General features: G+C 43.9%; 2 protein-coding genes and 1 pseudogene across 7 annotated transcripts; 1 reads left to right on the forward strand and 2 right to left on the reverse strand.

Annotated features, from left to right (window-relative positions):
• Positions 1–3,960: 3,960 nt before the first annotated feature.
• LOC106586180 (glycoprotein hormone beta-5-like) lies at positions 3,961–5,435 on the reverse strand (annotated as a pseudogene).
• A 1,259-nt stretch (positions 5,436–6,694) lies between these two features.
• On the forward strand, positions 6,695–159,695 carry syne2b (spectrin repeat containing, nuclear envelope 2b). Its single transcript, XM_082957505.1, has 129 exons — positions 6,695–6,887; positions 12,883–13,018; positions 20,516–20,577; positions 21,343–21,438; positions 21,756–21,833; positions 21,932–22,024; positions 22,182–22,384; positions 22,617–22,816; positions 23,181–23,281; positions 25,186–25,299; positions 25,541–25,678; positions 25,929–26,093; positions 26,207–26,319; positions 26,411–26,579; positions 26,701–26,797; positions 26,979–27,178; positions 27,353–27,517; positions 27,636–27,773; positions 27,900–28,001; positions 28,213–28,389; positions 28,666–28,824; positions 28,920–32,060; positions 32,151–32,285; positions 32,668–32,793; positions 33,232–33,428; positions 36,634–36,715; positions 36,801–36,916; positions 37,532–37,655; positions 37,750–38,064; positions 39,420–40,015; positions 40,113–40,271; positions 40,410–40,560; positions 40,703–40,861; positions 41,068–41,235; positions 41,382–41,483; positions 41,672–41,866; positions 42,115–42,322; positions 43,049–43,161; positions 43,430–43,632; positions 43,847–43,954; positions 44,059–44,329; positions 44,414–44,743; positions 44,930–45,259; positions 49,518–49,838; positions 50,036–50,365; positions 53,207–53,527; positions 53,725–54,054; positions 54,243–54,572; positions 54,712–55,056; positions 55,680–55,858; positions 55,945–56,260; positions 62,339–62,503; positions 62,710–63,057; positions 63,291–63,427; positions 63,793–63,922; positions 64,846–65,019; positions 65,113–68,232; positions 69,754–69,951; positions 70,223–70,378; positions 70,884–71,125; positions 71,298–73,374; positions 73,486–73,820; positions 73,984–74,128; positions 74,219–74,419; positions 74,667–74,926; positions 77,128–77,287; positions 79,085–79,240; positions 79,410–79,550; positions 79,668–79,844; positions 80,085–80,222; positions 80,408–80,593; positions 83,650–83,763; positions 83,976–84,128; positions 84,227–84,367; positions 84,533–84,670; positions 88,366–88,458; positions 88,699–88,803; positions 89,871–90,533; positions 91,836–92,027; positions 100,009–100,212; positions 100,683–100,817; positions 100,967–101,082; positions 102,194–102,305; positions 102,438–102,572; positions 102,819–102,974; positions 103,159–103,353; positions 103,971–104,072; positions 104,417–104,536; positions 104,978–105,178; positions 105,374–105,547; positions 106,386–106,517; positions 112,430–112,623; positions 114,806–114,944; positions 115,055–115,270; positions 115,616–115,768; positions 115,883–116,044; positions 116,317–116,472; positions 116,926–117,069; positions 117,198–117,368; positions 124,494–124,627; positions 124,718–124,922; positions 125,075–125,257; positions 125,389–125,508; positions 125,602–125,756; positions 125,922–126,069; positions 126,283–126,377; positions 126,612–126,843; positions 126,931–127,086; positions 130,213–130,338; positions 130,871–131,026; positions 133,884–134,042; positions 134,827–134,993; positions 144,779–144,941; positions 145,606–145,793; positions 145,904–146,054; positions 146,814–146,996; positions 147,733–147,870; positions 148,014–148,208; positions 148,441–148,747; positions 148,912–148,980; positions 149,510–149,646; positions 149,788–149,911; positions 150,106–150,317; positions 150,472–150,672; positions 156,743–156,871; positions 157,146–157,337; positions 157,539–157,613; positions 157,866–157,915; positions 158,174–159,695. Exons 2-129 carry the CDS (start codon positions 12,934–12,936, stop codon positions 158,382–158,384), a joined length of 30,579 nt encoding a protein of 10,192 aa, XP_082813631.1. The 5' UTR covers positions 6,695–6,887; positions 12,883–12,933; the 3' UTR covers positions 158,385–159,695.
• On the reverse strand, positions 159,608–192,042 carry esr2b (estrogen receptor 2b). 6 transcript variants are annotated; one of them, XM_014171929.3, is made up of 11 exons: positions 175,044–175,203; positions 173,628–173,734; positions 170,735–171,252; positions 170,345–170,541; positions 166,888–167,004; positions 166,402–166,725; positions 165,463–165,601; positions 162,408–162,541; positions 161,236–161,419; positions 160,829–161,064; positions 159,608–160,754 (listed from the first exon to the last, which is right to left on the reverse strand). In XM_014171929.3, exons 3-11 carry the CDS (start codon positions 171,166–171,168, stop codon positions 160,699–160,701), a joined length of 1,821 nt encoding a protein of 606 aa, XP_014027404.1. In that variant the 5' UTR covers positions 171,169–171,252; positions 173,628–173,734; positions 175,044–175,203; the 3' UTR covers positions 159,608–160,698. The 6 variants fall into 6 exon arrangements, with proteins under 6 accessions (XP_014027404.1, XP_014027224.1, XP_014027543.1 ...); XM_014171749.3 differs by lacking the exons at positions 173,628–173,734; positions 175,044–175,203 and adding an exon at positions 191,739–192,042; XM_014172068.3 differs by lacking the exons at positions 173,628–173,734; positions 175,044–175,203 and adding an exon at positions 191,739–192,012 and having other exon boundaries at positions 170,735–171,249.
• Between the last annotated feature and the right edge of the window lie 32,502 nt (positions 192,043–224,544).

Genomic DNA, 224,544 nt, shown 5'->3' on the forward strand with positions numbered 1-224,544 from the left:
AACAGGGGTTGGTAAATTATAATATTGTCATTCAAAGAATAATATATTATCATCTCGTAATTGCTACCGAATGGCCAGATCTCAAAATAACTTTACTGGGAAATCACATTTTGTTCAGCCATATTAGCATACTTTTAAATTATATTATGTGAGCTAAACATAAAAAAACAAAATATACAGTATTTAAAAACATTTTCCTTAAAGTATAATTTTTTGAGATTACTAATGTTACTGTCCCTACTACAACAACAAAAAATACTTAAATACAGTACATTTACTTTTGTCCTTGAAACATTTTATTGAAATACTGTAGAATTCCATTCATTCCTATAGAGGACTGTTCTGACTAGGGAGTGCTAATATGGCTGAACAGTGGTTTCAAAGCCTCTCAATAGCCAATACATAGCATCAGCAATCCAGGGTTTATATACATCATTGGTTTTACTGCAAAGTCCAATCTGTGATACCATATAGTAGTCAAATCTGAACTGCCAGAAATTAGATTTGCCAAGCTGATACTGTCTATGTGTTATTAGTTATTTCTGTGTTGCGTGTGTGATTTGAATACTACTGGTCAGATACAGGGTTCTGATTCTAAGAGGAATCCGTGTAATCTGCTGCAATCTTCTAGACCGAAACAGTCAAGTTTTAACCCATTTAAATGAATTAACATAAATTGTATTGGGGTACCTCAAACCTTTTTTGTTTTTATGTTTTTTAGAAAACGTTTTGAGATACTTTGTCAGGCTTGATTTGGCAAGAGGTCTGCCTTCCAATAATCTGTCCAATCAACTCCTGTGTTGTGCTAAATCGTGTTGACTCTAGTAAGCTCATTAACGCTAGAGCTACAGTCCTTGTTCAGGCACAGGTAGGGTGCAATGAAGGGTTCTAATCAGAACCGCCAATTAAAACTGAGCAGGTTGACAGGAATTATCATGGTTAATTTACCACCATTTGTGTGTATTGACACCAAGCCGAAGAGAAACAGTGAAGAGAAATTAGCTACTAAAAATAAAGCTGCAATTGATGACTCCTGTGGGAGTGTGAAAAAGTAAGATGTAATGACTATTTTCTGTAATAGTTTTTGGTCACAGAGTCTGAACCCATTACCCTTGGTTAAGTGCTCTTAAAAACTGAGCCGGTCTTCTTCCTCTGAAACTGACATTCATCAATATACTGTAGGAGCATCGTGCTATTTAATTCTCTTGAAATATTATTGATTGTGGCTAAATTTACTAATTTAAAGCATTTTAGGTGTACCTCCTCTTTGGTGTACTCTAAGTAAAGACATTGATTATCAGACCTAAGATCGACAAAGAAAAAGACAAAGCTCCCTTTCCACTTAGTAAGGACCACTATAGATCATCCATTAAAACCACCAAATACAGTATGTGGTAATTATTTTACAGCGGTCAGTTAGAGGTGGATTTGGGTTCAGCATGGCCTTTGCTAAGGCTATCAATGTTCATGTTTTTGTTAGAATTTTCCTTTTGAGTGAAAATCTTATCACAGAATCTCAGCAGAGGGAGTGGTTCACTGATGTAACTGAGGTCTGAATGACCAAGTTGTTGTCATCATCTTTACCATCATAATCAACATCATCACCTTCATCCTTATCATCGTCATTATCATCATCTGTTTCTTCCTCTCAGATCCTGCCTCCTCTTTTTCCATTAGGACGTTGCAGTGTGGTGTGTTGCACCAGTGCCCCCCATCCCCCCACACCTCCCCCTTCAGTCCTCCTGCCAGGAGCTGTTACAGGTCCCCATTGCACCCTCCTCCCCTCTCCCCCTCCCTCCCCCAGCCAGAGGAGGAAGCGACGGTAATGTCAGAAACGATTAGAAGACAGGGGCCGTTACAGCAGCTCTCGACAGGGCCACAGAACTGTGCTGTCTTGAGACACACAGCCAGGTCTTCTAATCTCGCCCATTTGTGTTGTGTTTGACAGTGCTGTATATTGTCAGTGTGTTTGATTAGGAGACCCAGGAGACATGGCCAGCTTGCACAGAGGCACAGGTCTGTTCACTGTTCCAGGTTAGGTGTACTGGGTCAAACGTGTTGGCACTATGTGTTTTTTACCTTGTCCAGATTTACAGATGTGACGTGGAGTCAAACAAGGATTAAAGATGGTAGAACTGTTGGTGGCTTTTCCATGGTCATGTATAACAAAGATCTCTTCATTTCCTCTCAATAATAATTTCCATTCTAAGATGGTGGAACTCTGTTGATCCCTTAATGTGGCCTTTTAGATGATCCTGGTGCCACAACATGAAAAGCCCAAAAGCAATAATCACAGAGAGACTGTACTATTAATATTAATATCCGGGGGAAGAGGGTGATAATGTCTGTGTTTATGTTCCGAGTCTTGAAGATTCTGTGATGAACCCAAGAGGCACTCTAAATGAGTCTGACACCCCTGACACCAAAGGGTGTGTGTGTGTGTGTGTGTGTGGGTGTAGTGTGTGTAGTGTGTGTGTGTGTGGGTGTAGTGTAGTGTGTGTAGTGTGTGTGTGTGTGTGTGTAGTGTGTGTGTAGTGTGTGTGTGTGTGTGTGTGTGGTGGGTGTAGTGTGTGTAGTGTGTGTGTGTGTGTGTGTAGTGTGTGTGTGTGTGTGTGTGTGTGTGTGTGTGTGTGTGTGTGTGTAGTGTAGTGTGTGTGTGTGTGTAGTGTGTGTGTGTTGTGTAGTGTGTGTGTGTGTGTGTGTGTGTAGTGTGTGTAGTGTGTGTAGTGTGTGTGTGTGTGTGTGTAGTGTGTGTGTGTGTGTGTGTGTATATATATGTATTTTTGTTGTTGTATTTTTTTTTTCTTCGGATCCCCATTGGCTGTTGCCAAAGCAGCTACTCTTCTTGGGGTCTTTCTTCGTGAGTGTGAGTGTGTGATACTGCGAGTGTGTTTGACTGTCTAGGGAGTGCTCCACAGCCTCCTAAACCCCACCCACACAGTGAAGATGCTCCAAGCATGAGAGCTCAAACACAGCCCCGAAGCACCTTAGTGACACCGGTTATATAATGCTCCTTCTCATGCATATTCATATTCAACACTTAGAAAAACAAGTTTATATCCTCTTTATGAATGATTTCAAGTTCATTATCAACCACTATGCTTTGAAATTCTTGACTCTTTTTATTCTTCTCGTCTGCTTTTTCAGTAAAGAGAGCTGAGTGAGCTATATCTTATTGAAATAAAGTATTCAGAATCAGATTACATCATGTATTAACATGTTTCAAGTTTTTCCAAGTTGTATAATGACTTGAAGATGAAAAAGAAATAGAAAGGCGATTTCCATTCTCTCCATAGAATAAATGTCCAGCGCTGCTCTCCCTGTCCAGTATTAGTGATGGCAGCAGTCAGACATAGGTGATACACTCAGTGGTGCTGGTCAGACACACTCCACAGCGGTGGTGTAAAGTACTTAAGTAAAAATATTTTAAAGTACTGCTTAAGTCGTTTTTGGGGGTATCTGTACTTTACTATTTATATTTTTGACTACTTTTACTTCACTACGTTGTCAAAGAAAATAATGTACTTTTTACTTAATACATTTTCCCTGACACCCAAAAGTACCCCTTACATTTTGAATGCATAGCAGAACAGGAAAATTGTCCATTCACACACTTATCAAGAGAACATCCCTGGTCATCCCTACGGCTTCTGATCTGGTGGAATCACTAAACACACATGCTTCGTTTCTGAATTATGTCTGAGTGTTGTAGTGTGCCCCTGGCTATCCATGAATTTAAAATACATGAAAATTGTGCGGTCGGGTTTGCATAATATAAGGAATTTGAAATGATTTATACTTTTACTTTTGATACTTAAGTATTTTTTGCAATTACATTTACTTTTGATACTTAAGTATATTTAAAAACAAATACTTTTAGACTTTTACTCAAGTAGTAATTTTCTGGGTGACTTTCACTTTTACTTGAGTCATTTTCTATTAAGGTATCTTTACTTTTACTCAAGTATGACAATTAGGTACTTTTCCCACCACTGCTCCACAGTCACACCTCAGGGCTACAGGGTAGGTGTACATGGGGTCCATGTTGGCTGAGCAGTTAGGCAGCTGCATCGTCACCAGGTGTGTCTTGTTGTAGGTACACACACGATGGTAGGACTCTATGTAGGGGGAGTCCAGGACAGGCTTCTGAAGAGACACACACAGAGACAAGGTTAATTTCGATTAACATGTTCGTTCATTCAACAAGCTCCACAATTAAGTTACTCCATTGGAAGTACAGTTTATGATAAATTCGTTTATAATAAATTTGTTTATTACTTACTTTATTTTGTCACTGGTCGATTTAGCCTTTAGCCGGGATACAGTGATGCATTTTTCTACAATAATCATCATACTGTAGTTTAGTACTCATAATTAAAATGTTTACAGAGTTTGCTGACATCTACTGATGTAACCGTTATCTGCAGTCTGACTGCATAGGACTCTCTCCTGCTCTCCGTCCTCACCTCCCAGGTCTCACAGCGCCCCCAGCAGGTGTCCGTGGTGATGTGCAGCCCGACACAGCCTGGTTTCCTGGCCCGGAAAGTAAACTCCGGACAGCACAGCCAATGAAGCGGGGCAGGTTGATGGATGAAGCCTGGATTAGTGTAATGCCATGACCACAGCACTGTACAGCACAGCAGCACAGAACACAACCTGCACAGACACCATACCACAGGGTTATCTCTGTTGCCTAACATTACACTCTCTCTATATCTCTATATCTTTTATCGAAGTCTTCAAATAGTTTGTGTATAGCAAGTTAATGTAGTGAGTATTTTTGTACTTTATTGTTGGTATTTTAATGAAAAATGTAAAAAAAAATAATATTAAGCAAAATCTGAAAAAAAAAGTATATTCCAGAGATCTCTGTGATTGCTGACCCTAACTCCATAAATAGTAAGTGTGACTGATCTAACTAAAGTGTTATAACTCACCACTGAGTACCTCTCCTCTGGGTCATCTGGGCTCACAACTGGTCTCACTGCAGTAGATCTCCACTGAGGAGGACTACCACTGAACCTCTGAATCAGGAGCTGCAGTAACTCTGGTAGCTGTGATGTCTCTGACAGCACCTGCTAATGGATCCCAGGGAGGAACTTCCAGCTATTTATCCCAGCATGTCATGTCAATCAGGAGCCAGTCAGGGACTTAGTAACATGACTGGCTCTTGCCAGAGAGTCAGGCTCTTGTCTTATCCCCCTTAGGCCTTTCTACCTCATCAGCCCGGTCACCTGTGAACTACAGGCCATTCGCCTGATTTAGGGACTGTGGCTGCTTCTTTGTTCATAGCGATCCACATGGAAGAGGGGGGAAACACAATCATACCTGTAGTTCTACACCCAGGCTAATTTAGCTGATGGACCTCAGGAGATGTTCTTACAGGTGAGATCCTTTCCCTGGACCTGCTAACTAACCTGTGTTTTCGTATCCATTTCAGTACAAGTCTGTAAATGTAATTACATTTTGGAAATAATAATGTATATTTTCACAGAGCACTTACTGTAGCTCTAATTTGGATGTTTGGTGTGTGGAGCCCATGGAGAGAGGAGTATTTTACGGTCTGGTCTGATATGTGTCAGCCACAGTAACGGAGATGAGAACAGGGAGAGAGAGAGAGAGACGAGAAGACCTGAGGGTTTATTTGGATGAGTAAATACTTCACTCATCATGAAATGACCATCTAATGGGGATTGGAGCAGAAGAACTCAAGTACTTTACGAAATGAACCTCAACCTCCACCCAATTATAGTTAGATTAGAGTAGCAGGGAGAGAGGATGAGTCAAGGATGACTCCACCTGATCTCAGTCATCTAAGCCCCCTCCTCCCTTCCTGGATATCACATATTACCTGGCATTTTCTAGAGTTCTAAAGTTCAAGCCATGTTTTAAAGCTCAAATCAGGTTTTCTAATACCTGTATATCTCTGACTCTGCTGGCAGGACTGACTATTCCCATAAATCAAAGGACCTCATCCAACCATGGCCGTTTAGTTAATGATACTGTATGAGTTGTGGGGTGGAAAAAAATGTGCAATTCTCAAAAACAATACAATGTTAATGGACTGGCTGCCTTTGCTGTTGTCAATAACTGTACAAAAGGCCAGGTGTATATTATGTTTATTTATTTTCTAAATTAAATCTGCAATAAATACTAATTTCATTACATGGCCCCAGCAGACAGCAGATCTTAAACTGGTGAGACAGTTTAACTTTTCACTCTGTTCCACGCATACAGCAATTGATATGTAACACTGACACTCTAGTCTCTAGTCAGCTATAGAGACCCACTGTAGAGAGCTATAGAGAGGGAGTGGAGTGTTTATTTGCTATTGTGACATTATTACGATTCCATCAAAGCCATTAGTCTGGCTGGCAATAGTGTTGCTGAAGTACATGCCAGATCTAAAAAGGACACTCTAAGCCTACCTATCCATAAGATCTGCGTTTGGTGAAGTGGATGGGTTTTACATCAATATAATAAATGAAATCTGAGATGTGATTTGAAGAAGTTAATCTTGCAGTGACTATCAGTGTTCATGTTGTTGTTTCACTGGTTACAATGGGATACACTTTGTAGGCTATAGCCCCCAAACCCTACAGGTGTGACAAAATGGGGAGTATGTCCGACGTGACTGGTTGATATATTTAGCCGGCCGGACTCGGTCTGAAACCCACTCCTCGATCGGTAGAGGCTCGCTTTACTCTCGGAGTTGTGTAGACATCTCCAAATTTGCGCGCGGTGGGAGGGGTGTAACTGCTGGTGCTTCACAACTTATACTGTACAGCGCACTCTGTTTTCCCTATTCCAATCAATGAGTATTGTTATTGCCGGACTTCTATCTGATTGCCAGACACCTGAAACGCGTCTATTCAACTTTGTTACATGTAAGTAGACACCTTTTGGCGAATGAATAATAGTGGCTTTCAGTTTGGAAAGCGCAATATTACTCTACTTACTCTGAAGAAGCTTTTAATGTTTGATTTTAGGCTTATTGTTACAATATTTGACCCTCTATTCACCTCTCGACTTGTGTTCAGATGATCATATTAGCCAATATAGCAAATGAATTAGCATATTTGAGTTTTGTCCCCCCCTCTCTTCATAAATCGTGTAGCCTGTGATGAGTTTCTCATTAGGCAACTTCACCATATTTTAACAGAACTATAGGACGAGCTGCACGTCGACAGTATAGCCTACATTATTAAGATTCTTCTGGTCCATACTTGTCTGCCTAAAGGACTCTTGACAGTTCAGAACTTGGGTTTGAAGCGCACTAGAGCGGCTCTGAACACGTGCCCACTGGTGCTCTATTTTAGGCAGTGACAAGTTCACGACGTCAACACGTCTGTCGTGCTATCTAGCATTTCGCTAGTCAAAGTGCACGACATTTATTCTTAACTCGACCTATGTGAGGAATATTTTAAACTCTAATGGAAAAAACTATCCTCTCACTGGGCACGGACTTCATTTCAAAGTCTAGTTTTATTGACATTTGGTTGAGTTGTCAACTAACGTGAATTCAACGTGAAACCAACAACAAATGTCACCATGTCATTGGATTTAGGTTAAAAGTTGGGTGAAAAAAAATACAAAATTCCCTTACATTGATGACTTTTTGATAATCCAATCAGTTTTCCACATTGATTCAACTTCATCATATTGCATTTTGTTGTTTAAATTAGTGGAAAATTTGATTGACCGGTTTCTGCCTGATAGGCTAAAAACAAGCTTACTTGTTTGATTATGTTTCACTGTTCTCTCAACAGTGTATGACTGGCATTTTTATGGGACACATTAAGTTTCATTCATGCAGCCAATTTGCAAGACAAGACCCTCTGATAGTTTCTTTATGAATGGAAATAATGCTACAGGTTATTTTTAGCTGTAAAAACATATTATACAACTACTTGAATTAGCATTGACTCTTTTTCAATGTCGATGAAGTTCTTGCATTACTTACAATTGATCAAAGTTACTGCTTTGTTGCTGTTCTATTTGAGATCTTTGCATATTACTTTTAAGTTGTTGATTCTTTTAAAAATATTTTCAAAAAGGTTCTTCGGGTTTCCCCATAGGACAACCCTTTTTGGTTCCAGCCAGGTAAAACCATTTTTCATTCCAGGTAGAACGTGTTTGGGTTTCGTGTAGAATTCTGTAGAAAGAGTTCTACATGGAATCCAACATGGTTAGACTCGAAACCATAAGAGTTCTACATGGAACCCAAAACGGTTTGACTCGGAACCAAAAGAGTTCTACATGGAACCCAAAACGGTTAGACTTGGAACCAAGAAGGGTTCTTCAAAGGGTACCCTATGGGGACAGCCGAAGAACCCTTCTAGTTTCTAGATAGCACCTTTTTTTTCTAAGAGTGTTTGCTGGTTCTCCTGAGCACATACCATAACATTAGGTCAGGGAAATGACAGTCATGATTGATGTTGGATTGACTTGAGTTAGACCCAGAAAGTAGATGCTGTGAAAAGTCAGATGTCTGGCAAAGTTTACAATGACTTCACTTGTATTAAACTTTGCCTTGAAACTATCAGAGAGACCAAATATTTCAGATTGAATAAATTCACAGAGATAGCCTAATCTGTCCGTTAGTTTTTACAAGGTGGAAGTTGATTTGTAAAACCTTTTCTTAGTATAATTTCCCTCATGTTAACGTCCTCATGCCCATTTTGTCAACCATAAAATCTGCTAGGACCTGAATGCTCATTAAATGATTATCTGACATGTAAAATCATGCTTCCTGGTTTATGGAACCGATGAATGAAAGCTACAACCAGAGGGAGATATACAGCACAAGTCCAGTCAAGTAATTGGTCTCTTTGCCAATAACAATGTTTCTGCACAGCATATTGGATGATAAATACTAACAATGAAATGCAGAACGGATCAGAGCAGTATGATTTAGTCATTATGAGTGGGAGTCATGTCCTTGACCCTATTGGCCAATCTGTTCCAGTGAGGCCTGGGCTAGACTGGCTGAGTGGTTCTGATATGGGGAGGCCTGTCTGTCTGTCCTCTGCCTCCTCTGAGTCGGCAGATTAAAGAAAACAATGCCCTCTCTCTGTTGAACACTCATGTCTCTCCACAGGCTTACACAGGATACTGCATACGCCCCAAACTGCCCTTCCCAGTGTCCCTTTCTTCAAATGAAACAGGAGACTATTTTTCCTCACCCTCATCTCTCCCCATTTCTGTCACGTGTGTGTCAGAATGCTTGGCTGGATGGGTGGAACTAGCCCAACACACTACTGATTTATTACCCCTGTTCAAACATGACAAAAGATTTGTGTGCTCTCAAGTCTTGACTGCATTAAAGCCACACTGTAGTTTTTTGTTGCCAATTACATACACAGGCTGAAACAGAACAAATGTTCCAGCACAACAAATATTGTTAAATTTATGCAAAAGAGGACACCAGCACCTCTTTGATATAACCCTTGCATAGGCCCTTCCCCTCAGTCCTCCAAAAACAAAACAAAGAAGTATCAGGCCTATACTGTTGACGGAAATAGAATTTATGGAGCGTAACCCTCCACCTCTATGTCCAGCCATGGAGTCATTAGGTGAATGGATTGGACATGTGTTCCAGTGGACAAACAGACGGTGCTATCTGTCTATGTCATATGTCTGAAGCCTGCGTTATTGTGTTATTGCCTCCTCACCCCCTGGTCTTTTTCCAGTGCATTGTTACAGTATGTGTTTTTGACCCCCACTGTATCCACAATTAGAGCAACCCTGTATGACTTTGTCTCAGGGACACACAATCTCTGTCGTCCCCCCCCCCCCCCCCCCCCCTCTCTCTCTCTCTCTCTCTCTCTTCAGCTGACATGAACCTTTGGATAGCACAGATGCCACACTGAGGATAGCGACAACACAGTTTCACAGTGTAGGACTATGATTTAATTGATTTGCTTCTCAGTCCAGACAATAGGGTCTTTCCACGAAATGAGTGCCTTTTGCATCCCTTTGATATTTAAATAAATATGACATATTATGATATTAAATAAAGCCTGTTATATTCAATAAAGTACACTTTATTATAGACCACTTGTAGAATTCAATCAAATGATTTTTATTATGAATAAAGACTGACCAATGTGCCAAAAAAAAATATATATACTTGTCCCTCTGTGCACCTTCTGTAACTTCTAGGAAGATTTTAACCCACTTAACCCCAAAATATCTTCCAAGTTCTCTCCATCATTCTAAAGCCCTAGATATTTTGTTGCTTTGACAAAGTAATTTCTGCAGAATTTTTTGTGATTTTTCATTTTATGGTCAACCCTGTTATTTGAACTTCTCTTGTTTTAATATATATACAGTATGTTTTTTAATAACTTCTATTTTAATAGTAAAATCATAGTGTAAAATCAGGTCGAGCATAGTATGTATTTTTAACCTCTTGAGATGGGAAAACTGTTTTTTATTAAGTTTAACATGTGCTCTTTATGACAGAATGTTAAAATTAGGTGAAATCAACTGTTATTTTTTTGGGACCAAGTTACACTTCTCATAAGGGACCAAATTGGCGAAATGACCCACTAGCAGTGGTGGATAAGGCCTCGCCTCGTGTTTATGCTTTTTAAAGTTCACCCTGTGTTTATTGCCATTATTCTCTGTATAAGTTATATAGGGAGAGGTGAAGAGCTGTAGGTTAAGACTCTGTTATTGTGTATTGAGTATTTTGGCCACTGTCACCTGTTGCCTTTTCATAGCTGTTAGTCAAGTTTGATAATTGAGAGAGGGAGAGAGCAGAGAGAGTGGAGCGAGCAGAGAGAGCAGAGAAATTAAGCAGACATCTTTAAAGGTCACACATATTTCCTATCACTTATTTGCATCCTTGAGCTACATGAAAGAAGACAAAACAGAACTTCCCCAACCCCCACCAGAGACAGAACTTAAACTGATAGAAGCAATCATGGCTTGAGACTCAGGTTAGGACAAATTGTGAAAGATTATTAAATATTAAAGCATTAGACCTCTCACTAAAGGCTTCAGTCATACAAAAGTTATACTTAAATCTGAACTGGTTCTCTAGCAGATTAGTAAGAATGTCTCACCCCATGTTCAAGAATGGCCTTTTTCCATTTATTTAGATTACAACCACTCTCTTTCGGTTATTTGAAAATGAAATAAAAATATTGCTATTTTAAAACAAGCCATAGAAAGTTGGTTGCAATTTCAGTTTAATCCACCAGAAAAGACAGAACAAGTAATACAACAAATATTATGGTTAAACTCAAATATACTAATTGATTTAAAAAAACATTATAAAAATAAATTATATCATAAATAGGACTGGTGGAGTTATGTCACACATGCAGCTAACAAAAATATATGGAAATGTCTCCTCTACCCAAAATTACAACCAACCAATCAATCAATCAATCAATCAATCAATCAATCAATCAATCAATCAATCAATCACTGATGTCACAAAGTGCTGTACAGAAACCCAGCCTAAAACCCCAAACAGCAAGCAATGCAGGTGTAGAAGCACGGTGGCTAGGAAAAACTCCCTAGAAAGGCCAGAACCTAGGAAGAAACCTAGAGAGGAACCAGGCTATGATGGGTGGCCAGTCCTCATCTGGCTGTGCCGGGTGGAGATTATAACAGTACATGGCCAAGATGTTAAAATCTTCATAGATGACCAGCAGGGTCAGATAATAATAATCACAGTGGTTGTAGAGGGTGCAACAGGTCAGCACCTCAGGAGTAAATGTCAGTTGGCTTTTCATAGCCGATCATTCAGAGTATCTCTACCGCACCTGCTGTCTCTAGAGAGTTTAAAACAGCAGGTCTGGGACAAGGTAGAACGTCCGGTGAACAGGTCAGTGTTCCATAGCCGCAGGCAGAATAGTTGAAACTGGAGCAGCAACACGACCAGGTGGACTGGGGACAGCAAGGAGTCATGAGGCCAGGTAGTCCTGAGGCATGGTCCTAGAGCTCAGGTCCTCAGAGAGAGAGAGAATTAGAGAGAGCATACTTGAATTCACACAGGACACCGGATAAGACAGGAGAAATACTCCAGATATAACAGACTGACCCTAACCCCCCGACACATAAACTATTGCAGCATAACCAACTAATTGCAGCATTACTGCAAAAATGGAATAGACAAGTGGAAGAGGGAAAAAGTAAGGAACTTGCCTGACAACCCTGCATTAAGAAAATTGTGATAAATAAAAAAATCTACCAGTTTAATTTAAGGACCCCAAAAATGACACCTGTGCCATAGATTGCAAAAATAATGTAGTTGTGAAGAGATTTTTGATGTACTGATTCCATGGCACATGGTTTATGAACTGATACGCAAAACGACACCTGATTCAAACTTATAATATTAAAGCTGATCTTCCCCCTAAAAAAATGTCATAAAAATAAATGTTTGGCAAAATGCTGGATTATGCAGTCTCCTGGTGTTCTCCATGTTGTGATTTCTGTCTTCATCCTGGTGAGTGGTAGGGTTGCAACAGTCATAAGAAGCTATAACTGGGGAACTGAGGAACACGGTGACTGTGATTTACAGGCTTTAAGTGTGACTACATGGATCGGTATGCTATTGCTACTACTGAGTGAATTTCAGTATGTGTGCATCTCATTGACTGTTCTTGTGTAAAGGGTTTTGCATTAAATTAAAGGTGTCACTCATAAACAATAAACTGAACAGACGCAATAAACATTCTCTACACTCCTTATGTCAGTGTTATATCAGTGTTATGTCAGTGTTATGTCAGTGTTAAGCCAGTGTTATGTCAGTGTAATTCAGTGTGTGCCAAATGTAACATGTAAATATGATCCTATACCGCACGTGTTTCAAACAGGAGATTGACGTATCTGTGTGTCATGTTTGTTTCTGTTTATCTCCAGAAAGGTGCCATGCTGTTGGGGGTACGTGGATGAGCCCCCCTTTCAGGAAGCATGGCGTCGCCAGGAGACAGAGATGCACTGGTGGAGAGGGGATACATCCCCCTGGACATTGACAATGTCCACATGCTTCTGCAGGGTCAGTGGCTTTCTGTGTGGCTTCCTCTTTCTCTCTTTCTCCCTGATTCTCTGTCCCTCTTTTTGCCTTTCTACTCTACTCCCCCTTGACTCTCTGTGTTTCTTTTATTGTTTAAACAATAAAGTTAATGTAGTGTTGGAAAGCGGCTCTGTGGACATATTGTACATGAGGAGAAAACAATCTAGTTATTCATGTCTTAATATTTCAGCTAATGTGTTTTAGTTTGAGGAAACCTAATATTTATAATAATAATAAGGATTTTCTCACACCCAGGGGAAATTTCACAATCATATTAACTTCTCTCACTCCAACTTGTGCCTGTTCGGTCCTGTTTTGGCTCAAAGTAGTCACTTTGGGACATGTTGTGTTTACTGTTGAAATGTAAACCCAATGAGATATGAGTCATATGTCAAACAGTCATCCAAAGGGGATCAAGTGGGTGGAATTCAGTAGTGGGTCGTGAAATGTCATGTTGCATGTCTATGAATCCACAGTCTCCAAGGCATCTCACAGTTTTACATACAATAGCAGACTATTCACTTTGTGGTTTGAATTACTATATATATATATGACCTGTGCATTTGTTTCCTCATCTTTTCCTGAAAGGGGTTTTCTCTATTTGATTGCTAGTAGAGAACATTTGTTGATTAGCTATCAGTTTTCATTGGCAGAGGAGAGGGTAATCGAGAGGTTGATTTGGTCTCCTCTGTTGACCTTGGGCAAGGCACTGAGGCTTCTCGTCTTGTATGTTGGCACTGTATACAGGTATTCTTCCTAGGGGGATAAATACGACACTGCCTCTCTCTGACTATCTGCCTTGTCCCTGTCCTCATGCCCCTTTTCCCTCTCTCTCTCTCTCTCTCTCTCTCTCTCTCTCTCTCTCCTCTCTCTCTCTCTCTCTCTCTCTCTCTCTCCCTCTCTCTCTCTCTCTCTCTCTCTCCTCTCTCTCTCTCTCTCTCCCTCTCTCTCTCTCTCTCTCTCTCTCTCTCTCTCTCTCTCTCTCTCTCTCTCTCTCTCCCTCTCTCTCTCTCTCTCTCTCTCTCTCTCTCTCTCCTCTCTCCCTCTCTCTCTCTCTCTCTCTCTCTCTCTCTCTCTCTCTCCTCCCCACTTTCTTTCTCCTTTTACTTGTACTTGTATGTTGAGTGCCATTATTGAGAGGCCATCTGCAGTATTATTTCAGACCCATGACTGTTGCTCTGTTAACCTTATTTAGAAACAACTGTTTCTGGATCTATTTTTCACAGCTATGCAATTGCCAGATGATGCAATGTACTGTGAGGGGTGATGTATGCTTATTGCCCCACTGACAAGTCAGCTTGTAAAATAATGGTCTGAAAGTCTGTTTTTCTTTGCGTATTTGGAGTTGTAACGATACAAGAATGCAGCTAAATATAGTTCACAACTCACTGATATTCTCACACATTTCTCGTTAGTCCGTGGTAAATTCCTAGACCTAGATTAACAAGAACAGGATTACACAGGAAATTTACCAGAAAGTAATAGGTATCCAAGCTGGGAAAATATGCAGACTATAATGTTTTCCGTTTCCCCTCCCCGTGGCACTTTGAGGGACAAGGAGAGTCCTGATGGATTAACACTATTTACATACGGCTGCAGTGTGATGGGATCTTACTCTTAAATCTCTTCACGTTTTGTTGTACATACACATGTACTGTATGTACAGTGGCAGTGAAACGGGAAGCACTTCCCCTCCTTTGAATGTGAGCGACTAGTTGAGTTAGCAGAGGTTCTCCACTGTTTGCTAAGCTCTCCCACTCTCAGACTGTAGGCAACAACAGCTTTCATCACAGACTGTCCCATGTCCAGGGATATCTAGGGATACACATAATGGACGTTGTATCATCAGATAGATAAAATCATGAATGATCTAAAGCAGGTAATGCAGCACCCCTCTTTGATGGGCTCTTCTCTTTTGTGATGGCACTTGGAGGACGGCTTGAGAACCGGGTTTTGTTTGGACAGGCAGGACCAAATCCATCACGCCTTACCTTTTGGATGGGTGGAGCTGAGGTGATACCATTCACCTGCCTCCCCAGGAGGCGCAGCACAGCAGGCTGGCAGGGTGATTGGTGGTTATACAGGAGCCACTCACCAACGAACTTTGCGTTCCAATGATACATTTCCCATTGGGTCCCATAGCTGCTTGTTGTTGCTCTTGTAGAATACCTCACATGTCAGACAAAGGATGGTATCTTGTATATGCAAACCATGCTCATACAGCAGCAGAAAGAAGAGGTTTAGCTTCCAGAATCTTTGTTAAATTCTCTATTTTTTCTTGTCTGATGCAGCACTGATGTTCACATCATGAGTGAGTACATTGACATTAGTTTGTATGGCTGTTACATTTCTGAAATCTGTGATTTCTGGGGGTTGAGCTTTTCTTGAGCAAAGAGCAAATAATGTATTGGAAAACGGAATACGTTAGTCTACTTGTTACAACTGTCATACTTCAACATAATGCTTTGTCAGCTGTTCATTTGACCAAATACCTGACCTTGTCAGATGAGACTGGTTCTCAGACCAGATCAGGTCTCTTTCTCACTTTGTTGTGATTGTGTGTCAAATATCAATTCCTTTATGACCGCCCAATTACAGTTTCAAATTACATTTTAATTTCTTCAAAACATACACTACCGTTCAAAAGTTTGGGGTGACTTAGAAATGTCCTTGTTTTGAAAGAAAAGCACATTTTTTGTCCATTAAAATAACATCAAATTGATCAGAAATACAGTGTAGACATTGTTAATGTTGTAAATGACTATTGTAGCTGGAAACGGCTTATTTTTAATGGAATATCTACATAGGCGTACAGAGGCCCATTATCAGCAACCATCACTCCTGTGTTCCAATGGCACGTTGTGTTAGCTAATCCAAGTTTATCATTTTAAAAGGCTAATTGATCATTAGAAAACCCTTTTGCAATTATGTTAGCACAGCTGAGAACTGTTGTGCTAATTAAAGAATCAATACAACTGGCCTTCTTTAGACAGGTTGTGTACCTGGAGCATCAGCATTTGTGGGTTCGATTACAGGCTCAAAATGGCCAAAAGCAAAGAACATTCTTCTGAAACTCGTCAGTCTATTCTTGTTCTGAGAAATGAAGGCTATTCCATGCGAGAAATTGCCAAGAAACTGAAGATCTCGTACAACGCTGTGTACTACTCCCTTCACAGAACAGCGCAAACTGTCTCTAACCAGAATAAAAAGAGAGTGGGAGGCCCCGGGGCGCAACTGAACAAGAGGACAAGTACATTAGAGTGTCTAGTTTGAGAAACAGACGCCTCACAAGTCTTCAACTGGCAGCTTCACTAAATAGTACCCGCAAAATACCAGTCTCAACGTCAACAGTGAATTGGCAACTCCGCGATGCTGGCCTTCTAGGCAGAGTTGCAAAGAAAAAGCCATATCTCAGTCTGGCCAATAAAAAGAAAAGATTAAGATGGGCAAAAGAACACAGACACTGGACAGAGGAACTCTGCCTGGTTCCGTTTGCTCTGTTTGCTTCTGTTTGGTTACTAGAGTAAACTGTAAACTGTTTCTGTTGCAAACATTTCGTGATGGTCTGCAGTTAATGAATACACCCCAGCTACTTTACCTTAATTGTGTGTCTATGTTGAGGAGGTTGAAAACAACATTGCTCAAAAAGGCTGTGGGTTCAGTCATTTGGAAAGTTGTTTTTTTAATACTGCTTGGCAAACCAGCAAGTGTGTGCCAACTCTCGGATTTCTTCTTCTTGACATGCCAATGTTGAACTTCTCAGCATTAATCATGAAAGATTTGTTTCACAAATGTTTGTTGAATGCTCATATGGAAGGCATCCACCTATATTTGCAACTGTTAGAATATATTTGAAAGTTTAAAATCGACCATGTCTATTTTTCTAATAATATTATATTTATTTGTTATAGTGCTTATCATACCGAATATAAAGTCTCTTTAAAAAACAAACCAAAATTAATTCAGGGAGCTGGCAGTTGGTGGGAGATGGTCTTCCACAGCAGGTAGCCTAGTGGTTAATAGCTTTGGGCCAGTAACCGAAAGGTTGCTGGTTCAATTGCCTGAGCCGACTTGGTGGGGGAAAAAATCTGCCGATGTGCCCTTGGGCAAGGCACTTAACCTTCATTTCTCGTGTAAGTCACTCTGAATAATAGCATCTGCTAAATAACAAAAATGTGAAATGAAAATGATCATCAAGTCAAATCAAACTTTATTTGTCACATGCGCCCCGAATACAACAAGTGTAGACTTTACCATGAAATGCTTACTTACAAGCCCTTAACCAACAGTGCAGTTCAAGAAGAAGAAAATATTTACCAAGTAGGCTAAAATAAAAAGTAATAATAAAAAGTAACACAATAAGAATAACGAGGCTATATACAGGGGGCACCGGTACCGAGTCAGTGTGCAGGGGTACAGGCTAGTTGAGGTAATCTGTACATGTAGGTTGGGGCGAAGTGACTATGCATAGGTAACAAACAAACAGCGAGTAGCAGCAGTGCACAACGGGGGGTGTCAATGTAAATTGTCCGGTGGCGATTTTTATGAATTGTTCAGTGGTCTAATGGCTTGGGGGTAGAAGCTGTTGAGGAGCCTTTTGGTCCTAGACTTGGCGCTCTGGTACCGCTTGCCATGTGGCAGCAGAGAAAACAGTCTATAACTTGGGTGACTGGAGTCTCTGACAATTTTCTGGGCTTTCCTCTGACACTGCCTATTATATAGGTCCTGGATGGCAGGAAGCTTTGCCACAGTGATGTACTGGGCTGTTCACATTACCCTCTGTAGCGCCTTATGGTCAGATGCCGAGCAGTTGCCATACCAGGAGGTGATGCAACAGGTCAGGATGCTCTCGATGGTGCAGCTGTAGAACCTTTTGAGGATCTGGGGGCCCATGCCAAATCTTTTCAGTCTCCTGAGGGGGAAAAGGTTTTGTCGTGCCCTCTTCACGACTGTCTTGGTATGTTTGGACCATGATAGTTCGTTGGTGATGTGGACACCAAGGAACTTGAAACTCTCGACCCGCTCCACTACAGCCCCGTCGATGTTAATGGGGGCCTGTTCGGCCCGCCTTTTCCTGTAGTCCACGATCAGCTCCTTTGTCTCCTTTGGCTCACATTGAGGGAGAGGTTGTTGTCCTGGCACCACTCTGCCAGTTCTCTGACCTCCTCCCTATAGGCCGCCTCATCGTTGTCTGTGATCAGGCCTACCACTGTTGTGTCATCAGTAAACTTAATGATGGTGTTGGAGTCGTGTTTGGCCACCCAGTCGTGGGTGAACAGGGAATACAGGAGGGGACTAAGTACACACCCCTGAGGGGCCCCAGTGTTAAGGATCAGCGTGGCGGACGTGTTGTTGCCTACTCTTACCACCTGGGGGCGGCCCGTCAGGAAGTCGAGGATCCAGTTGCAGAGGGAGGTGTTTAGTCCCAGAGTCCTTAGCTTAGTGATTAGCTTCGTGGGCACTATGGTGTTGAACGCTGAAACACATAGGTGTTCCTTTTGTCCAGGTGAGATAGGGCAGTGTGGAGTGCGATTGAGATTGCATCATCTGTGGATCTGTTGGGGTGGTATGCGAATTGGAGTGGGTCTAGGGTGTCCGGGAGGATGCTGTTGATGTAAGCCATGACCAGCCTTTCAAAGCAATTCATGGCTACCAACATGAGTGCCACGGGGCGGTAATCATTTAGGCAGGTTACCTTCGCATCCGTGGGCACAGGGACTATGCTGGTCTGCTTGAAACATGTAGGTATTACAGACTCGGTCAGGGAGAGGGTGAAAATGTCAGTGAAGACACTTGACAGTTGGTCCACGCTTGCTTTGAGTACACGTCCTGGTAATCCATCTGGCCCAGCGGCTTTGTGAATGTTGATCTGTTTAAAGGTTTTGTTCACATCGGCTACCAAGAGCGTTATCACACAGTCATCCAGAACAGCTGGTGCTCTTGTGCATGCTTCCGTGTTGCTTGCCTCGAAGCGAGCATAAAAGGCATTTAGCTCATCTGGTAGGCTCATGTCACTGGGCAGCTTGCGTCTGGGTTGTAGTCCATAATTGTTTTCAAGCCCTGCCACATCCGACGAGCGTCAGAGCCGGTGTAGTAGGATTCAATCTTAATCCTGTATTGACGCTTTGCTTGTTTGATGGTTCGTCTGAGGGCATAGCGGGATTTCTTACAAGCGTCTGGATTAGTCTCCCGCTCCTTGAAAGCGGCACCTCTAGCCTTTAGCTCGATGCGGATGTTGCAATTCAGAAAAGGAATAGTTTGAGTGGAAGTGACTTCTCCCTCCCTGGTATGGCCAGGGAGGGAGAAACATCAGTCAGACAGGCAGGCCCGGAGCTTTTCATCAGGGACCTGTCTCTGAAGTTCACAGCTAGGCTTACTCCTCCTCTGTAGGTAGGCTGGAACATCCACCACTGAATGTGTAGCACCCACCTGGGTGATGCTTTGGCAGCTATAAGCACCTGAGAGACCACCACACCTCGGCAGTAATCAGTAACAGTCACCTACGAGGCGAGCCTCTGTCATCCTCTCACACCACAGTCCACATTCTTCCAGAAACAGGAATAGACCTGAGTCACACACTTGGAGCAGGTCCTTATGATTAACATTAGACACCGACTGGAGCCAAGACTGGCCTTCTGTAAAACAGCTTAATGGGTCTATCAGTCTCTGTCCTTTTATCACAGAGCTCAGAGCTCAGTAGAAAAGACGGGGATGACTTGGATAGGGGCTTACCATGGAGTAGTTAGTGGTGCTCAATAATACAGAGGGCCTAAATCAAGTGGGCTAGAAAGAGCATGTATCAGATCAACACATCAACATTCTGATATCAAGGACCTATTTTGAAGACAGTTGAAGGTATAAAAGATCTGTCACAGAGCAAGTGGAATATACTATGTTTGAGGTGTTTGTGAGAAGCTTGGGGATAATTGACTAATGTTGGGATGCTTCACTCAGTCATGGACCTGATGGACTTTGTAGAGATGTATAATGGTGAGTGGGCCTCTGCCAGTAAAGCTGGAAGTCTATATTTTTACCTTTATTTAACTAGGCAAGTCAGTTAAGAACAAGTTCTTATTTACAATGACAGCCTAGGAACAGTGGGTTAACTGCCTTGTTCAGGAGTAGAACGGCAGATTTTTACCTTGTCAGCTTGGGGATTTGATCTTGCAACCTTTGGGTTACTAGTCCAACACTCTAACGACTAGGCTACCTGGCCGATATAACTCTGTAAATGGGTTAGAGGGAAGTTATTGGATGTGTTCAGCAGCATGTTAGACATGTGACCATGACTGTGGTGTATTTAAAAACCTAGGAATCCTCTGGCAGCACCTTGAGCCTTGCTGAAGGCTTGTATATTAAAGAAAACGAATTGCTGCTATAATTCAGAATTTCTATGCATCACATATGTACTCTTGGGTGTTTATTTATGTAAAATACGATACAATATTCTCATATTTCTTTTTCCCCTCCCTTTCATAGTGGAGCAAGAGCAAATTCAGAAGAGAACCTTCACCAACTGGATCAATGCTCAGCTCTCGAAGGTAACACTGTCTGCAATACTGTATGTCTTCCACTAGCACGCCTCACTCACTCACTCACTCACTCACTCACTCACTCACTCACTCACTCACTCACTCACTCACTCACTCACTCACTCACTCACTCACTCACTCACTCACTCACTCACTCACTCACTCACTCACTCACTCACTCACTCACTCACTCACTCACTCACTCACTCACCCACCCACCTGGACAGAAGGGTTGTGTTGCTCTCCTGCTCATGGTAGAGGTCAGTTGTGCATGTGACATGGGAGGGCTGGGGGAGGGGCAGGGTGGAATCATGTAAATATAGCCCCTTGGAGCGGGGTTTAGAGAGCACACACAGACAGACAGCAACAGAAGTCCCCCCCAGCCCTCCCACCCCGTGGAGTCTGGCCAACACTGGGCTGAGTCAGAGTTGTGGAGCCTAAGCTGTGGGTTGACATGGACCCACATACCGCTGTGGGTTGTTTCAGCTAATTGCTAATCTTCTAGTGGCAGCCTGCAGTAGAGTTTTAAGTCCAGTGGAAAGTCATGAAATGTATTCTGCTTTCTAAGTTAATACACACACCATGAGAATCATCCTTACCTAGCTGTTTTATGTCCCAAGATATTACTCTTATGCCGTGCACACTCTTCAGCCTAAGTGAATGTAATGATTAGAGTGAGAACACAGTTGACAAGTGGTTTAAGTGTATTGGCTGTAGTAGTCACTATGCCTTATGAAAGAGACTAACAGCAGATGTTCTGTGGTCTTGTCTCAGAGGATTCCCCCATGCATGGTGTTGGACCTGTTCAATGATTTCCGGGATGGGTCCAAGCTGCTGGACCTGCTGGAGGTGATGAGTGGCCAGCGGATGGTAAGTCTCTGTCTCAGATCAACTTTTAACACACTCTACCATATATACATTACAAGCTCATCTCAAGTGGACTCTTAGAAGGCTAGTCCTAAGTAGACAAGGAGCACTTGCTGTAGTGTCTCCCCCTCTTTTTCTGGGACTGTATTTCCCCTTTTCTCTTAACCCTGTACATCAGCATCAACCCTTTCCTCACAATAACTTATTTTCTATTTTCCTCTCCTCTCCCTCATTTCATTGTAGGTATCTATGGCCCTCTGTCATCTCTTGTGCCCTTTGCCTTTGTCTATGGTTCTGATATCTGTTGTTGTCTATTGTAGAGTCGGGAGAGAGGCAGAGGCATCTTTCAGCACAGGAGCAACATTGAAACAGCCCTGTCCTTCTTGAAGAAGAAATCGGTAAGAGACCATTTTCCTGCTTTGGGTCTAAGCTCATGTGAGTTGCAAAGCCATTTGTATTGAACCGCTGATAATGTTAAGCTGTCCTCTTCACACAGATCAAACTGGTCAACATTAACATTCCCGACATCATCGACGGCAAACCATCCATCATCCTTGGCTTGATCTGGACAATCATTATGCAGTATCATGTGAGTCTCAGTCAGAATCAGCTGTAATCACTCTTAGACACTTGCTTTTATGAGAAAATGTATGCGGGAGCTACATGTCCACAGTAATACATTGTTGTTGTAGTTTTTGTCTATTGTTCCCGGCTGGGCTGCTTTACTAAACTTACTCTCCCGGCAGATTGAGGAGCTGGCCAGCAGCCTGTCGTTCAGCTCCCGTCAGTCCTCTCTGGAGTCACTGGCCAGCCTGGACTCTCGCTCCACCCTGTCGGCCCGCTCTACTAGCAACAGCCCCGTGCCCCCCAGGGGCTCCCCCCTACACCAGCGTTTCCGCATCTCTGCCAAGAAAGCTCTGCTGCTCTGGGTCAGGGAACAGTGCCACAAGTGAGCCCCCTTCCCTGTTTAGGCCCTCCGCCCTCAGACCCTCACCCCTCCCGTTTAAGCCCTCACACCTCTCATATTCACTGTCCAAATTCATCTCAAGATGTTATTGTTTTGGTTCTTGATGAGACCTCATGCCTCTACACAATATCACACACATTGACATCCACTGATGAAAGGGTGTTCTGTCTGTTGCCATTATGGCCATTATTATATAATGTGGCACCCTCCATAGGGCTGGCTGTACTCTGAATGTGAAGGACTTCAAGGCCAGTTGGCGGAGCGGTGTGATCTTCCTGGCCATCCTGTATGCCCTGAGACCTGACCTGGTGGACCTGTCCAAGGCCAGAACCAGAACTAACCGGCAGAACCTGGAGGAGGCCTTCCGCACTGCCGAGCACGAGCTGCGCATCCCCAGACTACTGGAGCCCGATGGTGTGTGGGTGGTGTTCACATAACCTAGGGGGAGGGGTGACATCTGATGTCTAGCTCAGTTCCCTGGTTAAATCAGATATGTACTCTGTTGTTGTGCTTTTTAAGCCCCGTTTGCACTACCTTGCTAACATGTGAGTTTCATGTTTCATGTATCAAGGTTTGTCAAGTCTACACATTGTATTGAAATGTGTCTCTTATACGTCCACTGTGTCCACATTGTGACCAGATTAGCTGGTGCCTCCCTGTATGCACCAGGAATAAACAGGGCTTTGGAAAGCCACTTTAGTGCATCAAAATATATACTGTTTGTCTCAGTTGCTTTGGACAAAAGTGTGAATTTCTCAAGGAACTTTTCTTGGTATAGATGTTGATGTGAGAGACCCAGATGAGAAGTCCATCATGACCTACGTGTCCCAGTTCCTCCAGTACTCCAGAGACATGCCTGTGACAGAGGAGGACATGCAGGTTTGTACCACACTGTCATCTAATCACTCTCTTTTAATTGCCTTTTATTTGAAATTATTTTTGGTCACCCTGCTCCTAGCTAATCAAATCAAATGTATTTATAAAGCCCTTTCTACATCAGCAGATGTCACAAAGTGCTTATACAGAAACCCAGCCTAAAACCCCAAACGGCAAGCAATGTAGATGTAGCAGCACGTACTATCTTCTCCACTTTTGTTTTGGCTTTCCTCAGGTTCACTGTGTACTGTGGCTCCTTGTTGTGACTCTTCAGTATAATCTAAATTCTTCTCACTTTAATTCTGTTTCTTTTACCTCACCTTTTCTATTCTTTACTCTCTGTTGTATCTATTCAGATGTACTATATGACTCCTCCTAAAAGCCTCTCTCCTGTCAACCTGCCCACTCACTTCACTCCTGCCATCGCTGCCTCCCCTCTGCGCCAGGTAGCCTATCCCTCACTTTGCCTACAGCACTGTTTATTTCACCTCTCAGACTTTGAGAAACATGTTACATCATGTAAGACATCTGAAATTAATTCCCAATCAGCACCTCCCTCACTGCTACAGAGTTCTACTTTGGTTTGAAGTTTAAAAATGACTTAGAAAGCATTTTTCTCAGTAACTAGTATGTTTTGAAACAGAAGTAAAGTCTATTGAACTACATTTTTGTGATGTCAGCGGCCTCAGGTTTGTAGTACCCCAGGGACAACTGTACACCTATACTTTACCACCAACAATGGATACCCTATACATTACTCAATATAATATATCAATCAAACACAATGCTGTCCACAATGGCAACATACCTGCAGTACAAACAAACAAACAAACACATGACAATACTGTCTTCCTTTTGAAAACAATTTAATCGCTCAAAGCCAAGTTTACCTCTAAATGTCAGAGGGATTAAAGTCAGAGGAAAGATTAGGTTGTTTTAGGACCAGTTCACCCTGTTTTCCCTGTTCGGTTGGTACCAGCCCTGAGCTACAGGAGGGTGTGTTGCTGTTCCCCACCTTAAAAATCAGAGTGGCAGTAATTGAGACCAGGGTATCTCATTTCATGTCTCGGGGAACTCATGGCAGATCAGGCTCACTGTTCAGCTCATGTTTCCTGCTGTGTTTCAGGACGGCCTGAGGTTGGAGGTTCAGCATAGTTCTAGTGATCAGGATGTATAGGATAGTTCAGAAGTCATCTGAGAGACCATGTGGTGAACTTTCAGATCCCTTGAATCCCAATTCCCCATGATGTGCCTTATTTCTTTTTTAAAGTGGTTTGTTTTGAGGCATCCTTTTCATAAAGAGAAACTGAGATATAAGAGGATTGGAAGAGAGAGCATTAGAGTTTGTCATGTTATCTAGAATCTTCCCTGAAGCCTGAAGTACCTAGCCCCCATTCACTGACTATCTGTCAATTCTCTGGTCAGGCTCGCCTGCTCCAACCCCTACTTATGAGATCAGCTCCTTGTCAAGAACCTGAACCCTCCAGAGCTGCTGCTGCAGCTGCGGTAAACCCTGTTCATCTCCTCTTCTCTGCCTGGTCCCAAGGCTTCCCTCTCCCATAACTGTCTAAATAACGATTGAAAATCAGCTGCTTAATTTCACCCCTGCCTGTTTCACAGACTGTTGTTTATTTGGACACATCTTAAAAGGAAGATACACCATAAAATGATCAACTCATGCAAGAGGGAGAGAACTTTACATACTAGAGTTGAGCTCCACCTTACTCCACCTTACCCACTAATACTTCACTTCCCATGTGAAGAGGTTCTTTGGAATGTAATCTTCAGGCTACATAGAGTGGAAAGGGTGTTTTGAAAGTTTAACGTTAGGTTATGGGTAGGGTTAGTGCTTTATTTTGGTTCATATTTTGTCTGATAACTCATTAGTCTTTTTGCTGTGACTCAAGACCACAACCAATCAGAAGACCCAGGAAGTGACCTGCTGGCTGTTGCAGGCCTATCAGGAGTTACTGGAAGGCTGGGACTCCACAGAAGGCGAGAGCTATGCAGAGAGATACCATGTATGTAGTACTGTACAGTATGTGGATGCTGCTAGTTGGATTAAAAATGGCACATGCAGAATAATGGCAGGTTTATTTGTAGTCAAAGACTGTCTATCTTTTATATAGTTTAGGGGGATACATTTGCATTCTATTCAAGTCTGATACTTAAATAGTGTTAACCTCACAGCACTATCTGAGAGCTTTTCCTGTTTGCGTGCATGTGTCTGTGTGTGTGTCTATGTGTTTGTGTGTCTCCCAGGTGTTCCAGACCTTTGTGGTGTCCTTTAACGAGCAGCGTCGCCCCGTGATGCCTCTCCTGACAGCCATGAAGCGCACCCCCCAGCTGAGTGAGGAACAGAGGAACCTCAGGGGGGCTTGGGACGCCCTCGCCGAGAAGGTCTGCTCACTCCTCACACTGGTTATCTTACACACTAAGTCAAATCACATAATGTCCTGCAATATACTATATAAAGTATATTTATCATGGTATACTGATAAAGCATGATATACCGTGTTGATGTGGTTTCACAGTAATCATCTATTTATGCTTTTACAGTGTATAAAAATATACTGTTTTGTGTGTGTGTCTGGGTATGTTTTTTCATGTGTTTGCTTGGTTACATTTCTATGTGATTGTTCCCACCCAGCTGCGTGAGTATAAGACAGAGCTGGACCTTAGTCTGCCTGCTTCCCTGGACATGGTGGGCCGCTGGCTGCTTAGGGCTGAGGGTGCGCTGGCTGAGGAGGAGGGGGACCCTCAGGACCACGCCCGCGCCGCCGAGGAGGCCAGGGAAAAATTGGATCTGCTAAAGGTAATATATCACGATCTGTCAATCAACATGCATCACTAAAAAAAAGTTAATTGCCTCTTAACCAACCTGTAACACTAGTCCTTTAAATCAAAATGACTGTATCTTTTTTATAGACATCCCTGGATGAGATGCCCCAACAACTTAAGAACTTTCAGAAGTTCCAGAATATGGATGAATATGGAGCCATCCTGGTGCCTACTGACAAACTGGAAGAGATGAAGAGAAGGTGTGCACTTGTCTACCTGTTTTTCCCATAACTGTAGCGTGAATGTCTGAGAGAGCCTCCAACAACCCACCTCTCTCTACCGCCTCCTCAGGTTCACCAGTGTAAGAGTCACTGCCAAGTACCATGGGATCAAACTGGAGTACCAGGAGCATCGGCACACAGTCCTGGACCTGCTGGGCCAGATCAACAGCAAGCTCCGTGTCTGGAAGAGACCCTACATATCCCAGGAGGCTGTGCGTGTGCTGCTGCAGGACTGGCATGTGAGTAATCCAGTTTAATGACAGAGTTTGACGACTTTCTGTAGACAGGAGGCAAACTGGTATAAGTTATAGCCGGCTTATATGAAGTCAATGACTAATCTCTACATTTGTTTTCTCACAGGAGTTAGTGGATAAACAGGACCTACCATCCTTGCTGGAGAGGGCTCTCCTTAAATTGAAGCTTGTTGCAAGCAAATATACTAGCAAATCTGCCCTAGGTAAGAGGACTGCGTGTGTGTGTGTGTGGTAATGTGTTCTGATTCAATACGTTCTGATCCAAAATACATCGCCAAAGAAAGAACTGTGTGTACCAGTCTTTCTAATGTTCTTCGCAAATTGATTTATTGATGGTTAATTGATTGGTTGATCTAAGTGAGGTTTTCCTGGCTGTTCCCCCAGCTACAGACTCCAAATACATAATGTGCCAAGTGAAGGAGATGGAGGAGGAGGGTGCTGTGGCTCTGGAGGGAGTGTCTACAGTGAAGAGCACTATGGGCCGTGTGCTGTCTGCCTGGGACTCCTACTGTGACTGTTACAGCTCCCTGCAGGCCTGGCTGGAGCAGGCCTCAGCCTCCCACGCGCTCGCACAGAGTCCAGAGGTACAGACAGAAACCCTCCACTAATCTGCAACCTTGTCCACAATGCAGGGGTATACCATGCCTGCTCTTAACAAACCTATTGCCATTACTTCCCCAACATGGGTTCCTAAAGAACAAAGTGTTCAAAATGATTATTTAGCAATATTGATGATGAGGTGTTTGTGTGTTGCTTAGGTAACATCTGAGAGTATGTCAGAGTGGAGTTCCCGCCAGGCCCATCTGAATGAGGTGGGGAACTTCCTGGTCCAGCTGACTGACCCCATGACCAGCCGAGCTCTGGCAGATGACCTCTGCAAGCTCAACCTGCATTGGGCGGACTTTATCAAGATAACACAATTTGTAAGTCAGAGATAACACTTCCATTACAAAGTTAGAATGCAATGTTGTTATGCTCTCTTGTTCAATTTCGGTGAAAATTATGTTCAGCTATAAAAAAAAGCTGTTATTTTGCCCCAAGGCTGCTGTAGCTGTGCCCAGCGGAGCCGCAGCCAGACCCCAAGACCTCCAGGCCCTCTTCAGAGAGGCCACCCAGATCCTGAAGGAACCTGTGGAGACCATGTCTGGGCCCCTGAGGACCTACACGAAGAAACTACAGGTACACTGTTACTTCAACATTATTACAATGGTCTCAGCGTTTTCTAACTATAACTGATCCTTTTGTATACATTTTCTTCCACAAAAAAAATGCATTTTAATGGTGCTGTCTTTTTATCTTGTTCAGTTCATGATGAGGAAGATAAAGGAAGTGGATATGGATGCCCTCTCCCCCTCCACAGAATGCTCAGCTGAGACTCTACAGAAACTGAAGCTGGCTGTACCTGAGGTAAGGATGATGACTTCCTTCATATATTTACTTTAAATATGAAAATATCATTTTATATGCCTAAGGTCTTTTTTCTGGTCTGTGGGTTCTTAATATCTCGTGGACAGACTACGTAAACATAATCGAGCATCTGTCCAAATTACGTGAGATTTTTGTTTGCGGTACTGAATGTGTACGCTGTTTGTTTCTCTGTGTGTGTGTGTGTCTGTAGGTGATGCAGACGCTGGTTGAGGCTGAGCAGGTGTGTGTGGAGCTGCAGCACAGTGTGTCTGGTCTGGACGGCCGCCTGGCAGAGCTCCTGCACTGGGAGACAGAGGCCCGGGACCTCTACCAGATCCTGAAGGCAGGAGAACGCAGGGCTTCACGGTGCCAGGACCCCCGCGCCAGGGTAAGACTTAGACAGGGGCCAATAGTAACATACTAGACTAAGGAAAACATCACATAAGTGCCAAAGGAATACGGTAAACAGCAGTAGCTTTACTAGAATAGTTAGCTAGCCTGGTTAGGAATGTAGAAGCAAGGTAAGTAAGCATGTTCAACACAGGGGCTAGACAAGCATTGATAATTATGTGCTGGGTGAAGATCAGAGAATTACCTCGTTTATGAATATTGTCATTTACTTTTGTAATTTACAAGTGCTCATTGTGTTTGCTGTTCTCTCCAGGTGCTGATCTCTCGTGGGCTGCAGCTGGAGGGTCAGGTGGTGACAGAGGAGCAGGATCTGCAGGTGATGGTGATGACAGGACAGAAGAACTCTCCCCTCCAGTACCTCCTTGTCTCCACCATGCAGGACAGAGTCAGAGCTGCCGTGGCTCAGTCACAGGCCAGTATTCCCTCTCTCTTATCACTTTCCTTTTTCCTTTATTGACCTTGAGTGAAATTGTGATTGACAAAGCTATAACTTTGATTTAATTACAGGAGGCAGTTGGGATGCTGAGCTCTCTGGGAGCCAGAAGAGACAGAAGCCAAAGCCCCACAGAAGACCAGCCCCCACCCAAGATCTTCATCCAGCCTGAAGAGGGAACTCAACCCAAACAGCCTCAATCACTCTCTCTTGCCAGGCATGTAACTCAGGCCTTTGATCAATTAGCATCTCAGCCTGATGTGAAGCCACAGCCACAGTCCCAGCCTTCCCCTAAACCACAAGCTCAGGCCCAACACCCACCAATACCACAGATTATAGTCCAGGAATACAGAGAGAAGAAGGCAAGTCCCAGTCCTCCACTCCTGTATTCCTATGCACAAGCTGTGACTCAGTCAAAGGGCCGAGCACAGTCACCTCCAGAGCCACAGGTTGCTGCCCAGAGCAAAAAACACTCTCCACCCCTAACCCAGAAACAACCACTAGTGCAGCAACAGCCACTATCTCAACAACGGCGTCCAACTCAGCAACAAGTACTCTCTCAGCAACAAGTACTCTCTCAGCAACAAGTACTCTCTCAGCAACAAGTACTCTCTCAGCAACAAGTAGTCTCTCAGCAACAAGTACTATTTCAACAACAGGTTCTATCTCAACAACAAATATCTGCTCAGCAGCAGGTTCAAAGCCAGAAACAGGCCCAACAACCAGCACAGGCCCAGAAACAGACTCCATCTCAGCAACCGGAAAAGACACAGAAGCAACCTCTAACCAAGGAAGAGATGCAGAGCCGGAAGAATCAACCTCAGGCCATGAAGAACCGACCCTGGCTCCAAAAGAAGGCCAAGGATCAGGATCAGGATCAGGCTTCAGCCCAGGCTCCATCCCAAGCCCCAGCCCAAGCTCCATCCCAAGCTCCAGCCCAGGCTCCATCCCAAGCCCCAGCCCCGGGTCCATCCCAAGCTCCAGCCCAGGGTCCATCCCAAGCTCCAGCCCAGGGTCCATCCCAAGCTCCAGCCCCGGGTCCATCCCAAGCTCCAGCCCCGGGTCCATCCCAAGCTCCTGCCCAGGCTTCTAATCAAACACAGGCTCAACAACAGCCAGAGAAACCAATCATGTCTCAAGTCCCTGTCCAGGTAGTTCCACAGCCTGCAGGAACACCCAGGCCCCAGCCTCAGGCACAAGCCAGGACTATGTTTCCTTCTCAATCACAGGCCATGGCTAGTGCTCAGGTTCTACCCCAAGCAGGGCCACAGCAAGTCCCCCAGGCATATCTTTATGGCCAGCCTCCTGCCCAATCTCTGACCCAACCCCAAGCAAAGACCAAGAGCCACACTAAACCTAAACCAATGGCCCAAACCAAACAGCAACCCAAGACTATTATCCATGCTCCATCCCAAACCATGACTCACACTGAACCCCAGCCCATAACTCAAGGCCAAGCACAACTCATGACCTATGGTCAATCTCAACCTATGACCTACTCACAATCACAGATGCAGGCCATGTCTAAATCCCGGATGACTCAAGAGAAACCCCAGCCACAGGTCGAGAAACCTCAGCCACAGGTCCAGAAACCACAGCCACAGGTTCAGCCACAGGTTCATCAACTGATGCATCCACAGTCTCAAGCTCAGGCCCAACCACATCACCAAGCGTGGGCCCCAGTCAGGCCACCTCAAACACTCACTGAGACGCACTGGCTGGGCCTGCATCCACAGGCCCAGCCTCACCCCCAGGCTCACCCACAACTCCAGGCCCAGCCTCACCCTCAAGTTCAGCCTCAACTCCAGGCCCATCCTCAACCTCATGTCCAGCCTCACCCCCAGGCCCAGCCTCACCCTCATGTCCAGCCTCACCCCCAGGCCCAGCCTTATCCTCAAGTCCAGGCCCAGCCTCATCCTCAAGTCCAGCCTCATCCTCAAGTCCAGGCTCATCCCCAGGCTCAGTCTCACCCTCAAGTTCAGCCTCATTCCCAAGTCCATCCTCAACCCCAGGCCCAGCTTCACCTACAGGCCCAGCTTCACCCCCAGGCCCAGCCTTACCCTCAAGCTCAGCCTCACTCCCAGGCCCAGCTTCATCCTCATCCTTATTCCCCTGCTCAGGCTCAACCCCAACAATGGGCCCCAGTTAGACCCTTCAGCCCAACTTACCCTCAGCCAAAGGGTCATCCCCAGCCAATAACCCAGGTATCCCCAGTCAGACCTGAACCACGGCCACAAGCCTATCCTCAGCCCATCATGGTCCAGCGTCACCCTCTTCCTCAGGCTTACCCACTAGGTCAAGCTCCACCGCAGCAATGGGCCCCAATCAGGCCAGAGCAAGCCCCCCAGGCATATCTTTATGGCCAGCCTTATGGCCAACCTCAAGCCCAAATACAGCCCCAAAGCCATGTTCAACAGCAGCCTCAGGTGAGAGCTTACAACCTTACCAATGTTAAGGCCCAGCAAGGCCCGTTCCAACAACAGCCATGGGCCCAGTCCCATCCCCAGCCTCAAATTCAACCCCAGCCATATTTCCAGCCTCAGCCACCTCCCCAGACCCAAATTCAACCCACAACCCATTTGCAGCCTCAGCCCCTCTCTCAGACTCATTCTCAGCCCCAGATCCAGACCCAGCCCAAACTTCAGCCTCAGCCCCACTCTCAAACTCATTCTCAGCCCCAGATCCAGCCCAAGCTTCAGCCTCAACCCCACTCTCAGCCACAGCCTGAGCCACAGATCCAGATGGACCCCAAGCCCCAGACCCATATCCAGCCTCAAACCCACTCACAGCCCCAGACCAAGCCTCAGTCTCAGCTCCAGCCCATGACCCAGCCCATGCCCCAGCCGCAACCAGAGCCACCACCCCAGCCCTGTATCCAGCCTCAGACCCAGACCCAACCCCAGCCACCTCCCCAGCCCAATATCCAGCCTCTTCCCCAGGTCAAGCCTCAGCTCCAGCCTAAGACCCAGCCCCAGCTCCTTTTTGAGCCTCATCTCCTTCCCCAGTCACCACCAGATTCCCCGGAGCTCCAGATAAAACCCCCAGCTCTGGCCCAGGCCCCACCCCAGGCTTACACCGAGGCCTATGCCAAAGCTCAGGCCCTGGCCAGGAACCAGTTTGAGGAGGCCAAGCACTGCCTGCAGGAGCACATCCTGGCTGCCATTAATGTCTTCAAAGACAAACACATATCTATCGAACAAGCTTCAGTGAAGGAGGTAAGGAATTTGAATACTTTTTTTTGGTTTATAGTTGTTCTAAAGCCCCTTTATTACCCAGTCTAATTGTCTTTGTGTTCCCTCAACCAGGAGACCCTGAGGACCCTGGACCCTGAGCTGTTGAAAGTGTTCCTGAGGGCAGCAGAGGGTATGGAGGCCTTCTGCACCATGCCTCAGCTCAGAGATATGGAGTTCTTCACACAGTCTGTCAGGACCCAATGGGAGGTAGGGCGTGTGTGTGTGTGTGTGTGTGTGTGTGTGTGTGTCTGTCTGTCTGTCTGTCTGTCTGTCTGTCTGTCTGTCTGTCTGTCTGTCTGTCTGTCTGTCTGTCTGTGTGTATTTTAGGATATAGAGACTGTATGAATTTGTTTTGCAGAGATATAAAGCATATCATTCTGTGTGTATGATCACAGTGTCCCTAATTATATTGAATTAATTCCACACTGCATGTCTGTGTGATATTCACTTGGATAGAAATCTGTTCTGAATCTTTTTTAATTTACTCCACTATGTTTTGTTATTCGTATGAGCAATGAAATTCCTAACAAGCATTCTGCTGTATGTCATCAGATTAAGTTTGTGTATGCTTTTGGTTTTTGTCATCTAGGCTGTGAGAGCTGAGACAGCGGCGTTTTCGCAGCATTTACGATTTGAGATTAAGAGAAAATACTTTAACACAGCTGCCTTGCAGTGTGAGATGCACTTTAACTCAAAATTAGCATCCAAAGCGAAGGTAAAATAACTCTAACCCAACACTAACCCATCGCATGCTCAGGTGGACAGGTGCATGAAAAAACTGCTGTCAAAACTGCATGGACATTTTTGTGGGGTCTTCTGCTCTCTATTGATCTATTGAAGTTCTATAAATGGTAACTAAGTAATATCTGCTTCCTGATGCTAGATCAGAGAATTTCATATTACTAATGGGTTGATTTGACATTTTGATGGCGCTGACTTTTAACCCGATTTTACTGAATTACAACTTTCTGGTTCCACGAGTAGCTCTCCTCTCCCTTTTGTTGAGTTAGGATTCTGGTCTCGGGAGATGCAAGAGACAGTTATGTAGTGGGCAATAACTTCCAAAATGATACTCGGCTGGGAGTTGTGGGTTGTTTACAGTGGCAGTACATCAGACACCTGTAGACTGATGACTCTCTTGCTGTGTCTCCAGGCGTGTTTCTCTGCAGAGGGCAGCCTAGCCCAGGCTGGGCAGCACCTGGAGGCCCTGAAGGAGCTGTGTGACACGCTGAGCCCAGAGGATGCCCACCGTCTGGCCCAGGCTCAGCTCAGGGAGTGTGAGAAAAGACTGGCCGCCATCCAGCGCCAGTTCAGTGGGGACAGGGATACACCACCCCCCGACACACCTGGGTGAGACACAGAGGAGAGAGACAGGATTAGGCCCATTAGACAGGATAAGGCGGCAGATTGACAAGGGCAGCATTTTCAGAGCTAAACTGACCAAGACGACACATAGCACCTAACATAATCCTGCCCAAAAACAATGACAATTTCTCTCACCCAGTGGCATATGGGCTATTTAGGTGAGCACTGATGCTACCCCGTGATAAGCAGTGCCCACTTTGTCAAAGGCGATGGGCGCAGAATATTTAGCTTGTCCAAGCCCCGTACGCCTCTGCAGGGTGTTGTTGGAGAGACGCACCGCTGTGGCGCTCAAACAACGTTCCGTCAAAAACATAAATAATTTAGCCTATAGCCTATGGTAGAAAGAGTTTGTGGCGTTGTCTGTAGCCTACAGGCTGGAGAACACATTTATGACAATGTCACACTTTTTACATCATGGACATTTCTCCGATCAAATAGCCTAACCTAGCGCCCAATCAAATAAAAAATGCTTTTTGATTTGAATATGACATGTTAACAAACAATATATCCTAAAACAGGACAGGTTCAAATAAAATGGACAATATAGAATGGACAATCATACTACTCGCAAATACTGTCTGGGAGATTCACCCCTGGGCTAAATTGTTGTTATGATTAGTGATTTTAAGTTTGTATTCGTAAAACATTTTACGAGATGCATCATAGTGAAAAAGAAAATACTTTGGCATTTCCCACTGCGTAAACACATGGATTCTCATTGAAAATAGAGTTGGGTAGTTGATGCAGAGCTTAACTTCTATGGGCTTCTATAGGCTACGTGGGACGCTAGTGGGACACAGCCAGTGAAATAACAGGGCGGCAAATTCAAAAACAACAAAATGTCATAATTCAACTTTCTCAAACATACAACTATTTTACACCATTTTAAAGATACACTTCTCCTTGATGTAACCACATTGTCCGATTTCAAAAAGGCTTTACAGCGAAAGCAAAACATTAGATTATGTTAGGAGAGTACATAGACAAAAATAATCACACAGCCATTTTCCAAGCAAGGACATGTCAATAAAACCCAAAACAGCTAAATGAAGCACTAACCTTTGATGACCTTCATCAGATGACACTCCTAGGACATTATGTTACACAATCATGTATGTTTTGTTCGATAAAGTTCATATTTATATCCAAAAACAGCATTTACATTGGCGCGTGATGTTCAGAAAATGTATTCCTAGCCTATCTTCCTATCTTAGCCAGGTCGCAGTTGCAAATGAGAACTTGTTCTCAACTACCCTAACTGGTTAAATAAAGGTGAAATAAATAAAATAAATGTAAAAAAAAATATATATATATATTGGCAGACTCGACAGCCTTGGTTTCTCAAATGATTGCCTCGCCTGGAGCGTACAGGTCGCAATGGTGGGTAGTGTATGGGGCTTTGGTGACAAAACGGATGGCACTGTGATAGACTGCATCCAGTTTGTTGAGTTGAGTGTTTGAGGCTATTTTCTAGATGACATCACCGAAGTCGAGGATCGGTACGATGGTCAGTTTTACGAGGGTGTGTTTGGCAGCATGAATGAAGGATGCTTTGTTGCGATATAGGAAGCCGATTCTAGATTTAATTTTGGATTGGAGATGCTTAATGTGAGTCTGGAAGGAGAGTTTACAGTCTAACCAGACACCTAGGTATTTGTAGTTGTAGTCCACGTATTCTAAGTCAGAGCTGTCCAGAGTAGTGATGCTGGACGGGCGAGCAGGTGCGGGCAGTGATCGATTGAATAGCATGCATTTAGTTTTACCTGCGTTTAAGAGCAGTTGGATGCCACGAAAGGAGAGTTGTATGGCATTGAAGCTCATCTGGAGGTTAGTTATCACAGTGTCCAAAGAGGGGCCAGAAGTATACAGAATGGTGTCGTCTGCGTAGAGGTGGATCAGAGAATCACCAGCAGCAAGAGCAACATCATTGATGTATACAGAGAAGAGAGTCGGCCCGAGAATTGAACCCTGTGGCACATAGAGATTGCCAGATGTCCAGACAACAGGCCCTCCGATTTGACACACTGAACTCTATCAGAGAAGTAGTTGGTAAACCAGGCGAGGCAATCATTTGAGAAACCAAGGCTGTCGAATCTGCCAATAAGAATGTGGTGATTGACAGAGTCAATACGGCTGCACAGTAATGTCTCTTATCGATGGCGGTTATGATGTCGTTTTGGACCTTGAGCGTGGCTGAGGTGCACCCATGACCAGCTCTGAAACCAGATTGCATAGCGGAGAAGGTACGGTGGGATTCGAAATGGTCGGTAATCTGTTTGTTAACTTGGCTTTCGAAGACCTTAGAAAGACAGAGTAGGATAGATATAGGTCTGTAGCAGTTTGGGTCTAGAGTGTCACCCCCTTTGAAGAGGGGAATCTCAGACGATACGAAAGAGAGGTTGAACAGGCTAGTAATAGGGGTTGCAACAATTTCGGCAGATACTTTTAGAAAGAGAGGGTCCAGATTGTCTAGCCTGGCTGATTTGTATGGGTCCAGATTTTGCAGCTCTTTCAGAACATCAGCTATCTGGATTTGGGTGAAGGAGAAATGGTGGGGTCTTTGGCGGGTTGCTGTGGAGGGTGCCGGGCAGTTGACGGGGGTAGGCGTAGCCAGGTGGAAAGCATGGCTAGCCGTAGAGAAATGCTTATTAAAATTCTCAATTATAGTGGATTTATCGATGGTAACAGTGTTTCCTAGCCTCAGAGCAGTGGGCAGCTGGGAGGAGGTGCTCTTATCCTCCATGGACTTTACAGTGTCCCAGAACTTTTTTGAGTTAGTACTACAGGATGCAAATTTCTGTTTGAAAAAGCTAGCCTTAGCTTTTCTAACTGCCTGTGTATATTTGTTCCTAACGTCCCTGAAAAATTGCATTTCACGGGGGCTATTTGATGCTAATGCAGAACGCCACAGGATGTTTTTGTGCTGGTCAAGGGCAGACAGGTCTGGAGTGAACCAAGGACTATATCTATTCCTAGTTCTACATTTTTTGAGTGGGGCATGCGTATTTGAGATGGTGAGGAAGGCACTTATAAAGAATAGCCAGGCAGGGGTAGAAGGCGGAAATTTGTTTTGTCTGCCTAGGGTGGCAGAATGACCAGGGTCGGGTCTGTGAACAAGACATTAGCTACAAAATGTATGAATGACAATTGCAATACATGACTGGATTGTTTTTTCAATATTTTCCAATAGAATTCCTCTTGACCTGGGGAAAGATCTGACCCCACAGAAGGAATCTATAGTGCAGAGTGACAAACCTCCAGGCCCAACTGAGGTAGGACCTTGTACCTACAGTACCTATGATAAAGACAAATGCACTCATTTAAGAAATAATGTATCTGATAATTTCTCTTTTGTAGGTTTCACAAGTTGTTGTGAAGACAGCGGTTGTTGAGAAGAGGGTGATTGACGAGAAGGAGATTGACAAGCAGGCAGTCATAGAGGAGGATCCTGCTAAAAAGGAGGCATTAGAAAGGTATGCTTGCGGCTTGGTGAGTGTAAGGCTGGTGTCACAGGGGTCGTGGAAAGGAGACCAAGGCGCAGCATGTAAAGTGCTCATTCTTTTTCGTTAATGAATACACCTCAACAAAAAACAACAAACAACCCGAAAACAGTCCCGTCAGGTACACAAGACTAAACGGAAACCAACCACCCACAAAACCCAAAGGAAAACAGGCTGCCTAAGTAGGGCTTCCAATCAGAGACAACGAAAGACACCTGCTTCTGATTGGAAACCACACTCGGCCAAACCTGGAAAACGAAACATAGAAAATGAAAACTAGAACACATTCCCCTAGAAACAAACAAACCCCAAAACACACAAAACAAACCCCCTGCCACGCCCTGACCATTCTACTATGGCAAATTACCCTTTTCACTGGTCAGGACGTGACAGCTGGGTGCAAGTCTGTTCTTGCCTTAATCAACTCTGTTGTTGTTGTATTACCAAACAAGGCAATGATCATTACTTTTTTAATTCCAAAACAGTCTGGAACTTAGGCTATGTTGATTGCACTAACCAGCACTGGAAATATCACAATAATCCTCAATTGATCAATTTCTTCATCATACTGACTAATTTCTCCCTCAGATATGACATTACTAAGAAGGCTGTTCAGGCTCAACTAGCCAAGATCGAGCAGAATTCCCAGAGAGACCTGGCCGCTGACTCAGTCTCTCTCAAAGACCTGCACACACGTCTACAGGAGATACAGGTACACTGCATATTACTTGACCTCTTAGTTCAAGGGGCCTTTTAGTTTGAAGGTTTTTTTTTTTTCTATGAGTGATTATATTTCTTTCATACAGACATTGTGCCAGGACACAGAGTCTCTGTGGTCTGAGTTTGGCCACCAGTGTTCTCAGAGCTCCCAGTACAGTGGGGAGAGTGGTGATGGTGGTGTGAGTGTGGAGCACGACCAAGCTGAACTGATGAAGCAGTGGAGAGGCCAGCAGTCATCTCTGCATAGGAGAGGCAGCTCTCTGGGGGCAGCTCTGAGACAGATAAACTCCACAGAGAACCACGTTGTTGACTTCTCCGAACGCCTCGACTGCTTCATCAGAGAGCCCAAGGACATCAACGCATTTACACTGGCCAACACCAACATCCTGACGGACATCAAGGTACACAATACGGCTTACCTTTAACCTCTCTAGGGGGTGTGGGATGCTACCGTCCCACCTGGCCAACATCCAGTGAAATTGCAGAGCGCCAAATTCAAAAACAGAAATACTCAGAAATACTCATTATAAAATATAAACATTTTGTTCAGTAATCCACTGTCTCAAACAACATCCGGTGAAATTGCAGAGTGTGAAACTCAACAAAACAGAAATTCTCATAATAAATATACATAAAAGATACAAATGTTATACATCAGCTTAAAGATAAATGTCTTGTTAATCCAACTGCTGTGTCAGATTTCAAAGAGGCTTTACGGCAAAAGAAAACCATGCGATTATCTGAGAACAGCGCCCAGCAGACAAATCATTACAAACAGTTAGCAGCCAAGTAGAGGAGTAACAAAAGATAGAAATAGCGATACAATTTATCACTTACCTTTGATCTTCATATGGTTACACTCCCAAGACTCCATGTTACACAATAAATGTTTGTTTTGTTCGATAAAGTCCCTCTTTATATTCAAAAAGCTCCGTTTTGTTGGTGCGTTTTGTTCAGTAATCCATTGGAACAAAGTGCGGTCACAACAGACAGACGAAAAATCCCAAAAGTACCATAAAAGTTCGTAGAAACATGTCAAATGATGTTTATAATCAATCCTCAGGTTGTTTTTGTCATAAATAATCGATCATATTTCAACCGGACAATAGCTTCATCAATAGAAAAGGAAAAACAAGAAAGGCACGCTCCCGGTCACGCGCAGGACTCATGTCCGGAAATTTCCACTGTCCTCTCATTGAAAGTGGTGGTTCTCCCTCATTTTTCAGAGTAAAAGCCTGAAACAATGCCTAAAGACTGGCCACATGTAGTGGAAGCCATAGGGATCGTGAACTGGGTCATAAGTCTTTGTATGGTGGATAGGCTTTCAATGGAAAAACAGGCATTTCAAAATAATAGCACTTCCTGGATGGATTTTCCTCAGGTTTTCACCTGCCATATCAGTTGTGTTATACTCACAGACATTATTTTAACAGTTTTGGAAACTTTAGAGTGTTCTGTATCCAAATCTACCAATTCTATGCATATCCTAGCTTCTGGACCTGAGTAGCAGGCAGTTTACTTTGGGCACGCTTTTCATCCAAAATTCCGAATGCTGCCCCCTACCCTAGTGAGGTTTTAAGGAAAGAAATACCCAGTTGTTATTAGGATTTCAGTTGAGTGATTGGTGTAATTTAAAGATAATAACTGGATCCTTATTAAATAAATTGTAATGTAATGTAGACTATATCCCAATGATAATCACAAACTCCAACTTTCAGTACATTATCTTTGTAGTCTCTCTCTCTTTTCTCAACAGGACCTGGATGAGAGCATTCAGAGAGAGCTGGACCAGCTGTCTAGTTTTGACTCTGAGTCCAGTGAGCTGGATCCCAGTGACCGCTCTCCTTTGACCCGTATGGTCAAGACCCACAGAACCAGTCTAGACAAGCTGAGACAGCAAGTCCGTAAGAGCGAGGCGGCCGCCAGGGCCCTGGACCGCTTCCTCATGTCCCTGCGCACCGTAGAGCAGGACATCTCTGGAGTACAGGGTGCCCCCTGCAGCGATGCGTGGGTACTGCAGGACTGCCGCTCCAAGCTGGCCCTGATCAGGCAGAGTGTGGACAGTCTGGGGGACAAGGCCCCCCAGCTAGACTTGCTACTCCAGGGGGCCAGGCTGTCTGTGACTCGGGACGGGGCCCCAGCCTCCTGCCTGGACATGGTGTCTGCCTTGGTGCAGCGGCTTGAGGAGGCTGACGGCAGTCTGGCCAGCCAGCAGCACAGTGTCCAGAGGGAGCAGGAGATGAGGGGCCTGGGCCTGAGGAGGAGGACTCTGCTGGGGGAGCTGAGGAAGGTGCAGGAGGCAGCAGAGAGGCACGGACTAAAGGAGCCAACCATGCCTGCTGTGCAGCAGAGGTTTGTATTTGTGTTTGTGAGATGGTGGACCTTTGAGTGGACAATTTTTTTTAAGTCAGAGACTTAATCCATATTTCCACTTTATTTATTTTTTCAGGCTGCGTGTCCTGTCTGACCTGGAGGGCCAGCTGAACTCCCAGCGCTCTGAGCTCCAGAGACTCCGGGAGGCCCACTCTCAGAGCCAGGAGGGAGAAGGAAATCCCCTGGAGGAGCTGAATACCCAGTGGGAGGACACCCAGAGAGCTGTGGCTGACAGGTGAGCAGGAGGAATAGAGGGATAAATATGTGTCTACTATTAGAGGGATAGAGTATACAGAACTGTGAATAAAGCAAACTGACAATCATACATGTTTAATAATATTTACATATATCCCAATTTGTGTTCCCTTTGCAGACAGGAACAGTGCAACATCCTGCTGGAACTACTGAAGATGTTCCAGAGCTGTCGCAGTTACTTAAACACCACCATGCAGAAGGCGGAGCAGACCATCAGTGAGCAGGCCTCCTACATGGGCAAGGAGAACCTGCAGAGGCTTATAGCTAAGGTAACACTACTTACTGTACTTACACCTCTGTCAGAGAGAAGTTGCCCCTGTATATACTGTACATAGCACTAGATGGCAGCCACTACCTTAGATTAATTTTCAGCCTAAACAGTGTGTTATATTATAATATGTGTTTCCCCAGGTCCATGGTATAAAGGAGGATCTGAGTGGCTTGGGGACAGGCATGGAGGATATCAGGGGGGTGTGCAGACAGCTGCAGTCCCATCTGAAGAAGATCCCTGACTGTAATGAGACTCCATTTGAGGTCGAGGCTGATGGACTGGTGGACCAGTGGCTGGATGTAAGAGCACAAAACAATACATTATATTACACTGAACTACACCACACCATACATGCCCCCCACACACACACACACACACACACACACACACACACCCCACACACACACACACACCACACACACACACACACACACACACACACACACACACACACTGTCACAGTGATACTTCACAGATTGACACTGTGTGTCTTTGGGTGACCCAGGTGACAGAGAAGACAGACTCCTACATAGATAACCTGCGCATGGGGCTGGAGCTGTGGGACAAGCAGCTGATGTTAGGGGGAGAGGTGGACTGCTGGGCAGGGGCCAAACTTGCCATGTTTGCAGAAAGCCACCCCTTCCAGAACGAACAGGAGGTCCTGACCATAAGGGTAAGACACAATACAATCCCTATCACAAACCACCATCGTATATCATCACCACTTAAATACTAGTCTGGTTCAGTAATGCTTGTTTGAAGTCATTAGTCTTCTACAGCAGTCTATCTGTTTTAGTAACATTGTGCTGTTTTCCTCAGGATGAGATCCATGCCCATGAGGAGAACATTGAGCATTTCCACAAGAAGTCCATTGAGATCCAGGAGCTTCTTCAAACCCAAGAGGCCCCATTGGAGCTACAGGTGAGTTAACTAGCATAACTATTTCCAGAATACAGGTAGCTCTATTTCATAGTATTTACTGTAAACATGATATATGTTCTTGGAAGGGTGAAATGTAGCATTGACATCTAGAATGGCAATAATTTTCAACTTAACTGACCCACCCTCCCCAACACACCCCATGTCATGTGACCTCCCCCCCGCCTCAGGTGATGGAGACCCAGCTGAGGAAGAAGATGGATCAGGTGGACGAGCTATTCTCCGACAGCACCGATGTCTTCCAGGAGCTGATCGCTGTAAAGAGACACCTGGCAGAGAAGATGACAGAGTGCCAGTCTGCCCTGCACACCATCCAGTCCTCTCTGGGCGCGCTCAGTCTGCCAGGAGACCAGGCCCAGATGCAGGTACAGTACATCCTCCTCGTACTGTACAACGTTCATTAAACTAAACTCATCTGACAACTAAATGACAAAACTCACCTGTCATTGTTTATACTATGTGAAATGTATCATTCATATGAAAAGTTCAGATTACTATTTTTAATGACACAAACAAACTCCTATCCAGATAAAACATATCTACCCAGATAGACCAGAATATAACCTGACTGGTCCCCGTGTTGATATTGAACATGATTTCTGTCATGGTGTAGGATCTGTGTGAGCAGCTACAGGCCCAGGAGGAGCAGGCAGGGTCAGTGCTGAAGGAGGTGGGCCTCATGTCCAGTGTGGCCAGCACCCAGGTGCTGCAGACCCTGTCTACAGACTGCACCAGGCTCAGAGAGAACATCTCACACACCAAATACATGATCCACCAGAAACAGGAGGAGGGAGAAAAGGGCCTCATCAAGGTCGTCAAAAGTAAGGATTTATTGTTAATTGGTTGTTGCTTTCATTTAAACTTAGTTTAAGACCGGGGTTCTCAAACTTTTTTGGGGCCGGGGACCCCTTTTGTGATAACAAATTCATCAGGGACCCTCTCATAATCAGAACACAACTCGAGTGTGATAAAAATAGCCTACAAGGAGTTTCACTATGACTTCTGCAGTACATGGCTGGACAAACCAAGTCTCGAGCCTGGGGAAAGAACATTTAAAAGGCCCGCCTCTTGGCATCTGAGAAGTTTTGCCGTTTTCAAATAAATTTCCTGCCATTCTACACATTGTGTCATGGGGCAGAGAGGTTTTTGTTGTTGTTGCAGATTTAAAGCTAATATCCTGTAATTATATACATTTTTCCATGAGGCAAAGACAAAATGTTGTGTTTTCAAGCTTAAATTACAGTGCATTTAGGAATAGTATTTAGTTTAAAAAAAATTATAATTGGTGGAGTACTGTGTATACCAATATCCTGTGAGCCTCTCAGACCCATGTTGCCCAGGGTTAAAAATGTACATTGTAGATTAATAATATTATATTGTATTACACATTATACATTTATTCCATGGATCCCTTGGCCAAATGTATTTTAATCTGTGTTTGTAATATTCATAAAAAATCTAGTTTCATTCAGTGGTTACTTGGTTTAGTCAGGTATCAGTTCCCCCTAATTTTTTCAATACTTCTCTCGTCATTTTCCATTCTTCAGATGAGAGCCATTTGTTTGAAGAGTGGTTCCAGGACCTGCAGTTGTCTGTGAACGAGTGCTTTGAGAACCCAGAGTGTAAACAGGACGTGGAGGCCTCCATGAAAAGACTGGCTGTGAGTAGCAGGCTGGATATCACATCTTACAGAATCATCTGACAATGTAAATGGACATAAGGGGAGGATGAGTTTTGGTCTTGATCACATCTTTTGATCTGTGATCACATGGGTGAACACAGTGTTGGTTGGGATTGACTGAATTTTCTCTATTGAACCTCTATTTCACTTAGAATATCCCAGTACTTTCTTGACATGACTGATACATTGCTTGAAACCCCAGCATCAGCTCTGTCTGAGTTATAATGTCTCTTTCTTTTTCTACCAGTGTTTCCTGGCATCTAAGGATGGTGAGAAGCATCTGGGTCAGGTGAGAGAGCACCTGGAGAGAGGCAGAGAGCAGGTTCCGCCAGAGCAGCTGGCCCACCTGAAAAGCTGGCTGGGGGAGCAGGAGAAGGAGCTGGCCACATTCAGAACCCACTGCCAGGGCAGACAGAGCCAGCTGGACACTGTCCTCAGAACCCTCAACAGGTAATCACTATTACCACTAAATACTATACACTCCGATTCCTAATAGTGTTACTATACATCATTACTACTATACACTGCTATAAGCACTGTTACTACTAGATGGCACCACAATGATACTGAAGGGAGGATGTAAGCAGTCGGTCATTTGACAATGGGTCATTATCAGTCGCATGCGTCATTTTAGTCAACATGGTGTCTTTCTTGTGTTCTTCAGTCTACAGCAGGAACATGAACGTTTCCATGACTGGCTTCAGGCCTGGGAACACAAGTCAGTGGAAGGAGAACAAGTCAACAACTTTCTCAAAGATCTCCACAAAAAAAGGTGAATTGAGTTATTGCAGACTTTCTTGAGGGTTAACTTAGAGCAGTGGTGTGGTGGTGTGATGTAGTGAGTAGTGGTGATACATTGTCTTCTCTGTGATCCAGTGAGAGAGTGGAGGCCCTCAGTGAGCTGTGTTCGTCGGTGCGGAGGCAGGGTCTGAGAGGGGACACCCTGCTGACTGACACTGATGACCTCCTGCAGCGCTACCGGAGCCTGGAGGCCACACTGCAGCAGCAGGCCGAGATCTTGAGAGTCCTGGAGGAGGACTGTAGGAGGTTTGATACCCAGACTGACAGCACCAGGACCTGGGTTAGAGACCAGCAACAACGACAGCATCACCAGATCCAGAAAGAGGAGAGAATACACACAGCACAGGTATGTCAATAGGACATGATGGAAAACTTAATAAAAAAATATTAAGAGGATTCCCTTAAGATGTTCATGTGTTTTACTCTCCAGGTCATTCTCAGTTCCAGACCTGAGGGAGACTCTAAGCTGCAGGACTTGAGGAGACGATGCCAAAGTCTGTGTGAACATCAGGACCTGGAGGAGAGCAGGAGACAAGAGGTTCAGCAGACAGTCAGAGACATGGAGGAGGAGTGGAGGAGAGTCCTGCAGACTGCTGAGGAAACTCTTACCAAAGCTGAGATGCAGAGTGCTATCGAAGGCCAGCTGAGAGTGTTTGACTCCCAGACAGAAAGTACCAGGACCTGGGTCAGAGACCAGCAGCAGCAACTCCACTCTCTGGGCAACCAGGCCAAGACTGAGGACCAAAGACACACAGCACAGGTCAGTCTCCAGCTACGGACACGTATGGTACACTGTCTGGGTGACAAACAGTGGCAGTTCGTTTAGGGTTAACGTAAGAGTCATGGCATGGGCCCTGGTTTGGGATACAGTTTTGGATATGCCTTTGGCCAGTAGTCAATTAGACATGCTTAATGTACTTGTTAAAAAATATGTGTTTCTTTTCAGACCATCCTGAGCTGCAGACCTGAGGGAGACTCTAAGCTGCAGGACTTGAGGAGACGAGGTCAAAGTCTGTGTGAACATCAGGACCTGGAGGAGAGCAGGAGACGAGAGGTTCAGCAGACAGTCACAGACATGGAGGAGGAGTGGAGGAGAGTCCTGCAGACTGCTGAGGAAACTCTTACCAAAGCTGAGATGCAGAGTGCTATTGAAGGCCAGCTGAGAGACTTGGAAACCCAGAAGGAGAACTCCAGGGCCTGGATCAAAGGCCAACATCAACGCTTACTTTCTTTGGGCAGCCAGGCCAAGACAGAGAACAGAATACAAACTGCACAGGTCAGTCTACAGTTAACCTCTTACAGCGGAACCCCGTTCCGCCAGCGGAACCCCTAGCCAACAGCCAATGGGATCGCATGGCTCGAAATACAAAAACAACTAAAATACCACAATTCAATTTTCTCAAACATACGACTATTTTACACCATTTGAAAGATAAACCTCTCCTGAATCTAACCATATTGTCCGATTTCAAAAAGGCTTTACAGCGAAAGCAAAACATTAGATTATGTTAGGATAACACCACAGCAAAAAAACAACAACACAGCCATTTTCCTAGCAAGGACAGCCATTTTCCAAGCAAGGGTAGCCGTCCAAAAGCACAAAACCAGCTAAAATTATGCACTAACCTTTGATGATCTTCATCAGATGACACTCCTAGAACATTATGTTAGACAATACATGCATTTTATGTTCCATCAAGTTCATATCTATATCCAAAAAACCCATTTTACATTGGCTCGTGACGTTCAGAAAATGTATTCACCCCCAAATTTCCGGTGAATGTGCACCATAATTTACAGAAATACTCATCATAAACGTTGACAAAATATATAACAATTAATTAAAGAAGTATAGATGAACTATTCCTTTTTGCAACCGCGTTGTCAGATTTCAAAATAACTTTACGGAGAAAGCACATTGTTCAATATTCTGACTACTGAGCCCCAAGCTATTCAGTTAGCCGTCCAGCCACGGCATCCACAAAACGCTGAAATATGTTAAAAATATTATCTTACCTTTGCTGATCTTCGGCTGAATGCACTCGGAAGGTCTCCCACTTCTACAAGAAATGTTCATTTGTTCGATAAAGTCCATAATTTATGTCTAAATAAATCAGTTTTGATGGCGCGTCCAGATCACCATTCCAAAATGCATCTATCCACCGTCGACGAAAAGTTATAAAGTTCCCTCAGCGTTTGTAGAAACATGTCAAACCATGTTCACAATCAATCTTTAGGGTGTTTTCAATGTAGAATTTCGATAATTTTCCAACTGGACAATAGCAGATTCATTACAGAATTAAAAAAAAAAATGGCTAGCCTTGCGTGAGTGCGCACGAGGCAAGTCAATGACCCCAGCCCGACCACATACTGTTCCAGGTATTATTCAATCAAATTGCATTGTAGAAGCCTCAAACAAAGTTCTAATGACTGTTGACATCTAGTGGAAGCCTTAGGAAGTGCAATATGACATCACAGACACTGTAGTTTAGACAGAGCATCATTTGAAATGACTACAACCACGTGAGGTCAAACTTCCTGGTTGGATTTTTCTCAGGTTTTTGCCTGCCATATGAGTTCTGTTATACACAGACATCATTCAAACAGTTTTAGGAACTTCAGAGTGGTTTCTATCCAAATCTACTAATAATATGCATATCCTACCTTCTGAGTCTGAGTAGGAGGCAGTTTAATTTGGGTACGTTTTTCATCCGGCCGTGAAAATACTGCCCCCTATAGTGAAGAAGTTAATGGCCGACATGGTTAGTGTTTGGGTCTGGGCTACAGCAGGGCAAAGACTAGGGCTTGAGCTTAGGCTCAGTTTTGGACTAAGGTTGTTATGAATGTTTATTTTTATGTGAAATCGCCAATTGGCAACCCATCCCTTCTGGGATTAATTGACACATAAACAAGCATTACAATAATTCTCTGTGGTAATTCAATGATAATTCTTCTTCCGGTGTTCTCTGCATTGCTCATCGAATAAAGAGTGAAAAAAATGTTAAAGTAAAAATCTATCCAAAATAGTAAATAAGGTTATCCAAACTATAATTATACATACATATACACATACATACATACACACACTACCGTTCAAAAGTTTGGGGTCACTTAGAAATGTCCTTGTTTATGTAAGAAAAGCACATTTTTTGTCTATTAAAATAACATTAAATTGATCAGAAATACAGTGTAGACATTGTTAATGTTGTAAATGATTATTGTAGCTGGAAACGGCAGATTTTTTATGGAACTCTGCCTAGAAGGCCAGCATCCCGGAGTAGCCTCTTCACTGTTGACTTTGAGACTGGTGTTTTGTGGGTATTATTTAATGACACTGCCAGTTGAGGACATGAGGCATCTGTTTATCAAACTATACACTCTAATGTAGTTGTCCTCTTGCTCAGTTGTGCACCGGGGCCACCCCCTCCTTTTTCTATTCTGGTTAGAGCCAGTTTGTGCTGTTCTGTGAAGGGAGTAGTTCACAGCATTGTACCAGATCTTCAGTTACTTGGCAATTTCTCGCATGGAAAAGCCTTCATTTCTCAGAACAGGAATAGACTGACAAGTTTCAGAAGAAAGTGCTTTGTTTCCGGCCATTTTGAGCCAGAAACAAAGAGTATATCTGGTGTATCTGGTGTGCTTTCTGGAATAAAAGCAAGCGTATATCTTGGTAGAAAGGGCAATAGAGGATACAATGAGTTTCAGTCTCTATTTCTTCGAGGTCACAATAGTGGAATAGTCTTTCCTCTTCCATTTCACCACAATACCGACCTGTTTCAATACGCAGAGCCAATATCCCTGATCTGACCCGTTTCAATACGCAGAGACAATATCTCTGATCTTACCTGTTTCAATACGCAGAGGCAATATCCCTGATCTTATCTGTTTCAATACACAGAGACAATATCCCTGATCTTACCTGTTTCAATACGCAGAGACAATATCCCTGATCTTACCTGTTTCAATACACAGAGACAATATCCCTGATCTTACCTGTTTCAATACGCAGAGACAATATCCCTGATCCTACCTGTTTCAATACGCAGAGACAATATCCCTGATCCTACCTGTTTCAATACGCAGAGACAATATCCCTGATCCTACCTGTTTCAATACGCAGAGACAATATCCCTGATCCTACCTGTTTCAATACGCAGAGCCAATATCCCTGATCTTACCTGTTTCAATACGCAGAGACAATATCCCTGATCTGACCCGTTTCAATACGCAGAGACAATATCCCTGATCCTACCTGTTTCAATACACAGAGACAATATCCCTGATCCTACCTGTTTCAATACGCAGAGGCAATATCCCTGATCTTACCTGTTTCAATACGCAGAGCCAATATCCCTGATCTTACCTGTTTCAATACGCAGAGGCAATATCCCTGATCTTACCTGTTTCAATACGCAGAGGCAATATCCCTGATCTTACCCGTTTCAATACGCAGAGGCAATATCCCTGATCTTGCCTGTTTCAATACGCAGAGACAATATCCCTGATCTTACCTGTTTCAATACGCAGAGACAATATCCCTGATCCTACCTGTTTCAATACGCAGAGACAATATCCCTGATCCTACCTGTTTCAATACGCAGAGCCAATATCCCTGATCCTACCTGTTTCAATACGCAGAGCCAATATCCCTGATCTTACCTGTTTCAATACGCAGAGACAATATCCCTGATCTGACCCGTTTCAATACGCAGAGACAATATCCCTGATCCTACCTGTTTCAATACACAGAGACAATATCCCTGATCCTACCTGTTTCAATACGCAGAGGCAATATCCCTGATCTTACCTGTTTCAATACGCAGAGCCAATATCCCTGATCTTACCTGTTTCAATACGCAGAGGCAATATCCCTGATCTTACCTGTTTCAATACGCAGAGGCATTATCCCTGATCTTACCTGTTTCAATATGCAGAGACAATATCCCTGATCTTACCTGTTTCAATACGCAGAGACAATATCCCTGATCTTACCCGTTTCAATACGCAGAGGCAATATCCCTGATCTTACCTGTGTACATTTCGATCTCTTGCTTTTAGGTAGGTTATATATAATATATCTCCCACACAGATTCACCCTTAATCAAACAAAATGTTCTCATTTTGGGTTCATGATTAATCGTCTCCACCCATTTTTTTTCATATTGCTTCAACAGTTGTTTTTTAATCATTTCTATGTCTCCCTTAATTTGGGTTTCATACAGATATTCACAGTCAGACTGTTGAAAAAGGTCAGACATTTCCTTTGCCCAGGCTCCCCCTATGGATAGTATTTTTTGTGCTAAGTCTCCCACTATGGATAGTATTTTTTGTGCTAAGCCTCTCACTATGGATAGTTGTTTTTGTGCTAAGTCTCCCACTTTGGATAGTATTTTTTTGTGCTAAGTCTCCCACTATGGATAGTATTTTTTATGCTAAATCTCCCCCTATAGATTCGTATTTTTTGTGCTAAGTCTAAGTCCATAATGGTTACTATACTACCTTAGTCTTAAGCTAGTGTTTATGTCTGTTACCAGGCCGTCCTGAGTTCCAGAACTGAGGGAGACTCGAAGCTGCAGGACTTGAGGAGACAATGTCAAAGTCTGTGTGAACATCAGGACCTGGAGGAGAGCAGGAGACAAGAGGTTCAGCAGACAGTCAGAGAAATGGAAGAGGAGTGGAGGAGAGTCCTACAGGCTGCAAAAGAGGCGCTGGATCGGGTAGAGGTACTAGAAAAAGAGCTGAGAGCTTTTGAAACCTGGAAGGAAGGCGCTCGGGTCTGGGTGAAAGACCAGAAACAACAGCTACACTCTCAGAGCAGCCAGACCAAGACTGAGGAGAGACTACATACCACACAGGTCTGTGTACAGCTAGAGGTGCTTATAAATCCTCCGAAGATATGAACTTATTGTTGTTGTCAGCATTCGTTCTGAATTTACAATTCATGGCTCTTCCATCCGAGTCTTACTTGGCATAAAAACATAGATTTGGCTTTTGGTCTTTCTCTAAACTGCCTAATTCAGTTTTGACTTAGTACCTGTGTTTTTGTCTTCAGGCTGTCCTGAATTCCAGACCTGAGGGAGACTCTAAGCTGCAGGACTTGAGGAGACGAGGTCAGAGTCTGTGTGAACATCAGGACCTGGAGGAGAGCAGGAGACGAGAGGTTCAGCAGACAGTCAGAGACATGGAGGAGGAGTGGAGCAGAGTCCTGCAGACTGCTGAGGAAACTCTTACCAAAGCTGAGATGCAGAGTGCTATTGAAGGCCAGCTGAGAGACTTGGAAACCCAGAAGGAGAACTCCAGGGCCTGGATCAAAGGCCAACATCAACGCTTACTTTCTTTGGGCAGCCAGGCCAAGACAGAGAACAGAATACAAACTGCACAGGTCAGTCTACAGTTAATGGTCGACATGGTTAGTGTTTGGGTCTGGGCTACAGCAGGGCAAAGACTAGGGCTTGAGCTTAGGCTCAGTTTTGGACTAAGGTTGTTAAGAATGTTTATTTTCATGTGAAATCGCCAATTGACAACCCATCCCTTCTGGGATTAATTGACACATAAACAAGCATTACAATAATTCTCTGTGGTAATTCAATGATAATTCTTCTTCCGGTGTTCTCTGCATTGCTCATTGAATAAACAGTGAAAAAAATGTTAAAGTAAAAATCTATACACAATAGTAAATAAGGTTATCCAAACTATAATTATACATGCATATACACATACATACATACATACATACACTACCGTTCAAAAGTTTGGGGTCACTTAGAAATGTCCTTGTTTATGTAAGAAAAGCACATTTTTTGTCTATTAAAATAACATTAAATTGATCAGAAATACAGTGTAGACATTGTTAATGTTGTAAATGATTATTGTAGCTGGAAACGGCAGATTTTTTATGGAACTCTGCCTAGAAGGCCAGCATCCCGGAGTAGCCTCTTCACTGTTGACTTTGAGACTGGTGTTTTGTGGGTATTATTTAATGACGCTGCCAGTTGAGGACGTGAGGCATCTGTTTATCAAACTATACACTCTAATGTAGTTGTCCTCTTGCTCAGTTGTGCACCGGGGCCTCCCCCTCCTTTTTCTATTCTGGTTAGAGCCAGTTTGCGCTGTTCTGTAAAGGGAGTTGTACACAGCATTGTACCAGATCTTCAGTTTCTTGGCAATTTCTCGTATGGATTAGCCTTCATTTCTCAGAACAGGAATAGACTGACAAGTTTCAGAAGAAAGTGCTTTGTTTCCGGCCATTTTGAGCCAGAAACAAAGAGTATATCTGGTGTATCTGGTGTGCTTTCTGGAATAAAAGCAAGCGTATATCTTGGTAGAAAGGGCAATAGAGGATACAATGAGTTTCAGTCTCTATTTCTTCGAGGTCACAATAGAGGAATAGTCTTTCCTCTTCCATTTCACCACAATACCGACCTGTTTCAATACGCAGAGCCAATATCCCTGATCTGACCCGTTTCAATACGCAGAGACAATATGTCTGATCTTACCTGTTTCAATACGCAGAGGCAATATCTCTGATCTGACCCGTTTCAATACGCAGAGACAATATCTCTGATCTTACCTGTTTCAATACGCAGAGGCAATATCCCTGATCTTACCTGTTTCAATACACAGAGACAATATCCCTGATCTGACCTGTTTCAATACGCAGAAACAATATCCCTGATCCTACCTGTTTCAATACGCAGAGACAATATCCCTGATTCTACCTGTTTCAATACGCAGAGACAATATCCCTGATCCTACCTGTTTCAATACGCAGAGACAATATCCCTGATCTTACCTGTTTCAATACGCAGAGCCAATATCCCTGATCTGACCCGTTTCAATACGCAGAGACAATATCCCTGATCCTACCTGTTTCAATACACAGAGACAATATCCCTGATCCTACCTGTTTCAATACGCAGAGGCAATATCCCTGATCTTACCTGTTTCAATACGCAGAGCCAATATCCCTGATCTGACCCGTTTCAATACGCAGAGACAATATCCCTGATCCTACCTGTTTCAATACGCAGAGACAATATCTCTGATCTTACCTGTGTCAATACGCAGAGACAATATCCCTGATCCTACCTGTTTCAATACGCAGAGACAATATCCCTGATCTTACCTGTTTCAATACGCAGAGCCAATATCCCTGATCTTACCTGTTTCAATACGCAGAGGCAATATCCCTGATCTTACCTGTTTCAATACGCAGAGGCAATATCCCTGATCTTACCTGTTTCAATACGCAGAGACAATATCCCTGATCTTACCCGTTTCAATACACAGAGACAATATCCCTGATCCTACCTGTTTCAATACGCAGAGGCAATATCCCTGATCTTACCTGTTTCAATACGCAGAGACAATATCCCTGATCTGACCCGTTTCAATACGCAGAGACAATATCCCTGATCCTACCTGTTTCAATACGCAGAGACAATATCTCTGATCTTACCTGTGTCAATACGCAGAGACAATATCCCTGATCCTACCTGTTTCAATACGCAGAGACAATATCCCTGATCTTACCTGTTTCAATACGCAGAGCCAATATCCCTGATCTTACCTGTTTCAATACGCAGAGGCAATATCCCTGATCTTACCTGTTTCAATACGCAGAGGCAATATCCCTGATCTTACCTGTTTCAATACGCAGAGACAATATCCCTGATCTTACCCGTTTCAATACGCAGAGGCAATATCCCTGATCTTACCTGTGTACATTTCGATCTCTTGCTTTTAGGTAGGTTATATATAATATATCTCCCACACAGATTCACCCTTAATCAAACAAAATGTTCTCATTTTGGGTTCATGATTAATCGTCTCCACCCATTTTTTTTCATATTGCTTCAACAGTTGTTTTTTAATCATTTCTATGTCTCCCTTAATTTGGGTTTCATACAGATATTCACAGTCAGACTGTTGAAAAAGGTCAGACATTTCCTTTGCCCAGGCTCCCCCTATGGATAGTATTTTTTGTGCTAAGCCTCTCACTATGGATAGTATTTTTTGTGCTAAGTCTCTCACTATGGATAGTATTTTTTTGTGCTAAGTCTCCCACTTTGGATAGTATTTTTTTGTGCTAAGTCTCCCACTTTGGATAGTATTTTTTATGCTAAATCTCCCCCTATAGATTCGTATTTTTTGTGCTAAGTCTAAGTCCATAATGGTTACTATACTACCTTAGTCTTAAGCTAGTGTTTATGTCTGTTACCAGGCCGTCCTGAGTTCCAGAACTGAGGGAGACTCGAAGCTGCAGGACTTGAGGAGACAATGTCAAAGTCTGTGTGAACATCAGGACCTGGAGGAGAGCAGGAGACAAGAGGTTCAGCAGACAGTCAGAGAAATGGAAGAGGAGTGGAGGAGAGTCCTACAGGCTGCAAAAGAGGCGCTGGATCGGATAGAGGTACTAGAAAAAGAGCTGAGAGCTTTTGAAACCTGGAAGGAAGGCGCTCGGGTCTGGGTGAAAGACCAGAAACAACAGCTACACTCTCAGAGCAGCCAGACCAAGACTGAGGAGAGACTACATACCGCACAGGTCTGTGTACAGCTGGAAGTGCTTATAAATCCTCCGAAGATATGGACTTATTGTTGTTGTCAGCATTCGTTCTGGATTTACAATTCATGGCTCTTCCATCCAAGTCTTACTTGGCATAAAAACATGGATTTGGCTTTTGGTCTTTCTCTAAACTGCCTAATTCAGTTTTGACTTAGTACCTGTGTTTTTGTCTTCAGGCTGTCCTGAATTCCAGACCTGAGGGAGACTCTAAGCTGCAGGACTTGAGGAGACGAGGTCAGAGTCTGTGTGAACATCAGGACCTGGAGGAGAGCAGGAGACGAGAGGTTCAGCAGACAGTCACAGACATGGAGGAGGAGTGGAGGAGAGTCCTGCAGACTGCTGAGGAAACTCTTACCAAAGCTGAGATGCAGAGTGCTATTGAAGGCCAGCTGAGAGACTTGGAAACCCAGAAGGAGAACTCCAGGGCCTGGATCAAAGGCCAACATCAACGCTTACTTTCTTTGGGCAGCCAGGCCAAGACAGAGAACAGAATACAAACTGCACAGGTCAGTCTACAGTTAATGGTCGACATGGTTAGTGTTTGGGTCTGGGCTACAGCAGGGCAAAGACTAGGGCTTGAGCTTAGGCTCAGTTTTGGACTAAGGTTGTTATGAGTATTCTTTGTGCTAATTCTAAGTCCATAATGCTTACTATACTACATTAGTCTTTACCTAGTGTTTGTGTCTGTTACCAGGCCGTCCTGAGTTCCAGACAAGAGGGAGACTCTAAGCTGCAGGACTTGAGGAGACGATGCCAAAGTCTGTGTGAACATCAGGACCTGGAGGAGAGCAGGAGACAAGAGGTTCAGCAGACAGTCACAGACATGGAGGAGGAGTGGGGAGACGTTCTTAAGGCTGCAAAGGAGGTGTTGGATAAGGCCGAGGTTCAGAGTGTCATAGAGAGGGAAATTATTGAATATTTTACCCAGAAGGGAAGCATTCAGGCCTGGGTCAGAGACCACAAACAACGCCTACACTCTCTGGGCAGCCAGAGCCAGACTGATGACAGAATAAACGTAGCACAGGTAAGTTTATAGCTACTTGTGCCTAAAAAACGTCAGATGTCAAGTCAGTAACACATAGTCAAGTCAGTAACACTTCCAACAAGGTCCGATCTAGCTGAGGCCCTAAGGCACTACTCTTTTTCTATCTCTCTATCCACAGGCTGTCCTGAATTCCAGACCTGAGGGAGACTCTAAGCTGCAGGACTTGAGGAGACGATGTCAGAGTCTGTGTGAACATCAGGACCTGGAGGAGAGCAGGAGACGAGAGGTTCAGCAGACAGTCACAGACATGGAGGAGGAGTGGAGAAGTGTCCTGCAGACTGCTGAGGATACTAGGCGTCAGGCCCAGGTGTGGTATTCTCTCTCCAGGCAGCTAGAGGCCTTCCAGGCCCTGGAGGAGAGCAGCAGAGACTGGTTCAAACTGCAGCAGCAGAACACACACTCCCTGGGAACAGGCACCCGGGGCAGCAAGGAAGAGATCCAGGACAGGCTGCAGAGAGCAAAGGTGCGCGCTACACTACACCGCAGGATCTTTTTATTGTCACAATTGATTGACTGATTAAAAATATGAAAATGTTAAGATTGCAAAGCCAATTTATGGCCAAATCTTCAAGCAGTTTATACTATTTACTGTACAGACCATTCCTTGTATATTCTGTTGCATTAAAGGCCCAGTGCAGTCAACATTCAGTTTTTCCTGTGTTTTGCATCATTTACAACAGCTGATAAAATATCACTGTAAAAGTGTGAAAACATTTGATCTGTGTTATTTCCTGATAGTTGCTGGTTGAAATACAATATACACAGGACCTTCTAATCAGCAGGTTTTTCAATGGTGGTGTTTCTGCTTGCTGTTTTGGTATCACCAGGTGGTAAATGAGTTAATAGACCAATAACAAAGAGAGTTCGAAACCTCTCTGCCAATAACAGCTAGTTTTCAGTTTTCCCCTCCCCACTCAGACGACTCCCAGACAGTCCTACCAAATGTATTGCTTGAATAATGTTTGTGTATTTTGGACAATTTTAATGGAAAACTATTACAGTAAGTTTCTGAATTGTTACCCAGAAATTATTTGACATTGATATAAAACAGCTTCATTGGGCCTTTAACTCAAATGTCCTCTTCAGGCTGTCCTGAGTTCCAGACCTGAGGGAGACTCTAAGCTGCAGGACTTGAGGAGACAAGGTCAGAGTCTGTGTGAAAACCAGGACCTGGAGGAGAGCAGGAGACTAGAGGTTCAGCAGACAGTCAGAGACATGGAGGAGGAGTGGGGAGAAGTTGTACAAAAGGCTGAGGTGGTGCACAGGTACAGTGACATTTTATTGCATGTAAAGGTGTGTAATGAATAAAAAAACGACCGTGTGAAACAACAATGTTTCCCTGGTGTGTCAGACTGTTGCAAGGTGTGGTGGAACGCCTGGTGTCCTGTCAGTACCAGAAGTGTCAAGCCCAGTCCCGTCTGGCTGAGCTCCAGCAACAGACAGCAGAGCTGCCCCGTCACTTCCCCTGGCCTGGGCTGGGAGACCGGGGGCAGGCTGTGGAGACGGCCAGGACCCTGCTGGATAAAACCAGGAACCTGGCCCCAGCCCTCTCTGTCCTCCACACCCAGGGCAAGGAAATGTTCCAGCTTACCCAGGACCCCAGCTGGACAGACCTCTCCTGGGCCACCATGGAGGAATGCATCCCTGCCCTTCTCAAAGAACTGACGGTGGGTGTTAGATCTCCCCAATCATACTGATCAGTGATACACTCATCTGTAGTATTCGGTGCATTCGGAAAGTATTTAGACCACTTGACTTTTTCCCAAAATCTTTACTATACAGCCTTATTCTAAAATGGATTTGATTGTTTTTTTCCCTCATCAATCTACACACAATTCCCCATAATGCAAAAGTATAAAACATTTAAAACTGAAATATCACATATACATATGTATTCAGACTATTGACTCAGTACTTTGTGTGAAAGGCCGTACCTATTCACTGACGAAATCCTCGGCGGGACAGCACGAAATGAGACGCAGAGATGTGACTTCAACAAAAAAAAGGAAACTATATTGGAAGTTCTTGTTTCAACTCTCCCCGGGACCGTACAAACAAAGGCCAGGGTAATGGCTATCCAAACAAAACTCCCCAAAAATAAACTAACAGTTGGTACCCAACACCACTCCAACAGCTTGAGCCGAACCTATAACAGGGGATCCTACTATCCTGGAATTCGGCATAGTCTCCGGCTGTTAATCACTCTGCCCCTTCAGTCAGGTCCTTAAGAGAGCACAAACAATCAGTCAATTGGCCTCAGGTGAGCTCGTCAGTAGTGGCTGTACTGCGGCCCACCTCCAGGAGAGGGTGCAGTCGGACCACTTGATACGGCTGATCCCTCACACATCCCCCCTCAAGCCAGACCCAGGGGGGCTAGCACCAGCCGGACCTACCAGGTCTCGGCGAGAAAGCGCATTCGTGTTACCGTGTAGTTTTCCGGGCTTGTGAACCACCTCGAATTTAAACGGCTGCAGTGCTAGGAACCACCTCGTTATCCGGCTATTGTTGTCCCTCTGTCCCGCCATCCACTTGAGGGGGGCGTGGTCGGTGACCAGGCGGAAACTTCTCCCCAGGAGGTAGTACCTCAGATACCCTAGCGCCCATTTAATCGCCAGCAGTAGCATAGTTTCGCTCCCTTTCCCTTCTCCTACATACCCAATATAAATGTAACTCACCCTCATCCTGTAGCGTCTTCCCATCAATAACTGCCACTTTGGCCATAAGCCTTAGCACCTCTGGATCTCGCTGTTGGGCCATGCCGGGCCGTGCCAAACTGACCCATAAGGTCTTGGAAAAGGGAAACTGCTGTCGGCGTCGTTGGTCTCCGTGCCAAACCCCAGCCAGGACTCCTCTGGTGTGGACTTGGCGAAGATCTGTCGAAGCCTTTCTCTTTCCTCCTGTCTCCTATCCTTGCCTGCCTGGCTGGATCCCTCTTCACCTTGGCTCTCGATTCCATGGTACATCTCATCATTGGACATCTCTTTGAAGACCCGCCACTGCAGTCGTGTGGACTCCTCATCCTGCTTCTCCTGTTCCCCTAGCAGACCGTCTAGTCGCCCCATGTGGTTTACTTTCTTTCCCCGGAGATTATGGCGGGCAACCGGTTTATGTGCCAGGCCTATGTGGTGCTGTGAGCTCCTCTTCTCTTGTCGGCCCCTCTCATGCTTCTCCGCATTGGCCCATAACCGGTGGAAGAGTGAGCAGTCACGACCGAGAAGGACGGGAACTGACAAGTTCAGTGACAGGCCCATCACCATAGGGACCTTTCCCACGGGTGTGGTCATCTTTACTTGGGCCCGGGGGTATCCCTGGACATCGCCGTGTATGCATGATACCTTCACTTTGCCTTCAAGCACTGTCCAGTCGTCCTGTATATCCCTTTGGCTAAGGGAGACTATGCTGCCGGAGTCCAGGAACGCAAATGTTTCGGTTCCGCCTATTCTCACTGGAACGCACCGGGCGGGGGCCGTCTCTGTGCTTGATGAGAAATGTCCCTAGTCAGGGAGGGGCCGGGGCTCGGGTTAGGGGACTCGGTGGGCATGGGCTCATCCGTTTTCAGGCAGTGTTGTGCAATGTGTCCTAGGGCTTGACATTTAAAATACTGGACCGTGCAGGGAATAGGTTCATGTCTCGTTCTCTCCCTCTCTGGTGGCAGTTTCTCTCTCTTCCTCTCCACTCATAGTAGGGCTTCTTGTGCCGGCTTCCCACGCCTACCGACCTCTACAAGGGACTCTGTAGTCCTACAGGTCTCAATAGCCCTGACTAGGGCATCCATTGTCTGGGGGTTGCTCTGGCTTTCTGTTCTTAGTAGGGTTGGCGGCAGCTCTCTCAAGCACTTGTCGACCGCGATTGTCTCCAGTAGTTCCGCTACGGACCGGGCGGACCCCAGCCAGCCTTTCACTAGGCAGACTAACTGGAATGCTTGTCCTCTGGGTGACTCGTCATCCCTGTAGGTCCATCCGTGGAACCTCCTGGGCTCTCTCACGAGGGTTCAGGTTATACTGAGCCAACACCTCTGCCTTCAACTTGCCGTAGTCCAGCTCAGCTTCTTCGCCCAGGTCATAATATGCCGCCTGTGCTGGCCCTGATAGCAGGGGCGAGATCAGCCCGGCCCACTCTCCTTCAGGTCACCCTTCTCGCCTGGCCATCCATTTGAAGGCTAGGAAGTAGGCCTTGATGTTGTCCTCCTTGCTCATCCATGGGACCAGGCTGTTCACACTCGATGTGGCTCTCCTGTCAGCCGGTCTCTCCCGTGCCAGGTCCTGTTGAATTGTGGCCAATATCTGCGCCTATTGTACGGCGCATACCGCCAGCTGGGGGGGGGGGGGGGGTTCGATCAGTCTCGGCTTCTTGTGCCTGCAGCCTCGGCTTCTTGTGCCCACATTCTCCACCAATGTGAAAGGCCGTACCTATTCACTAACAAAATCCTAGGCGGAACAGCATGAAATCCTACTGTCCCGGAATTCGGCATAGTCTCTGGCTCATAATCACTCTCCCTCTCTGCCCCTTCAATCAGGTCCTGTCACTGGAATTTTTATATCCCAATGATAATAATTAACAATCAATAAGCCTTGACTAATTCCCAAGGTTTGTAAGACACTGGGTAAAGAATAATTAGGCAAGGACTTAGCTTTCTGCAAAAGGTCTGTACAGTTTATTCAGAGAACGTTCTGAGGTCCATTACACAAAGATGTTCATTTTATGCTCACTCCCCGCTTACGCACATACCTACACACAAACAATAGATATCCTACGCACATACATACACACGAACAGTAGGTGAATTGTATCCCTCCCCGGACTTCTCACCACTGTTAATCACTACCCAGCGCTGCCTGTTCCTTTCCCCCGAGATTAGGGGGACCTTGAAGGTTACACCCTGTTTTCTCCTAAGTCTCTCCAGGTCGGGTCAAACACATGTCTACGGTTCCCTTAGGCCCACTAACACACACAACTAACACACACACATTTCCCTTCCTCCCGGGTCTTCTACTAGACCTTATGGGACTTACGTTCAGTACTTTAATTATTCATTACATAACTATTAATTACTAATCAGTTACGTTTCAGGGATGGATTCTTTATTCATTTACCTTTATTATATAATTCCCTTATCAGGTCCTTAATATGGTCCCACCTACTCAACAGCCAGTGTAATCCCGTGGCGCGTTATTCAAATTCCTCAAAAATGCAAAAACTTCAATTTTTCAAACATATGACTATTTTACACCATTTTAAAGACAAGACTCTCGTTAATCTAACCACACTGTCCGATTTCAAAAAGGCTTTACAACGAAAGCAAAACATTAGATTATGTCAGCAGAGTACTCAGCCAGAAATAATCAGACACCCATTTTTCAAGCTAGCATATAATGTCACATAAACCCAAACCACAGCTAAATGTAGCACTAACCTTTGATGATCTTCATCAGATGACAACCCTAGGACATTATGTTATACAATACATGCATGTTTTGTTCAATCAAGTTCATATTTATATCAAAAACCAGCTTTTTACATTAGCATGTGACTGGCATGTGACTAGCATTCCCACCGAACACTGCCGGTGAATTTACTAAATTACTCACGATAAACGTTCACAAAAAGCATAACAATTATTTTAAGAATTATAGATACAGAACTCCTCTATGCACTCGATATGTCCGATTTTAAAATAGCTTTTCGGTGAAAGCACATTTTGCAATATTCTCAGTAGATAGCCCGGCATCACAGGGCTAGCTATTTAGACACCCAGCAAGTTTAGCACTCACCAAAGTCAGATTTACTATAAGAAAAATGTTATTACCTTTGCTGTCTTCGTCAGAATGCACTCCCAGGACTTCTACTTCAATAACAAATGTTGGTTTGGTTCAAAATAATCCATAGTTATATCCAAACAGCGGCATTTTGTTCGTGCGTTCAAGACACTATCCGAAAGGGTAAATAAGGGTGACGAGCATGGCGCATTCGTGACAAAAAATGTCAAAATATTCCATTACCGTACTTCGAAGCATGTCAACCGCTGTTTAAAATCAATTTTTATGCCATTTTTCTCATAAAAAAAGCGATAATATTCCGACTGGGAATCTGCGTTTAGGTAAACAGACGAAAGAAAATAAAGAATTCGGTCGACTCGGGCACGCGCCTAAGCCCATAGTACTCTGATCGGCCACTTGCCAAACGCGATAAAGTGTTTCAGCCAGAGGCTGCCTCGATATCGTTCAGCTTTTTCCCGGGCTCTGAGAGCCTATGGGAGCCGTAGGAAGTGTCACGTTATTGCAAAGATCCTCAGTCTTCAATAAAAAGAGCCAAGATGAAACACAACTTGTCAGACAGGCCACTTCCTGCATGGAATCTTCTCAGGTTTTGGCCTGCCATATGAGTTCTGTTATACTCACAGACACCATTCAAACAGTTTTAGAAACTTTAGGGTGTTTTCTATCCAAAGCGAATAATTATATGCATATTCTAGTTACTGGGCAGGAGTAGTAACCAGATTAAATCGGGTACGTTTTTTATCCGGCCGTGTCAATACTGCCCCCTAGCCCTAACAGGTTAAGAGAGCACAAACAATAATCAGTCAATTGGCCTCAGGTGAGCTCGTCAGTAGTGCCTGTACTGCGGCCCACCTCCAGGAGAGGGTGCAGTCGGACCACTTGATCCGGCTGATCCCTCACATTTGTTTAAGCATCTTTGGCAGTGATTACAGCCTTGAGTCTTCTTGAGTATGATGCTACAAGCTTGGCACATCTGTATTTTGGGGAGTTTCTCCCATTCTTCTCTGCAGACCCTCTCAAGCTCTGTCAGGTTGGATTGGTAATGTCGCTGCACAGCTATTTTCAGGTATCTCCAGAAATGTTCGATTGGGTTCAAGTCCGGGCTCTGGCTGGGCAACTCAAGGACATCCAGAGAGTTGTCCCAAAGCCACTCCTGAGTTGTCTTGTCTGTGTGCTTAGGGTTTTTGTCCTGTTTGAAGATGAACCTTCGCCCCAGTCTCAGGTCCTGAGTGCTCTGGAGCAGGTTTTCATCAAGAATCTCACTGTACTTTGCTCTGTTCATCTTTTGCTCGATCCTGACTAGTCTTCCAGTCCCTGCTGCTGAAATCATCCCCACATAATGAGGCTGCCACCACCATGCTTCACCTTAGGGATAGTGCCAGGTTTCCGCCAGATGTGACACTTGGCATTCAGGCTAAAGAGTTCAATCTTGGTTTCATCAGACCAGAGAATCTTGTTTCTCATGGTCAGAGTCCTTTAGGTGCCTTTTGGGAAACTCCAAGCATGCTGTCATGTGACTTTTACTGAGGAGTGGTTCCCGTCTGGTCACTCTACCATAAAGACCTGATTGGTAGAGTGCTGCAGAGACGGTTGCCCTTCTTGAAGGTTCCCCCATTTCCACAGAGGAACACTGGAGCTCTGTCAGAGTGACCATCGGGTTCTTGGTCACCTCCCTGACCAAGGCCCTTCTCCCCCAATTGCTCAATCTCATAGCAAAGTGTCTGAATACTTATGTAAAAATATTCTACAAACCCGTTTTTGCTTTGTCATTATGGGGTATGGTGTGTAGCTTGATGAGGGAAAAAATGTATTTAATTAATTTTAGAATAAGGCACTGTATATTGTATAGAAATTGTTATAATTGTAATTTTCCTCTTGGAATCAGTGCCCATTGAAAGACGTGTTGGTAATTATAATGTAATTAATGTAATTATAATGTGTGTGTTTGTGTGTGTATGTGTGTTCCAGGAGGCCTGTGTGAGGATGGAGGAGGGCATCCACATGGAGAGGCACTGTGCCCAGCTAGTGGAACAGCATGGGGCAGCCCAGGACTGGCTGAGGGAGCATGTGAAGGGTCTGGGCCCGCAGCCCACAGACAGACAGGCTCTACACAGCTACGCCAACACCCTGAAGGTTAGTTACAGGAGCATGGAAAAGAGCATGAAAGAACAGCATTGTATTGCAATGAAACATGCCATTTGCTATTAGCTTATTTGTGCGTCGCAAAATATGTCATACTTTTGTTTTACTATATGTGTTTCAGGACAGCTTGTTAAGGCCATATTGTCCATATTGCTAGTCTGAGGGTTGTAAATACTGTATGTGCCCTCCTCCCCCAGGCCCTGCTCCAGACTGTCGACAGGGAGGAGAGGGAGATGAGGGAGCTGGACGCAATCCGAGACACCCTGCTGAGCCGCTGCACCCCTGCCGGTCGGGATACCCTGACCCTGGAGGTCAGCCACCTCCAGGACCTCCTCACTTCTTCTGAGAGAGAGATGAGGGAAAGGCTGGCAGGCTGCGAGGCCCAGCTGAAGGAGCTGGATGCGAAGATGGCCAAGAAGGCCCAGGGCCTGAGGGAGAGGGCCAAAGCACTGCAGTGGGAGCTCCGTTCTCTGGACCAGGCCCTGAGCTACAGCGAGCCACACCCCAACATAGCCCAGCTCCAGCAGCACTGGCACAGCCTCAAGGTACCTCCGCTGCTTCAAATGACTCTGCTCTGTTTGGCACTGTACTACTGCCCTGGATCAATGCATGATCATTTAGTTCCCATATTAAGATATTTCTTTTTAAACAACTTAAAAGAATCAATGTACACAATCTGTGGGAAATTTGCAACAAAGTAAATACAAATCAATTATAGTTCTATATCGCTCAGAGACTCTAACCTGAGTTTTACACTTGTGATTTCTGCACCCTTTAGAACTGCGAGAGGTCGTTGGAGGGGTTAGGGCTTAAAGTTCATGACCTGCGTCAGGCTGCCAGATCTGCATCCACAGAGGAGGACCTTCCCGCTGAAGTCATCTCCATAATGGAGTTACTGAGCCAGCAGCACGACAGGTACTAGACTTGGCATCCCAAACATTCAGCTCATTTATCAAACTGTGCAGTGCACAGAACCTCTTCCTGTTGCTCTCCAAGTTTAAACTCAGCTGGCTCTCTTCCATTTCAATTTCAGTTTTAATTGTTATTACTCCCTTATATCATAGATAACGGAACATGCTGATCTTTCTTTGTAGTTTGAGGGGTAGCAAGTTGCAAAAGATAGAGACATGGAATTCTTATATACATGAGTAGCTGGGATGTTTAGTATAGTAGCTATTAACTAATCTAAGAGATTGTATCAGCTTGTACATATGAATATCCTGTCAGTGTGCTGATGCTATTCTCTCTCTCTCTCTCTCTCACTCTCACTCTGTGTGTAGTCTGAAGACCAGGTTGGGTGAGAGGCAGAGCTGCTGCACTGAGAACACAGCTCACTGCCTCACAGCCTCTGTTCAGCTTCTGCAGCAGTGGAACCACTCCTCACACACACGGACAGCCCCCTCCATCCAGGTTATAGCACAGGCCTCTCAATCAAACAGAATGAATGTTGATATGATGAAGTTTAAAGTCTTCAATATATCTAAATCGATATTTAATTCGGTTTGTGTCAGCTTTTGTACTTTCATTGCACAATCTAGTTTTATGAGCATCACATGCAATACAATTGAAAGTTTCCCAGTAATGTTGGTGTCAATATCGGGTGTATGAGAGGCGAAGTCAGGTGCAGGAGAGAAGCGAAATATAACCAAGCGCACTTTATTATAGTTCCAAAATACGAGAGCATTACATAAATATAAATGCGCTCAAAACCACGGAACATAACCAAAGTAAAGCGCGTAAATCAAACACCACGAAAACATGAAACAATTACACACAAAACATGATGGGAAACAGAGGGTTAAATACAAGTAGATTGATTGGGGAAATGAAAACCAGGTGTGTATGGAAACAAGACAAGACAAATGGATATATGAAAAATGGAGCGGCGATGGCTAGAAAGCCAGTGACGTCGATCGCGGAACTTCACCCGAACAAGGAGAGGAGCCGACTTCGGCGGAAGTCGTGACAGTTAGCTACCTGGGTATTGGGAGCAAATTATTGGAACTGTAGAGGGAACACAATATTCCTGTATGCCATGCTGAAGTAATTGCCAGGGTGCATAAGTGTGTCGATGTTTTGAATTTGGTCATTATTTCCAATTATTACAGGAACATTATCAAGGACTTTATTTAGTGCCTATGGGTACATCCTGTAATACGTGACGTAGGTCCACTCACTGTGGTCCATTTGCTAGATTGTTGAAACAACATGAATCAGAGCTAGTGAGGTCAGGGATATAAACTATTCCAAGAACTCAGAGTTTTTGAGTAAACATGGAAACACTCATCACTCACTGATGGTAGAACATGTGACAGTGGTTCTTCCTGCTTCAGGCTGCATTAGAGGAGGGTGTGCAGTTCCAAAAGGCCCTGAAGGAGGTGCTGTCTCACAGACAGTTCCTGGTGGACTGCCTGAAGCCTGACCAAGCAGACAGACTGGAGAAAGACACCACTGCAACACTCAGGGATGCAGACACACACAGCACCTTTCTCACCAAGACTCTGAAAGTGAGAACTTTACCGATCCCCAACCAGCCCATTGTTAAACTGCTTAATGCAACAACATTTTGTATTCATATTTTCTCTCCTTTTCCCTCCCAGGATGTAGCTGAGAAGAGTAAACAGACAATAGATGTGACTCAGCCCGTTGTTGTCACCTCAGTCCAGACAGAAGACAAACCAGCCGCACCACCTAGGAGGACAGCCAAGACCAAGCAGACTCCCACCCAGGAGAGTCAGCAAGCTACACCACAGTTGCTTCTCCATATCACAGAGAAAAACATACCACAACCACTCCCCCCTGTCACAGAGAAAATCATACCAGTCAAACAAGAGTCTTCAGCTGCCACTACCATGGCGCGTACTGAAGCCCCAAGTTCAGGGTCTGTCATGACACCAGAACCGGCAAAGGAGAATAAAACTGCTGTCACACAGGTGCCAAAAGCTGCAGTAGAGTCTAAACAGAGCATGATAGTGACCACTCGATCGGTTGAAACCCTGAAGACGGACATAACTTCCACCACCATCCAAATACAAGATACCAAGAGTCGAGCTGCTGAGACCCTGATAACAGAAAGAACTGTAGTCAAGGAGCATGGTGATACTCATGTCACAAGAGTAGAGACTACCACTGTGAAGACGGTTAGTCAGGCAACTGACCAGATAGACCAGGGCCTTGATCAGGAGACATCTTTGACGGACGCCCTACGCTCACAGCATGCTTACATTGACTCTGAAAAACAACGTAGTCATGACGACACACAAGTAAAACAAGCTCATGTCCCTGACACAAAAAAACAAGTATGTTATGATGTCGACACACCGCAGCCACTAGAGAAGAAAGTGTCCTCGGTCATTCTGGACACTGACACTCTGTATGTGCAGAAACCAGAGATGTGGCCACTGATGAGCAGTGACACCGCACTTATCATATCCTCCGGAGCAGTAGTGCTTGATACTGAGAAAATGGACTCGGACACTAAGTCCACCAGTTCTGGATATCCAGGAACAAAGTCCATCAGTCCATCCAGTCGCAATCCACAGCAGACAGAATCACAGAACTCCACTGTAAGGCCCAATGAACACCCTGAGCATAGGCTTCCTCAGTCCCAGCCGGACAGAGCTGTGGAGAACAAGGTCAAGTATAACACTGAGGAGTTATGGAAGGACAGCAAGACTGAGACTGAACAACGAGACCTTATACTGGACTTGCCTGATGTGGCTCAGCCCACTGCTGTTGCCTCTGTCCAGACAGGAGTCAAAGCACCACCCCCGTCCACACCACCTCGTAACAAGAGAAAAGCCAAGAGCCAGCAGGCCCAGCCCTCTGACACACAGCTTGAGAGAGCGTTGGAGAACAGGGTCAAGTATAACACTGAGGAATTATGGAAGGACAGCAAGGCTGAGACTGAACAACGATACATTGTACTGGACCTGCCCACAGTGAGCGATGTGGCTGTACCTCCTGCTGTCTCCTCAACCCAGACAGAGGACAAAGCTAAAGCACCATCCACACCGCCTCGTACTAAGAAGACAGCCAAGAGCCAGCAGACCCAGCCCTCTGACACACAGCCTGAGAGAGTTGTGGAGGACAGTGTCAAGTATAACACTGAGGAATTAATGAAGGACAGCAAGGCTGAGACTGAACAGCGATACATTGTACTGGACCTGCCCACGGTGAGTGATGTCCAGAAAGAGCCTGTACCTCCTGCTGTCACTTCAATCCAGACAGAAGACAAAGCTAAAGCACCATCCACACGGCCTCGTACTATGAAGACAGCCAAGAGCCAACAGGCTACAACCCAGGCCCTTCTACCCCAGGCCTCTGACACACAGCCTGCTGTGGAGAACAAAGACAAGGATAACACTGAGGAGTTATGGAAGGACAGCAAGGATGACACTGAACAACGGTACATTGTACTGGACCTGCCCACAGTGAGTGATGTCCATAAAGAGCCTGTTGCTACTGCTGTCACTTCAATCCAGACAGAAGACAAAGCTAAAGCACCATCCACACCGCCTCGTACCAAGAAGACAGCCAAGAGCCAGCAGACCCAGCCCTCTGACACACAGCCTGAGAGAGTTGTGGAGGACAGTGTCAAGTATAACACTGAGGTGTTATGGAAGGACAGAAAGGATGACACTGAACAACGATACATTGTACTGGACCTGCCCACAGTGAGAAATGTGGCTGTACCTCCTGCTGTCACCTCAACCCAGACAGAGGACAAAGCAAAAGCACCATCCACACCGCCTCGTACTATGAAGACAGCCAAGAGCCAGCAGGCTACAACCCAGGCCCTTCTACTCCAGGCCTCTGACACACAGCCTGACACAGTTGTGGAGAACAGGGTCAAGTATAACATTGAAGAGTTATGGAAGGACAGCAAGACTGAGACTGAACAGCGGTATATTGTACCGGACCTGCCCACAGTGAGTGATGTCCAGAAAGAGCCTGTTGGGAAAGAGGACAAACCAAAAGCACCAACTCAACCAGCACCTTCCACATCACCCCTGGCCTCTGAGATAAGTAAACAGAAGGCCGATGTGGCTGTACCTCTTGCTGTCACCTCTATCCAGACACAAATCGAACCAACAGCACCAGTACCATCCACACTGCCTCGGACCAAGAAGACAGCCAAGAGCCAACAGGCTCCCACCCAGGAGAGTCAGCAAGCTAAGCCACTGTCACACACCCCTGTCAAAGAGAAAACAATACCAGTCAAACAAGAAGCTTCAGCTCTGACTAAACCGGAGAGCAAGGTAATCGGTTCTGATCAACCCAGTCAAACAAAGACACACGTCACTAAGACAGTGCAGTCAGAGAAAGCAGAGACAGTGTGGACTGAAATTGACATATCTCAGGCAGAGGTTAGCAAAGCATGCTTACCACAGACTCAACCAGAACCCTCCAAAGCAACGAGTGACAGAGCTATTGAGGTTGAGGGCAAAGGGACCTGGGAAGAGAATGCTAAAGAGTGGAGAAGTGAACATGACCAATGTGAGGCGCAAGAAAGTCTGACCGAACCAAAGGTGAAGTTGGAGGCTACTGCCCAACCAGACAGAAAACAGTCAGCTAAAATCGAAAGTGAGAGTCAGTCAGTGAGTGAAAAACAGCCAAAGAGAGATGCTGCCCAAACAATCAAGCAACATGGAACTACAGCTGCAATTGAGAACACCCGAAAAGAAGACAGGGAGAGCAGCACTGAAGGCCAGCCAGAGGTAAGTGTGGCCAAATTAGACAAACAACAGACAGATGAAGAGGAGCGAAAGAGGAAGGAGCTCAAGGAGGGACCAGGGCCCAGATTCATAAAGCCTTCTGCCATTTTTTCCTTAACTATAGACTTAAGAAGAAAATTAAGCAAAGTTCCTGTTCTTGAACATTTTCTTGCATTATTTATGTTTCTCCATAAGAAAAAAGTTAAGAAGAAATTAGATTCTTGAAAATAACGTTATTGGAAATGTTGTTAATTCCAAGATGGCTAAACCCTTAAACTTAGGGCAGTGAGAGAAAAAGCTCAGGAAAGCAATTGAACATATTTAATTCACTCACAAACTTCATCTGAAAGTGTCAGTATTGATTATTTTAAACCTAAGAACATGTTTTAGAACAGTCATCTCAGTAAGAAATATGCTAACATGATTGCCATTGCTAGCTAGATAGCTAGCTAAAACAGTTGCCTAGCAACAATCTTAAGAAGATTTGCTTCTTAAGTTTTTGCATTAGAAGTGTTTTGGGAATCTGCGCCCAGGCCCTGTTGCTATGGCAACAGAGAGCACAGAGAGGGCAAAGCCAGATGGCAGTGACTTGCCACAGGTGAGTCCATCGCTCGCTCACTCACTCAAAGCTGTAAAATACCCCCATGTTTCTTTTGAGAAATTGTGGGGTTCTATCTCCAGGCTCTGTAATATGAGCTGTATAAGCGAGACAGGCTTGATTCTAGTCTGATTTATCTCTGGGGTTCTGTGGCACATTGTTCTAAAGGACAGAATATTTTGATTGCCCCTGTACCTCAGAGTAGCTAGGAGGGTTAGAGGTCTTACCTAGAGAGACAAAGAGACGGCAGAGTGAGAGAAATAGTTGGAGGGATGAGAGTGAATACAGTGAGTGACTTTGCTTCAGGGAAGTAATGCTATAGTCAAAATTGTATTCAAACCACCACTTTTGCATGCCTCTAGGTGGTCATGAAAAAACACCTGTTCTTTTGTGTGTGTTTTAGCTTGTGTCTACAAAGAATGCTTAGTCTTCTGTTAATGACGTTGATAGATGTTGATAACTTTTGATAATGTTGATAATGTTAATATTTACTCCCTTGTAATGTTCTCACTCATAATGCAGCAAAGGACAACTACCCAAGGTACTTTTAGATGTTTTTTTAAAGAATACAATGTAGTCTGAACAAAGAACAAGGGCCTGTGCTGTCTTGACCATAGACTGTATATATATATATATATATATATAAGGTCTTTACCCGTGTTTGCACGGAACACACGGCTCCTGGACAGGAATGTGAGCCGCCCGCCTCATGATGTCACTCTCTAGGATGTCATAGGCAGAAAGACTAAACACTGATCCTGCCCACTCTAGTGTTCACTTCACTGCAGTGAGTGTTGTTGTGGGGAGTATTATTTTTCACCGCTTCCAACCGTGGTTTTTGACACCACAGGTTTGACGTAGGCTTTGGTGAATGCCTGGAAGCCCGCTATTCATTCACAGGTTAATTGTTATTTTGGTTTTCATAGCAGCAACAGGTGTGCAGCACAGAGGAGCCAGCAACTCCTGTTGAGGCAGCAGTCCCTGTTGTAAAGAAGGAGACTCTAACCCCAGACCCTTTTGTGAAGAAAGAGACCCCAGCTGCACCAGAAGGACCCACCATGCAGGACATCTTCACTGATATCCAGCGTCTGTCACAAACTGGACCAAAGAGCCTTCTCATTAAGGTACGCTCAAAGGTTACTGGGCAGAGTTGCGCATACACATTTTTGAGTTTGTGATCGTAAAGCTTTGTATTAGTGTTTGAAATGTGTCTGATATTTCAACGTTTGTGTGAGCAGTTATGCAATGTCATTGTCAGAACACTTAAAAAAATTGCCCTGGCAAGGAAAAAACATATTACAATAGCATGAATTATTAGTATCTCAATCTTTGTCGAAGCGCGCCACACTGTTCACTGTCCACATGGTCATACTGTCTCTTTGTGTGTAATCATAGATTAAACCTTGGGAGGACCCCATGAGGATTCTGAACACGTCTCTGGCTGACCTGCAGGCTCGTCTGAGCAGGCTGGTGGTCAGGGTACTGGGCTGCAGAAACCGCCCTGCAGACCTCAGCCCCGCAGCCATGGCTTTGCAGGTGGAGGAGGCCGAGGTGAGAGCGAGGCCAAAATAAACCACAACCCAACAGCAACGCACAACACACCAGAAAACCACAACAGCAAAGCACAACACACCAGAAAACCACAACAGCAACGCACAACACACCAGAAAACCACAACAGCAACGCACAACACACCAGAAAACCACAACAGCAACGCACAACACACCAGAAAACCACAACAGCAACGCACAACACACCAGAAAACCACAACAGCAACGCACAACACACCAGAAAACCACAACAGCAACGCACAACACACCAGAAAACCACAACAGCAACGCACAACACACCAGAAAACCACAACAGCAACGCACAACACACCAGAAAACCACAACATAATCCACAGTACAGTTCACAATAGTAACCCATTTAAATGTCAACACAGAGGTTGATATTTAAGTTATAAGCTATTCAAGTCTGTCCTAGTGAGTCAGTTGATCATTATTCCTAGAGTGAACATGCTACTGAGTGTGTGTTTTGTATGTTGTGGTTCCAGGAGTGCAGACAGGCTGCTCAGACCCAGGTGTCTGTGTTCTCCCAGCCCAGAGAGGCTCAGACTGCAGACCGGGAGGCCTTTGAGCATGTGGAGAGCCAGTGGGGCGCAGCAGTGTGGGATGCCTCGGAAGCTGTCCACTGTAAGGAGGCCCAGCTGCAGCTGGTCACTGAGTTGGACAGGCAGACACAGACAGTCAAGGCCACTCTGGAGAAGCTGTCTGCAGAGCTGGAGGCCCTCACAATGTGAGTGTTGTCTCTGATGAATAGCTTTACTTTAGTTTTTATCAGTAAGAATATTAGGCATGTTCTAATTTCACAATACAATTTGACGGTCATACTGCCTAGTGAATAATGGAGAATATGTCTATAATGCTCAGGTTCTAAAAATAATGCCCCTCTACCATGCTGTGTGCAGATCTCCAGTGGAGAGCAGCTCAGCAGAAGCTGAGGAGCTACGTTCCTTTCTGCGGGGTATGGAGGAGGACAGGACCGTCATGGGAGAGCTGATCCTCACTCTCACCAAGCTGTCCCCCCACCTGAACCAGGCAAAACGAGCTGCTGCACAGATCCAGCAGATAGGCCTGCAGGAAGAGTGGAGGTCACTGGAGAGAGCTTCAGAGAAGACCCTGTACTGTGTCAATGGCTATGCCAGGGAAACCAGCAGCCTTCTCGCAGAGATCTCCTCTCTTCAGGAGCAACTGGAGGTCTTAGGAAAGGCTACAGGCTCACCCCATTCCACTACAATCCAGTGGGACAGCAAGAGGGCCCAGGAGCTGATGATGGTGAATGCTGAGCTGACTGCAGCTCAGCAGAAATACCTCTACCTGCAGCAGAGCTCAGAGGCTCTGGTCCACAGCTCCCAATGGGAGAAGGAGACGAAGCAGATAGAACAGGGGCTCCAACAGGTCAAGGAGCAGCTGGATCGTGTTGGAGAGCAGGTGTCCTCTCAGACCCCCAGCAGTGACAACCCTATCATGAATAAGATCCACAAGGTAATGATGGACGCTTTTGCCTGGGCCAAGCAGACGGAGAGCGACATCGAGGGCCGGAGGAGGAAGGTGGCCCTGCTCCCTGAGGAGGTCCATCGGCAGATCAAAGACCTGAAGAAGGTGCAGTGGGAGATGGCGGCCAAGCAGGCCCAGCTGGAGGCCCTGGTGGAGGAGGTGGAGGAGCTGCTCCCAGAGCTGGACCAGGCTGATGAGGTCCCCATGGTGCACTCCTCCCTGGTCAGCCTGGAGAGTCTGTCCAGGTCCACCACAGAGAAGCTAGCCAAGGCTGTGAAGGAGATGGAGTCAGGCCTGCAGACTAGAGAGAATATGTCAGAGCAGATAGCAGACCTGGACTCCTGGGTGGTGAGTCACCTCCATAGAGAAGCCTCCAGGAGGGGAGAGGGGGAGGGCCAGAGTACTAAAGACCTGGATCGCCGGGTCAGACAGATTCAGGAGACCCTGGTAGAGACGGAGAAACAGGCTGCTGTGTCCGAGGCTCTTCTCATGAGGAGCAGAGACATCGCCTCTGAGCTCAGCATCACAGAGAACTGCCGCCTCAATGAGAAACTCACAAACCTCCAGGAGGACATCAAGAGCATCATCAGCTATGAGAAAGCTAACCAGCAGGAGCTGGAGGAACTCCTTCAGACTCAAGACGCATCTAGGCAGAAGGTGACCACGGTGGAGAAGAGCCTGAGACAGATGCTGGTGGACCTAAACAGACACAGGTTCCCGGTCACAAGGGAGACTCTAAGCACCATTGAGCCGTTTAAACACATGATCGTGGAGCACAAGTGCCAGGTGGACAAGCTACAGCCCTTCATCCCTGAGGAGAAGAAACAAGAGCTGCTGTGTGTCATTTCCCAGTTGCACTGCAAAATGAGCACGCTGAATATGAAGGCCAAAGAACACGAGAGGTACCTAACCTTCAGGCAGTGTGTGGAGGAACTGCGGGAAAATGTGGAGGAGCAGGTCCTCCAGACCAAGGAGGAGAACAGGGGGAAAGAGGAGAGGTACACGACCGGTCAGGTCATCCTCACTCAGCTCCCTCTGATAAAGAGACTATGTGAGGAGGCTGCTGATGAGCTGCAGAGCATCTCCCAGGACCTCTATCCCTCACAGCTGACTGCAGAGCATGGGAGGCTTAAGCAGAACCTGGAGAGCTTCCAAACCTGGGAGATGACTGTGATCAACAACATCCAGATCCTGGAATGGGGCCTGCTGAAGGAGGTGCACCTCCAGTCAGAGCAGAGAGCTGTGCTGTCCTTCCTAAGGGACATCCAGCGGGAGCTGCAGCAACCATGCCAAGTGGAGCCCACAGAGGAAGCCGTCGACAAGGAGCACTGGAGGATTGTGACCCTGCGGATGACCGTGGAGTGCAGACTGAGGGTGTTGAAGATTCTAGAGCGCAAGAAAGGAACTAGGCAGCAGGATGGATCCCCGGAGTATAGTGACCTGATGGACCTGAAGAATGCAATCCTGAATGAATGTGACTTACGAATGGCAAGTTGTTTTGTTTTTGGTTGATTGTGTTTCAAAACCATATTAAATGCATGTTCTACTAATTTAAAAGGTAATTGACTATTCATGTAAAAAATTGTGATGATTTTTCAGGAGAGCATTTCCCAGGCACGGGATTCTTTGAGAGACTACACTGGAGCTGTGAGCGGTGCTGTCCGGTTCCTCCAGGAGGCTGAGGCCCTGCTCCATCCCTCATTAGCCCCAGTCGGAGGTTGCCTTGAGAGGCTGAGGGACATCCAGCAGGCCCTGGCCTCCATGGAGGAGCAGCTCCATTCCCATATAAGCCAGCTCCAGACCCTGGCCCTCCAGCATGACTACCTGAGCCCCCAGATGGTGGAGCGTCTACAGAGGGAGGTGCTGAGCCAGCTCCTGGTGCGGATGTCCACCCTCCAGGCGCAGGCCCAGCTCAAACTGGAGGCCCTGCAGAGGTAGACACTGTCTCTAAGAGTCAAGGGGCCTTAGATACAGTCATGATAGTGATATGATTGTAATACTCAACTGCCAAGTCAAGCCAACCTTCTAATGCTTAATGCCATTTGTAGTAGTCTTATTGATGTGACGCCTGATTGATATGTGGTTTGTGTTTGGTAGGTGTGCTGAGTATCACAGAAGGTATAGGAAGTGCCATGAGGAGATCTGCCAGGGTGTAAAGAGCGCAGAGACCCATCTCTCCTACTGTCACTCTCACAAAGTCAGCTCTGTCACTGACTGCACCGACCAGCAAGCTAAGCTAAAGGTATGGGGAAAGAATGCTAAACAAATTTTTCATAGCGTTAACATTACATTTTTTAAATTATTTTTTTACCCACCACTCTCTCCTTTACAGGCTCTGTCTGAGGAGGTGGACTCTGTAACTGGGCTTCTAAAGTGTTTGGGGGAGTGGTGCCCGGAGCAGGGTTGCCGTTGCAGCAGGGAGGGGGCGGTGAGCGCGCTCTGGAGGCAGGTGGCAAGACTGCAGCGTTGCACCTGCAATCTGAAGACTCACTCAAATCAGAGGGCAGACGAATGGAGTGATATTACAAAGAGCGTGAGTTACATGATAGATACTGGACACCTCTACCTCAATCTTAAAATAGCTATACATTTCCTAAAATGACTGAGTTGAAATTAAATTGTTTTCAACCCTGCGATATAAAATCTACCAACTCTTTAAGCCAATGATTGACACAATGTAGAGACCCCACTCTTCCCTACACACCCAGCGCAGAAAGTCAGGTTGGAAGCAGCCATTTTACAGACTGACTTATTCATTCCAATTCTTGTTATCCTTTCAGGTGGAGCGAGCATCCATCATGCTGGAGCAGGTGGAGGCTGAGCTGCCAGATAACTCCAGGGAGAAGGTGTGTGGGGAAGAGCTGCAGGTGCTGCTGTTGTACTGGGACCAGTACCAGGACAGGCTAGACTGTGAGCACCGAGCTCTCTCAGCTCTCGAGCTCCGTATTGCCAGACTGCTGGGCGTCCCCGCCCACCTGGAGCAGGCCCCGCCCACCCCGCTGTGTCAGCAGTTGCAGGTCATGCAGGACCGCTATGGCAGGTGAGAGGTCAACCACACTACAACAGACAGGACAGGAAACACATTGTTTGGTAGTGTTGTTTCAGGAGCTGAGCGTGTGGTGCCTCAAATATTACACTTAATTCCCACTTCTCAAAGACACAAATCCCCACAGCCGGCATATGGTATGAATTAACACCTATAGGCTTTAAGACAAGTGTTAAAAGCCAAACTTGTTGCATTGATGGTCATACCAATCAGTGTTTCTGTGGTAGTGCAGGGCATAGGTACTCAATCTCCCAGCGGCTCCACACATTCACACTTGGATGAGCATTCTGGGAAAAGTGGGTCGGAAAAGGGTTGCTGTGCCTCTCCACTCAGGGCAACAAGCGCAGAAAGATGCACACTCATACCCACTCAGTCATCCACAGCATACACACACATGCTTACCGTGTAGATCACAGACGCAGAGGTTGTGAAATACTGAAATACCTGAATTGAGATGATGCTCTGCATCCTGATTTTAGTGTCAGCTTTAGTTCCCAAAGGAAACTCTTTGCCTTATGAAGTCAAGGTAAGAGACTAGAGTTTTTTAAATGGACTATGTGTTATATTGGTTATGTACCATGCTAGCTGTTTTTGATTCACAGTGATATACAGAGCTTTCGAAAAGTTTTCAGATCCCTTGACTTTTTAAAAAATTTGTTACGCTACAGCCTTATTCTAAAATTGATTAAATTGTTTTTTTTCCTCATCAATCTACACACAATACCCCATAATGACAAAGCAAAAACAGGTTTTTAGAAAAATGAAATAATACATTTACATACAGTACTGTAAATATTCAGACCCTTTACTCAGTACTTTGTTGAAGCACCTTTGGCAACGATTACAGCACTGAGTCTTCTTGGCACACCTCTACTTGGGGAGTTTCTCCCATTCTTCTCTGCAGATGCTCTCAAGCTCTGTCAGTTTGGATGGGGAGCATTGCTGCACAGCTATTTTCAGGTCTCTCCAGAGATGTTTGATTGGGTTAAAGTCCGGGCTCTGACTGGAACACTCAAGGACATTCAGAGACTTGTCCCGAAGCCACTCCTGCGTCATCTTGGTTGTGTGCTTAGGGTCGTTGTCCTGTTGGAAGGTGAACATTCGCCCAAGCCTGAGGTCCTGAGTGCTCTGGAGCAGATTTTCATCAAGGATCTCTCTGTACTTTACACCGTTCATCTTTGCCTCGATCCTGACTAGTCTCCCAGTCCCTTCAGCTGAAAAACATCCCCACAGCATGATGCTGCTGCCACCATGCTTCACCGTAGGGATGGTGCCAGGTTTCCTCCAGACGTGATGCTTGGCATTCAGGCCAAAGAGTTCAATCTTGGTTTCATCATTCCAGAGAATCTTGTTTTAGATGCATTTTGGGAAACTCCAAGCAGGCTGCCATGTGCCTTTTACTGAGGAGTGGCTTCCGTCTGGCCACTCTACCGTAAAGGTGGAGTGCTGCAGAGATGGTTGTCCTTCTGGAAGGTTCTCCCATCTCCACAGAGGAACTCTAGATCTCTGTCAGAGTCACCTTCCTGACCAAGGCCTTTCTCCCCCGTTTGCTCAGTTTGGCCGGGTGGCCAGCTCTAGGAAGAGACTTGGTGGTTCCAAAATTCTTCCATTTAAGAATGATGGAGGCCACTGTGTTCTTGGGGACCTTCAATGCTGCAGACATTTGTTGGTACCCTTCCCCAGATCTGTGCCTCGGCACAATCCTGTCTCGGAGCTCTACGGACAATTCCTTCGACCTCATGGCTTGGTTTTTGCTCTGACATGCACTGTCAACTGTGGGACCTCATATAGACAGGTTGTGCCTTTCCAAATCATGTGCAATTAATTGAATTTACCACAGGTGGACTCCAATTAAGTTGTAGAAACATCTCAAGGATGATCAATGGAAACAGGATGCACCTGAGCTCAATTTCGAGTCTCATAGCAAAGGGTTTGAATACGTGTAAATAAGGTATTTCAGTTTTTTATTTTTAATACATTTTCAAAAATGTCTAAAACCTGTTTTCACTTTGTCATTATGGGGTACTGTGTGTAGACTGCTGAGGATTTTTTTTAAATCAATTTAGGAAAAGGCTGTATCATAACAAAATGTAGAGAAAGTCAAGGGGTCTGAATACTTTCCGAAGGCACTGTAACTAAGACTTTAGCCAGCTGTTTGGTGCACTATAGACCTGCCTGTCTGTTTGTGTCTACAGTCTGAAGGAGAAGAGCATGCTGGGGCGGTGTGTGGTGCGGACGGAGGTGGAGGAGAGGGACAAGGTGAGGGAGGAGCTGAGTGGGGTGAAGGCATGGCTGGTGGCTGCAGAAGACCGCCTCTCACAGCTGGAGCAGTGTCCCAGCACACATAAGCTACAGGTGGGTAAGCCTCTGTCTCACAACCCCTTAACATCACACAGTGTGGACATCACAATGTACCCATACACCCAGAGTGTAGTAATTTAGCAAATATTCTCAGCAGCATGCAGGAGTTAAGACAGCCAGATTGAAAGGTTCCACAGTTGAAGCATGGCATTTGGGGTCTTTGCTATTATCATCCACCTATTGAAGCATATGGTTGACTACAATTAGTAGAATTAATGACAAAATACTGTTTACTTGTCATTTTCAGTCATTTACTGTATTTTATGGAATTGTCCATATATTTTTTCATATTTAGTGTGTTGCTTATTGAGGTGGTTTTAGTTGTTTCTGTGTTCTTGACAAATTATAGCATAGCCTACTGTGAAGGCTACTATATTTCATAGGGATAAGTGCATAGTTGAGATTTGAACAACCCCCTCCCCTCTGAACAGTGATGCATGCGTAATGGGCTTCTAATGAGTAGGTATTTCCCATCCCTGTACCCACAACACAATGCTGTGTCTGTACTCTGCAAACAAAAATGACAAAGACAATATCTCCTCCAAATTGCACTGTTCACATTTTTATCTAATTTGAAATTCATAGAATGAATGATTTGAAGCTCAAGTTGAATGAAGTGGAAAGTGTCGTTGTGACTGTACTATGTATTTCCCTACTCTATCATTCCACCATGAACTGTATGTGGCTGATGGTTTTGAGTTTCACTGCTGAAAGGTCGTTGTAATGAAGGTCTTCAGTGAGACTGTTAGCTCAGTGAAAGAGTGCCCCAAAAAAGTGCCACATTTGAATTTAACCGTTGGCTGGGCCCTCATCCCTTTAGCTAGCTTGGTTTTATCAAGCTTTGTCTTGGTACTCAGTGGATGAGAGGGGACCAGTGTTAGTGTTGTCTAAAGACCTGAGTCTTGTCCAACATTTTCTCTATGTCTCCCCACCCCCCTCTACTCAGAGAGGGTCTATGAAAGGGCTCTAAAGCCCCCCCATACCTGCCTCTTTTTGTTCCACCTTGTAAGTGGATCCTCTTGGTGCATCTGTCCCAGTCTCAGACCAGCACTGATGTCACCTCCCTGACACACACACACACTCACACATGCACCTGCCTATGTGGCATTGCCCTGGTCCCTGTCTCAGAGCCAGGTTGTGCTGTATTTCATCTGCATCACTGGTCGTGTTTTTCCTATCGTCGTTTGATTTTCATGTTCAGTCTGTGGACTAGGACTGTGAATAGCCGCTCATTAGCTGTGTGCTGCTAGGTGGGAGGTGAAGAAGGTTCATGTTGAGTAGCTTCAGGAATGAAAGACTTAAAAAGAAAGCCTTTCTGAGCTAGTTAAACCAGCCCAGGAGAGAGAGAGAGGTGCGACATACTCGGCTGTACATTCTGTCTGGTAAGAGCTGGACCCTATGGAGGATGTGAATTAATCTATGAATGTGTATTAGTGTGTTTGTGACCTTGGAGACATAATGATGGCAGAGAGAGGGTATAGGCTGTAGAACAGTGGGGGCTGTTGAGGGGAGGACGGCTCATAATAATGGCTGGAACGCAGCGAATGGAATGGCATCAAACACATGGAAAGCCATGTGTTTGGTGTATTTGATTCCATTCCACCTATTCTACTTCAGCCATTACCACGAGCCGGATCCTCCCCAATTAAGGTGCCACCAACCTCCTGTGCTGTAGAATGAGGCTCGCTGAACTTTGTTTTTTCTCATCTCTCTTTCAATCTCTTGCTTTCTCTCTCTCTTATTCTCTCTCCATCTTTCTCTCTCTTTCCCTCCCTCTCTGTCTCTCCTCAGGAGGTTCACACCCAGCTGTGTACCCAGAAGGCCGTGCTGCAGCGCATCATGGAGGGTCTGAGGATGAAGTACTCGGACATGTACACCCTGGTTCCCGTGGAGATAGAGGGACCGCTACAGGAAGTTACACACTCACTGCAGGAAGTAGAGGAGAAGGTAAAGTAGCTGAAACCTTGAGGAAACCTTTACCTGTGCTTGTAGCATTGTAATGTGTCTATTTGTAAGGACCTCATTTGTATATTGGTATATTGCATTTTCTGTTAATGTCAAGAACAAGCTACATGTATTTCCACGACTTGTGTCTGACTGTCTTACTGCCCCCCAGGTAGGGGATGTAATGGAGAAGAGCGGTCCCCTGCACAGACTGGGAGCCAAGGTGTCTGAGATCAAGGCTGGTCTGGGATCAGTGCAGGATAAATTGCAGCAGAGAAGCCCCTCTCTATCAGAGGCAGAAAGCACACAGAAGGTGAGTGCTAAGATAGCAGATATGAGAACTGATCTAGGATCAGAGTTTACCAGGCTGATGTACATAGCAGAAAGAGACTGTGTTATCACATTTGATCGTGTGTGTGTGTGTGTGTAGCGTGTGTGGGACGAGCTGGACATGTGGCACTCCCGTGTGGCAGCGTTGGAGGTGGAGGTGCAGGATCTGGAGCAGGCTGAGGAGGCCCAGGTCCTCACAGAGAGCCTGACGGAGGCCCAGCTGCTCCACTCACACATGGCCAAGCAGGCAGAGCAGAGGACTGCCTTCCTCAGCAAGGTGAGGAACTACAACTCCCAGAACCCCCCTGGTTACTCTGACACATGTTCAGTTAACCCCTTGGGTAGTGTTAGCCCCTGTGTTTAATAGTGTGTGATAGATAGATCATATTTTAATTTGATGACGTCAGGGTTGACTTTTATTTGTGGATGATGATATCATAGCATGTCTGATGTTATGATTTTTCTATATGATTTTGTAGCTGATTTAATACTGACTATATGTTTGTGTTGGTTGCAGATCAGCACATGGTTACAGGAGCATGATGAGATGATCAACAGTTCCAACAGTTGGCTAACTGAGGCTCAGTCCTGGCTCACTGCTCCCTGTACCTACACTACAGCCAAAGATTTGGCCAGCTATGTCCATGCACTACAGGTCAGTGCAGCACAACTCTTACCCAAAACTTTTCCTACATTCACCCAACTCAAATGTACTACAATGAAGTGCACAACACAATTTGATTCATCACCGCATAACAAATGTTAAGGTTAGTCTATATTATCAGAATAATCATATGGTCTCCTGTAGATGTTACTGATCTCTATCCTTCTGTGTTGTAGATGGTGCTGGATGACTCGCAGCAGATCCGCATCACTCTGCAGGGCTTTGTGTCCGTGCTGAAGGAGATCTCCCTGGTGTGTGACATCACAGCGCAGCAGGAGCAGCTGGCCGAGGCTGACCGCCATGTGGCCGCTGTGCAGCAGGGCTTTGTGGCTCCGCTCTCCCAGCTAGACCATGCCGCCGCCGTGAGTCCACCTTTCTTTCTCCACTTTTCCTAATTTCTCCTCTTTCTTTCTCTCTCTTGCTCTCTCTCGCTCTCTCAATTCAATTTCAATTCAATTTAAGGGCTTTATTGGCATGGAAAACATATGTTAACATTGCCAAATCAAGTGAAGTAGATAATAAACAAAAGTGAAATAAACAATAAAAATTAACAGTGAACATTACACTCACAAAAGTTCCAAAAGAATAAAGACATTTCAAATGTCATATTATGTGCAAATAGTTAAAGTACAAAAGGGAAAATAAATAAACATAATTATGGGTTGTATTTACAATGGTGTTTGTTCTTCACTGGTTGCCATTTTCTTGTGGCAACAGGTCACAAATCTTGCTGACCTTGCTGTGGTATTTCACCCAGTAGATATGGGAGTTTATCAAAATTGGTGCTGTGATGACACACTGTGGTATTTCACCCAATAGATATGGGAGTTTATGAAAATTGGATTTGTTTTCGAATTCTTTATGGGTCTGTGTAATCTGAGGGAAATATGTGTCTCTGATATGGTCATACATTTTGCATGAGGTTAAAAATGCAGCTCAGTTTCCACCACATTTTGTAGGCAGTGTGCACATAGCCTGTCTTCTCTTGAGAGCCAGGTCTGTCTACGGCGGCCTTACTCAATAGCAAGGCTATGCTCACTGAGTCTGTACACAGTCAATGCTTTCCTTAAGTTTGGGTCAGTCACAGTGGTCAGGTATTCTGCCACTGTGTACTCTCTGTTTAGGGCCAAATAGCATTCTAGTTTGCTGTTTTTTTTGTTAATTCTTTCCAATGTGTCAAGTAATGATTTGGTCTAATTGTGTTGCTGTCCTGGGTCTCTGAGGTCTGTTTGTGTTTGTGAACAGAGCCCCAGGACCAGCTTGCTTAGGGGGCTCTTCTCCAAGTTCATCTCTCTCTGTAGGTGATGGGTTTGTTATGGAAGGTTTGGGAATCGCTTCCATTTAGGTGGTTGTAGAATTTAACGGCTCTCTTCTGGATTTTGATAATTAGTGGGTATTGGCCTAATTCTGCTCTGCATGCATTATTCTGTGTTTTATGTTGTACCCAGAGGATATTTTTGCAGAATTCTGCATTTTGTCAATTCTTGGTTGGTGAGTGGACCCCAGACCTCACAACCATAAAGGGCAAGGGGTTCTATAACTGATTGAAGTATTTTTAGCCAGATCATAATTGGTATGTTGAATTGTATGTTCCTTTTGATGGCATAGAAGGCCCTTCTTGCCTTGTCTCTTAGATCGTTCACAACTTTGTAGAAGTTGTGGCGTTGATGTTTAGGCCGAGGGATGTATAGTTTTTTGTGTGTTCTAGGGCAACGGTGTCTAGATGGAATTTGTATTTGTGGTCCTGGCAACTGGACCTTTTTTGGAACACTGTTAGTTTTTGTCTTACTGAGATTACTGACAGGGCCCAGGTCTGACAGAATCTGTGCAGAAGATCTAGGTGCTGCTATAGGCCCTCCTTGGTTGGGGACAGAACCGCCAGATCATCAGTAGACGTTTGACTTCAGATTCTAGTAGGGTGAGGCCGGGTGCTGCAGACTGATCTAGTGCCGTCGCCAATTCGTTGATATGTATGTTGAAGAGGGTGGGGCTTAAGCTGCATCCCTGTCTCAACCCACTGCCCTGTGAAAAGAAATATGTGTGTTTTTTGCTAATTATAACCTCACACTTAGCTCTGGCATCTTCTACATGGATTTTATAATATTGTATGTTTTTCCCCCAACACCACTTTCCATCAATTTGTATAGCAGACTCTCATGCCAAATTGAGTCAAAAGCTTTTTTGAAATCAACAAGGCATGAGAAGACTGCCTTGTTTTGGTTTGTTTGTTTGTCAATTAGGGTGTGCAGGGTGAATACGTGGTCTTTCGTATGGTAATTTGGTCAAACGCAAATTTGGCATTTGCTCAGTACATTGTTTTCACTGAGGAAATGTACGAGTCTGCTGTTAATGATAATGCACAGGATTTTCCAAAGGTTGCTGTTGACGCATATCCCAAGGTAGTTATTGGGGTCAAATTTGTCTTCACTTTTGTGGATTGGGGTGATCAGTCCTTGGTACCAAATATTGGGGAAGATGCCAGAACTAAAGATGATGTTAAAAAGTTTAAGTATAGCCAATTGGAATTTGTGGTCTTTATATTTTAACATTTCATTGAGGATACCATCAACACCACAGGCCATTTTGGGTTGGAGGGTTTGTATTTTGTCCTGTAGTTCATTCAATGTAATTGGAGAATCCAGTGGGTTCTGGTAGTCTTTAATAGTTGATTCTAAGATTTGAATTTGATCATGTATATGTTTTTGCTGTTTGTTCTTTGTTATAGGGCCAAAAAGATTGAAGAAGTGGTTTACCCATAAATCTCAGTTTTGGATAGATAACTCTTCATGTTGTTTGTTTAGTGTTTTCCAATTTTCCCAGAAGTGGTTAGAGTCTATGGATTATTCAATTACATTGATCTGATTTCTGACGTGCTGTTCCTTCTTTTTCCGTAGTGTATTTCTGTATTGTTTTAGTGATTCACCATTGTGAATGTGTAGACTCAGGTTTTCTGGGTCTCTATGCTTTTGGTTGGACAGGTTTCTCAATTTATTTCTTAGGTTTTTGCATTCTTCATCAAACCATTTGTCATTGTTGTTAATTTTCTTTGGTTTTCTGTTTTACTTTTTTTTTATGTGCTAGGGAAGCTGAGAGGTCAAATATACTGTTTAGGTTTTCTACTGCCAAGTTTACACCTTCACTATTACATTTTGTCCAGGAAGTTGTCTAAAAGGGATTGAATTTGTTGTTGCCTAATTTTTGGGGGTAGGTTTCCACACTATTTCCTTCCATCTATAGCATTTCTTAATATTATTCAGTTCCTTTGGCTTTGATGCCTCATGATTGAGTATTGCTTTGTTCAAGTAAACTGTGATTTTGCTGTGATCTGATAGGGGTGTGGACTGACTGTGAATGCTCTGAGAGACTCTGTCTCGCTTTCTCTCTCTGCATGGCTCAATGTTCTTCTCTGATTGTGTAGGAGGTGGAAGCTATAGAGACAGAGGTGAAGACGATGGAGAAGGACGTCACTGAGATCAGGACGTTGTTATCGTCCCCTGACACTCTTCCCAGCCCCAGAGAGGAGAGCCTGAAGGTGAGCTGGGAGAATGGAGTATCTGGCACGTTTAGCCCTGGGACAGAGAAGGAGTGCTGATCTAGGATTAGGTTTGCCTTTCAGATCATAATGAATAACAAATGGGAAACCTGATTCTAGATTGGCAATCCTACTCTGAGATGCTTTGTGAATACAGGCCCTGGTCTCACTCCTGTAACCCAGAGTGAGTCACTGTGTATATCCTTCTACAGGTGTGTGTGGACAGGATCCAGTCAATGCGGACGACCATAGCAGAGATCCAGAGCTGTAAGCCAGGCCTGTGTCTGCCAGAGAAGGCTGAGGAGACCCTCACTGTCTTTCGGAGAGTGGACCAGCTCCAACAGCAGCTAGAGGAGCTGGAGAAGGTGGCTGGGCAAATAGATGACTCCTCACTACACACAAACACACTTTCTCAAATGTACACTCAGAATTAATGTTTTCCTTTATTTTCCTTTATTTCCAGATGGTTCCAGGGGAGTTCATAGTGAAGAAACAGACACTCACTTTAGTGAAGGTCCCTGCACCTAGCCCAACTGTACCCACCTCTTCCACAGAGAATGTTTCTGTGCCCAGCTCAACATTACCAGCCACTGAGGAAGCAGAGGTGAGATCATTCCCTATAGCCACACCACTGCATGGGTCACCTCCTCACTATAGTGAACCTCAGGTTTTAGGCTGGGTTTCTGTATAAGCACTTTGTGATATGTAAAAAGGGCTTTATAAATACATGTGATTGATTGAACCTGACCAGGATATTCTGTTTCTGCAGGAGAATGGAGTGGAGCAGGGCCAGATCCAGATAGTCCATGTAGAGGAAGACGCACTGAATAGTTCTGGAGCTTCACTGATGACCGTGGAGGAGTCTTCTCCTGAACAGAGACTCAGCTGGGGAACGGAGAAGAGTCGGGTAAAAACCAAGTCACCCATATGTAGACAGTCTGACATGTTGTTAGCATGTGTCTACCTGGTAGTATCTTGTACCTGTCTGACTACACGCATCCATAGACTGTGCTGTCTATTATAGTTTAGAAGCCTTTGAAGTCTTACTCCCACTCAGCTGTCTCCCACTCAGCTGTCTCCCACTCAGCTGTCTCACCCTCACTCATCTGCCACCCGTCTTACCTCTGACCTGTCTCACCTCACTACTTTGTGTCAGCTGTAATCTGATTTATATTCTAAAAATGAGATGTGAGACTAGATGACTTGTTCTAACATCACAGACACTGGTCAGGGGTAGGCAGGTCATGTTCAGTATGTCATGTGGCTTTTAATGGTACATTTGTAATGCCTTAGTGCTTAGTTAGTTTGTAGTGCTTAATAAAGCAGGACATCAGTCTTCTAATAGCATTGCATGCTTTTCATAACTCTTTGTTTTTCTACTATTCTTTCTTTTTAGAAGATGACCTCACGATTACATAGGGGGAGGGACATACCATATTCAAAGACAAAACGAACACCTAAGAAATTATGAATAATTTATTATAATATATAATGTATATAACATTAGTAGGGGATAGGGTTTGGGGGATATATGTTTATAACATAGGGGATATAGGTTTATCAAAAGGAAAAAAAACGTTTCAAAATAGGAGACAGACTTAAAGCATCAAACAACCCATCATTAAAGGGCCTATTGTCAACATACAGTATATACAGTTGAAGTCGGAAGTTTACATACACTTAGGTTGGAGTCAATAAAACTTTTTCAACCACTCCACAAATTGCTTGCTAACAAACTATAGTTTTGGCAAGTCGGTTAGGACATGTACTTTGTGCATGACACAAGTAATATTTCCAACAATTGTTTACAGACAGATTATTTCACTTATAATTCACTGTATCACAATTCCAGAGGGTGAGAAGTTTACATACACTAAGTTGACTGTGCCTTTAAACAGCTTGGAAAATTCCAGAAAATGATGTCATGGCTTTAGAAGCTTCTGATAGGCTAATTGACATCATTTGACTCAATTGGAGGTGTACCTGTGGTTGTATTTCAAGGCCTACCTTCAAACTCAGTGCCTCTTTGCTTGACATCATGGGAAAATCAAAAGAAATCAGCCAAGACCTCAGAAAAAAAATTGTAGACCTCCACAAGTCTGGTTCATCCTTGGAAGCAATTTCCAAATGCCTGAAGGTACCAAGTTAATCTGTACAAACAATAGTACGCAAGTATAAACACCATGGGACCACGCAGCCGTCATACCGCTCAGGAAGGAGACTCCTAGAGCTGAACGTACTCTGGTGCGAAAAGTGCAAATCAATCCCAGAACAACAGCAAAGGACCTTGTGAAGATGCTAGAGGAAACAGGTACAAAAGTATCTATATCCACAGTAAAACGAGTCCTATATCGACATAACCTGAAAGGCCGCTCAGCAAGGAAGAAGCCACTGCTCCAAACCCGCCATAAAAAAGCCAGACTACGGTTTGCAACTGCACATGGGGACAAATATCGTACTTTTTGGAGAAATGTCCTCTGGTCTGATGAAACAAAAATAGAACTGTTTGGCCATAATGACCATCGTTATGTTTGGAAGAAAAAGGGGGTCTTGCAAGCCGAAGAACACCATCCCAACCGTGAAGCTCGGGGGTGGCAGCATCATGTTGTTGGGGTGCTTTGCTGCAGGAGAGACCGCTGCACTTCACATAATAGATGGCATCATGAAGGAAAATTGTGGATATATTGAAGCAACATCTCAAGACATCAGTCAAGAAGTTAAAGCTTGGACGCAAATGGGTCTTCCAAATGGACAATGACCCCAAGCATACTTCCAAAGTTGTGGCAAAATGGCTTAAGGACAACAAAGTAAAGGTTGGAGTGGCCATCACAAAGCCCTGACCTCAATCCATAGAAAATTTGTGGGCAGAACTGAAAAGGCGTGTGCAAGCAGGAGGCATACAAACCTGACTCAGTTACACCAGCTCTGTCACGAGGAATGGGCCAACATTCACCCAACTTCTTGTGGGAAGCTTGTGGAAGGCTACCCAAAATGTTTGACCCAAGTTAAACAATTTAAAGGCAGTGCTACCAAATACTAATTGAGTGTATGTAAACTTCTGACCCACTGGGAATGTGATGAAAGTAGTAAATGCTGAAATAAATCATTCTCTCTACTATTATTCTGACATTTCACATTCTTAAAATAAAGTGGTGATCCTAACTGACCTAAAATAAGGATTAAATGTCAGGAATTGTGAAACTGAGTTTAAATGTATTTGTCTAAGGTGTATGTAAACTTCCTTCTTTAACTGCATGTATATATTGCCATGCATTCAGTTTACTGACATTAGCTAAATATTCTAAAATTGGGTGAACCTATAACCTGTGAAAGCAGTGGGACATCAATTTAAAGTGATCTGAGATTTAGTCATATAACACAAGATAAAGTAAATTCCAAAAAGTTATAGAGATGAGGATATCCTAGATTCCAGGGAAGTTACTTAATATTCGGAGAGGGTGGATAGGAGTTTCTGAATAGATTGTGTATAAGAACGAGACATAGAGACTCCCCCTGCCTATGACACCCCGTCCAGCCCACCACACATGACCCCTGACCTGCAATAAGGGCACCGATGTGAGTACAGTGAGTGAGTCTCAAAGACAGTGTCCATTCCTACAGTTTCTAGTATGGGTTTACACTTCTGTAAAACTCAGCAGCCAACGATTCATGACTATGCTCCATGTGCCTAATGCAACACACAACACTGAAGCATGACTAACCCCATTATATTTAAATGTATACCAAATAAGAGCATTGCTCTTTCTAATTCTCAATCTATCTTTGTCATACCCTCTTTTAGAGTGTGCTTCTATTCCGGGACGTGCATGTGTTCCCATCATTCAGCTTGTTTGTATGTGTGTGTGTATGTGTCCTTGACTTGGCGTGGCAGGAGTCCAGGGGCGTGTCATGTCCTGTGGAGGAGGAAGAGGGAGGGTAGGAGAAAGAGGAGGAGGGGAGAGGAGGCTCTCTGTGGTGGCTGTCTGGGGCAGAGCTCCAGAGGTAAAGAGAAGGCCTGCTGCCAAATCACCCGTGTCCTACTGGACCCTCTGACATGCCCGTGGGTCACTCTGCCCCCTGTTTCACTGCAGCACTGGGAGGCACTATATCCAACCGTGCTTCCCTATAATCCTGTTCCCATGTTTCCTCTTCCTCCTCCTCCTTGCTGGTCTCACACACTCTGGAAATTTGCTTGTCTGTGTTCAGTTTATTTCCACATATTTTTTTCTTTGACAATAAAATCAGTATCTTCTCTATTTACATTTTTTCTATTCTGTATGTTGCTATTTTGTTTTCAGGTGGGTCATTGTTATTTAATGCTGTCCCCTCAAGTCTTCCTCTTTACTTCTCAGAATGTTGAGGGTACTGCTGCCGATGTGTTTGATTACCTCTAGGGGGCAATGTGGTGCAATCTTTGCCAATGACATTTACCAAAACATCTATGACAAGTTTTTAAAACTTTTGTTTTTACTAATGTATCTGCACCTTATTTTAGAACCAGGGTGTTTCATAGTATAGGATGTTTTTTGTTGTTGCCTATTATTTAATTAACATGTTTGTGATTGTTATTCACTGTCTCGACTGTGTTGCTGTTCTGGTCAGGACCCTGAGGTTGCAGCAGAAGAGAGCCATGCTGCAGCTGAGGAAGAAGGGGGAACCACAGCCATGGAACAGAGTCAGGACACAACTGAACAGGTACCAGAGATGTCCATCTATGGGAGTCAGACAATGGCACCTAACAGCACTGTATGATGTAACATGGATAACAACACTCATATGAAAGAACATGTAGAACATAACATGACATATAACAGGACTGTTTTAGTGTCTTAATGAATGACTGTGTATGGTTTTGTCATGGATGATAACATAATATTGACTGATGCTTAATCTGAGTAGTGTGTCCATGTTGTAACACTGCTCATGTCTCTTCAGGACCTCTCTGTAGTGGGTCTCTCGGTCGCCTCAGGAACAAGTGTGTCCGAAGCTTTATCAAAACCTGTGGGCACAGTCAGAACACAGTCTCTGTCTGAAAGCATGGTAAACACACCCCCATCCATTAAACTCTCAAAATCCTCCAAGTCCCAATGTATTGTGTCCTAGACCTAGTCTGGAGTAGAACCCATTGTTTAGACTCCCTCTCTATCTACGTTCGGTGCATTTACATGGCGGAAGAATCCCAGATATTCTATCAGACTGCAGTTTGATTCTCACAGGTTGCAGTATGAGTCTGAACATTCTGTTAACACATTGTCAGGAATTTGTATTCCGATTTTTCTAGTTTTCTAAGTTTACGTGATAAATGACAACTAAGCATGCTATCCAGTGAACTATCAGGGAGCAGGCTCATGTGAATCTGGTTTATCCCTGGTTACTGATAGCTGGCAGACCACCTCTTTTACAACAAAAACAATTCCTCTAACTGGAAGGGAAAGAAAGGATTTGATGATGTGGGGTGCGTTTTTAAAAAGGATACTATATTGTACTGCATGGGTCCTTTTTTGTTGTTTGATGATCAAAAAACGTACTTGATATTGATACATTGATAATTATTTGGACTTTCCATAAAATCGTGTACTGGTAACCACATTTGTGAATCCTGTTTTATAATGTATAATATACATTTATTAGACGTTGTTGACCCTTTAGACTCAAAGCAATATGCATATCTGTTTAGTTTATTACTCTTGTGTGCTTGCTTACACACATATGCATTGTATTTCAATAAGTTATGATCGTTTTGCATAATATGCTGTTTACACACTATTCCACCACTGCCTGGAAGCAGGACGGCGTGGAAAACTATATTCTTGGAATTAGGATTTTCCCATTTATACTTTAGATACAGTCCCAATCAAATACGTTTATAGTAAAGTATACACTACCAAGATGACTGTTGGCCATGAAAATGCACTGATTGAACTTAATTGATATTAATATAGTACTTAGTCTTAATACTTCTGCATGTACTGTACTATAGGATGTTCTTTTTCATTTTTCCTTTGTGAACAAATACAGCTGCTTCTTCTTATGTGGCAAAACTAAAGAAAAGAGAAATAAATCCAGCCAAATGATCTACTCCCCCCGTCTCTCTCTTTCTGTGTCAGGAGCTCATGGGACAGAGGGGGCTTGCATGGAGGGGGGATGACAGCCACCCAGAGGGGCTGAAGACACACATCAGAGACACACACACACACCCAGGGGGCTCACCTGCTGCACATACACTCACAGAGGATGTACAGACACTCACTGAGGATGTACAGACACTCACTGAGGATGTACAGACACTCACTGAGGTCGCAGTGGACACAAGTGTCCCCAAATACATCCAGACAGTAACTCCAGTCCTTTTACCAACGAGGAGGCTGTCAAAGGTGGATAGTAGGCTGGTGTCATCTGAGGCAGGGCAGGCCTGTCTGGTTCAGCCACCCTCTGAGAAGGCTCTGGTTGCTCCAGAGCAGAGGCCCACAGTGCCCCAGCCAATGCCCAGAAAGAAAAAAAGCGAACCTCAGACAGGGTCGCTCACGGCACCATCCCAGCCTATAGAGATGGCACTCACTGTATCCACTGGACAGACACACACAGCCTCTAATCTCACACACCAGACACCTGTGCAAGTTGAGGCATCTACCCCTCTAGCAGCACCTGAGGAGACCAGGCCCCCCACCACCACCACCACCCTGGGTGTGGTCAGCACACACACTGTCCCTCAGACCACACTCAAACCCACTGAAGAGGACATGGAGGGTGTGCATCCAGCAGCAACCCTGGTAAGCACTGAAACGTCCCAGTACGATACAGGCCCAACAGTCCTAACCCCTGCTAACCATGCAACCACAGTGGTCTACGAGTGCACACACGAGTGGGTCTGGTTAAACAATGTTTCACAAAGACCTGGGTTCAAATACTTTTTGAAATCATTTCAAGCACTTTACCTGTGCTTGATTGAGCTTGTCTGCTTAATGGAATCAATAGAATGGTCCCAAAACTGCAAAACCACACCCATCTGTTACTACAGGCAAAATAAAGCAAACCTTCAAAGTATTTGAAATATTTCAAAGAGTATTTGATCACAGGTCTGTTCACAACTGTAGTGTCACATTAATGGAATGTATTTACACAGTAATGATGCTGATACTTATCATAATGACGCACATTTGTGAAAGATTTCAATAATCCCTGTTGAGTGATCCGTTTGATGTAAAGTAAAGACTGTAATGTACAGCAGTGTAGAGGGCTTGAGTGACTCATGGTCTTATTCTCACTCTCTCACACTGTCTGTGCCTCAAACATCTATATGTGCATATGTGCTGACAGGAGAGAAACGGGAGAACAAATTTAAAAGAACTGACATAACAGAAGAAAGAGGAAACAGAACAGCAGATAGTACAGCAGAGAAAGATAAAAGATTGAAGGAGCGAATAAAGAGGTTTGCCGATTCAGCTGACTGATCTGCCAGTAGACCCACCTCCTCTGTCTCAGCTCCGCCCTCATGGCCTGGGGCCTCTAACTGGGTGTGTGATAACAAGTCCCTGTCACCGGAGCTCCCTCTGAGCCTACCTGCCACCGCTTTCAGGAAGTGGCTTTGGCCACAGATGGGTGGGGCGCCATGGGTGAAAGAAAGAGAGAACTAGAGGCAGAAGCAGTCTGGGAGAGAGACAGAGAAAGAGACAGACAGATAGAAGAAAGAAAGAGAGAGAGACCCAACAGACAGAGAAAAAGAGAGAGAGAGCGAGAGAGAGAGAGGCCGACAGTCAGAGAAAAAGAAAGAGAGAGGGAGAATTAGAGAGCGAGCGAGTGAGAGAGAGAAATAGTGAGGGAGACCAAAAGAGAGAAAAAGAAAGAATGGGATGGTGTGAGAAGTAGATTTTTAAGTGCCGACATCCCCAGGACAGTCAGCTGTAGCCTGAGTACACACCGGCCAGTGCCTGTCAGTTACTGTCAGTGTATACTAGTATTAGTTAAGAATGTCATCCACTCCCTCTCCTCCTATCTGCTGTCCCTACTAGCCGATTGTGAGGGGAGGTGCTTGGTATAGGAGGAATCTCAGTGGCTGTGTGTCTGTGTCCCAGGCCCCAGGGGTGTTCCCAGCCCCAGCCTTGACTGGGCCGTGCCCCACTCTGGGGGTGCTTAATGCCTACAGTGAACGGGCCACCCAGCTAGAGGTTTGGCTGGAGAGAGCCCAGCACAGCCTTGGAGTGCTAGAGCGGGCCACCACTGCCAGCATGCAGGACAGTGTGGAGCAGCAGCTCCTCACGTGCCAGGTAAGAACTGCAGACGAGTGTCAAAGTTCAGCTCTGTGGAGGGCCTGCCGAGTGGGGCTTTATCCAGGAACTTCCCCAGGCATGGTAGTTCATAGCAAGTATATAAGAGACGCCTCAGTATTATAAACTTGTGTGTATTCGTCTTATCGGTTTTCTCCTGCTTTTCTTTAGCACAAGAGTGATTCGGTATCTACTTACAACCACAAATAGCGGCGTCATATTAATGATGTACATCACAGTCAGTTGTTCTGATGTCATGCCAATCGTCTGCTTTGACTATTAGGTTGAACTTTTATTTCCTTAACAACCTCTCTTATTTATTGACCTGCCTTGTCCATAGTTCAAAGCCTTTCTAAATCACCAGTGATCAGGGTTCATCAACAGTCATTTTCCTGCTGTGCAGCTGCTGCAGATGGGAGCTAGTTTTCTTCATTCTGTCTTAGTAAACACCGGCAGTTGTTGGATAGAAAGTGCTGCTGTCTCACAGGCAGATAGGTTACTGTTTGAAATGAGGCAAGGTTGAACAAACAGTAAAGGCCAGCTAATGTGTTGCTGGTATTTGTCTTCTGGGTGCAGTGTATTCCCTAAAGGTGCTGGCCGCCACATGGCAAAGATCAGTTGTACTAGATAGGCTTTTGTCAAGTGCACTAATTGTCCTGATTAGCAGGGAATTACTCCAAATGGCTATTTGGAAATTGAATTAGCTAATGGTTTTACAGTCTCAATTCCTTGCATGACCTTAGACATGCTAAACAAAAGACATGCAGCAATGAAGCATTAGTTATGATTTCTGTGGTGATGTGGGCAAATGGACCAGCCAGTTCTGGAATATAGACTATTATGTTCTTACTTTTTTACATCAACAGTGTTCACAATATATTCTTAGCTCTCACCATTTCAATCTAGAATGAACCTGGTACTATCCAGCCTGGATTCTCTGGGCGTGTAATCTGATCCCAGCATTAAAGTTTCAGAGGGTAAACACATTCCTATAGCACGACAGATTTGAATGAAGGCTTTGTAGGCAAACAAAAACACAACATCTGATTGGATCTAGCCTCATATTTAAATTGATCAACATCTTCAGAGAACCCTGTACACCCTTTTTCCAGGAACCGCCCTTTTCACGACCTCAATCCCAAATGGACTCTAACCCTAGCAGGTCGCCTTTCACATGGAGCCTTATTTATTTATTTATTTATTTTTTATTTCACCTTTATTTAACCAGGTAGGCAAGTTGAGAACAAGTTCTCATTTACAATTGCGACCTGGCCAAGATAAAGCAAAGCAGTTCGACAACATACAAAAACACAGAGTTACACATGTAGTAAAACAACATACAATCAATGATGCAGTAGAAAAAATAAAAAATAAATAAAAAAATAAGACTATATACAATGTGAGCAAATGATGTGAGATAAGGGAGGTAAAGGCAAAAAAATGCCATGGTGGCAAAGTAAATAAAGTATAGCAAGAAAAACACTGGAATGGTAGATTTGTAGTTTGAAGAAAGTTCAGAGATAAAATATAAATAATATGGTGCAAAGGAGCAAAATAAATAAAATAAATAAATACAGTAGGGGAAGAGGTAGTAGTTTGGGCTAAATTATAGATGGGCTATGTACAGGTGCAGTGATCTGTGAGCTGCTCTGACAGCTGGTGCTTAAAGCTAGTGAGGGAGATAAGTGTTTCCAGTTTCAGAGATTTTTGTAGTTCGTTCCAGTCATTGGCAGCAGAGAACTGGAAGGAGAGACGACCAAAGGAGGAGTTGGCTTTAGGGGTGACCAGAGAGATATACCTGCTGGAGCGCGTGCTACAGGTGGGTGCTGCTATGGTGACCAGTGAGCGGAGATAAGGGGGGACTTTACCTAGCAGGGTCTTGTAGATGACCTGGAGCCAATGTGTTTGGCAACGATTATGAAGCGAAGGCCAGCCAACGAGAGCGTACAGGTCGCAGTGGTGGGTAGTATATGGAGCTTTGGTGACAAAACGGATGGCACTGTGATAGACTGCATCCAGCTTGTTGAGTAGGGTATTGGAAGCTATTTTGTAAATGACATCGCCGAAGTCGAGGATTGGTAGGATGGTCAGTTTTACGAGGGTATGTTTGGCAGCATGAGTGAAGGATGCTTTGTTGCGAAATAGGAAGCCAATTCGAGATTTCACTTTGGATTGGAGATGATTGGTGTGAGTCTGGAAGGAGAGTTTACAGTCTAACCAGACACCTAGGTATTTGTAGTTGTCCACAAATTCTAAGTTAGAACCGTCCAGAGAAGTGATGCTGGACAGGCGGGCAGGTGCAGGCAGCGATCGGTTGAAGAGCATGCATTTAGTTTTACTTGTGTTTAGGAGCAGTTGGAGACCACGGAAGGAGAGTTGAATGGCATTGAAGCTCGTCTGGAGGGTTGTTAACACAGTGTCCAAAGAAGGGCCAGAAGTGTACAGAATGGTGTCGTCTGCGTAGAGGTGGATCAGAGATTCACCAGCAGCAAGAGCGACATCATTTATGTATACAGAGAAAAGAGTTGGCCCAAGAATTGAACCCTGTGGTACCCCCATAGAGACTGCCAGAGGTCCAGACAGTAGGCCCTCCGATTTGACACACTGAACTCTGTCAGAGAAGTAGTTGGTAAACCAGGCGACGCAATCGTTTGAGAAACCAAGGCTACTGAGTCTGCCGATGAGGATGTGGTGATTAACAGAGTCAAAAGCTTTGGCCAGGTCAATGAATACGGCAGCACAGTATTGTTTCTTATCGATGGCGGTTACGATGTCGTTTAGGACCTTGAGCGTGGCTGAGGTGCACCCATGACCAGCTCTGAAACCAGATTGCATAGCGGAGAGGGTGCGGTGGGATTCGAAATGGTCGGTAATCTGTTTGTTGACTTGGCTTTCGAAGACCTTAGAAAGGCAGGGTAGGATGGATATAGGTCTGTAGCAATTTGGGTCAAGAGTGTCACCTCCTTTGAAGAGGGGGATGACAGCAGCTGCTTTCCAATCTATGGGAATCTCAGACGACACGAAAGAGAGGTTGAACAGGCTAGTAATAGGGGTTGCAATAATTTCGGCAGATAATTTTAGAAAGAAAGGGTCCAGATTGTCAAGCCCAGCTGATTTGTAGGGGTCTAGATTTTGCAGCTCTTTCAGAACATCAGCTGAAAGGATTTGGGAGAAGGAGAAATGGGGGAGGCTTGGGCGAGTAGCTGTGGGGGGTGCAGTGCTGTTGAATGCAGTAGGGGTAGTTAGGTGGAAAGCATGGCCAGCCGTAGAAAAATGCTTATTGAAATTCTCAATTATAGTGGGCTTATCGGTGGTGACAGAGTTTCCTATCCTCAGTGCAGTGGGCAGTTGGGAGGAGGTGTTCTTATTCTCCATGGACTTTACAATGTCCCAGAACTTTTTAGAGTTGGAGTTGCACGAAGCGAATTTCTGTTTGAAAAAGCTAGCCTTGGCGTTTCTAACTGCCTGTGTGTATTGGTTTCTAACTTCCCTAAAAAGTTGCATATCGCGGGGGCAGTTCGATGCTAATGCAGAACGCCACAGGATATTTTTGTGTTGGTTAAGGGCAGTCAGGTCTGGGGAGAACCAAGGGCTATATCTGTTCCTGGTTCTAAATTTCTTGAAAGGGGCATGCTTATTTAAGAGGGAGAGGAAGGCATTTTAAAAAAAATAACCAGGCATCCTCTACTGACGGGATGAGGTCAATATCCTTCCAGGATACCAGGGCCAGGTCGAATAGAAAGGCTTGCTCGTTGAAATGTTTCAGGGAGCGTTTGACAGTGATGAGTGGAGGTCGTTTGACCGCTGACCCATTACGGGTGCAGGCAATGAGGCAGTGATCGCTGAGATCTTGGTTGAAAACAGCAGAGGTGTATTTAGAGGGCACATTGGTTAGGATGATATCTATGAGGGTGCCAGTGTTTGCGGCTTTGGGGTTGTACCTGGTGGGTTCATTAATAATTTGTGTGAGATTGAGGGCATCAAGCTTGGATTGTAGGATGGCTGGGGTGTTAAGCATGTCCCAGTTTAGGTCACCTAGTAGCACGAGCTCTGAAGATAGATGGGGGGCAATCAGTTCACATATGGTGTCCAGAGCACAACTAGGGGCCGAGGGGGGTCTATAGCAGGCGGCAACGGTGAGAGACTTGTTTTTGGAGAGGTGGATTTTTAAAAGTAGAAGTTCAAATTGTTTGGGTACAGACCTGGATAGCAGGACAGAACTCTGCAGGCTATCTCTGCAGTAGATTGCAACACCGCCCCCTTTGGTCGTTCTATCTTGTCTGAAAACGTTGTAGTTAGGGATGAAGATTTCAGAGTTTTTGGTGGACTTCCTAAGCCAAGATTCAGACACAGCTAGGACATCCGGGTTGGCAGAGTGTGCTAAAGCAGTGAATAAAACAAACTTAGGGAGGAGGCTTCTAATGTTAACATGCATGAAACCAAGGTTATTACGGTTACAGAAGTCATCAAAAGAGAGCGCCTGGGGAGTAGGAGTGGAGCCAGGCACTGCAGGGCCTGGATTCACCTCTACATCCCCAGAGGAGCAGAGAAGAATAAGTATGAGGGTACGGCTAAAAGCTATAAGAATTGGTCGTCTGTGACGTCCAGAATAGAGAGAAAAAGGAGCAGGTTTCTGGGGGCGATAAAATAGCTTCAAGGTATAATGTACAGACAAAGGTATGGTGGGATGTGAGTACAGAGGAGGTAAACCTAGGCATTTAGTGATTATGAGAGAGATATTGTCTCTAGAAACCAGAAGATGTCATAGCATGTGTGGGTGGAGGAACTGAGAGGTTGGATAAGGTATAATGAGCAGGGCTAGAGGCTCTACAGTGAAATAAGCCAATAAACACTAACCAGAACAGCAATGGAGAAGGCATATTGACATTAAGGAGAGGCATGCTTAGCCGAGTGATCAAAGGGTCCAGTGAGATTCAGACAGCTAGCCGGGCCATAGGTAGCAAGCTGGTGGAAGATGGGAGGGAGGTCTGTTTTTAGCCACCTCGTGCGTTTCCGTTAGTGGGGTTCCGTATGGAAGTTGTCCAAGTTGGCAAAATAGTTATAGTGGCCCAAGAAAAGTGTCCGATAGACCTATTCAGATCGCAGCCGAAAAGACAGCTAACGATTAGCGGGCCGCAGATGGGCGATCAGGTTACGTCGCGACGGAGGGGCCAGTTGGATAACTCCCTCGGGCAGATAACGTCGGTGGTCCAGTCGTGAAGACCCGATGGGGCTCCGCATCGGCAGTAAAACGGGTCAGGATAGGTGAGTTGTAGCCCAGGAGACACTTCAGCTGGCTAGCTCAGGAATAGCCCAGGAGTGGCTGACGGAACTCTTCAGCTGGCTAGCTGGCTAGCTCCGTAATAATGTGTGTTAATTCCGTGACCGACGTTGCCAATAGTCACTCAGGTAGCAGCTAGTTAGCTGCAAGATCCAGGTGTAAATGTCCAGAGCCTGCGGTAGAAATCGGGGAAAGGAGAGAGAATAGGTCCGGTATGCTCTGGTCTGAGTCGCGCTGTACAAAAACTGGCGATAGCTTTTCGAGCTAATGGATAGCTGAGGACAGCTAACCGTGGCTAGCTGAACTTCAACGTTAGCCAGTGAAAATGGCTAAACACTTGCTAGCTTCTGTTGTGGAATTCAGATGAGGTAAATAATACTTTCTTTTTTAAATTGGTGAGGCGGGTTGCAGGAGAGTGCTTTGAGGTTGAGTATTTAGAATAAAAATAAAAAAATTAAAAAATAAAAATATATATATATATATATATAAAGATAAGTGAAGAAAAAAAAAATGTAAATATATATATATATACACGGGACACGACAAGAGGAGGGTAGAGGACGTCTGAACTGCTACGCCATCTTGGAAAAAAATTAAAAATGACTCCTAGCACCTGCCTCAGGTGCTGTAGGTCAGTCAAACCTAGTACACTCTGGCAGGTGATGTGGGTCAGTCAAACCTGGTACACTCTGGCAGGTGATGTGAGTCAGTCAAACCTGGTACACTCTGGCAGGTGATGTGGGTCAGTCAAACCTAGTACACTCTGGCAGGTGATGTGGGTCAGTCAAACCTGGTACACTCTGGCAGGTGATGTGAGTCAGTCAAACCTGGTACACTCTGGCAGGTGATGTGGGTCAGTCAAACCTGGTACACTCTGGCAGGTGATGTGGGTCAGTCAAACCTAGTACACTCTAGCAGGTGATGTGGGTCAGTCAAACTTAGTACACTCTGGCAGGTGATGTGGGTCAGTCAAACCTAGTACACTCTGGCAGGTGATGTGGGTCAGTCCAACCTAGTACACTCTGGCAGGTGATGCAGGTCAGTCAAACCTAGTACACTCTGGCAGGTGATGTGGGTCAGTCAAACCTAGTACACTCTGGCAGGTGATGTGGGTCAGTCCAACCTAGTACACTCTGGCAGGTGATGCAGGTCAGTCAAACCTAGTACACTCTGGCAGGTGATGTGGGTCAGTCAAACCTAGTACACTCTAGCAGGTGATGCGGGTCAGTTAAACTTAGTACACTCTGGCAGGTGATGCAGGTCAGTCAAACCTGGTACACTCTGGTAGGTGATGTGGGTCAGTCAAACCTAGTACACTCTAGCAGGTGATGTGGGTCAGTCAAACTTAGTACACTCTAGCAGGTGATGTGTGTCAGTCAAACCTAGTACACTCTGGCAGGTAATGTGGGTCAGTCAAACCTAGTACACTCTGGCAGGTGATGTGGGTCAGTCAAACCTAGTACACTCTGGCAGGTGATGTGGGTCAGTCAAACCTAGTACACTCTGGCAGGTGATGTGTGTCAGTCAAACTTAGTACACTCTGGCAGGTGATGTAGGTCAGTCAAACCTAGTACACTCTGGCAGGTGATGTGGGTCAGTCAAACCTAGTACACTCTGGCAGGTGATGTGGGTCAGTCAAACCTAGTACACTCTGGCAGGTGATGTGGGTCAGTCCAACCTGGTACACTCTGGCAGGTGATGTGGGTCAGTCAAACCTAGTACACTCTGGTAGGTGATGTGGGTCAGTCCAACCTGGTACACTCTGGCAGGTGATGTGGGTCAGTCAAACCTAGTACACTCTGGCAGGTGATGTGGGTCAGTCAAACCTAGTACACTCTGGCAGGTGATGTGGGTCAGTCAAACCTGGTACACTCTGGCAGGTGATGTGGGTCAGTCAAACCTGGTACACTCTGGCAGGTGATGTGGGCCAGTCAAACCTAGTACACTCTGGCAGGTGATGTGGGTCAGTCAAACCTAGTACACTCTGGCAGGTGATGTGGGTCAGTCAAACCTGGTACACTCTGGCAGGTGATGTGGGTCAGTCAAACCTAGTACACTCTGGCAGGTGATGTGGGTCAGTCAAACCTGGTACACTCTGGCAGGTGATGTGGGTCAGTCCAACCTAGTACACTCTGGCAGGTGATGTGGGTCAACCTATTAAAAGTGACACATTAAAGGAGCATCAGCAATTCTTGGAGGACAGTGGGAGTTGATAAAAAAAACATTATTTATTGATAAAACCAACACGTTTAGTTCCTTAGCCTTCATCAGGGTTTTGCATGCACCCTGGTTGGAGAGCGAGGTAGCGGCAGGAAAATATACTGTATTCATAGTATGAGTCTGTACTGTACAGTGTATAGTGTATACCCTATTCCCTAGATATAATTGATCCATGGAGAGAGTCTGTGTGCTCAGGTTCACACCCTTAGGGGATTAACCAGTGTGAATGGGATTGTGCTCTACTTACTCTCCCAGGACACTGTGTTCTGATGACATTAGCTCTCACGCTGCTGCAGGTGTCTTAGTCCACTTCCTTTTGTTGTTCTTCATGAGAATTAGGTAGTAAAATGAGGCAATGTTTTGTGTGTGTGTGTGTGTGTGTGTGTGTGTGTGTGTGTGTGTGTGTGTGTGTGTGTGTGTGTGTGTGTGTGTGTGTGTGTGTGTGTGTGTGTGTGTGTGTGTGTGTGTGTGTGTGTGTAGGAGATGTTCCTGGAGATAGAGCAGAAGGTAGCCAGTCTGTCTGTCCTGGAGCAGCAGGAGGGCTCAGCAGGGTCCCACCAGGAGGCTGAGGCCCTCTCCTCCAAACTGGAGCTGCTCAAGACCAGCCTGGTCACCTTCCAACTGTTGTTGCAGGAGAGACAGAGCCATGAGCAGATGCACACCAGCACACATACAGAGGAGCAGGTACATCCAAACAGAGAGCCACGTGCACACATGCGGATGTGCGCACATTAACACACATGCGTGCACACACACGTACACGCACACACACTCACTGAACGTCTGCAAAAGAGCTGTCTGCTGATGACACTGACAGTGGAGTAGGTGTTTTGTCTATTTGGTAATCTCTCCATGACAATGTTACCAAGCTTCCAGATAAACAAACAGCTGTTATTAAAGTGAAATGTCAACGAGAGATCATTAGCACTTCCTAATGCTTTAGTTCCTGTGGCACTTTCTCAAGTTTTTCTTTCAACAAGGGGTGTAAAACCCGCCGGTTGACGAAAACATACAAACAAGCCTTGTAATGTTGATGAGTAATACATCCGGAGACTGGGCATTATGTTCCAAGTCACGACTGTGAATATTTTATTCAAACAACAGAACTTTCTCTCCCTCTCTTGCCGTCATCCTTTTCTCTCCGTCCTCTGAAGGTGCCATCACCGTCACAGTCATCACTCAGAAAGCCTCCTCTAGAGGGCAGACTGCAGCGTAGCGACAGTGTCCAGGAGATTCTCTCTTCCTCCAAGAGCAAACTCTTTAGACAGACCAGCTTTCAACAGCAGAAGGTAAACTGTCCAAAACATGTCTGAACGGAGAGTGTGGTTGGCTATTTATTGGACTTTGATTGTATTGACAAATTCACATATGATAGCCCAGTGAAGAATTCTAGGTACAGTGTATGCTAGTCGTGGCTGTTATTATTGTCCCCATGCAGGAATTGGAGCAGGAGCTGAGTGAGCAGAGAGGCCTGACCAAGGCTATCGCCCAGCAGGGGAGTAGAGGTCGTCTCCACGGCCAGGCCCAAAAGGATCAACCTCAGCCATGCACACGGTACGGGTCCCCTTAGTGCTCCAGTCTGTAGGCTTTGGAGCTAGAATAAGTCTACAACAATGCTATACACAATTTTTTGACAATCATCTTTTGATGCTATTTTTCCTTCACTTTTTAGAAGGGGATTGAGTAGTTGTGGTTGTCCACATTCTCTACAAATGTATACTCTATGCTTTTGTTCCATAATCATAATCGTGTTCTTGAAATAGAATCAGCCCTTTCCCCAAATAATCATTTTACAATGTGATCTTTGCCATTTTCAGAGGAAAAAAACACATCATGGCACAGAGTTAGAAGTAATTACTTTGTTTGTCTGTTACATTTTCATTTCTCTGTGCTTCTCTTCAGTGAGAGTGGGAGAGATTCATTTAGATGGACCTTCATTTTTTCTCAGAGACTAAAAATGTCAGCTATATAGAAATTATTATGATTGTGTTCTCAGTGGAGTTCTCCAAGGCTGTGTGTGGTTCTGACAAACATCTAACTGCACAACTTGGTATCAAAGCATTTCGTATTATTATGTACGCCAATCTCAAACACTCCATTTAGCATCATATGTTACGTTTTGTATGGTATGTATTAATTTGTGGATGTCCATCATCCATTTCGTATGATATGTTATGAATTACAATTCGTATGATATGTTACGAATTTTAAAAACGTATAATATGTTACAAATTTGCAAAATGTACAAATGTTATGAATTTTTAAAACGTATGATATGTTACGTATTCCAATTCTACGTTGGCTAGGGGTTAAGGTTAGGAGTTAGAATAAAGGCTTAAGGTTAGGGTTAGGAGAACGGTTAGCTAAAAGGATTAAGGTTAGGGTTAGGGGAAGGGATAGCTAACATGATAAGTAGTTGCAAAGTAGCTAAAAAGTAGTAAGTAGTTGAAAAGTTGCTAATTAGCTAAAATTGTCCTTGATGAGATTCAAACATGCAACCTTTGGGTTGCTAGATGTTTGAGGCTTACGCCCATCCATCCACCCTGACCAACCAACCACCCGCCTTTCTTTTTTGTTGTAACCATACCAAATGTAACATATCATACTCATGAGTGTCTCGGATTTCAGTCTATGAGACCAGGCTGAACTGCAACTCATTCCTTAGAGTTCCTGTTGAACCTGAAGGAGGGGGGGAGGCAGGGGTCCAAAGGAAGTGGACACACCTTCACAACCAGCTTCTGGCCTTGGAGGAGACTGCACAGCAAGGTCCTTCTTATGTAAGCAGCTCCCACTCTTAAATGACACACATTTCCAAGTGTGTAGTGTTCCATAGTGGGTATGTGTGTTTGTGTAAATGTGGATTTCAAATGGGGTCATACTGTACCTGAATTCTTTCTTTCACTCTAAAGGGGACAGACTCATCTGTGAGTCAGAGCAATGGATCAGCCAGTAGTCTCATTGACTCCAAGAGCTTTCAGGACATGCAGACACACATATGTCGGCTGCGGGAGCTGGGCCAGACTGCCAGTGAGGTGGTGACTCAGGTGAGGGAACTGATCTGTGGGTGTAGAATTCAAGTCAGTCTCAATACATCATGGCTCATTAACATATCACCGTTTTCATGGAATTTGGAAAATGGTGTCACCTGAGAAGAGATTAAATTCCATGTTAGAAAAATAGTCAGACAAAGTATTCTTTAAAATCAGTTTTCTTTTAGGGTTGTCACTTTCTCCATGTTGGTTTTAATGATCACTCTCTATATTTGATGTTTCTATGGCTTGTTTTTCTAGGCTGTGCCGGACGAGGAGGTTCATCAGAGGCTGGATGAGGGTCTGTTTGAGGTGCTATGTGGGGTGGGCCTATCGCTGTCCTCACTGACCCGCCTCCTGCAGTCCCCCTCAAGGAAGTCACATGAGGACACACAGCTCCAGCTGATGCAGCTCGAGGTAGGGTCAACACTAAAGTACTCTCAGTCCCCACCAAAGTACTTTAAACCATATGGTTTGGTTTTCATATGCGTAACTGTGTTTTATTAGATTCCAAGTTTAATGCGTGTTCAGTGCAGAGTTCAGTCAGTTGAATGACACTATTGACTATATGTGTGTCTATGTGTTTGATCTTTGTTCGCAGACTCTGGCAGCAGAGCTGGTGACCCTGGGTGGTGAGCTGACCTCCCAGGGGTCAGAGGTAATTGGTGTTCTGGGGTCAGGTGGATGTCATCTGTGTGTGGATCACCTGGGTAAACTCCTGCCTGTGGTCCAGAGCAGTCTGGCTGCCAGAGAGAAGCAGCTGCAGGCCCAACTGGAGAAGACAGGCCATCACCAGGTCAGAACCACCACTGCACTCCCTGTAGTTTATTTAAGGAATTAAGGGGGTGTGGTATATGGCCAATATAACATGGCTAAGGGCTGTTCTTCGCACGATGTAATGCGGAGTGCCTGGATACAGCCCTTAGCCGTGGTATATTGGCCATATGCCACAAACCCCTGAGGTGCCTTATTGTTTTGATAAACTGGTTACCAACGTAATTAGAAGAGTAAAAATAAATGTTTTGTCTTTCCCGTGGTATACCATCTGATATACCACAGCTTTCAGCCAATGAGCATTCAAGGCTCAAACCACCCAGTTTATAATATAACATTTATAACAACAACTGGACTTCTGCATTGCAGTTTCAGTACAGTGCACATCAGTATGTTGTATTACTATATGGTGGATTTTAGTCTGTCTTGTTAGATGTTTAGATTGTGTTTACTTGGTGGATAGGGTTTTGAAATGATCTCTTAACTTAACATCGCCTTGTCTCACTTAAAACTGTACAGTGTGTAATGTTTTGACTTACCGTAAGGATGTGATATGTAACACAGCATAAAATATTGATTTGTTGCACTGTGCAGTAATTGTTTTGGTATACTGTACTTTGTGTTGGTCTAACTCAACAGACACTCTTAAAAGAGTTGCATGCAGCCCTTCTTGCTAATAATTTGGCCGTACAACAAATGACTAACGAAGCTGTCCCTCAAGACACTTGCAAGCAGCTACAGGTACTGTAAACTCATTCATATGTAGCCTTTAATAGTCATTAGTAAATGTATCCATGTTAAATAGTTCCAGTTGGGTCTACTATAAACCCTTCTATGTGGATAGCTTACAGCTAAGTCATTAATTCATGTTTGACTTAAAGATGTTCTCATCTGGATGAACCATCCACAACTGTCATTAAATGACCATGATATTTAGTGATCACCTTTGAAGGGGCAATATCCATTTTTAAAAAAACAAAGCGGTCACCCCTCCACTGATTTGGTAAACATCTGATGGATGGGTCTGAGGGATCAGCTGAGGGTGTGGGCTGTTTGACCTGTGTATTTGCATTGTGTGTGTTTAGGCTGTGGTGCAGGTCCAGGGAGAGCTGCAGCTTCAGTCCAGCCAGGTGTCCTCCGTGCAGGAGAGGGCAGAGAGACAGGGTCTGCCCTCCACACTCATAGAGGAGGCCTACAAGCTGGAGGTGCAGTATAGTCCTGTATAACCCCTACACCTGAACACATTTATGTACTGAACTACATGGACCATGCTGAGACTCCATGATATGACATTAGTCTATTATATTACCCAATGAAATAAGTCACCTCAGTTAAATTATTTGGAATAGAGCTGACCTTACTTTCAACCCCTCCCTGTTTTATTTATTTTTATTTGACTCAGAATGACTGCTGTCCGACTTATCTTTGGAACTACATTCCATTAAAACAAGGCCTTGCTCAATGGAATCGGAGTAATGAACACATTCAGTGGGAGTGATTGGTACCATAAATTTGAATGCTGAAACCGTGACCCCATACATAATGATGAAGATATCAGTTCTGAGCTTGTGGTTACGTATGCCCATGTGTGTTATCATGTAAACTTACTGCATGTGGATATCATAATGTTTATAATGTGTGTTTAGGTTGTGCTGGAAAATGTGTTGGGCTCTGTGGGGGCCAGACGTGAGGAGCTGAGGGCCAGTGTTGATCTCCAGCAGCAGTTTGAGAGGCTGCTACATGGCCTGGAAGTGCTGGTCACCCTGGGCTCAGAGCGTCTCTCACAGAGGCCTGGTCTGGAGCTCCACACCAGGACTGAGCTACAGGACTGCCTTAGCACACATTCGGTGAGCGCACACCATTCAGGTCCTCCATTGTGTACTGATCCTATCAAGTGCGATTAGATAGCTACCTTGGATTCAGTTTTCATTCAGCCACCATAGCAACCAAGAGATGACTTCTTGTGTAATCGTTGGTATTGAAACAGCCTGCATTGATGCTATTGATCTTTCTTCCTGCTATGGTTCTTATGGATTTCACAGAAGTTCTTCCAGTTCCTGGGGATCCACCTGGGGACCCTGCAGCACCTATCCACGAGAGTCTCAGAGAGCACCCTCCAGAGGTGGGAGGGAGTGATGAGGAGCCTCCAGGAGAGGGTGACCCAACTGCAGCAGCAGGCCCTGGAGAGAGGCACCAGGATGCAGCAGATATTACAGGTAGGCACCATAGAATTAGGAATTTGAATACTAGAATGGACATGAGCCTTCTTATGATGGGATAAAGGTCAGCCATTTTGGTCAGGGAGTGGGTCAACCAGGGTTAAGATATTGTGTAAAATAATGAATTTGAAGAATTTATCTGTACTGTATTTTTGTTCGCTAGCTAGCCAGATAGTTTTAGAGGTATGATTCCATCAATGTTTCAAATTAACTGCCATTCAAAGCGCTCAAACAATGCAGTCAATTCACAGCCATACACTGGCTGAAATCAGTTGATTTTATGACTTAGAAAAGTTGTAAATGCAACAAGTACTGATATTGTATCATATAATAGCACTCACACTTTTAAAAAAAATGTAGACATGACGTTTTATGGTCTGTTTACATATATTTCAGAGGCTATTTATAGAGACAATTGCTATAAAACCCATATAAACTGTATTGATAATGATATGACAATATTTTACATTGACAATAATTCTATAACACTATTTGTTATATAACACATGCCTTACTTTTATTTTCCTGCGTAAGTAAAATCAGGACTATGCTTCTACTGCCATTCATTCCAATTAGACTGGTTTGGGTTTCTCCCTGAGTGATATGGCTGCCATTTTTACCCCATTCTGGAACTGTGAAGGTTTATTACATAGTCCCTGTAGTAATTGAATAGGATTTCTATGGTTGACACAGCACAGGAAACATTGGCTTTGTTAAAGCTAGATATGGATTCATATTGAGGTGTGCTGGTGTGACTGTTTGAGATGGTGTATAGAAAAATGTGTGTTGTGTTATGTGCAGTTGTGTTAAATTGTTGTTGTTGGTTTGGTTGTAGATATGGACACAGTGGGAGGAGGAAAGTACCAGTCTGGACACCCTGCTTAGGGATATGGAAGCTGGCCTGTCCAAGATGCACCTGGAGGAGGACTCAGTGGCACAGATTTGCGAGAAACTCTCTGTCTATCAGGTAGCACTCCATGTGCTTTAACGTCTTATTAATAGAAAATAAAACATAAGAAATGAGTTATTTATCAAAAGAATGAACGCTGATCACAGTTCAGTGGATTCTCTGTCCACTCTGAATTTTGTTTTGCTGTTTGGAACCTTTAAGGGTTCTTCGTTTGTCCCCATAGGAGAACCCTTTGGTTAACCCTTTTTGGTTGTTAGTCCCCACCCCCCCATATCTCTATCTTAGATCTATAGACCATACTTTTTACTGGCTAGCTCGGAATATAAGCTTTCCAAAAGATGTTTATATATATTTTTTATTTATTTCACCTTTATTTAACTAGGCAAGTCCGTTAAGAACAAATTCTTATTTTTAATGACGGCCTACACCGGCCAAACCCGGACGACACTGGGCCAATTGTGCACCACCCTATGGGACTCCCAATCGCAGCCAGTTGTGCTACAGCCTAGAATCGAACTAGGGTGTCTGTAGTGACGCCTCAAGCACTGAAATGCAGTGCCTTAGACCGCTGCGCCACTCGGGAGCCCGAGATACTGTATTTATTAGTGCTAAGCAATTAGTGCTTTTTGAGGTCGGTTCGGTTTCGGTTCAATTATTTAAAAATAATTTGGATTATTTCGGTTGAAATCTGTAACAACACAGAATAAAACAATTAATACAAGTCTGATGATGGTAGTGACTGCCCATTACTGCTTATCACTTATTAACCATCATTTATTCACATTACTTTACTTTACTTGTTGTGTATATTACATTTGTTTTATATGATTACTTTATTATTTCATTCCAAGTCATCATCTCATCTCTACAGAGCTGCTGCCAATGCTGTCTGACAAAATCAATATTTTGTATTTCTTCAAAGTAAATAAGGCATACTTTTATGACTGATGAATACCAACTACTGTATCAATCATTTTGATCATGTATTTTCAGGTAGAGATACCTCGCAAAGCAACAGCTGCTCTCTATATCCCTTCACAATCTATATCCCTTCATGATATCCCCTCACGCACATTGAGCTCACAGAAAAAAAAACTGAACGAAATGGAATTCAAATAATTGCACCGGCGTTTGTGAATTAGTTGTTTAAATACCACAAAATAACAGAGATTTTGGTTAAGAGCTCAGCACTATTATTTATAAATCCTATCGGTAGTTGGGTTTCCCCAGGGAGTTGCCTGGAATGTGTATGTGTCTTTCAAATCTTGGAATGTTCTCAAACCATTACTGTCCATGATATCGGCAAGGATAGGGATTCCCCATTTGGACCATTGGGGGGATGCAAAATGCTGCCCTCAAGATCACAAGGCATTACTGTGAAATATTGGAGTATTGGCATGCCATTTTGATTCCCACTTATATGTTTTTCAGTTTTGCGCCAAATAGAAATTGTGTGAGCAATAATAGGACCAAAGCGTAGTTTTCATTGTTTAAGGGATCTATCAGTAAAGGCCACCTCTTCCAGTCCAGTAGGAGACACCATATTTCTCTCTATACTCAGCCAGGGGACGGAAGAATCATGTCTAAACCAATTTAGGATGGGATGCTAGTGCTTGGAAATACAATTAAAAGTTTGGTACGGATAGTCCTCCTACGTCTTCCCTCTTTGCAAGTTTGTTAATTTAATCCAGGCTCGCTTACCTTGCCATATACATTTTGAAATCGAACTATGAATTCTATCCCAATAGCCAGAAGGGGAAGACAAGGGAAGAATTGAACTACAGAAATTCAGCCATGGCAATAGATATTCTGCCGGTTAAACTGGGATAATAGTCCATCTACAGAAAGGACTATCAACACATACTGAACAGCTCACATTATAGAAAGATGCATGCTACATGGCAGACCAATCCCGGCAATCCATTATCTCAGCCAATCATGGCTAGCGGGAAGTTTCCTGTCTTTTTTTGTGGCTAAACCATCTAGGCTCGTAAGCTAACAATTTTATTAATATTTACGGATGAAATACAAGTTTGTTATTAAGGCACATAAAAGTTCATGTGTTCCAGAAGGCATTTCTGCCCAAAAATGCATTTTGATAAAATAAATTATGATTACGTTCAAATGCCGTCAAGTAGTGAAGTGCGACATACAGCTAGTTTCCTGAAATGAGTCACATATGTAATAGACAATGGAGGTTATCTGAGGATAATTGTTTTTTAACAAACCCCCTTTGATCCGGATGTACCAATTTGGGTAAAGTAAGTTTTGAGACAGGATGACAGAATAAAAAATAAAAAAAAGTTTAATATATGGGTTTTCAAAGATAGAGGTAGATAGTGAGAGCACTGGATGGCGTCATTACCCTTTTTTAATAAAAACATAATTAGTGCCGTATTTACATCCCTTCAAAATGAACCTTTGTGAACAGCTGTGTTAATCATTTTAAGTAACAATGGAGCCAATTTGTTCCTTTTTTCATGTTATCCAATGCCCTTTTGAGTTCATGGAGAGAGATTTGGGCTACCAGCAAGCCGGCTTCCTCAGTTGAGAGAAGGGGAGTTCTTATATTTTTAAAAAAGGACTTGAACTGGCTTGGTGTGGATTTACAATCAGAGGTGTTCAATTCTTTATAGAAACGGGAGAATCTTTGGTTGATTCATTTGGTTTCTGATAGTAATTCACATGATTCAGATTCAATAGTTGCAATATCCACTAATTAATTCATTACTGAGAAGCTTGGAAATAATTGTTGTGTCTAACTCGATGGATGGCAAATTCTGCTCTCTTTCTTATCATTATATTTAGTTCTGTCTTGACTTTGAAGAGAGTAGTTGCTACCTGGTCTGAAAAAAGTGTTGAGAACGCTCAAATGTCATTAACAACTTTTGAAATTCTGATATTTTCTTGAATTGTGATTTATTTAGCCCACATGCAAATGCAGTTGCATTGTTTTTTATAAAACCTTTAATGGCATTCCATAAAATCTGAGGATCGTCGATTGAATTTAAAAAAATCATTATGAATTCATTCACTTCAGTTTCAAACTGTTCACAGAAAGTAGGATTTTGTAGAAAGGAGCTACTGCCTTTAAAAAGCAACAAATCCCTTTGAAAACGGCCTGTGGCATCGATATGAGCCAGAAACAGTTATTCTAGTGTCAAAATTGACTACAAAGTGTAAATAGGACAATTTTGGTTCTAAAGTCAGTCTTGTCTAAAGTGAAGTTTGAAACATCTGTGCATCACAACCAGGGGTTTTGATTTGACGATGTCCATTTGCCCACTAACATGGGGTGAACAGCTGTGGTGATTGCTCTCTATCCAATAGCATAGACAGTGAGACAAATCTGCCTCAACACATGTAAGGGTGGGTAATGAAGAAAAAAGAACGTCAATGAAAACAGAAATAAGGTATGACAGATATGGAAGCCTAATGCCCAAACAGTCAAAAATAGGATAGCTGTAGGATCCATATATTGTCCATTGATCATTAATTGGCATGGTATCATCGTTGTGTAAATGTCCTGGGCTATAGGCAATATAACTATAACAAGTTCAATGCTCAGAAATAATAGTAATATTGTTCCTTAATACCCAAACATGAGGGGTGTTCTTATCATTGTCTTATGCTGAGGGCAGCGTCATAGCCACAGGCTGCATGATTGTGCATGGATAGCATACCTGAATAATGAGCCAGTCATGGGATTCCATCCGTCGGCTTGTCCCCTTCTGTGTTGGGTTTGATGTGCTTCTCCAAGAAGTCTTGAGCCTCCCTGGCAGTGGAAAACGTGTGTGATGTGTTATGGAAGATCAAGATTCATTTTTGCTAGGTGGATTAAGCCGCATCTCAGGTTTAGCCTGAGCAGCTGGGATCTCACCTCGTTGTAGGTTTCACTCTGTTTATGCAGTTCGGCACTCAGGTCAGGGTATATGCTGATCCTCTTCCCTGCATAGGTCAGACCCCCAGATTCTGTTGTAAGGCATACAATTCACCACTTGACTTGACCCGAACAGTTGATAGAAACGATTGCTCATGAAAGAAGCCCCATACCAGTTTCAAGTCTTATGACCTGCACATGGAATTTACAGGAATGTTTTTTTGAATGATTTAGAGTGATTTCTTTTTTAGGAGTTTGATTATCCCTTCCAACTTAGCATGCGCTGTTTCCAGGTCATGGAGCCGCACCTCTGTCGCATTGGCTGTCTTCTCCAGACCTTCCACTTTGGTTGAATAGGTATCCACTTTAGCAGTGAGCACCGCCAATGATTCATTTACCAGTTTTAATTGTAAATCCAGGGCAGAAGTAATCTCCTCACGAACAATCTCTTGTATAGTAGCGCCCAACTCTTTCTGATGGCTATTGTTGACAGCCTCCATGTTCCCACAGTTGAATTATGGACAGACAACTTCTAGCTGCTGGAGCCTAATAAACCTGCTAGTTATTTCTTGTCACACAATGAATGTCCCAGACCTTAACATGATGTTTAGTATTGACAAGTTTTAGGAAATAAGTCTCTGAATTCATAGTAATTTGCAAAAGAAAGCCAAGAATAATTTTCTACAATAAATGTCCCCTTGTGTGTTGGGTTTGATTTCAGCTCAGAGTACAGTTGAAGTCGGAAGTTTACATACACCTTAGCCAAATACATTTAAACTCAGTTTTTCACAATTCCAGACATTTAATCCTAGTAACAGTTCCCTGTCTTAGGTCAGTTAGGATCACCACTTTATTTTAAGAATGTGAATGTCAGAATAATAGTAGAGAAAATTATTTCTTTCAGCTTTTATTTCTTTCATCACATTCCCAGTGGTTCAGAAGTTTACATACACTCAATTAGTATTTGGTAGCATTGCCTTTAAATTGTTTAACTTGGGTCAAACGTTTCGGGTAGCCTTCCACAAGCTTCCCACAATAAGTTGTATGAATTTTGGCCCATTCCTCCTGACAGAGCTGGTGTAACTGAGTCAGGTTTGTATGCCTCCTTGCTCGCACACGCTTTTGCAGTTCTGCCCACACATTTTCTATAGGATTGAGGTCAGGGTTTGTGAAGCCATTTTGACACAACTTTGGAAGTATGCTTGGGGTCATTGTCCATTTGGAAGACCCATTTGCAACCGAGTTTTAACTTCCTGACTGATGTCTTGATGAACGTGGTACCTTCAGGTGTTTGGAAATTGCTCCCAAGGATGAACCAGACTTGTGGAGGTCTACAATTTTTTTTCTGAGGTCTTGGCTGATTTCTTTTGATTTTCCCATGATGTCACGCAAAGAGGCACTGAGTTTGAAGGTAGGCCTTGAAATATATCCACAGGTACACCTCCAATTTACTCAAATTATGTCAATTAGCCTATCAGAAGCTTCTAAAGCCATGACATCATTTTCTGGATTTTTCCAAGCTGTTTAAAGGCACAGTCAACGTAGTGTATGTAAACTTCTGACCCACTGGAATTGTGATACAGTGAATTATAAGTGAAATAATCTGTCTGTAAGCAATTGTTGGAAAAATTACTTGTGTCATGCACAAAGTAGATGTCCTAACCGACTTGCCAAAACTATAGTTTGTTAACAAGACATTTGTGGAGTGGTTAAAAAACGAGTCTTAATGACTCCAACTTAAATGTATGTAAACTTCTGACTTCAACTGTATATTCTCAGCCCCGCAGTCATTTTCCCTTATATCACCCCGATCCAGCTCCATGGCTATATCTGGTTCTGCTACTTTTTATTGTCAATCATCCAAAATGGCCAGAGTGGTGCACCTCGTCCAGAAGCCCTTCTTGTGGTGTTCTATTAGAAATATAAGTGTTTTCCTCATTCACAGCCTGGTTCTGAGGAGCTGGGGCTGGGGCCATGTGTGAGAGATGGGGTTTTATCGTGTGTTACAGTAGAGATGGGATGTGGGATATGATGGGGTGTATAGGCTTATGTTGAAGAGACTGATGATTAGGTTCTCTCTCTTGGGCAGAAAATGAGAGCAGTCCTGAATGAGAGTGGGGCAAAGTTCAGCCGGATGCAGGAGCAGGGGAGGTGGCTGAAGGAGGCGGGTTGCCAAGGGGTGGGCGTGTTTGGGTGTGGCCTGGAGGCTCGCTGGACCACCTTTCACTTGAGGCTGGAGCAACAACGAGTCAGCACAGATAGGAACAGGAAACTGTGGAGCAGGTGAGGACTTTGATACGGTGTTTAGAGATGAGATATGAAAATTCATAATTGCATTTGGCAAGTTTTCAGCTTTGACATTTTGAAACCACTTGGGATTGTGGTGTTGCATTTACTTATTAAATGTCAATGCAATCAAAAATGTAATTTTCCTGTGTTTTATACTGTATATCCACACTATGAGGTTGGAATAATATGTGAATTTGTGAAAATTATGATAATGCCCTTTTAGTGTAAGAGCAGTTTTCACCTCCCCACTCAGACCATTCCCAGACAGCCCTAGCAAAATTATTGCTTGAGAAATTGCTCTTGGCTAAGAAGCTAAATATATAAAAAGTATTTGATCCCCTGCTGATTTTGTACATTTGCCCACTGACAAAGAAAGGATCAGTCTATAATTTTAATGGTAGGTTTATTTGAACAGTGAGAGACAGAATAACAACAAAAAAAATCCAGAAAAACACGTCTTAAATGTTATAAATTGATTTGCATTTTAATGAGGGAAATAAGTATTTGACCCCCTCTCAATCAGAAAGATTTCTGGCTCCCAGGTATATTTTATACAGGTAACGAGCTGAGATTAGGAGCACACTGTTAAAGGGAGTGCTCCTAATCTCAGCTTGTTACCTGTATAAAAGACACCTGTCCACAGAAGCAATCAATCAATCAGATTCCAAACTCTCCACCATGGCCGCCAAAGAGCCCTCCAAGGATGTCAGGGACAAGATTGTAGACCTACACAAGGCTGGAGGGCTCGCCGCGCCAAGCAGCTTGGTGAGAAGGTGACAACATTTGGTGTGATTATTCACAAATGGAAGAAACACAAAATAACTGTCAATATCCCTCGGCCTGGGGCTCCATGCAAGATCTCACCTCGTGGAGTTGCAATGATCATGAGAACGGTGAGGAATCAGCCCAGAACTACACGGGAGGATCTTGTTAATGATCACAAGGCAGCTGGGACCATAGTCACCAAGAAAACAATTGGTAACACACTACGCCGTGAAGAACTGAAATTCTGCAGCGCCCGCAAGGTCCCCCTGCTCAAGAATACATATACATGCCCGTCTCAAGTTTGCCAATGAACATCTGAATGATTCAGAGGACAACTGGGTGAAAGTGTTGTGGTCAGATGAGACCAGAAAGGAGCTCTTTGGCATCAACTCAACTCGCCGTGTTTGGAGGAGGAGGAATGCTGCCTATGACCCCAAGAACACCATCTCCACCGTCAAACATGGAGGTGGAAACATTATGCTTTGGGGGTGTTTTTCTGCTAAGAGGACAGGACAACTTCACCGCATCAATGGGACGATGGACGGGGCCATGTACCGTCAAATCTTGGGTGAGAACCTCCTTCCCTCAACCAGGGCATTGAAAATGGGTCATGGATGGGTATTCCAGCATGACAATGACCCAAAACACACGGCCAAGGCAACAAAGGAGTGGCTCAAGAAGAAGCACATTAAGGTCCTGGAGTGGTCTAGCCAGTCTCCAGACCTTAATCCCATAGAAAATCTGTGGAGGGAGCTGAAGGTTCGAGTTGGCACGAAACCTTAATGACTTGGAGAAGATCTGCAAAGAGGAGTGGGACAAAATCCCTCCTGAGATGTGTGCAAACCTGGTGGCTAACTACAAGAAACGTCTGACCTCTGTGATTGCCAACAAGGGTTTTGCCACCAAGTACTAAGTCATGTTTTGCAGAGGGGTCAAATACTTATTTCCCTCATTAAAATGCAAATCATTTTCTAACATTTTTGACATGTGTTTTTCTGGATTTTTTGTTGTTGTTATTCTGTCTCTCACTGTTCAAATAAACCTACCATTAAAATTATAGACTGATCATTTCTTTGTAAGTGGGCAAACGTACAAAATCAGCAGGGGATCAAATACTTTTTCCCCCCACTGTATATATGTGTGTATATGTATATACACATATATATACACACACACACACACACACACACACACACACCACATACATATATATATATATAAAATGGTAAAACATATATATATATATATATATATATATATATTTTTTTTTTATTTTATTTTAATTTAAAACAATCACAGTAAGGTACTTAATTGTTCCCCAGACATTTTATATTCAGATGAAAACGTCTGGATTGGACCTTTAAACCAAAATCAGAAGTTGAGAAGAATGACCCTAATCTCACCACCGCAGGTTTTCCCGTGACTTTGTGGCACTGAGCAAGTGGATCGTTGGGGCCAGGGAACACATCAACAGTTGGATCATTTTCACTCTCACAGCCAATCAGGAGCGAGAGCTGAAACCCATTCACTCCCACCTTAACCAGTATATGGTAAACCCAGAATCTTATATGGACAGTTTTTTTTCCAGTCAAGTCAACGCCTGTGAGAACATGTTGTGGTGAATGACCCTCTGGTGAATATGACCATGTCATGTTTGTAGGACTTCACCAAAGAGCTGGAAGTTAGGTCGGCTCTGAAGGCCTCAGTGATCACCACTGGAACACAGCTACTGCAGCTGAGAGAGGCAGCGACAGCGCCAGAGCCCCAGTCTGCTGCCCCAGAGCCTTGCTCTGTACAGACCCAGCTCAGACAGATAGAGCAGGACTGGGCTGGCATTCTGTCTGATATACCTGCTGTCCAGCAGACTCTGCATCAGGTGAGTGGGTCATACACTGAGTGTACAAAACATTAGGAACTCTCTCTCCATGACATAGACTATCCAGGTGAAAGCAATTATCCCTTATTGATGTCACTTGTTAAATTCATTTCAATCAATGTAGATAAAGGGGAGGAGACAGGTTAAAGAATGATTTTTAAGCCTTGAGACAATTGAGACATGGATTGTGTATGTTTGCCATTCAGAGGGTGAATGGGCAAGGCAAAATATTTAAGTGTCTTTGAACAGTGTATGGTAGTAGGTGCCATGCACACCGGTTTGAGTCTGTCAAGAACTGCAATGCTGCTGACTGTGTCCTCTCCCTCCTCTTCTTCCGTCTGTCAGTTGTTGATGGAGAGGCTGTCCCCACAGGGGGCCTTGACTGAGCTGCTAGCCTGGGTTGGAGAGACTGAGGCCAGGCTAGAAGAGCAGAGGGATAGGGTCCACCAAACCACCTCCACCAATGCGGACCTCAACCTAGTCCTTCAGAGCTTCAAGGTAGCAACTGACAGATTCAGTTTGTCCTCTCTTATTCAATACCTGGTAAGGTAAAAGTATTTATATTTGCATAAACAAATTGGTTGATTCCCGACGTCTCTCTCTCTCCTACAGGTGTGTAAGGCTGAGATAGCAGTCCGCCAGCTCACAGTGGACTATGTCAACCAGTCAGAGTTGCAGACGAGCAGAGGGCGATATGAACACCAAGATTATGCTGATGAGCTGGGCGGTCTTAACCATCGCTGGCTCAGTCTACAGGGCACCATCAACAACCAGGTGAGAACTCAATCGGGAAAAGAGAAAATAGCTTACAGAACCTCAACCTATGGATAGTCTTTAATATAAAATATCAACATGATGCTCAACCCCTTCGATTTTTAAAGCCTTTTCGTAACAAATCCTAGGCTATTTTAAGAGCATCAATCCGTCCTATTGATGATTTGATCCCATAGCTATTGGTCATTTTTAGTGACACCTCCTGTTTTATAGCACCAATCATTCCCACTGATTATGATTTGATCCCATATCTATTGACTTTCCCTCTGCAGATCCAGGATGTTGAACAGGAGCTGAGGATGCGCACAGAGAGAGAGGTCAGACTGCAGCACCACCACACCTGGCTCACCAGTCAGAGAGAGTGGATGGGCTCAGCCCAGAGGCCTGTCAGTCACTCTGAGGTGGAGAAGAGCTTAAAAACCTGTGAGGTGTGTTGAAAAACAGAACCTGGTGTACAGTACCACAGGTGTCAAGTCATTTGCCCTCTAGTTATTTCTATGATGACGGGGCTATGTGCAATATTTTGTTTTCACCAGGTGTTTATGTTTTTTAGAACCACAATATTATCAGATCCAACAGCAATTTATTAGAAATGATGTGCAATGATTTTGATGTGTAATGCCTTGACTTTTGTTTTTAAGATGTCTGATGCATGTACAGTATGATGTCTGCTAGTATATAATGTTTATATGTTCACCTGCCCAGGGACTGCAGATGGAAATGAGATATTAGCTAAATCTTACTTCTGAGACATATATTTTGTTGTACATTGTCCCAGTTTCAAATAAACTTAATAAATAAATCAAATACATTGGGGATTGGACCTACAGTTGAACATGCATGTGTTACTGTGTTTTCTTACTCCTACTCCTGTCTGTCAGGGTCTGGAGGAGAAACTCTGGCTAAATTATACAGCACTTCAAGAGTTGAGAGAGAAACACCACACAGGAAAAGAGGATGGCACCTGTGCCTTCATCACTCAGACAGATGATGTCATTAAGGCCTGTACAGCCCTCAGTCAAGAGGTACGCTCAGGGGAATGATGGCAGTTGCTTAGCAAATACATGTATTCACTGCATGGGGACTAGTTGTAAAAACCTTCAGATTGTAGGGTGCAGTGGCTCCTATTTTGACTCATTGTTTCCCCCTCCAGAACCCAGCTGTGCGACAGAGACTGAAACAGGTATTGGAGCTGTGGGCTGGGTTTGAGAAAGGACTGAATGATGCAACACTGGACACAGTGAAGACCTGCCAGGCTATGGAATACAGCTGCTTCCCTCAGCTTTCTCTCCAGGCCCTGCAAGGACTCCATGAAAAGCTCCAGGTAGGTACTACAGTATACCCATCAAGTTTGATTTGCAGTGGCGATTTTAGCATGTAAATCTTAGTGGGGCATGCCAGCAAAGTCACTACACAAACACAGCACAACACTAAACAATACATTACTTGCACTATAACGGTGACAAACGGTGCCCACAAACTGTTAGGGCCTACATAAAACTGTCCCAACAGCAGAGTCCCAACAGCAGTCTGAACACCTTACCACTGCTACACCTGGCTATCAGCGGAGTCTTGTCTGGCAGCGAAACAGTTCATTCAGTCTCATTTTCTGCCTCTAAAAAAAAGTACCTAATATGGCTGACTTGCTTAACAAATGTTATTTCTAATTACAAATGAGATGTATAAACTATGGCATAAGGGGATGACGAGCGGATAAGAGGCAATCTGTCATTTTGATTAAGACATTAATGAGCAAGCTAGGACAGACGTAGTCAATATAACTGTTTAGAATTCAGAACATGGGCCGTTCTTACGATGTTCTCCCTGTACACCAAGTCAGAACCGTTGGATAAATAATGGGGGCATATAAGCACACAATGAAAGTTTTTACAATATTCAATGATTACATTTCTCTAAAACAGGCTATAGGCTACATGGGCACAACCAAGTCAGAACAGTAGGCGAAATTAAGAGCGGAAAAGGGACCATTTTTAATTTATCCTTTATTTAACTAGGCAAGTCAGTTAAGAACAAATTCTAATTTGCAATGACGGCCTACTCAGGCCAAACACCGACGACGCTGGGCCAATTGTGCGCCGCCCTATGGGACTCCCAATCACGGCCGGATGTGATACAGCCTGGATTCAAACCAGGTACAATAGTGACGCCTATTGCACTGATATGCAGTGCCTTAAACCGCTGCTCCACTCAGGAGCTCACATACTAACAGCTTACTACACAACATACACTTAGTATTACTTTCTTAGCTACAGTATACATATCTCCTTGGCATATTACATAATTTATGCAGCAGCATACAATACATTTTGGACTCACCTTGTTGTGCTGTGCTCAGTTGAACAGGAAGGTGGCATGGCGGTCCTCCGTAGACAAATTTTGTTATCAAACTTTGTAATCAATGCCTGGCATTCTCTGGATTTATTGTGCTTTCAAGACAACTGGGAACTCAGAAAAAACAAGGTCAAATCATGATGACATCAGTGATCTTCAGGTTGGAGCTCTAGAAGGAGGCCTGAGTTCCCTACTTGCAATTCCGAGTTGGATGACTGTTCAAAATGTTTTTTTCCCAGTGGGAGCTCTTTTTTTTCAGAGTTCCCAGTTGTCCCAGTCAGATTTCCCAGTTCTGAGTTTCCAGTTGTTTTGACCGCGGCAGAGGTCATGCTGGATTGACAGCATGGCCAATGTTGAAAATGTATCCTTTTAAGCTTGGAAAAGAGACCCGCTAACCCAGACTTGGGACCACACACCCACTTTATGTCCAATGGCCGATAAGCACCGATACCTTTTATCTATAATTTCTCTTAATTATTTATCTTCATATGACAAGGATTAAAAAGCATTTGCCAGTAGATTGTCGACTTGATTCATGATGATGACTGCTAGCTAAGATTTTGAAAGTATGATGTTGACAAGATCAGTCCAATCAAAGCTACTGTAGATATAACGTGATTTGACATAATTTTATATGTGGCCAATGACCTTAAGCCTTCTTGGATGGGCACTTCTAATGTAACTCTATGCCAGCACATAAGGGGCTTGAATTTTCGAGATCTACCCTTAGTTTTGGAGGTGACGTAGTGTCCTCCTGCGTGATAGAACACTGAGCCAATAATGGCGCAAATAAAGAACATTACCAACCCCTACGCTCCGTATTTTCCCCTGGCTGCCCCACCACCACAGAAAACATTGAGCTAGGCTGAAACACCTGCATTTTGGAGCTGCCTTACTCAAGAAAGCAAAAAAGAGACCATGTTTGTATGCAGATTTATTCACTCAATTATTCTAATTTAATTTTTGTACATTGTTTGCAAACTGATGTGACACGTACAGCTTCTATCTCAAGGCCATCAGACTGTTAAACAGCCATCACTAACACAGAGGCTACTGCCTACATACAGACTAATCATTGGCCACTTTAATAAATGGATCACAAGTCATTTTAAATAATGCCACTTTAATAATGTTTACATATCTTACATTATTCATCTCATATGTGCAGTTGAAGTCGGAAATGTACATACACCTTAGCCAAATACATTTAAACTCAGTTTTTCACAATTCCTGACATTTAATCCTAGTAAAAATTCCCTGTGTTAGGTCAGTTAGGATCACCACTTTATTTTAAGAATGTGAAATGTCAGAATAATAGTAGGGAGAATGATTTCTTTCAGCTTCTATTTCTTTCATCATACCCCCAGTGGGTCAGAAGTTTACATACACTCAATTAGTATTTGGTAGCATTGCCTTTAAATTGTTTAACTTGGGTCAAACGTTTCGGGTAGTCTTCCACAAGCTTCCCACAATAAGTTGGGTGAATTTTGACCCGTTCCTCCTGACAGAGCTGGTGTAACTGAGTCAGGTTTGTATGCCTCCTTGCTCACACATGCTTTTTCAGTTCTGCCCACAAATATTCTATAGGATTGAGGTCAGGCTTTGTGATGGCCACTACAATACCTTGACTTTGTTGTTCTTAAGTCATTTTGCCACAACTTTGGATGTATGCTTGGGGTCATTGTCCATTTGGAAAACCCATTTGCTACCAATCTTTAACTTCCTGACTGATGTCTTGAGATGTTGCTTCAATATATCCACATAATTTTCGTTCCTCATGAGGCAATCTATTTTGTGAAGTGCACCAGTCCCTCCTGCAGCAAAGCACGCCCACAACATGATGCTGCCACCCTCGTGCTTCACGGATGGGATGGTGTTCTTCGGCTTGCAAGCCTCCCTCTTTTTCCTCCAAACATAACGATGGTCATTATGGCCAAACAGTTCTATTTTTGTTTCATCAGACCAGAGGACATTTCTCCAAAAAGCACGATCTTTGTCCCCATGTGCAGTTCCAAAACGTGGTCTGGCTTTTTTATGCCGGTTTTGGAGCAGTGGCTTCTTCCTTGCTGAGCGGCCTTTCAGGTTATGTCGATATAGGACTCGTTTTACTGTGGATATAGATACTTTTGTACCTGTTTCCTCCAGCTTCATCACAAGGTCCTTTGCTGTTGTTCTGGGATTGAATTGCACTTTTCGCACCAAAGTACATTCATGAGACAGAACGCATCTCCTTCCTGAGTGGTATGACTGCTGCGTGGTCCCATGGTATTTATACTTGTGTACTATTGTTTGTACAGATGAACGTGGTATCTTCAGGCATTTGGGAATTGCTCCCAAGGATGAACCAGACTTGTGGAGGTCTACAATTTTTTTCTGAGGTCTTGGCTTATTTCTTTAGATTTTTCCATGATGTCAAGCAAAGAGGCACTGAGTTTGAAGGTAGGCCTTGAAATACATCCACAGGTACACCTCCAATTGACTCAAATTATGTCAATTAGCCTATCAGAAGCGTCTAAAGCCATGACATAATTTTCTGGAATTTTCCAAGCTGTTTAAAGGCACAGTCAACTTCGTGTATGTATGCGATATAGTGAATTATAAGTGAAATAATCTGTCTGTAAACAATTGTTGGAAAAATGTGTCATGCACAAAGTAGATATCCTAACCGATTTGCTAAAACTCTAGTTTGTTAACTTCTATGGGCTAGGTGGGACGCTAGCGTCCCTGCGGGACACAGCCAGTGAATTATCAGGGCGGCAAATTCAAAAACAACAAAATGTCATAATTCAACTTTCTCAAACATACAACTATTTTACACCATTTTAAATATACACTTCTCCTTGATGTAACCACATTGTCCGATTTCAAAAAGGCTTTACAGCAAAAGCAAAACATTAGATTATGTTAGGAGAGTACATAGACAAAAATAATCACACAGACATTTTCCAAGCAAGGACATGTGTCAATAAAACCCAAAACACAGCTAAATGAAGCACTAACCTTTGACGATCTTCATCAGATGACACTCCTAGGACATTATGTTACACAATACATGTATGTTTTGTTTGATAAAGTTCATATTTATATCCAAAAACAGCATTTTACATTGGCGCGTGATGTTCAGAAAATGTATTCCCACCAAAACGTCCAGTGAATGTGCACATCAATTTACAAAAATACTCATCATAAATGTTGACAAAATATATAACAATTATTTAAAGAATTATAGATAGACTACCCCTGGATGCAACCGCTGTGTCAGATTTTAAAATAGCTTTACGGAGAAAGCACATTTTTCAATATTCTGAGTACATAGCTCAGCCATCACGGTGAGCTATTCAGACACCCACCAAGTTCGGGGCAACCTATACTCAGAATTAGTATTAGAAATATTCTCTTACCTTTGCTGATCTTCGGCAGAATGCATTCCCAGGACTGCTACTTCCACAATAAATTTTGTTTTTGTTCGAAATAATCCATATTTATGTCCAAATACCTCCGTTTTGTTCGTGCGTACAGATCACTTATCCAAAGGCATAATGCGCGAGCACGGAACGAGAGACGAAAAGTCAAAATGTTCCATTACCGTACTTAGAAGCATGTCAAACGTTGTTTAAAATCAATCTTTATGGTATTTTTTACGTAAAATTGCGATAATATTCCAACCGGACAATAGCATATTCATTCAAGAAGAAAAAGAAGGAACGGCGTGCTCGCGTGACTGCGCATATCCAATCCCTTTGTTGCCAGGCAGACCACTCAGTAACTGAGCTCCTATTATCTGCCCAGTGACAGGAAAATGCTCAAACCACTTTCTGAAGGCTTTAGACAGCCAATGGAAGCCTTAGGAAGTGCAACGTCCCCCACAGACTGTAGCTTCGATAGAGAATCAAAAGAAGAACTACAATTCTCAGACTTTCCACTTCCTGCTTGGAATTTTCTCGGGTTTTTGCCTATGCCATATGAGTTCTGTTATACTCACAAACACCATTCAAACAGTTTTAGAAACTTCAGAGTGTTTTCCATCGGAATCTACTAATAATATTCATATTCTAGTTTCTGGGCCAGAGTAGTAACCTGTTTAACCTCTCTGGGCTAGGCGGGACGAATTCGTCCCACCTACGCAACAGCCAGTGTAATCCAGTGGCGCGATTTTCAAATACCTTAGAAATGCTATTACTTCAATTTCTCAAACATATGACTATTTTACAGCATTTTAAAGACAAGACTCTCGTTAATCTAACCACACTGTCCGATTTCAAAAAGGCTTTACAACGAAAGCAAAACATTAGATTATGTCAGCAGAGTACCCAGCCAGAAATAATCAGACACCCATTTTTCAAGCTAGCATATAATGTCACAAAAACCCAGAAGACAGCTAAATGCAGCACTAACCTTTGATGATCTTCATCAGATGACACACCTAGGACATTATGTTATACAATACATGCATGTTTTGTTCAATCAAATTCATATTTATATCAAAAACCAGCTTTTTACATTAGCATGTGACGTTCAGAACTAGCAAACCTCCGGTGAATTTACTAAATTACTCACGATAAACGTTCACAAAAAACATAACAATTATTTTAAGAATTATAGATACAGCACTCCTTTGTGCAATCGAGGTGTCCGATTTTAAAATAGCTTTTCGGTGAAAGCACATTTTGCAATATTCTCAGTAGATAGCCCAGCCATCACGGCTAGCCATTTAGACACCGACCAAGTTTAGCCCAGACCAAACTCCGATTTACTATTACAAAAGTTTGATTACCTTTGTTGTCTTCGTCAGAATGCACTCCCAGGACTGCTACTTCAATAACAAATGTTGGTTTGGTCCAAAATAATCCATCGTTATATCCAAATAGCGGCGTTTTGTTCGTGCGTTCCAAGACACTATCTGAAGTGTAAATAAGGGTCACGAGCATGGCGCAATTCGTGACAAAAAAATTCTAAATATTCCATTACCCTACTTCGAAGCATGTCAACCGCTGTTTAAAATCCATTTTTATGCAATTTTTCTCGTAAAAAAGCAATAATATTCCGACCGGGAATCTGCGTTTAGGTAAACAGAGGAAAGAAAACAAAGCATTCGGTCGACGCGGGCACGCGCCTGAGTCTCACAGTACTGTAACCAGCCACTACCCAAACGCGCTACTTTTTTTCAGCCAGAGCCTGCAAAGCCACGATTCAGCTTTTTGCCGCCTTCTGAGAGCCCATTGGAGCCGTAGGAAGTGTCACGTAACAGCAGAGATCCTTTGTTTTGGATAGAGATGACAAAGAAGGCCAAGAAATGGTCAGACAGGGTACTTCCTGTACAGAATCTTCTCAGGTTTTGACCTGCCATTTGAGTTTTGTTATACTCACAGACACCATTCAAACAGTTTTAGAAACGTTGGAGTGTTTTCTATCCAAAGCCAATAATTATATGCATATTCTAGTTACTGGGCAGGAGTAGTAACCAGATTAAATCGGGTACGGTTTTTATCCGGCCGTGTCAATACTGCCCCCTAGCCCTAACAGGTTAAATTTGGTACATTTTTCATCCGGCCGTGAAAATACTGCCCCTAGCCCAGACAGGTTAACAAGACATTTGTGGAGTGGTTGAAAAACAAGTTTTAATGACTCCAACCTAAGTGTATGTAAACTTCCGACTTCAACTGTATATACTGTATTTTATACCATCTATTGCATCTTGCCTATGTCGCTCGGTCATCGCTCATCCATATATTTATATGTACGTATTCTTATTCCATCCCTTTAGATTAGTATGTATTAGGAAGTTGTTGTGGAATTTTTAGATAACTTGTTAGATATTACTGCGCTGTCGGAACTAGAAGTACATGCATTTCACTACACTCTCATTAACATCTGCTAACCATGTGTATGTAACCAATAAAATGTGATTTGATTTGATTTATTAATGTCAAAAAACATGAAAAACAGGCAACCCCCTCACTTTTTTTGTTAAAAAGGTGGGGCCCTGAATGGCGGGTCGCCACTGTTGATTTGTAACTGGGTATATGACCTCTGTTCCTGTTATAATACAGTTTATGAGCAGGCGATCACACTGTTGTGTATGTGTTCCTGTATCTAGCTTCTAAGGAAGGAGACTGAGGGGTGTGACTCAGAATGGGACGGTCTGATCCACACTCTCTCCATCCTCAGGGACATGATCAGTCCTACAGCCACCTTCCTCATGTCAGAGCAACTGGATAGAGAGAGAACCAGGTCAGTGTAAACTACAGTACACACAAACACGCATATACACATGCACACGCACTTACACACACACTGAGTGGTCTTTTCGTGGTTTTCAAGGTGGAATAAGGTGAATCGTGAGCTGGAGAATCACCTGAATAGAACTCAGACACTGCTCCAGATCTGGGGGGCTTATGCCCGTCTCTCTGTACCTTTCTCCCAACGTCTGCAAACACTGAGGGGTGATGTAACAGCTCTGATGAACCAGCCACCAGGTCAGGACAACACTACACAACTGGTTGCAGCCCAGATACAGGCCGTCCATGTAAGTGGGATATTGTGAACGCTGCATGGTAGAGGGAATATGCAGATAGTTAATGAGTCGTATGAGAGTATAGATCAGACTGATCCTGAATCAGTTCTTGTGAGAACTCTGTCATCCTCGCTGCTGTATTTCTCCCATTGCCCCTGTCCCAGAGCCTGCAGGAGAGAACAGACAGTTTGCAGACCAACCTGGAGGGGGTGCTAGAGGCCTCTAAGGAACTCAGTGGACGAGTGGAACCCTCGTCTGCCGTCTTCATCCAATCAGAGAGCCGTATGCTGACCCGTGGTGTCCTACATCTGAGCCAGTCACTGGCCGATAAGCTTGGGCATCTCCAGGTACTGTGTGGTGATATATGCCTTATTGTTTTATAGCTACTTGTATGACATTACATTCTTGTTTAATTATGTTATGTATGCCTTTATGTCTGATCCCTGACCATGTTATTCATGTGTTTATCTGTGTGCAGGAAGAGCATGAGCAGCTCCAGGAGTTTGAGAGTGTCTTGGCATCCCTTGAGAAACACCTTGAGGACTGGGAGGGGAGACTGAAAAGTGTAACCGTGCCTCCACAAATGTATATATCCAAGGTAGGCCAACACAAAACAGACCTCGTGCTAAAGTCAGACCTCTGTATTGAATACTGTATATCCAGAGACTGACTGTGGATCCATGTGTTCCAGATGGGTCTGCTGGAGCTGAGTGGCTTCTCTCCTGACCTGGACATACTGAATGAGCTGAGCTACAGGCTGACCCTCAGTGACCCTGCCACCCACAGACTACAGAGCCTCAACTGGAGCTGGGCTCAGGCCTCGGCCCGCGCTGTGGAGACCTACAGGTCAGTACAGTAGAAGTGTTTTACTCTCAGAGTGGTAACGTGAGAGACACTAACAGACAGAGTCTACCACAAATGAGTCAATAAAAAATGAAATCCTGGCTATGCCCTACTATTACACTAGAAAACAGTATGGCAGGTTTAAAGTGTGTCTTGTTTGTGTGTCAGTGAGTTGCAGACAGAGTCACTGAGGCAACAGAGTTTTCAGGAGAAGTGTGAGAACTGGATGGACTTCCTACAGACGATGGAGGACAGCCTAGCAGTAGACCTGGCCAGCACCTACAGCGGCCTGAGAGAGCAGCTACGCACACACCAGGTGACAAACACGCATACGCTCGCACGCTTACATCACACACATACGCACATACACACGCACACACGGACTCATGCACGCACGCCCCCCCCCACGCACGCACACACACACACACACACACACACCACACAAAAATGCAGCCACTATCAGTATCTATTCAGTAACACTAACTAGGCCAGTGAATATGACAGTAATATTGTGATTCTGGTGTCTCAGAGGTTCCAGTTAGAGATGTCTATCGGTCATCAGATCCTGCACTCTGTAATCAATGATTCTCTACGTCTGCTGCAGAGGGGAGACGTGGATGATAGGTGAGGACAGGACAGAAATTCTCTGCTCACATGATCAATGTTAGTCTTTCTAAGAACTGTTGCACCATTGATGTTTATCCACCTCTATTAACGGGCGTCGTGGTCCTTTGACCATCAGCTGGTGATTAGTTACATGTTTTTGATCATTATCAATCATCGTCATTGATTTGAGCTTTCTGAGTTACTCTTATAGTTGTATTCATTTGTATGTTGTTACCGTTCTCTGTCCCCCAGGAGCGACTTCATCCTGAAGCTGGCCCAGCTGAGGGAGCACTGGCAGGGGGCTGTTCAGAGGGCAGCTCAGAGGAGCTCCCTGGTGGAGGGGCTAGTCAAACACTGGCACCTCTACAGCCGCAGCCTCAGGAAGCTCCAGAGGTTCGTAGCAGATGCCCAGGCCCTCCTGCCCCCCACAGGGCCAGCCCACTGCAGCCTGCAGCAGCTCCGAAGCTCCCTCTACGACATAAAGGTAAGAGGTTAGAGATTGATACAGCCAAGGGGAAGGGCAAGGGTTGATAAATGACAGTGCACTCCTTCTGTCTTCTGTGGACTGTAGCACACGGAGCGGCTTTTCCAGACGGTACCAGTGCAGCTACATCCACACTCTGGAGCTGGGCCGTCAGCTCTTCTCCATGGGGGACGAACAGACTCAGGCACAGCTGCAGACCGAGCTGGCTACCCTGCAGGAGGACTGGGAGAACCTGCAAGGACTGCTTGAAAAGAGAAAGGACATAACAAACGCTATCATTCAGGTGCTCCTCTTGCCCCTCAGTCAGTGGGAGACAGCAGCCTGGGGAAGAGACTACTCAATCAGCTGAACTATAGGAAGATCATTATCTGTGGATCACAGTTTTGTGAAATAACATGTTTTAACCTCTCTAGGTTAGGTGGCACCAAATCGTCCCACCTACGTAACAGCCAGTGTAATCCCGTGGCGCGTTATTCAAAAACCTAAAAAATGCAAAAACTTCAATTTTTCAAACATATGACTATTTTACACCATTTTAAAGACAAGACTCTCGTTAATCTAACCACACTGTCCGATTTCAAAAAGGCTTTACAACGAAAGCAAAACATTAGATTATGTCAGCAGAGTACCCAGCCAGAAATAATCAGACACCCATTTTTCAAGCTAGCATATAATGTCACATAAACCCAAACCACAGCTAAATGCAGCACTAACCTTTGATGATCTTCATCAGATGACAACCCTAGGACATTATGTTATACAATACATGCATGTTTTGTTCAATCAAGTTCATATTTATATCAAAAACACAGCTTTTTACATTAGCATGTGACTAGCATGTGACTAGCATTCCCACCGAACACTGCCGGTGAATTTACTAAATTACTCACGATAAACGTTCACAAAAAGCATAACAATTATTTTAAGAATTATAGATACAGAACTCCTCTATGCACTCGATATGTCCGATTTTAAAATAGCTTTTCGGTGAAAGCACATTTTGCAATATTCTCAGTAGATAGCCCGGCATCACAGGGCTAGCTATTTAGACACCCAGCAAGTTTAGCACTCACCAAAGTCAGATTTACTATAAGAAAAATGTTATTACCTTTGCTGTCTTCGTCAGAATGCACTCCCAGGACTTCTACTTCAATAACAAATGTTGGTTTGGTTCAAAATAATCCATTGTTATATCCAAACAGCGGCGTTTTGTTCGTGCGTTCAAGACACTATCCGAAAGGGTAAATAAGGGTGACGAGCATGGCGCAATTCGTGACAAAAAAATGCGAAATATTCCATTACCGTACTTCGAAGCATGTCAACCGCTGTTTAAAATCAATTTTTATGCCATTTTTCTCATAAAAAGCGATAATATTCCGACCGGGAATCTGCGTTTAGGTAAACAGACGAAAGAAAATAAAGCATTCGGTCGACTCGGGCACGCGCCTAAACCCATAGTACTCTGATTGGCCACTTGCCAAAAGCGATAATGTGTTTCAGCCAGAGGCTGCCTCGATATCGTTCAGCTTTTTCCCGGGCTCTGAGAGCCTATGGGAGCCGTAGGAAGTGTCACGTTAGAGCAAAGATCCTCAGTCTTCAATAAAAAGAGCCAAGATGAAACACAACTTGTCAGACAGGCCACTTCCTGCATGGAATCTTCTCAGGTTTTGGCCTGCCATTTGAGTTCTGTTATACTCACAGATACCATTCAAACAGTTTTAGAAACTTTAGGGTGTTTTCTATCCAAAGCCAATAATTATATGCATATTCTAGTTACTGGGCAGGAGTAGTAACCAGATTAAATCGGGTACGTTTTTTATCCGGCCGTGTCAATACTGCCCTCTAGCCCTATTTGATTATAAAATTATTGATTGAAATGATAGGTCAGAGTTAAGAGGATACCTTCGAATTGAATAGAATTGAGTGAAGTTCTGTCAGAGGCATAGGTTTACAATATAACGAAAGACTGCTTAGCCTTGAAATGTCTGATGTGAAACAGGCATTCTCTACAGTCAGAGGTCTACTTTTAGAAATGCCTTATTATATTTCACCTCCTACCCCCCTACTGTGGTTACATTTCACCTTAAATGCCCATTCTAGCCCTACTGTTACATGCAGTCCATTTCCTCCCTCATTGGGCTCAAAGCAGTTTTGGGCCTGAAACACACAGATCAGCCCACTGACCTACAGTACATTCCTGGATCTTCTCTATAACAACTATCCACTCATTCAGTAGTCTGGCTTAGTCTAGCACTGATCTGGCTTTCTGGCAGTGTGGGATACTGACCGATTGACTGAGTTGATTACTGGTCAACTTTTTGTCAGAGGGAGTGCCCTAGTCAGCTTTCAGACTTGATAAATCATTCAGTCATGAGAAGGCTCTTTGACCCACAGCACGCAGTAGTTTTAAGGCTCTTTATGACAGCTTGTGGTTCATGGAGGAAATATTTTCCCATTGAGTAGGCCTGTAAAAGTGATTTGTCCCTTATCAGAGTGAGTGATCCTAGAAACAGATCCCCATATACACTACCGGTCAAAAGTATTAGAACACCTACTCATTCAAGGGTTTTTCTTTATTTTTTACTATTTTCTACATTGTAGAATAATAGTGAAGACATCAAAACTATGAAATAACACATATGGAATCATGTAGTAACCACAGCGAGGCGGCAGGCGGAGGAGGCAGGCAGGGAGGAGGCAGGCAGGCAGGCAGGGATGAGGCAGGCAGGGACGAGGCAGGCAGGGACGAAGCAGGCAGGCCTGGAGGAGGCAAGCATGCAGGCAGGGAGGAGGCAGGCAGGCCAGGAGGCAGCTTAGTGTAAGCCTGTCTGGGTATTAGAGCACTTGAACCCCTCCGGTCCCTGAGCTGTCAGGAGCACTAAGGTGGACATGGAGACCAGAGTCTCTCCAACTGAGTAAACCTGCTTGTTTTTGGCCCTGCTGTTCCTCGGGCATTACTTAGAGATACTCTACGAAGGGCTGAGGCATGAGATATGTTGATGTTTCACTGACCTGAATTGACACACCTGGCCTCTCCTTCTGTGGGAGGTCTCATGTGTCTGTTCTTGGAAACCTTAACCCGCTCTCCCCTTTCGTTGCTTTGATAAAATCCAATGACAGAATATGTTAATCCAATCCTCAGGCAATAGATAACAAATAATGAGGGAAGCAAAAGACAAAGGAGGTGATTGTACTGACACCAATAGATTACATAAATTCCCTTTTCATCTACCCTGACAATGGAGGCACTAAAAATAATTTTCAATGCTAAAACAGAAATGCTCCTCTTAACTTCTACTAACCTTCTCAACTACTCCTTCAACTAGAGTATATCTACATCTATTTACATGACTACCTTTCTACTCTCAGAACTGGGAGCGCTGCGAGGCCAGACTATCCGATAGCATGCAGCAGCTGGACACCATGCAGACCGGACTGAAGCAGTCGATCCCAGAACATGACAATGAGCTCCAAGTTACAGAGAAACTCACTAAGGTAAGTGGCAAACACAGTTGTTTCCAAATGTCTCGACCCTTTCACCCAGTGTGTGAATACATAGGGCAGAATGGAGTAGGACAAAAGTTAGGAACAAAAGAGTCCTTTTGGTGTTCATGTGGTAATTTGTTTTGTGTTATCAACGTTTATTGTGTGCACTGTGCAGTAGAAGCTGATGAGACTTCAGTCCTTAGACTGGGAAGCCATTAGTTGGCCCACTGAAGCACATCTAAAACAGATGAAGTATCAGTCAGAACACAAGAGCAGAGCCAAGTTGGTAGCATGTTTGGCTTATCAATCCCTTGTGGCCCATCATGGGTTTATCCCCTCCCCCCTCCTCCTGTCCTGGTCTGGTGCGGCCCTTAATCCTCTCCTGGGGCGGGGAGAAAAAGAGAGAGAGAAAGAGAGGCAGAGCAGAGAGAAGGGGCAGGACAGAGAGAGAGAGAGAGAGAGAGAGAGAGGGCGCGTGGCGTGGACTGGAGTGGAGGCGGCCTGACGGGACAGTTTGTTGGTGCTGTGTTATGGTATGCAGGAGGCTGAGAACTCACTGGATGACTGGGCTGAGAGCCTGACTGAACTTGCCACCATGAAGACGGACCTGTCCCAGTACATCATTGCTGACGACGTGCTGCTACTCCAGGAGCAGGTGGAGCACCTCCACTGTCAATGGGAGGAACTCTGCCTCAAGGTAGGGGACATGGCTGGCTGGGGCTGGGGAGACGGCTGGGCTCTGGGCTAGACAGCCTGCAGGCTCAAGGCTCACTAGGCTGAGTGTGTTTAGTGTGTAGGCAGTAGCCAAACAGTCCCTGTGTGTGTATGTTTGTGTTGGGACAGCAGCTGCCGTAGTGACATATATAGAAAAAGTTGGTTGGCATGAATGTCCAGATAACAAAATGCAGAAACTAAATTTCTTAATCCAATCAGTAGTTGTTTTGCAAGGGAAACAAGCTGTCATCTGACTCTGATTTGATTACTCTTTTGATTCGTTTTATATAAATATTACCCAGTTGGTAGTGGTACACTTCAAGAACTTTAAAAATGTCAAATTTTCTGAAATATTATTGTATAATTGTTTTATTATGGTATGGTCAACCATAGAATGAAAACCAAGTTTGGTGGATATGCTGCCTGAGCTTTGGGGTTAGTTTCTGGAGTAGAGACCTACAGGTTTGAGGGTTTGGGGGAGATGGCTGTGTGGGAATGGGGGGCCAGATGGTGATGGAGAAATTAGTTTAGAATTCAGGAAGCAGGCCCTTTGTATTGGAAATCAGCCTGTCGTCAGGCTAAGGCCGTTGCTATGGCTATTCTAAGGCTTTCACTTCAACCGGGTGAGTAAAAAAAATAAAAATGATTCACTGTTTTCAGGCTTAAATTACAAAATGAGTACAGTTTTGACAACTTTACTGATGGAATTTGTGATTTGATTTCAAGGGGAGTGTTGACTCCTGTGCCTGGTGCTCATCCCAAAATCTGTCACATGGGAACACGATGCAGTCAGCTGAAGGGTGTTGCTTACACCTCTCCCAATGTTCCTCCACACCATCCACCATGTCTCTCTCTCAGAGTTGTGTACCCATCAGACTGACTCTGTTAGACACACACTCAGTCTGGCAAGTGGCAGAAAATGAACATGAAGTCTTTGGGAAGGTGTTTTTATTAGTGGAAGTGAATGTAGATCAAGAGAAGACATATTTTGCATTTGTTTTTGATAAATGGTGAATAAGCACATGATGTTCATAGCAGATGGAGTCCATCTTACCTTTCACTTTCTTGGCCTAACTTTGGGTTAACTCTTTCTGTGCTGCTGTGGCAACTCTGCCTGAGTACAAGATACACTATATATACAAAAGTATGTGGAGACCCCTTTAAATTAGTGGATTCGGCTATTTCAGCTACACCCGTTGCTGACAGGTTTATAAAATCGAGCACACCGCCATGCAATCTCCATAGACAAACATTGGCAGTAGATTGGCCTTACTGAAGAGCTCAGTGACTTTCAACGTGGCACCGTCATAGGATGTTCGTCACATTTCTGCCCTGCTAGATCAACTGTAAGTGCTGTTATTGTGAAGTGGAAATGTCTAGGAGCAGCAACTGCTCAGCCGCGAAGTGGTAGGCCACACAAGCTCAGAATGGGACCGCCGAGTGCTAAAACACGTAGAGCGTAAAAATCATCTGTCCTCGGTTACAACACTCACTACTGAGTTCCAAACTGCCTCTGGAAGCAACGTCAGCACAATAACTGTTCGACGGGAGCTTCATGAAATGGGTTTCCATGGCCGAGCACAGAAGCCTAAGATCACCATGCTCAATGTCAAGCATTGGCTAGAGTGGTGGAAAGCGCACCGCCATTGGACTCTGGAGCAGTGGAAATGCGTTCTCTGGAGCGATGAATCCCGCTTCTCCATCTGGCAGTCCGACGGACTAATCTTGGTTTGGCAGATGCCAGGAGAATGCAACCTACCTCAATGCATAGTGCCAACTGTAAAGTTTGGTGGAGGAGGAGTAATGGTTTGGGGCTGTTTTTCATGGTTCGTGCTAGGCCCCTTAGTTCCAGTGAAGGGAAATCTTAACAATGACATTCTAGACGATTCTGTGCTTCCAACTTTGTGGCAACGGTTTGGGAAAGGCCCTTTCCTGTTTCAACATGACAATGTCCCCTTGCACAAAGCGACGTCCATACAGAAATAGTTTGTCGAGATCGGTATGGAAGAACTTGACTGGCCTTCACAGAGCTCTGACCTTAACCCCATAGAACACCTTTGGGATGAATTGGAACGCCGACTGCGAGCCAGGCCTAATCGCCCAACATCAGTGCCTGACCTCACTAATGCTATTGTGGCTGAATGGAAGCAAGTCCCCGCAGCAATGTTCCAACATCTAGTGGAAAGCCTTCCCAGAAGAGTGGAGGCTGTTATAGCGGGCAAGGGGGGGACCAACTCCATGTTAATGCCCATGATTTTGGAATGAGATGTTCGACGAGCAGGTGTCCACATACTTTTGGTCATGTAGTGTAGAGGATATTGGTTTCTTTTATCTGTGAGCATAGGACCACACCTGCCTGTTAATTGGGTGGTGAAGTGAGGTGGCATCGTCGTGAAGTACTCATAATCACGGCAGCCGTTAATAGTGTGAACCTGTTTCTCACGCGCCACAACAAATCCTTCTCTCTCGTGTCACACAGAGTAGTACGAACAGACTTAATTTTGCCATGCAATGAGGTACAGTTCTACTCAAGTCCTGCTTGAAGAGAAATCATACCTGTCTGTGTGAATGCTCCACATCTTTGTGTCATCATTATTTATCATTACATCATTACTAACTTGAAGGAAACTTTGGTGAAGCAATTGAACTGGTTTCCCTGACATTCCCTTGGCAATCTTACTGTCACTGTTATTTAGTCTGGAGAAACCCTTGCAGAATCCATGCCCACCTAACTCACAATTTAACCATATAGTAGACATGATAACAGTTGTCTATGGTATATTGACCATCTATTATTGCCCATTAAGCCTATATTGTCCATATTCTGTGTTTCCTTTAAGGTTTCCCTACGTAAACAGGAGATAGCAGACCGTCTCAACGCATGGATCATCTTCAATGAGAAAAACAAGGAGCTTTGTGAATGGCTGACGCAGATGGAAAACAAAGTGGCACACAATGCCGACATCAGCATCGAGGAGATGGTGGAGAAGCTGAAGAAGGTAGGGGGGCTGTACCATGCTGCTTGGCCCACGAGGGGGGTCCTGAGTCTCTGTGATTCAAATATAATCAAAACAGTTTGAACAGTTTCACTCCCTTTGGTGTATAGCTTAGTCAGAGTTATCTAAATCAAGTTTAGGTCAAAATGATGAAAACTTTAAAGTTGAATTGGATTATTAGAACAATAAACCGGCCTGGCACTGTGGAACGTAAACAGTGATTCATTTATCTATTGTCATTTAGATTAGATTTAACCAACAGCCAGAGTTCAACGGTCAGGCTTTTAAACATATCCAGACTGGTTTCTGTCACTCCACTGATTGGCTCCCCCTCAACAGCCGATCAAAGTCCACCGTATGAAAGTAGGGAAGTAAACAGAGAAAGTAGCTCTCTACAAGTAGCCCATGCTAGCAGACAGAAGATCGAGTGGTGGAGAATGTTCTGTGTTCTGAAGGAGGAGACCGAGAGAAGGAGGGAGGGATGCAAAGTTTTCAATGCGCTGTGAATTACCCTGCCAGTGAATGGAACGACAGCTGTTTTAATCTCAGCAGCAGGGCCGCTTGGAGGGAGGTGGATGTCACACTTTGTTGACTGGACAATATTGGACTTTTTAAAACGTTGATATCATAATGCATGCTATTGGGGGAAACGTCCTCCTATAGAATACCATCATTCACAAAACCTTTTGACCCACTCTCACATACCCTCTCCCTCTCATACAAACATTAATTTCACACAACACGTGCACTCATTCAGATACGCATTCCCATTCTGTGTGACTCCCAGGACTGTATGGAGGAGATCAACCTCTTCAGTGAGAATAAAACCCACCTGAAGCTGCTTGGAGAGCAGCTCATCACTGCTAGCAACAAGACCAAGGAGACCGAGGTCAACGACAAGCTGAAGGACATCAACGACCGCTGGCAGCATCTGTTTGATCACATAGAGACCAGGTAAGACCACAGTTGGACCTTTACAACTCTCTGACCACAATATTACCGTAATTTCCAGACTATTAAGCGCACCTGAATATAAGCCGCACCCACTGAATTTTTTAAAATATATAATTTTGAACATAATTAAGCCGCACATATCTATAAGACGCAGGTGCCTACTGGTACATTGAAACAAATGAACTTTACACAGGCTTTAACGAAACACGGCTTGTAACAAAAATAAATAGGCTTTAACGAAACACGGCTTGTAAAAAAAAAAAAAAATTAGCAGTAAGCTTTAGTTGTCTTTTTGCACTGAGTCAATTCCTCACGCTGCTGTTTCCAACGTCTTATCATCGACTCATTAAGACCAAGCTCCCGTGCAGCAGCTCTATTTCCTTTTCCAACAGCCAGATCAATCGCCTTCAACTTGAAAGCTGCATCATATGCATTTCTCCGTGTCTTTGCCATGATGAGGGTGACAAAATGACTACCGTAATCAGAATGATGGGAAGTTTGAGAGCGCTCGATTTAATCTAAAAGGTAAACAAAAAAGTTGTTTGACTTTAACCCGTTCGGCAATTTCATTGGTCTAATGAAAGCTTCATGCCGCCAAAAAAACTGAGCACGTCACAGAATGTGTTTTTTTTTTAATTTTTTTTATTGAAAGCGGGAAAAATCCATATATTAGCCGCGACATTGTTTAAGCCGCGAGGTTCAAAGCCTGGGAAAAAAGTTGCGGCTTATAGTCCGGAATTTACGATAGCTTGGTTAGGGCATATCGAGTACATAGTATATCACTCTTGAAAATGGATTGATTTCTCTTTGTCATTCAAAACAAGACAGAGGATGTATTACAGCAACGCATCATTGTAAGACCGTGGTCCGACGCTGTCAGAACTGGTTCTACCACTAGGGTTAGGTGAGGACAGGCCAGGGTAGAACAGCTGCTGCTGCTGCAATGTTCCAAGCTTTGAGATTATAACAGGGAAAGCTTCAGAGAGCCATCACAGGGATATAGTTATTAATCCAGAAACATTAATCCCAATCCAACACAGAGTGGAATGAAGAGAACTGCTGAAATACCTTTACACAGGCTTACCTCTTATGTGTCATCATACAGCATGATGCAATTATTGATGGTACATGCGTGTCTCGGAAAGCAGTAAACACATGATCTATTTAGAGGAATATCAAGGCGGATATATAGAATACCATAGGACTAATGAGATTGAAAACAATATGTTTTAATCTAATGCATCAGGGAGGACTGGTGTATTATTGTAACGTTCGTTGTGAGGAATGGACCAAGGCGCAGCAGGTTGAGTAGTCATAATGAACTTTTAATGTGAACACTTATTAACAAACAAAAAACAACAAAACGATGAAAAAAAAAAAAAAACAGTCTTGACGACAACATACAGCAAAACAAGAACAACCTCCCACCAACTACAACCACAAACACATACCTATTTATAGGACTCTCAATCAGGGGCAACTAGAAAACACCTGCCTCCAATTGAGAGTCCACACCCCAATTACCTACACATAGAAATAGACTAAACTAGATAGAACAATGAAATACATAAACATAGAACAGTGACCAAAAACCCCGGAACACATAAATCAACTACCCCTCTACATAGACACACACCCCGAACCACATAAACCAAATACCCCCTGCCACGTCCTGACCAAACAACAATAACAAATAACCCCTATACTGGTCAGGACATGACAGTACCCCCCCCAAAGGTGCAGACCCCGGATGCACCTCACACAAATAACCAACAAATAACCCCCAAAACAAAATAAATCCCAAAAGTACATGGGAGCAACACCCCCCCTAACCCCAATACTCCCTCGTCAGGAGGTGGCTCAGGAGCTGGATGCAGACCCCACTCCACCCCTGGCTCACTCCACTCACATACTGTCTCTACAGCGATGTCCCTCTCTGTCGACCCCAGACTGTAGGGCGACTCTAGGAGCTCTGGACTGTAGGGCGACTCTAGGAGCTCTGGACTGTAGGGCGACTCACTCGGTTCCGGACTGTAGGCAGACTCACTCGGTTCCGGACTGTAGGCAGACTGACTCGGTTCCGGACTGTAGGCAGACTCACTCGGTTCCGGACTGTAGGCAGACTCACTCGGTTCCGGACTGTAGGCCGACTCACTCGGTTCCGGACTGTAGGCAGACTCACTCGGTTCCGGACGTGGCGCTCACCGGCGCGAGGCCGACTCACTCGGTTCCGGACTGTAGGCCGACTCACTCGGTTCCGGACTGTGGGCCGTTTCTCTCGGTTCCGGACTGTGGGCCGTTTCTCTCGGTTCCGGACTGTGGGCCGTCTCACTCGGTTCCGGACTGTGGGCCGTCTCACTCGGTTCCGGACTGTGGGCCGTCTCACTCGGTTCCGAACAGTGGGCCGTCTCACTCGGTTCCGAACAGTGGGCCGTCTCTCTCGGTTCCGAACAGTGGGCCGTCTCTCTCGGTTCCGAACAGTGGGCCGTCTCTCTCGGTTCCGGACAGTGGGCCGTCTCTCTACGGGGCACTGTCACCGGAAGTCCTGGACGAGGCACTGTCGCCGGAAGTTCTGGACGAGGCACTGTCACCGGAAGTTCTGGACGAGGCACTGTTGCCGGAAGTTCTGGACGAGGTACTGTTGCCGGAAGGCCTGGTGCGTGGGGCTGACCCAGGACGTGCCAGACTAAGGACACGCACCACAGGGCTAGTACGAGGAACAGGGACAGGACGAGCTGGACCTGCCTCCAATTGAGAGTCCACTCCCCAATTACCTACACATAGAAATAGACTAAACTAGATAGAACATAGAAATACATAAACATAGAACAGTGACAAAAAACCCCGGAACACATAAATCAACTACCCCTCTACATAGACACACACCCCGAACCACATAAACCAAATACCCCCTGCCACGTCCTGACCAAACTACAATAACAAATAACCCCTATACTGGTCAGGACGTGACAATTATGAGACTATGATGCTATTCCAAGTGTAGTCTTCTTGTAACGATTCACCTTGCATCTGATGAACACTAGGCTTGTCAGTGTGTTGTGTGCAGAGGGTTAAAACTGTGTCATCCTTAATGTGTTTTCTTTTTCCACTAACAAGATTTATTTCCGAGATGGCAATCATTAGGTGAAGTGTTTCGAACTCTGGTCACTGATGTGGCCTTGTTTTCTCTTGGCATCATCGGTATAATGATGTCTGCAGTCTTCTCTGCTGCGGCCTGTTTACAAGCCTCTGCTAGAATATTTTTAAGAGGCTTTTGAGTCATTCTCATCATCCAAGCTTTTTGCATTGCATGTTAGTTAGTAGCATTCATTCAATTGCTATTCATTATTGAGGGTAGCATATAGTTCACTGGCATTAGATCTCCAGAGAGAAGTAGGTTATTCAATCTATTCTGGCGTCATTGCTGTTGTTCACAGGCAGGCACTACTATAGCCTATACTAGCCCCCCACCCCCAAGTGGATAATTGGAAACTCAGAGGCCCCACTTGTCAGAGAGAGCCAGCTGACCTGCTCTTAAGTGGAATGTTTTTACTCTGGCCACAGGGGCCAGATATACAGAGTCACTGCGAAGGGGAGGAAGGGGGATGACTTATCCTCCATGAGAATGAGGGATTTAGCTGGGCCATATGGTGGCTGTTCTTGGCTCTCTCTAACATGGTGTCCAGCTGCCTTGTCTTTCTCTCACTAACAGGAGTCTGCCTGCATAGCAACAACAGGAAGAGGGAGGAGTTTCTATTTGAGTGATATTCTGGACTTGTCTATGGACATGTGGACCAAGTGTGAGTGAGGGTTCTCTCTATGAATGACAGGGAGCCTAAAGTTTGAGGTCTTTAGGATTGCGGGTAGATATAGGATGGAATAACACAGAGAATGGACGGCAGTCTGCTCAGCCCACTAACACACTGTCCTTTAAGCCAACCTTGCATGGATGTCTTATCCAGTTAATGAGCTAGTTAGTACATTCTGTCACTTAGTACTGGTCCATGTGGCGCTATGCAAAGGAATGTGTGGACCCCTAGTTTAGCCTACATATTCTGCCGCTATTCCAGAGACATGGTGTAAAAGTTGGGATGAAATGATTCCGTCTTAGAGCGCATGAGGACAGGATTTGGGCCTCAGTCTCCATGGTCGTTTTGTAGCTGTAACCCCCTGTAAGCAGATAAACGTGAGGAATGTCTGCCTGTTGCACTTGAACAAGCTGCTTAACGCGATGTGGAAACCATTTAGCCTGGTGCTATGTCTCTGCCCTGAGTTCCCTCTCACGACATGTACATGGCAGTGTGTATGGCAGTCAGCCAACGGTTACAGTGATATATTCTTGTGAGTTCTCCGCTCACTCTACTTAGGTTCAAGAGAAAAATATCAAGTTTGTTCTGTGAGCATAAACTCTTAATTTCTGGTACAAACATGCTCAATTACCTTCTAGTTTTATCAAAGGAGTTTCCCCATAATAAGGCTTTAATTTCACCACAACAAGAGGGGAAGGCTACAATTGGCTGTGTGTGTCGTATAGACTAGAGCACTAAGGCTACAATTGGCTTTGTGTGTTGGGGGGAAAAGTTAGAGGGCTACAATTGGCTTTAGATCAGTAGGTAAGTGAGAGAGAGGGAGGTGAAAGAGAGATACAGGGTAATAAGAGAGAGAGAGAGATAAAGAGGGAGGGGAGATGACGGGATAGCCCCGGGCCCTCAATTAGCCTCCTCACGGCCCGTTCAGCCAGGACGTCCTGTCAGCTCCACTTCCCATCATCTCCGGTCATCCCATGATGCACTATAATCCTGTGTACAGGTGGTACACAACCTTCCCTCACCAAGACCAGAGCATGCCATCATTGCAATAGCATACATGTGTATAGTATTTCACAATTTCAGTCAAAGTCTAATCCTAAAGTCTTCAATGATGCCTACACTGTAGATCTATTGCATTATTAAGCAATGAGTGGTCTTAACTCTGCTATGTGTTGCTCATCGGCCTCATAAAGTTGCTCATTGCTCATCGGCCTCATAAAGGGGATTTGAAGGGGATCCTTCATTTTATCATGCTTACAACAGGAAGTGTTGTAACTGAGTTGATTTGGAGGTTTGCAGTTCATGTTGGCCTATCATAGGGTCCTGAAATGTGTCACCTATTTGGATGAGTGCTTATTACAGACAGGGGACATTTCAGAGTGGTGATGAGTGAGGACCGTGCCTCAGCCTGTGCCTGGGCGGACCCAGTGCAGTGTGATATGGAAGATTAGTGAAAGTTGACTTGGTGAAGATTAGATGCGCTGACACTGGCTCAGGCTCACCGGTCGCCTTTGTCCCCCAAAACAAACTGGGTGCTTCGTCACCCTGTCCAGCAGCTGCCGTCTGCTGACACAAGGCATTGTGTTATCCGTAGGGCCCGTAGCCCCAGCTTCCCCTACCCAAGGCCCCAAGGCCCCCGCACTCCTCACTATTGTCTGAGCTAGGGGCGTGTGAGGCAGATGTTTTGTTGAAACAACCCCCTCTACGCCAGGAGTCAGCTCAGTGCTCACAAATCGACTTCCTTTGTTTACCAAGTCTGAAGAAACAGGGATTTGAGTTATATCTCTGTTTTTCTTTGCTGTAAGTACAGAATTCAGCATGTTTTATTCAATATTTGAGTACGGCTGTTAAAAAAGCACTTCTTTGGCCATTCGTCTCCCCTTTATGGTTGAAGTTCCTGTAGCCATGGCGATGCAGTATATCTCAAAGAACTTCGGCATCAGGTTGCCAGCTCAGTTGCCATGGTGATTGGTTGAGTTCAGACAAGGGGGTGCAAAATAGAGTTGTCTGTCTGAGGGTGTGTGTCAGGGGTTGGGGGGTTGTGTGTGTGTGTGTGTGTGTGTGTGTGTGTGTGTGTGTGTGTGTGTGTATGTGTGTGTGTGTGTGTGTGTGTGTGTGTGTGTGTGTGTGTGTGTGTGTGTGTGTGTGTGTGTGTGTGTGTGTGTGTGTGGAGAAGGGAGTAGTCTGATGATAATAATGGGTATTGAGTCATAGATTGGATTACTGTTCAGCAATTATATTATATTGAACCATAGCAAGTTTCTTAGCATAACAGACTCATGAGCTGTCATAAAGGTGACAGCATGCAACATGCTCAGACAGTGGGTAACTAAAGTGAACCTTTTCAAGACTTTGTGGGAGACACAGTTACACAGTAACATACTTAACATGCCACAGGGATTTGTCTCTTATCTCATTACAAAGTGAATGTAAGACTTAATGTTGTATAGGATTCCTCCGTGAGAGACATCTGTCTTATGACAGATGAAGGGCTTACCCTGACTTTTCTATGTAAATTGGTGTCACTAGATATTTCAAGAGTTGCTGGGTATTGCTCTATGCTGTTCTTTGTATGGTGTCTTTAATTGCTTGGGTGAATGACAGATATACTGTAGGTGGGAGTTAAGCAGTGTTTTCTGGCAGGCAGCACTGCGTCTCTGGTCTTGCCCTTGTTGACTGTTGGGCGACTGCAGCCCAAGATGCCCACCTGTCAGTGTGGTGGCAGTAACAGTAATAGTAACGGTAACAAAAACATTAACGTTAACAGTAACTGTAGTAGTAACAGTAACAGTAGTAGTAACAGTAACAGTTACAGTAGTAGTAACAGTAGTAGTAGTAGTAACAGTAGTAGTAACAGTAACAGAAACAGAAACAGTAACAGAAACAGAAACAGTAGTAGTAACAGTAACAGTAGTAGTAACAGTAACAGAAACAGTAACAGTTACAGTAGTAGTAACAGTAACAGTTACAGTAGTAGTAACAGTAACAGTAGTATTAACAGTAACAGTAGTAGTAACAGTAACAGTTACGGCAGTAGTAGTAGTAGTAGTAACAGTAGTAGTAACAGTAGTAGTAACAGTAGTAGTAATAGTAACAGAAACAGAAACAGTAACAGTAGTAGTAACAGTAACAGAAACAGAAACAGTAACAGTAGTAGCAACAGTAGTAGTAGTAGTAACAGTAACAGTAGTAGTAAGAGTAACGGAGTCAGTAGTAACGGAGTCAGTAACAGTAGTAGTAACAGTAACAGAAACAGAAACAGTAACAGTAGTAACAGTAACAGTAGTAGTAGTAACAGTAACAGTAGTAGTAACAGCAGTAACAGTAGTAGTAACAGTAGTAGTAACAGACAGAAACAGTAACAGTAGTAGTAGTAACAGTAACAGTAGTAGTAACGGTAACAGTAGTAGTAATAGTAACAGTAGTAGTAGTAGTAGTAGTAGTAGTAACAGCAACAGTAGTAGTAGTAGTAGTAACAGCAACAGTAGTAGTAGTAACAGTGACAACAGTAACAGTAGTAGTAGTAACAGTAACAGTAGTAGTGGTAGTAGTAACATTAGTAGTAGTAGTAGTAACAGTGGTAACAGTAGCAGTAGTAACAGTAACAGTAGTAGTGGTAGTAACAGTAACAGGAGTAGTGGTAACAGTAACAGGAGTAGTGGTAACAGTAACAGGAGTAGTGGTAACAATAACAGTAGTAGTAGTAACAGTAACAGTAGTAGTAGTAGTAACAGTAACAGTAGTAGTAGTAGTAACAGTAACAGTAGTAGTAACAGAAACAGTAGCATTAACAGTAGTAACAGTAGTAACAGTAGTAGTAGTAGTAGTAGTGGTAGTAACAGTAGTAGTAGTAACAGTAACAGTAGTAGTAGTAGTAGTGGTAGTAACAGTAGTAACAGTAGTAGTAGTAACAGTAGTAGTAGTAGTAACAGTAGTAGTAGTAACAGTAGTAGTAGTAACAGTAGTAGTAGTAACAGTAACAGTAAAAGTAGTAACAGTAACAGTAGGAACAGTAACAGTAGTAACAGTAACAGTAGTAACAGTAACAGTAGTAGTAGTAGTAACAGTAACAGTAGTAGTAACAGTAGTAGCAGTGACAGTTTAAGTAGTAACAGTAACAGTAGTAGCAGTAACAGGGTGTGTGTGTGTGTGTGTGTGTGTGTGTGTGTGTGTGTGTGTGTGTGTGTGTGTGTGTGTGTGTGTGTGTGTGTGTGTGTGTGTGTGTGTGTGTGTGTGTGTGTGTGTGTGTGTGTGTGTGTGTGTGTGTGTGTGTGTGTGTGTGTGTGTGTGTGTGTGTGTGATATGTAAGTACATTTCCCTGTGTCCGTGCATATTGCTGAGGAGAGGCGCTGGTCTAGTCTGGTCCAGCGAGGCTGAGGGAGGGGGGAGGGGACAGGCTGACTGCGGAGAGTATGAGGCAGGCAGAGCGGGGGGAAGCGCTTGCTAACGGGTGAACCGCCGTGGAGTAGCCTCCTCACTAGCCCAGCCGTAAGTACCTTTCTCTCCCTAATCCCCCAGCCCTCACGCTCCTACACACAGCAAGCATGGGACTCAATAGGTGGCTGTGTTAAAGAGGAGTGGAAAAGGGTGTTGTGTTGTGTCTGTGTGAGAGTGAGAGAGAGAGGGAGGGAGAGATGGAGAGCAAGAATGAGGGGGGATGGGCTGTGCTTTGTCAGTGCATGCAAGTAGCAGCCACAGCCGCAGCTTTTGCCATTCAGACTCAGCGTGATGGCTAACACAAGCCTGGCTCATTGTGTATTTTTGCATGGTGTCAGTGTATGTTTATTTGCCATTCATGTTCAGACAGAGTTGTCCGTAGCTCCAGTCTGTCTCAGTATGGTGCATGTTATTCATTCAGTCTCTCCTCCACTACCAGGCATCATCCTCAGGTACACAGAACCTTAATCCACCCCAGCCTGCAGCAGTATTCTCGGGATGCCTCAGTGATGAACACAATTACTCAGCCAAAAATAGCCACATAACACTGTATGTCTGTCTGTCTTCCTCTCTCTCTCTCTCTCTCTCTCTCTGTTGCTCTTTCTCAGCAGATCAGTTTAGAATTGGAGTCTGTACCTTGTCTATGCGGGTGGAATGACAACAGTTATGAGCAAGCCTGATAGCAGCATGTTTCTGGTTTTTCTCTTGTGTTGCATCAGATCTCTGGTTTGCTAGTCAGGTTACAAGCACCGGTCGGGCACCTTGCATTACAATGGTGGTGTCTCATAGCTGAGGGAGTAAGTGGATATCTCTCTGGACCGTATAGTGAAGAGTCCAGCTTAGTGGTCAAGCTGTGTAGTAGACATGCACAGGTTTGTTTGTGGGAGATTCCAGTGGAATGCTCACTGGCGGGTCACATGACAGTGGAATGCTCTTCATGCATTGTGTCACCTCCTGCAGAGGAATGCACTGATTTAGGTCATTGACCAGTGAGTGGAAATGGAATCGCAGTGTAGTGCTCTACATTTTTGTCAGACGTCATTCAGAGGACCGTGCTGATATAGGTCGTGCTCTAATGTAGGGATGGGCAACTGGCGGCCCCCCTTTTGTAGGCCTAGATTCTACAAGTGTCAACTCTATTGGAGGGATGTGACACCATTCTTCCATGAGAAATCCGTCATTTGGTGTTTTGTTGATGGTGGTGGAAAATGCTGTCTCAGGCACCGCAACAGAATCTCCCATAAGCGGTCGATTGGGATGTGAATTGCTTAATTAACTGAGGAACCACACCTGTGTGGAAGCACCTGCTTTCAATATACTTTGTATCCCTTGTTTACTCAAGTCTTTCCATTATTTAGGCAGTTACAGTGTATCTGGCTTCAATGCCATTGCTTGGGAGAGATAGTAAATAGGTGAATAATTGTGCCACTGGTGACAAACAGGATGAAGAAACTTCCTGATTTCACTGATTTGATTGGTCGATTGATTTATTTATTGATTCATTGATTGACTGACTAACTGATTAGATTGACTCCCCAGGGTGAGGAAGCTAAAGGAGACTCTGGTGACAGTGCAGCAGCTGGATAAGAATATGAGCAACCTGCGGACGTGGCTGTCACGGATCGAGGCCGAGCTGGCCAAGCCCGTGGTCTACAGCGTCTGCCACAGTGATGAGATCCAGAGGAAGCTGGCTGAGCAGCAGGTGGGTACCAGGGGCCAGGTGTCAGACACTCCATACACTAACCACAAACCACCATTCAGTACAGGCTGTTTAACATGAACTGCATATGTTTAGTTTATATAGTCTCTGTGGGTCAGAAAGCTGAGGGGAGGAATGTAGAGTGAAATACTTTTGAATGTGGTATGCTGTATTGGAGTCCCAGCGGGTTACAGAGAGCAGGAACTGTTAGGAGACATGCTATCTCACCAGTGGGGGGAGATGTGCTGTAATGAAGCTACTGTAGGTTTCCGAGAGCTAAGAATGCAGGTGGAAATGGACTTTAGCCTTAATAGTCCTGCTTCCCGCTTCCTACGCATGTTCTTTGGGAGCAGTGTAATGGAGCCGTGCTTCATAGAGAGGGAAAAACAGTCTCCTGCGGCTCCTGAGAAAGGGCTATTCTGGTCATTACAGAGAGTGAGGGAACACTCAGATGCATTTGGAAATGACACTTACATTGCTGTGCTCTCCAGGCCTCCAGGTTTGGCCAGGGCAACGGCAGATTCCAGAGAACAAACCGCAGCTTCTGAAAGATTCTATTGTTCTGACAGGAGATGTGTTGTGGAGGTTGAGGACTTACTTCAAAAGCAATGGGTGTTACTCAGGTGTATCTAAACAGTTGTCTATATCTTCCTGTGTCTGTATGCAGGATTTGCAGCGGGACATTGAGCAGCACACGGAGGGCGTAGCGTCAGTTCTGACTCTCTGTGATGTTCTTCTCCACGATGCTGATGCCTGTGGGAGCGACACAGAGAACGACTCCATCCAACAGACCACCCGTAGCTTGGACCGCCGCTGGAGGAACATCTGTGCCATGTCCATGGAGAGGAGGATGAGGTGAGGCATGAACACACACACACACACACACACACACAAATAAACAACTGTCAAAAAGGTAGCCCCTCATATATAGCTTATACATTTTTTCTACAACCTCTTCCTTTTAGGATTGAGGAAACATGGCGACTGTGGTGTAAGTTCCTGGATGACTATTCCCGCTTTGAAGACTGGCTGAGGACAGCTGAGCGCACCGCGGCCAACCCTGTCTCGGCGGATGTCCTCTACACCAGCGCCAAGGAGGAACTCAAGAAGTTTGAGGTCAGCAAAAACACCCATTGATGACCTATGAGCCCTCACACCAAAATATTCTCGACACATCTGCCACTGAACGTTTGAGAAAGCTTTTGGTCAGAGTATTCATTCTGTTTACGAGTAGTCAGGTTCTCATGTGGTGACTAGAGACAATTAACCTTCGGCCTTCCGTGTTTGTATGGATTACTAACAGAGATTAGGCTGGTTAATCTGGGCTCTGCTGAAGCCCTCTCTTTTTCTTGAGAGCAACCAGAATAGCTGTATGACACTATTATTTACCAAATATGATTGTCTTGCTCTTACAGTATGTTTCCATGGCTGAAATTCCGTGATAACCTGATGATAACCTAATGAAGAAAGCTTAGCTGTCGAAACGTTGGTTATTAAATTATTCCATCTGAGCTCCTAGAGTGTGCGGCTCTCCTTTCATTTTTCAAGTGTTCTACTCCGCTAGCCAGCACCTCGCCTAAACAGATGTGCGTTTCTTTAGCCTCCAGATTGACCATGGTTGATATTGAACATTTAATTGACATAATCATGCATGTAATTGTTGAACTATATTGAATAGAGGAATCAATATTTGCGTTGGTTACATGTATTCACCGGGAAGCGTTGCCATGTTTTTCATCTATTCTTAGACTCTAGAGTGCAGAACACATGTTTCTCCAATCAACATCAATCCAATGTCACTCTTAAAATATATTTAATGTCAGTCTTAACCCAGACCTATCTCCCTGCCCCCCTACCCCCTGATTCCACCCCCAGGCATTCCAGAGGCAGGTCCATGAGAGGCTGACCCAGCTGGAGCTGGTCAACAAGCAGTATCGCCGTCTGGCCAGAGAGAACCGCACCGACGCCTCCAGCAAACTCAAAGTCATGGTTCACGAGGGCAACCAGCGCTGGGACAGCCTGCAGAAGAGGGTGTCCGCCATTCTCCGTAGACTCAAGGTGAGAGGGTCAGATGTCAGGGGATAGGGGTTAAGGGTGAGAGGAGTTATCAATATTTCCTCACTGAATCAGTTACCCTAAGGTCAACATCTGAAATTCTGGTGGATAAGGTCAAGTCAGAATGGGAATGTGAACAGATTGGGGTTATTCAAGAGTCACGTAAAAACACGCTCTATCTTATAGTGCTGATGTGTAAGGTCACCAGTGTGCTATTTTAGGTTCTGAGTGTAGATGTGAGTAGTGATCTGAGTGATGCGTTAGCTCAGCATCAGCACTAAGCCTGCTGTATTTAGGTCACCTCTCTGATGGTGAAAAAGCAAGGACAGTCCCGTTGCCAAGCAGCTGTTTCCATTGTGGCATGTGGCTGGAGCCAGATGGAGGATCTTTTTTTAAAGAAGCATCTGATTAGGGACCTTCACTTCTGTCGCCCTCTGACCCTTCCCCACATTGCCTGGACAGAGCAGCTAAATTCTCTCTCTATAGGACATTTCCATATATGCTATGAATATACTTTCTCCTTTGCCAAGAATAAATCCGTTATTCCACATTAGATTGAATGAACTTGCTTTCAATCTAGTTCACTATCAATGCTGATGATTTCTGATTTTGAAATAACAATGCACTGTTATTTCCTATGCTGATTACTGCTGATTTTACTAATCACTCAATTTAAGTGATCCACTAAATCTCTACTAAATGTCTGAATGTTAATCTTCTATTCGGTTGTCCCCTGCAGCACTTTACCTCTCAGAGGGAAGACTTTGAGGGCACACGGGAGGGTATCCTGGTCTGGCTCACTGAGATGGACCTGCAGCTAACCAACGTCGAGCACTTCTCAGAGAGCGACATCGAGGACAAGATGAGGCAGCTCAATGTACGTTGACTCCCACCGGCCACCATAGTCTATCCATCTTCCTTTCCTTTTCCTCTATTCAACTATTGATACGATGTGTTTATGCTTAATGTTTGGCTGGCGGGTTGATAGCTGATCTCTCTCTCTGGTCTCCCCTCCCTCAGGGCTTCCAGCAGGAGATCACTCTGAACACCAATAAGATCGATGCTCTGATCGTGTTTGGGGAGAACCTGATCCAGAAGAGTGCTCCTCTGGACGCCGTGCTAATAGAGGATGAGCTGGAGGAGCTGCACTCCTACTGCCAGGAGGTGTTTGGCAGGGTGGCCCGCTTCCACCACCGCCTCATCAACAGACGCCCGGTCAGTGGGCTGCATCTCCTTTCACCGCAACACTATGACACACTCTACCTCACCTCATTTAACAGTCAAATAGTCATATAACTCCAGTCTGTGAAACTGTGGATATGAATCCATTTCCTTCCTGGACAATTACACTTACAAACAAGATGCTTGTTATGAAAGTATAATTGGAAATGCTATGCATCTACACAGTATGACTGAAGGTTGGTATCCCTACCTCTTTCTCCCTCAGGTTCTGGAGGAGGAGCGGGACCTGTCTGACCGCGACACAGATCTGGAGGACTCAGCGGAGCTGGCTGGAAGTTCCTGGGGGGAGGAAGACGAAGAGGAAAAGGAGGAGGATGAGTCCCGAGTGACGGGCGAGTCATTGGGACGGCAGGCCGTGTGCCGTCTCTTGGCCCCCCCTCTGGAGTGTTCGGGGCGAGAGACCCCGGTCAGCGTGGACTCTATCCCCCTGGAGTGGGACCACACTGTGGATGTGGGGGGATCTTCATCCCATGAGGATGAGGAGGATGCTACCTACTATAGCGCCATGTCAGGTAATGACCACTGATAGACTTCTCTAGTCTCCTGTACCTGGCTTTGTCTCAGTCTTTGTTACCAGGTGAATGAGCATGAATGAAGAAGAGTATGCGGAAGAGGGCCATTCTATCCATAGTGGTCTAAGAGAAGGGTACCTATTGACACCCTTCTTTTGTTGCAGATGTAGAAATCACTGAGAGCTCAGAGTCCTTTGTTAAGGCAACTGCCAAAGCATTGAGAGCAGTCTCGGGTAGGCACTCTGCCTCCTGTCCTGCATGTGTCTGAACTGCTGTGTGGTTATGATGGCCAGGCATGACCCCCCCCCCCCCCCCACTCCCCATCCCAATATCTCAGCTCTGCTATCCCACTTCCCCTGGACATACAGGCCTACAGATTGGTTTTGTACATTATTGGATGTTAATAACACTGTCCCACCACAGGCCTTGACCATGACTTGACCATAACCACCTGCATCTGTATAGCTTCATACACACCACTGCATGATTATACATCACTGGATTTATTGATGGTATTTGTAGATTCACTATTTGATTACTGAGTGTTCTGCATGCATGTAGTCACTTGTCATGGCATTCTCATGGCATCTCCTTTGGTCGAGTGTGCATGTACATTTGGTAAAAAAAAAAAAAATCTGTGTTTTCAGCATAAGTGAATCTCAAAGTGGCCATAGGGGAGCCCAACTGCCCATGACCACTCAGTGAACCTAGAACCATCTTGTCCTAGTCTGACTTGCTTCCTCCTCTTGTTCCCCATCCCAGTGAAGTCGGTGACTGACCCCCCCAGCTGGCACTCCCCTGAGCCACAGGAGAGGAAACATGTTCCCAGGGACATCATCTTGGGCCTGGGCTCCTCTCCCACCCACATCACCAGCACCCCCTTTCACCAGCAGGGCTATGTAAGTCACCATACTGTCTGCCTGTTTCAAAACACACAAATTAAACTGTATATACAGTAACATCATTGGATAAAGACATAACTGTTAGTTGATGATAGTGATGATAGTAGTGACATTGGCATGTCTGTGTCCGTGGGCCAGGTCAAGCTGATGTCAGAGTGCAGTGGCAGTATCGACAGTGTGAAGAGGGTCAAACTGATCTTAAATGACGAGGAGCTGGAGGACCAAGGCCTCACCACGTTAACCACCGCAGACAAACAGACTGGTAGGTGTCATTGATAACACACACTGATCCACAGCCATTTATATTCTGTCTGCTATATCTATATCTGCTAGCCTGGTCCCAGATCTGTTTGTTTTGTGTTGCAAAGTTTGGAAAGACAGCACAAACAGATCTGGGACTAGGCTTTACATCTGCCACAATGGCCTTTATAACCATTGTGACTTGTTGTTATGCAGGTGTGATCGAGCGCTGGGAGCTGCTACAGGCCCAGGCCCTCAGTGACGAGCTATGCATCAAACAGGACCTGCAGCAGTGGCAGAAGCTGAACTCTGACCTCAATGAGATCACTTCCTGGCTGGGCCATGTGCTACCAGAGCTAGAGAGGCTGCAGAGGCTGGCTCCGGCTACCAGCATCCGAGATATGGAGGGCAACATCAGGAGACTCAAGGTGAGGGCCTAAGTATGATACAGCTCCTGTAACGCCAGTGGGGCAACAATAGACAGAAACTAGGGATTTTATTTCATTAGTAAAAGAGATGAATGTGAAACATTCTTTGATTTATGGACAAACAAGAAACACTATTTTCCTCTTCTCTGTCCAGGAGATGCAGAAGACGTTCAACAGCTACAAGTCTCTGATGATCTCCATCAACCTGAGTGGGCAGGACTTCCAGTGTGGGGACAGTGCTGAGCTGCAGGAGCTGCAGGAGGGCCTGAGGACAGCCAATCACAGCTGGACACAGGCCTGCATCGGGCTGGAGAGCTGGGAAGAACGACTGCAGAGCGCACTCATGCAGTGCCAGGTGAGGGAAACAACTCGATACAATACACTCTGAGGTCAAATCTCAAATGATACCGTATTCCCCATAGTACACTACGCATATAGAAATGAAAATCAGTAGATAGTACTGATGTCATCCACATATTCCTATGGAATACTCCTAATGGAGCATGAAGTATTTGAAGCACGCCATATTTCTGAATGGGGCTGAATCAAATATATTTATAACTAAAGTGTCGTTTACACTGCTAGCAAATTAAGCATAGTGGGCATAACAAGCAAGGAGGTGGGCAAAGCCAAGCACAAGCTAGCGAGATCCCAACTACCTCATCCCCATATTGTTATTTATTTATTTTTTGCTCCTTTGCACCCCAATATCTCTACTTGCACATTCATCTTCTGCACATCTATCATGCCAGTGTTTAATTGCTAAATTGTAATTACTTTGCCACTACGGCCTATTTATTGCCTTACATACCCTTATCTTACCTTATTTGCACACACTGTATATATATATTTTTTCCTATTGTGTTATTGATTGTATGTTTGTTTATTCCATGTGTAACTCTGTGTTGTTGTTTGTGTCGCACTGCCTTGCTTTATCTTGGCCAGGTTGCAGTTGTGAATGAGAACTTGTTCTCAACTGGCCTACCTGGTTAAATAAAGGTTAAATAAATAAATAAATAAATAAATATATTTTTTACTTTGGAAAAGCGTCAAGTCTATAAAACTTTGTTTATAAAATATTCTAGTTTTGGGAACAGAAAAACATATTGAGATCAGAAGTTTCATCGATGAGAGAATTGGCAGAATGTTGGCCCAGTTCTATCCTCTCCCACTACTCGCAGCTGGACTTCCTCTCACTACCATATTTGGTGCTAACGATTGTGGTGAAAGTGGCCGTAACTAGCAAAGGATCATGGTCGATGTAGTTGTTTTCATCTTGCCTGAGAAATTCAACCGGGAGCCTCCTCGTTGCCTGTGGTTGATCTCTGTCAGAACGACAAATGACGACACGTACAGTGAGCTCCAAAAGTATTGGGACAGTGACCGTTTTTTGAGGGGTTGTGTTATCTGTGTTATCTGTGCTCTGGCACCTTGAATTTGAAATCATGCCATGACTGTCAGGTTTAATTTGACGCTATTTTCATCCATATCGGGTGAACGTTTAGAAATTACAGCACTTTTAATACATTTTAGGTGGCCAAAAGTATTGGGACAAATTCACTTACTGTACCAGGCAACAGTTTGGACACACCTACTCATTCCAGGGGTTTTCTTTATTTTTACTGTGAGGAGGAGGTGCGATGGTGTGGGGGTGCTTTTCTGGTGACAGTGTCAGAGAATTATTTAGAATTCAAGGCTTTTGGGATGAGTTGGACAGCAGAGTGAAGGAAAAGCAGCCAACAAGTGCTCAGCACATGTCAAATCAAATCAAATTTTATTGGTCACATACACATGGTTAGCAGATGTTAATGCGAGTGTAGCGAAATGCTTGTGCTTCTAGTTCCGACCATGCAGTAATATCTAACAAGTAATCTAACAATTTCACAACAACTACCTTTTACACACAAGTGTAAAGGAATGAATAAGAATATGTACATATAAATATATGGATGAGCGATGGCCGAACGGCATAGGCAAAGATGCAGTAGATGGTATAGAGTACAGTATATACATATGAGATGACTAATGTAGGGTATGTAAACATTTTATAAAGTGGCATTGTTTAAAGTGACTAGTGATACATTTATTTCATCCAATTGTTTAATATTAATTGGCTAGAGATTTGAGTCAGTATGTTGGCAGCAGCCACTCAATGTTAGTGATGGATGTTTAACAGTCTGATGGCCTTGAGATAGAAGCTGTTTTTCAGTCTCTCGGTCCCAGCTTTGATGCACCTGTACTGACCTCGCCTTCTGGATGATAGCGGGGTGAACAGGCAGTGGCTCGGGTGGTTGTTGTCCTTGATGATCTTTTTGACCTTCCTGTGACATCGGGTGGTGTAGGTGTCCTGGAGGGCAGGTAGTTTGCCCCCAGTGATGCGTTGTGCAGACCTCACTATCCTCTGGAGAGCCTTACGGTTGTGGGCGGAAAAGTTGCCATACCAGGCGGTGATACAGCCCGACAGGATGCTCTCGATTGTGCATCTGTAAAAGTTTGTGAGTGTTTTTGGTGACAAGCTGTTGCGCCTTCTTCACCACGCTGTCTGTGTGGATGGACCATTTCAGTTTGTCCGTGATGTGTACGCCGAGGAACTTAAAACTTTCCACCTTCTCCACTACTGTCCCGTCGATGTGGATGGGGGCTGCTCCCTCTGCTATTTCCTGAAGTCCACGATCATCTCCTTTGTTTTTCTGACTTTGAGTGTGAGGTTATTTTCCTGACACCACACTCCGAGGGCCCTCACCCACCTCTCTTAGGCCGTCTCATCGTTGTTGGTAATCAAGCCTACCACTGTAGTGTCGTCTGCAAACTTGATGATTGAGTTGGAGGCGTGCATGGCCACGCAGTTATGGGTGAACAGGGAGTACAGGAGAGGGCTGGGAACGCACCCTTGTGGGGCCCCAGTGTTGAGGATCAGCGGGGTGGAGATGTTGTTTCCTACCTTCATCACCTGGGGGTGGCCCGTCAGAAAGTCCAGGACCCAGTTGCACAGGGTGGGGTCAAGACCCAGGGTCTCTAGCTTAATGACGAGTTTGGAGGGTATTATGGTGTTAATACATCTAGACGTTCCGCTAGCGGAACACCTGCTCCACTATCCAATGATAGGCGTGGCGCGAATTACAAATTCCTCAAAAATACAAAAACTTCAATTTTTCAAACATATGACTATTTCACAGCATTTTAAAGACAAGACTCTCCTTTATCTAACCACACTGTCCGATTTCAAAAAGGCTTTACAGCGAAAGCAAAACATTAGATTATGTCAGCAGAGTACCCAGCCAGAAATAATCAGACACCCATTTTTCAAGCTAGCATATAATGTCACAAAAACCCAGAAGACAGCTAAATGCAGCACTAACCTTTGATGATCTTCATCAGATGACACACCTAGGACATTATGTTATACAATACATGCATGTTTTGTTCAATCAAGTTCATATTTATATCAAAAAACAGCTTTTTACATTAGCATGTGACGTTCAGAACTAGCAGGGGGGCGGGGGGCAAACTTCCGGGGAATTTACTAACAATTTACTAAATTACTCACGATAAACGTTCACAAAAAGCATAACAATTATTTTAAGAATTATAGATACAGAACTCCTCTATGCACTCGATATGTCCGATTTTAAAATAGCTTTTTGGTGAAAGCACATTTTGCAATATTCTAAGTACATAGCCCAGCCATCACGGGCTAGCTATTTAGACACCCGGCAAGTTTAGCCTTCACCAAAATCAGATTTACTATAACAAAAATGTTATTACCTTTGTTGTCTTCGTCAGAATGCACTCCCAGGACTGCTACTTCAATAACAAATGTTGGTTTGGTCCCAAATAATCCATCGTTATATCCGAAGGGCGGCGTTTTGTTCGTGCGTTCTAGAAACTATCCAAAATGGTAAATCAGGGTCGCGCGCATGGCGCAATTCGTGACAAAAAAAATCTAAATATTCCATTACCGTACTTCGAAGCATGTCAACCGCTGTTTAAAATCAATTTTTATGCAATTTATCTCGTAAAAAAGCGATAATATTCCGACCGGGAATCTCCATTTCGGCAAACAGAGGAAAAATCACAAAGACGGGGCCGGCCAGTGCACACGCCTAAGCCCACAGTCCCTTGATCGGCCACTTGAGAAAGGCGATAATGTGTTTCAGCCTGGGGCTGGAATGACGACATTCAGGTTTTTCCTGGGCTCTGAGAGCCTATGGAAGACGTAGGAAGTGTCACGTTAGAGCAGAGATCCTTTGTAATACATAGAGATGGCAAAGAAGTTCAAGAAATGGTCAGACAGGCCACTTCCTGTAAAGGAATCTCTCAGGTTTTGACCTGCCATTTGAGTTCTGTTATACTCACAGACACCATTCAAACAGTTTTACAAACTTTGGAGTGTTTTCTATCCAAAGCCAATAATTATATGCATATTCTAGTTACTGGGCAGGAGTAGTAACCAGATTAAATCGGGTACGTTTTTTTATCCAGCCGTGAAAATACTGCCCCCTAGCCATAACAGGTTAAATGCTGAGCTATAATCGATGAACAGCATTCTTACATAGGTATTTCTATTGTCCAGATGGGTCAGGGCAGTGTGATTGCGTCGTCTGTGGACCTATTGGGGTGGTAAGCAAATTGGAGTGGGTCTAGGGTGTCAGGTAGGGTGGAGGTGATATGATCCTTGACTAGTCTCTCAGAGCACTTCATGATGACGGAAGTGAGTGCTACGGGGCGATAGTCGTTTAACTCAGTTACCTTAGCTTTCTTGGGAACAGGAACAATGGCGGCCCTCTTGTGGGAACTCCTTCAAGACGGTTGGAAAAGCATTTCTTATGAAGCTGGTTGAGAGAATGCCAAGAGTGTGCAAAGCTGTCATCAAGGCAAAGGGTGGCTGAAGAATCAAAAATGTAAAATATATTTAGATTTGTTTAACACTTTTTTTGGTTACAACATGATTACATATGTGTTATGTCATAGTGTTGATGTCTTCACTATTATTATACAAAATAGAAAATAGTAAAAATAAAGAAAAACCCTTGAATGAGTAGGTTTGTCCAAACTTTTGATTGGTACTGTATATCAAATCAAATTTTTATCAAATCAAATTTTGTTGGTCATATACACATTTTTAGCAGATGTTATTGCGGGTGTAGTGAAATGCTTGTTTATTATATGTGTATTAAAGTAATCAAAAGTTAAGTATTTGGTCCCATATTCATAGAACGCAATGACTACATCAAGATTGTGACTCTACACATTTGTTGGATACATTTGCTGTTTGTTTTGGTTGTGTTTCAGATGCTTTTGTGACCAATTTTGGAGTCACTTTTATTGTAAATAAGAATAGAATATGTTTCTAAACACTTCTACATTAATGTGGATGCTACAATGATTACGGATAGTCCTGAATATTGATGAGTGAGAAAGTCACAGATGCACAAATATCAAACCCCCAAGACATGCTAATCTCTCACCAACAGGTGATGTCATCATTGTTTGTGGGGGTATGATATTTATACCTCTGCAACTTTCTCACTCGTAATTATTCATGATTCATTCAGGACTATCTGTAATCATGGTAGCATCCACATTAATGTAGAAGTGTTTAGAAACATATTCTATTCTTATTTACAATAAAAGTGACTCCAAAATGACACAATACATTATTTACCATTAACACAATCAAAGCAAACAGCAAATGTATCCAACAAGTTTGTAGAGTCACAAGCTTGATGTAATCATTGCATGCATGATTAAAAAAAAAATGCTAGGAACATGGGACCAAATACTACACTTTTGACTACTTTATTACACCTATAAGTGAATTTGTCCCAATACTTTTGGTCTCCTAAAATGGGATGACTATGTACAAAAAAGAGCTGTAATTTCTAGACGGTTTACCCGATATAGATGAAAATACCTTCAAATTAAAGCTGACAGTCTGCACTTTAACCTCATAGTTGTTGTATAATTTCAAATCCAAAGTGCTGGAGTACAGCGAGCCAAAACAACAAAACATTTGTCACTGTCCCAATACTTTTGGAGCTCACTGTAGTAGTCATCATTGATCACTATTAAATTAAATATCTCGATTTGCAGCGAACTTTAAAACAATTCACTGTGAGGATCAAACTTGATCATAATGAACACATTTAGAGCTAAAAACGGGTGTCTAATGCATTTTATTTGGCCGTTCTGGCAATCGTAATTTACATAGGCTTTCTAGGACACACCAGGGCTTTTGGCACCGCTAGTCAGAGCTCGTGACTTCACATTTCAGACCAAACACTGAGGGCATGGCACTACGTCCTATGGCTCGGGTCAAATGGAGCACACTATGTAGGGAATTGGACGTCATTTAAGACACCTAAAAATAAAAAACAATGGATAAGACTAACCTTGTCCTATTGACCTCTGACCTATCTGTTTAGGAGTTCCATGAGACGCTGCACTCCATGTTGCTGTGGCTGGCCAGGGCTGAGAGCACACACTACGCCGTCAACATCCATGACCGGTTTGCACAGCACTCTGTCCTGCTGGAGCACAGAGACACACTCATGGTGAAGAAGGGAGAACAAGCTTCCATAGAAACGTTTAGCATCAAATAACAGAGCATAGTGGACAATATATCCTAATATATAGTATAGCTGCTAGTATGGCGTAGAAAGGTTCACAAGCTGGCATACTTTTATGTGCACAGAGCAATTTGAAAGAGAATAAGCTTGATTATAGGATAGAGCTGACCTATAAGTTGTAATAGTTACTGTAGTTGTCCTACTGTTCGAGCGTGCTGACTGAGGCCTGGTCTCTCTTGCGCCTCCTGCCATGTTGCAGGCCCTGGAGGAGGAGTTGCGTGGGCGCCAGCAGCAGGTCTCCTCCCTTCAGGAGATCTCCTCCCAGCTCCTCCTGGAGGCCACGGCTGAGGACACCGTCGAGGCAAAGGAGAAGGTCCACGTTATCGGCAACAAGCTCCGACTACTACTGCGCCAGGTGGCCAATGACCTGCACATCCTGCAAGGCAGGCTGGTACGTCAACATTGGGTTATTTACCTATGCAATACCAGGACCCCATCATTAATTTTTTTTTGTGAATAGGGTTTATGTGCTGTGGTGCAGTCATTGACAGTATTATTATTATTTTTATTGTTGGTAGTGTCAACAGGTTTGGTGTGTCTGTCTCTCTGACTGATGATGTGACTGTTTGTGTACCGTCTGTGTGTGTCACAGGAATCGTGTCCAACCAGCTCTGAGATGGATAGTGTTGCTCCGGGATCGCTCAGCTCTCAACTCCAGCTGCAGAAGGTACACCTTCATTCACGCATGTAGACTGGTGCTTTAATGCAGAGTATATGCAAATAGTGGCTGACTGCTAGGGTTGTTCACTGTTGGGTTCAATCAAGCCTTCAACGCTATTTACAGTGAACATTCTGTAATAACCATAAATTTAAATACATTTAGCATGTTTTGGCATGTTTACTATGAATCTATTTGAAATGCTATGCTGCATTGACTGGAATGTGATCGAACGGCATGGTATGATGTGTATGTGCATAGGAGAAAGCTGGAATGAGAGCTGCAGGAGTCCAAGACGCAGGCTGCAGAAAGTACGTGCTAATCTAAACGCCTGATCTCACAACTTTCACACCTTTTACACCCTTTTCATTTAACGCTTTTTAACATGTAGGAACAAAATACCTGAGTGATAAGAACAGGGCTTGGGCTTGAATACTGATGTAAATATGTTACCGAGAAAGATTATGCCAATGTCTGTGACTGTCCTCAGACAACTTTTTTTATCCGTTTGACTCTAATGTCCATAGCCGTACTAATGCCTTTCTCACTATCTCTTTCTCCATCGCCAGGGAGGAGAAGGGAGACTCTTCCTCAGCTCGGCCATTCTTCTACAGGGTACTGCGTGCTGCCTTCCCCCTCCACCTGCTCTTCCTGCTGCTGCTGGTGCTGGCTTGCCTGGTGCCTCTGTCTGAAGAGGACTACAGCTGTGCCCTGTCCAACAACTTTGCCCGCTCCTTCTACCCCATGCTGCGCTACACCAACGGCCCCCCGCCCACATGAGACAGCAACAACACCCACCCCCATGCCCCCGCCTTTTAAAGTCCCCATCCACCACTGTCGGAAACGGCCCCGAAAAACACAGACTGGAGCCAAGCGTTCTGTTTCTCCGCTCCAAATGTTTTTTAGAAAAGTTGTCTAAAGTAAAATTGAATTAGGTATTTATGTATACATATTTATATTTAATATATGTTGAGCGCTCATGAAGTTATGCGGCTCTGAAAATAAGAAAATAAGCCATATCATTGGTTTGGTTTTGAAGTAAACATTTTTATATGTAGTGAAGATGATTATTATCCCCATCAAGTTGTTTTCCACATACAAAAAAATATTTCAAAATGATTTTGATAGCTTTGTTTTATCATTACAGATACTGTATACTCATAATGGCAAACTGCAGTTGCTACCAAAGGCTCAGAGTACTGAGGATATTGATCATTACTGTTTCTACCATTTTACTTAGGACAACCAATTGTGGATATCACACATTTTTGTACATATCGACCGAAAACAATTTTGTTTTTTTGTCTGTTTGATTTAGAATCATGTACACTGTGATGTCATTTTCACTGAATTATGGTAGCGAATCAACGGCAAACATGCCTTGCTGTAGTCAGTGCTGTGGAAAATGTGTTTGTTTATAAATATTTTATTTACACTACAGTGTACCTATGATTTTGTGTGTATGAGTGCATTTGTACATAATGGCAAACTACTGACAAAGCAATGGTAAATTATTGACAATGTGTGTGAGCAACCCTATCTCCCAAAGAGGCCTTGTGATTGTGGGCCACCCTGGGCTGATGGGGGACATAGAGTGCGGCTTACAAATCGTTTTAGTACCGGAAAACTAAATCAACAACGTTTGGATGTGCTCCTCTGTTACACTTTTCTTTCCTGCGGTTGAATATTGTGAGTAAAATCTGATGCGGTCATAGCTATAGAATACACTACAGTATATGAATATATAGGTGACATGAACCTGGGCCAGTCAGTGAGCGATTAATGTTGCGGTGTACATGCAGAATCAAAGAGTACGTATAGACTAGAAGGTTTCCTGTCCGTATGCTTTGGCTTTCTTCACAAAGAAGGCTTACTCGTGTAAAAAAATGTGTCAAGTTGGAGCTGATCAGAGAACAGTTAATTTACCTAGCTCCATTAGTGTACATAGTCAAGTCACTTTGTACTGCTCTGTAGTACAATGAAACAAAGAGAAAACAATGGTGTACAGTTGAATACATTTTTTAATGCTTATTTATGGATGATGAATAGCTTGAATTCATTTTTACTTGACAATAAACATTGTTTGCCATAGTCTGTGCTTATGTCAATAGAACTACATTCACATTTTACAGCTGCTTTTAAGATGTTTGGTTGCAATTCCATTGGGGCTAAAATGCCTCTATGACAAGCTCTGTATGTGGATTTTCTATCAATACAAACATGACTGACATTGAACATCAGAAACAGCACAAGCAACAAATCATTACAGGAGGGACAGGGTATGATCAGGATGCATAAGTACAAGTGTGTGAGTTTTAGCAGTTGCTGGTTTTTGTTTGGCTTCTGATCTCTCACACAAACTTGAATGGAGACTAGCAGTCATCTTAAATCAAAGGCCACAAAATTCATCAGATTGAAATGTAGGTTTTTACAATGAGTACATCATAACACATCCCCTCCACACATCCAGCATGAAAAGCCACAGTTACAGTTACTGTACTGTAATAGCAGTATGCACCTTGTGGTATGAGGCAAAGAACACCCACAATCTGATTAAAAAAATGTCAAATGCACATCTCATTGCTATAGTCCTGTTTGATAAATGATGTTCACAGCATGGACTTCATGCACCAATTTCCAAGTAAGCCAGTTACAGTAGGATGGTATGAATTGTTCGCAGACACTGATAAAGGTGAAAAAGTTTAGAAATATATCAAAAGGAGACATTTTGACTGGTAGAGGTTAAAAGATGTACTCATTACTAGCTACATTACCAACTGCATTAATACAAGGACATTACACCAAAAATACAGTCAATTCACTGTTACAAATCATATTTTTTCCATAGACCAAAAACATCCGAAATGGATACAACTGTAATATTTACCTCACAAAGACACATTCTGCAGTCTATAAGAGATTTTACTCTCAGTCAGCCTATTGGGAATGGTGTACACTGTCCCAGAGTGTGGACTTCGGTCAGATCCATCACTTGTCCTATTGTGCCAGTCTGGCTTCTCCTTCAGTCCAGTCATCCCTTTAAGGTGATTTACAGTCTCAGGCAGTCTCCATCCATGTCCCACGCTGTATCCTCTCACTGAGGTACACATCTCCCCTCTCTCAGCTGGCCAGCATCCTGACTGGATGTACCTGGAGAACACATTGGAGTATTGGTGAACATACATTCTACATCTTCAGTGGCTAACCCAACTTCATTAACTTACTAATGCTCTCGAGTGTTTGGCTCTCCTCTGGGTTTTGGAATGGTAGCTGGAGCTGAGTGTCTACAGCAGGAGCTGGTGCTGCTGGGGGCTCTGTGGGGTCGTTGTTAGAGGGGTCATGAGTTGCGGACATACGGCTGCTGTGGGTTGTGTTGGCGTCCAGCATTTCCAAGAGCAGGTCATAGAGCAGCACGACATTCTTCTTCTTCATGCTAGAGAGGTGCTGCATGCCTTTGTTACTAAGGAGACGTGGAGAGAAGGAACAGGGGAATGTCATCTTGATAAACATCCAAAAAAGTACAATGGACAGATCTGCAGGTGTGCTTTTATGTCACTGACTTGACTGAACAGACACTGACACAGTAGACTCTTGTTGCTGCTAGTGAGACATTGCTGTTGCTGTAGCCTACCTGACATGGCGAATGTGTGAGAGCAGCATGAGGAGGTGGGCCAGGCGGGATGACTGCTGCTGGAATGACAGGCCTCGTTTGGAGATGGCCCACACCAGGGCATCCGTCACTGAGTCCAGCAGACGCAGCAGCTTCCCCCTACTCTCCAGATCTTCTGCCCTCTCCGGAGAGGTAGAGCAGATGTCTACAGGTGGACACAAACATAGACCCTATGTAACTATTCATTTATGAAGCAGAATCACTGGCAAACATCCACCTGTCACACTCACATCACAGAGAGCACGTTCACTTACTTTAACTCCATAAACAAAAAATCCTACTATCACTTAACATAATTAATTTGCATTTGAAACACTAGATGGCACTGGTGGGGAGAAAATTCTTCGGCCTACAAACATCTCCTTCATGAATCAGACATTCCAAACAAGAATAGACAAAATGTAGGCCTGAGGAATTGAGACATATCTTACTTCTGTCCAGCAAAACAATTCTGCAATCCTATGCTCCGAGTTTCTAAACTAGATTTCTGTTGCACAATTTGTATTTTTCCAGCTTTTTTGGAAGAGAATCAACAGAGTCTGGCAGTGATGGGAGCCAGTGTATGTGTGGCCCAAGCTCTGACCCCAGTGAGGACAGACAGAGCAGTCAGTCACCCCACTGAAACCTGGGGTGAACATTGATAGGGATAGGACACCTTGATCCCTGGGAAAGGAAAACAACTTGTACTTTTCCATTGAGACTTACCCCCACACCAGTGGGCCGCCAGTGTTTAATGTTAATGTATGCTATAGTGTTATTGTGTTTTCATCAGGAGTGTGACAATAAAAAAATAAAAAGACTTGTGGCAAACAGAATTAATTACATCTGCATTCACAGTTAGCCATTGTTATGAAAATGCAAGCTGAAAAGTACCTAGGGCCTTGCCTTGGCTTCAAATTAGAGCAGGTCCATGAGACACGGGTGCCAGCCCACGTAGATGGAAACAAAAAAGTCTGAGCCTTTTGGGTAAAACACTGGTGTAAATCCTCAATGGAAATATGGCAAACGTGCCCAATTACAAAAGTAGCTCCTAAAAGGTGCTTTCACCTCCAGGTCTCTGACTGGGGACAAACACACACTCAACACCCACACAGCCTCTCATACAGTACAGAGGTACTAATTATTTGACTCACTGGAGTTGAGGAGGATCATGGCTTTCAGACAGACGTACTCCTCCCTCTGAAGGTTCAGCTCCCGGAACCTAGAGGTGGCTGCCAGCAGCATGTCAAATATCTCCATAATGCCCTCCACACAGTTTCCCTCCTCCCTACAAACACACAGAGGGAAAGATATGTATTATGCACACAGTATAGTTCATTCGGAAAGTATTCAGACCCTTTGACCTTTTCCACATTTTGTTACGTTACAGCCGTATTCTAAAATAGATGAAATGATTTTTTCCCCCTCATCAGTCTACTCACAATACTCCATAATGAAAAAGTGAAAAAAAGAAAGAAAAAAACAGTATTCAGACCCTTTGCTATGAGACTCGACATTCAGCTCAGGTACATCCTGTTTCCATTGATCATCCTTGATGTTTCCACAACTTGGAGTCAACTTGTGGTAAATTCAATTGATTGGACATGATTTGGAAAGGCACACACCCATCTATATAAGGTCCCTCAGTTGACAGTGCACGTCAGAGCAAAAACAAAGCCATGAGGTTGAAGGAATTGTCCATAGAGCTCCGAGACAGGATTTTGTTGAGGCACAGATCTGAGGAAGGGTACCAACACATTTCTGCAGCATTGAAGGTCCCCAAGAACATTCATTCTTAAATGGAAGAAGTTTGGAACCACCAAGACTCTTCCTAGAGCTGGCCACTCGGCCAAATTGAGCAATCAGGGGAGAAGGGCCTTGGTCAGAGAGGTGACCAAGAACCTGACGGTCACTCTGACAGAGCATCTCTGTGGAAATGGGAGAACCTTCCAGAAGGACAACCATCTCTGCAGCACTCCACCAATCAGGCCTTTATGGTAGAGGGGCCAGACGGAAGCAACTCCTCAGTAAAAGGCACATAACAGCCCACTTGGAGTTTGCCAAAAGGAACCTAAAGGACTCTCAGACCATGGGAAACAAAATTCTCTGGTCTGATTAAACCAAGATTGAACTCTTTGGCCTGAATGCCAAGCGTCACGTCTGGAGGAAACCTGGCACCATCTCTACGGTGAAGCATGGGTGGCAGCATCATGCTGTGGGAATGTTTTTCATCAGCAGGGACTGGAGATTAGTCAGGATTGAGGGAAAGATGAACGGAGCAAAGGACAGAGATCCTTGATGAAAACCTGCTCCGGAGTGCTCGGGACCTCAGCCTGGGGCGAAGGTTCACCTTCCAACAGAACAACGACCCTAAGCACACAGCCAAGACAATGCAGGAGTGGCTTTGGGACAAGTCTCTGAATGTCCTTGAGTGGCCCAGCCAGAGCCTGGAGTTGAACCCGATCGAACATCTCTGGAGAGACCTGAAAATAGCTGTGCAGCGACGCTCCCAATCCAACCTGACAGAGCTTGAGAGGATTTACAGAGAAGAATGGGAGAAACTCCTCAAATACATGTGTGCCAAGCTTGTTGCATCATACCCAAGAAGACTCAAGGCTGTAATTGCTGCCAAAGGTGCTTCAACAAAGTACTGAGTAAAAGGTCTGACTACTTATGTAAATGTGATCAGTTTTTTTTATTTTTAATACATTTGCAAACAATTTGAATAACCTGTTTTTTCCTTTGTCATTAGATTGATGAGGGGAAAAAAACAATAATCCATTTTAGAATAAGGCTGTAACATAACAAAATGTGGAAAAAGTCAAAGGGTCTAAATACTTTCCAAATGCACTGCACATTATTCATATTGTATAACCGTAGGTACACACATACTGTAATAAAAACTCTTAGTAATGGAGTGCCACAAATGAATGAAATGAATGTTGAGAGATTTCTTGAGGGGTGTGACAAAATTAAAGTCCAATCAAAACGCTGACCCACTTTTCTACTTAATGTGTTTTTCACAGCAGCCTCAAGAGACAGTGCCAAAGCCACACAATGGCCAGAGGACTGTGAACAATAAGTCCCATGTTATGGGAACACACCAAGGTTAGCTAAGCCTATAGTGATAGTCGCCGTGGTAGTGGAAAAGGTGAAACACTACTCAACCACACAACAAAACACACACTCACATACACTGCTGTAAGGCTTCAGACATGTAAACTCAAAGATAGGCAAATAAATATAGGAGCACATGTGCACACCTACTGTATTCAAAAGCCACACACCTCCTTAGACAAGTTAACAGCACACACACTCACATATAGACATGTAGTACAAGCACTCACACATCCAGTATCTCAGTCTCAGGGGTGAGATCATTCTCAAGGACAATAAATCCTCTAACCTTCAGATTAGATTTACCCAAAACCAGAAATACAGCTAAATAACCAACATTCAATGTTTTAACAAACCCCAATGCTAAACTTTTTTAGGCTACAACACACATGTATAATTCTGACAAACAAAGTGGGACTTGTGATTTAGAGACAAACCTTTTGTTTACTGACAATTCAAAAAAGGTGCTCGTCAGCAAATTAAGACTTTGATATGGCCTAAGTTCAAAGTCAAAACAAAACTCAACATTAACTTAAGAACCTCAAAATACTAATCAATCAGGAATTTGAGAATATTCTGTCCAATCGTCTGAAGCAAACACTGATGTCGGTATTATTGCATTTTCATATAGCTCAGATTTATGGGAGGTCAACCTCAGCAATTTATTGGGAGAACACACTGTAACACTATCATTCTTATCAGTACCCACGCACACACAGAGTGAATAATGCTGGCCCCAGAGGGTACTGAGAATGTGACTGTTCTTTTCCAGGCGTATTGGTGAAAGCTAATGAGCCTGAGCCTGTGGGAGTGACCAGTGAAGAGGGAGAGGTAAACTCAGGCCTGTCTTTCCAACACAACACCACATATTAAAACACATGCTTTTAACTGGACACATAGTAAAAAACATTATTTAAAAACAATTATTTTGCAGTTTGGTCTTTTCTAGATAAAAAAAGGATGCACTTAATACTGACCAAGATATGACAGGAAATGCATTATGTCAAATTTCTTTACTTGAAGATGTGATATTTAATCTTATACCGGTATACTGTATTTTGAAGTTTAGTAGTAAAACATAAGCAGTTGTACCTGTTGAGCTTTAGGTCTGGTGAGAATATGAGTTTCCCAGGGTGGTCGACAGACCTCCACATCAGACCCAGCATCAGCACCTCCAGCCAGCAACACTCCAACAGGTGCACCTGGTCCGTCAGACTCAGCTCTACAAAGCCTGTAGTACACAAGTGCACACACACAAAAAGAAAGTGTGGGAAATGAGTGTTCATTGTTCACTGTAGCTATTGTATAGCTTTACTAGGACTGAGTCTGGGAACCAGAGAACATAAAAATAACTAAAAGACCCCTAACTTTAGAGGGACTAATTAAAGGACAGATTAAATGCATGGTCGAGCCCTCACACACTAGAGACACCCTAAGCTCCCAGCAGTCTGTTGGTACAAGTACTGAAGGATGGACATTGGAACAAAGCCAAATACTGAGACACCTTGCAATGATGAAACAAAAATCCACAATGCATATCTAGTCTGTGGAGTTTTTGTTCTTCTTTATAGCAGACGATACAAGCTAATTGTCACATCTCCTTCTTTCACCAAACCCAATCTCAGACAAGAGTGTGTGTGAACTCAGTCCCATCTCCAGTGAGAGGGCACCTGCTGGGCTCACCTCTAAAACCCTGAGTGGGGAGGGAACAATGCTCACCAGCAGGATAGAAAGGAGAGGAGTAGTAACCCCTTCATAGCCTGTGTGATATCCTGTCCAACAGGACTACACAGCTGTGTGCCTGGCTGCAGTACTGTATGTGGCGTAAAGAGAAGGCTAAGGGCCAACTACTACAGTAATGGACACAGTTAAAGGGTAGGGTGTGAAGGGTTTACAGCCAGATAGCTATTTTCTTCATATACATCCTATCTCAAATATAGACCTGGGACACCAACACAGACAGACAGAGACAGACAGAGACAGAGACAGACAGAGACAGACAGAGACAGACAGACCCTCCAGGTGTCTCACCAGGGATCTTCTTGGCCCAGCTGATCATGAGGACCAACTCCTTGTCGGCCAGGTTGGTAAGTGACATCATCATGCTGGCCTCAGTGAAGGGCTTCTTCAGGTCCTCCATCAGGTAGATCTCTGGCGGCTCCGCTTCCATGATGCAGGAGATCAGCTGTTCTGGGGTCAGGGACGAGTGGTGCACCTCCAGCTGAGGGTGGGAGCCCCCCTCCAGACGCATCTGGGCCCTGGTCCCTACCCCTACCAGCCCGCCTGGCGCCCCCCGCCCCTGAGGTACACGCCGGTGCCTCGCCCCCCGGTAACTGCAGCGCTCTCGCCTCACACCTGGACAACAACACAGACAAGCAACAGAGAGGTTTCACTCCTACAGATACGGTACCTCTACAAGCTTACAGTATCTCTTGCCAAATGTTCTATTGACTACATAAGGTTAGGTTTCAAAACACAACTAGTGGGAGAGACTAGATAAGGAAGATGGCTGCCTACCACACTTCATCATGCCCACTTCATAACACTTGCGTAGGCGGCAGGCCTGGCAGCTTTTACGGCGGTTCTTGTCGATAGTGCACTGGTTAGTTGCTGGACAAATGTAATCATTGTGGCCTAGATGAGATAGATGGAGATAGGAGATATTACATGTCTGTACTATACATCATATCTGATCAACCTAATTCAGCGTTCACCCCTAGGATTTCTTTCAGCAGCGATGGTCAAGTTAGCGTTTGGGGGGGGGGGGGGGGGGGGCGTGGCCAATGGCAGAAATTTGAGGCCCTCTTGGCCGCAGAGACAAAATGTTGCTGTTTTAAAACAAGTTTCTTGCAATTCTAAACATTTTGCCATGACTTATGCTGTGTTCTTCTTATGCTGTCTGAGTGACTAAAACATAAAATCAATGGGGGGCCCATGCCATGACATTTTGGGAATTTTAGATTCTCCCTGACTGTCTAGGTTTTATTTTGGTGATTGTTAGTTCTCAAAGATGATCTTATTTAAAAAAATAAATACAGTACCAGTCAAAAGTTTGGACACACCTACTCATTCAAGGGTTTTTCTTTATTTTTACTATTTTCTACATTGTAAAATAATATTGAAGACATCAAAACTATTAAATAGCACATATGGAATCATTTAGTAACCCCCCAAAAATGTTAAACAACTCAAAATATATTTTAGATTTGAGATTCTTCAAAGCAGCCACCCTTTGCCTTGATGACAGCTTTGCACACTCTTGGCATTCTCTCAACCAGCTTTTCCAACAGTGTTGAAGGAGTTCCCACATATGCTGAGCATTTGTTGGCTGCTTTTCCTTCACTATGCGGTCGAACTCATCGCAAACCATCTCAATTTGCTTGAAGTCAGGTGATTGTGGATGTCAGGTCATCTGATGCAGCACTCCATCACTCTCCTTCTTGGTCAAGTAGCCCTTACACAGCCTGGAGGTGTGTTGGGTCATTGTCCTGTTGAAAAACAAATGATAGTCCCACTAAGCACAAACCAGATGGGATGGCGTATCACTGCAGCATGCTGTGGTAGCCATGCTGGTTAAGTGCGCCTTGAATTCTAAATAAATCACAGACAGTGCCACCAGCAAAGCACCCCCACACCTCCTCCTCCATGCTTCACGGTGGAACCACACATGCAGTTCACCTCCTCTACGTCTCACAAAGACACGGCGGTTGGAACCAAAAATCTCAAATTTGGACTCATCAGATTAAAAGGACAGATTTACACCAGTCTAATGTCCATTGCTCGTGTTTCTTGGCCCAAGCAAGTCTCTTCTTCTTATTGGTGTCCTTTAGTAGTGGTTTCATTGCAGCAATTCGACCATGAAGGCCTGATTCACGCCGTCTCCTCGAACAGTTGATGTTGAGATGTGTCTGTTGCATTTATTTGGGCTGCAATTTCTGAGGGTGAGGTAACTCTGGGTCTTCCTTTCATGTGGAGGTCCTCATGAGAGCCAGGTTCATCATAGCCCTTGATGGTTTTTGCGACTGCATATGGAAACTTTCAAAGTTGTTGAAATTTTCCAGATTGACTGACATTCATGTCTTAAAGCAGCGGTCCCCAACCTTTTTTTGCACCATTGACCGGTCTCATAAAGACAATATTTTTGACACGGCCAGAATATCGATTAGGCCTACAAGTTTAGCACAGCCGCCTTTTCATTACATTTTAGTTTAAGTAGGTCTAATGTTATGATATTATAAAAACAAAGTTCCGATTTTTCTCTAACGACCATATAATAAAAACATTGCAACTCACCATGTCACTGAATCAGTGGGAGCCCTGAGCTTGTTTCCAGGCAACAAGACGGTCCCATTTAAGGGTGATGGGAGACAGTGATACCCGAAGGGTGTTCCTTATGTCCAGTCTACTCCGTAACTTAGTTTTTGTTGCCTTCATTGCGGAAACCCCCCTTCGTAGAGATAGGGTGTTGGAATTGGAAGCAACGTTTTCAGTGCTTTTGTCGCTCTCTCAGGATATTCAGCCTTGATTTTAATCCAGAAGGTTGGCAGAAATTAGGTTCTCAACCATACTTTTAAGGCCAGCGTCATTTGCAACCTCAAGGAGTTGATCTTCCTGCACGGTCGAGTCACAAATGGGTCGCGGATCCTTTCCTTCACACTTCGTGGGTCTTTGGCGATTGGGAAGTAACGCTTGAACTCTGATGACAGCGAAGCTAGATGATCGCGCACCAGCTGGGAGAAAGACGGCTCAGTCTCAGTCTCTCCCAAAATCCCCACTAATGTTTGGAACATGTCAAATATGCCCCTGTCCACTCGCCGTCCCCACAGTTCCAGTTTGGAGTTGAATGCAGCCACATTATCTGCCAACTTAAAGACAGTTGTCATTCTCCCCTGAAGTGACAGATTTAGTACGTTTAGCAGGTTGAATATGTCGCACAGGTAAGCGAGTTTTGCGACCCATCCTCGTCAATGAAATGTGCTGCCAGTAGTGACTTTCTACAAGCGATCTCCACATACTACGCACAGAGGACTTGGAGCATGTGAGTCACCTGTCGCAATAAAGCCATATTTTAGGTAGGCCTCACCATATTTTCTATTGAACGAGGTTTTTTTGGGGTTTTTTTGCAGTCGGGTTTCGCTGTCTCTGCATTATCGACATGGTCGTTGGGCCTTTTATCCCCCATGCCCCTTCAGAAGAAGCGACGTTTGTTTGTTTATATTTATGTCAGCTAACGTAGCTAGTTAGTACAAAGTTGCCGGGCAACATAGCTCACCCATTACTGAAGTTCAAAATCTGTAAACTGTTGTGGGCGTGACAGAAATATTAGAGTGGTGAGAAAAGGACCAACAGACTGCACCAAGTTCAATGTAATTACTGCACAAATAGCCTAAAATTGTATATAATTATTATTTAATTTTACCGATTAAAAAAATATATATTTATCCTTTCCGTGATGATGGACTGTCGTTTCTCTTTGCCTATATGAGCTGTTCTTGCCATAATATTGACTTTGTCTTTTACAAAATAGGGCTATCTTCTGTATACCACCCCTACTTTGTCACAACACAACTGATTGGCACAAACGCATTAAGAAGGAAAGACATTCCACAAATTAACTTAACAAGGCACACCTGTTAATTGAAATGCATTCCAGGTGATTACCTCATGAAGCTGGTTGCTAGAATGGACACACCTACTCATTCCAAACTTTTGACTGGTACTGTAGCTCCATTATCTTTGCTACATACTTTCTATCTGGTTCGAGTTGTTTTAAGTTTACACTGAAAACGTTTTTTTTTACACCAAATGTTTTATTTATATGACACACGGCATATATATATATATATATATATATATATATACTTTTTTGGAGTGGCAGACCTTACAGGGCACTGAGACAGAGGGTGGCCACCATGACCACAGTCCCTAGGGTAGACATGGTAATGATCCCACACAACTCCCCTGGTGGTCATACCTTGGATGCTCCTCTTGAAGAAGGCCTTGCAGCCCTCACAAGACCACACGCCGTAGTGGTAGCCCGAAGCATAGTCATGACACACGGCACAGAAGTGCATGTCTGCCTTCACCACCACACAGCTGGCTGAGGAGGAGTTCACTTCCTCTCCGTCCTCCAGTCTCTTCCCCAGCAGCTTGGTAGGGTGGAGGAGAGGGCTATGAGAAGGAACGTCAATCAATGTTTAACAAACAAACTCCAAAGTAGAAGCCTCCGTTTTGTTAAGAGGCTCTCTCCTATTGTTTACCCATCTGAGATGTTATAGGAGACAAGAAAGGGTAAAATAAGACAGGTGTAAACATTAAAAGATACAAACGGAGGGTGTGTCAGATGTTGAAGGCTTGTAGCTACCTGCTGGGGCTGAGGCCGTGGGGTTTAGGCTCCACCCAGGGGGCGTGGGGGTTATGCTCACTGTACACCAGGGGCTGGGGGCAGTGCAAGGTCAGCGAGGGCATGTTGTGCTGGCCGTGGCCATGGTTGGGCCAGAAGAGAGAGGGACTGAGGGGTGGACATAGAGAAGGGCTGTCGGAGATAGGTGGTCTGCTGTAGCCGAGCATAGAGGGGTTGTAGAAGGCTAGGGGTCCGTGGCTGTGGCTGTAATCATGGCTGTTGTCTGTGTAGGGAGAGGGGATGCAGAATGTGCGGCTCTCCATGCCGCTCGGAGGGCTGTAGAGGGCGGGCAGGAGTCCCGGGGAGCTCCCCCGCTCTTGGGCCTTGCTGGAGCCCACATCCTGGAGCTGGAGCAGGGAAGAAATGTCTGTCCCACTTTCAGGAGAACAGGCCATGCTGGGGATAACGTTGGGCTGACGTTGTGGCTGCTGCTGTCGTCTATTGCCTCCCTCACCGGGACCAGTCAGTGAGAAGTCCTACTGCAGCATGGAGGGTGGGATGGAGAAAGCGTATGCAGAGTCACATTCAAATACCACATAGATATTCTCAAGTGCACACAAAGTCACTCAACAAAATAATGTTGTCTTCACTCTTCATACTCAACAAAAACTATATGATCATAGCTGTTTATTTGAGGAAAGGTCATTGTTTGCATTGCTCAGAGTTAGAACAGTTTCAATTGCAAATCCTGAGTGGTAAATAGTTGTAATATATCTTGCTCACATTGAGACTGTAAAAGGACAGATGCAATAGGAAATAATTGATTTCATTTGGTCTCAAACCTTGTCTAGACTACTAGTTACTTTTACTGTTGTCACTCCAGTGCACTTGTAGGAACTTCAGAGGAACACTCCTTCTTCTAACAATAGTGTAATTAAGGCAGGATGGAAGAGGGAAACATGTGAATACTCAAATCCAAATCACAGAACATGTTGTACAGAAAGAAAAATGTGCACTTGCATCAGACTGATAACAAGCTTGATCAGATGAAACACATGAAAAAGAAATAGGTGCAACATCAAGTAACGTGGTATATTAAAATTGTTACAATCTTCCTTGGGAAAAGTGTGCATTTTTACGTGTGTAAGTAGATGTGTTCTGTATATATGGTATGTACTGGACGTGTGGGGCTTACGTAAGGCTGTACATATAGTGCCTTCAGAAAGTATTCATATCCCTTGACTTCATCCACATTTTCTTGTGTTACAGCCTGACTTCAAAATGGATTAAACAGATTAAAAAAAATATTATTATTTTTTTTACACACAATAGCACATCAACAAAATGAAAACAGGTTTTTCAGTTTTCTTTCAAATGTATTGAAAATTAAATACAGCATTTAGGTATTCAATTTACATAAGTATTCACACCCCTGAGTCAATACATATTAGAAATCACCTTTGGCAGTGATTACAGCTGAGTCTTTCTGGGTAAGTCTCTGAAAGCTTTGCACACCTGGTCTGTACAATATTTATCCATTATTCTTCTCAAGATTCTTCAAGCGCTATCAAATTGATCATTGCTAGACAACCATTTTCAATTCCTGCCAAAGCTTTTCAAACAGATTTAAGTCAGAACTGTAACTTGGCCACTCAGGAACATTCACTGTCTTCTTGGTAAGCAACTCCAGTGTACTTTTGGCCTTGTGTTTTAGGTTATTGTCCTGCTGAAAGGTGAATTCATCTCCCACTGTCTGGTGGAAAGCAGACTAAACTGGATTCCTTTGGCTCCATTCAAAGTATTTTTTTATCCTGAAAAACTCCCCAGTCCTTAACGATTACAAGCATACCCATAACAAGATGCAGCCACCACGATGCTTGAAAATAGAGTGGTAGTCAGTAATGTGTTGTATTGGATTTGCCCCGAACATAACACTTTCTATTCAGGACAAAAAGTTAATTGCTTTGCCACATTTATTTGCAGTATTAATTTGCAAACAGGATGCATGTTTTGTAATATTTTTATTCTGTACAAGCTTACTTCATTTCACTCTGTCAATTAGGTTGGCACTGTGGAGTAACTACAATGTTGCTGATCCATCCTCAGTTTTCTCCTATCAAAGCCATTAAACTCTGTAACCATTTTAAAAGCCTCATGGTGAAATACCTGAGCGGTTTCCTTCCTCACCGGCAACTGAGTTAGTAAGGACACCTGTATCTTTGCAGTGACTGGATGTATTGATACACCATCCATAGTGTAATGAATAACTTCATGCTCAAAGGGATATTCAATGTCTGTTTTTTTACCCATCTACCAATGGGTAAATCTTTGCGAGGCATTGGAAAACCTCCCTGTTCTTTGTGGTTGAGTCGGTATTTGAAATTCACTGCTCGACTGAGGGACCTTACAGATCGTGTTGTATGTGTGCGGTGCAGAAATGAGGTAGAGTGAGTCCATGCGACTTATCATGTGAATTGTTAAGCAAATGTTTACTCCTGAACTTATTTTGGCTTGCCATAACAAAGGGGTTGAATACTTTGACTCAAGACATTTCAGATTTTCAATTAATTTGTAAAAAAATCTAGAAACATAATTCCACTTTGACATTATGGGGTATTGTGTGTAGGCCAAAAATCTAAATTTAATCCATTTTAAATTCAGGCTGTAACACAAAATGTGGAAAAAGTCAATGCTTGTGAATAGTTTCTGAAGGCACTGTAGGCTGGGTCAAACAGGCCATCATCACGTTAATCAGTGTCAGAGTGGATAACACAAGTACCAACTGCACAGCTACCAACAGCACAGGCCGAGGGCTGAGGACAGTCATTGGTTAGGTTTCCATTCACACAAAAACAGGCCCACACATGAATTCAGAGTAAAGACGTCCATTCCAGCACATGCCCAGGAAACTCACCCAATCAAAGTCTTTCACCTGAAGTTGCTGAGGGTCAATTCAGTTCCATACTTATAGCTTGATCTAAAACCATCCAGTCAGGCCTGGGTGTGATAACTCTTAAACCTCTTAAATGTAAAGGCAAAAACTTAGTATATTTGGAAAGAAGACATCTGGGAGATTGTGAGGAAATTATCAGAAGATAGGAGTTACATAGTTCAGGAGATACATAGTTCAGAATACACAAGATCAAACGCACACAAAATAACCGTTTTTTTGTTTTTTTAATTTGAAAGTAATCTGTCATTGACAAGCTATAAGTGAATTATTGATGACTAGAGCTGGAAACTGAACAATATCAGCAAAAAAAGGGATTGATAGACCAAACAACTAGAAATGGGCAGATGTTTTAGTAAGTTGTGTCAGGTGTGGTCACGGGACGTTTCCAAGTCTCTGAGCCAGGAAGCAATAGTTTGCATTACGCATAAAAGGTTCTAGGCCTTGCTTTGTCCCACCTAGGTCAACTGCATATCCCTGGGAAGCATATCTCATTGGCTACAAGAGACTCAAGGTGCCATAGTAGCCAATCCCATGTAATGTAAGCAGACATCATATTTTTCATGCGCAAAGATAAATGTTGCTATTAAGTCATACATCATAATTGACAATAGGATAGATATGTTCCTACCAACCAAAGGATGAATTTGATACCTCCCATGTAGCTATAGCTCAAACAGACCAAATCGAAGCTTACCTTGTAAGATGTTTGCTATTTGGTGAAAACGTGTAAAATAAACATTTTGACTCTCGGGCTGGTGATCAATAATGATTGTTCACAGGCAGACAAATAAGATATCCTCATGATCTGTGGAGTCCCGGCTTTTGGTGTGTATCAACATATTCTGTGTTTATTTTGTTTATGCTTCACAACGCTAACCGGAATATAGGTAGCAGCCATCTTGAAATGAAGTCATCGGCTCAGCCTCCCCTTATACATTCGTATGCCCATTTATGGTAGTAAGTCACAAAATATTTGAAGGCGCTAATCAATAGCCAAGATACTCAGCTTTCCGCAGACACCCTGCTTTTGCAGATATGGGCTACCGTTCTCGTTCCAGACTAAATTGAATAAAACAATTCGAATAAGTTCCCCAAATATGGGGAATTTACATTTATTTAACTATAACCCATACTACGCTTGACCTTTCACATCATCACAAACCTCAATATGAGACCAAGCCTGTGGAACTCAACATTCAGATGTAGGGAAAATGTTGTTTATCGCTACTCATCATAAGTAATATATAACACAGTTTGAATATTAAAACAATATTAAATTAGAAAGTAAGACAAAAATATTCCAACAAAATACTTCCCCAAAATCTCAAACACTTTTTTTAACATACAGAACATATAAGAATGTACTGAGTCACTTACGTTTACATGCTGAGGATTTGGAACAGGGTTAACAACTATTGACAGTCTGAACGGCCCGATGTTTTGTCAAATGCTGGCAATCCAGTGGTTTGGTCTTTGGACAGACAGTCTAGTTGTTGAACCTGCAGCCTGGCAGAGGTCCATGGTAAACCCAGCACTGCATCACATGTCAAAGGTCATGGTGCCAGCTCTGTTAATAAGACTATATACTTGGAAGATGAAATGTCCTTACCAGGCCAGGCCTGGGATAACTATAGATTTAACTATAATTTGTGGAAAGTAAAAAACTATTTTGGGTGACTAAAACTATTTGAATACATATCCCAAATATAACAACTTTTTAAAACTATTTGGATACAGATCTCAGGAAGTGACTACTTTTCAGAAACGTTTGGATTGGCTGCCTTCAACTAATGGCAGGGCTGTATCTGGAAATGCATGTTGAAGATAGAAATATAATTAATAGAGAACATAATCTTCTATACTATTCCAATCTATCTGACAGTCATATTTGATCAATACATTTCTAGATAAACATTCTGCAGAAAAAAACTAAACCAAAAACAACTATATTGGTTCGCTAATACAGGACTAGTAAAGGCCCAGAGCCCGGTTGCATAAAACATTGTATGTTAATTCCCCCCTAATCTTTTACCTAAAAGTTTCCTTAACTTTAAGTCAGTTGCACAAAACATTTCAAGGCGAATTTCCTCCTTAAATTAAGTGAAAAAGTTAATGGTGCCGATGAGGTCCTTTAAGTGCTTCATTCAGTATGGATACAATTATTCCTTTAGGTAAAACACTTAAGGAAAACACTTAAGATGTTTTATGCAACCGGACCCAGTGCACTACTTTTGTGAGAGAGAGAAAAAATTCCCCCCCAAAACATTGCAAACAGCAAGTTGGATGCTTAGCAAAAACTACTTCGAACCTCTTTGACCGTCTGGGGGTAAGTGTTCTTGTTTCAAACACACTACACCCTTCAAACTTAACTCTGGACCTCAAAGTCAGTTCCACTGCATTTTTTCATTGTTCTCCTCTAATCAGGGACTGATTTAGACCTGGGACACCATGTGTGTGCAATGAATTATCAGGTATAACAGAAAACTAGCACGCTCCGGACCTCAAAGGGAAAGAGTTGAATATCCCTGCACTATACCATCTTTAAAGGGATAATTTACTCAGAATACCGACTAAGATAATTGACTCTTGACAGCTCCATCCCCATTCAACGGATGCCTGGGAAGGGGGAAGAGAGTTATCTAGCAGCTACCAATCACCCAAACCACAAGCAATGATTTGGACAAAGCACGATTCATCAAGTTCAATTGAGCGTTGTATTTGGTTGAGGCTCTGGATGATTCACAGGCATGTTCTCTCTCACACATTTTCATAACACTTCCCAGAAGGCATACAGTACAACTACAGCTCGCAGCCCGGGAGATGCCTACAGATCTCCATTCGCTCATCGCCTTGACCATCTGGATCGATGGGCGAGTACGGGAACGTAGGAGGTAGAGGAGGTCTGATTCAGATCCCACTCGCTCGCCCAAGGATCCCGCCTCGCCTCAGAGGGATCCAGGAAGTCCCTGGCGTCTACGTTCCCAAGAGAATCCGAGGTTACCCGAGTTCCCCCGAGAGCCGATGAAACTCGGCAGAGTTAGGTTGTCTCCAGCCGAACCTTTACGCAGACTTAACACTAAGAGTAATCTGCATTGCGGGACTACCAGCCATTACGTGTTTACCTGTCCATTAAAAGATCATGCTCATCAGTAGGTACGAGTACTCTGGGCCATACAGAGAATTTTCCTTCTCCCCTTACTTGTACCCCTCTCCATGCCATCCTGCTCTGGGGCAACCAGTCAAAATTTCTCCGGGTACTTATTGACTCTGGTGCCAATAAGAGTTTCATGGACACCACCCTGGTGTCAGAGCTGGGCATCCCCACTCAGCCCCTCTCCACTCCCATGGACGTTAGAGCGCTGGATGGGTGCTCTATAGGCAGAGTCACCCACAATACTACTCCTATCAACCTGCGAGTGTCAGGAAACCACAGTGAGTCTATGTGGTTCATGCTCATCAAGTCTCCTCAGGTACCCATGGTATTGGGGTTTTCATGGCTCCAGCGACACAATCCCCTTCTCGACTGGACTTCTGGCGTTATCATGGGCTGGATCCCGTTCTGCTACGCTCATTGCCTTTTGTCGGCGCAGCCTGCCCCAGGAATTCTTCCTGTGGGCTCGGAAGAAGCCTCAGACCTCTCCACAGAGTACCAGGACCTCCGGGAGGTTTTCAGCAAGGCCCGGGCCACTTCGCTTACTCCACATTGACCCTACGACTGCGTGATCAGCCTTCTCCCGGGCACCACACCACCCCGGGGACGGCTGTATTCATTGTTGGGTCTGGAAACCAAGGCTATGGAAATGTACATTGAGGACTCCCTAGCTGCAGGATGTATCCATCCTTCTGCCTCCCCCGCCGGTGCAGGGTTCTGCTTTGTGGAATCGACTACCGGGACCTTAATGACATCACGGTTAAGAACCGCTACCCGCTACCACTAATCGCCTCGGCTTTTGACTGCTCCAGGGGTCAACCATTTTCTCTAAATTGGACCTGGGGAACGCCTACCATCTGATGCGGCTATAGGAAGGTGACAAGTGGAAGGCAGCCTTCAACACGGCTAGTGGACACTACGAATACCTGGTGATGCCATTCAGTCTGCGCTCCTGCTGTTTTCCAGGCCCTGGATAACGACGTTCTCCGTGACACGTTGAACCGGTTCGCGTTCGTCATTTCCCGCTCCGATCAAGAACACTTTCTCCATGTCCGACAAGTCCTCTAGCGTCTCCTGGAGAACCAGCTTTTTGTTAAAGCAGAAAAATGCGAATTCAATCGCTCCACCATCTCCTTCCTAGGATACATCATCGCTACTGGTAATGTGCAGATGGATCCCGGAAAGTTGAGAGCGGTGGTGGATTGGCCCCAACCCACGTCCAGAATGCAGCAGCAACGATTACTGGGATTTGCCAATATCTATCGCCATTTTATCCAGGGTTACGGTACCCTGGCTTCCCCCCTTTCAGCACTCACCTCTCCCAAGGTTCTGTTCACATGGTCCCCAGCTGCTGACTGAGCGTTCCTGGACCTACAGCTTCAGGTAGCCTAGTGGTTAGAGCGTTAGTGGGCCAGCTACCGAAAGGTTGCTGGATCGAATCCCCAAGCTGACAAGGTAAAAATATGTTGTTCTGCCCCTGAACAAGGCAGTTAACCCACTGTTCCCCGGTAGGCCGTCATTGTAAATAAGAATTTGATCTTAACTGACTTGCTTAGTTAAATATATATATTTTTTAATTCACCACAGCTCCCATATTAATCCATCTGGACCCATCCCGTTAGTTCATGGTGGTCGATGCTTCGGACGTCGGAGTGGGGGCTGTCCTGTCCCAGCATTCTGCCCTGGACCTTAAGCTGCATCCTTGCTCCTTCTTCTCCCATTGTCTTAACGCCACGGAGAGGAATTATGATGTGGGAAATCAGGAACTACTCGCTGTGAAGATGGCGTTGGAGGAGTGGAGGCACTGGTTAGAGGGGGCGGAGCATTCATTAATTGTGTGGGCGGATCACAAAAACCTGTAATATCTCTACACTGCCAAGCGTCTCAACTCCAGGCAAGCTCGATGGGCCCTGCTTTTCACTCGGTTCAACTTAACCATCTCCTACCACCTGGGGTCCAAGAATGTTAAGCCGGATGCGCTTTCATGCCGCTATAGGTCATCTGCTACACCCTCAGAACCCGAGACCCTCCTTCCTACCTCATTCCCCAGGTGGCTGCACTCATCTGGGGAATAGAGAACCAGGACCGTGAGGCGCAGCTTTCCCAGCTGGACTCTGGGTGGGGGGGCCCGGCTAACCAGATGTTTGTCTCAGATGCTGCCCACTCCCCAGTCCTGAAATGGGCTCATTCCTCCAGGCTTGCCTGCCACCCTGGCTCCCGACGGAACCTGGCCTTTGTGCGACAACGCTTTTGGTGGACCAACATGGTTCCTGACATCTCCGCGTTCGTTGCCGCCTGCACTGTCTGTGCTCAGAATAAGACTCGTCGGCAGAATAAGACCACTTCCTGTCCCTCACTGTCCCTGGTCATATATATCCCTGCACTCCCCCATGGACTTCCGGTGGACATGGTCTCCAACCGTGGTCCTCAGTTCTCGTCCTGGTTCTGGAAGGTGCTTTGCACACTCATTGGGTTGTCGGCCAGCCTGTCCTCCGGGTTTCACCCCATGTCTAACAACCAGTTGGAGCAAGCCAATCAGGACCTGGAGACGACTCTTCGTTGCCTTGTCTTTGTCAACCCCACCACCTGGAGCCAGCAACTCATGTGGGTGGAATACGCCCGCAACACCCTCCTTTGCTCAGCCACTGGTCTCTTGCCTTTCGTGTGTTCGATGGGCTATCAGCCCTCGCGCTTCCATGAGCAAGAGGAAGTCAGTATACCCTCGGCCCAGATGTTCGTCCGCTTGCTATCGCCGGACCTGGAAGAGAGCCCGGTCTGCTCTTCTCAAGATCATCTCCAGGTATCGACGACGCGCGGACCGCCCCCGGACCCCGGCTCCCCGTTATCGTCTTGGGCTGTCCACTCTGGATCTGCCCCTCCGGGTGGAGTCCTGCAAACTTTCCCCCCGTTTTATCGGCCCTTTCCCCATCTCAAAGATTCTTAGCCCCTCTGCTGTTCATCTTCTGTTGCCCCGCACCCTCCGTATACATCCCACTTTTCATGTATCAAGGATACCTCTGTCTCACAGCCCTCTGTCTCCTCTTTCTCCTCTTTTATACCAGTGTTTTCTGTTTGTCTGTTGCCATTTCGTCTTGTCTCGTCAAGCCTACCAGCGTGTTTTTTCTCGTACTCCTGTTTTCTCTAGTCCCTGTTTTCTAATTCTTCCCGGTTTTGACCAGTCTGCCTGCCGTACTGTACCTTACTGACTCTGCCCTGGATTACTGACCTCTGCCTGCCCTTGACCTGTCGTTTGCTTGCCCCGTTTTGTCAATAAACCCAGGGGCGGAAATCCCGGGGGGGACGGGGGGACACGACCCCCCCATGCTGGGAAAAATATGATTTGTCCCCCCCAATATATCACTGAAACATAACTATGTAATTTAAATAATATTAATAATACGCAATGAAAGCAATTGTGCTGATTATAGACACTTAACCTCTTACATCTAGACGTTCCGCTAGCGGAACACCTGCTCCAATATCCAATGATAGGCGTGGCGCGAATTGCAAATTCCTCAAAAATACAAAAACTTCAATTTTTCAAACATATAACTATTTCACAGCATTTTAAAGACAAGACTCTCGTTAATCTAACCACACTGTCCGATTTCAAAAAGGCTTTACAGCGAAAGCAAAACATTAGATTATGTCAGCAGAGTACCAAGCCAGAAATAACCAGACACCCATTTTTCAAGCTAGCATATAATGTCACAAAAACCCAGAAGACAGCTAAATGCAGCACTAACCTTTGATGATCTTCATCAGATGACACACCTAGGACATTATGTTATACAATACATGCATGTTTTGTTCAATCAAGTTCATATTTATATCAAAAAACAGCTTTTTACATTAGCATGTGACGTTCAGAACTAGCATACCCCCCGCAAACTTCCGGGGAATTTGCTAACAATTGACTAAATTACTCACGATAAACGTTCACAAAAAGCATAACAATTATTTTAAGAATTATAGATACAGAACTCCTCTATGCACTCGATATGTCCGATTTTAAAATAGCTTTTTGGTGAAAGCACATTTTGCAATATTCTAAGTACATAGCCCAGCCATCACGGGCTAGCTATTTAGACACCCGGCAAGTTTAGCCTTCACCAAAATCAGATTTACTATTATAAAAGTTTGATTACCTTTTGTTGTCTTCGTCAGAATGCACTCCCAGGACTGCTACTTCAATAACAAATGTTGGTTTGGTCCAAAATAATCCATCGTTATATCCGAATAGCGGCGTTTTGTTCGTGCGTCCCAGACACTATCCGAAATGGTAAATCAGGGTCGTGCGCATGGCGCAATTCGTGACAAAAAAATTCTAAATATTCCATTACCGTACTTCGAAGCATGTCAACCGCTGTTTAAAATCAATTTTTATGCAATTTATCTCGTAAAAAAGCGATAATATTCCGACCGGGAATCTCCTTTTCGGCAAACAGAGGAAAAATCACAAAGACGGGGGCGGCCAGGGCACGTGCCTAAGCCCACAGTCCCTTGATCGGCCACTTGAGAAAGGCGATAATGTGTTTCAGCCTGGGGCTGGGATGACGACATTCAGGTTTTTCCCGGGCTCTGAGCGCCCATGGAAGACGAAGGAAGTGTCACGTTAGAGCAGAGATCCTTTGTAAAAGATAGAGATGGCAAAGAAGTTCAAGAAATGGTCAGACAGGCCACTTCCTGTAAAGGAATCTCTCAGGTTTTGACCTGCCATTTGAGTTCTGTTATACTCACAGACACCATTCAAACAGTTTTACAAACTTTGGAGTGTTTTCTATCCAAAGCCAATACTTATATGCATTTTCCAGTTACTGGGCAGGAGTAGTAACCAGATTAAATCGGGTACGTTTTTTATCCAGCCCCCTAGCCATAACAGGTTAATAGCGCGTTTTTAAGTTTCAAAAGATTGCGACCCCCCCCACCCTTTGCCTCACAATGGTTTGATCCACTGCCAGTTCCTTAGTTGGCAAGGTAACAGAGGGGTGGTATCCACTGTCTGAAAGGCACTCAATGAACGTAACTGACGTGAGGTTAATCCAGTCAATCGCGCACACACACTAGCTGAATATGCAGAGCTAGCGGGCAAATATTAACTATTAAGCTAGCTAGTAATTATTCTATTTATGTGGCCTCGTCAAAGATGGAATCTTTGCTATCGTCAATTTATTCCAAGATCAGCATGCAGATGACGATAAACTGAAGTCCAAACTGAACAGAACTACACTCTCTTCTACCATTGTCTTAAATATATTTAATGGTCTCGTTGCAAAAGCTAAATTGTCGCAAGGGAACTTTTATTTATTTATTTTATTTCACCTTTATTTAACCCGGGTAGCAAAGATTATAGCAAACACCACTGAAACGGAATTGGTGCTCGCTAGCTTTGCATATTCAGCTATTGTTGGAAGCCAGCCAATATGAAACAAACTATTAAAATTACAAAAGGTTGCAGCATATGTTGTGTAAATGGTGAACTCATACAGCTGTCAACTCTTGTCATTTTAATCCGTTTCACATTTGCTAGATACCTTTTAGATCGAAGCCCAAATAGAATGACAAAAGATAAGATGATAGAAGCCCATCTCCTACTGTAAATAACCTACACACTGTGTGTGTGTGTGTAGCCAGTCAGCCAGCCAGCCAGCCAGGTAGAAAAATGGCAGAAAAATAAAAGACGGACATCAGAGTATTTTTCAGTACACCAAAACTCAAAGTAAGAACCCTAGTAGCCTAATATCTGAAAGACTAGTTGATAAAATGTTCATAAGAAAGAAATGAAATTCTAATAGAAATGTTTCAAAATGATGTCATTAGGCAGAGCAGGCAACAGATGGCACACAGACAGCAGAGTTGGGGACAGATATGCAGGGACAGACTGGCAGAGACAGCGAGTCTCAGGTAAGTTTGTTGAGTCTTTGTTTGGCAACATTATGAAAGGTTCTCAATTTTTTTGACTTGTAAAATAGGAACATAATTGGAAAATGCCATGGATACCCCGACTCTCAACTTAAACTGGTGACTGAACTAAGATTTGTTAAAGGCAATGGTATTGCTGTTGTGATTAGTTGTGTAGTTTTGGGTACCGGTAGTTAGGAATACGGCAAACACCTTATTTCTTTGTTTCCTCAATATACATTTACCATATTACAATGTAGGCTATGTGTTACAGCACTACTTTTGGTGTCCCCCTCAGGAATTGCTCTTGAGAAAATTTCATGTAATTGTTCCCTCCTAAGTTGATATCAGATTTTCGCCCCTGAATAAACCACTCTGATTCGAAGTGTCTGCATCTGGGTCTTATCTTGAGTACTGAGAGTTTTTGCTTTGTCATCATGGGGTATTGTGTGTAGATTGATGAGGGAAAAAAACTAATGAATCAATTTTAGAAAAAGACTAATGTAACAAAATGTGGAAAAAGTCAAGGGGTCAGAATACTTTCCGAATGCACTGTAACATATTGAAAATGTCCACGCTACACACGTCTATATTGGCCAGCCAATACAGGACTAGTAAAGGTCCAGTGCTCTACTTTTGTGAAAAAATTTAAATGTAATGTATTTTGTGTTTACCAGCATTTGTAACTTGAGTCTGATAATTATCTGTACAAAACAGTTAATCTGATAATACTTGTGGAATATGAAAATACTTGCTTGATATGATTTCCAGTTTCTTGAAATACTTTGCAAACACAACTTATTTCTATGTGAATACCTAAATGGTCTGTTCATTCCTTTTACATTTTAGTAAATGTAGTGAGTGCATACATTTTCATACTTTTTCAAATATATATATTCTGATTTTTGTGTGTGCTGCAGCACCCTCAGCACCCCTAGTTCTCGTGGCTTGTTCATAACCATGTCATATGCCATTGCACAGACAACTTAAGTAAAGTGACATTAATTTGAGGTATTATAAAACAGTTATGAATGTGCTTAATACCCAGTGTTGGGGAAGCTCCTCTGAAAATATAGTTTGCCAAGCTACCAATTACTTCAAACCAATTTTTTTTCTTCTCTACACTAAAGCTACCCGTAAGAAAAAATATAATTTACTTCACTAAAGTTACTATGAAATAGTAGTTCACTACATCCAAACTACTTTGTGAAAAATGTTCATATGTAAATCTGAAATGTCATAGACAATGTAAGATGTTATCTGTACTGTACTGTAATATACCGTACTCCACTCCAGTGGTTTTCAAACTGGGGGGCGCTAGGGACTCCGTGGAACAACAATAAAAAAAAAACATGTTTTACCCATTTATATCTCAGTATTAAATATTGGTTTTAGTATACCTACAGAACATGTTTTGTAAAATCTTGATACATCTTCATGTCTTTCCTATCCAACCCCAATAACAATCATATTTTCCCATCAATATGCAAATAGCATTTGCACTTTCCTGTCTCAATCTACACCAGTGGTAGTCAGGGCCTTATTACTGAGGGGCACGCCACGGGGCCCTGACCTCCAGGGGGCCCTTTACCCAATTATTATTATTATTATTATTATTATTATTTCCGGTTGCAGTTGGGGAGGCCCACAATCAAAACTTAGTTAGGGGCCAAAATGCTAGAACCAGCCCTGCTCAGAAAGCATACAAACCGGACATAAGTCATAGCAAAATGTTAAGAATAGCAGGCAATTTGCTTCAAAACAGTAATTTTTTTCTCTCAGCCTCATGGCAAAATGGGTAAAATAGCAGGAAATTTGCTTTAATAATATAAAATGATCACCACTGGTAGTCATTGGCGCTGCTCGCAAGCTGCATGCGGCGCTCAAGAACTTAATTGGCGGCTCGCAAAAGTATACATTTGTTTTTAAGGGGACTTCGCCCAGGGTTTCAGAATATTTGCCAAAGGCTCAGTGCACTACTTTTGTGAGAATTAATTTAACATTAAAAGGTTGGAAAACCCCTGCTCTACTCTACTGAATTAGACTCAACTGTACTGTACTCTACTTTGCTCTACTGTACAGCTGTCACGTACGTCGTAAGGATGGGACCAAAACGCAGCAGGAATGTGAATACTCATCTTCTTTATTTAGAAGAAAACCAAAATAAACACTTAATCAAAAACAACGACGAAAAATGGTCCTGTAAGGCACACAGCTACACACGGAACAACTACCCACAAATCCCAATGAAAAAACACCCCTATTAAATAGGACCTTCAATTAGAGGCAACGATGAACAGCTGCCTCCAATTGAAGGTCAACCCAATAAACTAAGCATAGAAATAGAATAAATAGACACAGACATAGAAATAGACTAACATAGAACATACCCCCCAAAAAACGAAACACACTAAACAAACACCCCCTGCCACGCCCTGACCAAACTACAATAACAAACAACCCCTTTTACTGGTCAGGACGTGACAACAGCACTGAATTAAACTGTACTGTCCTGCACTGTGCTGTACTCTGCTGAATTTAACTCTACTAGACTCTACTGTACACTACTGAATTAAACTGTACTGTCCTGCACTGTCACAAATCATAGGCCCCGGGACTATGCTGTTTGCTCAAAATAGGGAGTTGTTAAGAAACAATCAAATCTATTGGTTCTACAGACAGATTAGTCTTCTCTTTTCAGCAGTAGGCATTTGCTTTCCAAACTGTGTTTTTCTTGCAATTGTATTTTGAAATTTACAAAAGACTAACTGATAGCAACCAACCATAGAAAAATAATCCATAGATGGCAGTTCCAATTCGAATCAGGACTGGCAGCCATCTCTAGTGTGCCCAAATTGCCAAGGTAATAGGTTCCAAAACACTTCTATGGTTTATACAGTTGAAGTCTGAAGTTTACATACACTTAGGTTGGAGTCATTAAAACTCATTTTTCAACCACTCCACAAATTTCTTGTTAATAAACTATAGTTTTGGCAAGTTGGTCAGGTCATCTACTTTGTGCATGACACAAGTAATTGTTCCAACAATTGTTTACAGAGAGATTATTTCACTTATAATTCACTGTATCACAATTCTAGTTGGTCAGAAGTTTACATAAGTTGACTGTGCCTATAAACACCTTGAAAATTCCAGAAATTATGTCATGGCTTTAGAAGCTTCTGATAGGCTAATTGACATCATTTGAGTCAATTGGAGGTGCACCTGTGGATGTATTTCAAGGCCTACATTCAAACTCAGTGCCTCTTTGCTTGACATCATGGGAAAATCAAAAGAAATCAGACAAGAACTCAGAAAAGAAATTGTGGACCCTCACAAGTCTGGTTCATCCTTGGGAGCAATTTCCAATTGCCTGAAGGTGCCACGTTCATCTGTACAAACAATAGTACGCAACTATAAACACCATGGGACCACGCAGCCGTCATACACCTCAGGAAGGAGACGCGTCTCCTAGAGATGAACGTACTTTGGTGCAAAAAGTGCAAATCAATCCCAGAACAACAGCAAAGGACCTTGTGAAGATGCTGGAGGAAACGGGTACAAAAGTATCTATATCCACAGTAAAACGAGTCCTATATCGACATAACCTGAAAGGCCGCTCAGCAAGGAAGAAGCCACTGCTCCAAAACCGGCATAAAAAAGCCAGACTACGGTTTGCAACTGTACATGGGGACACAGATGGTACTTTTTGTCCTCTGGTCTGATGAAACAAAAATAGAACTGTTTGGCCATAATGACCATCAATATGTTTGGAGGAAAAAAAGGGACTCTTGCATCTGAAGAACACCATCCCAACCGTGAAGCACGGGGGTGGCAGCATCATGTTGTGGGGGTGCTTTGCTGCAGGAGGGACTGGTGCACTTCACAAAATAGATGGCATCATGAGGGAGGAAAATGATGTGGATATATTGAAGCAACATCTCAAGACATCAGTCAGGAAGTTAAAACTTGGATGCAAATGGGTCTTCCAAATGGACAATGACCCCAAGCATACTTCCAAAGTTGTGGCAAAATGGCTTGAGAACAACAAAGTCAAGGTATTGTAGTGGCCATCACAAAGCCCTGACCTCAATCCTATAGAACATTTGTGGCCCATCTTTGGACACTGTGTTAACAAACCTCCAGATGAGCTTCAATGCCATACAACACTCCTTCCGTGGCCTCCAACTGCTCTTAAACGCAAGCAAAACTAAATGCATGCTCTTCAACCGATCGCTGCCCGCACCCACCCGCCCGTCTAGTATCACTACTCTGGACGGTTCTGATGTAGAATATGTGGACAACTACAAATACCTAGGTGTCTGGTTAGACTGTAAACTCTCCTTCCAGACTCACATTAAGCATCTCCAATCCAAAATTAAATCTACAATCGGCTTCCTATTTCGCAACAAAGCATCCTTCATGCTGCCAAACATACCCTCGTAAAACTGACTATCCTACCGATCCTTGACTTCGGCGATGTCATTTACAAAATAGCCTCCAACACTCTACTCAGCAAATTGGATGTAGTCTATCACAGTGCCATCCGTTTTGTCACCAAAGCCCCATATACTACCCACCACTGTGACCTGTATGCTCTCATTGACTGGCCCTCGCTTCATATTCGTTGCCAAACCCACTGGCCCCAGGTCATCTATAAGTCTTTGCTAGGTAAAGCCCCGCCTTATCTCAGCTCACTGGTCACCATTGCAGCACCCACCCGTAGCACACATTCCAGCAGGTATATTTCACTGGTCACCCCCAAAGCCAACTCCTACTTTGGCCGCCTTTCCTTCCAGTTCTCGGCTGCCAATGACTGGAACAAATTGCAAAAATCACTGAAGCTGGAGACTTATATCTCCCTCACTAACTTTAAGCATCAGCTGTAAGAGCTGCTTACCGATCATTGTACCTGTACATAGCCCATCTGTAAATAGCCCACCCAACTACCTCATCACCATGTTGTTATTTATTTTGCTCCTTTGCACCCCAGTATCTCTACTTGCACATTCATCTTCTGCACATCTATCACTCCAGTGTTTAATTGCTAAATTGTAATTATTTTGCCACTATGGCCTATTTATTGCCTTACCTCCCTAATCTTACTACATTTGCACACACTGTACGTATATAGACTTTTCTATTGTGTTCTTGACTGTACGTTTGTTTATCCCATGTGTAACTCTGTGTTGTTTGTGTCGCACTGCTTTGCTCTATCTTGGCCAGGTCGCAGTTGTAAATGAGAACTTGTTCTCAACTGGCCTACCTAAAATTAAAAAATGTAAAATAAACACAACACAAGCGCCCCTGCCAACTGTAGGCATACCGTTAACTGCCAAAATAAAGGAAACACTTGAGTAAATGATAATACAAAGTATATATTATGGTGTGGGGTGCATTTTCCTGGCATGGTTGCGGTCTACTTGTAGAATCTATTCCAAGGCGCATTGAAGCTGTTCTGGCAGCTCGCGGTGGCCCAATGCCCTATCAGGACACTTTATGTTGGTGTTTCCTTTAGGTTGGCAGTTACCTGTACGTGCGTGTGATAAACCTCAATCCACTTTTATTTTCTAGAAAGTATTGATCCTGTGTGGCCAAATGATGCTCTCTCGTGTATTTTGAACATTGAGAGTGGGCTCCTGTGGTTTTTCGCTCTTGGGCCCCTGTAAGCCCCTTCATTAAGCTGGCCCTGTGTGCGGATCTGTACTCTGCTAAATTTAACTACTGGACTGTACTGTGCTGTGCTGTCCAAACTTGTGAAACATAGACATCTTTTCAACATCCGGAAAATACATTTAGCTTTCTGGATACATTGTAACAATGAGGATAATTGTCAGATTGTGACAGGCAACCCCAACATCAATATGACAGCCCCCCCAACCCCAATGCTAATTAAGATGCTAGTTAGCCCCCCTGGATTTTGAGTAATAAACACTATGACAACCAACCTGTGAGACAACCAACCCCTGGTCTCCCCTATCCTGTAAACAATGGTACTGTTCAATGATAGTACTGCACATCTATTTCACTTGCACACATTTTCCTTGTGCACAGGATATTCAGCTGTACAGGGCTCTCTCTCTAGCTGCTAATGAGAGATTGAACTTTCGAAAATGAATATTTTCATTGCACACTCCCCCCACCACCAGTTTCGATAGAATTAAGATCAAAGCGCGGTTCAGGAGCCCTTTGCCATTATTCACTGAGAACAAAGGTCAGCAATGATTCACTCATTTCCTCAGTGTTAGTGCCTTTAGAATACTGTACCAGTTGGACTAATGTCAATCGTAATGAAAAAGCATTGTGAATTCGGGAAAAAAAATTAAGAACCCATTAAGAAGATTGCATTCTAGAACATTTCCAGACTATGTTGGTCAGACAATGTGGAGGAGAGAGTGATTGAGAGAGTGATTAAAGCAGAATGATTAAGTCAGCCATGCTCCCACGTCGTTCCCTCTCAGACGGAGGCAAAGAGCCAGGGACACATACCTCCACACAAAGAGCTACAGCAGCCCCATTTAGCCTCCATTCGCTCTCCCTCAATACTGACAAGTAAGCGCTCAAGAAAAGGCTTGTCTCAATTTGAAGGAGGGAGAGAAAACGAGCCTTGTAAGCAGATTACACGGGAGGAGGAGTTGAGGGGCTGCTTTTGGTAGAGTAAAAACTCTTGTGAGAGTGGAACAGAGCAGAGTGCAGTTGATTGGAGCAGACAGGCTGATTATGGCACCTAGAGCTTGGAGGTAATTTACCTGTCACCTGTCACTGGAGCTCCTACACCTGGCTGGCACCAGAGCCTTCCCCACTGTACTGTACCTCTGTGCTGTAGCAGCTAGCTCAACTACTCACCGCTTAACCACCCAGCTCCAAATAACACCAGCTATGCCTCACCACTCAAACATCAACCACACAGACCTGGTTTGTACATGGTAAAACCCTTCTGAATGATGGTTTCTACATGGTTTATTGGTGTCCTCCCTCAAATTGCCCTGTAATAATTTATCCCTCAGTACCTGGTTCCTCTCTAGGTTTCTTCCTAGGTTCCTGCCTTCTAGGGAGTTCTTCCTAGCCACTGTGCTTACAGCTGAATGGAAAAGGAGATAGCATGTGCAGTGGAGGACAAGCTGTTATGGACGACCATATAATGTAATACCACGACTAAAGAGGTTTGTTGTAAACACATTGGCATGTACAGTACTATCCCCGATGGGCATGTTGTAGTAGTGTGTGAGGTTTAAGTTGAAACCTGCCGCCTAAAGCTGGTTGCGCAGCGCACACACTCCTACAGCAGCCCTTATGTGCATGACTGCCAGTGACTGAGTGTGTAGCTGTGTGCCAGTGTGTGTCGGCAGTGAGGGCTGCGTTTGATTACTGCATGGAGGCATGTTTTAGTAACATGGTGTATTAGTTTTTGGATAATGTACAAACTAAGACAGTCTTTTGAAACCGTGACCTTGGTGTGTTTTAGGTGCTTGCCAACGGAATGTGTTTCAAGTGGTTGAAATGCAGGAGGACGGAAGGGGATGCACAGTTGGGTTATTATTTTTGTACATGACAGGACATCCCCCACACATAGCTCCCCCACAGTCAAGTTATTTGTAAGTAGAAAGGAGAGTAACCCACATAACAGTAAGATTATTATTACACTGTGAGCAGTGTCAAGGCTATCAGAGGAGATTGCCAAATGTAAATCATGTTTGATTTTTGATATGACCATTTTTGTTTATGTGATGATGAGAATTGGAAATATCATTTGGGTGCATAAAAATATGTTTTAAAACAGTGTAAATAAGATAACACTAGCAACAAAAAGGCACTTGCTGTCATTTTGGTCATAGGTGTGATGTGATGCATGCAAGCCAGGGTTAAATAGGCTAATACTTGCCTAATATTATCTTATGATTGCTTGTTAGTGAGGGAACAATTGTTCTGCCCCTGTGTATCTCAAATCCATACCAAATCCAAAATGTTTTTGAGGGGTAATATTTAACATGTTTTTGCTATATATATATATATATATTTTTTTTTACAACCATACCAAATCCAAATCTATCTGTACATTTAAATGCGATCTTCTGCTGGTAATCAACCAAAGCATACAACCCGTCTATCCATTCATCGTCTATTTCACACAATCTGGACAGGGTTCTTTTCTAAATGAGGAGGGAGCAGGCAGGCAGCCATAATAAGGGCATGAGTCTCTTATCACCTTATGTTACTGGTATATTATCAACCTATGTTATCTCCCACAGACAAACCCAACTGTCCAAATATCACTTCTCAACCTCTGATTGTCCTAGATTGCATGCCTCTTTAAAGCCTTTGCTAAGTTTACATGTCTCTTGTTGTTTCTCAAATTGCTCATGTGTTTCTTTTTATGGAAGTCGAAATCGATTTGCTATTTAAAGTGTTTCAAAATTATAGAACTGGAATGTTTGTAATGGTCAACTATAGCAGTAATAATACATTCATTACATTATAAAAGGGTATGCAATAATGCCTAGGCTACTGTGTCACTGTGTAGCCAACAGTATATAGGCTACCGATATTTCCAGTAAAAGATAATAATGTGTGCCAAGCATATAGCATAATAATGCTTGTAATTAAACTTGATGAGTCCAGATCTGTTATATGTTTGTCACCAAATCTATATTATATACAATCTTAAACTACTGTTAATATAAATCACAACTGTAGCCTAAACGAAATGTCTCATCGATTTACTGACAGTAGCCTAAGGATATCCACAGAGCACAATACGAGTTATAAATTTGAAATAATATAGCCTTGGATACTCTACCAAATCACACATAAAACATTTTTACAAAGCTTTAACACAGTGACGCTATTAAAGTGTAAAAGGCTAGCTAGTAATTTCGTATAGGCCTATGACAATTATGTGAGTAACATTTTCAACAAAATCTAGCTGTCACTTATAAACAATCATGTTCAGCTTTTTACTTTCACTTTGTTTCTCAATTTGAAAGACGCCAATAGGATACAAACAATAGTTTGATCAAACCAACCTGCCACTTTGTAGTTTGGTCTGCTGCCAAGCCTGTCTGTCATCAGTGGACAGGGACCTCTTTCCCAGTCGGTGAATTGAGCCAAGTGCCAGCTGCCTAGGGTTGCAGCGCTTCCGTGGAGTTACTGTAGAGCACACTCGCACAACTAGAGAAAACAGAAAAAGAAACGGCGACGCAGCCTAAGTTTATTATTGTCCAAAACATGTACGCGTGCGCGCAGCAGTGTTCTAGAATATTGGACCGTTGACTTTCATAGCGCAGCTCAAACAAATTTCACCAACTGTCAACACATCTAAATGAATTGAGAACGCGTGACAGAGAAGCCTTGGGTGGGAATTGTGGGGAGGTACTGTAGGAGTGCGTTCGGGCTGTGCATTCCACGTGGATGGTGCTCTCAGAGCCGTGTAGCTACAGTACTTGGAGTGTACAAAACATTAGAAACACCTGTTCTTTCCATGACATAGACTGACCAGGTGAATTCATATGAAAACTGTGATCCCTTATTGATGTCACTTGTTAAATCCACTTCAATCAGTGTTGATGAAGGGGAGGGGACGGGTTAAAGAAGGATTTTTAAGCCTTGAGACAATGTATGCTATTCGGGGTGAATGGGCAAGACAACATATTTAAGTTCCTTTGAACCAGTTATGGTAGTACAAGGGTTCCCAAACTTGTTCACACTGGGCCCAAGCACTGTTCAGGACACAAACTGTTCACACCCTTCTTGTTGGTGCAGAGAATTTTGCAGGTTGAAAGCTGATTTCCTGCAATTCTATACATTTTGGCATATCTAATGTGTATTCATGTGATATTTGAGTAACAAAAAAATTACTACAATATCTATGGGCTAAAAATACTAAATAAAAAAACGTTAGCTGACATGGGCTAGTTGAACTGGACATTTCTGATAAGTATGGTCCCGTGTGGCTCAGTTGGTATGGTGTTTGCAACGCCAGGGTTGTGGGTTCGATTCCCACGGGGGACCAGTACGGGGAAAAAATGTATGAAATGTATGCATTCACTACTGTAAGTCGCTCTGGATAATAGCATCTGCTAAATGACTAAAATGTAATAAGTTATAAATAGCTCTCTAAGCAAGGTATGCAATGACTAACATGACAAGAGGAATTGATGATGCACTACCCAATTTTCAAATTGCACCTTGTGCATTCTACTCTTGCAACTTACAAGAGTACGTTTAAAGCCGAAATGAGTTTCTTTAAAAATATAAAAATAAATAGGAACCACTGCAGTAGTAGTTTCCCTTGGATATCAAGAATGGTCCACCACCCAAAGGACATCCAGCTCACTTGACACAATTGTGGGAATCATTTGAGTCAACATGGGCCAGCATCCCTGTGGAACGCTTTCGACACCGCTTAGAGTCTACGCCATGACAAATTGAGGCTGTTCTGACTGCAAAAGGAGGGTGCAGCTCAATATTAGGAAGTTCCTAATGTTTTGTACACTCAGTGTATGTCACAATGTGGACTATGATTTGCGTTGCTAACGTAGGCATGTAGAAACGAGAATCTTGTTATGGATAAAATATAACTGCTCCATTGGGTCTTTCATTTGTTACTTCTTTTTGCCAAGTTCATCTGTTCTGAAAGCACTAGGTTTAAACGTTTGCCAATGTCACAGACCACACCCTCTCTAATCTGAGCCGCTGTTTCATACACTGCAGCGGTGCACACGTATCTGTTGTCCTAATATTAATAGTCCTCACCAGAATACTATTGTTTGCAACAACTAATCGAGAGTGCATTGACATTTAATCAAGATTAATTGGCCTTAGGCTTGTTAATTGGACAAGAGCCAGAGCTCAGCCTAATCATCATCTCTTAAACATGATTGTCCCTTTGGCCACTGCTTCATTTCAACAAGAATGCAAAAAAAACACCCATTGGTGACAGGTGTGTCAAATCGAGCACACCGCCATGCAATCTCCATAGACAAACATTGGCAGTAGAATGGTCTTCCTGAAGAGCTCAGTGACTTCAAACGTGGCACCGTCATAGGATGCCACCTTTCCAACAAGTCAGTTCGTCAAATTTCTGCCCTGCTAGAGCTGCCCCGGTCAACTGTAAGTGCTGTTATTGTGAAGTGGAATTGTCTAGGAGCAACAACTGCTCAGCCCCGAAGGTAGGCCACACAAACTCACAGAACGGGACTGCCAAGTCTTGAAGGGTGTAGCGCGTAAAAATCGTATGTCCTTTGCTCTAACACTCTACGAGTTCCAAACGGCCTCTGGAAGCAATGTCAGCAAATCACGCTTCGCCATCCAGCAGTCCGACAGACAATTCTAGGTTTGGCGGATGCCAGGAGAACGCTATCTGCCCGAATGCATAGTGCCAACTGTAAAGTATGGTGGAGGAGGAATAATGGTCTGGGGCTGTTTTCAATGGTTCGGGCTAGGCCCTCTCCTGTTTCAGCATGACAATGCCCCATGCACAAAGCGAGGTCCATACAGATATGGTTTGTCGAGGTTGATGTGGAAGAACTTGACTGGCCTGCATTAAAGCCCAGACCTCAACCCCATCGAACACTTTTTTTAAATTTTGTACCGACTTCGAGCCTGGCCTAAAAGCCCAACATCAGTGCCAGACCTCACTGATGCTCTTGATGCTCAATGGAAGCACGTCCCCGCACCAATGTTTCAACATCTAGTGGAATGCCCTCCCAGAAGAATGGAGGCTGTTATAGCAGAAAATGGGGGACCAACTCCATATTAATGCCCATGATTTTGGAATGAGGCGTTCGATGAGCAGGTGTCCACATACTTTTGTTCATGTAGTGTAGCTCCTTACCAATGATGTAGGCTATATAAACCCTGGAATGCTGATGCTGAGTATTGGCCAATGAGGGGCTTTGAAGCCACCGGCCGGCCATATTGGCACTGCTCAGAAGGAGCGGTCCTCCATAGGAATGAATGGAATTCTACAGTATTTCAATTAAATGTTTCAAGGACAAAATTACATGTATGTAAGTATTTTTGGTTTTAGTGGGGACTGTAACATTAGTACTTTCCCAAAAATGATACTTTAAGGATTTTTTAAACATATATTTTCATATTTTTGTATGTTTAGCTAACATAATATATTTTAGAAGTATGCATTAACGTGTCTGTAATAGAATAAACGTGGCAAAAACAAATATAGACTTTAATAAATGCATTACTATAGCTTCCAAAATATATTTTACAACAGAGCAAGAGCGCTAAGATGGAGGCGTGATGGCTTCAAAACAGCGCCCCCTGTTAGTCATCTAGTGTGTATATACATTATTTACCCTCACCTAGTATTTGTTCACATCTTTGCTTCTAATGATTTTCTAATGTTTTTATATAAACACCCTAAAAGGCAAATGCCATCATGGCATTTGTACATACACAGCAACTGTGACGTGCAAGATCATTTTACTAGTGTCAGACCATCCACACCTTGCCTGAGTTCTCCCAGTGCCATAGTCACTAGTGATTTTATGTGTGTTTTATTTTATTTTATGTAAATGAGATTTCTGTATTTCATTTTCAATACATTTGCAAAAATGTCACTAAACATGTATTATGGGGTGTTGTGTGTAGATGGGTGAGCAAAAAATCTATTTCATTGATTTTTAATTCAGGCTGTACACATAAAAATGTGAAATAAATCAAGGAGTAATACTTTCTGAAGAAACTGTATCGTAATAATAGTGAATTGTGAGGCCCCTGGCAATTTCTAGCCCTAATAGTCACAGTCCCATAAGAGTGGAGTCAATTGTGTCCAAGCATAAAACAATACAAAATAAACATTATTTGCCTATAATATAAACAAACATGTGCTGAACAAGGAATGCTGAACCTGAAACACGTTTTCCAGATGGATCTTCAGTACAAGAGAAGCTGAGGACAGCATCCACTCTTTTCATAGTACAAGGTCACATATACCCAGTTCCTGGGATGCTGAGTAGTGTACACTATGTTACTTAATTCACTCAGAAGGCAGGATAGCAACCAGTATTCATCCAGTACCCTCTCTCTCATCCTCTCCTCCATCTTCATGATGACACTGAGCCTATTACCTGAGTCCCTGTAAGATATGGTAACAGGATGTCAAATTGCATGTGTAATCACTAGTTGGCTATTTTATATCCAAAATCGTGATTGGAAAAGGAAACAGAATTGGAACTGTGTGTTCCCACTTCTGTTCCCCTCCCCTATATTAGCGCTGCTTCAAGGGGACAGAGAGGGTAGCACTTCCCAGAGACATGGGGAGACAGCGAGCATATGCTAGCTCTGAATCATATTGTGGGTGGAGTTGGCACATTCGTAGCTGAGGTTCCATTGCGCAGCATGCAGGTTAATTCATCTTTACCACAAATTCTTCTGTTACTCATCGCTGAATTATTTCCATTGCCCCACCACTCTAACCGGGCATTGGCAGTAATGACAGGCAGGAGGAAGGGACTGGATTCCAGGTGTTTTCATCTGCCTGCTAGCTATTACTCTGGTATTAGACCACATATTCAGCATCGTGTCCCCAGAGCTAAGCTCCAGGTTAGGTCAGAAGAAGAATGATGAAATATTAGCAATGATAGAATTGTGTCCTGCTGTCTGTAATGGACAGTCTGCACATTACGTAGGTTATGACTGGACATGACTGGAATGCAAAAAAATGGTTAGGGTTAGGGGAAGTAATAGCAGATTAATAGCAGTTTATACAAGGGTGGGTCTAATCCTGGATGGTGATTGGTTAAAACCACATTCGAGCCGTTGTCTATTTCATGAGTACCACCGGCTCATATTACTCCAGTGGTAGCCTCTCTACACTGGCTTCCTGTTAAGGCAAGGGCTGATTTCAAGGTTTTACTGCTAACCTACAAAGCATTACATGGGCTTGCGCCTACCTATCTTTCTGATTTGGTCCTGCCGTACATACCTTCACGTACGCTACGGTCACAAGACGCAGGCCTCCTTACTGTCCCTAGAATTTCTAAGCAAACAGCTGGAGGCAGGGCTTTCTCCTATAGAGCTCCTTTTTTTATGAAATGGTCTGCCTATCCATGTGAGAGACACAGACTCGGTCTCGGCCTTTAAGCCTTTACTGAAGACTCATCTCTTCAGTAGGTCCTATGATTGAGTGTAGTCTGGCACAGAAGTGTGAAGATGAACAGAAAGGCACTGGAGCAACGAACCGCCCTTGCTGTCTCTGCCTGGCCGGCTCCCCTCTCTCCACTGGGATTTTCTGCCTCTAACCCTATTACAGTGGCTGACTCACTGGCTTTCTGGTGCTCTTCCATGCCGTCCCTAAGATGGGTGCTTCACTTGAGTGGGTTGAGTCACGGACGTGATCTTCCTGTCTGGGTTGGCGCCCCCCTAGGGTTCGTGCCGTGGGGGAGAACTTCGTGGGCTATACTCGGCCTTGTCTCAGGGTTGTAAATTGGTGGTTTGAGGATATCCCTCTAGTGGTATGGGAGCTGTGCTTTGGCAAAGAGGGTGGGGTTATATCCTGCCTGGTGTCTCCCGACCCCTCCTGTCTCAGCCTCCAGTATTTATGCTGTAATAGTTTATATGTCGGGGGGCTAGGATCAGTCTATTATATCTGGAGTATTTCTCCTGTCTTATCCGGTGTCCTGTGTGAATTTAAGTACTCTTTCTCTCTCTCTCCTCGGAGGACCTGAGCCCTAGGACCATGCCTCAGGACTACCTGGCCTGATGACACCTTGCTGTCCCCAGTCCACCCCAGTCCACCTGCTGCTGCTCCAGTTTCAACTGTTCTGCCTGCGGCTATAGAACCCTGACCAGTTCACCGGACGTGCTACCTTGTCCCGGACCTGCTGTTTTTGATTCTCTCTCAATGACATTGACTGACCAAGTGAATTGAGGATTAAAGCTATGAACCCTTATTGATGTAACTTGTTAAATCCACTTCAATCCGTGTAGATGAACAGGAGGACACAGAAAAAGAAGGACAATTGAGACATGGATTGTGTATGTGTGGCATTCAGAGGGTGAATGGGCAAGACAAAATATTTTCATGCCTTTGAACGGGTTATGATAGTAGGTGCCAGGCACACCAGTTTGAGTGTGTCAAGAACTGCAATGCTGCTGGGTTTTTCACGCTCAACAGTTTCCTGTGTGTATCAAGAGTGGTCCTCCACCCAAAGGATATCCAGCCAACTTGACACAACTGTGGGAAGCATTGGAGGCAACATGGGCCAGCATCCCTGTGGAATGCTTTCGACACCTTGTAGTGTCCATGCCCTGACAAATGGAGGCTGTTCTTGGGGGGTGAAAAGGAGGAGAGCATGCAACTCAATATTAGGAAGGTGTTCTTAATGTTTTGTACACTCAGTGTATAAAGTGGGTAAAACAGGATGTTAACATTATTAAAGTTACCAGTGTTCAGTGACTATGTACATAGGGCACAGCGGTATCTAAAGTGCACGGCATAAACTTCATCTCCAATGTAAAAAAGCATCTAGACATTATTTCCCCTTTCTTTTAGTTTAGCATTTGGTTATGTCTCGTCTTTCTCTTGTCTAGTATAGCTATTTAGCTTAGATAGTTAGGCTAGCTTGGCATAGAACGCGTAGAACTAACGAACAGCCGGCTTGACTGACAACAATACCAATCTCGGGCCTTACAACTCTCGTGCCAATATATCCTCCAAACCACAGCTTCTCTGGCATTCTAACTTAACGTAGGACTGGTTTGGAGAACGAACTGTTTAAATGCAATGACTTGACAGGCAGTAATTCATTGACTTCATTACCCTAACAGCATGGAGGGAGAGGGAACACAGTCTGCTCATGTTGTGTGGATACTACACACAGAACTCCATCCACATAGTCTCGTGTTTCTTATCAGAGCTATTAGGGAACAGCTTTTGGGAACTACTTCCCACCAGAAGATCCTGGACCTTGAGTTTCACAGTAATTGAATTATGTTCTGGGTCTACAACCAACAGCTGTAGAGGAGTATAAACAGGTGACCTAGATCTTTCCTTGGTGAAAATACTTATCCTGTCAGACTAATTTAGTACTTTCTGAATATTCTGGCAGGACTGAGGCTGTCCTCTGTGGCCCTGAGAAGAAAGGGGTTCTGAAAAACAGTTTGCTTGAGAAACCAGGCATGTCCCAAGGCCATAGCATACACAGGGCTAGAGGACAAAGGGAGCTCCTCAGCTCAACACTGGAAAACTGGACAACTCCACAGGTTCCAGATGTAATATGCTACAACGCACAGTACAGGCACTTTACTGTAATATATGATAACAGGCTTTATATGGACTGTCTGTTGTTTTGATGCAAGTATTTCAATGTGAGCTCCTTTCGAAGATGAAGATTATTTTATTGGTCAATTGCACATAAGGTTAAACCGAAATTTGACTTCCACTTTTAATCCAACCCCACCGAAAGACATACGTACATGTTTTGGAGAGGTGCAGGGGTTTGCCACGCTGGGTGCCAAGGGAGCTGTTGTTGTGGGGGGTTTAGTGCCTTGTTCAAGGGCACAATGCCAGGCAATAGCTTCTTTGATTTGATACCAGCAACCCTCCAGTTGCCATCTCACTTCCCGCCAGATGTTTTGGACCCTCCAGCTGCTAGCTTCTTGCATCTGTAACCGATAGACTACCTACCGTGCTGTACTGTTACAGTTGAACCACCTGGCTGCATGCCTGCTGCTCACATAACAGCTACTTAGATTACTGTAAGAAGAATTTCTGAGCAAACTCACAGAGATGCCAGGGATTAACACACCCACACACGCATGCACATGTGCACACACACACATGTCCGATGGACCTTCATCAGTGTGTTCACACACACACAACTAGGGATAGAATACCATTGATGAGGTTAAGAGGAAAACGCAGCTAAAGCCCCGCTCAAGACCTTTCATTGAAATAATTCACTGAGGGACAACAACATCGTTCATCTAGTTTACATGGATTGTCCATAATTGACAAATCTGTTATTGTCCTTCATGATCACTCAGTATCAGGTAACATCAGGATTATTTAGCCCCAACATAGCAAGATGCTGACCCTGAACCAGAGCCTCATCACCATGCTGTTCTCACATACTCCTGATTAATACATTATTTACAGGTCTTTCTCACAGGTGTTGTGCAGTTACATACTGTAAATCCTAAATCTAGATTTATGTAACTGCACAACTGCACAACTGCTGCCATTTAGAAGCTGGGGCTGTTTATGTAATCTGGGCCTGGGGCGTAATGTGAATGGCCCCTTGGTCCCCTTGCCTCGTCTCCTCTCACCTAGCATCTACAGTACAGACACAGGCATAATACATCCTCATCATTGTCTGTGAGCCTGTAAAATGGGCTTAGTGGGGGAGGTGTGCGTGCGTGCGTGCGTGCGTGCATGCGTGCATACGTACGTACGTGCGTGCGGAGAAACTCTGAGGAGCTATTGGAGAATGTTATTGGTTTATGGACACGCTGAGTGATAATTCATGGCTGAAGTGTTCTCTGCATCTAGAACACATTGTAATAGGGAGGAATCGTTAACCTAAGCCCCCTGCTCACACACCATCCCTCCAAAAAGATCGAAATCAACATGATATGAATTGATAGCATCAAATAATATTCAAATTACATAGGAAAAATAAATCTCTCTCTCTCTCTGTCCATGAAGGGCTAGGGCCTTGGCATCAGCTTGGCACTCATTGAGAAATACCTCTATGCACAGAGTGTCCTCCAATCAAGGAATACCTAACAACAAAACCTGTGTACCAACATTTTTGGTGGATATTTAGCTAAACTATGGCCTGATGATGGTTATGTAACAGATTAATGAAGCAGTAAGTAGTTGCAAAGTTGTTAATTAGCTAAAATGCTAACATTGTCTGTGATGAGATTCAAACACGCAACCTTTGGGTTGCTAGACGTTTGCGTTATACATCTATATTCTTTATTTATTTAAGTGCCTCTTGTACTGAGATGCAGTGCCTTAGACCACTGTGCCACTCGGGAGCCGAGTGAATATCCACCCCAACCAATCACTGTCCTTTCGGTTTTGTCTTAAGTAGCTTTCTGTCTTATGTGATCATACTAAACATAACATATCAAATCAAATCAAAGTTTATTGGTGGCATACACAGTTTAGCAGATACAGTATGGTAATTTGATTGTCTCGGATTTACATTTACCATGTTACGTCTAGTCTGAGACCAGGCTGTAGATATATATATGTACAGTATGGTGATTTGGAAGCATTTCAGTACTATAGAATATTTATCCCTTCCCACACACACACACACACACACACAGTTTTTTTTAAATCACAATTAACTGTAAAATCCGAGAGGTTCATTATGTCAAAAGGAACCTTTGCAGCGTTGGACCTGGAGTTACAGTAAAGAGAGGTGGATTGCCTTCCCAATCTGCAACTGTTAACTTTAAGATCCATTTAGATTCATTCATTCTCGGATGGATACAGTAAACAGACATTTTATTGCTCCTTGTGACTGTAATGGGAGAGGAGCATTTGCTCAGGTTAAGTAAAGTACTTTTAAATCCTGCAGGCTTTACGACTGAGACTGGAGTAAGACCGCATTTTCATGCATGGAAATTTGTTCTGAGGAGAAGTATATATTTAATTAGACTCAGGCTTTAACAATAGATCGCAAAATACAGACATCTTAGAGGGACTCTCTCTCTCTCGTTCTTTCTGTCTCTCTTTTTCTCTCTATCTCTGCCTAATATCAGAGCTGACAGACACTTTAATGTACCAAATGGGTTTTCTCTCCTCCCCAATACCAATGACACTATTCAGTATTAAACTCTTCTCTGTTGGGACTGTACTATCTCTGACAATAGACAAGGAGGAGGTTAATATGAGTTTGGCAGTGGTAAAGTATATTCTGAGGGAGGATTTTTCTCTTCTTTTCTGTTCGTTCACTGTGCGAAGGCCTTTCAATGCCCTGATGTGACGGAAATTGAAATCCTGAACGGAATCAGGGAATTGTGGCCAGCATAAAGAGAAGGCCATTCAATCAGGAAGGTCCCTGCACATCTCTCTTTCGTCTTGTGATGTGAATTACACGTCAGCCATGATCCTCTACTCCATGTCTGTGTGATATGTGATGTTACAGGTCTCTGAGGTGACACACACGTTTGTCTTCACAACCTGCAAAATGTCCTACTTCAAAATACAGTACCAGTCAAAAGTTTGAACACGCTTACTCATTCAAGGCTTTTTCTTTATTTTTACTATTTTCTACACTGTGAAATAATAGTGAAGACATCAAAACTATAAAATAACACATATTCAAATCAAATCAAATGTATTTATATAGCCCTTCTTACATCAGCTGATATCTCAAAGTGCTGTACAGAAACCCAGCCTAAAACCCCAAACAGCAAGCAATGCAGGTGTAGAAGCACGGTGGCTAGGAAAAACTCCCTAGAAAGGCCAAAACCTAGGAAGAAACCTAGAGAGGAACCAGGCTATGAGGGGTGGCCAGCCCTCTTCTGGCTGTGCCAGGTGGAGATTATAACAGAACATATTGAATCATGCAGTAACCAAAAAAGTATTAAACAAATCCAAATGTATTTTATATTTGAGATACTTCAAAGTAGCCACCCTTTGCCTTGATGGCAGCTTTGCACACTCTTAAAAAAATAAATAAAACCCTTTAATGAGTAGGTGTGTCCAAACTTTTGACTGCTACCCCCACCACACCAGATATATAATATACTCACTTACACTTCCCAGATTTGACTGCTTCACTGGGTCTTTTTTCTCTACAGTTTGGAAACTTTGACCCCTCCTGACCCTTTGTGGCACTGTCTGTTGATCTCTCTGTTGTCTACTGTCATCTCTCAGCCCTCTGCTTTTCTGAATGCTCTACTGCTTCCCAACCTAGCAACTCACACATTTACGATTCTGCTACCATAAGAACATAATTATATCTGGGTCTACGTGTGTGTGTGTGTGTGTGTGTGTGTGTGTGTGTGTGTGTGTGTGTGTGTGTGTGTGTGTGTGTGTGTGTGTGTATGTGTACAGTGTGTATGTGTACAATGTGTATGTGTACTGTGTATGTGTACGTGTGGGTGTGTGTGTGTGTGTGTATGTAGAGGGTTTGCTGAATGCAGTTCCCCCCTTCCAAGCCCTGCTGTGCTCCCCTGATCCACTGATGTAATCCAGAAAGATCATCCAACTATTTCATCAACAGCAGAATGATTGTGCCATATCACAACTTTTCTTACTGATCATGGACTAACTTGGCAACTCAAGGAGGAAACCACAGGGAGGCTCAATGGCTCCATCTACTGAAACCATCTATCCTGTGATCTCATCACAGCTGATTGTTTATTTTTATGATTGTTCTTTACATTTAATCCTGCATGAAGAGTAATCCACAAAAACATGTAGGCTGCAGATTATTGTATTGTATTATGTTTGTATTGTAGACATAGCCTTGATTCTTTGTGTTTATGTCTTGCTGACTAATTTTTCAGGACTAGCGGGTCCTGAAAATAAGCCATCTGATCACTCCGCAATGAATCGAACATGTTCCAATACCATGTCAATTAGGGTTATCCCACTGGACACACCAACATGGATATTTGGGTAATATAACAATCAATGAGATTTCAACCTTTATTTACCCACTCATAAAGACAGCCATAGGTTTGTTGAATTCTCAATGTGTTATCACTATACCTTCAACCATTTAAAAGTGCAACAAAGTTCAAATGGGAATACAACGTCAGATAGTTTGTATTTATACAACAACTTAATGTGTTATCACGGTGCTTTATCAATCAGCACAACCAAATGACCTGGATTGCAGTTGAGATTACATTAAAAGTAAATGATCAATGGTGCTCAGCTTATTATAGCAATTGTGGAGATCTCCACAGACCTGCGACCCTTGCATGCTATCTTGAACTTGCACGCTTTCTATGATTACATAAGAAGACACTTATAGTGACATTAACCTCAAAATATGGCCATGGATGTGTTCCTCATTTTAAGGTTGAATAAATACTATTACATTAGTTTGTAAGATAGCCTTAACTTTAGGCTATTACTGCCTGGTATAGCAACTGCTCGGCCTCCGAAGGCAAGGCACTACAGAGGGTAATGCGTACGGCCCAGTACATCACTGGGGCCAAGCTTCCTGCCATCCAGGACCTCTATTCCAGGCGGTGTCAGAAGAAGGCCCTAAAAATTATCAAAGACTCCAGCCACCGTAGTCATAGACTGTTCTCTCTGCTACCACACGACAAGTGGTACCGGAGCGCCAAGTCTAGGTCCAAAAGGCTTCTAAACAGCTTCTACCACTAAGCCATAAGACTTCTGAACATCTAATCAAATGGCTACCTAAATTATTTGCATTGCCCCCCTCTTTTACGCTGCTGCTACTCTCTGTTATTATCTATGCATAGTCACTTTAATAACTCTACCTACATGTTCATATTACCTAAATTACCTCGACTAACCGGCGCCCCTGCAAATTGACTTTGTACCTGTACCCCCCGTTTATAGCCTCGCTGTTATTATTTTACTGCTGCTCTTTAATTATTTGTAAAAAAAATAATATTTTGTATTTTTCTTAAAACTGCATTGTTGGTTAAGGGCTTGTAAGTAAGCACTTCACTGTAACGTCTACACCTGTTGTATTCGGCACATGTGACAAATACAATTTGATTTGATTTGAAAATAAAAAAGTGATATTGAACTGTGTTTGGTTGACAACGCAACCAAATATTAACATTTAAAGGAGATCTAATACATGGATAGTTTCATCTGAGCCACTGGCTTAATCATATTCGTTAACTTTTATTTTTGGTTTAGTTGGAGATGTGAATCCAACATATCACTAATTTGTTAAGTTGTCAACAAGTTAATAGTCTATTGATTGTACTGAAAACGTGATATTGAATTGTGTTTGGTTGTCAATGCAACCAAATATCAACATTTGTAGGAGATGTATCTTCTGTTTCCTTACATTTTTTTGTTAAGGTATCTGTGACCAACAGATACATGTCTGTGTTCACAGTCATGTGAAATCCTCAGGGCCGAACACATTTCTTTCAATTGACTGATTTCCTTATATGAACTGTAACTCAGTAAAATCTTTGAAATTGTTGCCTGTTGCGTTAATATTTTTGTTCAGTGTAGTATCATTGATGATATATGACATGATATACGACTTATGGTTACATTTAATTTACTCTGTTAAACCCTTTGGAATGACTTTGATAGCAACAGTGAATCTATTTAGTTATTAAGCAGAGATCTCTCAATAATCATTCTCAGGATAGCACATTGGAAGTAGTCAGTGACAAATATCAAAGCAGGGCTTGGTTAAAACTCTGGATGGGAGCACCTTAAGTAGGAGGTGCTGCCCAGCCTATAGTTATTTTCTGATATTGGATATAACGTTGATAATCTGACGTTGTTTCAAAGGCAAATTCCACATATTTTATACCAGGTTTGTCTATATTGGAAATTGGTTACCATGATGACATAATCCTGTTGTTGAACTTTCACTCTCAAAACAACAGTTGATTACTTTTTCAAATCCGATATATTTAACGTGTAGGTTCTACATCAAGATATGTTGACGAATTAGGTTGAAACAACGTTGATTCAACCAGTTTGTGACCAGTGGGATATCACTGGTTCATGCTGAGTCTACTGCCACTCCAGTAACCATTCTAAGAATTCACTGCATCAGATAAGCTTCCTGGAAACATGGAACAGACCAATTACATCCATTAATATTTTATTCACCAGACTAGCCAGACTGGCTGGTCCATAAACAAAAACAACCTCTCTGCTCAGGTGAATCACACAGACAAATAGGTAGCTGACCACACTCTAAAATTACACTATTAGCCAGTAGTGGAAAAAGTACCCAATTGTCATACTTGAGTAAAAGTAGAGTTACCTTGATAGAAAATTACTCAAGTAAAAGTGAAAGTCACCCAGTAAAATATTACTTGAGTAAAAGTCCAGAAGTATTTGGTTTTAAATATACTATATATAATATAAGTATCAAAAGTAAATGTAATTGCTCAAATATATTTAAGTATCAAAAGTAAAAGTTAAAGAATAAATCATTTCAAATTCCTTATATTAAGCAAACCATATGGCATGATTTTTTTAAACAGATTTTTAACAGACACTCCAACACTCAGACATAATTTACAAATGAAGCACTTGTGTTTAGTGAGTCCGCCAGATCAGAGGCAGTAGGGATGACCAGGGATGTTCTCTTGATAAGTGTGTGAATTAGACCATTTCCCTGTCCTGCTACGCATTCAAAATGTAACGGGTACTTCTGGGTGTCAGGGAAAACATGTGGAGTAAAAAGTACATTATTTTCATTAAGAATGTAGTGGAGTAAAAGTATAAGTTGTCAAAAAATATAAATAGTAAAGTAAAGTACTGATACCCCAAAAACAACTTAGGTAGTACTTTAAAGTATTTTTACTTAAGTACTTTACACCACTGCTATTAGCCTTATAAGGGAGACTACACTCTCAATGGGGACTGACTAAAAAGGTGGCTTTGTACTGACACTGACAACTGAAGAGATTCAGGAGAGAATTCTGATGTAAAGTCTTGGCTGGATTATATAAGTAACCATATTGAGTGTAGCTGATTTATTGCAAAAAGCTGTGAAATGTTCACCTTTTTGGAAACTTACAAAAAAGTAATGTTTTGTTTTAATCTCTCCACCTTTGTTGAACTCGAACATGATTCATTTCATTAATTTGATTAATCGCAGTCTTTTTCTGATCATTTTTAATAATGTGGGAGCAAAATCAAACACTTCACTTTAAGCCTCTAGATTGTCAAAATAAAAACTCATTATAGAAGATTTCCCATGTGTTACTAAAACAAAGAAAGAGTATTAAAGTTTATGTGTGTGCGTGCGTGCGTGCTTGCTTGCTTCAAATGTTTATTAATCTCCATGAGGAAAATAGATAAGCGTTAGAGAAGATTTATATTGAACCAAAATACACCACTAGAGGGCAGCCTTTCCATACAACAAATTCAAATGAGGAGGCATCCCAGAGGTGCTCCATGTCCCTGTTGGATGAGCTATGGAGTAACACTCCTGCCATATAAAAAACATGGACACATAACCCTGAAGCCCTTCAAACCCTGGGACCATTGTGCCATGTTGCTCTATGAGAGGGTTGACACACAACATGTATTCACTGACCCAACTCCTCCTCAGAGGCTGTTACAGAGGAGGAGGTTTCACAACCTCAGAGAGAGGAGAGGTTCTGTTGATCCTGTCCTGTGACTGTCTGCTCCTTAAGGTGGCTCAGTGCACCATCACAGGAGAGGAGCAAACGGAAATACAGTAAACATACAGGTAACTGTCAAAATAATGGAAACACTTGAGTAAACAAGGGATACAAACTATATTGAAAGCAGGTGCTTCCACACAGGTGTGGTTCCTGAGTTAATTAAGCAGTTAACATCCCATCATGCTTAGGGTCATGTATAAAAATCCTGGGCAGGCCAGTATTTTGGCTAGGATGGCTATGCCCCCCATATGATGACAATGACCCCATTCAAGAGTGGTCACTGAATGGTTTGATGAGCATGAAAACAATGTAAACCATTTACCATGGCCGTCTCAATTACCAGATCTCAACCCAATTGAACACTTATGGGAGATTCTGTTGCATTGTCTGAGACTGCGTTTTCCACCACCATCAACAAAACACCAAATTATCGATTTTTTTGTTGAAGAATGGTGTTGCGTCCCTCCAATAGAGATTTCCAGACACTTATAGAATCTATGCCAAGGTGCACTGAAGTTGTTCTGGCTCGTGTTGGCCTAACACCCTATTAAGACATTTTATGTTGATGTTTCTTTTATTTTGGCAGATAAAAGAGTTTAGAGTTTCAATGCTAGATTTAATCTGATCGACCCTTTCAGTTATGCAACTTTTAAAGGCATTGTTACCTCATTCCCAGAGACCGCATTCACGGAGACACGTTCATGGTAAATGCTGTATATGTCAGCTCAATCGGAAATTACCTTTAAATGTCAATCGCGCTATAATGTGGATCTTCCACGGTCCAGATAGAAAGACACCTTTCTTCTCCATTCGTAAATTGTTCAGATGCAGTCAGATTGGGATCTTGGAGGTGTTGTGATGCTGCTGCTTTACACAACCACAACAATGGAAGATCCTGTGACGGCATGGCCTGTTTCAAGACCGTGTGTGTGTGTGTGTGTGTGTGTGTGTGTGTGTGTGTGTGTGTGTGTGTGTGTGTGTGTGTGTGTGTGTTTACGTAAGACATTCTACAGTCTGTAGGATTTTGCACATGAAACGTATCTATGGAGATATTGTTTTTATCATCATCACTCCCACAAAGCATTGATGTAGCACACATACTGTACAGTTTTTTAGTTTGGCCACCCTGGTGGAGAGCTCATCCATTAGGCTAATTATGTGTACTGAGATGTAGTGCTACTCTACACTCCACACCAATACCCTGGAACCAGAGGAGGCTGGGAGGAGCTATGGGATGACGGGCTCATTGTAATGGCTGGAATGGAATAAATGGAACGGTATCAAACACATTAAACATATGGAAAGCACATGTTTGACTTCGTTCCACATATTCCATTCTAGCCATTACAATGAGCCTGCCCTCCTGTAGCTCCTCCCACCAGCCTCCTCTGCCTGGAACAGATACTGCACTGGTTGCATGTAATCAACCAACACCGCGTCCCTCAAGTGGCCGCACAATTCAGGGCATTCAAATCCACTAAGTGGCCCCTGAGTAGAAACAGCTAATTGCTGTATGTGCTAGTTTTGGTGGGCACAGTTAAACAGCTGTGGTAGCCATTGTTTTCACATAGCCATGTTTTGTTGCCATGGCAGGGGAGGCATGGTAACACAAGATTAGGTCCAGACCCATATATTTTCAATAGGATCTTGGCGCCGTTGTGCTAAAATTTAACAATGCTTTCAACCTCCTATTGCTCATAATGCCGCATCCTCAACTTTCAGGTCATGTGTATAATACTATGATTTCCCTGGAGTGTTCTGATGAAGGGCAAAACACCAAGATTTTAATAAAATAACACATTTTTAATGGTGAGAGACCATTGTGACTTTTCTTTTTCAAGTATGATTTCCCAACAGAAGGTTTCAACATAGCAAAATACAGGAGAAAGCAGTAACTCTCCCCATAAATCTAATTTGTTGGTCTTGTGTTGGTCGTGTGCACGGAAACAGCCATCATAATAGATCATAATGATGAATTCTATCTATAAGCATAGAGTACAACAGCAGATATGAATAGAAAATGAATTTGCAGCAACACTGGGTTCACAATATGCCACAATACTTAAATCATGCAGGGAATAGTGCATCTGAATGTTTGCGTAACAGTGATGATTATATGGGCCAGCGCTGCCAAGCTCTGCTCTGAGCACTACGCACGCCTCCTTGACCTCCTCCGCTGAGCACAGTGTGTAAACTGTGGGCGACTCTGTGGCTGCTGCCTCGCGTGGCTAACTACTAACAGGGTTCCAGCTCTGCCTCTGCTGCCCAGGGAGGACTATGTGTATGTGGAAAGTAAGTGGGTGGAATGAGAGGTCTGAGAGTCCAGAGGGGTCACAGTAGGTCAAACAGGTCTCGTGGAGCTTCTGGTTGTCCAGTTTTACTACTGGTAAAGTCACAGAGTCATAGACATCACATGTCTGGATGAACCCATGTTTCTTAATGAAAACTTTGGTGGCATTGGAGCTGATTCCCTTCAGCCCTCTCAGTCTCTACTCTGGACTGAACTAAGAACTGATAGAAGTGAGAGAAGCCACAGCAGCAGAGAAGACCGAACAGCAGTTGTTTACGGGCATCAATGACATCTCTGCACTATGTGGTCTTCACTGGTTTAGGCAGCCAATGGGAACAAAGAGAGAAAGGGAGGGGTGGTGGTGGCTGGGGGGTTGTAGAGTGATGGCGCCATTTGGCTGTCCATAAATTGTGAAATAGAAAGGCTGTCAGGGGTTGGATAGGCTCTCTTGGGTTCTTTGCTCTTGGCTTACATATCGTCGCTGTGTGTGCCTAGAGTGCTTGGCTCCTGTAGTGGGACAGCTCCTCCATGAGAATAAACAGAGACGCTCCCCCTTAGAGCTGACTCAGCCATCTACTGTATCATTGCCTCATCTTCACTCCTGACCAAACTGTTTGGATCTTGTGTAAGCCTTTGAAGGTACAGCTATCATGTCTAACCCTAACACTAGGTTCATGTCCACACCCCAGCTCAACCCTCAACCCTAACCCTAGATTAATGTCCACACCGCGGCAAAACTCTAGCACTAGCACTAGCCATAACTTTACCCTAACCCCTAACCCTAACCCTAAAACTAACACTAATCAAATCAAAGAACATTGTCAAGGAAAGCAATTGTGATGTTCTTTTCTACATACATCAACTACAACAGGTGTAGACCTTACAGTGAAATGCTTACTCACGAGCCCCTAACCAACAATGCAGTTAAAAAAATAAAAGAACAGCAGTAAAATAACAATTGTGAGGCTATATACAGGGGGTACCGGTACAGAGTCAATGTGTGGGGGCATCGGTTAGTTGAGGTAATTTAGGTATATGTACGTCGGTAGAGTTATTAAAGTGACTATGGATAGATAATAAACAGAGTGTAGCATCAGTGTAAAAGAAGGGGAGGGGGGACAATGCAAATAGTCTGGGTAGCCATTTGATTAGATGTTCAGGAGTCTTATGGCTTGGGGGTAGAAGCTGTTTAGAAGCCTCTTGGACTTAGACTTGGCGCTCCGGTACCGCATACCATGCAGTAGCAGAGAAAACAGTCTATAACTAGGGTGGCTGGAGTCTTTGACAATTTTTAGGGCCTTCACCTGACACCGCCTGGTACAGAGGTCCTGGATGGCAGAAAGCTTGGCCCCAGTGATGTACTGGCCGTACGCACTACCCTCTGTAGTGCCTTGGGGTCGGAGGCCGAGCAGTTGCCATACCAGGCAGTGATAGCCATGAAGTGCTTTGAAAGGCTGGTCATGGCTCACATCAACAGCATCCTCCCGGACACCCTAGACCCACTCCAATTCGCATACCGCCCTAACAGATCCACAGATGACGCAATCTCAATCGCACTCCACACTGCCCTTTCTCACCTCGACAAAAGGAACACCTATATGAGAATGCTGTTCATTGACTACAGCTCAGCGTTCAACACCATAGTGCCCACGAAGCTCATCATTAAGCTAAGGACTCTGGGACTAAACACCTCCCTTTGCAATTGGATCCTAAACTTTCTGACCCCCCCCCCCCCCCCAGGTGGTAAGAGTAGGCAACAACACATCTGCCACACTGATCCTTAACACTGGGGCCCCTCAGGGGTGTGTATTTAGTCCCCTCCTGTACTCCCTGTTCACCCACGACTGCGTGGCCAAACACGACTACAACACCATCATTAAGTTTGCTGATGACACAACAGTGGCAGGCCTGATCACCAACAACGATGAGACGGCCTATAGGGAGGAGGTCAGAGAACTGGCAGTGTGGTGCCAGGACAACAACCTCTCCCTCAATGTGAGCAAGACAAAGGAGCTGATCGTGGACTACAGGAAAAGGCGGGCCGAACAGGCCCCCTATTAACATCAACGGGGCTGTAGTGGAGCGGATCGAGAGTTTCAAGTTCCTTGGTGCCCACATCACCAACGAACTATCATGGTCCAAACATACCAAGACAGTCATGAAGAGGGCATGACAAAACCTTTCCCCTTCAGGAGACTGAAAAGATTTGGCATGGGTCCCCAGATCCTCAAAAGGTTCTACAGCTGCACCATCGAGAGCATCCAAACCAGTTGCAACTGCTCGGCATCTGACCGTAAGACACTACAGAGGGTAATGCGAACAGCCCAGTACAATATTGGGGCCAAGCTTCCTGCCATCCAGGACCTATATTATAGGCGGTGTCAGAGGAAAGCCCATAAAATTGTCAGAGACTGTTTTTTCTGCTGCCGCACAGCAAGCGGTACCAGAGCGCCAAGTCTAGGACCAAGAAGCTCCTCAACAGCTTCTACCCCCAAGCCATAAGACTGCTGTAGCAGTACACTGCTGCTACTCGCTGTTTATTATCTATGCATAGTCACTTCACCCCCACCTACATGTACAAATTACTTCAACTAACCTGTACCCCCGCACACTGATTCGGTACTGGTGTCCCCTGTATATAACCTCATTATTGTTATTCTTATTGTGTTACTTTTTTATTATTGCTTTTTATTTTAGTCTACTTAGTAAATATTTTCTTAACTCTTTTTGAACTGCACTGTTGGTTAAGGATTGTAAGTAAGCATTTTACCAAATAGTCTACACTTGTTTTATTTGGCGCATGTGACATATAAAGTTTATTTGATTTCATTTGGTGCAACCAGTCAGAATGCTCTCGATGGTGCAGCTGTAAAAACTTTTGAGGATCTGAGGACATGACAAATCTTTTCAGTCTCCGGAGGGGGAATAGGTTTTGTCGTGCCCTCTTCACGACTGTCTTGGTGTGCTTGGACCATGTTAGTTTGTTGGTGATGTGGACACCAAGGAACTTGAAACTCTCGACCCGCTCCACTACAGCCCCGTCGATGAGAATGGGGTGTGCACCGTCCTCCTTTTCCTGGAGTCCACAATCATCTTCTTTGTCTTGATCACGTTGAGGGAGAGGTTGTTGTCCTGGCACCACATGGCCAGGTCTCTGACCTCCTCCCTATAGGCTGTCTTGTTGTTGTTGGTGATCAGGCCTACCACTGTTGTGTCATCGGCAAACTTAATGATGGTGCTAGAGTCGTACCTGGCCGTGCAGTCATGAGTGAACAGGGAGTACAGGAGGGGACTGAGCACGCACCCCTGAGGGGTCCCCGTGTTGAGGATCAGCGTGGTGGATGTGTTGGTGCCTACCCTTACCACCTGGGGCAGCTCGTCAGGAAGTCCAGGATCCAGTTACAGAGGGAGGTGTTTAGTCCCAGCGTCCTTAGCTTAGTGATGAGCTCTGAGGGCACTATGGTGTTGAACGCTGAGCTGTAGTCAATGAATAGCATTCTCACATAGGTGTTCCTTTTGTCCAGGTGGGAAAGGGCAGTGTGGAGAGTAATAGAGATTGCATCATCTGTGGATCTGTTAGGGCTGTATGCAAATTGAAGTGGGTCTAGGGTTTCTGGGATGATGGTGTTGATGTGAGCCATGACCAGCCTTTCAAAGCACTTCATGGCTACAGACGTGAGTGCTACGGGTCGGTAGTCATTTAAGCAGGTTACTTTAGTGTTCTTCATATTTTCCTGAGCTTCCCTCTTGATTTCATCCCATTGTTTGCATGATGGGGTCGCAATAATTTTCTGATATCAAAATGTAGTGGTAGGAACCCCTGACCTAACCCTAGCCTTAACCTTAACCCCAGTACAATCTTAGACTGCAAATCCAACCCACATACAACACAGCATAACTCTATAATAATATATACCCCACTCTGTTCTCCTGGAATGTCAACAGCACGTTCACTCTGATGAGAAAACATACGAGCGTAACGCAACATTGAAAGTCTTAGTCTACTGCTGTAGAAGTCAGCAGTCATAAAAGTGAGCATTTGATTCCTATTAACAGTAGTGCTGGATGGAAAAACACATTTGACAAGGCTGGTGCCACTGAGAGAGCCTGAGCGTCTCCACATTATCTTGTGTCTCCCCTCTCCCTGTTCTCCTAGCTCCGCAAGCAGCTACATCATACGTTGGCATGGAGATGAAAAGTTTGGGGAGGTTTTGGACATAAAATGATTACCACATGAGGGTAATTACAGCATTAGAAAAATTACAGCCGTTTATAAAAGCCTGTTTCGATCAATAAATCAGGCCCAAATAAAAGTGTCAGCTCTTTTAACGCTAGACATTGTGGCGGTAAAAGTTATTTGTGAAAACACATTAAAAGCGTCTTGGTGCAGTAAAAGGGCATGGTGGATTGTGTGGCAGAATATAATATTTCAATGCATTCAACTCTCTAAAAAGACAGTATGACGTTTGTGAGAACCCAACAGAACAATGTACTGTAGTATTGTGGTATGGATGTGGCTGATGTCTTTATTCTGGGGATGTTCTGTTCTGAGTCAGAAGGTGATACAGGATTGACCCCTACAGTATGAGAGCTGTGACCTTTGACCTTTGGCTCCACAAAAACAATGAGGTCACCCATAATCATTCTGAGGAGAGCTGGACAACTGTGAAAACAGCCCTTTCCCCGGCCCCTTCAACACAACAACTGATACAAATGCAGTAAAAGGGGCTAAAGAGGACACAATGAGATCATCTTACAGCTGCATCTGTCTCACTGCACACGCCCAGGAGCATGCCTGCTCTGTCTGTCAGACGTATGGCAGTTAAACCATCACTCAACTTACCCCCCTGGCCCCTAACCCCACCCTACACTTTGCTCCACGTCTCCGTCCCCTCTCTCCAAGTCTCTCTCTCCCTCTCTCTATTTCTATATAACCATCACCTGTTCCCCTCTCTCAAACACATCTCTCAAGCTTTAGCCACACAAACATGATGGTGACCATTATGGCCACGGTAACTGAGACCTCTGGACCCAGAGGCTAACAGGGCGGCGATGGGATCAATCTGCCAGGAGAATGCCAGCCTTGTCTGGGTCAGACTGGGACAGGTCAGTTTCCTATGGGTTTGTTGGATCAGTGTGTAAGCTGTTTAACCTGAGGTGACTTACAAGTCGTATGTATGCCTCATCTCCCCAATTCCCACCCTGACCCCTAAACATAGCCATGCTAGTGTAAAGGACGTCACGTTTCTTGCTTAGCGAGTACCACTTCCTCCTGATTCGGCTCACACGAGGCACAATCCTTGCTAGCACGTGATTACCCTCCTTAAGCGTCATGCAAAAACTAGAATATTCGGCGACACTTCAGACTGAGGAGTAAGTTTCACACATCCCCGTAAGCTACACTCACTCCTCAAACTCACTCAACAGCAACCGAAGATCTGAGTGACTAGGCACCACTGAAAAGGACATCCCACTGCTTGCTTATCGAGTACCACTACCTTCTGACTGGGCTCACACCGAGGCTCGAACCCAGGACCTTCGCCTTCGGTGCCTACCAGTCAGCACCAAGTGAAAAGCTAACACTCCAGGCTGAGAAGTACGTGTCAGACATCCATATGTGCTACACTAGCACAGTTGGGTCTGGGTTAACAACAACTAGGGTTTTGCAAAATACCCTGGTTTTCCTGATATCCCGGTTGCAGGATTCTCGGAATCAGGAGGGAATAAGCAGGAAATCCAGATTATTGGAAAACCAGGGAATTTATTGAAGGTTCACGGAATTTTGCAACCCGAACAACACAGACACACACACACAGGCACAAGCACACACACGCATGCCCAACATATCCCACTCTCTCTTCGTCTCCCTTTCCCTTTCTGCTCCAGCTCAGCAAATCTCATTTGCACCATGCTGTTCCATATGCTGAAGAGATAATTACATAGCCTGACAAATCAGACAGCAAAGCAATCCAAATAAACACTCTCTGCTTCTTCCCACACTCAATCAAGTGGTAGGTATCACTGGCTGAAGGCAGAGGAGGGTAATCATGGTTATGCAAGGCCAGAAACAAAACCAAAAACACAGAGGTGGTGTAACAGAGAGATAGAAAGAGCTGAGGAGGAGGAAGAGGAGGAGGAAGAGATGGCGACCTGGATAAGAGATAAAGTATAAAGATAAGAAGAGAGAGAGAGAGAAGTGGGGTAGGAGAGAGACACAGAGAGACAAAAACAGGGAGAGTGCAATGGAGAGAGACTAAGAAAATGAAAGAGAAAAAGAGTGGGAAAGAGTGTGTGTGAGAGAGCGAGTTAGAGAAAGGGAGTGCAATAGAGAGAGAAGTGGAGAGAAAGGCAGAGAGAGAGAGGGAGGGGTACCATTGTCACCCCACCTGTTTGTGGTGAGAGGATATCCGCTCTAGCTGTATTGTTTGGGCTCCTTTATGTGGTTTGGAACCCCCAGGATATGGGAAAGCATTGGGATATCTTTACACACTTCCTGTACAGCACAAAGCAGCACTGCGTGGCTGCAGAGATCACCAGCTCGCCCCAGCCCTGGGACTGTGGATTTAAGTAAGCCACAGATACATGAGCCCGGACAGTATTTGATATCAAACATAATGATAATGTCCTTATCACACGTATCTACCTTACTACCCCATTACAGTGAGTGTTAGTTACTGGTATGACATGACCTGCATTGTTCAACGCACCAGGCGTTGAAGGCGTTGAAAGTGGTGCGTTCTCTGAAAATTGCATTAGGTATAAAAACTCTGTGATCAGTTTGGTAGTTGTATTTGTTCTACCTGCTCTGATAATGAATAATGACAACATCCCTCTAACAGAGAACCTGGGCATCCTGAACTAGACCCAGCTAGCAATGAGGAATCAGCCCAGAAGCGGCCCTCTGGGGTCCAGAACTGATTGAATCGGCCCGGAATCGGGTGTCGGACTCAGCCCGGAATCAAAATGAATGAATCGACCCAAGTACATCGGGCCGTTTCTGTCAACCGGAATTCTGCCGACTTTGCCAGAATCTTACTAGAATCCTCCCAGAAGCAGCCCGATACAAATGTAAATAAATGTATACGTGCTTCTACACCGTGCTTCTATATCTGCATTGCTTGCTGTTTGGGGTTTTAGGCTGGGTTTCTGTACAGCACTTTGAGATATCAGCTGATGTAAGAAGGGCTATATAAATACATTTGATTTGATTTGATTTATACAACATTTCCCGATTTAGTAATTTGAAATATTACTATTATACATTTTATACATACAAACTATACCCATCCACAAAAAACTTTTGAGTCGGAGGAAATGGAAGTTGCTACAGCGCGATGGGACAAGAACTTCCTGGCCGGCCAAACCCTCCCCTAACTCGGACAACGTTGGGACAATTGTACGTCGCTTCATGGGTCTCCCGGGCGTGGCCGGCATGGGTCTTGAAACAGCTGTAGCAACACAGTTTGCACTGCAATGCAGTGTCTTACACCGCTGCACCACTCGGGAGGCTCCATCCGCAAAGTTTTTAATGCTTATCAATTGGCTTGGACAAAGTATCAAAATACTACACAGGACTCTTATAGAATTTTATTAAAACGCTAATTGTATTTTTTTATCACAGAAACAATGAGAAAATATGAAGAAAAAAAATAATTACATGTTAATTATATAAGGCAGCCCGTGTAATCATCTGACAGAGAGTAGCCCCAATCGGCCCGAGCCCCAAGTAATATTTTGGGCCAGATAACTCACACCGGAATCGGCCCGAGCCCCAAGTAATACATTTGGGATAGATAACTGACACCGGAATCGGCCCGAGCCCAATCCCCGCATCCTAGCCATAAGTAATACTGCCAAAGGCGGCCCAGACTCGGGACACATGACGTCGGCCGAGTCTGACTCTCAGCCGAGTACCCTGACTCTCAGCCAGAATCGGCCCAGATCCACTGTGCTAGCTGGGGAAGCTCTAGAACACTCACATCAGCCAATACAGATCTCAAACCACAACAGTCTAAGATGACTGATGTGTTTGTGTGGCTGAATAAAGACACTTGTTAGGTGCACAAAGGGAGTTGGTAGCTATTGTTGCTAAAGATGGCAGGCAGAATCGCGTTACTCCTCCGTGGACTAAAGAGGGGTACATTCATATGGTATTGTGTGTCCGTGTGGGAGAAACATTTTCTGTGGACATCTCTGGTTTTTCAGGTCTTTGTGAAGTGATCACAGCAGATTCAGTTCCTCAAGAAGCATTTTTTGCAACAAATATGTTTAAAGCTTCTGAAATGCTCCTATTTGGTGGTTGTTGATGGTTTGCTGCAAGTCAAAACATCTCAAACAAAGCAGTGCGGATCATTGGATTACAGATCTCTTTCTAAAATACAATTCCTGAGAGGCTTAGGAAATGTTACAAGGCCAAATGTGTATCTACATGGGAATAATACAGTATTTACTGCTTGTCTGTAAGATGTGTGGAGAACATGACACAATGGCAATTGTAGGGTCTTTGCTTTGATATGTTGGATGAAATGACGCATGGCTCAGGATTTTTGGTTTGGAAGCGTGTCTGCGAGTGTCATTTCATGAATACTGAAGCGAAACATGTTTTAAATAGGTCACAACACAATCCACTCAATTATTTGACTTTTTGTTTAATCACCCCTAACTTGAGAGGATTATCAATAAAGGCGGGTTAAATTAGGGACATCCGCAGATCTCTGTAGATAGTGTGTCCTTTAGTTAGTTTCTGTTTTCTGACCCCTGAAGGAACCTCCCCAGTTGCCTACATGTCTTTCTGGCACTAATTAATTCCAGTGCTAAACACAGTTGTCCTTGCCCGGACCGGCAAAAATGTCAATCATCCAAGACCATACTATCCCATATAGGCTATCACATCCCCCCCCCCCCCCCCACACACACACACACACACACACACACACACACACACACACACACACACACACACACACACACACACACACACACACACACACACACACACACACACACACACACACACACACACACACACACACACACACACAAACAAACACACACGTATACATACACAGTACACACATGCCACCACACAGCCAACTGCCAACCCTTTTCTGCTCCAGAAGAGAATCCATAACATCTCAGTTCCCCCTGTCTGGCCCCCCTCCCTGTGACCGAGGAACAGGTGATCAGCCTCAAATAGGGGAGGGCAGGGAGGGGCTATTCATCACCCCAGGATAGAGAGTATACTTGTGTCCCACAGCCACGGACATCTCCATTTAAGACAACTTTAAGAGCAGCTAAACAAACTCAGCCCCTCAGGTCAGTCAGGGCAAACAATTGTGTTTAGAGCATGTCCTACATACTGCCTCCCATTAGCCCTCGGAGTTCAAAGAGAGAGTCAGAGGGAAACACTCATCTTTACTGTTTTGTAGGGGTTGCTGGAGAAATAATAATTTCTTTGTTAGATTTTCAGAAGGTTACATGAACATAAGTTATTCATTGTTACAATTAAAAATATATATATATATATTTCACCTTTATTTAGCCAGGTAAGCAAGTTGCGAACAAGTTCTCATTTACAACTGCGACCTGGCCAAGAATAAAGCAAAGCAGTTCAACACATAAAACAACACAGAGTTACACATGGAATAAACAAAACATACAGTCAATGATACAGTTGAAGAAAATCTATATACAGTGTGTGCAAATGAGGTAAGAAAAGGGAGATAAGGCAATAAATAGGCCATGGTGGCGAAGTAATTACAATATACCAATTAGAGACTAGAGTGACTGATGTGCAGAAGATGAATGTGCAAGTATTGATACAGGGGTGCAAAGGAGCAAGAAAAATAAATAAATACAGTATGGGGATGAGGTAGTTGGATGGGCTATTTACAGATGGGCTATGTACAGGTTTAGGGATATGTGAGCTGCTCAGACAGCTGGTGCTTAAAGCTAGTGAGGGAGGTGATGGTCTCCAGCTTCAGTGATTTTTGCAATTCATTCGAGTCATTGGCAGCAGAGAACTGAAAGGAATTGGCTTTGAGGGTGACTAGAGAGATATACCTGCTGGAGCGCGTGCTACGGGTGGGTGCTGCTATGGTGACCAGTGAGCTGAGATAAGGCGGGGGCCTTACCTATCAGAGACTTGTAGATGACCTGAAGCCAGTGGGTTTGGCGACGAGTATGAAGCGAGGGCCAGCCAACGAGAGTGTACAGGTCGCAGTGGTGGGTAATATATGGGGCTTTGGTGACAAAACGGATGGCACTGTGATAGACTGCATCCAATTTCTTGAGTAGAGTGTTGGGGGCTATTTTGTAACTGACATCGCCGAAGTCAAGGATCGGTAGGATGGTCAGTTTTACGAGGGTATGTTTGGCAGCATGAGTGAAGGATGCTTTGTTGCGATATAGGAAGCCGATTCTAGATTTAATTTTGGATTGGAGATGCTTAATGTGTGTCTGGAAGGAGAGTTTACAGTCTAACCAGACAGCTAGGTATTTGTAGTTGTCCACATATTCTAAGTCAGAACCGTCCAGAGTAGTGATGGTGGGCAGCTCTGGGCAGTGATCGGTTGAAGAGCATGCATTTGGTTTTACTTGCATTTAAGAGCAATTGGAGGCCACAGAAGGAGAGTTGTATGGCATTGAAGCTCGTCTGGAGGTTAGATAACACAGTGTCCAAAGAAGGGCCAGAAGTATACAAAATGGTGTTGTCTGCGTAGAGGTGGATCAGAGAATCACCAGCCGCAAGACTGACATCATTGATGTATACAGAGAAAAGAGTCGGCCTGAGAATTGAACCCTGTGGCACCCCCATAGAGACTGCCAGAGGTCCGGACAACAGGCCCTCCGATTTGACACACTGATCTCTGTCAGAGAAGTAGTTGGTTAACCAGGCGAGGCAGTCATTTGAGAAACCAAGGCTGTTTAGTCTGCCGATAAGAATGTGGTGATTGACAGAGTCGAAAGCTTTGGCCAGGTCGATGAATACGGCTGCACAGTAATGTCTCTTATCGATGGCAGTTGGCAGTTGGCAGTTTAATCTGAATTATAATTACACCTTATGTAGCCTCACATCACCTTGATGTTCTCTTCTAATGTCTTTGTCTTTTATATCCTGTTCCATCTCCAGTCAAGAGAGACATCTATCTCCACTCAAAGAGAACTGAGCACTGTAAGACCCGACCATGTTGGAATAGAGGGCTGAGCCTGGCTCCTTCTGAGCGACTCAGTTGAAGACCATGATGACCCCTGACCCCTGACCTTCTCTGACCAACCTCACCCAGAACTACTGCACAGAACAAACTGCACAGGGCTTAGAACAAAATTAGAGCTTTTATATTAAAATAAAGAAGAAGAAAAAACATGGTGGGGGGGTTGGATAGAGACTTGTTGGATGGGTGGGGTTGGGAGAATGGGATGGGATGGGAGGTTGAGGGTGGAGGCTCACTCCTTTTTGTTTCTTGTCCTTTACATACTGCATTTATTATTACTTTTTAACACTGTAATATGATCAAAATGACCAATACTTTGTATTCATGTACACTACCGTTCAAAAGTTTGGGGTCACTTAGAAATGTCCTTGTTTTCCATGAAAACATACATGAAATGAGTTGCAAAATGAGTAGGAAATATAGTCAAGACGTTGACAAGGTTATAAATAAGGATTTTTAATTGAAATAATAATTGTGTCCTTTAAGCTTTGCTTTCATCAAATAATCCTCCATTTGCAGCAATTACAGCCTTGCAGACCTTTGGCATTCTAGTTGTCAATTTGTTGAGGTAATCTGAAGAGATTTCACCCCAACAGCTCAATAGGGTTGAGATCCGGTGACTGTGCTGGCCACTCCGTTATAGACAGAATACCAGCTGACTGCTTCTTCTCTAAATAGTTCTTGCATAGTTTGGAGCTGTGCTTTGGGTCATTGTCCTGTTGTAGGAGGAAATTGCCTCCAATTAGGCACCGTCCACAGGGTATGGCATGGCGTTGCAAAATGGAGTGCTAGCCTTCCTTCTTCAAGATTCCTTTTACCCTGTTCAAATCTCCCACTTTACCACCACCAAAGCACCCCCACACCATCACATTGCCTCAACCATGCTTGACAGATGGCGTCAAGCACTCCTCCAGCATCTTTTCATTTTTTTCTGCATCTCACGAATGTTCTTCTTTGTGGTCCGAACACCTCAAACTTAGATTTGTCTGTCCATAACACTTTTTTCCAATCTTCCTCTGTCCAGTGTCTGTGTTCTTTTGCTCATCTTAATCTTTTCTTTTTATTGGCAAGTCTGAGATATGGCTTTTTCTTTGCAACTCTGCCTAGAAGAACATCATCCCGGAGTCGCCTCTTCACTGTTGACGTTGAGACTGGTGTTTTGCGGGTACTATTTAATGAAGCTGCCAGTTGAGGATTTGTGAGGCGTCTGTTTCTCAAACAAGACACTCTAATGTACTTGTCCTCTTGCTCAGTTGTGCACCGGGGCCTCCCACTCCTCTTTCTATTCTGGTTAGAGCTAGTTTGCGCTGTTCTGTGAAGGGAGTAGTACACAGTGTTGTACGAGATCTTCAGTTTCTTGGCAATTTCTCGCATGGAATAGCATTCATTTCTCAGAACAAGAATAGACTGACGAGTTTCAGAATCAAGTTATTTGTTTCTGGCCCTTTTGAACCTGTAATTGAACCCACAAATGCTGATGCTCCAGATACTCAACTAGTCTAAAGAAGGCCAGTTTTATTGCTACTTTAATGAGAACAACAGTTTTCAGCTGTGCTAACACAATTGCAAAAGGGTTTTCTAATGATCAATTAGCCTTTTAAAATTATTAACTTGGATTAGCTAACACAACGTGTCATTGGAACACAGGAGTGATGGTTGCTGATAATGGGCCTCTGTACTAGAGGTCGACCGATTATGATTTTTCAACGCCGGTACCAATACCGATTATTGGAGGGCCAAAAAATCCGCTGCCGATTAATCGGTCAATTTATATATGTATATATGTATATATATATAAATTGGCCGATTAATCGGCAGCGGATATATATATAAATTGGCCGATTAATCGGCAGCGGATTTTTTGGCCCTCCAATAATCGGTATTGGTACCGGCGTTGAAAAAATAAATAAAACTGGCCTTCTTTAGACTAGTTGAGTATCTGGAGCATCAGCATTTGTGGGTTCAATTACAGGTTCAAAAGGGCCAGAAACCAAATATATATATATATATATATATATATATATATATATATATATATATATATATATATATTGAGCATGTTTAATTGTTCTTTGTGACTAAATAGATTTTTTTATGTATTATGTGAAGTTAAAATAAAAGTGTTCATTGTTCATTCAGTATTGTTGTATATATATTGTTGTATGTATATATATATATATATATATATATATATATTTGTAATAAAGACACAACAATACTGAATGAACAATGAACACTTTTATTTTATCTTCACATAATACATAAATAAAATCTATTTAGTCTCAAATGAACAATTAAACATGCTCAATTTGGTTTAAATAATGCAAAAACACAGTGTTGGAGAAGAACGTAAAAGTGCAATATGTGCCATGTAAAAAAGCTGACGTTTAAGTTCCTTGCTCAGAACATATGAAAGCTGGTGGTTCAATATTCCCAGTTCTTCAATATTCCCAGTTAAGAAGTTTTAGGTTGTAGTTATTATAGGAATGATGACGCGTCGACTATTTCTCTCTATACCATTTGTATTTCATATACCTTTGACTATTGGATGTTCTAATAGGCACTTTAGTATTGCCAGCCTAATCTCAGGATTTGATAAACTTGAAGTCATAAACAGCGCTGTGAATCAAGCATTGCTAAGAGCTGCTGGTAAACGCAGTAAAGTTTGAATGAATGCTTACGAGCTTGCTGCTGCCTACCACTGCTCAGTCAGACTGCTCTATCAAATGTGGGGCGGTAACCGAAAGGTTGCACGATCAAATCCCTGAGCAGACAAGCTAAAAATCTGGCGTTCCCCCCTGAACAAGGCAGTTAACCCACTGTTCCTAGGCCGTCATTGAAAATAAGAATTTAATCTTAACTGACTTGCCTTGTTAAATAAAGGTAATAAAAAAAAAATCTAATCATAGACTTAACTATAATATAATAAACACAGAAATACGAGCCTTTGGTCATTAATATGGTCAAATCCGGAAACTATCATTTTGAAAACAAAACTTTTATTCTTTCAGTGAAAGACGGAACCGTTCCGTATTTTATCGAACGGGTGGCAACCCTAAGTCTAAATATTGCTGTTACATTGCACAACCTTCAATGTTATGTCATAATTATGTAAAATTCTGGCAAATTAGTTAGCAACGAGCCAGGCGGCCCAAACTGTTGCATATACCCTGACTCTGCGTGCAATGAACGCCAGAGAAGTGATACAATTTCCCTAGTTAATATTGCATGTTAACATGAATTTCTTTTAACTAAATATGCAGGTTTAAAATAATATACTTCTGTGTAATGATTTTAAGAAAGGCATTGATGTTTATGGTTAGGTAAATTCGTGCCACGATTGTGCTTTTTTTCCGCGAACGCTCTTTCGTTAAATCATCACCCGTTTGGCGAAGTAGGCTGTGATTCGATGATAAATTAACAGGCACCGCATCGATTATATGCAAAGCAGAACAAGCTAGTTAACCTAGTAATATCATCAACCATGTGTAGATAACTAGTGATTATGTGAAGATTGATTGTATTTTATAAGATAAGTTTAATTCTAGCTAGCAACTTACCTTGGTTCCTTGCTGCACTCGCGTAACAGGTGGTCAGCCTGCCCCGCAGTTTCCTCGTGGAACGCAATGTAATCGGCCATGCCAATTAATCGATCGACCTCTACTCTACATCTACTGGTACAGTGTGGCCATCTTTGAGATCACCACTGTTATTTTCCAAATTCATTAGGGACTATTGTGATGACTCCAAATACCACATTTTGAGTGAATCTGAGTTTTAGTCCATGAGAAGAAGATTTTTTTTGATTATTTTAAGCATTAGCGTTACATAGTCCAAAAAGTAAATTGTTAATGGTTTCCTTATTTTGAAGATATCAATGTTTGGTTCATCATGGTAATGTATTTGATGACCCTTAACATTTTCAAGTTGATAGGCCATTGTGGAGTGGATTTACAAAGGATTTAAATGGACACCTAAAATCTGATTTCCTGATTTATCAATAACTCAGTCATC

Source organism: Salmo salar, chromosome 01, assembly GCF_965601325.2.
Source record: "Salmo salar chromosome 01, fSalSal1, whole genome shotgun sequence".
NCBI classification, from domain to species: domain Eukaryota; kingdom Metazoa; phylum Chordata; class Actinopteri; order Salmoniformes; family Salmonidae; genus Salmo; species Salmo salar.

Excerpts from the sequence above, each read along its gene's own strand:
- syne2b (XM_082957505.1), top strand. The coding sequence starts at position 12,934 with ATGGCGTCGCCAGGAGACAGAGATGCACTGGTGGAGAGGGGATACATC. Across the intron at positions 44,744-44,929 it reads ACCAAAGACACACAGCACAG|ACCATCCTGAGCTGCAGACC; the intron begins GTCAGTCTCCAG and ends GTTTCTTTTCAG. Across the intron at positions 125,509-125,601 it reads CACAAATGTATATATCCAAG|ATGGGTCTGCTGGAGCTGAG; the intron begins GTAGGCCAACAC and ends CATGTGTTCCAG.
- esr2b (XM_014171749.3), bottom strand. The coding sequence starts at position 171,168 with ATGGCCTGTTCTCCTGAAAGTGGGACAGACATTTCTTCCCTGCTCCAG. Across the intron at positions 166,726-166,887 it reads AGTGGGCATGATGAAGTGTG|GTGTGAGGCGAGAGCGCTGC; the intron begins GTAGGCAGCCAT and ends GTTGTTGTCCAG. Across the intron at positions 165,602-166,401 it reads CTGGGCCAAGAAGATCCCTG|GCTTTGTAGAGCTGAGTCTG; the intron begins GTGAGACACCTG and ends TGTGTACTACAG.